At 39.0% G+C, this 233,060-nt stretch overlaps 1 protein-coding gene and 1 pseudogene across 1 annotated transcript; one reads left to right on the plus strand and one right to left on the minus strand.

Moving 5' to 3' along the window:
- Window positions 1-730: 730 nt before the first annotated feature.
- VPS41 (VPS41 subunit of HOPS complex) lies at window positions 731-171,393 on the minus strand. Its single transcript, XM_033088546.1, has 29 exons — window positions 171,334-171,393; window positions 162,734-162,772; window positions 145,133-145,240; window positions 139,233-139,310; window positions 113,488-113,562; window positions 99,142-99,204; window positions 95,136-95,201; window positions 77,055-77,174; window positions 75,392-75,538; window positions 68,242-68,308; window positions 55,266-55,363; window positions 51,738-51,867; window positions 50,186-50,301; window positions 48,851-48,907; window positions 44,437-44,498; window positions 42,946-43,027; window positions 40,489-40,581; window positions 37,327-37,454; window positions 35,758-35,902; window positions 33,860-33,901; window positions 33,663-33,713; window positions 30,993-31,130; window positions 23,689-23,743; window positions 22,373-22,513; window positions 20,046-20,182; window positions 9,903-10,002; window positions 9,753-9,797; window positions 2,461-2,540; window positions 731-1,889 (listed from the first exon to the last, which is right to left on the minus strand). The coding sequence occupies exons 1-29, from the start codon at window positions 171,352-171,354 to the stop codon at window positions 1,809-1,811; spliced, it is 2,565 nt and encodes an 854-aa protein (XP_032944437.1). The 5' UTR covers window positions 171,355-171,393; the 3' UTR covers window positions 731-1,808.
- Window positions 171,394-217,702: 46,309 nt separating this feature from the next.
- LOC117012243 (actin, cytoplasmic 2-like) lies at window positions 217,703-218,790 on the plus strand (annotated as a pseudogene).
- The last annotated feature ends 14,270 nt before the right edge of the window (window positions 218,791-233,060 follow it).

A 233,060-nucleotide genomic window follows, 5' to 3' on the forward strand; every position in this document is an offset into this window, starting at 1 on the left:
CAACTAAATTAATTAAAAATTTATTGAGAACTCAAAAATTCTCAAAGATGAACAGATTTAAACTAGTATAAAATTATTTTGGCTAAAAACAAAAGCAAAATAAAACTGCTATCACAAAACAGCTTTGAATTTGGTGGTTTCACACTCCCAAAATGATTTTCTTTAAGGAGAGATTACAGAACATGTACTTGTCAACTATGTTCCTCTTTTCTAATACTAGTGGAGTAGCTTGGCTTTTACCTATGATTCAGGTGGGGTTTACTTGTGAAGGAAAGGTTTCCCTGGTTAAAACAAGAACGAAAACTGAAAACTAGCAATGTAGCAGAAAAATCACTTGTCTTGGAATAAGGAAATACTGAGGACTGAGGGTTACATTCAGTAACAAAAGACTTTTCCAGATCTAAACATTTAAGACTAACAGTCTGTTGTCTGCTAGAGAAGATTCTTTTTAACTCCAATGCAGTGAAAGGTACTGTGCTTTTCCTCTGAACGTGGCCCTGTGATTTCCTAACACAAAGCCCTGTGCTCTGAAGTTAGGCAGTCATCTCTGCGGCTGTGATAACATCTCTACATTTTGGTTTGTCAGTAAACCGAAGTACATAGTATCTCCTTTCTCGGCTGCCATGAGAATTAACTGAGATGGGGAACGGCTGTGCCAAGTTCGGGGTCACTATGTGTTCAGTACTCATTAGCATCTCACCTTCTCCCCAAAAAGACAGAAGCAGAAAGCTGCATTTATGCCTGTTTATTGAACTAAGAGAGCAGGGACAATGAGTATATGTTTTTGACATTTTTACACCCATCACAGGATGGCAATATATCCCAAGACAGATGAAGCCAGTAACTAGAAAACAGTCACAAGTCTGAATTCTCTCCCTCTATCCTGTACGCTCTTCATTCTATGGGGGCAGAGGACGCTCCATTGGTAAGCCCGGCCTCCGGCATCAGACAGTCCCATTTTTCCTGAGACTCCTTCAGATTCTCCAGAGGCACTCATTTCCTCCCTGCTAGCCACATACCACCCAATCTCAGCCTGTCACACCGAAGTGCTGGGACTCTCCTCCATTCCTTCTGGGGATGGCAGAATTCTTGACTGAAGCTGTCCAACCCAACACAAGTGAGTCTTTCACACAGGCAGAGCTAACATTTATTCAGTCAACAAGAGCCGAGTGCCTGCCAGGGCCAGACACTGCGGGCACGAGGACACACAGAACATGGAACTGGTCAACGTAAACCTGCATGACGTCAGCCAGCTGTGATATTCTCAGATGTCACTGAGTGACAACTCGCACAATGGTTCATTAAGCGCCTAGTAAGAAGATAACCACAGTTGATGACAGATAAAAACAAGCCAAACCTAGAATGCGGGAATTGTTCCCAGCAGAGCCCATGAAGCAGGTCCCGTGCTGCAGGAGCTGGCTGCACACCTGCATGGGCCACGCTCCCACAGCTGGGACAATACTCCACAGCCCACTTTCGGGACCAACAATTTTATTAGGATGTAAAAATTCATTTCCAACTTCCAGACTTATGTTTCCACTCCTAAATAAACAATGAGCCAAACAAGTAAATGATGAACCACTGACCGTGAAGCCCAATGTTTCAAGGCCATGGATGGGCAAAAACCTACCATCTTTATCACCTGCAAAGAGAAAGCTCTAGTAGACAGGAGAAGACGAGAAACTTTTTTTCAGCATCACAGAAAACTGGACACAGTTTGTAACAGCACTGGTGCCAACAAACGCTTCTGTTGCTTGTTGCAAAAAAATGCCTTCAAAAGAGTGGTGAAGAGAGTGGCAGAGAATGAGCTATTTCTTCATCTCCAAAATGGCACTCACGGGGCCGCGGTGCTTAGCACAGCAGATGCTGCAGGACTGCGCGGGAGAGCTCTGCAGTGAGGGAAAAACACGGATTAAGACAAAGACCTTCTCCTCTTTCTACCCTCCTACTCAGAAATATTACGAGAGCACGGGTCAGGGGGCCAGGAGGCAGCTGTGAAACGTCACTCCTTTTCCTGGAGGTTACTGCTGCTTCGCATGGGATTCCATCTAGAACAGCTGTCATTCTGTGATTCAAAGGACATCCCACAATAAAACAAGCCCAAGTGACCTGGAGGAAGGAACATGACTCGACACTAAAAACTAGCAGCGTCATGATATAGAAATCAGGTTGAGGAACTTGTACAAAACGGTTCTCACTGTATCTCACATCTCTATCGCTCAACAGTCATCAACTTTACCTGAACAAATGCACTAAAGTAAGTATGTTTTTATAATGTTTAGCATAGTATATCAATCATTTTTACGTTTGAGAATTAGAAGGATTTATTTTTCTTCTGTGACATACAACTGTATTAGAATTTTGAGAACCCACAGAGCCATAGGGTGACAGGACAGTTCCAACCACATCCCTCTGACAGCAGCAATTCCTTTTAGCTGTGGTGGCCAAGGGCCAACTCACCAGGCTGGGCATGGGCAGGCACTCCTTGTGGAACATGTGCCGGCAGTGGAAGACCAGCACGCTGAAGGGCTTCGCCGCATCTGGGAGCAGAGGGCAGGAAAGGGAGAGGACTCAATGCAACAAGCAGATCAGGGACCTTCAACCCAGTCTTCTTTGTTGTCCCCTTGGCCCCCACCTCCCTCCCTCTAGCAACCATCAGCTAGTTCTCTCTCTGTATAGGTTTCTGTTTTGTTTATTCATTTGCTTTGTTCTGTTTTTAGATTCCACGTGTACGTGAAATTATATTGTAGTTGTCTTTCTCTGACTGACTTAGCATAACACCCTCTAGGGTATTAACTGTTTAATACAACTAAGTGTTTTTTTGGTTGTATTTAGAGTTCTGCTCTGTTCCTTTCTTCTTCTCTGGTTCTCCTCCTTTGTGGTTTGCTGTTTTTTAGTATTTTGTTTGGATTCTTTTCTCTCTATTCTCTGTGTATCTTTTGTAGGTTTTTGGTTTGCGGTTACCATGAGGTTTATGTATATCATTCTATACCGATAGCAGTTTATTTTAAGCTAATAGGTGTTTAAGTTCGAATGTATTCTAAAAGGACTACATTTTTACTCCCCTCTCCACACTTTATGTTTTTGATGTCATATTTTAGATGTTTTTCTATTGTGTATCTCCTAACTACTTATTGTAGTTTGCGTTTTGGTATTTTTGTCTTTTGAGCTTTATAGTAGCTAGCGTTTCTGGGCGGGAATTCCTTCCTGTCCATTCTCAGGAATTTCTTTTTGCTTTCCTGTTCCCAAATCCTGAGAAAAGTTGGTCGGGAAATTGGGAAAATCTGCTCCTTGAACCCAGTAATACCCACAATGAGAAATAAACGTACTACTCACAATGTATCTCTTAGACATTTTTCCTATTTATCGCTATATAAAGTTACATTGTGTTACAATGTTACACACCACCAGACATGCACATTCAATACCAGAATCAGATATCACATGACCAGCTAATTTTAGCTCTTGTAATCGAGCACATTTGATCATGGAGAACAGAAAACAGTTTGTATTTACACAGAGAAATATTTTCGCAACCCAGGATTTGACTACAAAGTCATCTTCAGGTGAACTAACTAAGGAAATCAAAGGTCGTTTACCTTAATATGACATTGTAGTCAAATCCTGGGTTGCGAAAATAAATATTTCCCTGTGTAAATACAAACTGTTTTCTGTTCTGTTCTCCACGATGAATCATTTCCACAAAGTGACAGCCGATACCATTTCCCCGAAAATAAAACCTAGCCGAACAATCAGCTCTGAAGCGTCTTTTGGAGCAAAAATTACTGTAAGACCGGGTTTTATATTATAGTAAAATAAGACCGGGTCTTATATTAATTTTTGCTCCAAAAGACGCATTAGAGTTGATTGTCCGGCTAGGTTTTATTTTCAGGCAAACACGGTACCACCAACCACATTCAATCAGTTTGTTTGCGGCTGACGACTGTGACGCATGTGAGTGTCCCCGACTCTCTCAGCTACTGAGAGTTAAGTCAGTCTATTTAAAAACAACTTGCACTGCTAATATTTTATTCCAATATTACAATAATTTCCAATCTCATATCATAATGTTTTGTGGCACTTTTCAGCTATAAATATTCGCTGCACAATATAGGTCTTTCTTAATTTTTTCTTAATGCTTTTAAAGGAAATAAAATTTGAATTGGTTACACGTAGAAATAGAGATCTTGTGTGTCTCACAAAGTACTTGAGCAACGTCAGTTGTCTATGTGAGATGGAAGAGGATGAATCTTTTGCCTTGTCAAGTAAGAATGAAATTGCATGATTGGCAAAGTCATTAATGGAAAGACTTTTTAAAGGAACATTTACAGCAGAAGAAGTTCCAAGAGAAGAAATAAAGGATGTCCTTAAAGAGAGTTCTGCCATTAAATCAGAATCTGATCTGAAGTGTGAATTGACTAAAGCAATATAAATTTTGACATCACAGCCTAGCCCTATGCGTGCAGACAAAATATTTGCTTCTCTAAGGAAGGAAATGAGCTTATGTGAAGCAACTCATTCTCTCACTCCCAACTTGAAGATGCTTTTAGATGCACTCATAACAATTCGACCAACATCTACAGAAAAGGAAAGAAATTTTTATACATGAAATATATTTGTTACAAAACGAACATCACGATTGTCTGATCGGGCAACTAATGTTCTATGTTTCTTAAAAGTTTCATTTTAAAAATGACAAATAAAAAATATTTGAAATATTTTTTTCATTTTCAAACGAATAATATTTGCTTTTGTTTTCTATTAATGTTTAATTTAATAAATAAAATATTAAAATGAGATTGGGAAAGTTAATACATTGTGTGATATATGTAAAAACTAGAAAGTTTGGTTAAATAAAGTTTGTATTAATTACATTGCCTATATTTTGAGAAAACCTGAAATATAACAGAAACCTAGCCAAAATGATACCGTAGTGACCTGTTTAGTGCTCAGGGCAAGAGATGAACTAGTCATGAAATTCCGGTCGCACTCCATTTAGGAAATTTTATTTACTCAAGTTTTGTGTCAACCTTTTACATATAGGAGTGTCACAAAACCTCTGAAAGACTGTGCCCGGGGCCACGAACCCCAGTTGCCCCACCTTCTCTACGGCTTTTCTGTTTATTAACATTTACTGTTACAGCCATTATCACAGATGATCAATGAAAATTATATAAAAAAGATTATTTTGGGAATTCTCAAGAATTCTCGGGAAATACGATTTCCCATTCTTGATTCCCGAAGATTCCAAAATGTCGGGAATTTGGAAACCCAAGTAGTAGCTTTTTAAATGTCTGATTTGCTGTTTATTAAGTATTTGGCTTACCTATGGTATTATTTCCTTTCTCATATTTTCCTATGTCTGATTATGGCCTTTCCTTTTCTGCTTAAAGAAGACACTTTAACATTTCTTGTAAAGCTGATTTAATGGTGATGAACTCCTTTAGTTTTTGCTTGTCTGGGAAATTCTTTATCTCACCTTCAATTTTAAAAGTTAACCTTGTTTGGTAAATTATTCTAGTTGTAGGTCCCTTTCTTTCAGCACTTTAAAGATGTCCTGCCACTCCCTTTTGGTTGATAAAGTGCCTAGAAATTAGCTGATAGTCTTATAGTGTTGCCTCAGTATGTAACTAGTTGTTTTCCTCTTGCTTCCTTCAAGATTGTCCCCTTATATTTAATTCTAGCCATTTTAATTATGTCTTGGTGTGGGTCTCTCTGGGTTCATCTTGTTTGGAACTTTCTGTGCTTCCTGGACCTGATTAGGAAAGTTTCCAGCCATTATTTCTTTAAATCAAGTTTCTTTTCCTTTCTTTTTCTTCTCCTTCTGGGATCCCTATAATACAAATGTTTGTGTGGTTGCTGCTATCCTAGAGGTCCCTAAACTATCTTTATTTTTTAAAATTCTTTTTACTTTTTGTTGTTCTGATTGGTTGATTTCCACTAGTCTGTCTTCCAGGTTGCTAATACAGTCTTCTGTATTAGCTAATCTGTTGTTGATTCCTTCTACTGTATTTTTTTATTTCAGCCATTGTATTCTTCAGTTCCACTTGATTCTTTATTATACTTTCTAAGTCTTTGTTAAAGTTCCCCCTAAGTACTTTCACTTCCACTCTCAAGTTAGCGAGCCTCCTTATGACTATTTCTTTGAATTCTTTATCAAGCAAATTACCTGTCTCCACATCCTTAAGGTTTATTTCTGGGGATTTTTTTTTTTTGTCATTTCATTTGAGAGATATTGGTCCATCTTTTCATTTTGATTGACTTCCTATGTTTGTTTATGAATTAGATAAAATAGCTCTCTCTCCTAGTCTTGAAAAAGTGGCCTTGTGTAGAAGTGGGCTCTGTGCAAGCTGCCAGGTGGTTTTGCAGGACTATAAGAGCTGGCGTCTATGGCGTCTGGGGCACTGGCCTACCAAGCTGGAGCGGCTCTGGGTGGGGAAGCCAGGTGGGTGTGATAGTGCTCTGATGATCCTGCTCGCTCCCTGTGAGCTGAAATGGGCTCTGGTGATATGTCTGGGAATGCACTGCAGCGACCTTGCACGTAGGCCAGAGCACCTGCACAGAGCTGCAGCCATCCCTACAGAGGTGGAGGAGCCATAAACAGTGGTGCTCACTGACAACGTCCGGCCCAGATAGTTCCCAAAGCTCCCAGACAGCTCCTGAGGTTTCCCAGCCTTCCCTATTCAGTCTTCTTCTCTTGTTGTTGTCCAGAAGCACTTCATTCAGCACTTGGTTGCTCTCAGGAGTAACTTCTCTCTCTATAAATGCATATATTTCAGTTTGTTCATGGGAGGGGTCAGTTCAGCATCCTCCTATGTCACTGCCATCTTGGACCTCTATCTGAAACCAGTCTGAGTAAGAGTCCAGCTATAGTGAAATGAACTGCCTTAGGAGGATTACTTATTTATAAAAGCTCTCCTGAGTTGGGGTGGTGATCAAATACAAAGCAGATATTACAACCATGTTGCTATGTGAGTCACAGGTTACTTGCTTGGCCTCCATGTCAATTCCTACAACTATAAACGAGGGACAATTTCATGGCAAATGCAACAACATTTCTTTTAAAAATTAGAATTAGTATGTGTATATGTGTTCCCTCCTTCTGAATCCTCCTCCCCCCAGAGAATTGTTACACGCCACACACTGAGGTTTATAAAGAAGCTTTCTGCCAGTTCACCTCTTGCCTTTGCCAAGACCATCCAATGACTTCAGGGAAGAGCTGGGTTAAATCCTAGGTTGTGACTTCACATTGCACTGCACTTCTGCAAGAATTTAATCTAACTACACAGCGCAGGTATATGCAGTCTCTTTCTGTTAAAACACCACTTAAAACACTACGAAAGCTCACTTCTTTCCCTGTGTACATTGCAGTTTTTAACATAAACACTTAAAATCCAAACCTAAACTCAAAATGGATTAAAGACTTAAATGTAAGACCCCAAATCATAAAACTCCTAAAAGAAAACACAGGCAGTAAACTCCTTGACATTGCCTTTAGTAATATTTCTTTGGATATGTCTCCTCAGGCGAGGAAAATACAAGAAAAAATTAACAAATGGGACTACATCAAACTAAAAAGTTTTTACACATCAACGAAATGAAGACAACCTACTGAATGGAAGAAACTATTTACCAATGATACACTTGATAAGGGGTTACTATTCAACATTTATAAAGAACTCATACAACTTAATACCAAAAAACAAACGATCCAATAAAAAACCGGCAGAGGACCTCAATAGACATTTCTCCAAAGAGGACATACAGATGGCCAACAGACATATGAAAAGATGCTCAAGGTCACTGATCATTAGAGAAATGCAAAATAAAACCACAACGAGATATCAACTCACACCTATCAGAATGTCCATCATCAATAAATCAACAAACAACAAGTGCTGGTGAGGATGTGGAGAAAAGGGAACCCTTGTACACTGTTGTCGAGATTGCAAATTGGTGCAGCCACTATAGAAAACAGTATGGAGGTTCCTCAAAAAATTAAACTACCACATGACTCTACGATCTCACTTCTGGGTATTTACCTGAAGAAACCCAAAATACTAATTCAAACAGATATATGCACCCCCATGTTCACTGCAGCACTATTTACAACAGCCAAGATATGAAAGCCACCTAAGTATCTATCGATAGAAGACTAGATAAAGAACATTTGGTACATATATACAATGGGATATTAATCAGCTATAAAAACAGAATGAAATTTTACCATTTGTGACAACATGGATGGATCTGGGAGATATACTAAGTGAAACAAGTCAGACAGAGAAAGATGACTACCATATGATTTCACTTATATATGTGGAATCTAAAACAACAAAATAAACAAAACAGAAACAAACTTACAGAGAACAAACTGAGGGTTGCCAGACGGGAGGGGGGTTGGGTGAAAAAGGTGAAGAAATTCAGAAGTACAAATTGGTAGTTACAAAATAGTCATGGGAATGTAAAGTACAGCATAGCGAATAGAGTCAACAATACAGTGGTACCTCGGTTTTCGAACATAATCTGTTCCGGAAGACCGCTGGAGTTCTGAAACGTTTAAAAACAGCCGACAGCTAGGCCTCAGGATCTTGCACTCAGTAGAAGCCGTGTGACATGTTCGAGTTCTGAGGCATGGTTTGCATGTTCGAAAACCGAGGCATGTACTTCCGGGTTTACGGTGTTTGTAAACAGAAATGTTCGTCAACGGAGACATTCGAAAACCGAGGTACTACTGTATTGTAATAACTATGAATAGTGCCAGGTCAGTACTAGACTTAAGGGGGGAATCACTTCGTAAGTTATATAAATGTCTAATTACTATGTTATACACCTGAAACTAACATAATATTGAATGTTAACTGTAATTGAAATAGTAAAAAAAAAAAAATCCAAATCCATTTATTTCCTTTAGAAAAGACCCTAAATGGAATGACTTCTCATGCTCCTGCTATATTAAATAATCCCTTAAAACTAAGGAAATGGCCATCAACTAGGTCATTTAGTACTTCCCTATGCTGAATTTATATTTTAAAATAAGGTGTTTTTTTGTTTGTTTGTTTTTTTTAAGTATCCTGACAACTACGCTTTAACTTCTGCTTTTAAATTATGGACTTTCCTTTCTCATGTCATATGATCCTACATAAAGTGCTTTGATTATACATGAAGATTACATATCTACCAAGAACTATAAAAAAAATGCTTATGTCTCTTAAGGAGTCACCATTCTCATTAGTATTACAGTTTTGTGGATAACCTGGGTGCCAAAATACAGAAGAGAAAAAGTTTAAAGAAAAGGGAAATCTATTAAAATCTATTTCCCACATACACACATGGTTCTTCCACCTTGGAATTTAAACACATTGATGGCAAATAAAGTTTTCATTTTATTATGTTTATTCACTAGAGCAGTGCTTCTCAAAAAACGGCCGCTGCACCAGGAGCACCGACATTACCTGGGAACTTGGCAGAAATGCAAATCCTCAGGCCTTAGCCTGGAATTACCGAATTAGAACCTCTGAGATTAGGATTATCAAAGTGGGTTTTAACAAGCCTGCCAGGTGATGCCCGCTTACTCCAGTTGGCAAACCTCAGCTCTAAAGAATGGCAGTGCCAGCATGCGACTGAGTAGGCTGTAATTCTTTTCTAAATCGGATTATTCTAAAAGTTACATAATTTTATAAGTAATAATTAGTTGAACTACTCATAGTAACAAATATTTGGGGACTTCTTTCCCCCTCCCCCCATCTTACCTGATGGAAGAATAGGCGAAAGGCAGGATTCACAGATGTTTTCCTCTGCAAGGAAACACATACACACTTGAGATTACGCAATGTTTCTATTTGCTTTGTCTCCTCTGAAAGCAGGCATACAGTTAAAATGATTATTTCAATTTTACCCACCATCAACCAGAACGCCTTTCATTTGAGTTCGATGCATTTTCTTCAGTAAAGACAAAGAGTCAGCTACAAGAATCTTCTTGCAGCCTTCACGGAGCAGAATCTAATGCACACATTGTAAAAGAAAAGCCATCTTAACAAGACTCAAGTATGAGGAGGGGACCCTCCTACCGGGTACTCAGAAAAGTGCTGTGTTTGAAATACTCCAGAGGCACTCACTGGCCCGCTGCCCACGTACTTCCTTCCCTCCAAACCACTGCCTGCCCTACCTTTGCAGCCTCCACTCAGTCGTGAGTCTGCATCTTTTTTAAATGAACATACAGTGGTTCCCTTAGTGCTTATAAAATCAAATACCAATTCCAACCCCTACTGTTGTCTTATAGGGTTTCCAAATACAGACGACTTGGGCAGAATTTGGCCCCTATGTGACCTCTTTGCCCAGGATAGAAAACCTGCTTTTCCAGAATCATTTATTTCATAAATCCATCTACTTAATGCACAATACACCCTGGGTCTCTATTACTACAAGGTACAGGGAGGGCATGGAGCAATAAACTGAAAAGACTCTGTCCTCAACCCCCTCCAGGGTGCAGCCTGTCTTCCTGTCCTCCCAAACCAGACCCACACCACTTAGCAATGAAGGTAGTGTGCAAAGCCTAACTAACTGCCTCCATTCGCCCTCACATCTGGGGATTGACTCGTAAAGGGCTGGCAACTGAAAAATGACCAGGGATATTACAGTCTGTCTCAAGATTCATTTTCTTATTCTTAATCCCTGTACTGTACATTGTTTCTTTAGACATTTTTCCTGCTAGTTCGTAGGCTTACTTATTTTCCCTCTCTCTGCCTGGAGGATTATGAGACCTAACGACAAACACTTCAGCAGCCTCGGAAGTCAGGATGCAGACAGCAGAAGTCAAAGGCCCATTTTTGATTGATACCAACTCTGTGTTTCAGAGCCGGGGACATAACGAGGACCAAAACTGCCCACACCTGCTCTTATGCAGGTAAGAGGCAACACACCTCACCTTTCAAACCCATTCGGCTGTCCACAGTGTGAGTTTCACCCTTTTTGGGTTTTCTTAGGTATTTTATTGGAAATTGGGAAAGGCTCTATGAGGTGTGCTTAAGCCAGATGCTTTTTGTTTGTTTTTTTAATACCAGAACTCGCTGCTTTTCAGACAGACACACTCAAGGCCAGAAGGGATGACCCAATGTATCTTCTTACATGTGCTTCTGTGCAAGTGCCATGTAACTGCCACAGAGATCCACATAAAGAGGACACGGCTGCCTCACTGGTCCAGTTCTGCGTCACAGCAAAGCTACTGTCAGAGGTGCATCCTGCCCTCTTCACACTGCAGTCACTCTCATCTAAAACCTACACGTGCAAATCCCCACACTGCTTTCCTTTGTGTTCATGCCACCAGGGAAGGGGAGTAAGGGAGCGACCAGCTTGGTCTTCCATCGCCAACTGTCTACAATAAGATGTGCTCCTCTCAAATCCCGAAGAGCACTGGCTTTGGGGGGATGCAACCAGAGCTTTCCCCCCAATTATATCAAGGCAAATATCCAAAAAAACGGAACTGATGTCCAGATTAAAGTTTTATACCTGCCACTTCTAGTACTGAGTAGGAAATAACTAATGGTTTTACTATTTCTACATTGATTCAGACACTGCATTTGATGTTTTGTTCTTTAAAATGCTACTGGCAATTGAATTTTTCTGATTCATTTAAAAAAAGACATTAAAACTGTAACAGACATCATTAAAGCATACAGGAAGAACAAAAAAATAACAAATACGGTAAGAAAGATGTCTAAGAAACACTGATGTCAGTAAATTTGAAGAAAATTTATAAACAAAGAACATAAACCTCCTCAGCCTCAAATACCAAAATAAAAACTTAAGAAAAATAGTGTCAATCACATTATCATTGGTAAAATGTTTCAAAAAACTAGCTCTGACCCTCAGCAGGGTTCACTGCATGAATAATACAGGAGATGGCTGGATGCAGTAATCTAGACAGAAGCCACAGTGTCTGCAAACTTCAAAAAGAAAACAGCAAAAAAAACACGCTGAGAAGGAACCATTTCTTCATGAGGATTACATTTTTCTAACTGGATATAATCTGTCTGCTGCAGAAAGTATTTTCTAGGAAAAAGGTCAGTATTCAGAGGCAGCCAGCCAGAGGGGAAAACATACAAATACAGCTTAGTATGTTACTTTCTACTTCATTTGATCAAAACCCAAGGCTTCAGATCAGAACAACGTGAAAACACTGTAACTTCATTTACACGATGCTATGCAGGTATGTTAAAAAATGAGACTACCACCTGAATAAGTCATTTATTCTATAACATCTGTAGTAATGAGGGCAATCAGAGGGGGTGAAAGACTGTACCAAATAATGTGTTCTTATGCAGATATTGTTCTCATTTTCAGACATACGACAAGGCACTGTGGTGACCAGGGATTCCAACTACATCAGTGACTCATGAAAAATGTGCTGTTGCTGCCACTGTTGTAAGCCCCCAGAGCTCACACTCAGTGTTTCCCACGAACGCCTTTACTCAGAGCTGAGTCAGATGCAGCAGCAGCAGCTTGAGGAGGTGGTCTTGGTCCTCACTCACCCCTCTCTGACCTTCACACCATGATTTCCATCTCCGCCCCTCTACTGAGGTCATTGCACCCAGCCTGCCCTCCCAGATGTGCAGTCTCACCTCCCACCTGTCTTCTATCCTTGCGAACTGGATGTCATTTACACATGCGCTCTCTCTTCTGCTATCCAGGGTGACATCAAATCACTAATACTCACATTTTGAGTACAATGTTCCATTACTTTGTGCTATTTTTCTTTTTAAAATATGAGATATTTCAAAAACATACTCAAGTGTCTACCGCCTAAATTGAACAAATCTGTTAATAATTTGCAATGTGCTTAAGATCTGTTTATTTCAGAAAATAAAGTATTACAGATACAGCCGACACTTTTCTTGTACTTCACTTTTCCTCCTCCTTCCTTACAAATACAACTCCAACTTTGCTTAGTGTGTGCCCAGCTAAAATACGCAGCTAGCTGGCTAGGGCTCATGTAACCTACATTTGATCAATGAGATAAACACAGAGCCTTCCTATATAAAAAAGCAAAGCCTCATTAGGAAAAAGCCCTTTGCTTCCCACATCTTTCTGCCTGGAATATGGATGTGAGGCCTGGAGATATAGCATCTACTTTGTGACCCAGAGGCAGCAATCTGGAGGTACGAGTAAATATTCCTGGTAATGGATGTTTAAGCTGCTTCCAGTGTAGGATTATTAAGGATAAAGCTGCAAAGATCATTCTTGTACAGATCTTCTTGTGGACCTGCTTTTCATCTCTTGGGTAAATAGCTAGGAGTGAAATTGATAGGTCATGGAGTAGGTGTATGTTTAATTTTTTAACTGTCAAACAGTTTTCCAAAGTAATTACACCATTTTACATTCCCATATTAAGCTTTGATATCTGCTAAAGCTACCCTCCTTATTATTCCTGGATAATCTTAGCCTTTTATTTTTTATGTATAATTTAGGACCGTGAAAAGTCTTTTGAGATTTTGATTAGAATTTTACTGAACATACAGATGATGATTACTTTGGAGAGAATTCCTACCATTTACCATATGAGTCTACTTTTAATAAATAAATGGTCAGATTCACTTTGCTAATGATTTCTGTAGAATTTTTGCATTTGTGTTAAAAAAGAGATAGGGCTGTAATTATCTCCTTGCCCTCATGGGATGCTGGTAAGGTCAGACTTACCATGGGATAAGGGACCGAGGAGCTTTTCCATTTTGTTCTGGGGGAAGAGTTTATATAAAAGAGGAGTGGCCTGTATTTAAAAGTTTGATAAAACTTATCTCTAAATTTGTCTATAGAATGTTTTTATTGTAGCTATGCTTTGACTACTGGTTTGATTTATTTAAAGACTATAGATTTATTCTATTTGCTCTTGAATAATTTTGGTAATTTATATTTTCCTAGAAAATAGTTTATTGAAATTTTCAAATATACTGATATAAAACTAGCATTCACTTATGTTTAAAACGTTGTCTGAATCTGTAGTTATATTCTCCCTTGTTTGTTTCTGATATTTCTTTTTTCTTTTCCTTGGTCTTCTTTGTCAGAGGTTTTCCTATTTTACTATTCTTTTTATTCTCTCTTCTGGAACCTTGGTGAGGACATTTTCATTCTAATATCCATGTCTCTATTAACCACTCTTTTATAGTTTCAATCTCTTAATTACTCTGTGCTGTATGCTGAATGATTTCATCAGATCTATCTTCCAATTATTTAATTCTCCTTTTCAGCTGTGTCTAATCTACTATTTACCTTGTTTACTGAATTCATAATTTAAACGAATACACATATACACATAATTTCAAAGAGATCTATTTGGTTCTTTTACAAATACTTCTATTTTCTATCATATTGTTCCATTATATTATGGTATCTATTTTTTCTTCTACGTCTTTATTTTAAATGGACTTATTAATAATACCTTTGAGATTGAGCTAGTATTTTCAGTTCTTAGAAATACTAAGATTGTCGTATCATTTTCATTCTTCTGTGTACTGTATCTCCTGACTAACCTTCATCATATAGTTTGCAATTCTTTCTATTGTGAGCTCACCATCAATGGCTGTGTGTCCTAGCCGAGGGGACACGATTCTGAGTGGGTTCACTTTTGAGCATTTTGAAGTCTTACGGGATTTCAATGATTCTAGATGTTTTCACAGGCACAAAAGATAAATTCAGAACCTATAATTTCTTATGGGTGACCCCCTATTCTTCCCCAACCTTCTCTCTCCCATTAACCCCTGAGGAGACGGCCAGCTCTCTTGTCACTTACAGAAAAAGAGGGTAGCTTTTTTCCTATGGCCTGAGCTTCAGGCTCTGTGCATGGCATTTGATTTTAGTTCTTCCCTTTAAGTGGGCAAACAGCTATTGCTGCTGCTCCCACATAAGCATATGAGGCCCATCATCTAGTAAAGTGTATCTGCTACTCCAGAGGCTGCCACAGCGGCCACGTTCCCTTTCCACTTCAGATGTGCTCTCGGTATTTCCTGGTACCTGGTCATATCTCTTTTGAGATCGGCTATGAATCAAAAAACTTTTTTAAAGATTCTAGTTAACATGCTTTTAATAGGAAGGGGTATTTAGCTTAGTCTATCATCTACCCAGAAAGCTAAAGCTTCTCTGGTTCAGGAAAATAAATTTCTAGTTATGTACTGTTGTTGACCATGTTAAGCAAAACAAGTATCTATTGACGTATACAACACTGGTATTTACTCTTCTTTTAAATCTATTATACTTGAATTCTTAAAATCTTAGTCTTTATCACTGACTTTGACATTTGATCAAATAAACTTTTATTCTTTACTTACTTTAGATATTAAAAATTTAAATTAGCCTACAAAGACTTTCTTTTTTTTATGGTTCTGCTGGCTGTTTCCCCCATATCTTTTTCTGACTTTATGGAATTTGCAAATATGTATTGTGATGTTTTCAGAATATTTGTAGTCTACAAAAGTTAAGCTTATAAGAAGTTTACAGGATCATATCACCCCTTGCCTCCAAAAGTAGTCTTTGTTTTCCAAAGGATGCCTACTGGCCTTTCAAGATCAAGTCATTTTCTGACCAGCAAAATCTTTCTTGCCTGTTTCCTTCTGTTTTATCTTGGTTTCCTATTTTATTCTCCATGTTGAATAGCTTCTGACATCACGTTCAGAAATTAAAATCAGTTTGAAACACCTTTATTTAGTGTCATCTATAAAATGTCTCCACCTAGTAAATAAGACAATACCATTACTAATTTTTGCTCTGTAATCTCTACCTCATACCAGAATCTCACCAACGCAAGTCAACCACTGTCTGGTCTTTTCTTTCCTCAACTTCATAATGGCATCAGTTTTCATCTTAGTAAGTAATTGTAGGCATTACTTACCAAGTACAATATTATCTTTTAAGCATTCATTTTCCTTATGGGACTTTCCCTTATTTTTCCAAGGTTATTCAAATCAATGGGTCAACTTCTTTTCACACCCTTCTTTACCACTCTTGTTTTCTTAATATTACAATGTTTCCTTCCATAGTTCTAAGCTGTTCTAAATTCTATGTTTTATTAACATTACCTTTATTCTTTCCTCTTCATTGTTTAAGACAACCAGTTATAGCTTCTATAATCAATCTGTTACAAGCATACCTTATTCTACTATAAATTTAAACAAGAATGTATTTATAAGGTAGTGCTGAAAATCAACATGAGATTCTAGATTCTCCGTATTTTCCTTATTTTTCTGTAGTTCATCATCAATAATAATGCCAACCAAAAGCAAAACACTAGACTTATGGATATTTTAAAAAGCAATAAAGGAATTGTACATCAGCGAAGTTATTATGGTTCATTAGAAACACATGCCGTGGGAAAAATGCCATAAAAATTGCCGACTTTCTGAAATTTTTATTTTAGAAGATTCTTTAAATGTTGAACTTTTTGCTGACATTGCCTCGTCCATACTGCGGTGCTTATCATCAGAATTGCAAATGACAGAGAGTTACCCGGTTTTATAAGCCCTCAATATGATGCCACAGCTAGACTGGGAAATCATTTTACCTAATTTCTCAATCATTATTTAGGCCACAGTGCTATGGGATTTGAATTCTTGAAAAAGCTTTCTTTGCTTTTTGTAATTATCAAAGACAATGAACTAGCGAGAAAGAGGGAAAGATAGAAAGACTCTAAGATCTCATGTTGGAGATCAAAAACAGTATCCTAAGTACAATCACATTTAAATTTACAACAGCACATGTATCAAATTGATTAAAGAACTATATTAATTAAAGAACTAGAGTTGGTTGTCATAGGCCACTTATGTCACTTAAAAGCTGTGATGAGGCCAACCTTAAGTAATTGGAAAGCAAAAAATCTTTTTATCTTAAAAGTTTATTTCAAGGATTTATAAATTTAAAAACTGTTTTAGGAGAAATTAACAGCTTACATATTTTGAGTCTGAAAGAAAACCATGTGGACCCCAAAAAGGGCAGGCAAGAAAGAAGTCACTATATCCTCTTAATTCATTTGTCTCTGGATTTCAAAGAGGAAAGATATGGGAAACGATAAAGAAATAAGGAAATTATGTAAAATACAAATATGGGAAAATAACTTTGCTAACATGGCGACATCTGGAGTCAATTTGTGTGTGTGTGTGTGTGTGTGTGTGTGTGTGTGTGCGTGCGTGTGTCTGTGTGAAGTTTAACAAAACTGAAGTGTTAAAGCTTTCTACTTTTCCCAAAAATAGTAACTCAACTTATGAGACACCTGAGCAAAGGGCTGCATCCCACTTATTGCAGGCCTAGCAGACAATCTGTGGAGGTTCTGGTGGTACCTAGCGCAGTATGTGACATGTAGTAACTCAAGTATTTAAATAAAAGTGTTTCTAAACAATCAAACATGTCATTAAAAAAATTACACCTAAAAATCTTAGCTACTTTATTACATATTCGAAAATAAGTATTATGAATGATTTACATTGAAATATTACGTTAACACTAAGCAGCTGCATTTGTGTTATAAAGGTGTATTTGTGAAAAGACTCTCTTAAGAGCTTGAGAGACAGGAGATACTTCAGATCATTTACTCTCAAAGGACCTAAGTGTCCATGCACAGCACCTCAGAGCCAGGCTGAGTGTGTAGGAAATAGCAAGGTCATTTATGGGTACAGTCCCTAGCTCTTCAAGATACTCTAATCCAGCAGATTCGGGGTGGTACCTCAGACTAGATAAATTGAAAAAGAATCCAGATAATTCTGGTGCGTGGCCAGGCTTGACAAACACTCACTTACTCTAATGGGAAAACTGAGATCTAGAAAGTTTATGTACCATCCTGAAGGCCAACAGCCCTGCTAAGGGCAAAGCCAAGACTAGAGTCCAGGTCTGCAAACACCCGCCCACTACTTTTTAGGGACCACAGAATGCCTGTTCAGCTTCCAGGCCAGCCCTGGGTATTCCCCTGCTGTAACCAGCCAGGAGGAGAAACGCATCTCCGGGGACCTATGGGACAACCAGTGAGAAATACATAACATTTAGTCAGAGGAATGGGTTCAGACCCAGTTCATCATTTCCCCAAACTGGCAATTCATTTAACTTTGTTAGACTGAGTGTTCTCATCTGGAAAATGAAGATGACAGATCCTAACGAACTGTTGTGAAGATGAAATGACTGGCTAATAAGTCTGTCAAAAGAACAAAGATGCTGAAATTCTTAAAGGAAAAAAATAGAAATGAATATAAATGCTAAATAAAATATAATAAATTTATAAATAAAAGAGTTCTAAAAATATAAAGAAAAACTGTATACATTTATATAAAATTATAAAAATTTGGAAATTATGGTCAGTTTATGTAAAAACTGAAATATAATTTTATATTGTTTTGTAAGTAATTTATATCAAATAAATGCTATTTGTCCTTGAAATCAGGCCTAGAAACATTTTAAGTTTATGAGGTATAAGAGCTACTTTTATCTTACTAACTTCAGAGGTACTTTTATCTTACGAACCTCCTGAAACTTTTAAACTTTGTTGAATAATTATACTAACATTGTAACAAGAAAACAGTAATTTAAAATAAATTTTAAAAACTTAAACATTAATAATGTCGTTGATTGACTCTACCATTTCCTTAACTTTAATGATGTCAGAAATCCAATATGTCTAATGCTAAACTTCAGCTGAAGACAGTTGTTGCATTTTTAAAAACATGAAATTTTAAAACCAGAAGAGATGTTCATTTAAAAATTTTCCCCAAAACTTTCTCTATCCTCTCTTTCCAATTAGCAATTTGTTAATGAATGGTCTCTCAAAGCATTTTCAGTGGCTAAATAAGTTTTAAAATGCTGCATACTCTACTGTAAATGTGTCCCTTAGCGATTTCCAGTGCATATTCGCGAAAAAAGGTGTGAGAAGCCCTGTGATAGCCTTTCTCTAACATTTGACCATGGATTCCCCATGTTTACTGAATAGTTCTTAGTATCTCCCAAGGTCATTTCTCCCTTACCTTCCCCTCCCATATAAGTACATTCCAGATTCTTGCAAATTCATGGACCTACAAAATTTCCCCCCAATTTTTCGGATTAACAGGGTTGGCAATTATTTCTCCTGTTAGAACATGTGAAAATCAATTATAGTTTTATGAAACAAACAACAAAAGGCTAGACAGAATCAAACAAAACGTGCATGTGACATTTTTCTGGAAACTTCAAAATGCTCCCTATAGATTTAAGTTATTTTTACAGTGATCCCTAATAGGTTGCTTAGAGAAAGAAAATAAATGGTCGTTAATGAAAAAAGTAGCCTTTTCCATAGAAAAAAATTCTAAATTCTTTCTTTATATTTAAGTAGGAAGCACCCCTGGAATTCTCTGAACCTGCCCCAGTAGAGCATTTTCTCTTCGCATTCTCTAACTAGACAGCTAAGCTCCAGTGGACCCTTCAGGTGCAGCAGTTCCTACCGCGTCTTTCACTCTGTCCCAGAAGAATAGTAAGGAAAAGCTCTCGGTATATTTTAAAACATACGAGAATAAAGTATTGATTTAGCAGCTGTTTTAGTGGATAATGTTTACATGGAATTCATTTTGCTAATGAGTTTATTTTTATTCCTGGCTGACTCAGACCTATGCAAACTTATTCATAAACAGTGAATGAGCAGTAAGACCCAGTGTTGTCCATAATCCTGGTTCTCTGGATGAAGAGCCTGGTAAAAGGGACTATCAGGTGTTTTTAGGCCTTGTGGAGGCTGAGGAAAAAGCAGGCAGCGGGAATGGAGGGTGACTATAGGCAATATTCTATGCCACTTTATATAAAAGACTTGAGCATTTGCAGATTTTGGTATCCGTGGTGGGGGTGATGGTCCTGGAACCACTCTCCCTATACGTAGATTTTCAACTGTGCAGGGATTGGTGCCCCAACTCTCCCACTGTTCAAGGGTCAATTGTAAAATGTAACTACCCAAATGAATTATTTGACACAGATATCTAAAATAAACCCTAGAAATGTTTATCCAGTAGCCAGTCAACCCGATCAGTATGCTCGTTTGTCCCAGCAAAGATACTTACTTGCAAATTGTAGTCTTGCAGAATTTTAACCAAGGAATCTCTCAAATTGGGAATCTCCATTCCTTCCTTAATACGGTGAATCAGTAGAATTGGGTCGACATGTGTGCCAATGTTGTTTAACAAGCCAGTAATAAATGCTACAAAATACGACGTAACACATAAGCGATGCACATAATGCAATTTCAGGCCAAAAGTAACTCAAAGGAAAAATCATTTCCTTCAAAGTAAATGTTAAAGCCATTTGAATTTCTAAACTCTCAAAAGCTAATATTCCTTTACTTTCCTCAGGACATAAAGGAGAAGCTAAATGATAAAAGTTTAAAACAGCTGAAGAACAAATGCTTACTTCAGGATACAGTGGTCCCCCCTTATCTACAGGTAACCCTCCTTATGCAGGGGTTACAGTCTAAGCCCCCCAGTGGGTACCTGAAACCGCGGACAGCACTGAACCCTATTTTTATTTTTTCCTATACACACACACCAATGATAAAGGTTAATTTATAAATTAGGCACAGTAAGAGATTAATAATGATAATAATAAAATGGAAGAATTGAAATAATATACTGTAATAAAAATTACGTGGATGTGGTCTCTTTCTCAAAATATCTCACCGTACTATATTTACCGTTTCACTTAAAGAAAGCACTTTATGGCTTCTCTTTGGCATATCTGAATTGCCAGCATTGCTACTCTTGCACTTTGGGGCCATTATTAAGTAAAACAGGGGTTACTTGAACACAAATATTGCGATACTACCACAGTCAATGTGATAACTGAGACTGCTAGTGGGTCGGTTGTGTTTATAGCGTGGATACGCCAGACAAAGGGATGATTCATGTCCTGGGTGGGACGGAACGGGATGGCATGAGACTTCATCAAGCTATTCAGAAAGACGCACAATTAAAAACTTATGAATTGTGGACTTCTAGAATTTTCCATTTAATGCTATTGGACCACAGGGGACCGTGGGTAACTGAAACTGTGGAAAAGGAGGGACTACTATACAGTTTGTGATATTAAAGAGGTACAACTAACATTTATTGAGACTTTACTATGGCTCAGCTATCATATACTTTTCACCAATATTCTGCAAGGTGGAATGTTATTTTTCCCCATTTTACAGAAAAGGGACATGGGGTGGTTAACTAATTCATCCAGGGTCACACAGCTAGCAAGCTGTAAGCCCAAATTCAAGCCCAAGTTCACAGTGTATTTGTTCCATCACACCCCCATGGCTGCCCTTAGGATCCCGTAACTACTACCGTGTTTCCCTGAACATAAGACCTAGCTGGACCATCAGCTCTAATATGTCTTTTGGAGCAAAAATTACTATAAGACCCGGTATTTTGTATTATATCATATATTTAATATTATATAATATTGTATAATATTAGATAATATTGTTCTAATATTATCTAATATTATCTAATATTATATTATATTAAAGACCTGGTCTTATATTATATTAAAATAAGACCGTGTCATATATTAATTTTTGCTCCAAAAGACGCATTAAAGCTAATGGTCCAGCTAGGTCTTCTTTTCAGGGAAACATGGTACTTTATCACATTGAATTAGACCCTCAAACATACATGTCATGTAACTACCTTAATCTGAATTTGACTTGAATAACATTATCCTCTTGTATCTCTTATTAAAAAGACAATCATAGAAGCAGTTTCTAGAACTTGAAAATCTTGAAATAGGTAAGTCTTCTTACCAAAAAATAAAAAAACAGAAGGGGGAGATTTTAAACCACTGCTGCTAGCTTCTGAATCATTTCTGTATCTTCAGAAGAGGGCCTGGGTTATTATTAGGTGACTGCTTTGTTTCTTTCCAAAACGGGGACCGATGCAAATGGTTAAGCGCAGAGCCAACCAATACACACTCATGGTGCCGCACTGTGAACCGGGGTTTGCAATTACAGCTAAACACGGTCAGCGTCCTGTTACAGCTACGTTTCTATAGGGCGAGACCGGTGTGGGTTATACATTTCAGAATAAATATCCCCACACACCTAAGACAACTCAAACTTCCCACATCACATTTATTCAGTGGGTGCAGAGGGTACAGACCTGCTTCGTGGGGGCACAGAGAAGATTATCAGGTTAACCACTGTTCTTGATCACACTCAGGTGACACAGGGAATGCGCTCCAGGGCCTGCCCAGGAGCAGTGCCGGGAACCGGTACACTGGACCTGGCCTTCTCTTACTTTAGGTACTTTGCCGTATTTTTAACTCAGTGTGTCCTGAGATAATTCTTGCTCTAGACGTAAGTGCTACACTGAGAGAAAAAAGCTGTGACATGCGTGGCTTTGCTGCTTACGTGGCTTGTCGATGGAATACAGAATCAGGTCCTCCCAGAGCTCGCCGTCGTCCTGCTCCTTGGCAAACTCAATGGCTTTGTCGACGTCATGTAATTCCTTCATGATCATCTTCAGGGCGCTGCGGCTGTTACCCATGCGGCCTAGTGAAGGCGGGAGCAATACTCCATTTAGGACATTTTAATAAAACACTAAGGGTATTTTTATAAAAAATGTGTTCAAGAAATCACATATCTCTTAATTTGTTTACACAGTTTGAAAGCTAAGACAAAAACCTATTTGCTAATGTGACATCAACATTTGCTTCTATAACACAATAAAATAAATATCTATTTACGGGTGTTTCCTGTGTGGTGAGTACTCATTTAAGTGCTTCACATGGATTACATCACTGAGGCACCAGCAGACTTTGTGAATTACATTCTAATATTTCTGTTTTATAGAAGAGGACACAGAAAGGTCAGTAACTTGCCATGATCACAGAGGCACTAATTGTAGGTCTGGAGTTCGAGCCCAGGTGTCACATTCTGACAGGCTGACATTTCCTTCCTTTTGCTGCAGTCACACCCAGACACATTTAAGACTTTTTCAGGCCTTGGAATCATTCTGCCTCTGGAGGTAGCTTCTCACGTGTTCCTCTGATACACTTTGCACAAACTACAAACTCAACCTCATTTCCTTCTCTTTCAAGTTCAGGGGAAAGCCTTTCAATAACCCTCATGAAATGGAAGTATTTACCAACAATGCTTCTATTTGGTTAATTACCTTTACATACTCTGGTCATTGATCTATTGGCATGTTAATGGTTTTGTTAACGATTTCCATGAGTTTTTCACACAGTACATCTAGAAAGCCAGACAGCCAGGGACAAATGACAGCCAGACAATACTGAAAAGTTTTCCTCCCTCTCCAAAACTTCAATATTCAATTGCATTTCCTCTAGTTATTTATGGTGTAATTTTTGAAAATGAACATTATTTATTTTCTACCAAGATGATGGTACTATAAGCAGATTTTTTTTTTAAATGAACAAACTCATTAACCCATCTCTAATTTATTTTATGTTGTGAGGTGTAAACTGATAGTTTTGTTTATTACACAATGCTAAGGTGCTATTCCAACAGCATTAATTAAATAACTCTTCCTTTTCTATTGAGCTGTGAAGTCTCCTTTTCCATGTATTAAATTCTTGTACAAAATAGGCTGTAACATCTGTGTTACTATGGTCTAAAAACTATGTCCATTCTTAGATAATTTATATCACGTTGTCACCCCATATCTTGGTTTGTGGGGACCAAAATGAGTAAAAGCTACTTACTCAGAAGATAAACTGTCTCTTCCACAAAGTTTCTCTGTTGACAGATTTCGAGAGCCTTCAAATAAAGCAGGGCAAAAATGTTATTATGGGTTACCAGACAAGAACAAATATTAATAGAGTAACTTAACACACAAGTTTGAAAGAATTTTTCCATTGCCTCACTTTAAAAACAAAACAAACAAAAAAAATATAAATCTCTTTAGGTTTTGCTGGTGGCTGTACCTATTCATCTCTCAGAGAGGGGCTGGTCCCTACACAATTTAACTAAATAACATATTTGAGACAACTCAGAACATTCCATGAGCCAAGGCACACAGCAAGATGTTGAAAGAAAGGCACTTTCCCACAAGCTTTCTCTCTTTATGCTACTTTATGTTTCTTCACAGTGCTGCTCCCCAGCTGATCAAGTCCTTGGTTTCAGCTGTCTTCCAAGCCACAATGAAGCTCCATGAAAGGACTGCGCTTCACTGCCTCATGATCCCAGTGTTGAGTGTACCAGAGCTTGGTAAACATTTGTTGCATAAATACATAAGTAAACACTTCCACTGCCAGCTCACAGGGTTTAAAAGAGGACTCTGCTCAAGGATCTGTCAAAAGTGAGCGGGAAGAAACACATCTGACAATCAAGAAGGATCAAAAAGAAGATCAAGTAAAAGAAATGAGGAACTACACAGACGACACTTCCTCGAGTGTAAGAAAAAGACACTATGCGATTCTAAACAATTCAGTAATATAAATGAACTGGCACACGTTTACTATATATGCTGCGCTGGGCACCAGAGGTCGGGTTGGGTGAGATAAAGTCTGCTACTAATGACACTAAGAGAAGGACAGTGAGGGAGAGATGGAGGTGGCTCAGCAGGAGCAGAAGCAGCATGAATCCGCCAAGGGAGTGCAAGGTCCAGGGACGGTGACAGAGCTGTGACAACACAGAATCCCGTGACCTGGGTATGAACAGAAGCCATGTGCATACAGGACACAAGCTCTGGTGTGGCCCTCTGGTAAAAAGCTTTGCCGACGAAGTGGCATGTGGACTGCGTGCAGTGTGATACGTCAAAGCTCCTGAGAAACCTCACTCCCACCCTCTTATGGGACCTCGTACTGCGGTGCTCTGCTCCCGCTGAAAGCCCAGAATCCTTCCTGTGGCCTCTGCGCACCTGCGAGCTCGCCCCGAGTTTCTGTGCAGCAACATCTCCCGTGCGGCTCAGCCCTGTACTGTGGTCCCTTGGCCTGGAGGGCTGCCCTCCCTCTCTCCTCACTCGTCATCCCTGGCAGGTCCTTCAGCTAAATCCTGCCAGGACGCAGTCCAGGTCAGGTCACGTCTTCACGACACTTACAAGTACAATTAACTGCCCCCAATTGTCTGATTTCTGTTGGCTGGGTCCACATGCTCTCCAAGCCCTTTGCTCTGCACAACATCTGGCTCATAGTAGGTGTGCAGTACGTATTTTTTCAATAAATGAGCAGAAAAAAAGGTTTCAGGAGGAAGATTACTGGGTTGCATAGTTAAAGGAGTCAATTAAAAACAACCAGTTCAGGTTGTTTTATAAATAATCAAGGAGATAAAAGGAACAGCTCAAGTTCATTAGCTCTTTTGGCTCAATGATCTATTTAAAAAAAACAAAAAAACAAACGGTTTATTAGGGAAGAAAAAAGGAAAACAAAACCATCAAGAGAAGGCACGCACACCGGCACATTCGGAGGGCAGTCCTCTGTGGCTTGGAAAAAGAGAGGGCTCAATGATCTATCTTGGGAAATAACAGCAGGAGCTAGTTTTGACATTTTAATTTTTGACTTAAAATTTTGTGTAGAATATATATTTAAATCTGTGTCTCTGGATGGATAACAACTAAAAGGGAGGGAAAAAAATGCTGATCACAGAGATCAATGTAGGGGGAAAAAAGCCAAACCAAACATAAAAAAGGAAAAAACAAATTAACACCTTACTTCAGAATTACAACAAAAGAGGATGGTGTTTTAAAGTACACAAAGCATTTAAATGAGAAAGTAAGAAGACCTGAAGATTACAATGAAGAGGAAATACCGTGAATTTGACTACTCACAGGAGTCCTTTAAAAATTATATGGCAGAGAGAACGAGTTGTCCCCACAATATCCTTCCCTCGTTTCTTCTATAGTAATAAGGTTTCAGGTGGGTAACTGTCCAGAATTGAAAAAAAAAAAAAAACTCTCCAAGCCTCTGCAATGGTAGGAGAGCTATGTGACTAATGACCCCATAGAGATAAGACAGAAACGTGGCAGCTTCTGGGGATGTTCTCTAAGAAGAAGTACGTGGGAACTCTTTTTCTTATTTTCAGTCCTTTAACCCCATCTTCTCCTGAAAACATGGATGATACCATCTCACCTCACAAGGTCAAGGTCATACAAAACGCGGCTGTAAGAGACAGAGCTGGGTCTCCGACCCGTAGCGTGCCACCCCCAGCAGGGCCTCCTCACCAGGACTGCCATGTGACAGAGAACTAAACTGCGACTGTTTAAGCCACTATTACTTGGGGATTTTTAATCACTCGTAGCTCAACCTAATCCTCACTAACGCTTAGAAAATCCTCGTTCATTTTGATTAAAAACATGGTTTACCTCTCTCTATACCCTCATGCCCATAAATCACCATCCTAAACAGTGGAACTTTCTTACCAACTTTCCACTCCTCTGGAATGATGAGAGAGCAGAGCAGATACACTGTGAGAAGCTACACAGTAAGAGGAAAAAGTGAAAAATCTGCAGTCAGAAGGCCTGAATTCAGAAACAACTGAGAGCCCAGGTTTGTGCTCGCTGGCTGCTGGACATGCAGAGGGACAGTGTATGGCGTAGTGAGTCGGTGTCATTCACAGACAAGCAGACAAGGGTCACACAACTGGACACGTACGTGCCTAGAGAAAGACAGTGTGACTGGAGGTGAGTACGCTGCTTACAATAATTTACTACTAGAAGGTATCCATAAATCATTTTGTACTTGGAAATTTATGACACTTCAAAGCACCACTCAGAAATGTCAGACCGAGCCACCCTCCTTTTCTGGAGCACGTGCAAAGCCTGGAGAACGTCTTGTCTCAAACCACAGAGTCTGCAGTCTGAAGACTCGCCTGAGCTGTCCAGGGCAGTGGCCACTCTGCTGTATGTGGCTACTTACATTTAAATTAAATTAAAAATTCAGTTCCTCACTAGCTACATTTCAAATACTCAATTTCTACACGGAGGTCGTGGCTACCTTGTTCGAGCAGATTATAGCACATTTCCATCACTGTAGAACGTTCTACAGGATAGTGCCACTGCCGCTCTGTTAGGATGTTACCAAGAATGCCAATTCATGTGAAGAACTGGGTAAGAACTGGCAAGTTTGAAGTCAACAGTGGTATGGATGGTAAGCACGTGTGACACAAAGGTCAGAGATAATCTGAGTATCTGAAATTTGAATTTCACGGATTTGTAAATATTTTATGACTAGTTCCTGACAGTATCTTAAATTACGCTTTCTCACATATGACACAGTAGAGACTCTAGAAAACTCTAGAAAATTTTAAGTGTAAAAAGAAAATGTTTCTGGTACATAGAATTTTTCTATTATTGACACAAGTGAAGCATAAAAGCACGTTTCCTTATTTTAGATTCTTGAATGTTCCAGGACCACAGTGCTCCCTCTAGAGGAAACAGTAGGGAAATTAAGATTTTTAAAGCTAATGTGGGTACACACACACACACACACACGGAAAAGAATAGTAATAAAAATAAAAGTGAAAAGAATGACAGTATTCGAGTAAAAAATTATGCAAAAATAATGTTTTAATTTTCCCTTTCCTGATTTAGTATAATGGTAAAAGAAACAGTTAGAAATTTGGAAGTAACTAATAAGAACCTCATCAACCATAAGTTAAATAATTTCTAGCTAGCCTTGAACCTGTCATCTTTTATCCAATTTTCTCTTTAAATGTAATGAAAATCTACAAATTTTGCATTTCCCAATCTTCATTCCTCCAAATTCATAAATACTGTCACCTTGTGAATACCATTAATATGAGAGATCATACATTCAGATTTAAATTTGTCTAATCTATAAAGCTGATACTCCACTTTTAATTATTTTAGGTATAAGCAAATCAGATTTGCAAATGAAAACAGGTGCCTGATGACCACACCTGGAAATTAAAGGACAGTTTAACAGTTTGAAAACTGATGTCATTCATGATTCTTACAATACTAAAGATTATCTTTATTATTGGTGATGTTGCTATTATTTTAATTAACCTTTTAAACCTGAAAAATAATTCCTTACCACAGTGCAAAGAACATGGGTCCTGAAGTTAAGAGATCTAGGTTCCAAGTTCTGGCCCTTTGACTTATTAACTCTATACTTCGGGCTGTTTCTTTCAACTTATGAAGACTCAGCTTGTCATGATTTTATCTACCTACCTGCACTTTTGTAGAGATTAAATAAAAACAAGGTACAGGAAGCACAGCACATATTTTAGAGGACAACAGAAACAAACAATTTTTATTGTCTTTTCATAATAAATTGCTGCAGATGTTATAAATTCCTACCAACTCTGTACCTCCCTTAGTATAAACAATTCCCTAAATGTTTATGACTAATTTTAGAATGTATGAGTTGTGGTGATTTTAAATCCTGAACTCTGGTCTTTGATGATCCTAAAGGGCTTTTGATGTGATGTCAGGGTCTCTGCAAAGTTGTTGGCCAAATACTATTAATTGTGGGATTTCAATTAATTCAAAGTAAATTTGACCTGGATCATTGAAGATTTCAACCAGTCGTCATTTGAAATCACCCCTCCTTCCTCTTAACAATTACCCAATCCAAGCAAAGGCAGGCAACAAGAAATGATGACAGAGCTGCTAATCTGCCAGAAGTGAACTATCCACAACCGTAGGTAGACATGTTCTGACTAATGCTTTGCAACCTTACACTTCCCATTTTAAATAAAAACTAACACCGAAATACCACCTGAGCACCTATGAAACAAAACAATCTATATAGTCTTCTGAAGTAGAGACTTCTTGGGTGGGTGTATGTGTGTATGTGTGTGTGTATGTGGGGGGGGTGGGGGTGATCAAAATTTTTGTTTTTAACTTTATATTTAGTAGAAAAAGAGACCAAATTTTCTGAGTGTCACTTTAGACAGAACAGGCGAACCCATACTCCCTGACCTTCACTGCAATGTTAGCGTGATCGGGACTCATTTTATGGGGGGAATGTATTCCGTATTTTATAAACTGGCAGTTTTTTTCATGTTATAAGTAAACATAAAAGGAATTAGTATCTAATATGATTAAGTCTCTGTAGAGTTCTTATTTCTAGGGAAAAAGAAATGAGATCCTTCATGAGTTAATAAAGGCAAAAACACTTGCTTTAAGATGGCCTTAAGTACCTGAGTAAGGATAGTGACATGTTTTTTGCAAATATACAAATTTCCCACAATGGATCTTGATGAAAAGATAATGTCTGATGAAGAAATCTCAATGATCTGTAACATGAAAGCCCATTTAGGGAGTTCTAAAAACGTCGATTATTGACTTGGTTATTTTATAATGCGATGTTTCCGCCATTACCATCTCTAATCTATTCAAACTTCTCTTTCAGTGGAAAACATGAGATAATTAAAAACATGTTTAAAACATAGCTGGTTTCAGTATGCTTGTGTTGAGTTCTTTTATATGCAACCGGTTCTTCTCAGTGGACCAGAGAGAAAAATTCTAAAAGGTCTACACAACGCTCTAAGTGAATCTCCGTATTAGAAGTATCTTGTGTAGGTCCGTGAGTTTCTGACGCTCCCCTCTAGGCAGAGCAGTGAGCCTTCTGTTGTGAACACTACTAGACTGCAAAAGTGTAAACCAGATAGTTGAAAGTGTGTGAGAAACACGTTCACACTGGCATCTGGGTAGCGCCTCTGCACCTGGGTTCAGTGAATGAGAAGGAGCCCTGGCTGCCACTGGTGAGCGACGGGGGCGGGGCGCTGCCTGGGGAGTCAACCAGAGACAGCCCCGTCCTCCTGCAAACAAACGACTCCTCAGAAAGTGAGGTACAAATGAAGGGGCACTGTTCAAACAGTAAGATTCTCACTCTTTTTCTAGATTATAGATTCTGTAGTGAGAAAAGAGGGGAACATTTGCTTTTATCTTTAGAGTAAGACGATGTATTTCCAAATGTATTCTTGAGAAAACGTCTTAGGGCCCAAATATAAAATATCATCATTTTTCATAAATTAATATGCAGGCAAGGTATTTTTTCATTAACTACAGATTTTGAAAATCCATTGATCTGAAACCAGTTCATAGTAAATCCAATACATTTAATCACCATGAGCTGTGAAGCAACTATAAAGTTGGTTTGTGCATGTACGCTGCGTGTTACCAATCAGCTTCTGAGCACTTACCTCTTCTGGGTCCAGTACTTATGTTTTGTTGATACACACTATGATTAAACAGTACTTGTTATCTGGCCATCTGAATTTAGTAAGACACTTATAGATGTGAGCTAGCGTTCCAGGTGTTATCAAGAACCAAGGGAAACAACATTGATGGCCTTAAATGGCCCAGGTTTTACTACCTTCACAGAAGTATTATAGTTTATTTTGAAACAGCAGGTTCATAAGACTTACTAGTTCCTATTCAGCCATAACTAGAACCTCGTATGTATTCATTTATTCATTTATTCACTCAAGATGCAACAAACATTTAGAAAGTGTCTCATGTGCACAGGCTACTGGGTTCACCAAAACGAGTGAGACAAAATCCTCGTCCTTGAAGAATTTACACGATAGAGAGACTAGTATATGCATTTATTATAATGATAATGGAATGTAGTGAGATAGAGAAATAAAATGTGGCATGACGGAGAAATACAGAAACACACAGGTAGACATTTAGAGCAGACAGGGTGTGGGGCCTAAGTCATCCACCTGGAGTCCTGACTGGAGCCACTGCCTCAGCTGGGTACAGTCCATGTCTTCCCCCTTTTACCAGACTTGGAAGTGAGCCTGATAAAAGGACTCATACTCCTGACATCATTTCTGCTTGATGGTTGATTGGCTCCTAGACCCTGGATTAAACCTTTATTCCAATTAACCTGACACAGAAACACGTGGGCTCCTCCCCAAAATCTAATCCAGCAGGACCTCCACTTCTCATCAGAACGTCCCAGCAAAACCTACCGCTCAGGCTTTCGCTTGAAAGGGATGGACGAGCAGAGACAGCAAGACTGGAAAAGCAACAGCTTACCCACAAAGCCAACTTCTTCCCCTGACGTGTGTGAAGGGGGCAGCTGCGACTCACCTTTTCAAGGGGGCAGTGGGTACTGTCTCGGAGGAATGGAAGTAAGTTTGGCCGATCGTATTCAGCATAAAGGCTGATCTGTTTTTCATGGTAGCGCTGCCCCTTATGATGGTCTCGCTTGAAAAGCTTATGCAGATACTGAAAAGAACAAAGGAATAAACCATAAACATCAAAATAAGAAAAGCAGTACCTGTTAACAACTGTTTTTAGTTCTAAACAACTTCTGGGGAGGGCGGTAGTGGGAAGCAGTTTTCGGGAAAAAAGTCTGTATGTGAAAGAGGTATCTCTCTGTGACAACGAGGAAATTCTGACTCTCTCTAGAATGGCCCTGAGTGACCTGGCTCAACCACTCACCAACTAGGTGACCTGGGGCAAGTCACTAACCTCTCTGTGACTGAATCTCTTTATCTGCAAAAATCTCATTGGATGAGTTACCTTTTGGCAATCACTCAGCCCAGGCCAGGCGTGCCTTAAGCCCCAGAAATGCTAATGGCATACACTTGACCCTTGAACGTTCACCATGGGTTTGAATGTGTGGCTCCACTTATATGTGGATTTTTTTCAGTAAATACAGTCAGCCCTCTGTATCCCCAGGCTTTGCATTTGCGGATTCAACCAACTGCAGACCACAAACAGTATTTTCGATCTGTGGCTGGGGATCCACGGAAGTGGAGGGCCGGCTGTATGCTTTATTCTATGCAATTTCATATGAGGGGCTTAAGAATCTGGAGATTTTGGTATCTGCGGGGGTCCTGGGACCAAGCCCCCCAGGATACAGACGGGCCACTGCAGTTAAGTTTTCGGGGAGTCAAAAGTTACACACAGATTTTCAGCTCTGTGGGCTAACCCTGCATTGTTCAAGGGTCCGCTGTAGTTGTTATGTTGTCACCATCATCTGCTTTGCCTCAGAAATAAGAAGCTCGATTAGTGGTCTTCCTGGATCATACAAATTCTTGCCTTTATATAAAAGGGGCTAGAATCATGGGGTAAATATGTCCTGAAAAACGCAAGCAGCAAGTACCAAATTAGCTCTCCTGCGTTCTGCATCTTCTCTGTTAGGATTACTGAGAAGCCGTGTTTGCAGTGAAATGTTGCCTATGCTGGTGACATCAAAAACAAAAATAAAAATTGAAAGTCAAGAAGTGTACAGGTGTTCTAAACCAATTTTCAAACTGATTCCTTTCCTAGCTGTCTGCAAAAATTAATGGACCTCAGAGGAAGTGAGTAATTTACTTAGTACTCAGAGGCAAGATTAAGTCTATCAATATGTTACACAGAAGTTGGAAATCAACGTTCAGTGAACGTTAAATGTAAACAAACATCCCATAACACCCCCGCCCCAGGCAGAAAGACTTAATCACACCATTCACATGAAGTGCGCTCCCTCCGAGTGGACTGGTTCCAAAGAAACAGAGCATCTCCCCGCCCCTGAGGCTGACTGCCAGCCAGCGGGTGAAGCCTGACATTCACTGTGGTATGTGGTCACTAAAGGAACCTAACCACAACCTCCACACGCTGAGAACCACTCCTCAGGTTAACTGTTCACATCTCCCCAAGGCAAGAGGGGAGAGGGATGGCAGAAGAGCACTCAGACAGAACTCCAGAGGTCCACCCCCTGCCCCCACGGTCAATGTGGGAGCTGGACACGCGATGCCATTTCCCAGAGAACAAACAGAACAGGAAGGCTCTGTCACATCGGCCAAGGCAAATTTAGAGAGATGTTACACGCCCTGACGGGAAGGTGAGCCGTTTTCGGGAGCTCTGCCGCAACTTCACCACTGCTCTAATTAGTGTCACACAGATACCCAGGGCCTGTGATCCTGTGTCATGACACAAGGAGGCCAGCAGTCACTGCTTCATCAACAAACCCCACGGGGGCCCGGAGAGAGGCACCTCGCCTGATTAGCAGGTAATCTTGAGATTTCCAATCATGAACAACACAGCAACAGCTTCTGCACAAAACTTAACTTTTGAATAAAATACTCTATTCCCAGAGCCTCCTCCTGGGGTGCAAAAAGTTGGTTAAAGATACAAGACTGTTTGTGCTATTTGACACCCATTGTCCTACAGGAACAATGCCTATTTTCATTGAAGCCTTTTCTTCTATAATTTTTAAAGGACATAGAAAACATCTACTCTTGCTTTACTGCCATTATGACAACAATGCAGAGAATCAAAGTATGCCCCCAAGAAACATAACGGGTCTTAACAGCATCACCACCAAGACTATATGAGAGAAATGGGATTAGCTAGTGTCGTGAGGGACAAAAAATGAGGCTCTGTTCCTTGATCATTCTGTGGTGGTGTGATTTATGCCATAATTATGTTAAGTGGTAACTGCAGAAGGAAGGTGCTTACTCTCAGGCACAATTTGGTAACATAAAAATATGGTAAACTTTCTAAAAATCACAATTCAATTGTGATTCAAATTAAAGTGCCTGATTTGTAGTTAATTCCTAAGCTGGACTCAGAGCATAGGCGACATTTAAAAAACTTCAGAATGCTGTTTGTGGTCAAACCTCCTATAGGAGGAGTAACCTGAGGAGCCCACTCCAGGATTCTCCCCATGCGCTGAGGGGTGATGCGCCCCGCTGCATAATTAGAATTCTCCCCCCACTGCTGACAGGTGACATTCCCCGCGAGACAATCAGAAGATGACGTCATGCTCACCACGTGCTGCAGCTCTGGTCTGTCTTCTAATTCTTCCACTACCTTTTTAATCTAGATAAAACAGATATTTTTAAATGTAGAGTTATAAGGACGCAAACATAGCTGCAAAACTACCTGATAAATACCTCGCCTTTTCCTGGCTATAAGTGGTCCCAGACACTCATCTGGTAACACATATAAAAACAAAAGACACTCACTGAAATTTTATCTTCATTGTCCAAAAGCATGTCAACAGCTTTCTGAAATTAAAAAAAAAAAAAAAGCCACAGTCAATGAAATTTGCCATATAAGAGAACACTGAACACAATGTATAATATATGCTGTCACAGTTAAAAGCAGAGGGCTTATTTTCCATACATAAAGAGGTCCTTGGCTTTACAATCATCGGTTAAGTGATATAAAAGAATGCATTTTAAAATGGGCCTCAATCCGAGGTCTATGCATTTTGCAATGATAACTCATGAAATATAAAATATCTTGACTACACACATTCTAGCCTCCCTGATGTCACTCTCGGTAGTTATGGAGAATGCATTGTTCCTAGTACAAAAAGGAGCTTTTCTTCTGGCCCCTGATTATTGAATGAGTCCCACTATAGATTTCACAGATGTAAGCAGCTAGTCTAATGTGGAGAAGAGGATATGAGCCAGAATAAGATACCTCAAGTTTCAGAATGATGTAAAGCTTATGGAATTTTAGAATTTACTTCAGCTTCCTTTGATATAACGAAATGCAAATTATACCGTGTTTGTATTATAACAGGACATAGTGGGAACACAGCCCAGAGACTGAGCCTCGTTCAGGAAACCTGGGGTCTGTTCTTGGCTCTGCTACTACCTAGCAGTCTGCTCCAAATAGTTTTTCCTCTGAAGAACGAGGATGTTGGAGGAGATTATTCTTTAGATATTTTCTAATTAGAAAACTCTGTGATTCCTTAACTTGGGTTCCTACTCTTAATAGCAATTAATTTCAGCTCCTTCATATTTTTTTTCCCAAAGCTACATATGCAAAAGTAGGCTCTTAAGACAGGTGAGTCAGTGGTGGAGAGGAAGAGGCCTAAGAGGAGACTGGCTATGGGGAAAGGTAATTAATTTTTATATAAGCACGTCCACCTCTGTCATCTTCGGCCAGAGAAGCAGAGCCACGCGCCTGAGCTTCCTGAGACCTGCACTCATTCTGCTCAGAGGTGTAGTTCTAGGGAATTGACTCGTTCAGCATGAAAAATGAGCTAAAAGCATTGCTCAGAAAAAAGGTTTATTTCGCTCCTATTTCAATGAAGTTTGTGAGGACTACGAAATAGCACAGAATACTCCTAAATACACTAAAAAACAAAACAAAACAAAACCCCCAGAAAACTGCAAGAAACCCTTTGGGAGCCTTACGGTTGTGTTCTTTGTCTAAATTTCAATTTTCTGAATAAGAATGACTGTGTTTTATGAGCCTCTTAATTTGAATCACTACCACTTGCCATTAGCTGTCTTTTACTTTCACACACACACACACACACGCACACACAGCTGATAGCACTTGACAAGAGCCCCTGGGAGCTGTGGAGCTTGGGTGCCCTCATCAGTCAAGCAATCCACTATTCAAATTTGTCCCACAATAAAAGAAACACATCCCCCATGTCCTGGACGCGAGCATCCTGAGACCAATGGAAACTCTACATGCTAAATCTTAAATGCCAAGGAATAAAATCACAAAATATGGATCAAAATAGAAGTTTACTTCAAGTTTTAACTCTGGGACATATAATTAAGAGGGTTGAACGAGCCAAAGCATCTGGATAGTTTTTTTGTTTCTATGAATTATGTGAATTGTTTTACTAAAAAATTACATCACTCACACACACAATTTCAAAAGTTCCACATCAAATTATGATTATTTTTACAGAATAACCACATCAAGTATAGGATTCCTGAATGCCAACTTTTTAAACAACTAATATCTAATGTGCGTCAGTGCTCAGGACATAATCAGCACACAGCGAAGCTATGTGATTTATTAACTACTCTAGCATTTGGGTAGACGTCTAGTTACTAAAAATTTGGAATAGTAAAAACAAGTTATAAGTATTAAAATAAAAAAGCATTACCTCGGAATCAAAATCCATTAATAACACAATTTTATCCTTGATAGAACTGAAAAGGTTATGCTTGTGGATCAGCTGGAAAACATCCTTATGTCTTAATGTTAAGTATATTTCCAGAGCATTGCCGTAGTTTTTGTCATAGGTGTACCTGGTAATACAAAATTTTTTACATTAATGCTCATCAATACTTCTAATTAAACAAACACATACACACATGAAAATCATGTTTAACAACGGAAAAACATGTTTAGAGAGAAAAGTTAACTTTATTTGGAAAACTATTCTTTGATTTAACTACATGTAACCAATAAGTCTTTCTCAGAAACTTGCTTCCTGTCTCACCAAAATTTTGCAAAATGTACAACATTCAAGTAATAAAAAGTTTCTTTCTTAGAATTCTTAAAAAAATTTTTTTTGAAATAAATCCGTATACCAGACAAAAAAAATAAAACAAAAACAAACCTATGATCCAGAATGAAGAAAATTCTTACTCTGGTAGTAGAAAAATCAGGTCAAATTCTTAGAAGCAGTGTTCAGCTGACAAATGGGCGATATTCCAAAAGCTGAATTGCAAGGGGCCTGCATTAAACTTAAATGTGTTTTCCTGTTGAAACCATGTTTTTCACATTCTTTAATTCCCTACGCCAGTTCTTGAAAGCTAACTGAACCTACACTGTAGTGTGAGTCCAGTGTTAGTACTACAAAACTGGTAGTGTTATCAGTACCTTGTTACTACTACAGAATCCAAGGAATATCAAGAACAATGTTTCTAGAAGAAAATGACTAGTATTTCAATTAGAATGCCACAAACATGACTCCCGCTGTGGAAAGTCTTAAACAATCCTGAATTCTAGGCCATTTTGGTGTCTTTCTTGGTCTTAGGCAAAAGATATAAGATGGGCAAGGGGACAGTCTGAGGTGGCGGGAGTCTAGGGAGGGGCTGAAGCAGGAACAGTCCTCCCGAGACTACTTGTAGTTTGCTTCTTGTTTCACTAGAGCAAAGCTCTTTGCAGGCATGAGCGTATCTCAGCTATCTCTGCATCACAGGCATATAGCACAAAACCTGGGTCAGTGAAAGCCCAGTAAATATGAAAAATATTAACCAAGGTTCCATTTACTGAACACTGACTCAGTGCCAGGCTTTACCTTAGTTCTTGATTATGACTTCTCATCTAAGCCTTAAAATCATCCCATAAGGAACTGTTACCTGAGATCTTATAGATAAGACACCTGAGGTTTGAGAGACTGATTGACAGGAAACCAGTTGGCCTGCGTCATCTAAGACGCAGCACCACCCCTCCCGAACCCCTTCCTTTGCCATGTGCTGCACACTGAGGAGCTCCTTCTCTGGGAAACACATGAAATCGCAACTGTACAGTTTCACACATTTTCCTCAGCTCCTACTTGTTCAGTGAAGGTTTACGAGAGGTTTTTACTAGGAGTGAATATAGAAAAATGGTATGAAAGGCTCCCTCCTCTGAGTCCTCCCCATTCAGAATTCGCCAGATCTCAAATACGAAAAACTTTCCATGCAGACTGATTTGCGGGAAAAAAGCACTAAATTACACTCACAGTTCTGCCAGGGTTTGAAGCAGGGTTCTGTTCTGACTGTCTTTCTTCAGGTGATCCCGCACTGCTTGAACTATTACTGAGTTGTTGTACAGATCTCCGGGCCATTCTCGGACCAGAGTGGCAAAACCCTAACCAAGGAGAAGACAGAAGAAGAAAACTCTTTATATAGGATAACAATCCAAACAGTCGCGACAATACCCAAAAGTATTTATGTAAACGGACAAAATAATTTTATGATGAAAACTTTAGTCCATAAACATATCATCAGTTTTCAGACTATGGGTTGGGGGTGGCGAGCGGAGGCAGAGGAACAGTGCACGCTGATCTCCATTTACCACTCCGAGAAGCCGGCTGCACCTTCCACTTCGCTTCTTACGTGATGAAATGCACAAGTAAGAAAGGCCCCCTGCTCCTCAATAAAGCACCACCACACAGAGTGCAGGTCTGACTCGCTTTGTTCTCATTCTGGCCCAACTACAACGCGTGGCTGAATCACTAACCTCTTCCAGGCACTGCCGAGTCAGCCCCGCTCCCCCGACCCCTACACCCTTCAGGTCAGGGCTCCACAGCCAGCACAACCACGCACGGCGTCTTCTTCCCACAGGGGAATCGCCGGGCTGCCCACCCCCAGCAAGTCACCAGCTTTGTCCTCCTTCCACTCCTCCCTCTAAACCGAGTTTTGTTCGGGGATTTGGGACTTTGGCTCAAGTGGTATCCCCTAGCCCTTACCCTGACTAGCTCTGGATCTCAAACTTTGTGGTTCTGAGAGAAAAATCCCAGATTGTCTGACTGGATCCTGTTTCTCTCCCATGGCCGATTGTTGGCCAGTGTCCTGGGCAGTCTCCACCCTCCTGATACCAGACGTTAGCCCTCAGGTTTTCTACCGTAGAGCCAAAATACAGTAGAGTAGTTTACTTACAGATCCTTGACAATTTTTAGAAAAAAAACCTTCGGTGTATTTAAAAGACAGCAAATAGAAGTAAAAATATTTATATTATTAAAAAATCATTATTAATATTAAATAACTCAACTAATGCTTTAATGAACTCCTTTGAATTTGTTTAAACGATATTTAGAGATGAAACTAGCGTGGTATAATTTGCTTCTGTACAGTACCAGGATTTGGTAAAAAGAAAATCATGGAAGAATCAGGGACACAGTCTATATTAAAGTCCCACGCACTTTCTCCTAAAGTGACGCCCAGGAAGGATGGCAGGAGACCAGACTGGCGGGCTGCACATCTCCACTCACAGTGCGACTTTCCTACACATGAGAACGACTACAGTTTGACGTGAGACATGTGGGGAAGGGACTCACTAAATATACATGATGTATTTTATGAAACTATGAATCAGAATATCAAAATGTTCTCTGAACCAAAATGATAGTTTGGATAGAGCTTCTGTTTTCTTAAGACTGAGCAATTCATAAGATTTAAAAAGTCTGAAAAAGATTTCTACCCAAATAGTGGCAGGTCTCAGTATCTTAAAGCCTTTCAGATCTCAAGATCTCACAATCATCTCAGAGTTGAAACATAGTGTTTGCATATTATGCTCCTTAAACAGAATCAATTATGGGTTAAAAAAGTATCTTAACAAGGTGTTTAGTACTCCGTAGGCACTCAAAACACAAGACTTCCTTTTATTATTCACGCTCTAGTCTGATCACCTCTTTCTATTTCTGTATATGAACCCTTCTGCAAGCCACCTAGCATTCTCAGGGGAAAGAGGGAAGTAGTAAGTAAAGTCTTCCTCGTCTTTAAAGCCTAACACCAGAATGAATAGGAGGGCAACGGCAGACAACCTGCACATACTGTGAGGCACCAAACATGGGAGCTTATCGCTAGTTCAGGGCTCTGAGCTTCCTAAGGACTGAAGAAGGAGCCACTTTTATCAAAGACACTGAAGTTGGCCGGAAGCTAGAGAATAAGTTACGTCCCCTACTGTACGGGGACGTCCCCAGTCACAGCTCTGAAACAGAGCTTACCAGCCTTGGCTATTACAGAACCTGCCCACAAGAACTCTCAGCCTTTCCTGTGGTCAGAAGGGGAAGTGGGCTGATCTTACCCACAACACTCCATTTACAGCTTTATGAGAGCACCCAGCATATTATATAATAACGTTTCTGTTTAGATCGGAGTCTCTCCATCTCAGTAGTGCAGACTGTTGAGGACAGATCATTCTTTGTCACATGGGCCTCTCCTGTGCATTGTGGGACGTGTAATGGCATTCCTGCTGGCCTCTGCCCACTAGATGACAGTAGCACTAACTCCCCAGTTGGGACAACCAAAAGTGTCTCCAGCATTGTCACATGTTCCCTGGGGAAGAAAACCAGCCGCAGGCGAGAGCTGCTGGTTTCCATGCTTGGGTGAGACTCAGACTATGCCTGAGTGCTGAATGGGCATCGTTGCACTCACATCTGTATGCCCAGTGCCCAGCACACTCCTGAAATACAGTAGGCAGTAAACAGAATGTGCATTAAATGGACTTTAAAAATTATAATCCACTTTGGGTGCATGCAAACACGAAACTTAAATTACAATCCAGGCATGCCTGCTTATTAAATGCATGGCCGTGGGCAAGTTATTTAATGTCTTCAGCCTTTAGTTTCTTCATCTGTAAAACTGGATGTTACTATTTATGGTGCTGTTGGGAGTACCAAACCACAGTAAGCACGAAAAGTGCAGAGCGCACAGTAGCTAAGCACTTCATATGCTCCTTTCTCCTCAATCGCTAAGCAAACAGGTGATTTCCAATCCCTTCGCCCATTCCTGCCCCCTCAATTTCTCTTTTCTCCTCCTTTGGCAAGCTTGGTTCTGAGTCTCACACATTAGAAAGTTCTGATTCCTTGAGGAGTAGTCTAAGCATCAAGGGCAGCAGCTGCTCTGTTGATGAAATCCCCAGATGGGACTGAGTCCTTTCTTCTGTAGCTCTATTTAGGAGGTAACTTAAAGGAAGTCTTCAAAATGGGCGCGGATTAGTGATTTTCACCATCTACACAGACGTCAGTTAGCATGGGTGTTTACCTGCCCCAGTTTCATCTACCACACACAAATTGCTAATCCGGTAACTGTAAACCAGTTGCTCCATTATACTATTTTTCTAAATTTCTTAACGTTTTCTACTGAGAACAAGTACATATGACCAAATCAGAATGCCATACCTCATAATCACTTTCCAGAAATTCGTGTAAGATCATTTCGTAGATGAGTGGTTTCAGAACTGGATCCCCTCTTGGCAAATAAGGACTAATGGCCTAGGGAAGGAAAAAGAAAAAAATCCTTTAAAAAGTGGTAAAACAAAACTGTAATCAAATTATGCAGAAAATATAAAAGTATACTTTCAATTTTAAAATTTAAGCCAACAAAGTACTTTGGAAAATCATTATGAAGCGAAAAGATTCAAATAAACTGTACTTTCTTATAACACATTACAATATATTTTTTAAAGTATATATGAGCTATATTTATGTATGAATGAATGAATAAAAATTCCCTAGGTTAACCTGCATCTCTGGTTTTCCTGATGAATTAATGAAAATCTAAATAACAGGAAGGAGAAGGTCACAGAGATGATAAAAGTCAACTTCTTAAGTAATCGAGAAGAAACGTAATCTACTCAACTTCCTTTTCTTCAACTAGAAATATCAACTTTTACACACTCAAAATCATCTTGTGTTCTTCAGCTACTTCAGTGCTATGTTAAGTGTCAAATGTCTAAACACTGTTAAATGATTGCTGTGCACTGGGCACGAAAATCACCATCCCAAGGGACTCACAGTCCTGGAAGGAAGGGCTACGGACATCTCAACAGCCAAGTGAAATATTATGTGGGAACTAGTACAAAAAGAGGGATTAACAGGAAGCTGTAGCAAACTCTGCATCCTGAAGCAGAGGTCACAGAAGCCTGGGTCTAATGGGCAAAGAAAGACCGTGGAGGGCACCCAGGCAGGAGGACAGCATGAGCAAAGGAATGGAGCCATGAACGCATACTCTGTATTCAGGGATGTGAGACAGGATCACTGAAGGGGGATGAGGCCGGAGAGGAGGGTGAGGCAAGGTCATGAAAGGAATTCAGATTTCATCCTATGGGCAGGAGGGAAACAGCAGGTATCTGGGAAGTGAGAACAGCACACTTATTCTTTAAACAGCTATCTCTGGATCGGGTCTGCCTGAAGCTCTATCAAGAGTTAAGGCAATGGTACCAGAAGGAAAGAGGAGAGGCCCAACTGATGATTCTGACAAGGTAAAACTAACAAGAACTGGAGATTAAATAGAATAAGGTAAGTCAGATGGTCTCACCAAAACAGTGGCTTTGAACTATTAAGCATGGAGGAATGGGTATAATGTGATGTCATGAGCACAGATTAAAAGGAGAAGGACCCAATGAGGGGGAAAAATGGATTCACATAATTGGATGATCCTTATCAGCAGTATATATATATAACAAGGAGAAATGGCTATCACACACTTCCAGCATAGATGGACTTCAAAAGAGAGGTCTGGGTTATGGAGCCACGAGAGTAAACATGGCCACAGGACTGGATAAGATTCTCCAGAAGCAGCCCAATAAACACGATGAGAAGTATCCTTGGGGGGGTCTCCCAGGGAAGAGTACATTTGTGGGGCAAGCACCGAAGGAGTCAATGGGCTGGCCAGGTGAGCAACTTCGAATTTTGAAAAGCATATTCATAAGTCTAAGGCAGAAGTGTAAAGTACTACGAATAGGAAAACAATTTTAAGAATGTTTTAAACATAGGAATAATTTACGGATTTGGGATACTGTGCACCAAGTTGCAAGGTTAAAAAAAAGGAAGTATCAAAATTATCTGTTAGAGCTACATGATAAAACATTTCCATTTATGTTCCAGCAAATAAACTGTTAGTTGAGAAAAGCATTAATCTTAAGTAAATTTGAAAAAGAAACACACCCTCATGTCTTATAATCCAGTGGATGAGACTATACCTATTTTCCACATTCATTAAAAAGAACATGAAAACTTCATCTGAACACAGAATTGGAAGGAGAAACGAAAGCAAACACATCATTTATGTAATATATCATATATGTATATATTTTACATATATAAAATATAAACCACATTTACATTTTGAAACTAATTTCTAAAAGTTTAATTTTTCTTCCTGGCTGAGATAATATTCTCTTCCCAATAAAGAACTGACTACTTACTATTGTCTTAATTTTATTTCCATCTTAATACACACATACTTCGTTTTATTGTGCTTTGCTTTATAGTACTTAACAGATACTGTGTTTTTTTTTTTTACAAATTGAAGGTTTGTGGCAACTCTCAGTTGAGCAAGTCTATTACTGCCATTTTTCCAACAGGCTCAGATGACGGTCAGCATTTTTGAGCAATAAAGTAATTTTTTATTTAAGGTTTGTATGTTGTTTATTTTAGACATAATGCCTTTGCACATTTAATAGACTACAGTATAGTGTAAACACAACTTTTACAGGAAATAAAAATGCCATGTGATTTACTTTGAGATTTGCTTTATTGCAGTGGTTTGAAACTGAACCCACAGTAACTCTGAGATATGGCTGCATTAATATACTACATACAAACATTAAGAGTTAAAAATAAAGTTATGTTTACCTTAAGCTGTCCAATTTCTTTAAATTTATAAACTTCATATTCCCAGAGTGCCGCATTTTTCCCAAGAATTTTCTGGCACTTTCTGGCAGCAAAAACATCCCAGGGAGAAAGAAAGTTTAAGTGAAAAAATAAACAGAGACAAAATAAGTACACATTTCCCCTAGTGGTTTCGATAAATCTCTCATCTCAGAGTGTTGTCAAATTTGTATCTCAACTGCCACTGAACATAAAGGTGTTACTGATACTCACCTGACTGCATATACAAGGTTGATGAAAATCATGAAAACTAATACAAAATACTTAGAAATAAAGTTGAATACCTTTCAGAAGACTACAATTAGGAGTTTGCTCCATGATTTTCCTGTTCTGAGTTTCCTATTTATCCAGATGAGCAACTGCTGGTTTGAAGAAATGTCATCCTATCCTAAAGTGCCAATTTAAATCACTTCTTGTCAGGCTTTAAACAATGAACTACAAAATCAGACTTCAGAAAATTAGATCCTATCGTAGTACATAATCTGGACAAATGTTTATGTATGAATAAAACCTTACTCAATTTGCCCATCAAAGAAACATATTTCCCTAAATCTCAGGGGATCAAAAGCAGGACAGAAGGCTACCCTCCTGGGCTGCCACAGACATGGAGTCCCGCTGGCAGGCACCACACAGCTCCAGGGGAAGCCACTTACATGACAGACCCACACGACCACTGCATAACATGTATGTTTTCTGCCCACCACAGACCCCTGCAAACCAGGAGACTGGGGTCTGATCACTTCCACTCAATTGCCTCCCTCTTGTTGGGGAGACAATCCTGCTTGAATTGTGAACAGAGGCACTGACTGTCCTTATTCTGGACTGTCTTCTTAAGGATGCTTATGGAGTGAAGAGTCCTAGAAATCAGAGAATCGAGATAGTGTCTCCCTCCTGCAAAGGGCAGGTTTGTTTACTGTCCAATATAATGAAAATAACACCTTTCTCTGGAGCCAAGGGCAGGCAAGCTTACTGCCTATTATAAAACAATCAAATACCCAAAGCTGAGGGTGCCTCTCCTGTAACACAACCCACTGGCTGTGCAGGGTCACCTGGCCCTTTCTGTGTTGTGCTGAGAACTGGGGCTGTGGGGTCTGGCACAAGGGCTGGTATTTTGGCTACTACAGTCTGTGCTTCTAACCCAGGAATCTTACGTCTTCTGCCAACACCCCTGAAACTGTGGTAGGCTAGTTTGTTAGCTTATAAAAAGAGTAAAAAATTCATGGTTCCTGACACTCTTCTCAATAAGTAATGAGAAAAGTATTTCTTGTTTGGTGACAATGAGACAGTAGGTGGGTAAATAACACATATACCAGTTCTGTGGTTAAAACCAATAATATTAGAAAATTATCCATTCGCAAGACATAAAGAAGTCTCACAACTGCAAGGAATGCCTTATTTTTATTAACATTAATCAATTCTATTTATATTAGCATGTAATTGTGAAAATGTCATTACCGTGCTGCTATGTCATACTCTCCTTTCTCCACCAGGTGGTTTATATATGCCAAGCCAATGTCCTATGGAAAATTAAATGAAGGAATTGTATAATTAACTGGAACAACTGAAAAGCTGAGTCTCAGTGTGAGTAGGCCATGACATCAGGGTCCTATCAGCACTATTGACTGGAACCTGTTTATACATCTAAGTTTGCTTCTGGAATTACGCTCGTTTTTTGTTTTTTTTTCCATTAAGCATATTTCTGTAATTATGTTCGTTTCTTTCCTAAGCATATTTAAATACTTGTATTTTCACAAATTTTAGAATTTGCAATTTTTAAAAAATAATGTTACTATTTGAAAGGCTCCTAACCTGCCCCCTTCTAAGAGATTTTCTATAAAAGAAATCTCCAAATATTAGAAACATGATCCAACAATTTCATGTTGTCACTGGACATAAAATTGTTCCCTGTGCTTTCATCTGTATTATGTGACCTACCTGTTTCCTCTGCACCAAATCAGAAGAAACGTGGTAAGAAAAACAAAATGACAGATCATCAAACTAAAGGGAAACATTAACGTTAACATTCAAGTGAAAATGAGCTCAGAAAACAAAATGTATTTTGCTGTCTATAATGCACACTTTTTTGTCCAAACTTGTGAGGGGAAAAATAAGGATGTGCATTATACATGGGTAGTATTAATACCATATCTATATAAATGTTCTTATTTCTTTTATTTATGCTTATGAGTTAAAAGTGTAACTCTGGAAATCAATAACGATATCCATATGAAAAATAATACCCTGGAATATGATAATCGGCTTTGTTGAACTTACGATGAACTTCCAACGACAAAGAAAGAGTTCTTGGCCTTCTAATGCTTAAATATCGTAAATTTGTTACCAGCACATACAATTTCTTATATCTTGCATCTGTTTTTGTGTTTTGTAATTATTTGTTACATAAAATTTCTTGTGCCAAAATATGTTAAAAAATAAATGCTAAAATTCCTTTATAATCCAAAAAACAAGTACCCAAATGTAAAAAAATAAAAATTTGAATTAAAAAAGTACATTTATACAATGGAGTATTATGCAGCCATAAAGAAGAAAGAAATCTTACCATTTGCAACAACATGGATGGATCTAGAGAACATTATGTTAAGTGAAATAAGTCAGACAGAGAAAGATAAGTACCATATGATCTCACTTATTTGCGGATTCTAAAGAAAAGAATAAGTGAATGAACTAATCAGAAACAGTTTGGGAGACAATGAGGAAAAACTGAGGGTTGCTAGATGGGCGGGAGGGGTGGGGGGTGAGGGGGAGGGTGAGGGGATTGGAGGGCAGTCGGTGACCACAGGATGGCCACGGGGTTTGAAAATTAATCTGGGGAACGTAATTTGGTGGTTACCAGAGCGTAAGGGGGTTGGGGGGTGGGGGATGAGGGTGAGGGGGATCAAATGTATGGTGATGGAAGGGGAGCTGACTCTGGGTGGTGAACACACAGTGTGATTTATGGATGATGTGATACAGAATTGCACACCTGAAATCTATGTAATTTTACTAACAATTGTCACCCCAATAAATTAAAAATAAATTAATAAAAAAAAAAAAAAAGAAAAAAAAAGTAAAACGAAAAATTTTTTTCCCTGAAAGTTTGGGCCAAAAATGTGGGTGTTCATTATACATGCAAGGGCATATACATGGCAAAATACGGTAATTCAAACCCATGAGTTTACAGATGAGGAAACAGCCTCAAAGCAGTGAACTGACCGGCTTCAGAGTGTTCATGTTCAGTCACTTATTCTACCTAGGTTCTGAAAGGATTTGGGGTGGTGTGTCAGCAGAGACATGGGAGCTCTTGTTTGACCTCCCCACGACTCCTCTTATGAAATATTTTCACCTCACAGCATTTTTACAAGATCAAACTCGGCATATGTAACAAAACTTGGATTTTAAGTTCTACTTTATGTACGTAAAAGTTTTTGTGGATGGCAGATATGGCAGCAGTTCATTTCTCTCTTTGCCTATCTGGTTATGAAATTGCACTGTACCAGGAGAAAAAAGTCTATGCATAATCAGTGTATAGGACACGCCCATTCTAATAGTGAAGGGAAATACCCATAGTGCTTAGTGTTATTATATTTTGACTTTAATGACTACTATGTAGGAGTCATATTTCAAATCTATAGGAATTACAGAGTGAAGAAAGGGTGCCTAACTTTATTTCTCTGAAAACAGACCACATATCACAGTATCAATGGAGAGTCTTTCTGTTCAAGTTCAGAGAAGAAAACGTCTCTTTGCACAGCCAATTTCTCCAACCTTTCTCCTTATGCCAAGACCCCTCTCCATGTGGAGTTTATTCTGTCACTCATTCTCTTTCTCTGTACACGTTTAACTTCGACCCCAGTTTTTCTCTTTTTCCTTAGCATAAGCATGTAAGTGTCTCTCTTATCTAAAATACCCACCATCACCACCAACTTTCTCACGACGTCATAGTCCCCAGCCACGTCTTTACACTTTTCCACTTCACAACTACCCTAACAGTCTACACTGAACTCTATCTCATAACATCCTATTCACTTTTCAGTCCCTAGGAAATGTTGAGAATAAATGATACATATACAGAAAATTCACTAGTCACTTACATATTACCAAACTCAATGCACAACTGTCTAGCTGAACTTGTCTTACTTTTGACCTGCTAACCTGAACCATTTAAGCATTTAAATCTCTTACCCCTGAAATTCTCTCCTCTCAGCTCCCACGACATGACCTTATTCAAGCTGTTCCAAGTCTGTTTTGTATGCGGCATCCCTTGAATGTCAGTGTTTCCAATGGTTCCATTTATGGTCCTTGGTTCTCTGACACTACACACTCGCCCTGTGTGGTCTGGTCCAAACACACACATTCCACTGATCCTTGTTTGCTGATGACTCTCGTGAATCTATCTTTGGGCCCAGATCCCTTTCCTGATCTTCACTAGGATGTCCCACAAGTGGCTCAAACCAGAATTCAATCCCCCACCACTGCTCCACTAATCCGACTCCTCCTTGCAGCCTCAGTCTCTCTCCATCTCTCTCTCAGTGCCTGGCACACCATCCACCGGAGGCCCAAGCCCAAAGATTTCTCACTCTCACTCTCCTATGTACACAGAGCCCGTCACCAAGTCCCAAAAAGCCCAGCTGACCATGTCTTCTATCTATCTTCACTGCTCCATTCCTAATGACCCTGCAAGTCTCATCACTTCTACTGCCATACCCAGATGGGGATCATACCTCACTGATTCCCATCTCAGCTGGCCGGCTTCTGGCCCCCATCTCCATTAGAGAATCTTCCTAACAAGCAAACCTGACGTGGAACTAAAAGCTTAAACTCTTCTTTTAGAGGTTCCAAGATAGAGCCAAGCTCCTAATTACACACGGCCCTTCAGGATCTAACTCTTGTTAGATTATAACATATACATTATATATATAACATATAAATTATAACATATAAATTATATAACATATAAATTCCTCAACAGCCCCTTATAACCAAGCAGGCCAAGCAGTTTCACTTCTCTACACCATCACATATACTATTCTATTGGCGGGAATGACGTCTGCTCCATTTATAGATAATCCTTACTTATTCTCCACAATTTTGAATGAAGGAAAAAAAAAGATGCTCTGGTTCTTTCTCCTCCATTTAGTTCCTCAATTATTCTGCTTGTACAAGCAAAATGTACAAGCAATCATGCTTTCATGTGGAGTTTTACAGAGAAGTCTAAGGTAGGGAAAGTGTAGGCAGAAGGAATTTGTGCTGAAACCCAAATTTCCATAAAAGTCTAAGTTTCTAGTTTTCATCTGTAAACAAGGGTCCTGGGCTAAATGGTCTCTAAGGATCCTTCACACAGAAGATAAGATTTCTTTCCTGTTTTCCATCTGCACATTCATTGTCACAGTTAGCACAGAAATGAGCTTTCAGTCACTATATTTTTTCCAGAGTCCAAATGTAATAAAAATGTATTTGATTTCCTAGATTAGTTTCCATAACAAAATCAATTGAGTCTGTTATTACGGAGACACTGAATCAATCTCCTTTTATGAAACCACTCTTGATAAATTTTGTGATAATGTGATTTTACCTATGATTTAAAGAAACTTCCCTACACATAACTGGAAAGCTTTGTATTTAAAGTGTATTTCACAAATCCAGTTTCCAAATTACCTAAAACTACCTCCTAGCAGGTGTCCAAGTCTCTTGTTTACAAGCAGAAACTGATTCAATAAAATGAAGTATTTTGACCTTACAGGTTGGAGAATTAGTTTGAAAGAAATTCTTAAAAAGTAGGAAGAATCTGTTCTTTTCCAATTATTTTCAGTTTCATTATAAATTATCGAAAGGTAAAGTTATGTTTCAAATAATAAAATTACACACTTACCAGAATCTTATGTCTTTTAATGTTCTTTTGGCTAATTTCAGCTGCCATCAAAGCTTCCTACATTTACATACACATGATAAAAGGAGTAGAAAAGAAGGGAGAGAAAATGGGAGAGAGTGGGAAAGAAAGATACTGAGGTTATAAATACTGTATGTTATATTTTAGTGTTCTGGACTACATAAATAAAGACCCATTTTCCCATGGCTTTTGCTTCAAGCACAGGGATTCCTAACATTATGACTGAATGAACTTCACTGCATTCAAACTCAAATAAAAGCACCTTCAACCAAAATAAAGACGTCTCTTATTTCCATTTGAATTCATTTTCACATTAGGATATTAAATCACTATTTATACACAAATCATAATATAACAAAATCTCCCAGGCTCAAACACAAAAAATTCATGTCATTCTAAATCTGTATGATGTATACCGACAAAGGGGCACTTTTCCTTTTTAAAACATAAAAAGTAAACTATATGCATATATTTACATATACCTACAAATAAGATTTTGAAAATCTCCGATTTGATTTTTATTTGGGAAAATTTACAATTATTACTTTAGCACAAAAGTTTAAAATGGAATTATTTCTTTAAGAAACTACTGGAGCTAAAGCAATATGGCAATAACTGAGGTATGAACTTGATATCAACACCTGGACTCTAAATAGTTCATAAATTAAAAACATTTTTCTCCCAAATCCTTCCAGATGGTTACAAACTTAAAGCAACAAGTAAATGGACTATTTCTTGTTTGTTTGTTTTCAGCTGATTAAGCCCATCCAGAGAGGTTTCCTAACTAAGACTTTCTGGCTTTATGTTAAAAATGTTTCCTTAAAAAAAAAACAAAAAAAAAAAAACATGATGGGACATTACCTACTAAACTTAGTCTGAACCAACACTCGATGAAGTAGACAATATTTTATCTGACCAGGTAGTTCAAACCATCCTATGTAAGTGTTAATTTGATAGCTTTACTTTTACATATGAAATAAGCACCACATGAATGATTTCACAAAAATATTCAAATGGACAATTCTGAAATACGAGCTGTATTTAATCTTCCTTGGAAAAGCACAATATAAATACTTCAGTAGGCTGGATCTAGCCAGTTCCTCCCTCCCTCACCAACTCTTCCACTGAACAGTAAAGTCAGTTACCTCATTGTGGTCTTTCCCGCCTAATTTCTAAAAGAATATTGGATAGTTATTAGCTTCCAACATATCTTAGGGCATTCTAATTCACCTCCATGAAAGATTTATTACAAAAACTTTTTATCCTCTCTACGCTACAGATGTGTCAACACTTTGGAGAAGGTAAAATCAAAACTACTTCATATTTCTTCTTTTCAAGGAGCCAGTCGATGTGGTCGTCTTGGTCCCGTTCCTTGGCTACTACGACATCTCTTGGACTCACGATGTAAAAGAGTGAGTCGCCTTCCGAGTACTCTGTAGGTGAGAGAAGAGAGGAACATTTCTGATGACTCCACAGCAGCAACCTTGTCAGTGGTTTCTGGGACTCAGCTAGGCTTCCCCACTTATTACGAGTGAACAGAAACTTGGAGCAAGTGTATTTGGCTCTGCTTGGGACACAGGTTAGAGAATGACAGAAATTATTTCAGTGCTTTAAAAAGTATTTAAGTGTAAAATTATTTGGAAGAAGAAAAAGAAAGGGAATGTGAAAGGAAGGGAGGATAAAAGGGAGGAAACACTAACAAACTTTTTAAAAATAAGGTGGGTGTAAAATTCTGTGTTTAATACATTAATATTCTGACCTCAGCTGAAAGACAGTGTTCGGAATTCTCCCTGTCTACTGCATATTAGAATTCATGTACTGTATATAAACTTTATTTATGGCCATTTACAACACTGTTCTATTTTTACAGAACAATTACACCCCACAGTCCGCAATAAATGTTTCCTCCTCATCAAGGTCAAGGCCATCTAAAGCACAAATGACAGATGCCCCAAGCCCTGGGGATATAATCTATCATTTCAGCATGTTGTGTACAATGCCAGTCGTGAGAGTTTCCCGCAGAATTCAATTATAAAACCTGTTCTGTGGGTATCTAAGTGTGCAGCAGCGTTTGCCCTGAGCAAAATACCCAGATTGGATGCTTTCAGTTATGAACTACATTTGCTTTTTGCCAAGTCCAGCGTACACTCTCACAGTTCTCAGCTGATTAGGGGCTTCATATAAGAAAGCTCAAACACATACAGAATATCTCTTCACTTCTTTTGGCCAAAATGAGAACTGAAAATATTCTCCAAAAACTGTCAATTGTTTTTAAAGCAGGAACGAATTTCTAAAAAGCTTAAACTATTCTATTTTCACCAATGTATTTTTCAAAGGTGTGATGACACCCAAACACAGATGTCCCTGGTATGACCAGACGGCAATGGTCTGCCCTTGACTTCTGAGCAGCGACTAAGTGTACTATTCACCCACTCAACAGATATTCTGCGAATGCCTACTGTGTGCCAGGCTCTGAGCATTTGGTCACAAGCAGAAAGGTAACTTCTCTGCCATCCCAGGACACACCATCTAGGGCCATCAAGTCGGGAGTGATACAGAGCCATGCTGCTTGGTATCAGTGTAAGTTACGCCTCACAATACAGTTAGGTCAACAGACCAAGTACTAGAACAAGAGCACGGAGCCTACTTACCTGGGTCCTGGCCCTATCTCTTCCCCTCCCTTCGGCTGTGGGAACTCAAGCAAGTCCTGCAATACCTCTTGGCTTTGATGCCCTCACGTTCAACATCAGAGGCCTGCCCATGTTCTCAAGAGCCTTTCCTCACCTCAATTTCAATTCCTGGTTTGTTACTCAAGTGGAAGGGGGTAAATATAAATGTAAGAAGATGAGCCAGGTCCTCAACCTCTCACCTAGGTGATAATCTCGACATTCATTTTCCTGAAAGCCTCTCACTGTCAGAGCATCAGAAGAGATCTCTTCACAAGTCTCAGAAAGCGGCTGGATAATATCCAGTCGGGGCCTGGCACAATATTCTCTTTCCTAGGGGAAAAAAGAGAAGGGAAAGACTCATTTTAATTACATTTCTATAAATTACACAAATTAATTCTAGTTAGCTGAAATCTTATGATTTCAGCAGACGTAAACCCTTCTAACCACCTGCCACAGACAGCCTCATAACTATGCTTTATTTTCTGACCTTCTGCATGAGATAAACAGGAGAGGTACTGCTGTGTCATGTCAGCAGCCCCACGGCAACCCATTCCATTCCAAGGGGATGGTACCACAGCCTCAGACAACTGTGGTACATCTCTTCCTCACAAATGCGAGGAAAAGGAAAAATAGTATTACAAACTGCTCCATTATCCAAACCACTGCCACTACTGGTAAACTTATTGGTAACACTGAAAGACCAGCGATCAAGAGTTCTGTGCAAAGCAGAACATGCTGAGACGACAGAAATGTTTTCTGTCTGACGGCTCAATGTGACTGACACGAGACACTGGTGTCTACAGAATACCTGAAACGTGATACAGTGACCGAATAACTGAGCTTCAAATTCTATTCAGTTTTCATTAAATTGAGTTTTAAAATAAATTTAAACATATGGTTTAAGTACTACAGTTTTGGACAGTGTAGTTCTAGATCAAAATATAAGAGTAAACGATGATTTATTGAGGGCTCTGACAGCTCCACTAACCTAGAGTGATATACACAGATTAGTATCATAGAGTTCTCAAATCACCCCGTAGGAAGTACTACTGTTCCTAATTTTACAGATGAAGGAACTGAGAATCAAAAAGTTTATACTAAGGTCAGAGTTACATTAAGTAAATGGTGAGTCTGGAATTTATGGAAAAATTTATGATGAACCTTGAATTTGAAATCAAGTTTGTTTTACTCTGAAGTTCATGCTCTTTGAGCATTCAGCACACAGGCATAAAACATAAGACTATTTTCCAAAGCAACCAGACCTGAAACAGTGTGACACTGGGGGCAAAGAACACAGGTGAATGAAACAGACTGAAATTAGTCCAAAACTACCTCCAACGCTCAAGTTCCCTAAGTAAAACAATAAGCCTCGAAGGTTTGTTTGATCAATTTTGTTAGGTTAATTGAGAAGCAATTACATTATCTTTGTACATCATACATTTAAAACATTCCAAAAATAAAATAACAACGATAAAAGATCAACTAATAGAGAAACAAAACAAAACAACAACAACAACAAAAAAAAAACCCCAGTGAATACAGAACATAATTTATCAGATCTGGAGAAACAAGAAATACCTCAAGTTTGAAAAAAAAAATATATGAAGGAGAAACTGAAAGATTTGAATATTTAAAAACTTAACTGCTAAAACAAAGACAAAAAGTAACAGAAAAAAAATTTTTGAACCAAATAACATTAAAAGAAAACTTCCTTGCTAGATGATATGAATAGTTCCCTTATATGTAAAAGAAAAAAATCAGTAATGTGATCCATCTCGTTGTTTTACAACCTTTGTTCACTGGCCAAACAGCTCTGCTTATCCAGAAACAGGAATTTGGTCTTGCTGATCTTTGCTCCCCAACACTTGGCACAATTCTTAACACCCATGTGCTTTATTAATGAAGAAAAACAAAACATTAGGGGACCAGCTTAATAAATTCGGGCATATCAATCAGAGGAAATAGTGCACACCACTGTAAGTGATAACGACGGGAGACTCTACACATCCATATAGAAAGAATGGAATAATGATGCTCGGAAAAATATGGCAACACAGACTAGCTTCTAACTAGGACTGCAATTGTGTAGAAACATACACATATGTAAAAGGTATAACAGGAAAAATATGTCGGGGGTAATACTATTATGAGTGATATAAAAACAAATTTTGTTTAATGTTACAGTTTATCTTTTCAATGGGGGGAAAAGGGAGGGGAGTGCTTGGTCACAAGGTTGCTTCTTTATTCCTTTCATCTTAATTTTATCAGTTTATTCTGTATTTAAGGATTTAAGGTTACTTTGTGGTTTTATGAAATGAATAGCTATGTATACCAACACACACATTTTTAGCTCCATTTTCTAATTTGCTCTATGAGATTGGCCTTTCTTAGTTTTTACTCCTTTTCAATACTTTATTTTATTAACAAAGGTTCCCTCTTTCCTTCTTTTTTTTCGTCAATTGTTTATTAGACTGTCCCTTTTTCATTTTACTACTTCTTTCCTTATGTCTTTCAATCATATTCTCAATCCTCCCCACATTCCTCATCAAATAGAACTGTATATTTACTACCTCTGGACCGCTTTTCTTTATTTTCAAAATAATAATAATAATAATAATAATAATAATAATAATAAACTGATGTCCTGCAACAGGGCTCAAAGCCAGCCCTATTGATCGGAGCAGGTTTGTGTGTTCACTTAAGTCTATAGCATCCCATTGCTTAGCAACATGGGCACCGAGCTTCAGGTTACTATAGCGATGGTTTCCTGAGGCAAGTGTGAGCTTGGAGAAATGTTTGAAAGCAGCTACCACTTCAAAACTGGGGCTCCCAGGGTTTTTCTCCCCATTTTATTCCCTGGCATTTGAAAAGGAAAAAAAAAATGAGAGGATGCAGACAAGGAAAGCCTCCTTTCTGTAAAGGGCTAGATAATCAATTGCAATTTCTTTTATACAGAGCTTCAAAAGAAAATCCTTTCCAATAAGCTCTACTTGTTTATGCCTTGAAGCCCCTGATCCCCTTCCTGGCAGGAACCCTGGACTCTGACAATGAAGGCAAGCTGGAAAGGGGCCGAACTGGGTTTCAAAGGGCGGCTGAGTGTGCATATGCCCCTCCACTGGACCACACAAACAGGCTTCACTCCTAAGTCACCCTTAAGAAGACTTAGGTTCTCTGCTGCCTCCCATTTAGCCATACATTTCCTGACATCATTTGCACTGATAACTGAGGCTTAGCAACAATCTATTTCAAAGCAAGAATCAAGCTACTCAGCATCACTGGGCCACTGGGAAGTAAACAAGTATGTCTGGACCACAGGGAATAATGAACGACCCTTTCTGTAATTCTCTCTGACCACAGGGACCCCTGTTGTTGCAACAGATCAACTTCACTGCTGTTATTTGCGCTAATGCATAGTGTCAGCTTAGTTTCTTTGACTTTCAGCAAGAGGAATCCTTCATTCCTTTTGACTAAAATACCAAGAGAGATGGAAGAAAAAAATGACACCCTCCCCTCCCCATGCTCAGCAAAAGGAACAAAGGCAGGCGAGGAGTGGAGCTTCTGAAAGGTAAATATGTTAGATCTAGGGGGTAATTTCTGCTGATCTTATTCTACAGGTCAGGAAGTTCTGCTCAGACTATAGCAGAGCCGTTTCATGGGTAACCTGATTTGGATGTAATGCTAAAAATAAACCCGCATTTCTCTTTGAATTTGGGGTGCAATAAATTTACCGTTTTTTCTGAAACCTCCTTTACATAGGAAAGCACAACAAGCTGATCACAGAGAGGTGCGAGTCCGCTGATGTAGAATTCAGTCTCAAACTGGGACACTGCAAACAAAAGAGATAAGAGGTTCACCATTACCAGACGCAAAAGGCAGCACACAAAGGAAAGGACACATCGAATCTAAATTCTGAATGACTCGTTTTAGAAATCCAGCACAAGGGGGCACAGATAAACACATCTTCTTGACAAGTCAGCACCAGAAAAGAATTTCTGGAAACTTACACTTGAAAATTTCTATCACAAACAAAAAGCAAACCTGATAATAACAGCAGCATGAATGGTCAAGTGTGACACTGCACCCAGCTAGGTTAAAAATGACACAGTTAAATCCCATGAAGACACTTAAAAATCCATAAAACCCAATGTAAACTATTATTATTAATAACAATAATTTAAAAAAATTAGTGAGTTTAAGTTTTCCACAAGTAGGGCACTGCAGTGGTATAAAGATCACAGGAATGCTATTTTTAATTATGAAACTGTAATCATTCCTTTTTAACATTTAATAAACAATTTATTTAAACACTTAAAAGGGGGGAAAAGGTATGTAAGTACAGATTACATTATGATGAAGCACAATTATTTCCTAAGTGAAATAAAGGCCACAAGAAATAAATTCCTCTTTCCTTTATAAAGAGTCTAAAATTTAGAAGAACTATTGCATCACTTTAAGAAGTATGTGGATTTAATTACAGTGGACCGCAGAGATTTTATAGAAAGCTCAGTGGTACAAGTACGAATACTGGCTAAGGTATCAGTCTAATTACCTAAGTATCAGTCTAAGGTATCAGGGCTCTACAATACTTATAATAAATGACTGTTGTTTTAAGCCACTAAGGTTTGGGGTGATTTTGTTACATAAAGCTAACTGGCACAGTAGTATTCCAGGAATCATGAACTGCACTTAAGAGTCATTTGGGAGCAAACTCTCATTTGGAACCTACCACATTTTCTACAACTTTCTTGACTCAGATCCTCTCCACAGTTCTTTGGCAGTAGCTTCAGGTTGAGTTCACTTCTATGATGAAATTACCCTTTTTCCTAAACTAGGGTGAGTATAACATACTGCAAACAATATTGAATGTAGAGTGTGGAAATCTGGGCTGCAACTTCCACTAAACTGACTTGACCATTTTAATTTCTGTGGGTGTAACTTTCCCCACCTATTAAAATAAAGGAATCAGAGTATTTAAAAAAATCTTAACACAGATGAAATGAGGGGCTAATGAATTTTTCTTCTTCTTCCTCTCCATTGTCTCTGCAGATCACTTGTCGTCACTTGTCTATGCCTGTCTTTAATGCGTGCATCCTATACAACTATTTTCACAATTTCATTTTCATACCAAAATGAAATAGAGGATAATCAAAAAAATTACTCAATAGTTACCATGTTTCCCTGAAAATAAGACTGGGTCTTATATTAATTTTTGCTCCAAAAGACACATTAGGACTTATGTTCAGGGGATGTTACCCTGAAAAATCACGCTTGGGCTTATTTTCCGGTTAGGTCTTATTTTCGGGGCAAATACGGTAGTAACATAAACGTTCAAAGGAATACTATTTCTTATGTTTTGTCTTTGATTAGATCTCACAGGTGGTCATAATGCCCTGCACAGAACCACAGAATGGAAACGCAAAGGCACGTGCTCCGGGCCCTGCTGGGGGTCTGAACTGAATATTGTCAACCGGGCACTTGAACACAGTTGTGGGGAGTGGTATCGGGGTAACTGTTCACAGGAAGCACGTATGTAGTCACCTCCAGCACAACCACATGTGCGGAGTAAGCACACCCGGAGTAAACAGACACTGCAGGTTCCGGAGGGAGAAGCTCCCGGGGCTGTGCTCTGTGGAGGCGGATGGTGGAGAGGGAAAGGGGGTGCTGGAATGTGCAGATGCTGTTGAACAGTATGTGGTCACACACGACCCAGTGATTAAAGAGGTGATACTTTCACATTCTAGACGGCCTAACGAAATGCGAACAAGAGGTTGTGGGTGCCATCACTCCTGAGATTGCTGAACTCTGTTTCGTAGAGAGGAACTTGAGTTCTGTTTTACTAAACCACTCTGTCGCTGAAAGGCTACCCAAAGTTCCCTTTCCAGCAACCTGGGTGAAGAACAGATGAGCAATGTCACAGACTGTTCCATGGGAATGACACGGAGGCTGTGATGTGCTTGTCGGCCACTGCCAGGTGAGGGAAACCGTCACCTAAGGGGGGTGAGCCAGGTATTCTTCCCATTTGGGGGGCCAGTGGGCTGCTGGACTCACTGACAGGCGGCACCAGACACTGTCTCTCCTATAAGTAACCAATACACGCCAAGGCCAGGTTTTTATGAATGAGCAGGAAGATACAGCAAAGAAGCCAGAAAATATTATAATCCTATTCAAACCTTCTTCCTCTAGATCCTCATTTCCTAGTCCTCAATAGCTTGCTTTAATAAGACAGAAAATGCCATGTTCTCAAAGAACACGATAGAAAACCTAAATGGGTTAAGAAAAAAAAAGACGTACAGAAGCACCTATTTCACTTCTCAATTCCAGATACTGTAATAAATGCTTATTTGTTAAGTACTAAATCTTACCAGACTTTACTAATTGAGAATAGCAACAAGCACAGACTACATAAAGTGACTAAATTATAAATTAACAAAAAATGTTACTAATAAAGATATGGTACATAAAAATAGCATTGTCAAGATTCCCAGTGGCAGTTATCAACATTCAGATAAAGGTGAAATTAAATCATTCTTTTCATTTTATTAAAAAAACATTATCAACAGAAATTTTCTTATGGAAAACAAAACTGCCATTATAGTCATACCCACTACGATTCACAACTTAAGAGTTCAAAAATAATGGCTGTTTCTCTTAGCATTGAATATTCTACCACTTAGCAACTCATATCCATTAATACCCACCAGTACTGATACCATGTAAAAAAGAACTCACTTCCTAATGTGAGTTCTTGGTTTAGGAAATGTCTACAGCTATTCTGTGTTTAAAAACAAAAAAGGCCTTCAAAATAAATGATGGTGTTTTATTTTTAGGTCTATCATGATTCAGTCTATTCTTTATATTAGTGCTGAATCTAAGAAGGGCTGGTTGGAGACAGTGCTGTCAGAATGAACATGAAAGTTCATTCTGAAGAATAGGATTATTCTTCCCACTGAACAGACTGAGAGAAAGAACTGTTGATTGGTAATATTTATTCTTCCGAAGAACATACATTATGTAAAAGTTTATGAACTGACTCTGTAAAATATCTTCAAATAATTATTTTCTATTTCAAATTTGCAATGGACCAATGAAAGTTTTCGTTTATTTGTTTTCTCTGAAATTCTGTTTTACCCACATAACAATATTTCAATAATTTTTTAATGACTATTTTTTTCCCTAAATGAAAAACAATTTGAATACAGGTGGTTTATAGGACTAATACCATAGAAGCTCACCTTTAAACTGATTATCTGGAAAATATAAATCACAAAGAAAATAAACACAGATTCTGTTGGAAAGCCTTTACAAAATAGAAAGCAAAAGCTGGAGAAGGGGGAAAGAGGAGAGACAAATTCAGAATTCCTAGAGGGAGCCACAAAAAGACAGCAGCTACACTTCAGATCCAGGAGATGGGAAAGGGAGGCGACGCTCCGGGGCCTGCAGGGCGTGTGCAGTGTTCACTCAGGTGACGACGGACGTGAGGCCAGGTGCTCACGCCAGCGGCAGCACAGCCTCCTCGCCCGACGCAGACAAGGAGACTGCTATGCTCCGGTTCATTCTGGAGGACAAAGCTTTCCTACACATGCAACAAGACACCAGTCAAAGAAAAAGACCGAGAGATTCTAAGCAGATGAAGAGAGAAAGAAAATTTCAAAACGCCTATTCACATGAAAAATATATCCAGGGACGTCCTTTGGATCCACAAAGGGGGTTGTTGTGTACAGAGCCCTGATCCAGAAGGAAAGTTGATGTCTTTGATCAGCGCTGTCCAGTGGAATATTAATCCAAGCCCAAAACACAACTTACATATATAATTTTACATCTTCCAGTAGCCACATTAAAGAGTATAAAGAGGTGTAATTTAAAAAATGTATTTTATTTAATGCAATATATCTAAAATATTATCATTCTAACACGTAACAGAAAAGTTATTACTGAGATCATTTACTTTTGATTAGCACACTGTCTTCAGATGTGGATGCAGCCCATCTCAGTCATACTTGCCACATTTTGAGCACAAAACAGCTGCAAGTGGCTAGTGGCCATTGTACCGGACAGCGCAGGTCTAGATGCCCAAAATATTTTTCATCTTTAAAGTCCAGTAATTTGACTCAAATATATCTTGATGGTGCTTACTATGGGTCATTGTTTTCAGATACACACTGTGTTATTTTAATTTATAGATTCAAGTTTTCTTGTAGTGTCAGGACATTTTTCTTGAAATACTGTTTTTGGCATTTATTCCATTCCCTTGTTTTGTTTGCAGGGACTCTTATTTGTAGGCTGAATCATGTTAGCCTGTCTTTAGTATTTATCACTTTATTATAAATCTTTTTTCCCTTTATTTCTTTGTGATTTAAAACTTTTTCCTCTTCTATTTATCTTGCAGCATTATCTGTGTTGTCTACTTGCTCTTGTTTCCTTCTAGTTTAATCTTCATTTCTAAAGTGATCTTTTATTTATAAATATTTCCTGAGTTTTAGCACCTCACTTGAGATTATTAAATTCTGATTTTTGTTCTTTCATGCTCTACATCACTTCTTAAAAATGTCTGAATAGTAAATTACAGTTGTGATTTATTCTGTGGGAGTTTCTTTCTGGTGTGCTTTCATTGCCAAGGATGCTCGTCTGCTCCATATTCACTTTTTCTTAAACCTTAGGATGGGATGTGACCTTGGTATTTTTCGGTCCTTGCGTTAGGTCCTGGCAGGATGCATGGGCTGTTCGACTGTGAGTTTACAGGGGCTCCTGGGCTGCCCAAGCCCTTCGACCTCCTATAGCCCTGCACCCACTCTTCTCAGAGTGACCCCCGAGTGGCCTTTTCCAGGGAATGCTGGTGGCTGTTTTGACCTTCTCCTGGTCTCAAGTCCACCAGACACCCCCTTGCTCCCCTGTGCTTTTTCTCACACAGATGCTGACACCATAACAGCCCTGTGGTTATTGGAGGATTTTCCCATTCACTTGTATCCTGAGGTTCTTAGGGCTACCTTCTCAGGTTTGTTTTAAATGTGGTCTATGGGTTTTTAGCTGTGTGGTCCAGTTGTTCCGTTTTTACACGAGGACTCCAACAGACTGACAAAGGATGCTGCCACTACCACTATCTTCACATAATCCTCCAAGCACAAAATGTTAACGTATCAATAGTGTTACACAGCAACTTTATGTATCAACTATACACAGGGCGGAGTCAGGGTTAGTGTCAGAAATACACCAATACCACTGAGTATCAACAGCGCATGCGCTCTTGCTCTCGGTTTTAGAATGACTGCCATGGGATTGAAATAAAAATTAACAAGAACTTTCTTGTACCTTGTGTCATATATTTCTGAGAATTATCAACAACTTAATAAAGAATTACTGAGTACCAATTAGGCATAAGACGCTCTTCTAGAAGCATCAGGATGATGAAGACAGAAGAGACTGTGAGTCTAGAAGCTAAAGAAATAACAAAAATACCACATGATATGCAAAAATGGAAATAGTTAAAAAGTATTATTACTTGTACCTTTATTGTATGTAGGTTTGTAGATATATCTTAGTGAGAAATATAGTTATGAAATGTATTAATCTTTTCAGAATAATTCAGTAAATCCTTATCTATGAGGTCGGAAAATTAATTTCGCGAACTCATCCTACAAAAAGTGCTACATACCTAATTGCTGAATATCACTACAGTCACCTGTGAAGTACTCCCCTTGGGAAGCTATGCACCGACACCAGTGCTTAGTCCACGCTTCAAAGCAATTTTGGAACTCTTTTTCTGGAATGGCCATCAGAGCTGTCATCGTATTAACCTTGATGTCCTGAATGTAATCAAAATGTCCTCCTTTCAATATTTCCTTTATCTTCGGGTAAAGAACAAAATCACTGGGGGTCCAGATCAGGTGAGTAGGGAGGGAGTTCCAATACAGTGATTTGTTTACTGGCTAAAAACTCCCTCACAGATAGTGCTGTGTGAGCTGGTGCATTGTCGTGATGCAAGAGCCATGACTTGTTGGTGAAAAGTTGAGGTTGTGTACCTTTTTCTCGCAGCCTTTTCAGCATTTCCAAATAATAAACTTGATTAAGCTATATGTCCGGTTGGTACAAATTCATAATGACTAATCCCTCTGATATCAAAAAAGGTTAGTAACATTGTCGCAACAAGTTCACAAACTTAACTGTGATTCCTTGTATATATCTTCCCCAATTCTCTTTCAACTGATTTTGTTGAACATAATAGTCTTCTCTTTGTTAAAGGAAACCACTGGTTTTCTTTCACTGAGTTACTAAATATAACAGTAATATTAACAGCTCCCATTTGATGAACACTATGCTAAATATTTTACAGACCTTGTCTATGCGTACCGTAACAACCTGGACTTCTTTTTAGAGGGGCACTGATGCTCAGCGAGGTTAAGCAGCGTGACTAAAGTCACTTAAATAGAAGGCAACGGTGTAGGAATCTGAAGCCTTACTTGTCCCAGTCATAAGCCACACCAGCAGACCAATCAGAACCCAGAGCTGCTGAGGTTAGAGGTGCACTGCAGTTTCAGGACGGCAATTAGGGCTCCACAACCCGCTGGGAGACGTGCATGCATGCAGCAGTGTGCCCCAGCCCCTACCTTGAATTTGCTACAAGGGCAAAAGCACCACAGGAAAGAGAACTCGTACTGCTTTTTAATGTTTGGCCCTTGTTTTCCCTTTGCTGGTCCCCAAATGCTCCTTAGCTAAATGTGATCAAGAAGGATTTGGTATCTTACTGAAATGACATCCTATGGATTTTAGCTTCTATGATTCTTACAATGCAAGCAAACAAAATCAGTTTGTCAGGCAATCTATAAATAAGAACAATTATCTTCGTTGTCTTACATTCTTACTTATGAAAAAGCATTGAGGCCCCTTTATGAGGGTGCCTTCTTCCCACGAGAATCGGCCCCTCAGGCACCAGCCAGTAGTATCTCATAATCTACTAGATATAACAACATCCACAGGCTTCTCAGAAAGTTTGGACACTCTGTCAGCATGACCACTGATCTAAAAAAAAATACATTTGGAAATCACAGGATTGCATATCTGCAGGACTGTGCAGATGTATTAAAGTAAAGGTGTTGACGTCAGCAAGTGACAGAGAAAACCCAGTACCTGGGAGTGAAAAGGAAGAAAATGGCTAAGAGACAAAATAACAAAGCATCAGATCAGGAGGCAAAAGTACACATAAGTTAAAACAGGTCTAGTCTGCAATTTCATTCCATATTTTCTAATCACTATTCAGCACAAGTCTGTTAAATGACGAAGCTAAGCTGGTGTGGTCATCTCATTTACTAAACGTCACGAAGCAGCACTGAGGAGGAATGAATGTAGTGAGCAGCTCAGACAACAGAAAAGGCAGCCATCACGGCCTTGCTGGGTGGAAGGTTCGTACCACACGGTTATGCTTTAACTTATCCACAGGCTATCTTCAAAACGAAAACAACAAAACAAGTGTTGTGAGCACGTGGAAAAGCTGGAACCCTTATACACTGCTGGTAGGAAAGCAAAATGGTGCTATGGAAAACAGTATGGAAGTTCCAAAAAACCGAAAATTAGAACTACCTTATCACCCAGCAATCATACTTCTGGGTAATTACCCAAAAAACTAAAATCAGGATCCTGAAGACACATTAGCACTCCCAGGTTCACTGAGGCATTATTCACAATGGCCAAGATGTGGGAACAACTGAAATGTCCAACCACAAAGGATTGGAGAAAGAAAATGTGGTGGATACAATAAAACATTACCCAGCTTTTAAAAAAAGAAAATTCTGCAATATGCAACAGTATGGAGGAATTCTGACAACACTGGGCTGAGTGAAATAAGACAGTCACAGAAAGCCAAACCCTACATGATTCCACTGATAAGAGGTTTCCTAAAATAGTGAAATTCATAGAATCAAAGAGTAGAATGGTGATTGCAAAGGACTGAGGGGAACGGAAAATGCGGACTTGCTGATCAACAGACATAGTTTCAGTGAAGCAAGATGAGCAAGTTCTAGAGATCTGCCGAACACCACTTTGCCTGTAGTGAACCACCCTCAAAAATGTGTTAGAGGGTAGATCGCGTGTTAGGTGTTCTTACCACAATAAAATAAGATTTAAAAATAAATAAATAATTTCAGAAACCAAAAACCCCCAAAACTACCTTGATGCATCAATTATATTTAAGTCAAATATTAAAAAATGGCAAACAAGAGTTTTCCTTCTTTTTTAAAGGACTGAAAGAATAGCATCACAGTCTGGATTTGGTCCCCTTTCCTTAGAAACAATTTTGATAGCCATCCAAGGCAACGATGTTTATTCCCTAACAATTTGGAAGAGAAACAAAGAAGGGCCATCATTCCCAGGATAAAACAATAGGAAATGCAAGTTTTACTCGTCTACACTGGACACTTCTCTGGACCAAAATAAAAGAACAAATCCACAGCATTTCCATGGCACCTGGCTGTTTGAAGAAGAGGTGAGCAGACATCACTGGTATATGAAATCTCTGGATTCTAGAGAATGTCTATCGTACGGTTTTTACTTAAATGTCTGGAGCGAGTCTCTGTCCTTCTCATTGGATTGCAAACAAGGGCCATGGGTTAGGTAGAGGGAACGCATGGGAAGAAGGCAGGGCACAGAGGTCATGAGTAACAGCTTTGAAACTAGGCATATCTGAGTTCAAACGCTGCCTTCTTGGCTTATGAATGTGATCATCCTGAGCAGGTTACCTATAAAATGGGAAAAGAGTTCCTACCTATCGGGATCATTGTGAAAATTAAACGAAATTCTGTTTTTAGTGTACATAACATGTGGCTAGTGATGTTCTCACAAAAGGAATAGAGTATGTTTGTTATTTCAGGCGACTCAAACTTCTTACCACTACTTATTACAGAAATAATTATTAATTCCACTTCCAATGACAAACATTTGCATCCCCAACAAAGGAAGGAGTTCTTATTTTGAGGAGGAATGGATAAAGACATGTAAAAAGGAAGCATAGTGAAATCTTAATTTCAGAATCTACAAGGTAAGTATATAGATGCTCACTGCAAAGTTCTTTACTTTTTCGTATGTTTTAAAGTTTTCATAATACTATGTTGAGAAAAAAAATTCAATGCAGAAGAGAAAAATGAATAGATTATAGGGAGCCAAACTGAATTAGAACAGAACAGAAAACCACCCATAGCTAGATCCTTAAACAAAACACTTTGAACAGTACCAGCGCTGTCCTGGTTTCTGGTGAGACTTAGAACTATGACGTGGACCATGTCACCTCCATGCACACAACTGTCCCACTGCTGGAACCTGCATGTCTGGGTCAGAAAGATAACAGGCGGGTTGAGAGAGACACTTAGATCTAAGAAAGATATTTATCTCACAGATCTTCCATTTCCAGGTCACTGATTTCCGAATCAAGAGGCTGAAAATAGAACGATATGCTAAATTCTAAAAATCATAGCATAAGACCAATGACACCGCTTAAAATGAAAAAGAGGTCCCATCTGATCTCTTCCCTCTCTCTCTTCCTTGATTCTCTGCCATTATACATGGATTTGCATAGTTTCTTTCAATCTTCTCTAAATAAACTTCTGTATGAAATGAAGACCAGGAAGTTAATTAATTACTCGCATGTAAGTCATCAAGTCATCTGCCCCTGGAAGTAGACACCCGGAAAATGACATACAAATATTGGATTCATTTCCCAACAACATAATAATCTGTTCTCCAACTACCATTCCATAAAGACCATGTACGACATTGGGGAAAAGTGCCAGAGGATTAGCAAGTCCTATGAGAACACAGGAGATCCAAGTGAAGTGAAACTAAGTAGGGCAGGCATGGACTACAACCTACTTTTAGCAACGTAATTTGGAGGAAGAAATGACATCCAAAAAGGCTTATGCATAGAGAATGTCTTCACAGGTTGGTGACTGAACAGTAAGCTCAATTTTTATGATCATTATTCATTTACAAAAATAAATTAATATCCTATTGAGAGGAATAACTTTTGTGTTGTTTTTGAGATACTGACTTACAAGGAAGAGTTACAAACATTCAACTTCTAAGAAATGTACTCGTATAGCCACAGATACTTCTTGACTCTCAATGTTGTTTTCCCTTCATTTACTAAAGAATAGTGGATCACACCATTCAAGGCTAAAGTGAACTGTAATCAGACCTAATATTTCTCTCCTCCTTCCTTCTAGTCAAGGACTCTTATCTAAACCACTTCACCTCCTGCTGTGGAAATGGTTCATATTATTAAAAGTTCGCTCTCAAGAGGGGAAAAGATGGTACTTAACCACTAACTATAGTAGTACAACGTCAGTAATGTGGTATTGTCAGTACTCACACATGGTCTATTTCACATAAATTGTAGTACAGATGGACTACACTTTAATTGTAGTACAGATGGCCCACTACTGGGCCAGCTAGGAGCAGTCACAAAGCTGGAATGGAAGTTTGCATGGTGATGATAACCACCGTATTTCAGTGAGCACCTACTGTCCGCCACTGTGTTACAGACGTTACTTATGCCATGTCTAATTCTCACACCATCTGCAAAGACAGGTATTATCACCTCCATTTTACAGGTGAGAAAAGCCTAGCTCAGGAAGGTGAAGTAATGTTATCAAGAAGATTGTATCCATTTTAACGCCATGGTAGCAAGATTTTAGTCAAGTTATTTACGTCCCTAAGCTCCCACTGACTTAGGGACGAATGAGAAGCACACTACCTGCCCTTCAAGGGGCTGCTGTGAGAGTGAAGAGAACTAGTGCAGGTCAGGCATATAACGCAACGCCCGCACCCCACCTAGTATGTTAGCCACAAGTATCAACTAGAGAGAAATACTTGCTACATTTTTATGCCTCCCTGAAAATTTTTACATCCTTAAACATCCTTTTACATCCTTAAAAATTCCCAGAGTCCTTGTCTTTTTTCTTTAACTCATCTGTATTTAAAATATTCTAATACTTATCTCTGAGTACACTACGCATTGAGCTGTTCAGAGGATTTTTTCTGATGGCAAAGGACAGCAGAAAAGAGAATAGAGATAATGAAATAATTATCTTTCTCTTTGAGTTATCGGTCTTCTCTATTATCGTGTTCCTCAGTTTTTCTCAGTAGCATTATATATTCTGCATATATTAGCTATTCTGTCCATACTTTGAGCAATCTGAAGTATGTATTTATTTATCCTTCTAAGGCAAAAAGTTATTAAAACCCTATCACCAACTTCTGACCTCAAGTACAAAATATCCCAGGTTTAAACGCTGTAGCCATGATAGCCATGGGGGTAACATATGTCTTCCTTGGTTTTTAGAAATATATTCACATACAAATGATTTATCTGAGCTTCACTTTGTTATAATGACCCATCAAATTCATATTCTCCATCCATCATCCAAATGGGTAAATGAAAATTTCAGCTGACTTATAATATGGCAAAATTTTTGTGGCCACACAACTATGTCTCCTATTGCTCTGTTCTACGTAATATAAAAACAGCTTTTACTATGTCTGTTTAATTGACAAAAGTCAATTTTCAATCTTTCTAACTTTTGCACAGTTATAAAACTGAGTCATAGGAGTAGTGGTATGTCATATTCCTCCTAAACAGTTCTTTTCCTGAGTCACTGATTCATCCCACACAATATTATTTAATACTGCTGTGTGCCAGGTCCCTGAGATACACACTGAGCAAAATCACACCCAGTGTGTACACTAAAGGAAGTTATCATCTCGCAGGAGAGACAGGAAGGTATTGAATAATCACATGATCACTGCAACTGAAGCAACTGCTAGAAACGGGACTTCTACATGCGCGCCATGGAAGGACGCAGCCTGTGCAGTAAGGCGGGTGGGCGTGGCCTGTCCCGGAAGGTGGGCGGGCTTTCCCAGGGAAGCAGTACTTGAGCTGAGGTATGATTAAGGATGACTGAGGTCCAGGGATGTGAAGACGCAAGAGCATTCTATACAGATGGGAGGGAGGAGCATGGACAGGTGAAAGAAGGCCAGTGAGGCCGCAGCCCGGAGAACAAGGAGAAGCTCAGCCGATGCTAGGAAGGCCGGTGAGGGCCAACATAGACGCAGGGATCTCACTTTTATGCTAAGAACAATCGGAAGGGACTAAAGAATGGTGACGTGATCTGATTTGTATTTTGACTGCAGTGGGGAGACTGGACTGCAGTAATGCACAACGGGAGGAGATAAACCAGTTAGGAAGCTGCTGCGATGATCCAGAAAAAGGATTATGGAAGTTTGGACCAGACCAGTGGTGACAAAAATATTCAGAAGATACGTGTTGACAACACTAGGTGTTGGTACTGTGATAGGAGCTGTGAAGGCAGTAAATTAACTCTTGAATTCCCACAAACAACATGTGGGACAGGTATTCTTTTCCACATTTTATAGATAAGAATACTGAAGCATGTAGAAGATTGTCCAAAATCCAGGTGGTAAACAGACCCAGAACCCAAGCCCATGGTTATTCAACTTCAAAACCAACTAAAAAAGTATTGTGTAAAAATTAGAAATATAGTAAGAAAAAAGGGTGTCTATAGTGAGGCTTCAAAGCTGAACACAAAAGCTTCTTGACCTATTTCATCAGGGTCCCAAGTGTAGGCCTGAAGGAGAACATGGTCAGAGGTTTTTCCTTAACAAAATGAATTCTCTCTTCAAGTTTTACATTTATAGAAGGCATACCTATTTCAACATATCGACTTGGCAGGTCTCTCATCTCACTGGCGTGCCGCTCCTTCACTGAGCATATCTAGAAGATAAATTCACAGGTCATTTTATTCATTTGATGGAAAACTCTTCGTAACATTTCCTTCAACATGATTCTTTTGCTAAATTAGCCCCGAGGCAGTGAAGATGGAGTGCACACCATCTACCCAATGACTTAAATGATACAAATTAACTTCAGGGACACACAGCAATCGGTACTTACATTTTTCAACATTCTGCTTTAATTAAGTCTTATTCAAGGGCAAAGAAATAAAGGAAGCTACAACACAGTTCTAACACGCTCCCAATGACCCATTCCCGGCAGCTCGACCTAGGGACCACTTCTGTCATCACCAGGTAAAGCTCCGGCAGAAGCACACATTCGTATTAGCGCTTGTGTTTCTGATTATGTCCTAGTAATTTACATCACTGTTGCTAAATAATACTTTGCAAACCCGGTACATGCTCTTCCTCTTTCAAGTACATTAAAATTGATTTGTTATATAATTTAAACTAGGTTGGTAAACTACAGCCTGGCCCTGGCCTCTTTTTTTTAAGGCCTGTAAGCTAAGAATAGTTTTTTTACTTTTAAAAGCCTGGGGGGGAAGGAGGAAGGAAGGAAGGAAGGAAGGAAAAAAGGCAGAAAGGAAGGAAAGAAGGCAAGGGAAGGAAAAAGAAAAATATTCAGCAGAAACAGTATGTAGCCTGAAAAGTCTAATATGTTTAATGCCAGTCCTTTACAGAAAAAGTTTCCAATCCCTATTTTAAATTATACGTATACAGTTTGGATATATATGTATGTTTGTGTGTGGGTATTTATCACTCACACACATAACATAGAACACATATGTGTTAACAGTGATTGTTTCGCAATGATAAGATTATGGATATTTTCTATTTTCTTTGCTACATTTTCTAAAGTAAATACATTCTATTTTGTAATAAGACAACAAAAAATTATGTAAGTTCAGCCATCAAGTTAAGACTGAATCTAAAGTTAAATACTGATTGTACCCAACTTTTGTCAGAAATCAGGTTTCTTCCATTTTCTTTAGCCAGTATTTATCGTGTTCTTTTATAGCTGCTACCCTACATGTAGCTACAATATAGAAAACTCCAAAATAGAGAAAAACCCAAAGGAATAAAACAAGTACCATTTACTGTCCCAGCAAAAATGAATACCACTAACAATCTTTTTAAATCTACTTTTTATTAACCTAACAATTTACTACAAATAATTGAGTACATTATTTAAATATTCTTCCACAATTCTTTAATGTCTTTATAGTATTTCATTACATGAGAGTCATATAATTTACTTAATCCCCTTTTAGACGTTAGTTTTTTGCTTCTATCTCTAACATAAGCAATAGTGCAATCAACATAGTAGGATATAAAACTTTTGGGCTTTTGTTTCCTCAGGATAAATTTCTAGAAGTAGAAAGGATAGGTCAATGGGTATGTACACTTTTACAAGGTTTTGTTTGGTTTGTTTAATACACACACCCAAACTGCTGCCCAGCAACACAGTGACGATGTGACAGTACCCACTTTTTCTGACACACTTGATGCCGTGACTGTGGAAGTACGGGCATTTACTTAAAAATGACCAGCTATTTTCTCCCTTGATTGCTTTGTCATTTGTCTCTCGTTCATCTCAATTTCCTGTTCCCCAACGTCCTTCTCCTTTTGTTAGACTTTTGATCTAATGTTATTCACTCTGTCCACACTTGCTCGGGAAACTAACAGGCACTCTCCACAATGCCAAAGGAATACCGTTTTAACGCGCTATTAGAAGTACACAAGGAGCAGTGCTTCAAGGGTTTGCAGTGTGATAGTAGAAAGTATGAATAAATGTGCGTGCGCATGTGTGCGCATGTATGGATACACATATACTGACTCGCGCTTCTGAGCAACTCTGGGCACCATTACTAAGTGAAGGACTTTGTAAAATCTTAGGAAGGGTAAGGCACACAATTAAATAAGGCATTTTAGTCAAGTGTGATGGAAGGACAGAGCAGGGGCATCTACTGGCAGGAAGGCAGGCTTCCTGGAGGAAGTGAACTTGTGCCATGTGACCTCACGTCTCTGGCCGTGCCACAACCTCTCTGCAGACAAGGACACCCGGCACTGGCAGTAGGGCCCAGGCTCTACCCTCCTCGGTTGAGTGGTCCGAACTCTCACCCCTGTACCTGTACCACAGATCGGGCCGCAGGTGTGAACAGTGAAGAGCTACCCTTAGCTCGCGTCCTGCGTAAGAGCAGATCGATGAATTCAGGAGCCCTCTGCTCTGACAGCCACCAACACTAGTTTGCTTCAGCCAATTTCCCCCCTTCTCCACTCACACATCTGGCAGGCATGTCAAGCGGACACAAATAAAACAACTCCTGAATTTTCCCCTCTAAGCATTCTTCATCAGCAGTCTTTCCCATTTCAGTAAAAGGTATTTTTTTCCTCAGGTTAAAAAGGTAAAAAAGGGGGCCAGCCCGGTGGCTCAGGTGGTTAGAGCTCCATGCTCCTAACTCCGAAGGCTGCCGGTTCGATTCCTACATGGGCCAGTAGGCTCTCAACCACAAGGTTGCCGGTTCAACTTCCACAAGGGATGGTGGGCTGCGCCCCCTGCAACTAGCAATGGCAACTGGACCTGGAGCTGAGCTGCGCCCTCCACAACTAAGACTGAAAGGACAACAACTTGAAGCTGAACAGCACCCTCCACAACTAAGATTGAAAGGACAACTTGACTTGGAAAATAAGTCCTGGAAGTACACACTGTTTTCCCAATAAAGTCCTGTTCCCCTTCCCCAATAAAATCTTTAAAAAAAAAAAAAAAAAAAAAGGGTAAAAAAGGGCACCGATGACTTCTCCCTTTTCCTTACATGCTACATCCAACCATGAACGATACTGTGGGGTCTACCCTCAAAAGAGATCCAGATCCAGCCATTCCTTACAGACCGCACCAGCTGGTCTAGACACCTCCTTTAACTGAGGTAATGGAAGTAGCTTCCTAATCAGTCTCCACTCTTCCCTGCACCTGTGCTGCTTAGCTCCACACAGCAACTAGAGTGACCTCGCACAGTCCCAGTGAGGCCATTGAACTTGCTCAAAGCCCTCTGCTGGCTTCCAGCTCACTCCAACACACCTACACATGGCTCTCTAGTGTCATCTTCTATCCGTCTTCTCCACACCTGTCCCATCCACTCTGGCCATAATGGTTTCCTTTACGTTCCACAAAGACACGTCGACCACACTCTTGCCCCAAGGATTCTGCCCGGCTGCTCCCACTGCAGACACCCCTTGCCCAGAGCTACATGGCTTCCTCCCTCCACATCTCTGCCAGATGACACATTAGTTATGAAAGATGTCTTCCCTGGACCACCGTGTATTAAATGGCATCCACCCCCATCAACTTTCCCCATTTTCCTGTTTATTCTCCTTAATATTCACCACCATCAACATGGCATATTTACTTACTTGTCCACTTTCTCTCATTAGAATGTAAATTTACCCCGAGGAGGGAATTCATCCATTTATTTATTTTTGTATTTGCAACCCTAGAACACTGCCTGGCAATCGCAGGAACTTCGTACATATTGTACGAATGAAAGGAAAAAAGGAAGGAAGGAAGAAGTGAAGGAAAAAGGAAGGAACAAAGAAAGGAAAGAGACGGTTAGCTTGATCACACACTTTACTGCGCTGTGGTGGTTGTTGCTCACCAATAAGACTGCTCTCTGTTGAAGAGAAAGATTATGTCCTCCGTTCTCTTCCCTCCACAGAACAACAGTAAGATGCTCCACTGAGAAGCGGCTCAGCGTATTACCAATTGAGTCTGATGAAAAGGGCTCTCCAAAATGAAACATTTGACATGAAAAACCATTGAGTTGGACTGTAATCTGGGCACAAAATACATTAGTTCCTGAGGCTGCTGTAACAGATTCACCACAAACGTGGGGGTTTAAAACTTTACAACAACAGAAATGTATTCTTTCATAGTTCCATAGGCTAGAAGTCTGAAATCAGCGCTACTGGGCCAAATCAAGGTGTGGGCAGGCCCACACTGCACTCCTCCCAGAGGCTCAGGGGAGAATCGAGATCCGGCCTCCTCCGTCTCCCGGTGGCCGCCTGCGTTCGTCGGCCACATCACTCCAATCTGCCTCCATGGTCACCATGTTCCCCCATCTGTTAGGACACGTGTGACTGCATTTATGACCCAGATGACGCAGGATGATCGCCCCGCCTCAAGATCCTCAGTGAGTCACATCTTCTGCCATATAATGTTTGCAGGCTGCAGAAACTAGCACTTGCTTTCTTTGGGGACCAGGAAGGCCTAACCCCAAGCCGACTATGCTTGTTTTGGTAATAAGAGGCATTGCATGAATGACTTTCATGCTTTCCTTTTCCAGCGAGGAGTAAATTTTAAGTATCCGAGTTTCTCTCATGACATAATAATGACAGCTAGTATTTATTAAGCACAATATGTCAGATTCTGTGCTAACCTCTTCATGTGCATTACCTCATTTAATCCCCCACAAAACTTACGATGTGAGAGTGATTAGCACTCCCATTTTGGGGATGAGAAGAGTAAGTCCGGGCATCACACAGAAAGTGAACAGAGAAGCTGGAATTGACCCCAAGTCTGCATGACTCCAAAGCCTAAGCTCTCTCACTAGACCACTGACATGATATCTTCTCACACCACTTTTACGTCAGCTAATTTTTAGTTTATTTTGTTTAGGTTAAGCTATATATTTTTAAAAGGAAGCAAACCATTTTTGTCTCTGAAGTATCTAATGTAAGACAAGCTGTCATGCGGGGAGTCACGATGGTCCCACTCCCCGCATAAGAACACAGGACATGGTGAGGCCAAAAAGGAACACCCACGGAGCCATAGGTAGGGGAGTCATACCACTATAGTCTCACTGGAGGCTGGGTTGGAGACACAGGAAGTAGGAGCCACACTATCACTATCCGCTACTTGCTGTCCGCTTCTCTGCAATCCGCAATCCACACACTGCTGCTTGCTAGCTCAGCCACCATCCTCTTGCTAGCCCCCATTTGCTGCTAGCGTAGCCACGGCAGTTATATTAGTGGCCAATGGCTCACTGGTTGCAGCTGACGGCCAACTAGCCACAGCTGATGGCCATCCAATCACAGTTGATGGCTGTTTACTACCTGAGCCAGCACCTTTCCACATGAGGCCAAGAGCCTGGAAACTGCACTCCTGGCTCTGTCCCCACACTCCACCCCTATAGGGTCTCGCCTCACAAATTATGCGACAAGCGACTTACGTGAGGTGCCCTGTGTGAGGAGCCTGGAGGTGAATGCTATTCCTGGACACAGCCAGGCTCTCTGGGCACCACCAGTCCTTCTGGGCACAGCTAGACTTCCTGGGCTTCTTAGGGTACCACCAGTCTCCCCGGGCACAGCCAGGATTTCTCAGGGCACCACCAGTACTTCTGGGCACAGCCAGACTTCCTGGGCTTCTTAAGGTACCACCAATCTCTCCGGGCACAGCTAAGGCCTCTCAGGGCACTGCCATTCTCTCTGGGCACAGCCAGACTTCCTGGACACAGCCAGTGACTTTCTGTGGGCACAGCCAGTCTTCCTGGGTACAGCCAGGGTTCTCACAAATTCTCGATGGCGGCCAGTCAAGACACAAAAGCAAAACATCCCCCAGTTCTACTACATGGTGGTACGTTCCCAAGCAAACAGTCAAGAGTTCCATTAAATTAGGGATAGAAGGCCCTTCCCCGTAGTCCACAGTCATTCGCCAGGGCTGCGCGCTAACCTCACAACGTGTGCCCTTTCTGCAGGGCAAGGGCTCCAAGTCCTCCCCAATGTGGGGGTGAGGGCCTCAGCAAGCACTTCCCAGCCCACAGGGCCGCAACGACCTTCGCTTTCTCCAGCCTATGCTGGTTGGAGAACCGTCCACGTCTTCCCACCCCTCCACGGGGTTCCAGCTCTCCAGCAGTGGCTCCTCCTGGTCTTCCTCAGACTGAGCGTTCATAAGCACAAACTGCTCCACTGCCCTTTGGAGAGCTTTGGCCGGCACTGTACCCTACTCGCTGCACCATTTGTCATGCAGGGAGTCATGTGGGGTCTCGGGTCCCCGCTCCCCACATAAGAACGCAGGATATGGTGAGGCCAAAAAGGAACATCCACGGAGCCATAGACAGGGGAGTCATACCACTATGTCATACCACTCGCTGGCGGCTGGGTTGAAGACACAGGAAGCAGGAGCCACACGATCCGCAACCCACCTCCCACCTCTCTCTGCCAACCAACCTCACTTGCTAGATGCAATCCGCTCTTGCAGGCTCAGCCACCATCTCCTTGCTAGCCCCCCTTTTCTGCTAGCATAGCCACAGCAGTTATATTAGTGGCCAATGGCTCACTGGTTACAGCTGACGGCCAACTAGCCACAACTGATGGCCATCCAATCACAGTTGATGGCCGTTTACTACCCGAGTGAGCACTTTCCACGTGAGGCCGAGAGCCTGGAAACTGCACTCCTGGCTCTGTCCCCAAACAAGCACTGCTACACAGTAAATAAATGTGAATGAGCTTTGGGCCTTTTGTAGAATACCTAAATTTCATTCACTCAGGCTTTAACCTAAAGGGCAGATAGTCATATGCCACAAAACAGTCCCAAATCTTACAGATAATAAGTTTGGGCCTCTACTTCATCATATTACTACCAAGCAAGCAGGATGATTTCATTTTATCCTTCTTTTTCTGCCATCATCTCTAATGAAGAAGGGTCAAAGCTAAGGGAAACAGAACAATAGAGAAATGAAAACTCAATGAACGAACAAAACTAACCATGTGTTCTATAAACAGCCAAGGCCAACTGGATTATGGGAAATTAAAAAAAGATTAAGAGAAAAAGGCAGCACCATTCTGAAAACAGCATATCTCACAACTGTTTTGCATGGCACGGAAAAGAAAGGCTGTAGCTTAAAACTTACTGATCTGAAAAGAACTGAGCGTTAAATGATTATCACATGACAATAATGTTTAGGTGAAAATATTTTGATTCCAAGAAGCCTTTCAAGAAACCATGTTCCTTTGGCCCATCCCCAGTGGATCCGTAACAATACGGACTTATTATAGAGACAAGCAAACACACCTTGACAGATGCCCCCCAGCCGATGATCAGTGTCACACTGTCCTTCCAGCAGAGGCTGCAGGGATACATATCTGGGCGAAGACTTATGTCATCCCGGGGCACATTGGTGATTCTCTGCCTTGAGGTGATGTCAAAAATCTTCACACCCTGGAAAATAAAACAGCATTAAGCATCCTCTAGTCAGGAGAAGAAAAGGAAAGGAAAATGTATTAACAGTCATCACTACGCGCACGATAACCAGCAGTGCCAAACACTGTTGGTGTGTACTGAGCCCTGCTGGGAGCCTCGCCAAGGAAACCGCTCCTACTCCACACAAACCCGTGAGAACCTGTCACATAGGATTTCTGGTCCCGCTCCCCACATAAGAACGCAGGATATGGTGAGGCCAAAAAGGAACACCCACGGAGACATAGATAGGGGGTTCATACTACTATCTTCTCGCTGGCGGCTGGGTTGGAGACACAGGAAGCAGGCTCCCCATGAGGCGCAATCTGCCGTCTACTTCTCTGCCAACCAACCAACCTGCCCGTGTAGCCACGGCAGTATATTAGTGGCTAATGGCTAACTGGTAACAGCTGATGGCCACCCAGCCACACCAAATGGCCACCTGATTACAGCTGATGGCTATCTAATAACTGAGCTAGCACCTTTCCACGTGACTCAAAGAGCCTGGAAAATGCTTTCTGGGACTCTGTCCCCACAGAACCCCAACAAGAGAAATTTGTATGCCTCTTTCTGGACAAAAGAGATTTTATTAGTAGATTGTATCAGCGGCTCAAATGCAACACAAATGTGAAATGAACAAATGTCAAACAACTGCATTTCCAAAATGACACAGATAAGTAACAGAAGTAACATTTCTAACTGTATCGTTCCACTATAAAAAGAAGTTTGTTTTTGAGAAACACTTTGAAACTGAAAATCTACTGTGTAAAGAAAATGACAACTGACACTTAAAGTACTCAAATGGAAACACCAAGCAAGCAGCTAACAAAAAATAAACCAAGGGTCCACATGTTCGTTTACCTTTACTGTGACCCAGGAAAAGTGAGAAAGTCCTGAAGAGCAAGGTAGATTCTAGGAGATTTCTACCATTTAAAACGGAATAGAATGAATTTACTAAGTTATACCTTGAAATTTCAAAAGATATGCCAGTTGTCAAAAAGACAATTTTTAACCTTTCTCCTTGCTCTAACTCAGATTGAGTAAAATTTAAGTAAGTGGAGTACCAAAAAATTATGACCTACTTTTTAAAAGGCAGGACTATTTTTTGCCTGTGATTACACTGGGAGTAAAAACGAAATCAGTAATATCCTGCACCTGTTTCATATCAATGCTACTTGCCCTGGGCTAATAGGCAAATGGTACTTTTCCCAGTGCAGCCCTTCAATTATTAAGATGCCTTTTCATTTTCTTGGCTATTCTCCATGCCTCGGGTTTCTTCCTCTAAAATAGAGTCCAGAATATGTTGGGAATGACATTATTATGAAAGCCAAGAGCAATCTAATTTCTTTAACCTTCCAGGTATGAGACCAATCACCATTTGTATCTTGTAGAAACGACCACCACAGCAAGTGGCATCTTTTCCCTTTGTAAGAGCCCTCTCGGTCCGGCCACTCTTTTGGCCCTAAAGAAGCACTGGGAAGATGGAGACGTGCTTTACCATGTTATTGGCCCAGGCAATCAGGTGGCCTCTCCACTTCACACTCCTTATGTGCCCTTCCCCTTCGTGCAGAACGGAAGACTTCCATCTGCTCATCCAAGACCGTTCGAACAGCAGCAACTAGGGACACACACCATAAAAACGGAACTTTAGCAACTGAGAAGCATGTGTTAGCATCCTTCCTTACTATTTCTGCCTGTCTGTTGATCAAATGACAAACAAGTCACGCTCAATATTTTTTATACAAACTTACAGTCATACATAATTTGCATTTTGGAAAGAATTCCCATTACATTTTATCCTGCCCAGGACACTGTTTAAATTTATTTCACTGAGAAGTTACTATAAAGTCAAGCCACAAGATGGCACCAAAATACCAAAATTCATGGAGTATAATGCCCATTAGTCAGTCAAAAGGTTTGTATCACAAAATGTTCTTCAACTAATTGCCTAGGAATTAATTTATTTTACAAACCGGGAAATCAAAACTTCATACATTTTTCCATGAAAGTAAGATATTAGTTGCTGATTAAACAATAGTTAGAAGCAGTCTGTTTTTTCTTCAACCCAAGAAAAATAATTTAACAATGATGTTTGAGCAGTAATCCATGTCATAAAATAAGAAATTTACTTTAGGATTAAACTTCTTTAAAAAGTTGAGGGTAGCTAGGGTCTTTAAAGAGAAGAATCCATAATAAAAAATCTGCTGGATAAAATTTATTATTAAATATAATTCATCAAAACCTCTAAGACTGGTGAAGATGTAGTTCTAGTAATTCATGTATTATTAAGGCTACAAAAATATACCTTTAACTTGATATAGCCAATTTAAATCCTTTAAGAAAAGACATTTATACAATATGTAACTTAATATGTATAAGATATAACTTATACAATGTGTAACTTAAAATATGTAACTTAAGACATGTAATCCTGAACACATTCACCATTTAAAAGGAAATGCTGACGACAGATTCCATAACAGAATTTTTAAAATTCCTATCATCAGAGTCAATTTCTATTTATCTTACTATATTACGTGTCCCTTCCCACCCCAAACAAAGAGGGAAAAATAGGTAATAGGACAAAGAGAGTAAATTCACATTTTACTTATATTTTTTATATATCTTCAGGGGCACAATTTAAAAAACCAAAAACCTAGAATTAAACAGTGTCCATCTTCACACACACAAAAAGCAGAGTATGGTCACTTTCAAATGCCAGAAGTGTCTGAGGTTCTCTTATTCATGGAAAAGGAAGGTGTCCTCACACAGCCCATAGAGGAGACTGGGGACAGGGCTTTGCCGACCTTGCCGGTAGGTAGAGGGGACAGGGCTTTGCCGACCTTGCCGGTAGGTAGAGGGGACAGGGCTTTGCCGACCTTGCCGGTAGGTAGAGGGGACAGGGCTTTGCCGACCTTGCCGGTAGGTAGAGGGGACAAGGCTTTGCCGACCTTGCTGGTAGGTAGAGGAAGGACAGACACAGGGGAATCTCTACACTCTCAATGACCTTCTGACACATCGAGTCCTCTCTCAGCCCAGGTTCTAAGTAAGAAATCACTACCACCGTGTCACCTGCCTTCAGTTAGAGATCCTTGGGTCCATCCTCTGTGATTCAGCCTCTCCTGAAGAGCCACGGAGGTCACAGAATGTGCTCAGTATTTTGTGACAGGATAGGTTTGAAATTCGTGAAAGGAGGAGAAAGCCTGAGACGACAGGTTCTGCTAACACACTCCACTAAAGATAGGTGGCTAAAAACAATTATGTTAAACATAAGGAATTGATAAGACTGAAATGCTCGTCCACCATCTGTGGCCTGGATCAGATGGCGGTGGCTGGCACAAGGCTGGGCGGGCTCCGTAACCCCTGCTGGAGGAGGGATGGTGGGTTGGCGGCCAGGAGGACCGTGAGGTAGCGCATGGCATCAAGTCCCTCTCCCTCACCAATTCCCACCCACAGATGACTGACCCAGTATTAAAGGAAACAATCTGTACCTGCGCTAGAAAAATTAAAGACGGCCCAAATTTTAAATTAAAAATTCTATTAAATACAATAGAAATAAGACCCCAGTGAAGGCCATGATTCAACTCACTACAAGAAAAAGCCCGCCTGGGGAGTAGCTGGCTGGGTAGATACCAGGATGCCCAACTACCCCCACACGCAGGGCAGTGGAGGCTGGAAGAGAGGGGAGTCACAGGGAAAATCGCTCACAGGGTCACACAGGCTTTGGTCAGCACTGGTAACTGACACCTGAGTAGCCACACCCATGGTCACTTGGCGACACAGTTTGGAAAACAAGCAGGCACGGGCAGCAGGGCAATTAGGAGAGGTGCGCAGTACCTGCACACACCTCAAACTGCCTTAGCAAATACAAAAGCAGGCTTTTAAAAAAAGCACAGCACTTTCCTGCTGCACATTCTTCAGCAGCCATCTTTCTAACAGACAACTGTGTTCCAATTCACGCAAAAATGAACACACAACACTTCCTTCTCCCAGCATTGTTTAGAGTAAAAGATTTGGACAAATTCTCACAAAATCTCTGAGAAATTCACAGCAACTTCAACTCTGCATCCTGAATACAGACTTCGCCCAGTAAATATGCACTGACACCAACAACAAAACACTAGCGATATGGAAAAATTTAGTATTTGAAAACAACAGGACTTATTTAGGGGATAAGAGAAATGTCCCATTCCTGACTCCACAGCAATGAGACAGTCATATATAACAGAGAACTTTAAAAATAATTCTTCTTGTTCTCCGGTGACAACAAAATTAAGCAAGACATCAGTAATAAAGGACAAGAAAAAAACAAACAAAAATAACTGAAATAAAAAAAATAGATATTCTCTATCCTTGAGTGAACGAGGAAATCAGACTACAACCAGAGCACTCTGAAAATAAGAACACAAACACTACAAACTGGAACTTCAGGGGATGCAATCGAAACTGTAAACAAGGGAAAATCCACAGCTCTAAAACTTAATGATGAACAGAACCAGATGTGCATGTACTAGCTATATGACAAATACAAAAATAATTTACTGATGGATGTAAAAGAAGACCTAAATAAACAGAAAGATACATTGTATTCCTGGATAATAAAACTCAAAATTCTCACTGAAGAGCTAACTTCCTATGTTAACCTATGATTTTCATGCAAGTCCAAAGAATATCTCAAAGGAATTATTTCTATAACTTCTAAAATGCTAAAATGCACTTGAAAAAATGTGAGAATAACAGGAATTTTTTTTTTAACTAAACAATTTGAGGTACGTGTATGGATTTGTTCTTCCAGACAGTAAAACATTTTATAAAATTAACACTCAAAACAGTATAACGATGGTCCTAAAACCGACAGATGAGGGAAAAAGAACTGACAAAGACGAATGAAAATGATGTCATACATTGGGGGGTGGTGTGCGCGTGCGTACGTGTGTGTGTCCGTGTGTCTCTTTGTGTGAGCGTGTGCACATGCACATGCATGTGTATCAGTGTGTGCGTGTGTCCATGTGTCTGTGTGTGCGTGAGCATGTGAGCGTGTGCATGCGTGTCCGTGTGCATGCCCATGTGTCTGTGTGCATGAGCGTGTGCGCGTGTGCATGTGTGTCCGTGTGCATGTCAGTGTGTGAGCGTGTGCGCACATGCATACGTGTCCGTGTGTCCATGTGTCTCTGTGTGTGCATGTGTGTGTCCATGTCTGTGTGTGCGTGACCGTGTGTGTGAGCGTGTGCGTATGCACACGTGTCCGTGTGTGCGCATGTCTGTCTCTGAGTGTGTGTGCATGTGCATGCATGTGTGTCCATGTGTCTGTGTCTGGGCGTGTGTGCGTGCGCATGCATGTGTGTCCGTGTGTCCATGTGTCTCTGTGTGTGCGTGAGCATGCATGCATGTGTCCGTGTGTGTGCGCGTGTACAGGGAGTAGGTCCCCTCAGATTACTGAGCAGTAGTGCCACCATCTGTCGGGAGGATCCTCGGCATTATGCACTCAAAGCTTTAGTAAGTCCACACTAAGAAATTTACGCTAGTAGTAGTCACACAAGTAAGGAAAGATTTTTGTAAAGTTATTTATAACAGCCAGAAATGGATTAACAACTGGGGAATGACTGAGTAAAATGTGGTAGCGTCAGACATATGAACAGTATGCCTCCATTTTTAAATGATTTTATATATGTACATCTATAAGCATAAAAAGACGTTCATGGCATATTAAATAAAAAGGCAGATTGCAAAACAGTACTAAATATGAAGAATTTTAAATAAAATATGAATCTGTATCCATATATAAAAGTCTGAAGATATATCACAAAGTAATATTAACTCTAGATGGTTGATTTCTTTTATTATTGCTATTTTATAATCATTCTGCATGAAACATGATTTTTATAATGTTAATACATATATAGAGAAAAATCCATTCTCTTATTTTTACAATAGGGATAACTTAAGGGAATAATTGAAAGAAAAACAATAAAACAATATAAAAAATTCACTGGAACTTAAAGAAGGAATGTTTGAGGCATATTGAATAGGTACTGGAATTGATTCACACAAAGTATAACTACTTTTTAAATAAAACATTAACTTCTGAAAATTATTAATAAAGTCTTGCTGCAATTGCAGCCAAAATACAAACTCACTGCCATTGGTCCTTTCTGTCAGGGCTGGTGTGCTTTCAGTTCTGGGAGGAGCTAAGGCAGGAGGACCCAGCTGTCTTTTGTCTCCTGCTCTAGTTCCAAAGAAAACTTCCAGCAGAGGGCAGGAAGAAAAGGAAAGACATAAGAATTCTAAATTCAGTCTGCTTCATGGCTGAGTCCCAGTTTCCAGGTGCTACTAAAATAAACACTGTGTGTCCTGCTCTGACATGGAATAAAAGCAGCTTCTCCCTCAGTGATATGTTTACAGTACAGAAGGCACACGACATGCTGTTTGGGAGCTCAGAAAAACAGAGGGAGGCTAGTATGCTAACTTCTGTAAATGAAACGAATTTTAACTGATTCACATTACGATTTTAGACAGGATTCGTGTTATTTCCTGATGCTTTCCCAATAGTAGTTTCAATCACTTCACCTTTATATTTTGTGGATGAAAAATAAGCAAAAACAAAACAAAACAAAACGCAAAAACAACTAAATAAATAGACTTACATATATTAAGAAGGTCATCGTTTAGAAGAATTCTTTCGTCAGTCAAATCATTTCCCCATAATTTCAAGTTCTGTATACATTTTAGGGTCATGCTGGTTCTATTAGGGGTAACAAGTGCCATACTCTGTCTTGTTCACTGACATTCATGTCTGTACCTTGCGTCTCCCAGACTGAAAATGTGCTGGGGACAGAGACCACACCTCACACTTCGCATAATAAATAGGCGATAGTGAGTAGGCTTTCCCAGGTCTACTGGTCTCATTCTTTCCTTCGTTGGCCATATACACAATGCACTTGCGACAGGAGAAGCTATGCAATTCCTCAAACCCTCAGTTACTCAGCCCATCTGCAGGTAGTAACGCCCCGTGTGTCCCACACTGGAATCTGCCCTAATCTCAAAAATTTAAGGAAAGACCCCTGTGACTGTTCATGTAATTAATACAAACCCTCGCTCTGAGAAAGGACTCACTCATACTAATCCCATGTCCTACTCCTGAAATGCTGGTCTATTTCTCTTTTCCTCAATGCCAGAGAATATAATTTGTGCACTGGTCAAAAATTTGAAAATGACTTTTAAGGTTAATCTTCCCCTATCAGTTAGGGAAATGCAGTTCCTTTATTTCAGGGACACAGGTGGCCTCTCACGTGGCCTGAGCGGTGCCTGTGCGTGCAGAAGGCTCGGGCTGCCTCCGCAGCCTCTTGGCCCCCCTCACCCAGCTGGCTTCTCTCCTCCACGTCCGCTGCCTGGCCCCGGAAGCACTCGTTTCTGCCTTCCCTCTCCACTCCACTTTATGCTTTACTCATGAGTCCTACTTCCAATCCACACATAGTATAAATCCTTAAATGTCAGCTAGCACTCATGGAATCATTCCCGTTACTGTCCTTTGAAACTCCAAATAGGACTCTGCTGTCCATGCAGGATTCGACTGATAACATTTGGAATGACATACAAGTTCACGCAGGAAGGACCAGAAAATCTACTCTCCATTTGCTTGCTAATCCTAACCTATGGGAATTTCAAGCAGAAACACACTGGCAGGAATGCCAAGGAAAGTCCTGCTTTAGTGATTTAATAAGAGATAAAGCTGCTTTTCTTATAAACATTCTACACTAGTGTAACTACAACAAAACTATCTGCCTGTATTTCACTGACATTTAATAAAATCCATTTCTTCCTTCTAGTCATAAAACTGCCTAGAGACCTACTGAGCATGAATGTTCTACAAAGCATTTTAGAGGGTTAGTCATTGCGGGAACTACCTTAAAAGCAGCTGGTTAATTTGTTTGGTTCATCTTCCACATCCTGTAATACAAAACTGTCATTACCACAATACTGAGAGCAATCTGAGCTGCATAGGAGCTAAGTACGTAGAGAGGAAAAACTGTCTCCAAAAGGTGTATTTTGTTGTTGTTGGAGAAAGTATTTTAGGGCTCTATTTCCCATAAATCCACATTCTGGCAGTCAGCACTCTCGGTACTTGTATTTCAATAGGAGCCCTCACATTTCCAGCAATATACTTTATGCTCCTATGTTCTGCGCTGATAAATCTATCCAGCACTTTCCTACACTACAGAGTGGTAAAGACGCACATCCCAGAATCTCCCTCACATGCGGCGGGATTCCTATCAGGCTGTAATAAAGCCGCTGATTCTGGTCGCAACACCTGTCATTACCCATCACCCACTCTTCCCTGACGGAGGAAAGGGAGTATGACTGGCCCCTTTTTAATCATCTTGTGATCTTCCAAGTATATAAATCACTGGACTCCTCCAGGCTTCCTAAACAGCAGCAACACCGCTTGCTCTGAGGCAGACAAGAAAGGAGGAAAGGCTGGCTAGGGTGGGATGCAAGGCCCCGGGCACGTCTCAGATACCAGATGTGTCCCCACAGGAAGGATCGAGGGGCTTGGAGGAAACAAAGACTCCACAAAAGAGAAAACGCTCGATCAAAGAAGATACTGGAGCTCAAGGTAATCAAGTAGAGAAACAAAGAAATAAAAGCAAAACTCAGCATATTAGAACATGCCAAATAAGACTTTTCTCCATAAAATCAGACAAAGGGAATGATGGTGCGGAGGACAGAAGGATTTATAAACCCAAGATTAGGAATGAAGTTTTAAAAGTCAAGTAGGCAAATGAGAAAAAATTAGTGAGCACAGAGAAGACGTGGGATGGTAGCTGGTTGCTGATAGCAGACGAAGGCTTGAATCCTGCTGGAGGCAGGAGCAGCCTGGAAGACCCCAGGAAACACACCGTGCCTTTGTCTTGCTTCCGGTTTTGGCTCAGTACCAAACTTCAACACACAGCTTTTTCAAACATCATCAAGAGAGAACATAAAACATTTGGAACAAAAAACGGAATTTCCCAAATACAGTATTGCAAACTCAGTTGCAAATATGATTTCAGAAATGAAATAAAATTTTAAAATAAATTTACCACTGGGGGCGGGGGTCTTCCATTATAGATCCCACAGACTTAGTATTTTTGGGTTTATATTTCAGTTTGCTGTCTGAGGCTACATTTCCCGGGATGGGTTCAAGGTTGGAGGCTTTGGCAGCAGAGGAGAGAAAAAACAAAAGTCATCCACGAGGTAATTAAACGTGAATGAATGTTCTCTGCGATGAACAAATACACCTAATTTTAACTACACATAATCTCAATCAGATGACTGCAGGGAGATATTTGCACAGTGAGGATATCAAAAAGAAATACGAAATTGCTAACTATTGAGTAACAGGAAAAGTCACATGAACACACAGGTCTATATATTTGAACAAGCACTTCACTCACTGTGAAGAAAAGCAAAATGGGGGAAAGGTCAGGACACTCTGCAGAAGAGACCAAGTCGGACGACCCTGCCTTCACTGGGCACGTTGGCCTGAACTTGACAGACTGCACATCTGTGTGGTAGCATATATTCCTTCTCTTTTCCACACGTTAGTGTTTAGTCTAAAGTCTCATTATGACTCTTATATAAAGGCCTCCCTGGGAACAAGAATAATTATTCCAGATTTCGCCAAAATTGGAGAAAAGGCTGCAGGCTACTCAGTAAGCAGCAATAATTTGCGCTCAAACTGACAATAAATATCAACCGGACAGTCCTCATCGCCTGGGCTTCTGCGGTAATATTAAAAGCTGCCCCGAGCAAAGAAGACAATCAGACAAATCACAAAGGACCATATGTAAGTGGCTAATAAATAAAAATGTCCAAAATCACTAATAATTCAAAGAAGTTACCAAATAGAACAATGAACTAACTGCTTGTCTTCCAAACTGGCGAATAGGGTGTAGTGACAGGTACGCTCCCACACAGCTGGGTAAACTGGTCTGTGCTCTGAAATGCAGTTCTTACTTGGCAGCATGTATCATAAGTCTAAAAAATAATCATAATCCTTGACTCAGTAATTCCAAAGCTAGGAATCAGTGCTAGGGAACATTCAGAAGCACAGACAAAAAAGTTCATGCCCAAAGCTGTCCAGCTTCCTTATAGCGTGATTTACGATAAGCAAACACTAGACTCAACCTAAAGGTTCAGTGATGTGAGAATGGTTAAGAAAATTAAATAGACCCACAGGATGAAATATTATGTAACCATTAAAGAATATCTGAGCTAAGAAAGGCTTCAATAATGTAGGGAATTCCATATGATTTACAATATTAAGTTAAAGAGATCCAAAGAGTTGAGATTATTTTATGCATTCTTTTATTATTATAAAAGTAATGCATGTTCACTACAAAAAAATGTAGAAAAGCCAGTGAAGGCCAAAAAGCACACTCTTAATACTGCACAGACATTGTTAATAATATAATATTGATACTATTAATTTGTTGCATAACTTTCCACGAATATTGCTATATACATAACATTTTTCTGCAAAGAAATAAAAGAAAATCGAACCATTCATATATTTTTGTAAAATACCTCAATAGAATCAACCTAGCTAATGTTGAGCATCTGAATTATTCCAAGTGAAAAAAAGAAAAGCAGATATCCAGGAATGGGCCTGACATCATAACTAGCCCTGGTGTTCTCCAGATGAATACAAACAATTTCGCAGAACACCAGAATCAGACTAGGCTCATGACCATGAAGGATCAGGACAAAAACACCACTTCATAATCACATGTGACTGCAGACAAAACCTGGACATTTTCCAAGCCACATAATGACCAAACATCCTACCCAGGCTAACATGAGAGACTCATCACCAATTATGTCTACAGCCTTGATTTAATCTTCCCTCCCTCCTGACAGGATTTATTACTACACCCAGTGGTAGAATTAGTCCTGCTTCCTGTCAGCATCCAATCCAGGGCAAAGCCCTTCCTCCTTACACCTGCCCAAATCACCTCGCGCCAGCCCAAATCTGTAATAACTTCTAATACCTTTGTCCTCATACCCCATTAGTGTGTTCCTGGTGATTTTTCCTGCGGGGTAAGACATAGCTAATTTACTATTGTTAGACATTTTAGTTTGTTCCAATTTTCATTCTTACACACAAAGAAGAATACTGGCTGACATTGAATTAGAAAATTAAAAGGAAACAACAAACAAACAATGGGGGGGATCAAAACACTTAATGAAAATTCAACAGGCTTTTGATGGACATGAAACAATGGGATCACTGAAGAAAATGAAGTTGTCATGGATCCATCTCAAAGATTGTGGCAGTCCTACACATTGACATGAAAAAAGTAATTAATATTTGAGACAAATAAACTTAATTTTGGAAGCAATGAAGAATTCCTATTTTTGAAACTAAAAATGATTTCTATTTTAATCACTGGATTTCTAGTTTTTGCTTCAGCCAGTTCAGCACATACAGAAAAACCCACCAAAATATACTTTCACAGTATAGCTATTTTACAACTTGGTTTTACCAAAAAAATGACTGTGAAAGTTGTATTTCCGTTTTACCTTCTATTAATTGGTGAATTTTCATCAATTTCGGTATATTTACAGCATGAAATGAATTTCTAGGAAAGGAACCACAATTTATAACACAGTACCTAGAAGAAATTAAGGTATTCATTTACAAAGGTAAATGAATTACAAAGGTAAATGAAAGGTAAACATGCAAACCACTGGGACACAAAACTGGTGGTTGCTGTGGAGTAATGAGTGAGACGCATCTGCATGTAGATGCTGCCTAAGATCACACATCTGACCATTTGCAGAAACACCATCCTGGAAATCACCGGACAGCAGTCTGAAAGGGATAACTGACCTCAGTCCCCTTCTGACCTCAAGAACCCCAGTTCTGTCTGACCAGGAGATAAGCAAACATGTAAGGAAGCACTGCTATGTTTCTATGTTAGTGGTCACTGGACTGTCTGGAGTCTAAAAAGATTTGCATTACTACAAAAAGCTGCTCCACTGAACCTGCTTCCAAAAAGGATCAAAATGCAGTTTGTTGTTCCAAATCTCCCTTGGAAATGTATAGAAGCTAGTTGATGCTACCTTTTTGGTAAAATCTGACACAAGCCTTCAGCCCTGAACAGTGAGACATTTTTCCTCATTTCATTCACACAAGTCCTTTCTCCGTCTGCTGAGAGACATTTTCCAGCTTACAAAGCAACCTGTCCCTGTGGCCAGTCTCCTCATTCTATCCCACCACAGCGCCAAACAGCTGACTATCTTGTTTCTAAAAATGAACTCTGCTGCAAACAGCACTGTGACAATTTAATAATTTGTCAAAGTATAGAACCAGTTATTATGAAGTGTATTTCGGAGTTCAAAGGTAAAGGTCGTAGGAAGCTAAAGTTTATCTGCTGACAGACAAAGCTAAGCAATTAAAAAAAAAATCCAGACAAGATCTGCTTGGCAGACTTTTTTTTAAAATGGAAACCTCATTGCTATGCTCATGTATTAGAATTCTTGCTACACAAGGAGGTTACACTTAAAAAAAAATCCACTGCTTCATGTGTTTGAAAGTTCTCTCCAACGGCACTTTTAAGAACTGTGCTTTTTCTTTTCCTGTTTTTATTCCCCAACATGGAAACAAGAGAGAATTTAGAATAAGCTTTATATACGCTCATGTGTCAAGCGGGGGAGCCCATAAATCTAGCTACAGCATTCAACTACTAAGAAGCCGTGTTGAAAACTAAACTGGACTTTGAAGCTCAACAGAGTGCTAGCCTGCTCTCCCCAGTCCGCGGTGGACAGAGTGGCCTCTGAAGACCTGAGAGGCTAGAACCTTTGAAGGAAACATCAACAAACGTGCCAAACTGTAGTTTCAGGTTTTCTCTGCTACACTGCTGTTTCACAGGGCTACTCTGAAATGTATGTTCTAATTACTTTTAAAAAATATTTTTAAGGAATCGAAAATTTTAATCAAATCAAAATGACTAAAATATTAAATTAGACACCTCTTTTCAAATATTCTTAGGACATAACATCATGAATATCTCACTGTAGGATTTCTTTTTTTTTATTTAATGTTTTTTATATTAGTTTCAGGTATACAAAACAACATAATGATTAGAGATTTACACCCCTCACAAAGTGATAACCCCCCTACAAATCTACTACCCTTCTGCCATCGTAGATAGCTGTTACAATACCACTGGCTATGTTCCCTATGCTGTATTTTATATCTTGTGACTATATACACATATATATGTACACACACTGTATTGCGGGAGACCCTGCTCGCTGCGCCATTTGTCATGTGGGGTGGCCTGCGGGGTCTCTGGTCCCGCTTCCCACATAAGAATGCAGGATATGGTGAGGCCAAAAAGGAACACCCACGGAGCCATAGATAGGGGTCACACCACTATATTCTCTCTGGTGGCCAGGCGAGACACACGCAGTAGTAGCCACATGACCCGCAGTCCACCATTCACGTCTCTGCTTGCCAACCAAGCAACCAATCAACCCAGCCCCACAGTTATATCAGTAGCCAATTGGCTAGCCGGTTACAGCTGACGGCCAACCAATCACAGTTGACAGTCATTGACCACCCGAGCCAGCACCTCCGCACTCAAGGCCGAGAGCCTAGAAACTGCTCTCTGGGACTCTGTACGCACGCGCGCGTGCACACACACACACACACAGCTGAAAATCAGTATCATTCAGCTTCAGCTTCAGGTGTACAGCACAGTGGTCAGGCATCTACAGTCTGTGAAGTGGCCCCCCCAATAAGTCCAGTACCCATCTAGCATGCTGCATAACTATTTTTCTAGTCTCCGGTCACTTCCACCATTGTTTACAGAAGTTGGCACATAATTGCAAGATTCATTCAGCTGTCAGTCTAGGGAAGACTGGTGTTCTCGAGGGTTAGGAATGCCTGTAGTCCACACTCCACCTTTACCTGTTCAGTCTTTGCTCTAACTTTTTTTTTAGACATTAAATTATTTCTTAAAGGCAGGTCATGACCTCTCAGGTACATGATTATTTGTCTTCCTTTTCCTCCTATGACATGCCATCTGCTCTAGAGAGGTCTTGGTATCTACAACATATGATTATTGCAAAGTTACCACCATTTGCTAAATGTTGGACTCTTCAGACTTGCTCTGCTTAGTTTACGGTGCTAGCTGAAACCCGCAGCTAGGATGATCAGAGCTGTGACTGGGCCAGCCAACGTAGTCTTTGTTTTTCTCCTTTTCCAAAGGTCTAAAATGCCGTAAAACTAAAAAAAGGAGCTCTTAACACTTCGAGATGAAAATAATCATTTCATAATGGTACCCCTCTCTTCATCACATAAAAGCCTTTTTCTGTTTTGAAAATCAAAGATATACTCCTTAATGAAATCAGAAATATTTCTTGAAATATCTTCAACTAAATAAATCTATTTTAAAACAAACAAAACACACGAATGCCAATACTGCGCAGCTTAAGTGATCTTTACAAGTGCATACCGTTCATATACAGAAGGAAGGAATCTCTCTGGAGATTTCTGCAAACCGTACCAAGTTGGTGCACATTTTGGAAATCTCTAGTTATTTAACTGTATAAAAATAAGTCACTACACTTTATTAAATAAACTACTTTTTACTACTAACTAAATACATATTTACATAATAAACTTTAATGAATCCAAAGAAATCAAGTCAATAGTTTGTATGTTTCAAGTCCCTGAATAGATGACACATTTACACACCAATATTTCTTAAGCCTCTAAGGTAAGTAGGAAAAAATCATGGTTTTTTAAAGGAAAGAGCTCAAAATGAAAATGCTTGAAAAGCAGTTAATTTGTTTGTTACACAATAAATCATTAGAGCAAAATTAGTGGTTAGAAAACCTAAAGTGTATTGGCACCAGAATAGATACATAGATCAACAGAACTGAAAGTCTAGAAATTTATGGTTTACCGTAAGATTTTTGACAAAGAGGCAAGAAAATGGCGAAAGAACAGTTTTTTCAACAAACAGTCCTAGGAAAAAACTGGATATCCATACATAAAAGAATGAATTTGGACCCCTACCTTATACCATACACAAAAATTAACTCAAAGTAGATTCTAGAACTAAATTTAAGAGTTAAAACTATAAAACTCTTAGAAGAAAACACAGGCATAAATCTTCTTGACCCTGGATTAGGCATGATTTCTAAAATATAACACCAAAATCACAGGTGTCAAAAGAAAAAAAAATTAAATGGGCCTTCATCAAAATTAAAACTTTTGTACTTCAAATGACACCATTACTAAAGTGAAAAGACAACTCACAAATTGGGAGAAAATATTTGCAAATCATATATAGATTAAGGGACATGTATCAAAATATATTTAAAAAATTTACAACTGTATAATAAAAAGACAAATAGCTCAATCCCAAAATGGGCAAAGAATCCAAACAGACATTTTCTCCAAAGAATATGTGCAAGTGGCCAATAAGCACATGAAAGGATGTGCAACATCATTAGTCACCAGAAGGAAAATGAAAACAATGACAGACCACGTCATACCCAGCAGACGGCTGCAATCAAAGACAGACCGAAATGAGTGTTGCTGAGAATGTGGAGAACTGACACTCACACATCGCTAGTGAGAATGTAAAATGGTGCAGTCACTTTGGACACAGTTTGACAACTCTTTCAGGTGTTAGCATAGTGTTACCACATAATACAACAATTCTACACCCAAGAAGAATGACAATGCATGGCCACGCAAAAAGTGGTACATGAATATTCACGGCAGCATTATTCATAATAATCAAAAGGAGGAAACAACCCATATGTCCATCAACTTATAAATGACTAAATAAAATATGATATATCCATACAATGAAATATGATTAGGCCATAAAATGAAATACTGATACCTACTACAGTATGGATGTATCTAGAAAACCAATGAAAGAAGTCAGACAAGAAAGCCATGTATTGTATGACTCCATTTACACGAATTATCCAGAATTCATATGAAACTATCGAGAATGGGCAAACTTACAGCAAAATGAAGTAGATTAGTAGTTGGCTAGAGCTGAGAAGGGGAGGACAGAGGATAAGGAGTGACGCCAATGGTTACAAGGTTTCTTTATTGGATGAAAATGTTCTAAAATTAGATTATGGTGATAATTACACAACTCTGTAAATATACTAAAAACCACTGAATTGTATACTTTGAACTGGTGAACTTCATGGTATGTGAACTGTATGTCAAGAAAGCTATTAAGAAACCTAAAAGAGATGACTTAATATCATTTACATGTGTAATCATGATCCTTCAGTTTAAAATATCACACATATACTTTTATCAAGACCAATATACTAAACCCTTAATACAATTAACTAATTGTAGTAGTTCATACAATATACTGTTTTTTCTTTTAAATTATTTTAATCCAGAAATACCACTTTAATAATGTTTTTTAAAAGTTCTCCAGATGGCCTAAACCATTTTTATTTTATATACACATAATTAAACATCTTTTTGTGCTTGGAAAGAAATGTCTACAGATGTGTTTCTGGAGAAATGAACGGGGAGAGGAGAATTCAGAATGCTCTTTCACAAAACACTCAACAGAGAAAAACTTGCCAACTATTCAATGATAACCAAAGAGTTGAACCAAATCCATGATTTTCTTGCCTGTTTCAGCATTCAGTGAATTCTACTTATCTGACTGCTTATCATAATGTGTATCTCAGCATAAATTCCAGCTTCTTCTTTCATTCGCTCACCTACACCGGGATGACAGACTACTCTGTTGTTCACAAAACGTTCATGTATTTACTCAGTGCGCTCTGGCCCAACAGCTACATTCACACTGTCCTTCCCCCAGAGGTCCGTCAATGACATCAAATGCTAAGTCGAAGGATGAAGAACATGTTATTGGCACCGTTAACCCCGGCACCCTGCAGGTGGACAAAACATCCACGCAGCAAAAGTACCACGGCAACCTTGATGAGACAGACGATGGGTATCCCTCGCAGTGGAAGAGCAATCATGAAATTCCACCGATAAGCTGATTATTAAGAACACAACCCAACACAGAACAATCCCACCTTCAGAGTGCAAGTCTTACCACTTGGACATTACCGTTCATGTCATCTCTAGTACATTCTTTCACACCAATACCTTCAAGAAATAGAGCACAACTGTAAGAGCTCTACCTTCTGAAGCTGGAACTCAAAACCATATCCCACACCAGGATAATACTTAAACCACAATGATCTATAAACATTTTAAATGTTCAATATTTTATGAGGGATTATTATTAAGAAGACATCTTAGAAGCAGATTCTCCAGCCCCACTCAAGCCTTCAGATAACTGCAGCCCCAGCCAAAATCTAGAATGAAAGCTTGTAAGAGACCCTGAGCTGGAACCACACGGGTAAGACATGTTTTCATTTTCCAATTTTGAACTTTTGTAAGGGAATAAAAGATTATTGTTTTAAGCCACTTAAAAAAGCAAAGGCTCAGCCTTCTTTATCCCTACTGAGTTTTACATAAGATATGTATACTTTCAAGTCCAGCTAAGTGAATCTATGTTACATCTCACGTAACATATTCTACTAGAAAAGCAGTAAAGAAATACTTTAACAAGAGGAGTGTTAAAACTATTCTTCCTGAGGTCAACAAAGACAAAGAAGGTAGTTATTGTTTTTTCAGGAGAGAATCAGCTGCAGATATAAGCTAGAGAATGTTAGATTAAACCTGCAGTTCCCTTAATTAATTCCACAGACATTTTCATGTGAGGCTAATGAGGCTGGAACCTAAGCATAATAATGGACTGTGGGGTGGGAGGGAAGCTGGCAGACTCCAACCAATGTCAGAGCTGCTGCCACCCCGGCTGTATGCCATGGAGTGGAATCACATCTACACACCTGCCCCTCAATCCTGACAAGGAACTAAAACCAGTGCTTCAGAAACGCCAGGTAGGGTAGTGACCGGTATGCTTTTCTGCTCTATTGAAACAGCATACTGGCTCTGCTCCCTTAAAGCAAACTGGTGATTAATACAACCCTTGAGTTATTTTACAGAGAGCACTGCATATATGCCACCCCTGTCCTCAAGATGACCCTGGAATCAAGGAGCTTCAGTGTACAGAACTCAGATAGAAGTGTGGCCACTGGAGCCCATTAAGAAAGGAGAGGTACCGTGTTTCCCCGAAAATAAGACCTAGCCGGACAATCAGCTCTAATGCGTCTTTTGGAGTAAAAATTAACATTAAAACCCGGTCTTATTTTACTATAAGACCAGGTATAATATAATATAAATAATATAACATAATAAAGATAACATAATATATATAATAGCGATGATATAATATAATATAATGTAATACCGGGTCTTACATTAATTTTTGTTCCACAAGATGCATTAGAGCTGACTGTCTTATTTTCAGGGAAACACGGTACTTCAGTAAGGAAGATCCAGTGCCCAGAGCAAATATGGACAAACACAGAACAAACAATCAAACTCTACCAGACTGGAAATCCTTTGGGCTTTCTCTTGCCCCTCAACCCTAACTGGTCAAGTTTTAAAACACACCAACCACAACTTGCGCAGTTAACACCACCACCTGCCACCCTGATTTCCCTAACCCTTGAAACTTGTCCAAATCCCACACTAGGAAAGAGATTTGAATGGCGTATCCTGTCTCCTGCAGTCAACTCAGCATTAAAAAACCTTTCTTTTCTCCAAAGCCGATGTTATAGCTTTGGCTCCTGTGCACAGTGGGTAGCTGGCCCCCCCTTGGTAACACTATTATTCTGTGAAGCAGCAGAACAGGGAAAACGTCAGATAACTATCAGAAAACATTCAAAACCACTCGGTCCACTCGGTGTCTGGGCCTCAAAGTAGCCATTCTGTAGCTAGACACGGCCACAGAAACAAGCACAGACCACCACCTCCTTTCACTGAGCTCTAAACTGAACACGAAATAATATTCAGAGTTCCAGTACAGTACTGGCATTTTGTTATAAAAATGGTTTAAAAAATATCACTGGTTAATAAAAATAGAAAAAAAATTAATGACATTCTCCAAGCAGAAATACTGTTTTAAAATTTATTATATCCATTACATGTACATGTAAATGTACAAAAGGATTATTTTATGCTCTTATTTTTTAAATAGCACTAAGATAATAAAATATGCCAGGAACATGTCAGCAAAAAGTAGCTGTAATTGTTCTAAAACTTTATGAAGGCCGGCAAGAGATTTTCTACAAGGGGAAAAGACACGAGTGTAATTGCCCTTTTGATATTTTTAAATGCTATCCTTTGTGTGTGTGGGGTGGGGGTAGGGACAATATTTCAAAGCGTTAGGAGGTACTTTGAGTAACGTCTCTCTTTCTCTCGCCCTAAAGCTTTCAAAGTAATGTCAGTGAGAAACACTTAAGAGATAATAGTCTAATGATTTCATTACGTTGTTCATTCCCAAAGTTTCTCCTATTGAATAGTCAGATATTAAAAATATTCAAAATAAATTAAAGAGCAAACAGAACCCCCCTCCAAGACTGTATGGGATGGCAGACACACAGCATTTACCTTCTTCCCTCCGGTAACAAATTGCTTGCAGCTGGATCTCAGAAAATACGGATGTACGGCAATAATCTACAAGGGAACAAAGGACCCAACAGGGGTTTAGGAGTCATGGTTAAAGTACAGAATGAAAACCCTTCCTCCATTACAAGCAGCATGACCTAAAATTCATCCTTATATATCGGTAAGAAGTAATCTATTCAGGTAATAGTCTCCAATACTTTTGCTCTTGTGCAAAAAGATTTCGTCTATGAAGCTGGGTCAAAGCTGAAAGATGAGGCGAATTCGTTCTAATTTCTGGCTGAGTGAGGACCCTCTGAGTAGGCACTCCAGCCTTAGAGACAGCAAGGTAGGTCAACCTAGGCAGCAAGACGTCACACCCGTTTGCAACTGAATATAATTCACAGATGGATCCCAGAGAAAGAACCTGACTACCTCCTCGCCCAGGATGCCTTCCAATGACTGAAGGCACCAGATATAGCAGGTGGGGCAATGCTGCCTCACAGACATTTGGTGTAGTTACACCACGTGAGCTGCAGGACCCAAGACTTTTGGGGCTAACCATTCAGGACCTTCCCTTTTACCTCTAGCCTCAGTTTCTGACCCCTGTGGGGTTTCCAGGCGGGAATTCCTGACTGGTTCTAATGAACTTTTTTTGCTTTTCCGTTCCCAAATCCCGAGAAAATTTGGTCGGGAAATTGGGAAAATCAGCTTCTTGAGCCCAATAATACCCACAATGGGAAATAAACATACTACTCACAACGTATCTCTTATACATTTTTCCTATTTATTGCTAGGGTTTCCAGGTGGGAATTCCTGCCCGTTCTCTCGGGAATTTATTTTTTGCTTTTCCATTCCCGAATCCCAAGCAAAATTGGTCGGGAAATTGGGAAAATCGGCTCCTTGAACCCAGTATCGGCCGCCACTTAGTGGAAACGATTGGCTGTGGAGAACAGAGAACAATTTATTATCTCAGGATTCAGGAACGGGAAAGCGAAAAAAATTCCTGAGAACAGGCAGGAATTCCCGCCTGGAAACCCTAGTCCCCTGGTTCTCATTCGCTTTCCACTCAGCCAGCCTCCTCCCAACCCCTTACTCAGGTTTCTCCCAAGTCCGCTCCCGCCTCACCACTGCCCACTTCATTGCCAGCAGCTTCCTGAAGGTCTAGTGGCACCACTCTGTGCCAGCCCATCTTCAGGGCGCCCCTTTGTGGCCCTAAGGTTGCATATACTCTGGTTCCTTATCTTTTTATACCCGAACCCATGTAATCACTAACAAAAGACATTTTGTTTTTTCCTAACCTAACATATAGAATATTTCTAGGTATTAATAAAATCCACACAATTATACTTTCTATAAACCTTCAATACATTTTGTATTATTAATTAATACGTTTCCATCTCCCAATGGAATAGATTCCTCTTCCTCCACGGTCATTTTTAGGGCTTGGAGCCTGACCCTTTGTTTCTCTAACCATTCCTGCCTCCCAGATTAGCCCTTCTTCCCTTTCACACTTTCCTAATTCCACCTAGTTAGCAACCAAATCATTTATGCACTTTGTTGTTTCACATTCTTAAAACCTCTTGTAAGAGTCCTTTTAGCTCTTACAATACTGTGTTTCCCCGAAAATGAGACCTAGCCGAACAATCAGCTCTAATGCGTCTTTTGGAGCAAAAATTAATATAAGACCTGGTCTTATTTTAATACAATGAAACCGGGTCTTATGTAACATAATATAAGACTAGGTCTTCTATTAATTTTTGCTCCAAAAGACGCATTAGAGCTGATTGTCCGGCTAGGTCTTATATTTGAGGAAACAAGATATGTAACCCTAGAGAGCAACTGCTGTTCCAGACATCCCCTATGTGACACGATCACATTATCCTACCCCCGCTTCCTTTCAACTCTAAGAAAACAAGGCCCCAGGGTCGCTGCCCCTCATCACACAACTCAGCAGAGGGAGGCTCGTCTCACCTCCTTCACCTCCTTCGGGACTGTCTCACAGGCTGAGGCTGCAGGACCCTTCCCCGAAGCGATCATCCCTCCCTATGAGGCTGATCCCACTCCTTGGTGGTGCTCTTCTAGGTATCCCCTTTCTTTTGTTTTCAGTCTCCCCTCCTACTGACTTTTTACCATCCACTAAAACATGATCTGCAGAAGCCTTCCCTGGGCACTGCCCCTCTATCAGATGATTTCTCTTCTTCCTTACCAAATTTCTAGGAAGAGTCTGTGCTCGTTGTTTCTACTTCTTTATCTCCAATTTACTTAATATATGGTGTCCTCCTGCTCTTGAAATTGTCCTAAGGCTGCCAGTTACTGCATAATTTCCAGATAAAATGCCCTATTTCTCACCTCGTGTCCTCTCCATACCGCTGCCCACTTCTTCCTTCTGGAAACCCTCTCCCTTTTGGCTTCCTGACACCACTCTTCTGGATCATCTCTGTTCCCTCCAATGGTTCTTCACAGATCCCTTACTGGCTTCCTCTACCAGCTCTCACCCCCACCACTGCTTATTCTAGAATTTCACCATCAGTTCTCTTCTCACTCATTAACTTTTAACTAGGTGATACCTTTAAAAATGGCTTCATCTTACTCAACTATGGTTATCAACTTTGTGTTTTTAGGGCCAATCTCCATCTTAAGCTCTATGATGCTATTTCCAAAACCTCCAAAACATACCAATGTGCTACATTATTTAAACTCAAGACCAAATCAGCAATGCCCTTACTCAAATCACCCTTATTGCAAGATGGCATCTGCACACACTCACGCCAAAGAAGAACCTAGATTCACCCTCAGGGCCTCATCTTCCATCACCTTCATCAAAGCCATCGCTGAGGCTTGTTAAGTCTACCTCCCAAACACTTTCCAAATTCATTTCTTCTACTACAACTTGGATACAGGAACACTTCATTTACTATGCTTCATATGTGTTGCGTTTTTTACAAACTGAAGGCAAGACCCTCCACCAGCAAAAAGATGATGACTCACTTTATTGCGATGCTTTAATGTGGTGACTTGGAACCAAACCCTCACTAGTGGAGGTAGGCCTGTACTCACGACTACTCTTTTTATTGAGATCCTGTAATGTCCTGCCTAGGGTACTGCATTCGCATTCTACACTGTCTCTTGTGCCCACTCTCCCCCTTAAACCACCCTCTATTCTGACAGATTTTATTTTCTCAAACACCATCTGATCCTCTCTCTCCTTTACCTGTTGAGACATAAATGTTAGAATAAACAACTGAAAAAAATAAATGACTCCTTTCTTTAACAACTACAATAATCACTTGAACTACATAACTATTATCTAAAGCTGCTCAGCCTGCCTTGTGGCTATCAGCCTCCCAATCTATAGTGTACGTAGGCGCCATATTACCTTTCCTTCAGCTTAGCTCAGTGTATGTCACTTCTCTGCTCTTAAACATTCAATAAGTTCTCCTTATCTACCAGATGGAGTCCAAATTCCTTAGCCTGGATATAAAACAAACCCCAATCTGCCCGTACAGCAATCCTACAGTCAGAATTTTATGCACCATCTAAACTAGAATATTTGCCACTTCCTGAACACAACTGAACTTTCTAGCCTCTCCATTTGTATTACATTGTTCTTCCAATGGAAGGGCCAGCTTACCATCTACCCTGTCCATCACCACTCCCTCTATGAAGCCATCCCTAACAAGAATAGCCCAAAGTAACTTCTCTTAGTTCTCTCAGCTTGGGACTCCTTAATATTGTTTTTACCAACTTGAGTCTTTAATCAGACTGTGTGTGTATGTGTGTATGTGTGTGTGATCGCATCCACTACAAGAAGATTCCTGAGGACAGACTGAGATCATAATCACACCGTACACCCCGTGATCCTTTACAGCATCAAATAGTATCCAGTACATCGTAAATGTTTAAGAGACACTTACTGACAAAATTAATGGAAGACTGGTATTGCTCAAAGTGCCCTAATGGCCTTTGTTGAGAAAACCCTTAGAAAAATTAAAACTTACTGAATACTTACTTTAATGGGACAGTCAAAAGTCTCATGAAATTCTTCTCCAGAATACAATCCAAACACCTGCACCTAAAAAGTAAACAGATCCTGTCAGTTCTCCATGAGAGCAACAAAGACAGCTGCCGAGTCAGTGAGAATACCTACTTTCAAAAATAATAAATAGGGCCGGCCCAGTGGCTCAGGCGGTTAGAGCTCCATGCTCCTAACTCCGAAGGCTGTCGGTTCGATTCCCACATGGGCCAGTGGGCTCTCAACCACAAGGTTGCCAGTTCAATTCCTCCAGTCCCACAAGGGATGGTGGGCTCTGCCCCCTGCAACTAAGACTGAACACAGCACCTTGAGCTAAGCTGCCGCTGAGCTCCCGGATGGCTCAGTTGGTTGGAGCGCATCCTCTCAAGCACAAAGTTGCCGGTTCAACTCCCGCAAGGGATAGTGGGCTGTGCCCCCTACAACTAGCAATGGCAATTGGACCTGGAGCTGAGCTGCGCCCTCCACAATTAAGATTGAAGGGACAACAACTTGACTTGGAAAAAAAAGTCCAAAAAAAAAAAAGAAAACTAAATAAATAAAAAGTAGAACACACTTAATAATCTAAGGCCCTTGTGATCTCTACTAAATATCCAATGAAAACAATTCTATCAGGGCAAGAATACTCTGCTGCAATTAGCTTTTATAAGCATCCCATGGTAGAGTTCCCTTTCAAATATCTTACGCAGCTCTTCATATATATGTCAGCCACGCACATCAACGTAGGCAAGATCAGATGAACTGCACTCCATTTACAATCTTCTGTGGAATCTACTAAGAATGTATAAATGTCTGATTTAAGTCTCTACTTATTAGTACCTCCTAAAGTAGTTCCAGGATACTTTATTCATGCTTAAATTTTTCTGAGTGGTTTACTTTTAAAAAATTGAATATACACTCTGTAATGAGTATAAATTTACAGCTTGATAAATTTTCTGACATGAACACATCCTTGCAACCACCACCGCTACCATGAAATCTATCACCACAGACAAGGTGTGCGGGTATTTGAATTTTATATAAATGAAACCATACGCTATTTCACTGGATTCTTTCACTTAACATTTTCTTCATGAGATTTACCAATACTGTTGTATATAGCAGGAGCTGATTTTTTTTCATTGCAGTATAGTACTTTAATGTATAAAATCTATGTATTCATCTTCCATCGGTCATGTGGGTTGTTTCCAGATTGGGGCTATTATGATAATGGTACAATGAACATGCTTTACAAATCTTTTGATGCACTTATATACACATTTATGAAGAGTATATAATTAGGAATAAAATCGTTGAGTCACAGGTTATGCATCTGTTCACATTTAATTGACAGCCAAACTATTTCAAAGAGTGCTTTTGATCAATTTTCACTCTTACTAGCAGAGCATAAGAATTCCAGGAGCCCTGAAACACTTGAAACTAACTATCCGGGCCACTTAGAACTATTTCCCAGCACTAGGCATGTGTTCGTGGTTTTGCTGATCTCTAGAAAAGTGGTATTATTTCTTTAAATTGTGTAAAACTTCATTAATGAAAGCATCTGGGTCTAATGGCTTCTTGGTGAGAAGTTTTTCATTATAAATTCAATTTCTTAAATAGATATAAAAACTATTCAGACTTTCAATTTCTTTTTAATCTTGGTAAGTTGTGAGTGGTTCACTGTTGCAAGTTCAAAGAGAAAAATTTACTCATAATTCTTGGAAACAAATCTATTCACTAAAAGATAAAATCTTTAGGACACTCCATTCATTTTCTGACTACTATTTTTATACATTGTGCCAAGTATGCTATTTGGGTTCTAATAACAGCACATGGTACAATGTAACACAGGGGAAATCTGCTTTACCCTGAGGTAGTCTATCAGAATGCATTCTTAACGTGACAATACATCTTTACCCACACCACCTTGCTTCTGACTGTTCAGAAGGTATCAAATCATTACTTTCATATAAATGTATAAACATAGGATGCAAAAACTTACAAAATAGTGGTTTAAAGCAGGAAAGAAAAACATTGCATTCAGAGTTTCACTTTACTCAAGGGAAGTTTAACTTGACTGATCCCCCAAAATCCAAGAAAACTGAGTGAAGTAAGGGAAGTACTGTATCATCTGAAACTTAATGGAGAAAATGACAACAAGTGGGTAACTAACTGAAGTTGCCTCAATGTAAACTAATGCAGAACTAGGAAGTTTAAATTCTCTTCTAACATCAGCTATTTCCATTCTGTGCAACATGTGACAACATGGTCCTGTATCAAATCTTACAGTATTACTAATAACAGAACCCTAAATGCTGTCCTGTGCTTTATCTCGGTAGTTCTCAAACCTGACTGCACTGCCCAGCTACTAAGGGCTAGACCCCACCCTAGACGAATCAGACTTTCTGGTGGAATTGTCCATGACTGACAGGATATAGCCAGCATTGAAAATCCTGCTCTTCCTCAGTTGGTCCTCATAACAACACTGCCAGGTATGAGAGCAAACATCATTATGCCTGGGTAACAGACAAGTCTACAAGAGAATAAATTACTTGCCTAAGGTCACTAAAAGCGACAAAAGTGTTCCCAGCCCTGTTCCTCTACATACTACCATCATATGAGATTATCTAAAATTTGCAAATAAGTAAGTTATCTTTCTACATAAAGCGTTAAAAATAGGGGGGAAAACATTCAGTCCTAAATATTTGCCAAACTAAAGTGAAGGTGAATATTAGACTTTGAATTATGCAACTCTATCACAGAAGTTGAAAAATGAAACAGACTATTCCTTCAAAAGGATAAACTTCCTTCTGCCTACAGCAGAGTAAAAGGTGATTTTAAGAACAAATGTTAAATGATATTTATCGTGGGGAAAATTATCTGAGATGTAAACAAATGATGTATAAACCTGTTGAAAAAGACTGAGGTATGAATAAACGAGAAGAAAAATATTAGGATTGTGAATGTAATGGTGGAAATTAAATTATAAATTGCCAGGGATAAATGTCCTTTAAAAATTATGAATCCATATTGAAGATAGAGACTGATGAGGAGGAACAAACAGAAAAGAGAACAAATCAGAGAGATTCTCAGCAACCAGGCTGATACTCATCACGATCCTTGAGAACTAGTTAGAAGCAAAAATGCCACTGTCACACCCAGAGCAGGGGCTGGATCAGTGTTTGCTGAAGGCAGCAAAGAAAGACCTGAACTCTTAGGTCACTCTCTATTAGAATGCTTAACTAAATAACATTTTCCTCAACTGTCCTTATTTTCTCCTTCAGTATAAAAACAAATATTGTAACTTCACAAGACGAATCTCAGAAACTTTATCAGTGCAAGCAGGGTGATTTGTAAAACCTTCAGTGTTGCGGCTCATTTCACTTATGTGACAGCCCAAACTAGTTGATCCTAAGTTATGCTGCTAAAGCTAATAAATTCCCAAACAAATCTCATTAATTTCCTCTCTCTCTCTCTCTTTATCTATTTCGGCATTTTGTCAGTAAATATCATAATCATTTGTGAAGAGATTCCATTGAATGACAGCCTAGAGAGCTTTCAGGAAGACCTCATCTAAGAATCATACAAAGGTTAAAACAGAGATGATCCTTTTGAAAATGGTATCCCCTGTAGCAGCCCTAACAACCTCCCCCAATTTGTCACCAAAATACCTAATGAAGAAAAAGAGAATTCAGAACAATTGGCTTTATGATCAATCTACTGCAAAGTACTAGAGTTTGTCATTAACTACAAAGAAGTAGGTATGTGATATGTGTTTTACTGCCTGACATAAAGGAGAGCTACCCTCATGAAACAATAAGTTAAGGTATGGTTCCCTCTCCCCTCAGCATGAATTTCTACGGATCTGCCACCCAGAAAACTGGGTGACACCCCATCTGATGTAGAGGAACAGTGTGTGAGGTGGGCAGAGTGTCAGACAACCATCCCAGTTGGTACTTCCCTTGTAACAACCTCTCTTAAACCCCAGCTTCCAAATAACAGCAAGTAATTAGAACAGGATGAACATAGAAACTGTCATGACATGAAGGGAGGGTGCTGAAGGGACCCTCACAGGGAAGACTGGTTTCCATATTCTCCACCCATGTTGAGAGCCAGAGAGCAGAGAGAGATGGTAGCAGAGGTTCCCACCTCTCCCTGGGGCAGCTGTCAGCGGGTTCCCTCTGGTGAGAGGAAATTAACAGTAACCTGTGTGGAACTAAGAAGTGATCCCACAAGTCCTAAAGGAGGATGTGCATGGCCGAGGGCAGCCAGACACCATCTCGAGGCTAACCCAGGTTCAGAAAGAGTTTCTCTGGATTGGATTAAACAAGCAACAAAAACACACGCAAGAGCTGTAAAAAGAATACCGCAGAACACAATTCCAATGACGCAGAGGGAGAAAAACCATGCCTTTCAAAATGTTTTAACAGTAACCAGAAAAGAAAGAAAAACTAGAAAACTCTTTGGTGACTTCAGTAAGAAAAGACCTCCGTGAAAAATGTACTTGAGGACGTCATCAAAATGGCGGCGTGAGGTGAGCCTCTCTAAACCTCCCCTGGAATTTACAACAGATGGAACAGCTATAACTCCACAAAGGACACCCTGCACAGCAGACAGGCAAGAGGAAGAGGGCCACTACTGAATTCACAGAAAAGTGGGCGAATCGCGCCAGTGGGGGACGAGGGAAGGGAGAAGCGCGGAGACGGAGCCGCGTGGGCAGGCGCAGGACGCAGACCTGACTCAGGGCTCCGAGCTCGCTGCATCCCGGAGCTACCGCAGCTGCGGGAGAGGGAAGCACTCGGACTGCGAGGGCTCCGCTTATGGCCCACAGGGCTGAGGGGGCAGCATATAACACGGCTGAACCCAATGCTCACGGCAGAGACCTCGGAGCAAAGACTGATGGAAGAAGGCTGAAAATGGTGGTTTAAGCCCTCACTGCCGAGCAGAGAACGGAAGCCTTAGGCACTGAGACTGGCCGCCCCCTCCCGACTCTCCCAGAGCTCACCCCGCCCCCACCTGCCAGGTGCTAGAAGCGGAACAGTAGCAGTGTCAGATGAAAAGAACAGAATATTTGCTGTTCTGAGAACTGTGGACCACAGACACAGGTTCGCAGCCCAACTAGTTCCGGCACAGGGGAGGGAGCTGTGGAAACAGGACCGGCTGTGGTGGTGGTCACCGCCATTGCTCTGGGCCACCTCTCACAACTCACCCCGCCCCTGGCCCCACCTATCTGGGTGGAGCCCTGCAGGAGTAAAAAGAACTGCTGAAACACACGGACTCTGAATCTGGTGCTGGAGGAGCTTTGGAACTTCACAAGCTCTCCACATACCCACACGGACACTGCGCCCTGTGTCCCTGGCGAACTATTAACAGAGGAGAAGTTCATCTCCCAGGGAATCCCCCCATTGTGTGAGAAGCTGTAATAGTGCAGAGAAAACATAGCACTACCTTGTGAGAGACGAAAAAAAGGCTGAAGTCAGAGAGAAAATAAAACATTCTACCACAAGTACTGAAAAACAAAAGAAAGACCTCTTCCTATCAACTTGTTGCAGAGGCCACTCCTGTACATGTCTAGGAATAGAAATAATAAATCAGTAATTGTCATGAATAACCAAGGCAACAAGACAGCTCAGAAAGAAAGTGAAAAGTCTCCAGAAACGGAACTTAAAGATATGGAAATATGTGACTTAAACGACAGAGAATTCAAGTTTGCAGTTCTGAAAAAATTGAATGAGATGCAAGAAAACACAGAAAGGCAGTTTAATGAACTCAGAAACACAATCGAAGAACAACATGAGCATTTTACGAAAGGGACTGAAACTTTAAAAAAGAACCAAATAGAATTTCTGGAGACTAAGAACTCAATAGAAGAAATTAAGAATGAAATAACCAGCTTAGGTAGCAGAGTTGACCAGATGGAGGAAAGAATCAGTGACATCGAAGATAGAAACCTGGAAATTACACAGATAGAATAAGAAAGAGACTTGAGACTTAAAAGAAATGAAAGAACTCTACAAGAACTTTCTGACGCCATCAGAAAGAGCAATATAAGAATAATGGGCATTCCAGAAGGAGAAGAAAGAGAGAATGGAACAGAGAATATATTCAAACAAATTGTTGATGAGAACTTCCCAAACTTGTGGACAGAACTGGATCCTCGAATCCAAGAAGCAAATAGAACACCTAATTACCTCAATCCCAACAGGCCTTCTCCAAGGCACATTGTATTGAAGCTGTCTAAAATCAACGACAAAGAAAGAATCCTCAAGGCAGCCAGGGAAAAGAAGACGGTAACCTACAAAGGAAAGCCCATTAGATTATCATCAGATTTTTCAGCAGAAACTCTACTAGCCAGGAGGGAGTGGAACAAAATATTCAAACTATTGAAAGAGAGAAATTATGAGCCAAGTGTAATGTATCCAGCAAAGATATCCTTTAGATATGAAGGAGGAATAAAGACCTTTGCAGACATACAGAAGCTGAGGGAATTCTCTAACACACGACCTGCACTACAAGAAATACTAGAGGAGGCTATTCGACCACCATCAACAGGGACAATTTGTGGCAACCAAAACATAAAAAGGGGGAGAGTAAAGGCCTGAACCGGAATATGGGAATGGAGAAAGTAAGTGTGCTGAAGAAAATGGAATACTCTAAATATCAAACTTTTTTTTACATAAACTTAAGGGTAACCACTCAAAAAAAATCCAGAACTAAAATATATACTGTAATAAAAGAAGAAACAGAAGGAAACATCACAGAATACCACCATACAGAAATAACAGACAACAACAAAAAGGCAAAGAAACAATGGAGACACAGCCTTACCAGAAAACTAAAGATAGAATGACAGGAAATCCTCACATATCAATAATCACCCTAAATGTAAATGGACTGAACTCACCAATAAAAAGGCACAGAGTAGCAGAATGGATCAAAAAACTAAACCCAACCATATGCTGTCTCCAAGAGATACATCTCAGCTACAAGGACAAGCACAGACTCAAAGTGAAAGGGTGGAAATTGACACTCAAGCAAATGGTACCCAGAGAAAATCAGGTGTAGCCTTAATGATATCAGATGAAACAGACTTCAGGGTGAAAAAGATAACAAGAGACAAAGATGGACATTTCATAACGGTAAAGGGGACTATACAACAAGAACAAATAACAGTCATCAATATTTATGCCCACAGTCAGGGAGCACCGAAATATACCAAGCAACTACTAACAGAACTAAGGGAGAAATTGACCAAAACACAATTATAATAGGGGACTTAAATACATCATTGACAGCTATGGATAGATCATCCAAACAGAAAATAAATAACAAAATAGCAGCCCTAAATGACACATTAGATGAAATGGACATAATTGACATATATAGAGCACTTCATCCTAAAACATCAGACTATACATTCTTTTCTAGTGTACATAGAACATTCTCAAGGATAGACCATATATTGGGACATAAAATCAGCCTCAGCAAATTTAAGAAGATTGAAATCATACCAAGAATATTCTCTGAGCACAAGGCTTTGAAATTGGATATCACCTGCAAAAAGAAAGCAGGAAAAAACACAAATACATGGAGATTAAACAACATACTTTTAAAGAACGACTGGGTCAAAGAAGAAATTAAGAGGAGAGATCAAAAGATACACAGAAACAAATGACAATGAAAATACATCCTATCAAAATTTTTGGGATGCAGCAAAAGCAGTTTTAAGAGGGAAATTTATATCATTACAGGCCTATCTCAAGAAACAAGAAAAATCCCAAATAAATAACCGCACATTACACCTTAAAGAACTATAAAAAGAAGAACAAATGAAGCCCAAGGTCAGCAGAAGAAGGAAATAACAAAAATCAGAGCAGAACTAAATGAAATAGAGAATAAAAAGACAATAGAAAAAATTAATGTGACAAAGAGCTGCTTCTTTGAAAAGATTAACAAAATTGACAAACCCGTGGCTAGACTCACTAAGATAAAAAGAGAGAAGACACTAATTAACAAAACCAGAAATGAAAAAGGGGAAGTTATCACGGACACCACAGAAATACAAAGGATCATCCAAGAATACTATGAAGGACGATATGCCACCAAATTCAATAACGTAGAAGAAATGGACAAGTTCTTAGAAACATATAGCCTTCCAAGGCTGAACCATGAAGAACTGGAAAAATCTAAACAGACTGATCACCAGTAACGAAATTGAATCAGTCATCCAAAACCTTCCCAAAAGCAAAAGTCTGGGACCAGATGGCTTCACTAGTGAATTCTACCAGAACTGCAAAGAGGATCTAATACCAGTCCTGCTCAAACTCTTCCAAAAAATTGAAGAAGAGACAGTACTCCCTAACTCATTTTATGAGGCCAACATTACCCTGATACCAAAACCTGGTAAGGACAACACAAAAAAACTACAGACCAATATATCTGATGAATACAGATGCAAAAATCATAAACAAAATTCTAGCAAATCGAATACAACAATGCATTAAAAAGATTATTCATCACGACCAAGTGGGGTTCATCCCCAGGGCATAAGGATGGTTTAACATCCACAAATGCATCAATGTGATACATCATATAAACAAAATAAAGGACAAAAATCATGTGATGATATCAGTTCATACTGAAAAAGCATTTGACAAGATACAACATCCATTTATGATTAAAACATTTCATAAAATAGGAACAGAAGGAAAATACCTTAACATGATAAAGGCCATATATGACAAGCCCTCAGCTAATCTCATAATTAATGGTGAAAAACTGAAGCCCTTTGCTCTACGTTCAGGAACACGACAGGGCTGTCCCCTATCACCTCTGCTTTTCAACATAGTGTTGGAAGTCCTTGCCAGAGCAATCAGGCAAGAGAAAGAAATAAAAGGCATCCAAATTGGGAATGAAGAAGTTAAATTATCACTCTTTGCAGATGACATGATGCTATATATAGAAAACCCTAAAGACTCCACCAAAAAGCAATTAGAAACAATCAACGAATACAGTAAAGTTGCTGGCTACAAAATCAACGTACAAAAGTCCATTGCATTCCTATATACTAACAATGAAATCTCAGAAAAAGAAATACAAAAAACAATTCCTTTTGCAATTGCAGCAAAAAGAATAAAATATCTAGGAATAAACTTAACCAAGGATGTGAAGGACCTATATGCTGAAAACTGTAAGACATTTTTGAAAGAAATTGAAGACACAAAGAAATGGAAAGACATTCCGTGCTCATGGATTGGAAGAATCACCATAGTTAAAATGGCCATATTACCCAAAGCAATATACAGATTTAATGCAATCCCCATCAAAATCCCAATGGCATTTTTTAAAGAAATAGAAAAAAAATCATCAGATTTGTTTGGAATCACAGAAGACCCCGAATAGTCAAAGCAATCTTAAGAAAAAAGAACAATACTGGAGGTATCACACTCCCTGACTTTAGCTTGTACTACAGGGCTACAATAATCAAAACAGCACGGTATTGACAGAAAAACAGACACGTAGACAGATGGAATAGAATTGAGAACCCAGAAATAAAACCACATAACTATGGACAGATAATTTTTGACAAGGAAGCTAAAAAAACATACAATGGAGGAAAGATAGCCTCTTCAGTAAATGGTACTGAGAGAACTGGATAGCCACGTGCAAAAGAATGAAACCGGATTGCTATCTGTCACCATGTACCAAAATTAATTCAAAATGGATCAAAGACTTAAGCATAAGACCTGACACAATAAACTGCATAGAAGAAAACATAGGTACTAAACTTATGGACCTTGGCTTCAAAGAGCATTTGATGAATTTGACTCCAAAGGCAATGGAAGTAAAAGCTAAAATAAACGAATGGGGCTATATGAAACTCAAAAGCTTCTGCACAGCAAAAGAAACCATCGACAAAATAAAGAGGCAACCAACTGAATGGGAGAAGATTTTTGCAAACAGTTCCTCCGATAAGGGGCTAATATCCAAAATATGCAAGGAACTCATGAAACTCAACAACAAAAAAACAAACAACCCAATTGAAAAATGGGCAGAGGACCTGAAGAGACATTTCTCCAAAGAGGACATACAAATGGCAAATAGACATATGAAAAAATGCTCAACATCACTAATCATCAGAGAAATGCAAATAAAAACCACAATGAGATATCACCTCACCCCAGTCAGAATGGCTATCATCAACAAGACAAATAGTAACAAGTGTTGGAGAGGCTGTGGAGAAAAAGGAACCCTCATACACTGTTGGTGGGAATGCAGACTGGTGCAGCCGTTATGGAAGGCAGTGTGGAGGTTCCTCAAAAAATTATGAATAGAATTACCATATGACCCAGCAATCCCTCTCCTGGGTATCTACCCAAAAAATCTGAAAACATTTATTCATAAAGACACGTGTGCTCCAATGTTCATTGCAACTTTGTTTATGGTGGCCAAGACATAGATACAACCAAAATGTCCTTCGATAGATGAATGGATAAAGAAGTTGTGGTACATATACACAATGGAATATTATTTGGTGGTAAGAAAAGATGATATAGGACCATCTGTGGATAGATCTTGAGAGAGTATGATGCTAAGCGAAATAAGTCAGACAGAAAAAGCAGAGAACCATATGATTTCACTGATATGTGGTATATAAACCAAAAACAACAAAAGAACAAGACAAACAAATGAGAAACAAAAACTCATACACAGAGACAAGTTTAGTGGTTACTAGAGGGTAAGGGGGGAGGGCGGTGGGGGATGAGGGTAAAGGGGATCAAATATATGGTGATGGAAGGAGAAGTGATTCTGGGTGGTGAACACACAATAGGATTTAGATGATGTAATACAGAATTGTACACCTGAAATCTATGTAATTTTACTAACAATTGTCACCCCAATAAATTAAAAAAAAAAAAAAAATAGGAAATACCTCCGTGAACCTGGGGCAGAAAGACAGAACGACGACGGTGACGATGGTGATGGTGAAAAAGATAAGAGCTAACAATTCCTACAGGCTTCTTCTGCTACAGGAACTTTTCCACACAAATTTTCATATATTAACTCACTTATTCCTCCTAATAACCAATGAGATAGGTATTGTTATTACCTCCATTTTATAGACAAGGAAACAGATTGAGGCACAGAGAGTAATGAATAACTTAGTTCACATCACACAGCGAAAATGTGGCAGGTAATTCCACTCCTAACCATCATCAGACCATATTGCCTGACACTCTGTAAGAAGTTGTAATTTAAAAAAAGTAAATATATATCCGGCTGATATGAAAATAGAGCTGAGAGACACAGAAAGATTTCAGGAATATTAAAAACACAAAATGGAATAAAACTCAACTCCACAAAGCAAAGCTGATACTGGAACAAAAGCAAATCAGCAAAGAAAATAAACAAGAGAAACTCTCCCTAACCACAAAGAAATGAGAGAATAAAAACAATAAGAAGCAAAGCCCATATGTGGTGGGGGTGTGTGCCACACTCTATGACCAAGTTTTCTTACAACTTACGTACGTTAGAAAGGAGAACAAGGGTGAATAGTGCTAACCCACTCATCCTCTTAACCTGGAAAAGTTTAGGTACAGTAATTCGGGAGGGGAAGAGGCCAGAATACAGTGGGTTAAGGAATGAATGGTTAGCCATAAAAACAATTAATACAGAATGAGAGCTCCTGTACACCTGGCACTTGGGACATTCCCTGGTAGGACCCCCACTGTGCCCATTGCCAGCTGAGGAAGCGGAGGCACTGACAGCAAACGAGGTGCCAGCTGCCCAGGCACGCGGAACACAGAGATAGCTCTCTCTCAGCCTCTGCACGATACTGCCTCCAGCCTAAGTTTTATTGAGTTTCTTTGAAGAAATGAGAACAAATGGAACTGAAGCAATAATCCAAATCAGAACTGAAGAAAATTTTCCTGAAATGAAAACAATACTTCAGAATATAGATCAAAAGGGCTTACTGTGTTCCAGACAAAAATTAATGAAAACAGACCCAAACAAGACATAACTTAGCAAACTGAATTACAAGCATCACTTATGGTTATCTTAGTCGTTATTGTTATTAGTCTGAGTTCCAAGGCAGGACAAGAAAAAAATTAAAAAGGTTTTGTGAAAGAACAAAAGTAGGCTGGCCTCACATGTGTCTACAAAGATAAAGGTCACACAAAAGGGAACAACATCTCAAAATTTTTGAGAGAAAATATTTCAATCCAGAACTCGATTTCTAAACTGCTTCTAGTTTACGTATGAAGGAAATACATAAGAGATCAGAAAATAAATTGATAGGTACTTATCAGAAAGTTACTTAAAAATGTATGCCAGTAAACTGAAACCACTCCCCCTCCCACACATAAGATATGTGTAAGTGTATCTCAAAATTTAGAACTTAAGCACAGAGAAGCTATGGAATAAAAAGATAGAAATGAGCACCAGCTGAATAAATAGAGGAAATTTTAAACAACTGTTAAAATTATGATTTTTAAGCTATATAAATATCAAAGGTTATCCTTGAAATAGAACATAAATAATTATTTATACAGGAGTCTTAATATACTGAAGAAAGAGAAATCACAACAACCATTTAAAGATGCATTCAATCTAGATATTTAGAGTTTATCTTTATAATAATCTTTATTTTTATCATTACTAACCACTTTACCAGATCACTCTACACTGGCTACCCAATTTTCACGCCACTGACAACCACAGCAAGGGCTAGCTAACATAAAAATGTGCAATGAAACACTTATTTTCAATTCTATCAGTGCCAATAAAATATATGAGAAAAACACTTTTTAAAATGTATCATGGGTCTACATCAAAACACAGCAGTTATAAATTTGACTAAAATGGGAAAACAGAGGTATCTGCCAAGAAGTGTACTGTAAGATATCTGAGGGTTATCTCATTATCCACCAGACACAGTAGTTAAAAAGCCCCACTCTGCCACATCAAATAATAATTCTCCAACATTTAAAGCTCTGAAAATTCCTAAATAAAAAGCATCTCAGTAAAAATTATTTTCCAATTAAAAAAACGAGTATTCTCTTTCCACAAATTAGTTCAATTAAATTGGTATCAGTCCAGAAGGAATTCCTCGTCATTAAGAAAACAAAATGAAGATGATCTTTCTTACAAATACACGAACACAAAAATGTTCCGATAGTTTGGATAATTCTTTTCAATTTCTGCACATACCAACTCTCCCCTCAATCTTTCTTTGAGTCTCGTTCATCTAAGAATTTCAGAAGGTACCGTAAAAATCTGACAGTGCCTTTTGAAAAGCACAAATGTTCCAATTACTATTTCAAAAGACTCTTTAAGAAGCATTAGGCTGAGATATATAAAATGCATTCTTGTATGTCAAGACTTCATTTTTCTTTTGTTAACAGATTAAGTGGGTATAAATCTTTTATACTGAGTACACTGTTTTTAATTTACTCATCCTAATGGCCCATTGAATTTAGATCACATGAAAAATACAAAATTAGATTAGGAAATCTGTTCTCTTCATTCAGGAATAAGTGAGGTTTTGTAATGATTCTTAATGCATTCTCTTCTTAAACTGTTATTTTAGAAAAGTAGCTTAAATACACTGTGCATTTGAATTTTATCATTGCAAACCAACATCAGAAAGGACTTCCATTGACTGAAAAACAAAAAAGACATTCTTATAAGTGGAAAATCAATCACCACAACCACTAAATGTCACAGCTCAACATCAGCAAGAACTGATAATTGTTAGTTACACACTGCACAAATGATGTATGTCCTCGGTCGAGGAAGTGGGTGCGGGTTTTTAGAAAACTGTACATATATTGATTTTACATTTATTTAATGTGGCCATTGTAAGACACTTTATTCTTCTGATAAACTATGATTGCTTATCAAAAGATTCTATAATTCAAGAGCAACATTCATAACTTGTGTGAAAATGAAAACCACCAGCCCACAGAAATCAGGCCCACAAAATCCAATTTTGTGGATTTATGGCAGAAAGGCATTAAACTACTGTCTTGCAGGAACTGCAGACTAGTCACTGAAGTGTAAGTGGCATAGCAGTAATGATTAAGGTGACACATCCCCCTGCCACAGCTGTTAATCAGCTTAATACTAGTTACATTATTGACATTCTTGTAATTACTTTTCCTAAGGCACATTTGTGCAAAATGTATTTTACTTTAATTATGAGCCATCGAAAGCAAGTCCAATACCCAAAAAGAATAAGCCAGGTTCTCCTATGCAGGTATATAGTAGGCAGAGGGCTTCCGAGCACTTGGAATTGGGTGACATCCCAGAGCCCTGCTTTCCACATGACCATCAGCGCCATACCTTGCCGTCTTCTGAACACACGCCCATGTGCTCTCCGCTTTCATCCAGGCTAATCTGATTTATCTTCACAGGACTCTATTAAAAAAAAGAACAAACAAACATGTCAAACTTTAGGAAAGTAATAATCAAACACTTTGGCTCTCTGTAAATTTAAGTGATACAACTTGTCTATTAGTTTAGATGCATGAGTCCAAGACATATTTTTTTTGTAAATGAAAATGGTAAAATACAGATTTGTTCCCAGACATGTAATATGCCCAGAAAGCTAAGACTTCCCCCAAGTTATTTATCTACTTCACAGTTGAGGTCCCTAAAATGTTGTTTTTTTTACATGTTATATGCCTTTTTACTTGTTCTGTTCTATTCATTCCACACTTTTAAAATTCTTTCCCAACCAAATCCGTTAAAAGAACAAAACAAAAGCCAAAATAGAAATCATGATGTAAAGAAAAATTTTAATTGTTTTAGTTTGGTTCACCAGCCAATCTATTTGTTTTCCTCTTATAAATTAGTAAGCCGACTTTTATTTATACTTTATGCTCAGTACTTTCTGGAGGAAACCCACAGGGTCTAGTTGATATTAATTAACTTTGTCATTCCCCATTCTTTTGAGTAATCTATAATTTAAAAATTTGTGAAGATACGAATCAGGCTTTCTACTTTGGATGTATTTTCCCAAGTGTAAATGCACAACTGTGCTTTTAATATTTTTCACAGTTTTCCAGTTCTCTATGTAGCCAATTGTTTACTTACTAAATGGTGGATATTCTCATAGAAGTAAAAAATCGACGAATGTTGACATTAAAAAAAGGACAAGCTCTTTTTTTCCTTCTTGAATAATGGCAGTTTCCAACTGTCTTACACAAAGCATGATAGGAACAAACTAACCATGGAAAAGTAAGCCTTCATCAATTATAACAAGAGCTTGCTAATCAGTTATTTTTAATATCTCATGATAAAAGAGTTTGGTTTATTAAGAATGAATGGAAATATACAAAATTGAATGTTGGATATTTCTCAATGGAAGGTACCTTAGAGCTGGTTAGTAAGCAGTGAGGGCAGACCAAGACCCCTAACCCTTAGAAAGGCCACCTACGACTGACCGACGCTGCTGAGGATCCCCGGGTACTGCCTGACAGAATCCTTTCCCATCGTGAGTCCTAAATCACCACACAGGTCATCTCTTTACAAGTTCCTAGAATGTTGGAAGAGGAAAGGACCTTGAAGATAGCTGCTTGATCCATTTCACAGGAAAAGCAACTGAAGCCCGTGGAGAAGAATCACAACAGAGAAAAAACAGGGCCAGAGCTCCAGCCCTGAGTGGTAAAGGGGTACCCTGCAAAGGGAGTGGTGTGATGGGCAAAGCAAAGGCTGGTGGGGGAGCACTGATGCCAACGTGTCTGCATTTCTGGAGGAGAAGTCTGAACGCTCAGCATCTAGTCTTCTTTGGAAAATGCTTTCCTCGCGGAATATCTTCCGTTAACAATTTCCTTATTCTGATCTTTTGCTCACCAAACATTTTAATACTCATTTTACTCTTGACAAATATAAATTCCACATACTTTGATTATAATCTACCTCAAATTATAATATAATCGGTGTGTGGAGCCTGATCAATGTCAAGGTTTCCTGTCCTGTCTGATACTGTCCTATCCACATGTGACCATTTATGCAGAAAGTAAGTTAAAATTAAACTAAATTAAGAATTCAGTTCCTCAGTTGCACCAAGACATGCCACGTGTGCAAAGCCACAAGTGACCAGCTTTACCGTATTACAGGGACACATTACGGAAGGCTTTCACCACTGCAGAAAGTTCTACTGGACAGTGCAGTTCCAGGTACGAAACCGAGCCCCAGTGCTGACTGTAGCCCTTCTTTACAAGGCCCTTCTTCACTGCAGCTTACATTCAGAAGTGTATTTTCTCCGCACACACACGTCAATATTGATGTAATTTGTTCCTAGACTTGTACTAAAAAAGCTCAGAGCTCGTACATGGCCTGTACTAATATTCTCTGAATCGCGCTGCATCATTTCCAAAAGATCTGGCAGCCTCATTAGCTGATCCTCACAGCTTCAGGGGAAAGCGGCCAGCGACGGCTGGCTACCTCCACCGCACGACAGGAAAATGAGGCCTTGGAGTTTCTGCCAGTAGTCTAGAACTACAGTGCCTACTATTCAGAGACCAGGCCACACAGTGGCATTCTATGCACAAGTAAGCCAAACTTTTCATTCCGGTGTATTTCTTCCTGAGCAGAATCTGAACCACCACATAAGCAATATTAGGGAGGAAAACAAATCATACCTTCAAAAGTATGAGAATTCTCTTTCCCTCACTTCTGTTAGCAATAGAAGTGTTTTTCTTTTAACCTTTTTTTCTGCCAAAGATCAATATTCATTGATTTCCCTAACTACTAATAAACTATTTTTCTTAAGTCTGTCCGCCAATTAATTTGCTCTTCTGCAAACTGCTTCTTCACATTTCTTACCCATTTTTCTATTAACATGTTTGATGTTTTCTTGTCAATTTCCTTTTTTTATTTTTAGGGTATGAGGTCTTGGTACAATTCTTTGCCCAGACATTGTATATGGGGTCTACTATATTTCTTTGCAAGATGGACATTGCTTTATTTCTAACATTTAAGTCTTTAATACGTTAGGGATTCATTTTATTTTCTTTCAAATGGATACCCAGTTGGCCTAGCCTCACTTATTAAATAACTCATCCTTCTCATCCTAAAGAGAACTATGTTTATCATACAATACATGTTTATATACACTGAAATAATCTTCTGGGTTTTCAATTATGGTCTCTTTGTCCACTGCTATATTAATTCAACATTGATCTAATTATATAGGATGCATAAAGTATGTTCTGATATTTGGTAAGGCAAGACCCAGTCACAATTCTTCACACTTTTCATGGCTTTTCTCAAGGATTTTTATTATTCCATGTAAATTTTAAGATGAAATGACCCCATGTTGCTAAACACAATGGTCATTGTTTAATCCTAACTTACTTTCCCTAACAGGAGCATGTTACACTGCTGACAGCTCTCTCTGCTTTGCTTCCAGGAAATCATACTTGTTTTTCCTTTAAATTCCTAGTTGCTCCTTCTCAGACTCTTTGGGTGGGTACTCCTGACCCCTTGATCTCTAGTTCATGGCTCGGTCCTTGCCTATCTTCCCATTCACATCTACACTGCCTCCCTCGGTATTCTCTTCCACGTCACGGAATGACTCCTAAATTGTCATCTCCAGATGGGACCCCTCCCTGTTACAGACCAATACACAGAATTGCCTATTTGATATATGGACTTGGATGCCTAATGGGCATCTTAACTAAAACATATCCTGATACTCCCTCATAAAAGGGCCCTTCTTGATGACCTCCGTATCTCAGTTAAGGACTAGTACATTATTCTAGTGGCTCAGGGCAAAAACCTTGGAGCCATCCTGTCGTGCTTTTACATTCTATGTGTATCTGTCAGCAATTACTACCATCTTTGTAAACAAAATTTATCCAGACTTTTCCTCACCCTTCAGCTGCCATCCAGGTACAAGCCACCATCCTTCTTTTTAATTTATGGTCTTTTAACTAATAGAGGGTTTCCTTAAAAGCCCCTGATGGCCTCCCATCTCAGGATGAAGTTTTTGCTACAACCTCACAGTTCCAAATGACCTCCTTACAACCCTCCCTCCAACTTCTGACCTCATCAGCTCTGCCTTGTTCTCTCCTCCAGCCATAAGGGCCTTCTTGCTGTTTCTCCTGCCTTACAGTCTTTGCATTTGTTTGCTCGTGCAGGAAAGCTTTGCTGCCAGCTCTTCACTGGTACCGTGTTTCCCCGAAAATAAGACCGGGTCTTATTAATTTTCGCTCCAAAAGATGCGTTAGGGCGTATTTTCAAGGGATGTCTTATTTTTTTCATGTACAACAATCTACATTTATTCAAACACAGCCACGTCATCTTCTTCAGGAACATCGTCATAACATACTAAATGCGTCCATCTGGCTGACGATCTTAACTGGGGCTTCTTTTCGGGATAGGTCTTATTTTCAGGGAAACACGGTAGTCATTTTTCTCATAATGCTCTCTGGCCATCTGATCTAAAATTTCAAAATTTCTCCCAAACATTTTTTAACTCTTTCACTGCTTTTTTTTTTCTCCTTAGCACTTACCACTATCTTACGCATTTCACTTATTTTTGTATTTTACTTATGTATTGTACTTATTTATCTAATTTACTGTCAAATTTACTCACTAAAATGTTAACTTCATGTAATTCAAAGAATACAAAATTGCAATCATACACAAATTCTTCCAGGGTACAGAATAAAAAGGAAATGCTCCTTAACTCATTTTACCTTACCAGCATAAACTTACAATAACAAAACTCAATAAGGATATTATAAGAAAGAAAAAGTCCAAGTAAATCTCACTCATTAAAATTAAAGGAAAAAATCCTACAGGAAATATTAATGAAGTCAGCAAACATATAAAAGCCAAGTTTATTCCAGAAATACAAGGAGGGTATAACATAGGGGAATTAATTAATATATAATTTTCTGCATTAATAAAATAAATGAGCAATACTGAAAGATTATCTCAATGGATGCAGAAAGCGTTGATGAAACTCAGCATGCAATCATGGTAAAAACGCTCAGCATACATACTAGGTGAAAAATCCCTCAGTCTCACTTAATAGTGAAATGTTGATTATTCTAATCCATATACATAAAGCATTTCTCTATTTATTCAGGACTTTACCATCTTTAAATAAGGTTTCATACTCTTCCTCTTGGAGGTCTTGCACTTTGTTTTATTCTGGGAGCGGCTATGATAGTGGGCATCCTTTTCTCATGTCCAGTATTAGGATTCCACTTAAAGAACATACAAAAATGGACACGACTACAGTATAGTGCATGGGAGAGCAGGTGGATGGTACAAAACGAGAAAGAAAAGCTAGGTGGTTATTAGTACTCAGGGGCGTACAGTGGGACCCTCTAAAGGAATTGTAGCAGGAGGATCTCGGGGTCCACTCTAACACAGTGGTAGTCACATGACTGCTGCTTTGTAACTGCTTCACTGCACATTTTATGTACTTTCAAAAGTTGTATTTCACAATAAAAATAAATATTAACAGTTTTAAATAAAATTAAAAAAGAAAAAAAAAAAAAAAAAAATTAAAAAAGAACTTGCCCATGAAAATGTCTGGGATCAATAACTTCAATGGGCTTTTTCTTAGATTATGTTTTTCCCCATGATTGTCAAGGTACTCAAATGTTTCTAATTCTATTCTGGTCATTTACATTTTCCCAGAAAACAGTGCATTTCAAATTCTTCATGACATATTTTTTATTTTACCTTATTTAATATATTCATAATACTGAGATTAATACTACTAATAGTAAGCAGTAATACTACTACTACTAAATTAGTGTTTACTATGTTTATTATGTATCGGTTTTATTCTAAGAGTTTTATACATACTATATAATTTAATCCTCACAGCAATTCTATGAGGTAGGTAGGTACCATTAATTTTCCTATTTAATATTTGCAAATATGAAAATATATACATAGCAGTATCTTACAGGTATACCAGTATTTTATTTCCTTTTTTTTCTTTCATTAGCCTTTTCAGATGTTCATCAGTTGTCTTGGCCTTTTTATAGAAGCAAGGTTTCCATCAATAAATTCATTGTATTTTTAAACGCTTTTTATTTTATTAATTTCTATTCTTAATCAATATTAACTTTTCCTTTTTGTGTTAGAACGATTTTGTTGACCTTACTCTAATTTCCTCACATTGATATATTGCTTGTAATTGCTCATTTGTTAATCATAAAATAATAAACTGTTTCGTGTTTTCCTTTGAGTATACCACTGACCACAAGCCAGAGGCCAGAAAATGATGTAAATTTAAATAACTATTTCCTCTTTGAGAAAAGTAACATTTTATTTTATTTCAAAGGATGGAGACTGTTATTTATTTATCTAGCTATTATTAAACTCTAGTGTCACTACAATTATGTTCATAGAATGTGATTTGTGTATTTTTAGAAATTTATCGATTTCTCTTTGAAACCTAAGAGATCATCCTTTCAAAATAATTCATAATATCAATTTTAACTCCAAATAGACATATTTTTAATGTTACTTGTGTTATTCAATTTCTACATATCATTTGTTTTTTTCTCTTCTTGGTCTACTAAAAACTGATAGAAAGGTTTCAAAATTTTCCGGCTACCAACTGGAATTTTGTCCATTTCTCTTTGAATGTCGAATAAACTTTGGTCAGATATTAGATGCCCTATAATTTGGCACATAAAAAGTATAACTATTTTCCTTTTAGCCTGTAAATATAATCAATATAATGTACCTTCAGCTAGTTAATGCTCTTTGCCTTAAACTCTACTTTTTCTCAAACATTTTTATTGCCAACGTACTTAATTTCCGTTTGGCTTTTTATAAGGTATTTTTGCTCACATCTTTGTTTTTCACTCCCATCATCTTGTGGGATAATGTGTCCTTCAAAGCTGAGGCAATTTTTTTTTTACTAACAGAATATGTGGTGCATTTAGTGTTATCTCTGTTACTTTATTGTATTTTTTAGAAATACGTTTTCCCATTTTATTATTATTCTTTTGCTCTATTATTCAAAGTGTTTTCTCTCATCTACCTAGAAAGAACTGAGGTGTAGTTCACTGGATTTTTATCTTATTAGTGATTATTATAAGTTAGAGTTAAATGATGTGCCCCCCTCCACCCCAAATCAACACAGTTGCATTTAACTGACTCACTGAGAAGAGGAGGGAGTTAGCACATGCTCATCAGCCCCTGACTTCCCTTACCTATTTTAAAGTGAGAGTACAAATATTTTGTATTTCTAGGGTCACTTCAAATAGAACTGGAGAGAAAAGCCAGTTAGTACATCAGTAAAAATTACAACCCTGAACTCTAAGTTCTAAGCATGAATCCAGAGGAAGAGAGTGTTTCACTGGGTGTCCATAATTTTAAAATTGATTCACAAGAGGTTATTATAGATTATTTACTCCTTCTCATGTAAATTTCAAATAATTTTGCAGCTTATTGTACATTTTAAAATTTTCTTTACTTCTTACAGAAATTTGAATGTTTAACTCACAAAAGAAATAGTACAAATTGTAGGTAAACAAAAATAAGCATCAACCTCAGTAATAATAAATACATGGAAAATAAAACAATAAGATATTTTGCCTATGAAATCAGAAAAGATATTTTAAGTACCTACTTTTGGCAAAGATGCACAAAAACACACACTCCTCTTACACTGCTGGTGGGAATTCAAATTTGGAGACCCTTCCAAAGGATCATTTGGCAAAGTATATCAAAATTCTTTAAAATTTGCATTGCCTATTATTATACCCAAGGAGAATAAGAAGATTATTTTATAAAGATGCTTTTCATAGCAGATTTCTTTTGTACGACACTAAGGAATGGAAATTATCTAAATTTCCAAAAGCAAGGAATCTAAATGATAAAAATTAAAGGCATAAACAAAAAAATTAAATTAAAAAAAGTATTATGTAGAAAAAACTGTGGCCGTAGCAAAGAGAGGTCTGGCCTTTGGCCTTGGCTCCTGGGAGATAATCTGTCACCTCAGCAGATGACAGGGTCCTCCTTGTTAAAGGTAGGGCCAGTCAAGCCCAATAGTCTTAGGTGGGGGCCAGCCCCCACCTAAGAGATTTAGGGTAGGGTCTCTGGATCACAGGGTGCCAGTCACCCTGGAGGCCGAGATCGACCACGTAGACAAGACGTCAGCCACTCAGGCCTATGGAGGAGAGCCCCAGTAAAACCCTGAACACCAAGGCCAGCTTCCATGGCTGGCACATCTCTCTGCCAGCAGGGTAAAATGGCCTGAATACAACGGAAGCGGCACTTTTAGAACCATCTGGGCTCTGCCCTATGCGTCTCTTCCCCTGGCTGATGTTTTGACCTGTATCCTTTCCCTGTAAATAAACCATAATCGTGAATATAATAGCTCTCAGTAAGGTCTGTGAGTCCTTTAGCTAATCATCAAACGGAACTCCCAGAATTTGCAGTTGGCTGTCAGAAGTCTTTCGCAGCTTGGCAGTTCGGAGGATGGTGCCCCCAATCGCACAATCTGCCTAGCTCTGCGTATGTATAATCCAATGTTTATAAATGCTACTGTGTTTTCAGGTATTTACATGTAATATATGTGACTGGAAGTACACACTCCCAAATGTCAGCAATGCTTACATCTGGGTGCTGAGAAATTATTGTTTAGGTGGTCCCTTTTCATGTTTTGCTAATTTTTTACAACAAAAATTGATTTTGTTTGTAATCAAAAGATAAATAGTTTTAAAATGACTATGTAGCGAATTCATCAATCTAAAAACAAGAAGAAAACACACTTAATCTTGATTGCTAAAGTCATCATTCTGAGGACCTGCAGTACATATTTTTATCTTGAGAGATAATCAAGTATCACCACTATGCATATCAATTTCTATAATAGTTCCGTAACATTTAATAAAGAACAAATGAATAACAGGATGTCAATATGACAGCTGTCAATGGTACCAAATCATTCCCTTCAGAAATAAATAGGAACAAATGCCTTACCCGTATCTGTCATTTCTAGATTCTAGAAATAAACAATAACGATAACAACAATAAGAAAAACAGGAAAAAGAGACACAGTCCAAGAAAGAAACTGGAGTGCAAGATTCAGTCATTCTTCAACACTGATCTTTCCAATGGCTTGTTTTATACATATAATTTATGGAGTGTGTTTGCAAAGACGGGACACTGGAGTAGATGTAGATCAGGATAAGGCACCAGAGAAAAAGGGCCTCAGCTGTATTTTCCATTAGCTACAATTTTATTCCTAATAGAGACATGTTTGGAATTCTGGACAATATAAGTGAGTTTGTTCAAAAATCAATAATGTCAAGCTGACACTATAGAACATACAAAAATGTTTCCTTAATGGAACAAAAAAAGACGACTAAGGAAGCGGGAGGGGGCAAGGACCAGCACATGTAAATCCAAGTCCACCACAGGTGGTCTCAAGTTCTTAATTTACAGAAAAGGCAAAATTACCAACATGTACACCTCATGTGATGATCAATTAACTAATGAAAAATGCTTGAAATAAATACACTTACTCTGGATTATGTCAGCTCTTCAATAAGGAATAAATTCACGGTCATTTCGAAACCGGCTTTTAATGGTGTGCTTTGTGGCAACTTCTTCTCCCCTGACACTCCTCATCATCCCACCTTAAGCTATTGGTCCCCCAACGGTGAACCCAAGAAATCAATCTGCTAATGTATAATTTGTAAGGCTCCTCTGACTAACAAATGGATAATTGATTCTTTCACAAATGCTGCATCCCCATGGACACTGGGTGGAATGAATAAGAACAGAAGATGAGATTGCATTTCCTTCTCGGAGGTGCACTAGTCTGACAATCCCAACACCCACACAGCTGCCTATGCAGCCTCATGCTGCTAGGTCACAGGCAGCTGCAGCAACGTGAATGTGTGAAAAGCAAAGGTCTGTTCTTCCATCCTCGGGAAAAGCTCATTTTACTGCTTATTCTACACTCCCCTGATGAATCCTCCTCCTCCCCCAGGGTAAGCAAGACCTACGCCTGCATTTAAGAAGCCTCTGAAAAATACATCTAATTGTGGGTTTTCTACAAATCGATAAAACAAAATTAAACAAAACAAACATTTATTATCTCAATGACTTATTCTATGACCAGAACAGCCTAACTTTTAACTATGAATTCTCAAATCTTCTCAGGTGATCTAAGAGTTCATCTCTAGGTTCGCATTAAATCCTTTAAATCAAAATGGAGAATGAATTTATCAACAGACAATCTTGAAGTTGGAGAACTTTTGTGAAGCTTTCTTGAAAGTCTCAAAATAATGGGTTTAGTGAAAGCAAAAGAGAACTGGCTCCAGCCAGTTCCTCACTCAGTGTCCCTGCAGCCTCCTATCCCTGCCACTCCTGAAAGCCATGGTAACTGGTAGGTACCCACCCTCCACAGCCAGCTGTCCCCAAAAGCCACCAAGCACTTCCTGGGTAGGAGCAATAGGAAGTCTCTTAGCTTTCCTTTACAGTAGCAATCTCCACTGTTGAAATGACCACAATGGGCTATATAAACAGTGTTAAATAAAAGAATAATAAAGACCCTTTTTGTTATGTATAGTTCTGTGACAAAAGCTAAATTACATCATTCTTACCAAGCATATCTGTTACCCCCACCTCCCTCCACCCCGCCAAAAAAAAAGGCTTATAAAACATGAACCCATTAAAAAAATTAAATCTCAAGTGAACAAGCATAACAAATACTAAGGGAAGAAACTGAAAAAAAAAATCCTACAAGAAAAGATGAAGGATATACTCCTAGTCTGACTTCAAAGCAATATTAAATTCTGGATATGTAATAAATGTTAAATGATTTAAAAAAATCTTCAACAATGACAACAAAAGGTAGAAAAAATGATTAATAAACATACAGTGAAAAATTGGTTCAGGATTAAAACAAAATAATGCAAAAATCGACACAAAATTTAAAATGACAGAGACAAAAATTAAGAGGCTGGAAATTTCAGTTACCAAATTTCAGTTACAAATATCTTATTAATTACCAGGAAGCTAGGTTGCTGGCTTTTACTTGAAAGTGAGAATACATGAGGACTTTCAGTTAAACAGTAAAGCTATTTAATGTTTTCACACCAGGCACAGGTAACGAACTCCCACTCCCCTGGGACCCCCGGGAAGGCTCCTAACATCCTTTCTGCTGGATGGGACACCCTCTTGTGTGTTCCAACATCACACCCAATCAGAGCACACCTGTTTCAGAACAATAACTCACTCTGTTGCCTGCCTTTGGCAATTAACTTGAGCTCCTAGAGAGCAGAAATCTACTTTAAAACCCAGCAGCAGGCACAGAAGAAAGAACTCAATGAAGCTGTGGAAAGAATGAGAACCTCAAGGCTCTGAACCAGAAAACTGGCTAAATAAATAAGAGCTTAAATAAACATAAGAGCTTAAAAAAAATAAGAGCTTAAATAAACTCATTAAGAGCAGAATACATAAAAACAGAAACAGGATTTTTTTTAAAAAAATGTTATTTTCCTAAAAATGAGAAAAGTTTTAAAGAATGGGTAAGCCTTCAATGGAAACGATTAATGGAAAGAGTTAACTTCTAACATGCCCCCGTTCTTTTGGGACCCAAGGTTTTCAATTCTCAATATCAGGATTGAATATGAAGAGGAGCTAGCGACTACATACGGCAATCATTTCCCCATGACACAAGCTATAATATAGTTCACAGTTTAAGTAAATATGCAAGAACTGTGTCTTCTTATGAGGTTTTAAAGATGATCCTACATTTCTAAGGTTTAATAACTACATTAATTTGAGGTTCTTGAAGTGATAATCCAGCTCTTAACAAGAGCTGCTGTTTCTGCAGATGGACATAAAAACGTTTTATCAGTAGCAATTCATTCCAACTTGAGAAATAATTTAAAAAGCTGCAAAGTCATTTACTTTCCACTTTGAATAAACAGAAGGAGTAGTGGTAAAATGTGGCCTAGCTGCGTATGTTACATTTAAAATTCTGTATGATAATGTGGCTGAAATATACTTTACTCCACGAACAGCTACTGATCACCTTATACTTACAAAACTACAGGAAAAAAAATCCTAAAATTCATATGGAACCACAAAAGACTCTCAATACCCAAAGCAATATAGAGAAAAAGCTGGAGGCATGACACATCCTGATTTCAAACTATATTACACAGTTACAGTAATCCAAACAGTATGGTACTGACATAAAAACAGACACACAAACCAATGGAACAGAATCAAGAGCCCAAAAACACATGGTCAAACAGCATTAGACAAGGGAGCCAAAAATATAAAATGGGGAAAGGTTAGTCTCCTTAATACATGGGGGGAAAACTGGATATTCACACGTAAAATAATGAAAATGGACCCCTATCTTACATCACTCACAAAAATTAACTCAAGATGGATTTAAATGTAAGATCTTAAAGGTAGAGACTTAAAGGTAAGACCTGAAACTATGAAACTCCTAGAAGAAAACATAGGGGGAAAGCTCCTTAACATTGATCGTGGCAATGAGTTTTTGGATACAACACTAAAAGCACAAGTAATAAAACCAACCAAATAACCAATCAAAATGAAATGGAAGAAAATATCTGCAAACCATATATCTAATAAGAGGTTAATATCCAAAATATACATGGAATTCATACAACTCAATATAGTTGTCCCTCGGCATCCATGGGGCATTACACTAGTTCCAGTGCCCTCGCAGATACCAAAATCCACGGATGCTCAAGTCCCTTATGGAAAATAACATACTATTTGCATGCAACCCATGCACACCCTCCCGTACACTTTAAATCATCTCTAGATTACTTATAATACCTAATACGATGCAACTGCTCTGGAAATAGTTGTTAATACTGTACTGTTTGGGGAAGAATGAAAGAAATCTGTATCATTCAGGACAGATACATCCTTGGTAGACTTAACTATATAGTACATGTCAGCGACAATGCAACTTTTTTTTTTTTAATACTTTCAAATCCATGGCTGCCTGAATACACGGATACAAAACCCACTGATATAGAGTGCAGACTGCAGCAAGAAAACAATCGCATTTAAAAACTGGCAGATTGAATAGACAATTCTCCAAAGAAGACATACAAATGGCCAACAAGTATATGAAAAGGTGTTCAACATCAGCAGTCACAGGGAAATGCATATCAAAACCTCAGTGAGCTTTACCTCACGCCTGTTAAAATGGCTACAATAAAAAAGATAAGAGATAAAAGTTGGCAAAGATATGGAGAAGAGGGAACCCTCCTCATATACTGCTGGTGGGAATGTAAACTGGTATAGCCGTTATGGAAAACAGTATGGAGTTTCCTCAAAAAATTAAAAACAGAACTACCTTATGACCCAGCAATCTCACTTCTGGGTATATATCCAAAGGAAATGAAATCAGGATTTCTAAAACATATCTGCACCCCCATGTTCACTGCAACATTATTCACAATAGCCAAGATATGGAAAGAACCTAAGTGTCCACTGACAAATGGATAAGAAAATGCGGTGTATATATATGAGTATATGGATATTATTTAGCCATCAAAAAGAAGGAAATCCTGCCATTGATGACAGACAACACAGATGGACCCTGAATGCATTATGCTAAGTGAAATAAGTCAGATAGAGAAAGACAGACACTGCATGACCTCACTTCTATGTGGAACAGAAAAATATTCAACTCACAGAAACAGAGTACAATGGTGGTTGCAGGCGCTAGGGGGTGGGTAAATGGGGAAATGCTGCTCAGAGGGTACAAACTTCCAAGATGAGGAAGCTCAGGGGACCTGAGGTAGAGCGGGGAGACTGTAGTTAACAACACTGTGCTGTGTACTTCAGATGCTAAGAGAGGAGAGCTTTAAAGTTCTCCCTGTAACCATAACAACACCCACATGGCAATTATGTGAGGTGAAGAATGTGGTAACTAATCTTATCATGGTAAGCATTTTGAAATATATGTGTATCAAATCATCACATTGTACACCTTAAACTTACATAACATTCTATGTCAATTAGATCTCAATAAAGCTTGAAAAAATAAAATTGCATAGTCTGAAAAAGTACTAACCTATTTATATAAACAAAGCTGATTTCTCAGTGAAAAGCATTTATTGAATAACGTTTATGTTAGTTAAAATACTGAGCATACCAGTATCTTTACCTTTATAATATGAAACAATTACATGTGTTATTTGAGGTGATGTCTGTTATGGTCCCAATACAGGAGCTCAAAAATACTCCCCAAATATCACTATCCATGGAACTACAGGTGATTCATCTTAGAGCGATTTCAAACCAGCTGTAGTGCTTCAAACAGCTTTATGGTTCATCATAACTTTCCCTGATGCTGCAAAGTTAATGTGGATAAATATGAAATGATTAAAGCACAGGGTACACTGCCTACATGAACCTTCTCAGAGCCTTAATAAGTATTCTATATTCCACAAGAAGAATACAGTTCGATAGGAAAAAATAAATTTAAGTATCTCTCATTAGCCACTTTCACTTCAATTCTAATGATCAAAAAATAAAATTACCCTATTAGAAAATTAATGTCCTTTATTCAAACACTAACTAGTACCTTGGAAATAATCAAAGAGAAATAAAAATAACTGGGGAATGAGAAGAATGGAAAGAAGTTATAAGAACCACCTTGTTTGAAAACAATTTAGTCCATTCATTGTGTCATCAGTGTTTTAACACTTGGGCTTAAATTTTCTGCATTTATAAGCAAGCTTTATCAGTCTTTGATATGCATCAAAATATTCATAAATACTTTAACTTTTAAACATATCTTCAACAAGAGGTTTTAACCACTTCCCCGTAAAAGCACACTGAGTATGACCTAGATGTTGTAAACCTACAAGGACCACTTGCAACCTCATCTGACCCTTCACCCCCCTGCACCCCACACCCACGGCCCCTGCGCGTGCCTGGCTGGCCAGAGGCTCAGACGTTCATCCCACCCCCACCGCTGGGCCTGCCAGGACGGCTCCGCCACAACCGAGGCACGGATGTGGATGGCCTTTCAGCCTGCAGAGACGTCTTAGACAGATGTTCCTTTTCTAAATCCTAACAACCTTTAAAAGCACAGGGAGGATTTGGAAGGGATTGCCTCCTCAGAAGCTAGCATACTGCTGGTTCCTAGCGCTGTTTTCCTTTTGTTAAACTTCACCTTCTGCCTGTGCCTGCCACATCCCCGCAAACAACGGGAGGAGGCCGGCTTGCACACGACATGTATTCAAGCCAGTTATTCACAACCTGGGCACCGATTAAAACATTGCTTTGATAAAAGGTAAAATCAGGCTTTTGGTCCACATTTCCTCTTTTATTCATATGCCAGGCACTGTGCCGGATGCCAGGTGCTCATGGTGGACAGGTAAATGCTGCCCTTAGGAGGTTTGCAAACCACTGAAACACAGTCCACATTTAGGCCAGTAACCTTCTGGGGACGCCGCAAACCTGCAGTTAGGAGCCTGCAGAGATGGGTGAATAGCCCATCAGAGCCGGAGCTCACTGTCCCCATTGCTCGCACGCCCGTTTACTTGACAGCTGCAAGTGGACATGTCAGACGGTTGGCTCCATGTGACGCTGGGATGGTTTGCTACAGCACAGTGTGGCAGGTGGGTGAGAAAAACTTTAATAGGAACTTCTCAGTAAATAAGTGAGCAACAGCATAAGGAGCCAGCAGAGTTTCTCTTCCTAGTAACTGTACTAGAATTGCTGAGCACCTGCCAGCTACCAGACATTGTGCTAGGTGGTGGTGCCATGGCAAAACAATCCGTTTTACTGGAAAACCACTGTTATAAAAATTTATGTTTGTTCTATAAATGACCTGAAAATAAATACAATTGACAGCTTTCAAAATGGTGAAATACAATGTGTGAAGTATGATAAAAATTATTTGTTGTTACACTGGGTCAATACTTTTCTTGCTTATACATGTATCCAACATAGATACAAAGGAAGGAGTGATAGAAAAAGGAAAGCAGAGTTACGAGAGAAAGCAACGTCATCTCTGAGTATTGCAAGGGAATAATGCAGAAAAAAATTTACTAATAAGTGCATTTAACAAAATAGTAATATTCCAAAAACCCACATGAGATGAAGAGGATTAAACAAAAAATGGACAAAGAAAGCCTGCGCTCACAGTGTTTGTGGACAGCCTGTGATCCCAGCACTTGGTAATACTGCTACTTTAGAATTTAACACGTTACGGACCACAGTCTGCATGCCTAGCTCCCATCTGATTCGACCTAAGCACAGGGGCCGCGTCTCACTATTCTTTACATCTCGTGCACATCCTTTCAGATGTTTGCTGAAGGAATCGAAAGCAATCACTGAATGAATATGAAATACACATTCTCCTGCATGGGGTCATCAAGGAAGGTGTCACAAAGAGGGTGGGACACTGGGCATTTCTGCAGGCAAAAACCGGAAAGCACATTGCAACACGAGCGAAAGGACAAAGTGTGCAGACAGTGCAGGCCGCCCTGTGGAGGAGACTGTCGCCCAGATGTCCAGACATGGAAGCCCTAAGGGCCTCAGACAAGAGCTGTTTTATTCCACAGGCATCACAGAAGCTCTCGGGTGCCTGCAGTCAGGGGGGTACCACAGTCCCGGCGCCCCCTGGGAAGGTGACTTGGGCAGCTCTGGGCAGGATTAGGAGAGACACGGGGCAGGGAGATCAGCTGAGTTCCACTGCAATAAACCCAGGTGAGAGTTCACAAAGACTTGAACGAGGTGGGTGGCAATATAAAAATAAAAAATAAAAATAAAAAATGAGAGAGAGAATGAGCTAAGAGAAGAATCTAGGGGATTTAGGGAATAATGGAGGCATGTCACAGAGGATATAAACATCACACAGACGGACGCTAACACAGGAGGAGAGAATGGGGCTCTCTGAAAAGATGAGGTTCATCAGGAGTCTGTACAAGCCTCATCTTTGCAATTAGGCTACAGTATTTCGACTAAAAAAACTTTACTTTGGCCCACTAGACCCCACTGATGAAGAAACAAGAACCTAGCGAAGATACAGTCTAATTAAAAGGTAGCACCTTGTTGGAGCAGTTCAGTGCTGTCAGCCCAGGAGCCAGGCAGGACCCGGCAGAGAAGGTGCAGTCAGAATCCACAGCAATTACTGACAAAGACGCTGCCATGCGTCCTACGACCCAACTTGTCTACTTCAAATAATAACTTAGCGTAGAAATAAACACTGATGTCTTCCTACCAAATAAGTGGGGCTGAGAGGTGGCCACAGTGAATGAGGTGTCCTCTGCAGCTCGCCACGTCACTACAGCTCCAGAAATCAAATTGCTTTTCCTAGAGTATATAGTAAATTTTTTCTGTACGAGTTAATGCAATAGAAATAGGACTATCACCCCTGAAATAATATAGCTAGGACAGCAATGACAAGCATATTATTATTCTCCAACAGTAAGTCTTAGACAGCCACCCTTAGATTGAGAGTTCTAAGCCCCTGCTGTGCTACACCCTGGAGGACGAGAACCAGCAGCTCCAGAAAGCCAACAATGGCACGCCTCTGCTGATGGCACAGCTACGTGAACATCAGAACGGAGCCCACAGACTCCCTCGCTCACTTTCTCAACATGCAAGTCAATGATACCACTAATGATAAAAGAAAAATCTGTTTAGGAGTAAAAACATTCTACTTATTTTATCTCACTTTTATTTATAACTTAATAGCAGCAGCAATGCTAATGCATTCTATTATCTAAAAACATCTAGGAAAGTAAAGCCTTTGTGTTTTCACAGGTTGGAAAAAAAATCCTTCTCTAAAAAGTACAATACAAACACTTTAAATAACTGAGTTATAAATACAAAATGCCTAACTTATTTTTCAGACATAAAGTGAAGAAAGACCATTTAAAACATCACAAATTCAGTGGTCCCTTCACCACGGAAATTATCGTTATAATGCTCTCCGGTGCAAAAACAATGCTTTATTAATTCCCCATTAAGTCATTTCCCAAGTAGACTGTCATCTCCCAACAGTTCTCAAAAGAAGCATCTTGTAAACCAAGCTGCAATGTCTCTATACTCAAATTCCTGGAGTCAAGTCACTAGACCTGTACTGGGTCCATTTCACAGAGACAAGTTACAGAAGTAAGCATGTTCTTAAAACACCAAAGAAATAAACCCCTATGTGCAATGTGATAAAAGATACCCACTCCCCAAATGAACCAAGGATCTGATGGAGAGGGTGGCAAAATCAGTACGTAAGAATGGGTGTGTGAAGGAAGCTTCTCTTTCTTCTTCCCTTCTTTTTCCTTCCTGCCTCCCTCCCGCCTCACTTCCAGGTTTGCCTGTCTGATATATAAGAACATTGTTAAAGCCAACCACATCAATGGATTGAGAAAACACAGCTCTCTTTCAGGAAGTGCCCCAAAGGCCTGTCATCAGGCTCCTGTGTGAATCCCAGGCCTCATAATGGCTGACATTCACTGAGCCGGGTAATACATATTTCAGGTGTATATCTCAAATAATCCTCAAAATAGTCCTATTCATCACGAGTGGGACTATGCTCTACATTTTATAGAGAAAGAAAGTCAGGAGAGAGGTTAAACTAATGCAGGTGGTGCAGGGGTCCGGCCCTGAGCCTGGCACACAGCCAGGGAGCCACCCTACCCAACTCCCGCCTCAAGACCACAGCCCACCACCTCCAGGACCTGGCAGCCACCCTGCTAATGGGCATGTCAGTCTTCACCGCCGGTCATCCCTCAGCACTTCTCTTTCTACATCCATTCTGGGGTAGCTGGATTTCCAGGAATGCAACTGAACCATGGCCTAGTGGGGCTAAGGAAAGAAAACAGGAAATCAGTAGGTTCAGGGGGTTGCAAAGCTTTGTGCAGTTCTTTTCCTGGCAAAGCAAGAACTTCAGACTCCATCCAAGGAATAAATCCTTCTCCGCACCATACAGTAATGATTTTCTTGAGGAACAATGAAGACTTAAATGTAAAAAGCAAAACTTTAAAACTTTTCGAAGAAAATATAGGAAGATATCTAAAAAATAGAAACCACAAATGAGAAAACTGACATATATTTACTGCATTCAAATTAAAAAAAAAAACTTCTGAAAATACTACAAACGAGGAATTCAAAGATAAACCACAGACCAGACGACAGGTGCCACTCTTGGAACAAGGAGATGTGTGCAGACTCTCCATGCCCCCCGCACCCGCCAGGAGAACAGAGTGCCAATTCCCCTGCTCACCACTGTCTAGTATCTGGTACTGATCAGACTTTTAAAAGTTTTGCCAAATTAATGGGTGTGAAATTTCACATTTCCCTGATTATTCCACAATTACTAGAGACATTGAGCATCTTTGTACGTGGTTACTGGAGACAAAAATTTTGAGGTTCGCCATACTGTTTGCCCAGTTTCTTTCTGGGTTGTGTTTTCCTTACCTATCTGTAAGAGTTCATCTAGAATTAATATTTTAACAAAAATACATACACTGTTAAAATTTTCTACAAATGCCTTATGATTTTATAGCTTTATAGAACTCAAAGAATCCAAACAAGTGAATAAAGAGAAACAATGATGCTCAGACTTGAAGTATGAATTTAGAGTGAAAATGGATACTGTCCTAAAGTAAACCATCAGTGTTTCATTTAATAATAGAAAGATTATTTGCAAGTGTTATATTTGACTTTCTGGTGACTTCTGATTTTGAACCATTACATGAGCCACCCTGATCAATGTTGTATTTTTGTTTGTAAATAATCAACTCTTTAATTCCAGATCAATGTAGAACTTTACACATATACTGACAAAGTATATGAATTAACAATTCTCAAAAGAGTAAACAGCCTCATTAGTAGTCAGAAAAATATTAACTGAATCAATCAATTCCCATTTTCTAGAAATTTAAGCGGCAAAGAATTATTGCATGGTAACAGCCAATGCTGGTGACAAAATACAGTGACAGTCCCACAGTGCGGGTGTGTATATAATTCGATCCGACCTCGAGTGCAGTGAAATGCAGCAATCTGCAGCAAAACCTTAAACATGTTCACAGCGTCTGACCAACGCAGTGGTTTCACCTCGAAGGATTTGTTCAAAGGAAATAATCAGTCACAAGGTTCCCCAGCCCACCTGAGGATGTCCATGCCAGCATCACACCTGGATTTAGCATCATTCATTAAATGTACAGGGCACTGGAAAGGTGGCTCCCGGACAGCTCCAGGCAGAAACAGACGTGCTTCTTAAAGAAACTGATTCTGTACGATTAGAGTGAGGCACCCCGTACCCCTAATTCCCACTCCTAACTCAAGCCTGGCCAGAGCATCCTGTCAAAGGACCTACAGCAACTGCTTCAGGTGGCAGTACGTCCCCCAGGCAGGCCCCTCAAAGCCCCTCCTGGCAGGTTTTGGCCAGTTACTGAAGAAGGAGTCCTTTCATGTTTTTGAGGATTACAGTGCTGTGCCATCAGTCTCGGACTGTGGGCTGACAATGATGCCCCCCGCCCCGATGAAAAGAGCCTACCCCAGAGATGGGGACTCTAAGACACTGTCTGAGCCCTGAAGCCCCACCTCACCTTGACTTACAACAAGAGCCAGTAAATCCTACTGTTGGTTACCTGCCTGAGTGAATTTCTGTCACTGAGCAACCAAAGTGTCCTAATATGTTCATTTGTTTCCCCACTAAAGTACAATGGAATTAAATTTTTAGACTACCACACAGGGCATTTAATTTTCTCCTTTGAGATGAAACTCTTCTAGAAAATCTAACACAATTCTGGTAGACTTTCTGCTAACTATGCAGATGTACCTAAACAAGACATTTAGCACAAAATCTGCACATTGCATTATTTCAAACAAGCCCATTTTCCTACACGACACAGAGTAACCATGCTATGCGGAAAACTAAAACAAATCCCTACCTATCCAGTTACTCCACTCTCAGTCACTATATCATTTCAACAGAATGTGGAGCTCCCCACAAAAGAGATACACAATACTGAAGCCATATTACTTATGCCAATACAGAACCAAATTAGGAAAAAGATATTAATATTTGTTAAATTCTTTCACCTCTCATCTAAGCTAAACTTTTGGTATTTTCTCCAACCATATCTCATTGGTCAGAAACAAGGAAAATATTCAACAAAATTTTTAATGACAGATTTTTTCTTTTGATTCACAGCTGAAAGAAAGGCCAAACCATTTGCAATGATATGGATGGACCTAGAGAACATTATACTAAGTGAAATAAGTCAATTGGAGAAAGACAAATACTACAGGATCCCCCTTATACGTGGAATCTAAAGAACTGAATAAATGAGCAAAGTAAACAGAAGCAGTCTGAAAGGTAATAGAGGAAAAACTGACGGATGCTACCGTGTTTCCCCAAAAAAAAAGACCTAGCCAGACAATCAGCTCTAATGCGTCTTTTGGAGCAAAAATTAATCTAAGACCCGGTCTTATGTAATGTAATATAATAATCAGGTATAATATAATACTGGGTCTTGGATTAATTTTTGCTCCAAAAGACGCATTAGAGCTGATTGTCCGGCTAGGTCTTATTTTGGGGGAAACACGGTAAATGGGGGGGGGGATAAGTGAGAAGAGGAGGGGATTAAAAAGCACATATTGGTAACTACAATATTGGGGGATATGAAAGTCAGTTTGGGGAATATAAGTAATAATGTTATAAAGATTTTGTAGGGTGTCAGATGGGTACATGTCTTATTAGGGAGAGCACTTCATATACGGTGTAGATGCCTGACTACTGCACTGTACACCTGAAGATGAAGCTGAATAATATTGAATGTCAACTATAATTTTATACATATATACATATATATATATGCATATGTAGGTGTGTGTGTATATATGGTCATGAGTTATGGAGCACAGCATAGGGAATAATAGTCAGTGGAATTGTAAGAGCTATATACGTTGTCAGAGGGGTAGTAGATTGGGGGAGGGAGGTTATTACTTTGTAAGGGGTGTAAATGTCTATTACATTGTTTTGTACACCTGAAACCAATTTAAAAAAAGGCCCAAAGAGCCAGTAATTAGATAATCTAGATTTATTAATATAATGTCAAGCACCTTAAGAATACCCAATAATTTGGAGTCACATACATGCAAATAACATAAGTATTTGGATGTGTAAACATGACCTCTGAGAACATATTATTCCATTTTTTCTGTAACTGGTCTCTTTTTTTGTTTTTATTTTTAACAGCTTTATTGACATATAATTGACATACAATAAGCTGCAGACATTTAAGGTGTAAATTTGGTAAGTTCTGACATATGAGGTGGGATCAAAAAGTATAGTGAATGTTTAAATTAAAAAATAATTAGTTAAAGACACATTGTCATTAATCCCCCTCAAAATACACCCCCTCGCTTCGAATACACTTATCCCATCGTTCTTGCCACTTTCTGCAGCAGTTTTGGAAGTCCTCTTCATAAATGCCTTTAGTTGCACTGTCATGGCTGCCTCGATATCCTGAATCAATTCAAAATGTTTAACTTTCATGGTGATTTTGATTTTGGAGAAGAGCCGGAAGTTGTACAGTGCCATACCCTGTGAATAAGGTAGGATACATACATACTGTAATGTTTTTATTTGACAGAAATTGCCCCACCAGAAGCGATGTGTGACATGGAGCTTTTCTGTTGTGACTACAAAATATGGTGAATGCCGCTGCCGAGTGCCATCCAATGGAAAGGCCGGGACCTTCAATACGGGAAGCGGCACTCAAACCTTAGTACAGTGTGTGACAAGTTTTAACTTGTTCGGTGCAGTCAGTCAGGTGTGAGCTACGGTTGAGTGTGTTTTAAAGTGTGCTGTAAATCATCCTCCATCATGACAATGCTCCGTGTCACACATCGCTTTTGGTATATGGCAATTTCTGTCAAATAAAAATATTATGGTATGTCCTCACCCACCTTATTCACCGGATCTGGCACCGTGTGACTTCCGGCTCTTCCCCAAAGTCAAAATGATTCAGGACATCGAGGCAGCCACAACAGCACAACTAAAGACACTCACGATAGAGGACTTCCAGAACCGCTTCAAAAAGTGGCAAGAACGATGGGATAAGTGTGTTTGAAGCGAGGGGGAGTGTTTGGAGGGGGATTAATAATAATGTGTCTTTTACTGTAATAACGTTTGTTTTTATTAAAACATTCCCAGTATTGCTTGATCACACCTCATATGTTGGACACTTCGCCACATTCCTGTAAGCACTGAGTCTCACGCCACTTTATAATCCTCCCATGCCATTGTCCGCCCATCTCCAGGCAACCACTGACCTGCTTTCTGCCCTTACAGATTTCTTTGTGTTTTTTAGAACTGTATATAAATCCAACCACACAATATATATAGCCTTTTCAGTCTAGCTTATGTCACTTATGTATCAAAAGTTCGTTCTTTTTTATTGATGAGTATAATGCCATGCTATGGATATAATATTTTGTTTATCCATTCGTCTATAGATGGGCATATATATTGTTTCCGTTGTGGGGCTATAATAAATAAAACTGATGACACTCATGTAGAAGTTTTTGTATGAGCATATGCTTCCATTTTCTAAGGGTGGAATAGCTGGATAATATGGTAGATGTATGTGGAATGTTTTAAAAAATTGCTGAACTATTTTGCAAAGTGGTTATACCATTTTACATTTCCACCAGCAGTGTAAGAGTTCCACGTTGTCCACATCCTCACCAACACTTGGCATGGTCAGTCTTTTCAAAAATCATCTGGAAACCTTCTTAAAACAGAGGTTCCTCGATGCCTTCACCCTCTGCCAAACAAAACCGTATTGACTGATGAGGATTTAGACTATTGTTTCATGACTATTACTACTGGAATCAAAACTACAAATGCCATGAATGAGATGAAGAGATATTTCTTGGGAGATAAAAAATGTTATGCAAATATACAGTATTATTACTTTATTGAATTTTATTTTGTTTAAATTATTTACACCTAGAAGTGAAAATTAAAGTCAGGGGTGTTTATTCATTATTTTTTTTTCTAATACTTGTTTCATTCTCACTGTGTTTCTAATGAAGAAAAAAGTTCTTGATTAAATATGGTAATTGTTACAGTCAATGAAAATTAGTAAATTCAAGTCATAGCATTGTTTCTAGAATAGAAAGAATCCTTTTTTAAGAGGACTAATACAGAGCCCCCAAAGGAACTACAACATCAAAAACAGGAAAATAAAATAAAGGTAAAAACTCTGATCAGAGATGAGAAGCTAAAGATTAAGGCTCCTTTCAAAACATAATGACAATCTAAAACTTGTCACCTGAAAGTCATATACCTAATATTATGGTTATAATCATAAAGAAGCCAGGGCCTCATGACACACTTTTCCACAGCAGACTATCGTGTTCTTGAGCAAGGTAAACAAACCAAAACACCACCCAACCATCTTCCTCTCCTAAAATAAAGAGTGCAAAGCTCTTTATTTATTTATAAGAGAACTTAATTTTTAAAGATGTCACATAGCAGGACTAAAAGAAAAAGTGTGGGCAAATTTAGGGGTGATACCATAAATTACCTGAGAAAAGACGTAAGACATACTCGACACAAAAGGGACATCAGAGAAGATACAACTGAAGGTGTCTACAGAGCAGACGCAAGGACTGACGGAATAAATAAATGAGAGGAAAAACACATGAGAAACTCCTACGGTGTTTTTCTTGGTTTTTCTTTTGGAAATGGAAGCAGCAGTATATGTCCCGTGAACCGCAGCAATTAAACACTGACACTGCTATACAATATTAAAAAGACTTAGATGCAGAGTGTCACAGAATCATTGTACTGGAGGCAATACAAATTTAAGAGATCATACAGGCAAGTTTTTTAAAAGGTGAAGAGATACGAGTAACACCACCACAAAAAAGAGCTCTGCCCAGCACAAGCTCCACGTTTTAATGGATGGCAACTGAAAGGCCAAATGCTTAAGTCATCAAGAAGGGTATCAGTGTCCAGGAGGTAGATGAGGGAGGTATATTCCTCTTGCCTGAAAGGGATGCGAAAGCAAAACAAGAACCCACAATTTTTCTGATGTATCAGTACGATTAGAGAACATAATTTTCCCTTTCTGAACTATTTCAGAGATTCTGTCTCCATTCAGTGGTTCCGTTTTTTTCTAAGCAAAATAAAGCAACACTTTTCTTTTCATATGTAATGTGTCAGCTTTAGAAACTGTGGTCTCCTTTATAAACCACACTAATACCATATGATGGATCTTTCAACAAGTACTGATGCTTTTCTTCAAAAAAGTATTATCTGCCCCCCAAAATGATCAACTTATTCACACCAGATGTTCACATTCAGACAACTACAGATGCCCTTGGTACTGTCCAGGTACATCTTAAATACCAAAATCAAGCTTCAAATTCACTATTTCCTTCCTCCTCAATGATTGTAAATCGCAATTAAAAAATTAAAAAGCCTGGATCTTCACTTTCAATCAATGTAATTCACATAAAATATTAGCTTTATATATTTAGAAGAGAGAAATTAAATCAGCAAGATGATCAATCAATTTTCAATTATATTTGGCATCTGGACAAGGTGATGGGGCATGTAGTTACAGGTGACACGATGACCAAATGAGAGGGTTCACATTTTAAGGAATCTACAAATCGAGTGTGTAAATTAGCACTATTATTCACTAATAAGTTTTTTCTTTTAATAGCATTTCACCTAAACATTCTACACTGTTATAATTTAAAAAGGACACCTACAGGAGTATTTTTAATTGCTCCATTTAAAGCCAAATGGATGACTATAATTAACCAAAGAATTGCAGTTCAATGAATTTTAAACAATAGATTTTTAAGTGAAGTTTGTACATATAAGATTCCCAAAGTATATAATGTATATATAGACCTCTTTCTTTACAAGTTCACCTGTAAAAAATTTTAGCATATACTATAAAGTTCAGTTACACTCTTAGCACTGGTTTAATTGATAAAGATTCTTTATGCTATTAAAACAAATTGCTAAAACTAATACTCTAAAGCACAAATTTTTGCATGAAATTTAGCTCATACATTATTTTATACTGTATACTTACTACATCAAACTTCTGAGTGATGTTCCCTTGGATATCAAGTAAATACACCTTGCCATAGTGTGTGCCCAGTGCCAAAAACTGTAAGAAGAACAGAGGGGTCAGTTTATTAATGTACCATTAACACACAATTAGTAATAAAACCGTTTTCAAAGTCGAGAGTCCTAATGCTTTAAGTGCTCTGCGATGCCTTGGAGGACATGCACTCCTTGGAGAAGACGTGTTTCCAGCTTCAGGGAAGGAACAGGACAGGGCCCTCCTTACTGTGACAGTGCAGCGAGCTGGCCGAATGACACGTGAGGACCTCCATCTACTGACAGCTAAGGGGGTGTGCGCTCTGTACACAATGCCCGATGGACACAGGCAGCAAATGACAACGCAGGTGGGAAAGCACGAACAACCTCGGGCTGAACTCAAAGTCACACGGGGATGATTTAGCAACTCGCTTTAATTTGTGGCAAATGTGTAAATGCGTGTTATCATTTAAGTTCAACATATATATACACAACAAAATATTACTTTTTAGAGAAGAAAATCCACGCCATATATCAAGAGATGAAAAGAGTCAGATGTACTTACACTATCGGTTAGTATCAGATTGTCTCTATAACAGTTAATGTATAACATTGAGAGTAAACATTTATATTTTAATGCAAAAAAACCCTTGTCACAAAATAACTGTTGAGCTACACATTAATTTTATGATATGAAACTAGTTCATAACTCCGACTGTTCTTTTAATGCTTTGAAAAACTAACCCTTCAACAAACCAGAAGAAACTTTAGCCCTACCTGAAATATAACATGAGATTTTTCTTCCCTTTTATTTCTTTACACATTACTCAAATAGTTCCAAATTCTCCATTTTTCACTGCATGCGAGCATGCTTCATTGCAACCTTTAATGAAATGTTCACATTTACAGGCACTACTAAGCATTTCAGTCAAGCAGCACAATCTTTAAAAAAATAGCCTTACAGAAAGTCATGATTTTAAAAGATTTACCAAAATGGAATTACTTAAAATGAAATTTCAGGCACTTAGAACATGAAGGTGCAGTAAAGAGGAGTCACAGAAAGGGAAAGAAGGGGTTCATTGGAAACTCAGCCCCTGCGATGCCTTTCACTCCTGCAAGGTCGCCTTTTTTCAAGAAGAAAAAAGTCCCCTGGGTAAAAAAATCAATACTGGTTAATAAAACATCAGGTGTGCAGACATAACTAGGTATGACGAGTCCTGCCTGAACGCACCAGGTGCCACGCCGATTACTCATCCAGTGCAGACAGCAAGCCTGGTGAGAACAGGATGCCTGGGCCCCGGAAAAGAAAGGGGCCAGAGGTAATTCTGGGGGGAAATTAGTCTGAATATTTAAACCAAACCAGGATGCCTTCTCCAAAGCCAAAGAACATTCATTCTTATCAGAAATAGAGGACTCAGATGGTTGTAATTTTTTTCTCTACAGTGACAATCTGACAATATTTGAATAAAAAAAACACATACTACTAACTAAAAACAAACAACACTCCACTTCATTCTGAGACTATCTATGGTAAAAGAATGAGTCTTAAACGCTCACTGCATCCCAAGTACTAGGCAGTATTGATTCTCCTCATAAATACTGTATTTAGTTTGTTAGAAAACTAAGGGGGATTGGATCCGTAAAACGCTTTACTCCTGGGTCACTCTCCGACACCTCTGTGAAGGCCGTACTTCACCTTCCAATTATACTTTATTTTATTAAATTTTTAAAGGTTCTATGCAGGGTACTTGATCCAAACATTAATTCCTTCCCTTTTCCTTTATTCAAAATTACTAGTTTAAAACTTTATAATATATAAGGAAAGAAAACATAAAACAATTATTTTGATTTTACATTTTCAACCTAAAATTACTTTAGAACATTTTTGAAAAAACAACACAGTGGTTTCTATGACAAGTTATCTTCTGTTTATGAAAACTAATCATTCAGATTAAATGATCACTGCTCCCTTTAGAAATAACTTTATGTGCTCTTAAAAATTTAACTACCAAATTATTAATAAGTCATACTTACATTTACTAATTTTTTAACTAAACTAATCAAAAATACAAAACTGGCCGCAAATCACAGATATACATACAAATCCTTTAAATGTGACTCTGTAGTCATGAAAAGCCTTGCGCTTTTGTAACTATTGATGTGTTGTTGTTTTTTTTCTTTCGAACCTGAGAGCACTTAAAATACAGGATGGGCAAAGAATAAATTTAATTAGCACTTTTCATGTTTAATTACAGAAACTTGACTCATTTTATAATCAGATTGTGTATCCAATCTTCTGAACTATTCCCAAGCATACCTGCTTTTACTCTGCATGATTGGGATTTTTGTACATAAACAGCAGACACCACAGAGGAACGGGAAGTAGCACCTTTCAACCGTGGTGAGCAGAATCCTATCATCTACATCTCACGTGGCATTTTACAGTATTCTAAGCATCAGAGCAGGGAGTCCCTTCCATTACACAGGAGGATGTAAATCCGGGAGTTGATGTGACTTCCCTGGAAAGAGTCAATAAGTGGCAGAGCCAGGGCCAGCATTAAGAGCTAAAACACTGTCCACTGGACCAGAAACCTCACAAATGGAATACGGGCCTCAGATTACGAGTACACGTTCTAAAAGTCAGCACAGACTGCAGGTCTGACTGTCAGCTCCTTGGCCAGGTTGGTTGGAGTCGTTCTCCATTTCGTCCATTCAGCGATTATTCAACACACAACACACAAAAGCACCTAAAATATGTACAGACAATAAGCAAGTGTGACTTAAAAGGGTGATAGTATAACGAGAGAGATAGAAAAGTTAATTATAATTTAAAGAGTATGCTTAAAATGGAAGAGCTCTAAGACCCATGACGTCAGCTGTGCTGAATTTTGAACTCTGACCGAGGAGTCACACCACAAACACTGAGGCACATGGGGCAGGCTGTGGGAACCACCATTTTAGGCAGAGTGTATACAACTTGTTCAAAGGCATGGAATTACCAAAACAGCAGAACAAAGTCAAGAAATTACAAGTCGTTTTATACGGCAGAAGCATCCAGTTAGCGTCTAGGGGAGGAGACGGGATGGGGCAGGAAAGGTTGGTTCATAGGAGGTATGTGAATATTTATGGAGTGATGAAAGGTAGGAAAGTAAAGGGAAGGCCAAATCAGGAACAATAAGAAGTCTAGGAAGGAGGATCACGTGATCAGATTTAAATTTCTGGAGGATTATTTTAGTAAAAGAACTGTTAGCAGCGTACTAGAATGAAAGCAAATCTGAAGGAAAACAGGTTGGTTTACAGTACATGCGTTAGTTCCAGAGAGAAATGAAGAAGACCGCAATGAAAAGAGAAAGGCTCTGGATAGGGGTACACTTACACGGGTGAGATGAGGGGGATCCAGGGGAAGGTATGCCACGAGTAACACAGCCGAGCACTGCTATCGGAGCACCACACAGAAAGGAGTAAGAAGTAAGGCTACTTACACAGAGGCAAGATCACAGAGCGCCCCACAGACCGCATTAAGGAGCTTTGATTTTATTTAGTGGATTATGAAAATCATACAAGAGTTTTCAAATCCGTATTTTTGACAGATCATTCTGGCAACTGGGTGGCAGATGGGTGTAAAGTACAAACATCATAGAGGCGTGTGGGTGCAGGCAGATGAGGGCCTGCCCTAGGGCAGGGGTGGCAAACAAATCACCAGGACTTAGGAGATGTCGGGGTGGAAGGAGAGAAAGAGTCAGCTTTGGCTCATGGGACAAAGAAGGTGGTAATGTCACCAGATGGGACAGAGAACACAAAATAGACGCCAGGTGACATGGCAAAGAGGATGGTTCATTACGGACAACATGCTGAGTTTCGGGCAAACACCAAACGAAAGGTGGAGATGTTTAGGAGGCACCTGGTACATAAGCACACTGTTCTGAGAAGGGGCAGCAGGCAGTGGGCAGAGACCATGACATTTAAAATCAAGAAAAGTACAAATTTAGAAGAAATGTGGACAATGGACCAAGTCTTGGGGAAACCAAATGTAAGGGAAAGGTGGAGGTAAAAGGAAGTGAAAAAACCAGAGGGAGTAACAGAAATGACCAAGAAAATAATAGAATGGTGTCATGATGAAGACATTTTGAGAAGGTGAGAGCCACAGTTTTAAAAGCAGGAAAATGTGCCTGAATTGGTGAATGGAGACACAAAATGTGGAACATTCATACAATGGGAGACTATTCAGCAGTAAAAAGGAATGAAGCAGATACCTGCTATACCACAAGGAATCTCAAAAACAGTACACTAAGTGAAAGAACCACACACAAGAGACCAAACAATGTATGATTCCATTTATATGAAATGTCCAAATTAGCAAATCCATCGAGACAGAAAGCAGATTAGTGTTTATGTGGGGCTAGAGTTAGGTCTGTCCCGTGACACAGCATGTATAGTTAGGAGAGAAGGATGAAATAAGATGAGGTGAAGAACAAAAGTGGACGAAAAGGCCCTTGAAGAGGAGGAAAACGTCCTGTGGGTAAGGATGGCCATGCATTCGGCTGAGCTGGGAAGGAAGGGCTCGGGAACCGAGGCTGAGCACCCTTCAGTTACAGGTGTCTTAATTAAACAGAAGTGACATCATCCTCGGAGCGGTTAAGGGGGAATGAGGACGAACTACGGAAGCTGATGAAGAACAAATGTATAACCCGAGGCACAACAAAGGAGAAGGGTGGAACAGAACTGAAGATGCTGGCAAAGTTACGACAGCTAACCACTGAGAGTTAGAAAATGAGTAACAATAGGAAGTACAGACCAGGGCTCCACACAGTGACAGAGCAGGGGTCGTAGGGAAATTAACAGAAGTGTAAAGGATAAAAAGGGTCAACAGAGAGCGCGCTCAAGACCCCCAAGTTCCAGGTACTGACAGCACCCAGAGTGTGGCCTTCATGGGGGGGGGAAACAGAACAGGGAGGACGTGGAACTCAATTAGGCTGAACAATGGCAAGGCCAGTCTTCAGTGAGTGCAGGAGAGTGACAAGGAAGTTGGCAGACGGTGGCGCAGCCCAAAGGCGGGCGTCTCAAAGGACGGGGTTTCTGGCGAAACGAGACACAGCAAACATTCTAGCAACATGTGGAACAAGTAAATCTGTTTACAATGGATCAGAATTTGAAGTCCCACGGACTGGGTGGGGCGAGGAGGAGGAGGAGGCAGCACAGCTGGTCACAGGATGGAGACGGAAGCCCGAAGATGGATCAGACTTGGGGAGTCTGCCTTTCGTGGGGGGAACGAAGCTCGCTCATGGGGTTCACAGGGAAGAACAGGGCACTGGTTGAAACTGCCCGGCTTCCAATACTCCGTTATGACACGTTTTGTTCTGGTCCAAGAATGCATTAAGGATGCCCTGCAGTTCTTAGCCTGCTTACAGCCAAGACCCAGGTGTGGAAGATATTAATTCATTCAGATAAAACATAAGTAACAATTTGGGCCTTTCTACTGATTTCTAACACCTCCAGTGTAATCCCTTCTACTCTTAAGAAAGCACTAAGCTCCAATATGGTTTCTAATCTTACAACTTTTCTACTCTATTACTTACGGTTTGAGCAATTAAATGATAGTGTTTCCAAAAACCACTTGCTCTGAATCTCTCACATTCACCACCGTCTAAATTCTACCTGATACATCCTTGTAGTGCTCTATGTGTGAATACACACACACATATATATGTATATGTATATAATAGTTTTGGTTGTACTTTTGATTTTGTGTGGTGAGGAAGGAGAGAAGAACAGTGGCAGGAAGACACAATTACTATACAAAACCACCAGTAAAAGCATCAGGACTCCAAAGTAGAAACAAACTTACAGTAAGAACGACTCCCAGAGAATCCTCGACGAGGGCCACCTTACCTTGTCATGCACGGTCATGCAGCTGGCTGCATCCTTCTGGAGGATTTCAGTCACCCCATTGGAAAGCCTCTCATACTTCAGCTTGGGTTCCTCCTCACTCTCTTCTTCCTGCATAATAGAGCAGAGAAAATAAGAGCCGTCATGGATTTATCTGAAATGGTCTAAGACTCAAAACGCATTTCTTAAGGGGGACCCAGAGATAGTTCCCTCAATGACTGTCAATAACTACAACTCCAGCTAAAGGTTAAAATCTTCATGTTTCACTGTTTCAACTGTGTGTATCTACTGCTACGACTGCACTGGCAGAATAAACTCCAAAGCTTAAAACAAGATTGTACATACATAGTTACTGTTAACAATAATCAACTGGAATATTACAGTAAACAGTGTCTGGCCCACTGTGCAGAATATGCCAATAAAAGGTGAGTGGGCAAAATACTTGTTAGTATGACCTCATGGTCATAGGACACAGCAGTAACACAGGAATACAATAAACCTCTAAAAGACATGAATTTTCTATTTCCATAGTACACATATTTCTCTCAGATTTGAGAATATCTCATTTTAATTAGAAAGATATAATTTTTAATATTAAATCAAAGTGAAAGAAAATTGGAAATTTTATATAAAGCAAAGTGTATTCTTCCCCTTAGATAAAAATATTTTAATATTTATTTGAAATAGCTGATAATACATGAACAATCATTACTTAGTTTATATTAGAAAATGTATTGTTTACTGTCATATAAATAAACTTACTTATACATTATAACCTTCTTATTCATTTTATATGTATCATTACTAACTTCATGTTTAATCTCAGTGCATACAGCATAAGATATCCTTAATCCTCATAGTTATGGAATGCAGTTAGGAATCTATATTGACTATAATAGCTGTGAATAAATCAAAGGTAATTATAAAAATTACTACAATGGTTCAGAAAAAGATTTCACTGCATTGATATGTCATGAGAAACCAAAAACATATGCATATACCAATAACTGGCCAAAATAGAAGTTCACAAAATAATCTATTCACAGACATTTCCTTCATAATAATTTTATCATGTCCACCTTCTGCTAGTTTTCGAGTAGCTTGAGGCACATCAACACTCAAAATAACTAGAAAGGCTTAATGAAATATATAGCAACACCAGTCTGAGGCATCAATCAAAGGGCTGCTGAGGCAGCCTGAACTAGGAGGACCAACATTCCAAGGTGGGGGAGAAAACATGGAGAGGTGAGCTGGCATTTGACAGCCATTCTTCCTGGAGGTGTTTACTAATTCTGGGTGCAGGACAAGAGGCTGAACACTCGAGCTCTGTCTGGGAAGATAAGATGGCCATTGCTGGGGATAGGGAAAGGAGCAAACTTTTTTGTACCTGTGGGGATAGGCTGACAAAAATACGGACTTGAGGGACTAAGATCCCAGTGGAAGAGTGAGGCAGCCACTTTTCCCCATAAGACAACTGCCATTTTTCAAAGCTACAAGGTGTGATTAAAAAAAAAATAGCTAAATGTTTAAATTAAAAAAAATGTATTACAGTATAAGACACATTGCCATTAACCCCTTCAAAATTCTCCCCCTAGCTTCAAACACACTTATCCCATCATTCTTGCCACTTTCTGAAGCAGTTTGGAAGTCCTCTTTCATGAGTGTCTTTAGTTGTGCTGTTATGGCTGCCTTGATATTCTGAATCCATTCAAAATGTTTAGCTTTCATGATCATTTTGTCTTTGGGGAAGAGCCAGAAGTCGCATGGTGCCAGATCTGGTGAATAAGGTGGATGAGGACACACCGTAATATTTTTATTTGATAGAAATTGCTGTACCAGAAGCGTTGTATGACATGGAGCTTTTCCATTGTGATCACAAGATACGGTGAATGCTGCTGCCGAGTGCCATCCTACAGAAAGGCGGGATCTTCAATACGGGAAGTGGCACATCAAAACTTAGTAAGAGTGTGTGACAAGTTTCAATTTGTTGTGCAGTCAGTCGGATGTGAGCTACGGTTAAGAGAAGATGTGTTTTAAAGTGTGCCGTAAATCATCCTCCATCATGACAATGCTCTGTATTACACATCACTTCTGGTACAGCAATTTCTGTCAAATAAAACACTACAGTTTGTTCTCATCTATCTTATTCACTGGACCTGACACCATGCGACTTCTGGCTCTTCCCCGAAATCAAAATGATTCAGGACATGGAGGCAGCCATGATAGCACAACTGAAGACATTCACGAAGGAGGACTTCCAGAACTGCTTCAGAAAGTGGCAAGAACAATGAGATAAGTACGTTCGAAGCGAGGGGGAGTATTTTGAGGGGGAGAATTTTGAGGGGAATCAATGGCAATGTGTTTTTTACTGTAATAACTTTTTTATTTAAACATTCACTGTATTGTTTGATCACACCTGGTATGTGAGGTCTGAGGCTAAAAAGCGAAACAGAAAGCCTCAAAAATATAAGGGAAAAGTGGAGGAAGTGAAAGAAGCAGAGGGAGTAACAGAAACAATGAAGAAAATATCAGAATGGTTTTATGATGAAGACATTTTGAGAAGGTGAGAGCCACAGTTTTAAAAGCAGGAAAATGTGCCTGAATTGATGAATGGAGACACAAAATGTGGAACATTCATACAATGGGAGACTATTCAGCAGTAAAAATGAATGAAGTAAATACCTGCTATACCACAAGGAATCTCAAAAACAGTACACTGAAAGAACCACACACAAGAGACCAAACAATGTATGATTCCATTTACATGAAATGTCCAAATTAGCAAATCCATCGAGACAGAAAGCAGATTAGTGTTTATGTGGGGCTAGAGTTAGGTCTGTCCCGTGACACAGCATGTATAGTTAGGAGAGAAGAATGAAATAAGATGAATAAGATGTGCTGAGAAAATAAGAATTAATGTTCAGGAGTCATCAGCAAATGAGGTCCTGGTGAATATCAGACTCTTAATTGGAACTCCTGGGTCACAGGAGACACAAAAAATTGCTTACCATAACAGCAATCTATCTTTGACTCAGTTCAACCCATGACTGAAGTAAGGTATATAACCCCCAATTTATCTGTCCAGTAAAGGAAAGGTGATTCGTGGAAGAAAGCAAACTTCCCCTTGGAGAAAGAAAACTACTGGGGCCTCTACAATTTTCACTTACAATATTGAGAATTCAATAAAAAATTACCAGGTATGCCACAAGACAAGACCAAATGACTAACAATCAAGAAGAAAAAAAGGACTTAAAAATAGACCCCTGAAAGATATAATTACCATAAAAGAGCTTTAATATAACTATGACTACTATGTTCAGAAAAACAAAAGATAGAGAAAATAAAAGAAATTTTCAACAAGGAATTGTAATCTGTAAAAAAACAATAAAAAATTTTAGAACTGAAAAATGTAACTGAAATTATGAACTCAATGAATGGTTTAACCGAAGATTAGCAAAGTAAAAGACATGATTAGTGAAATGGAGAACAGGTCAAAATACATCCAAAAGGAAGCCTAGAGAAGAAAAATGGATGAAAAACACAAGAAAAGAACATGTGTGATATGTGGAACACAGTAAGAAGGCCTAACATGCTTTTAATTACAGTCTCAGAAGGATAAGGAAAACGGGTGTGAGGCAGGAGCAACATTTAAAGAGGTAACAACTGAGAATTTATTAAAACATGACATCACCCCAAATTCAAGCAGCTTTGCAACCCAAAGCAGAATAAACAAAGAAAATCACACCTAGGCACATCAGAGTAAAAACAAAATTAAGGAAAGAAAAATGACTTGTAGAATAGTAAGTGTTGGGCCTACTGAAGATTATTAAGACTGACAGGACACACCAGGGAGAGACTGCAAACTCAAATGTTTACAAGTCTTTACCTCTGGGGCAAAGAACTGCATCTTCAATGGAAAGAGGCATTATCTGTGCGTAACTGGAAAGGATAAGACATACCAAACATCATGTCATCCTCTCATAGGTTTAAGATCAGATAATCTCATTTCATTGTGATCTTAGAAAAAAAACAAAACCACTATGGAGAGTTAAGTATATTTATTCCATTTTACAAATTTTCAGTAAGCACTGATGATCAGAAATGTTATGTAATTTCATCAAGACACACACACACAAAGCCAAAATTCAAATTCAGTTATGATGCCCTGTTCAACACACTATCCAATCTCCTACGAAAATGATGCCAGAAATCACAACAGAAGCCTCCACAATTTTTATGCCTACAAATACGCATAAAAATTTATATGGCCAATATAAAACTATATGACCAATAGAAAATGTTTAAAAATGTGTTTATTTAGCAGGCACATTATTTATTGCTGCATATTACACCAAAATGTACTGACTTAAAACAGCAATGAATATGTATTATCTTACAGAGTTTCTGTGGGTAAGCAATACAGGAGGGGCTCAACTGGGTGATTTGGACTCAAGGTTTCTCCTGGGATTGCAGGCAACATGTTAGCTGAGGCTGCAACAATCTGAAGGCTCAACTGGGGTTAGAGGATCTGCCTCTAGGATGGCTCGCTCAAATGTCTGGCAAGCTGGTGCCGGCTGTTGGGGCGGGTGGTGGGGGCTTCAGTTCCCTGCCTCATGGAGCTCTCCATAGGGCGGCTTGAGTGTCCTCATGACATGGAAGGCGAATTCCCCAGAGTGAGTGATTCTAGAGAGAGCAAACCGGAAGCCCCAATGTTATATACGACCTAGCCTTGAGGTCGCACACTGACACTTCTACAGTGTTGTACTGATCATAGGGTCAGCCATGATTCAGTGTGCGAAGGCAGAATACAAGGGCAGGAACAGCAGGAGGTGAGCATCACTGGGGGCGATTGTACAGGCCAGCTACAAGAGCAGTAATTAAGTTTTAAGAGCAATAAACCCGGTTAAAATGTTAGTATTCCATGTAAATGATGAGATGAAAAATTTTTTTCTCCAAGTATACACAGGCTATTTATTCAGTAACAGAGTTGTTTATTTAGTAACAGAGTATTAAAATCAAAGGCAATGTACCTACTACCAATTTTCTAAGAACACCTTTGAGAACTGATAGCAACAAATGGAAGTATAAGCAGTTAACTACAAGACCTATACTCCTTTAAAAGGGTCACTAATGATAATCAACCCAAAGCAAGGAGCTGTTACATGTCAAAAGTGATCTGCTGCTAAAATACGAACTAGCTAATTAACCAAGTCTAAAAAACCTAGAAAGAGCAAAATCACAGAAGCAACAAATAAACACTTCTACTTATACACCTACAAGCAAGAAACAGAAATCATTACAAAGTTCATATTAAATGTGAGATGACGTGCATTCTGAAATAATGTGTTAAATACAAATTGAATCCAGACAATAGTCTTTATAAGAAGATGCCACATGTTGCTCAAGTCTGGACATCAAATGTGCAACCAATGTGAAAAGTTAATTCTAGCCTCTTGACTATTTTGCATAAAAGCACTCATCCACGGACCATTAAAGTTACTGTAAATAAGATTTGCCTGCCTTATTTATAAGTGACAACTAAATAATTCCTCTCACATAAATATACAAAAATAAATACTTTCACAACACAGTTCACTGAAGCATTCGTGCCAGGTTTCAAAAACCATAAAGCAAATGAAAACTCCAATATTAGGCACTTGATGTAGCATTTCACGCTTTTCTGACAGGTATCTTTTATGTTAAGTTAAAAGCAAGCTAACGGTGAGTTTTCAAGGTTTTCTTCTGCTTGCTGTAAACAAAGAAAATGGAAAGTGAGTCAAAAGTACAATTCATGGAGGTTATTCTGCTGCAGACTATACATCACATTTTAAATAAAAAACATTTTTCAAAAAATCAAGCAGATTTAATATAGATCTTCACTTTTTGAAAATTTAAACAGAAAAAAAAAGGCTTCTGTATGGTGTGAACTTTCATGGAAAACTACCCAGTATTAATGAAAAGCCAATCAATAATTTTTGTTAAATTTTAATAATCTTACAAACCTACAAATAAAACCATCAACAGTCTGAGTTGAGATGACAGTTAACTGCGTTTCTATGACAACCTAGTGGAATAGTACAAGTCCTGACTTGCAGCTAAGCGAAGATATGAGCAGAGTGACATTTACCCACACAAGAAAAATTTGCAGCTTTCCTTTAAAAAGAATCAATTCTACAACTAACATGGATTCTCATTAAGCGTATAGCACTTTTAATTCAAGATAAGTCCTTTAAACCGTCGTATAAGATTTTAGAACACTATTTGAAAATAAATTTCATTTCACAGTAATTCTTTTGAGTTTTAACTTGAAAGTGAAAAACTACTTTTCGGGTTAACAAATTAAAGCAATTAAAAACTATGATTTTGATACTAACACGATAGAGTAAATTTGTGTGGAGACCTGTCACCTAACTTAGATTTCTAGATCAACAAAAAATATGCATTTTCACCTGATAATTTAAAAATCGTGTACAAGAAAATTTCTGGTGTTTATAACCAATTTTTCATGTTGTTTTAACTTTATTCATATCTTTCACACATCAGTATATTTCATATACCATTGTGACAGTCCAAATGCAGACTTGGATTTTATTTTTAAAAAATGTGTGTCACATGAATTTTGGAGGTTAACAGAAAGATCATTATATTTTCTATTGTTACTATTAATATAGAACTTAAATTTTATTTCTGGATATCATTTATTAAAATCCAGTTTTGTTTTATTTGTTTTGTTTCACAAAATAAAATTATTAGGTAGACTGAAGGAGAAAGGTGAGATATCTTATAAAGTCTAAGTTAAGCTAGTGGAAAATGCCACCAGTTGAGCTCTTCTAGACAGTTCAGACTCACTCTATGGAGACGGTCTTTACCCCATCCAGCTTCACCTAGGAAAGACCTCACCTGAAACTCAAGGAATTTTAATAAGGTGAATGGTTTAGTTGGTGTCATTCCATCAACTACAACTGACTAGGAACAAATCCTTTTAATAAACATCCACTGTTTTAAAATTAGATACAATAGGGAACACTAACATCCTCAAAAAAAAAAAAAAAAAAATCTTGTTTAAAAAAAAAAAATGCAGCTTAAACTTCCACAGTGTAAAATCAAGCTTTAATAAAAAGCAAATTAATAATCAAGCATGGGTAAGAAGGGATAAAACAAAGTCCTTCCTCCTCTAGAACATTCTCTCCAGAATTCTAATTACCTAAAGAAAATTGAAATATTCAAAACTGGTAGTCATCCTTGTAAGTTTAAGATACTTTAAAAAAAATCATAATCTAATACCAGAACATTTGAATTTTAGAGAATTTGCATTTAAAAAAATTCTCTCTACAAATAATTCACTTCATAATAGGCCCATGATATACTCTTATTTCTTTTTTATCACTATTTATTGGAGAAGATAGAGGGAGAACAGAAAAATAAAACAAAACACAGTTGGTGTCAAATACAAATAAGACTTTAAAAGGCATAATTGAAATTAAACTGTAAGTCAATCAAAACACATAATTTGAGTCTCAAAAACTAACAAATTTTTAAGGAACAGATCTATTCACCACAACACACTATTATCAAAGGCAGCATAAATAGTCAAAAACTACATTTCTTATACAAATAATATATAAAACTTAGGGCATCTACAAATATGTTATATCAGTGTTGAATGAGAAAACACTGTACAAAAAGACGCTAAAAGTAAAATGCAAAATTAATCAAGGACTAATGAGGATTTTAATTAGTTTTGTATTGCCTCCCCAAATGAATGCCATTTCCTTAAACGGGCAAGTTCAACTATTACTTGTTATAGGTACTAGTTCTATTACAGAAAGATGATTTTATTTATACAAAAAGATGACTTATCTGGTAGTAAAGATGGCTACACACACACACACACACACACACACACGTACATACATACATACATATATTTATACACACACACGCACATCTTTCTAAAATGTCAAAACTTATCAAGAAAAGTACATAAATAAGCCGAGAGAGTAACTTCGTCCATTAATAACACGAGGTATTACAGCTGCCTCAGCGACCAAACTTTTAAAGAAAGTGACATGGAGATAATGGAATTCATCTGCAATAAAACGACCGTGGTCGAAGCTCCCACGACGCCTTTCCATCAGACTGCTGACAGACAAGCAATTACATTCTTATATGAATGCAAATAATGTTAAATTATTGACTTTCAAGCAATATTGCTACTACTTAAAGCATATATTAAATCCAAAAAAGTAGCAGAAATTAGGAGCTGGAAAATGTAATCTAGATGACAGGAGTCTACTTTTTCATACAGACAGAAAATTCATAACGAGTCTACTCATATCCACATATTATTTTTAAGAACATAAAATACACATGGTTAAATAAGTGGCCTTCCACCAAAGGGGTTTTGTCCCCCCAGGACACTGACTTGGCAATGTCTGGGGACGTTCTGTTGTCACAAACGGGTGGGGGGAGAAGGTGCTATGGGCACGCAGTGAGTGCAGGCAGGGAGGGTGCTAAGCACCCTGCCATGTCCAGGACAAACAACGAGCTGGTCAGTCATGCCAAGGTGGAGGGGCCCGGCGTCCAATTCCACAAGATTAAATACTGTACAGGCATTAAGATCTGTTTTTAAAGAACAATAACAAAGATAAATGTTCTCAAAAACACCTCATTAGGTGGAAAAATAGGTCATAAAACCTGCTTTGCATGATCCAAATTTTAATAAAGAAATGTATATACATATTTGGCGGAGAAATGAAAAGAATAAACACCAAAATAGTAACTTTCCTAGGCTTTAGCTTCGTCATCTATAGAAGGAAAATGACAGTAGGACCCGTATCACAGGGTTGCTGTGACCACCACAGAAGACAGCCAATCCAAATCGCTACTGAGTGCTAAAGCCAATATTTTCTAAATTTTCGCAAATAAACATGTATTATATTTATTACGGAAATAAGTATATGACAAAAGTAATGTTTTTAAAGCCATTGTTCAACATCCTCTTGAAAACTTTCTATCTACTGAACCAAGATTCTTATCTCTCAAAGCTGCTTTCCTTACCATAACACTGACTAGAAAAGTGAGAAAAAGTTGAGCCTCTAATAATTGAAGAGCTCTACTTAAGATTCACAAGATATGCAGTCTTCATAAAACCTGGTCTCTCCTTTGCCCTGTAGTATCAGAATTTCATGTTCAATTCAAGGAGGAAAAAAATAAGGTGAAGGGTCCCATGCCCTAAGCCAAATACCATAAACAGGATCAACTCCCATCATTTATTTTATATTGGGAAAGCGATAAGAATATATAGAGAAGGACAAAAAAAATGAGAAAAGCAAATAAGCTTTTCATTTCCTTCCAGCCATATGGAATAACCTCACCAATCTTCAAGATATGCCATTCAGGTGGACAATTTCCGCCAGTAAAGCCAACATAACCCTCTTTCCCTTCCTTCCCAATATCCTTTGGTGATCACAAGATCCTTAGAAGCAGGGTTTATGTCTTTTCACTGCTCTGAACTTCACCTAACAAAACTGTGAGTACCTAATAAAGACCAATGAAAACAAAAGTACGCAGTAACAGCAGACGGAGTTTAGTAAAAAGCTTTCTAAGACATTCTCATGGAGATTTCCACAGACAAATCCAAATCATAGAGTATCAGCCCAAAGGAACCTCAGAGATCATCTAAACTGTGTTAATGTACAGACACAGAGAAGGGGGCAGGGTGAAGAGCAGGGAGGTAGAGGCATTAGACAGGGAAGGGGGAGGCTATTCTGAAATGGCGCAAGTGAGAATTAAAGATAAATGCACAGAAATGAAGCTCTCTCGTCTTCTAACAGTAGCAGCACAGAGGTCCTGCAAATGCAGTTTTCATGAAAAACTTACACTTGTTTACAATTCACATATTTATTCTTATACAGAAAAGGAAAATGCTACAGTTCTTTGGATTATTTTATGTTTTAGAGATTAAATACCTTTCAAGCATCTTTGAATTGCAGATTCCAGGTGCAAAGATGCATCTTCTACCCCCACCCCATTAAAGTCTGACAGCTTCTCAAAATTTCCATGAACAGATAAAAACCTACAATAGCAATAAAAGTTAAGACAAATGGTTACCAAAATCAAGGAGACGCTAATACTACTTATGTTTAATATAAATTAGAGTTCACGACACGCCATGATTTGATGAAAACATAAACCGCCTAAAGAAAAGGTAGACCCCTCTGGCGCACTAACCCTCCGTGCCCAGGACCTGGCGCACACACCCGCCCCACCCCTTAGCTCCAGCTCTCCAGGGGGAGCTGACTGCAGCCTCTGCCCACGTTCCCCCACACCCACACTCGCAGCCCTGGCCAGCAACGGTCTCCGTCTTTTTTCTACCCGCAGAGACTGCAGCCCCTCAGAGCGGGGCAGTGCTTTGTCAACGGTCTCGGCATGCCAGGCCACTGAGAGCAGGACGGTGGGCGCTACAGGGAAGCAGACAGCACCAATAAAGGGAAAAGTAAAACTTCATTAATAAGCCAGGAAACTGAGTAACTAGTAAGTCCAAGGATTAACACCTGTTAGACACAAACAGTAAGGCAACCATAAAATAAAGTGAGAAAAGTCATCCATGTACCACAGCCTGTCTCCTGCAGAAAGGCCCAGACTTTTTAGCAGCAAGTTCTATTAACAAGCTCTCACAGAACAGAAAATTCCTGTTATTTAAACTGCCCATAATAGGAAAATATTAAAATCTTCTCAATTCATTTTGAAACACTGATATCCAAACTCCCACAGAGTGCATCAAAGTGGGGAAAAAGACCTATACAGTACAGTCATCTCAGGTAAGAATTTAAATGTAAAAGTCCCAAATGGAACCCCATCAATCAAATCCAGTCTGAGAGGAAGGATGCCTCAGTCCTGACAGGTTACAATCGGGCCCTAACTGTACAGTGTGATTATCATTTAAACAACATTCTTTAACAATTATTAGAAGAGGCGAACACATTTTTATACATATAGCTCCTGACAGTATCATCAGTTTTATCAAATGCATCACCTGTATGTCTTCCCTTGCTGGATGTATTTTACTCCCCAAATCCTGACAAATAAAACCTCATGAAAATGGTAAGGGAACAAGATCATCCAATCACATTATTTATTGCATTAGTTTCCCATCACTGCTGTAACAAATCACCACAACTCAGTGGCTTAACACCAATTTGCTGTCTCACAGTCCAATCCAGACCTCACGGGCTGAAATCACGACGCAAGCGTCTGCGTTCCTCTGGAGGCTCTAGGGGCGAATCATGTCCTTATTTTTTCCAGCTGTTAGAAGCCATCAAACTCCTTGCCCGTGGGGCCCCTCCTCCATTCTCCACCTTCAAAGCTAGCAAGGATGGGTCCACACCTTCTCACATCACATCACTGGACCTTCTCCACCTCCCTCCTCCACTGATAAGGACCCTTGTGAGGACAAGGGCCCCGCCTGGAGAGTCCAGGACGGCCTCCCTATCTTAAAGTCAGCTGATAAATAACCTTAATTCCATCTGAGTTTCCTTTGCCATGTAACATAACATACTCATAGGTTCCAGGGGTCAGAATAGACATCTTTGGGAGAGCACGAGTCTGCCTATTACTGAGAATAGTATAAGGATCAGAGAGATAAAAATAACGGTGGGCTATGGAGCTGGATGCCCCAAGCCAAACCCAATGCGAAAAAACAATTCTCACTTGCTCGTCCCAAATCAGTTCATGATCCTTTGAGGGATAACACAGTTCTCAGCTTGAGTCAAGCCAGGGGTAGTGATCCCTGGTATCTATTTTTGGACAAACGGACCTCCCAAAACCCTGGTTTCACCACCTCCAAAATAAGGACATAATGCCAGTACCACAGAATTGTGAGGATTAATGAAATCAATTCATTTATTCACTCACAAGCAGCTCTGCTCGTGAGACCCCAGTGACAGGGCACAGAACAGGACAAAAGTAACAGAAGGACAGCAGCATGCTTACTGAGCGAAGCACTAAGTACACAGCATCTCCTTTCGCAGTTACCCAGAATGCGGTCCTGACGAGGGTCCTAGCTGTCACCATGCGCCGACACACAGCACAAGAGCTTCAGGGAGCATCAAAGGCATTCTGCCCACACACTCTCCTGAGCCCACTCCAGTCAGGCCCACCACCACCTGCACGATTCACCACAGCTGCTCGTGTAAGGGTCACTGGTGGCCTCGTCTTTGCAGATCCCAGGGGAATCCCTAGACCGCGTCTGATTCCTCCTTAGCAGCAGCTGGCACATCTGACCGAGCTCCCCTTCCAGAGACACATTCCACCCCCAGCTTGCTGGACAGCACTCGCATTTGGTTGTCTTCCTGTCTCACTGGCTACTCCTTCTCAATCTCCTTTGATGATTTCCTTCATCCACCAGATCTCGAAAATGCGGCAGCACCCTCCAGGTCCAGGCATCCGGCCTCTTATTTACCTGACCTCAGGCCCTACGTGCTTCCATCTGGTTTCATGGTTTTACACACCATCTACATGCTGACTCACAAACTCTTCTCTACAGCCCAGCCCAGACCTCCCCTAGTCTTCTTTATCCAACTCCTACTTGGCCTTTCCACTTGGATGTCTAACATCCGCAACTTAAAATAGCCGTCCTGAAACTTCTGAGCTATCCCCACCCCCACCCCACCATGACTGCAAAACCAGTGCCAGCCAGTTTTCCCCAAGCTCAGTTAACAACTCCACCCTTCCCAGGTGTCAGCCTTGGTTCCTCTCTTTCACTCACACCCCCTATATCCTAGTCAGGAAATATACTGGCTCCACTTTAAAAAAAACCCTAAATCCCTCATCACCTCCAGCTAGACTTCAGCCAAAGCCTCCTAACTGATCTTGCTACTTCCTACTTGCCACCCGCTCCCTGGATTTTTTCCAACCGCGTCCAGAGTGACCTTACTAAAACAATGACCCTCCAATGGCTTCCCATCTTACAGTAAAAACCAAAGTCCATAAATTCACTTACAGGCTCTAGGTTCTTGGCGACCCAGTACTCCACTTCCTACCACTCGGCTCCAGCTCCACTCACATCCTCGCTGACGTCCAGTGTGACCTCACCTGGTGGTACTCTATTTGCTCTTGCTTTGACCTGCAAGACCTGACCACCCAGAACAAAACTGTACCTCCTCAGCCTATTCCACAGGCCCTTTATCCAGTGTTCTTTTTTTATCCACAGCATTACCACCTAGTTTTTTGTTTTTGCTTCCTGCCTTTCTCTTTCATCAAATACTGGTGTATTTGTTGAATGAATATAATGATCAATCAGTCTACCTTAGACTGCCTAAAATAATTTTTCTCCTAGGTAATGAAATTATAAATTCTGTTCAAAGATATACGAGTAACACACCACAGTCATCTTTCCAATCTCTCACAAATGCAGAAGAAATAGAGGTTCACAAAGCTGTATTTCCATCCAGAAAGTTTCTACTAAGTTTCCAAACATAATTTTTATAATATATGCTTCAAAGGGAATGTTTATCCATGCCTGAATGATGCAATAATCATCAGAACCTGTTAATATTAATAGCTCATTAAATGAAAGCAAATTTTTAATCCAAAAACTATTTGGCAGGATATATTATAACCCATGCTCCATTTTTCTCAGCAATCAATCTCATAACAAAGCACATTACCATTTTAGTTACCAGTTGCTATCAATTTGTTTATTAAAATTAATACGTGTAAAGAATCAATTTAAGTTTCAATAAATGATTCACAATGTTCTACCCACCAGGTGAGATAAATTATTTTTGTGTGATGCATTTTCTGATTAAAAAAAGCTGTCTCCTGACTTCTCACAATGACTGGTTTTCATTTTAATAAAACTGAAAAAGAGCACTGCTTGTGGCCGGTGCATCCAGAAGTTGCACTTTATTTTAATATTAATTTCTCATTCAAGATAAATCACATGTAGATTTATTCTAAATAGGTTCAGCTATTTCTCAGTCCACTTGGTTTATTAAAATTACTACATCTACCATATTCAAGGCCTCCTAATTGTGATATTTGCAAGAACTAAGCCAGACCTGAATGGACATCTTTTTAGGAGGTATGTTTATTAATAATGGTAACAAATGTAATAGACAGAGGTGACAATAATTAACTCTCTATTATTACATAATGTGGCCCAGGCAGGGGTAATGTAATTTACGTGCAATCTTTGTTTCAAAGGAACACACTGCAGGCACAACAGGTCTTACTTGAACTATTCAGTTGCTTTCACAAATAACAAAAGGTTGCTGGAACCCACACCTGGGAAAGCAGACCTCACTACATATCAATTTCCATTAGGCACACTTCTGTTTGCCACTGTTCTTTAGCCTGGTGGTTTTTCCCTTGTTATTCTTCTCTTTGCTGTGCAAGTTTAGTCTTGAAATGTTAGGTTAACAATTTGATGCTTCTACTGCGAAGTTCTTTGTACCACACACTAAACTCTTTTAAGAAAAGGTGGAATACACTTCCAAATATATATCAAAGTAAGCAGGGTTTAAAACAATACCTATATCCATGAAGCACAGAGGCTTCCGTTTCCAGCTGCATGACCCAAGTATTCCAAAGCACACTGGTCCATAATAGAAAACACCCTATGGAAAATGATGACATTTTTATATTGTTGATGCCATGATTTCCCCTCCTGGCACCACTGAATTTATTCAGAAATAAACCTTTGCTGTGTTAAGCCACTACAATTTTGGACCTGTTTGTTACTGCAGCATAGCCTGCCTCTCCTGCCTCACATTTTACCTGGTAAGATTATGGTTCATATTAAGTGAGACGATCCATGTTAAGCACTCAGCACAACACATGGCACACAGCAAGTGGACCTGAAAAACTGAAGTAATTGATGATTCTTCATGATTTAAATGTTGTTTGCCATTAAAATGTATGAGCACAAATCAGATATGAAAATTATCTGGCAAGGATTTTAAAGCAGCCTTCATAAAAGTGCTTTAACAAGCAATTACAAATTCTCCTGAAATAAACGAAGCAACAGGATATCTCAGCAAAGAAATAGAAGTTATTAAAAAATGGAAATTTTTAGAACTGGAAAATATAACCAAAAGAAATAATAACTCATTGGATGGGCTCAACAGCATAGTGGAGAGGACAGAACAAATGAACATGAGAACAGATCAATCGAATTTACCCAATCTGAACAAGAGGGAAACTGACTGAAAAAAATGAACAGTCTCAGGGGCCTGTGGAACAATAACAAAAGGGCTTCCATCCATATTGAAAGTCCCAGCGGGAGAAGAGAGAGCAGAACTGAATGTATTCAAAGAAATAACTTGGAAATAACTGGTTGAAAACTTTCCAAATTTGGTGAAGGACATAACCCTACAGATTCAAGACGCATGATGGAATATTATGTGAATGTTTTCTTTGGCTGAAAATTGTTGATTCTCACTTTCTGCTTTTTGCCTATAGTTTTGTAGGAATTCAACCTGCCCTTTCAGTTCATTTTTATTTTTTTTAATTAATTATTTTTTCAATTACAGTTGACATACGGTATATTAGTTTCGTGTGTACAACATAGTGACTGTACATTTATATAACTTACGAAGTGATCACCCTGATAAGTCTAGATGGGTATCTGACACCACACATAGGTACAATATTATTGACTATATTCCCTATATATCCCTGCACTTTATATCCCTGTGACTGTTCTTATAACTGAAAATGTGTACATCTTAATCCCTTCACCTTTAGTTTATCTTTAAATGTCTTAGATTTCCCTGAATAGCAGCAATAGGTGATCTTATGGAGAGGGGGGCACTTGGCTGGTTTACTAGCTGTCTTAGTTACATTGGCAAATAAAGTGCATTTTCTTTCACATGTGGCATTTTGGGTAGGTGGGCGTAGGGAGAGGGGACAGCAGATAAGGGAGGGAGATATGTAAAAATAAGTTTCCTGATTTTACGCTACTTTTTTTATTTCTAGGCACCCTTAATTTCCCCAGCTTTTCACTTTTCCCTTCACCACCAGGCCTCCAAGCAATGCCTCCCCCCCCTCTCCAGAAGCAGCCTCATCCCAGCACTGTCACCTCTGGTCCCACACACCTTCGAGCCCCCTCCTTTAAATTCCCCAATAGCCAGGGCTCGAATCCACTAGGTCTCAGACTGGTCTCACCAGTTCCCCACCCTGGGGGTGATTTTCATCGGTACTCTGCCACCTCCACGCCTCAGCGGCACCCTCTGCATTTCCATCCAGTCTCTGTCTAACTCTCAGCTCCAGGGTCAATCCAGAGCTGGCTCTGCTGATTTCAAGTATTTGTTTCTGCACTTCTACGAACGTTCACAATACGCCCTGCTTACTGATTATGCTGGGAACATGGACTACGGTGCGCTTTTGTTTGCTCTCCTTGTGGATCCATTCAGTAGCTGAAGGATGTGTGGGAAGATTTAGATTTAGGTGGCTGTCAACATCCTCCTCTCCTGTGAAATGAAACCTGGATGGGCTCTGACACTGCACGTTTCTGGACCCGCGATTCTGAGGACACGGGGTTCCCAGTAAACAGAGGTATTACCCCAAAATAAGAATGGTGATCTGAAATACTTTCTAATACTGTTTTTAAAATTAACAAATATTACATCCTCGCTATAAGTAAACTCTGAAATTCCTTACCAAGAGCCCTAAAAAGGGTAGCAGAGTTCCCTAGCAGGAAAATGTTAGGAACCTTGACTAGCCAAACTACGAACGCACGACGCCATACCACGTAAGATGTTCTCTAGAGGAAACGTATAAGCCCACATTTTCCCTGACAAAGCAAACAAAATATGTAATAACTATATGCAATATCAACCCAAATTTAATAGACTTATAACGGTTACAATCACATTGGTGAGGATTTCTAGCAGATTGTCATAGATACATTTATATTCCTCTGAGCTAAATGAAATAGTAAAAGGAAAAATATAATTATTTAGTCCATCTATAAAATGGACAGGTTAATTAATCTGTGTGTTATGCTTAAACTTATTTCTTCTGCATAGTCTTGAAAAGGAATTTTTTTTAAAGTCCTTCCTTATGTATTACTTTTTCCTCCTTAAAATACAATCTTTAATTCAACTTAGCTCCCAACAGGTTTTAAGGTAATTACTTTCCCTTTTATTTTATGAAATAAACTATAATTTCAATGATTCAGAAATTAAACTAATCAGCATGCCATATTTATTAAAAGAATAATAAAAGAATAATTATTGCAGAACCTGTAGTTTGTTTTACAATGTTAAGATTAGTTTGTAAAACTTTGCGTCATTTTTCCCAGTGCCAAGATGCTTCAGGTTAAAATATTGTTCGAGATGAAGAGAGAACTTGCTGTTCCTTTCCTGTTTATTTTTTAAGCTAATCCATGTCATAATTTTAAAAACCACTGGCATGATCTCCGCCAAGGCTCAGCCACCTACGGCCCCCTTTACCAGCCAGCCTTGGTCTAGCAAGGCAGACCAAGGTTACAACTAATATGCTGACACCGAATGTAAGCTGCGCCTCGCAAGGCAGAACAAGCTCATGGTGAGAACGTGGTTACCTAGAGACCCCCAGGCTCCTCAATCATCACCTTACCTCAGATTCATCAGTAGATTCTTCAAGAGACCCGGTTTCCTACAAAGCACAGAGGGGGAAAATGGTCAGAACAGATGACAAAACAATGTAAGATATTTTCAAGGGAAGAATCCTCATGCCCGCCCACCAATCTCCAGCTGGCCTGTGTGGAGGTAATCTGCAAGTCCAGTATAAATTAGGATTCCACACGGTCTGATTGTCTCAGGCCACCTACTTCTCCACACCCTGCAGGACTGGGATGCTTACTCTGGGGCCACACAAATCTACAGCTCCTGCTGACCTCCCTGGCCTGAGCAGTCAGCAAGTTAACAAATGAGCCCAGGAATTGTCATGTGAGTACAAGGGAGGGCTTTTCCCTCTCTAAAAATGCAAATCAGCCTGGCAAAGCAGCCTTACTCATCTCAGAAGGGAAGAGGAAACTGCCATCTCAAATTATCTGTAAGCCAGTTTTTACACTGAAAAGCTCCTGTGCTATTATTATTATGCTATTAATCTGGTGTGGCCAAAATGACGGTCTTGCTTAAACAGCTTTTACAAAAGAATTCCGAGAGGGGTACCGATCAGACAGTGTGCAAACAAGCTGTGTAATTTACATCCACTCTTTAAACCATTAACTGGAAGACAAATTCTGCCATTTAACAGTTTCCCTCTTGCTAGACCATGAATCTTGCTGCTCTGGAGAAAACAAAGCAAAAGGGGAAAAACTGACTTGATCCTGCTAATCTCTCACCTGTCCACGGAAAGAGAGAATGTGCTGACGCCACGCGTCCTCAAAGAGGTCAGCAAAATGAAGATTTACTTAACGTGCTTATAGATATCAATAGCAATAAAAGGTTACAACTAATATGCTGACACCAAGTGTAAGCATTTTACAACAATCCACGAGATAAAGAAAGAATGGGGCAAGGGCATTTTAGATATAAAGAATATTTTTTCAAGAAAAAGAATGAACATTTTAAAGCAAGTTAGATGCATATGTTACTCAATGTAAATTGGACAGCAGGATAAATGCAAATCTAGTGTTTGGAAACATTTTAACTTCATCCGTGGAAACTCAGTAAGAAGGTGACAGGTGGCAGGCTGCCTGGGTAGCAGCCCTGTGGACAACAGTCCCTGCTCCTAAAGGCCACCTGGAAAATGGGGATGAAAGTTACAAGCAATTAAGAATTTTATTGTAGTTATACCATTAACCATGATGAATATGAAAATCTCCCTTATGCTGCAATGCAGCCTATTTAGTTTAATGTTATTCTACGAATTAGGAAGGTATTATTAATTTGGAGCTACAATCTCTCCACAATAATGTTTTGTTCTTAGCATTAATACGACAGATTAAAAAGCCAATGATTCTACTACTATTTGACAATTCTCCAGAGAGTGAGACACGTACCATGCCTGCCCTTCTAAATTGTTTATCCTCCGTGTTCACCAGCGCCACTTACCCTCCTGATCCTTCTCTTTTGGACATATTCCACTTCATATTAACAGTCACTATTGTGACATCTTTATTGAACATCTATTATATATATTTCCATAATGCTAAATGCTTTACAGGTAGCACCTTGAAATTTCCTAATCACCCCCTGAGATGAGAACACCGAGGCTCAGAGGTTGAACTTCTAACATCCATTCCTTCCTGGAGAGTCTCTGAATATTAAGTTGTTAGCATTAGCAAAACCAGGCTTTGACAAATGTGTCCAACAAAGGTGTCCAACAAAGGACACCTGACTCTGCAGAAAAGTTACGTCATACCAAAGGATATTTTCTTTCATTTGGCATCCATTCAAATATGCACAAGGGTTAAAGGGCAAATGTCTCACTTACATTCTTGATTAAAACAAAAACCTAAGTCCCCACCCAGCAATTTCAATCCAAAAACTCTAAACCAAATTACACTCTCGCCCTGCACCGGAAAGCAGGAAGTGCCAGAATCTGATACCTCAGAGCACGCAGACGCAGAAACCTGGTCTTCGGGGAACACCAGGCTTTCAGAGGTGCTTGCTGCAGCTGCTGGTATGGATCGAGAACATTTCCCCCTGGACACTGTCAGACTTACCCTAAGCACCAGCACAAACCTTCCGAACACAGCTATAAGCGCCAATCCCCAAAATTACACCTTTGTCTACAACCCTCCCAAAGCAATGCATGGGTGACTTTTAGAGAATTAGCCTGGTCTGTTATTTCTTCACTTCACTCATTCAGCAAGCCCCTGCTCTTAATGCTCCAGAGACAGACAAACTAGACCTGCCGGGAATGTCCCCAGTGAGGGACCCAAACAGCAAGGCTGAACCTTGAGGAAGGTTACAATTTAGAAAGAGTCAGTGGTTTTCAAACATTTCTTAAATTCACACTCTATCTTGTAAAGAATCTAATTTTGAATCATGAAAAATATTAAGTTATAAAATCGTGCTGTTCTCTAAATGAACTAAGCCAGACACAAAATGACAACAATTGTAGGGTTCCCCTTCTACAAGACAGAAAGCAGAATGGAGAGTGGGGCTGGGGGAGGGAGTAATGAGGATCACTGTCCAATGGGTACAGTTTCAGTTTGCGATGACGAGTTCTAGACAGGGATGGGTGGCAGCGACGGCTGCACATTGACGCGAACGTACTTAACGCCACTGGAATAAATGTACACTTAAAACTTATTAAACTGGTGAATATTATGGTATGTCTATTATACCACAGCAAAAAAAAAAAAGAAACTGTCCTGTTCTTATTGAAGCAGAAATGATGGGCTAGAAGGTACCCAGTGACAGAACTGTATGTATAGCTGACAAAATTCTGGGCCACAGGTTGAAAGTTAAACTCAACCATCGTTTCCCTTTACCTTTCTTTTGCAAACCAGTCCCTTAAAGTCAATCATCTGCCCAAACCTAAAGATCCTGGCGCCTTGCCATGTGACCTCCTGAATCAGGGTTATCTTCCCCCAACAGGATTGTCTTCCGAACCCCTCAGCTCACACCTAAGGGCCTTGTCCCAAGGGCTACCCTGTGACATACACTGCGGCTAAACACAAAGGCTTCTGGCGCCTTGTCTCCCGCTATCCTACCCAAGGAGCAACTCGCCCCCTTTGCTGGTGATGATGACCAGAAACAGGCAGCTGATCTAAAACAGTAGCAGTCTCCCTCCTCTACAGATTTCTTTCCACTTATAAGCGACACCACATAGATTTTCTCCAGGCAGATGCTTGAATTATTAGCTCATGGCTACAGCAGTTACAGAAGGGGGTCTGGAGGAAGGCAGCGGCACACAGGAGAGAGCTATTCAAACAGAATGTTAGCCACCTAGCAGCAGCCCAGGAAAGGGGCGAGCTGGGCTCTCAGAAGACCCTTCTAGTGAAGGCTTTCAACCCGCCCCCACCCCAATCCTAGCATGAGCAGAGGGCCCACGACAGCGGCCTGTGAGGACTCAGCACAGTAGGCCTGAGAGGCCAGAGGGGTTAGGAAGTCTGTCGGTCAGAAGGAAGGAGAAGCCTGGACCTGCCAGGATGTGAAGTCTCAGACTTTTGAGGGTATAACACAGTTTGTTAGGGGTAAAACAACAGACCTAAGGGGGAGACACGGAAAGCTGGAGCCCAAGGAAGAGCAGCTCTAAACCCTGCAGGATGAAGAAACGGAATAGGGACCAGGACCCAGGATAGCAGTCTACGCTGGAGACAGACATGAAACACAGCTGGACTGCCACCCTCTCTCCCTTCCCAGCAACCTGTGCCACTGCAGAGCTTAATGGCAGAGAGGGGAGGACAGCTTCCGATGTCTGACACAGGCACCGGAAAGAGGAAATCTTCTGTGGGATATGCATCCGATAGCCCTGTGTCACAGAGCCTCGATTTCAAAAAGCTTTTGGGTACCCAGAGACTAAGCTGGTTGAGTAGGACAGATAAAAGAATACCTGAGGAGCTGGCAGGAGCAAGGACTCAGGTTACCAAGCCTGTTCCACCCACTAGCCTGGCCACTGCACTTATTCTGAAGGTGAAGACAAACCTTGATGATGCCTGCTCCCACCTGGTGACTTCGTGACCCAATCTCAAACCTGACTTGGTGTTAGAACCATCTGAACTCAGTTTGGGGAACTGGCCAATACCCGTTAATATAGTCCCATAAGAGCCTAGAATCACACGTATTTGGTAACAAAAACATAAGGAGGACCAAGTACTTAGAAGACAAAAAGGCAACTGTGACTGAGCAGCCATGAATGGGGAACCCAGAAGCCCTGATCTGACGAGGGCTCCCTCTCTGAGGTGGCACTGCTGGTGGCAGAAAGACTGCTAATAATCAGCTGGTGACAGCAGCCTCTAACCAACCAACACAGACAAATATGAGAGGAAAACTTAACAAGGCAATAAGCATGTGCAGCTAAGCTAACTCGTGACTATAGTTACACAATGGTGAAGAGTGGGCCCCCTAAAAATTTCTGACCCTGTGCTTTTGCACCTTCTTGTTTGGGGCTTTCTTTTTCCTTTAGTTATTAGTAAAGTTGCTCTTAATAGGTGTGTCTTAGCCAAACTGTAAGAAAAGAGATTCGTGCATACCTAAGCCAAGCCCACATTTGGATTATAAATCGTTGTACTATTTAAAGACAACCATTTCAATCTGGCCACTTTAAAATGCTTTATCTCGGGCAGCCAGGTGGTCAGTTGGTTAGAGCACAAGCTCTCAACAAGGTTGCGGGTTCAATTCCCACACGGGATGGTGGGCTGCGCCCCTTGCAACTAAAAATTGAAAACGGGAATGGACTTGGAGCTGAGCTGCACCCTCCACAACTAGATTGAAGGACAACGACTTGGAGCTGATGGGCCCTGGAGAAGCACACAGTTCCCCAATATTCCCCAATAAAATTAAAAAAAAAAAGTTTTATCTCATGTCATACTCACAAGAGTCCTGGAGAGTAGAATACTCAGTTTACAGACAAGAAAACTAAGGCGCTCAAATATGTGTCGATTTTTCTTTTATACATGGAAGGGTATGTGCTCATGAACATGTCTCTGACAATCTGCAAATGCTCTACGATAAGGACGCATTTCTCTCATTTCTAAAGCAAAGAGGGAGACTTCAAAACAGAAACTCTCCTATTCGGTGAAGAAATAGATGGTCTAAATGAGCAAATATTTAAAGGACGAGGCTCGGACAAGGCTCCCTACTGTTTGAAAGGGTACCTGGGGAGCTGGCAGAGTAAGACGTGTAGGGAATGTAATCTACAATACATCTGAATTAATAATTTTCAAAAGTTTCAAGAAAAATAACAACATACATCCTACTAAAACCTCACTTACAATTTGACATTTTCAATTCAGAAGGTCATTCTATCCTTAATAAATTCATTTAAACATTTTACTAAGCACCTAGTACCTGTAAAGCACTAGCTCTATGAGAAATACAGACATGAGTAAGCTCTCGTCCTTCTTCTTGAGGACTCAGCAATCTGCAGAAGAGATAAGACAAATACACAAACATCCAGACTTCAAGCAGAATGTTATTCATAAGAGAGGTATGGACAAATACTGTTGGGCATCTGTATATGAAGGTCAACTATAAATCATTTTGGTGCAAGGTAAAACTGCTGTTTAGAAGATTTCCAGGCAGAAGGCAGGGTATTAGTTCTTCCTGTAAACTATATAACATTCGTGTAGTTATTTTTGTGAACTACCTTTACTATACTCAGCATAAACAAAGGTTTCCTGATAATTCTTTAAAAATGTTCATTCATATCCATAAAGTGATTTTTAGTTTGACAGTCTATGAACTGTTTTACATTTTGTTAATTCACTCAGTACACAGATCTATTTTGATTCTTCCAAAAATTAAAGGGGGATAAAAAGCAATCATCAAAGAATACAATGCTCAGAAAAGTTAACGGGAGAGGCTTAGTCTTGCTCATCATCTTCTAGTTTTGTTTGCATTTATAGTACAAGGTGCCAACGGAAAAAAGCTTCCTTTTCCCTAACCTGTCATCACAGTTACTTCTAAAAATCATCTCACTTTTTAAAGCATTCAGGGGAGAGAGGAAAGTTATGTCAAGATTTTCTAAAAGGTTCTTGGTCAGATTTTAATGCAAAATACACAAATAAAGCAGAGAAAAGTTTAACCATTTTTAATCCATAAAGGACTGATAACATAGGTACAATTATTTACTACTTTTCTTTAAAAAAGAACAAAACAATATTTGTGAATGTTTGTTCCTTCCTGCTATTGACAATAGGCTACTGGTCTTTTTGAAAATGACAATGACACCACTGGAGGTGGGAAGGAGGGGTGAATGTCTGCTCTAACCATATGTTGCGGTTAAAACATCAAAGATGAAATAATGACTTGAAGGAAATTTATGAAGGTGATAAGGGCTAATTCTACTTCATAAAGTAAAAAACATAATTTAGAATTAGGTTCTTAAATATTTTTTAAAAGGCAGGGTGTTCTAGGGAAAAGCTCTGAAGATAAAAGATGAGATTTGTTATACAAACAAGTCTGAGCAAGTTATTTAAGTTGTCTGAATCTCAGTATGTTTATCTTTAATATTCAGTCATTTTACACTTATTGAGCATCAAGCATGACTCTTAAGTGTCAGGCATACAGCAGTGAACAAATCCTTGCCATCAGGAATCTTACATTCTAATGGGGAGAATATACAGAAATGAATACAGAAACATACAGGGGGAAAAAGGACGATGACTGCTAAGGAGAAAAATAATGCAGGAAAGAGATTTCAAAGAATGGTCAGGGAAGTTCTCACTCAAAAAGGTAACACTTGGACAAAGATATGAAGAAAACGAGGGAGGAAGCCCTGTAGATATCTGGGGTCAAAAAAGGGAGCAGCATGAGCAAAGGTCCTTAGGTAGAAACATGCCAGCATTGTTAAAGGAACAGAAAGAAAGCCAGTATAGCTGATGCAAAGTGACAAAAGGGAAGAACACTAGTGTAAAATGAGATCAGAGAAGAGGGATAGTAGAGCAACTGGGGCAAAGACCTATAGGGCAAATAGGCCGTTACCAGGATTCAAGCTTTTCCTCAGTGCAATAAGACACCACTGGAAGGTTTAGAACACAGTGCTTTTCCTGACTTATACATCAGAATAAACACCACACAGAATTCTTTTGTGAGGAACAAATGTAATGTGAAAGTGTTCTTTAAACTGAAAAGTGCTGTGAAAATTCAAAGCATTCTTATTTTATCGCTAACTTTCTACATGTCTTTCTACATCAGACAGCTTTGTCGAACTCTTCTGCACAAAACAACAGTAAATCCTAAGGGCAATTCTCTCCATTTCTACCACTCTATACCTAAGAACATAAGGAGTTTGGTTTTTGGCTTTTAAATCAAACCACTAAAAAATTACATTTCAAAATGAAATATGAAAACCAGCAATGAGTCATGAAGTTACGAGTGCTTAATGAGCCTTTTCCTTCGAACCGCTTGGAACAGAAAAGGGAGGCTCCAGTGGCAAGGAGGAGACTCTTAAGTTATCACAATGACCACCCAAACCAAATCTATACCTAATTTCTCGATTATTGGCATAAATCAATGTACACAGGGCAAATTTTCATTATGTAAATGAAGTATATTGCAAATGGTACAAATTATGGACGAGGTAAACTTCTGTTCTTACAGTACTAAACAGCTCATCATCAAACCACTTCTTAGAGGCAATTATGGAAACTGATGGCCTGTTAATCTGTGAGGGAAAACAGTGCTGAGCTGACATGACCCTGGAGATGGAAACAGGTATTTCCCCAGGTTCTGGCCTCTGCTCTTTTTGTCTTTTTTATGTTACTTTGTCATTTCAACTAATGTCTGCCTGCCCATACTGCCTGTATGAAAATAACTACCGCCCTCACTAAATTCTACCCTAAACTCCAGTGCCACATGGCTAGGTTCTGACTGGACATTAGATGACACTGCCATCTGATGTCCTACCAGAAACAATACTTCCTCCTAACCTTTACTATGCCCAACTTTTACTGAGCACTTTAACTTTGTGTACTAACTCATTCCAACTTACACCACCCTTGAAGGACGACATTGTTATTATCTCCACCTTGTATTTTAAAGTTAAATTACAAAGTAAAAAATAACTAGCCGAAAGTTACATATTAAGAAAGACACCAGCCATGGTGACTTAGCTTTGCACCTAAATGCAATAGATACGAAACAAAACTCATCTACTCTCTCCCAACCCTCCTGCAAATCGGCTCTCCCTGTTCTGCTTCGAGTGGAAAGGAATTTATATTTCAGTCACCTGGCCTGGAGCTCAAGTCATCTCTTACATCTCCCACGGGCAGTCAGTCCCTGGGAGCCCAGGCTGCCTTCAAGCCAAAATTTCACCGAGCACAGGCCACAGGGACAGAGTCCCCCCAAAGCCCCCGCCCCCCAAAAAACGGGCCGCCTCAAGACGCCGGGAGTTTGTCGGTGAGCTTTCCCCGGCGCCCTCCAAGAGCTGGTATCCCGCCCGTTTCTCTGCTCCCGAAATGGCCTTTCGCTGACCGCCAACCGCGCAGTGGGCCGCCTCGGCCTCCAGCAGCTCCGCACCTCCACACGCTCCACTCCAGACCCCCGACCACCTCACCCTGGTCTCCTCTTTCCATGCCCGGCAGTTGCAGCCTTTACCTGTTCCTCTGCTTCCGCCATGGTGCAGCCGGAGAATCACGTGACAGACCCGGAAATGAGAGAAAACGGGACAACTGGGCCCCGCGCCTGCTGGGAAATGTAGTTTTAGCAGCATGTGAGCCAGGATGTCTTTTCTAGCTGGTGAGGCTATTGGGCCTTGTTTCTGCTTTCAGCTCTCCAAGCTCAATGAAGTTATGCTTTGGAGAATCTGAACATAACCACTAATAATGCTCTATTTTATTGATGGTCTTATTTTTTCCGTGATTGTTATAGTTTTTATTAATATATACTGTGTATTAGACCTTGGATTTACAGCTTTACATGAATTATCTCATTTAATCCTCCCAGCAATTCCCACTATTATCCCCATTTATAGAGGAGAATATGGTGCCTCAGAGGTCAGACAGCTAAGTAAGAGACAGCAACAGGATTCAAATTTGGTCTCATCTAATGCCAAAGACTTAATTACCAAATGCTGCTTAGTCTAAAAATGTTCTTGCCCTTGTTTTTTATGTATATTAAGTGAATATAAAGCAGTCTTCACGAAGGAAGACCAAAGAACAATTTATACTCCAAAAATATTTATTTAGCTCCTACTTCTTGTTACCGTAAGTTGACATCTGGCATCTGGACATTTGATAGTAAACAATTCTCTGTTGTTTAATTAAATTATAGGTTAAACTTTTATTGAGTATATTCTATAGGTAAATATTCAATATAGAATAAAAATTTGTCCTTGCTAAAATATGTAAAACTGATGCCGGAGGTTCCCAGTATGTCCCGAAGCAGATCCACTAGGAGCAAAAACCAGCTTCTCTTCTTCACATGGGAAATAATTCAGGAGCAAGACAGATGCAGGAAAACACAGGGAGTTTATCAAAGCAAAAGTAAACAGTTGAGAGGGAAGTGCAGGTGAACTCAGAAATCGAGTCACCCTAGAAGGTCTTGATTAGGGTTTTTATCTTCCTGAGGGGGCAGGAATTTAAGGACATCATCCTGTCTCCTCTCTAGGGATGGGATCTTCGTTTTCCTCCTTTTTGTCCTTATTTGGTTCCTCTGGAACTGTCATGACGTCAGGTGTATGATGGGAGTCGAGGCAAATACAGTGTAAATGACATTAAAATTAGCTAAAGGTTAGGCTTGGGTCATGGATAATGTCCCTGCCAGATGAAACTAATTCTTGTTTATCTCTAACCGCAGGTGTCAGGTGCAGTTCAGTTTCCTGTTTTACTTCCTTGAAGGGATGTGCCTCATTCAGTGTCCTGGAGAGAGGGTCAATACCCTAGGCTATCTATCCTGCCTCAAAACCACTGTATTACGTCCATCCTTGCGCATGAATGATTTCATCTCCATTTTCTGTGCACTTTGAACTCTCCTTCCTAATCCTCAGGAATTTGCAGTATCTTGTCCAAAGACAGGCATTTTCTTCTTTCCACGCATGTCCAGTAACTGGTAACTAGCAGAGGGCATCACAAATGGCAGCATGTGGTATGTGCCCAGTGCCCTTTTTGACTCGCTGAGCTAATTGACTCACACCTAGTTGGAAGTCATGGTCTCAGCACTCTGTGCTTTCCAGGTCTCTAGCTGTAGCCTGATTGTCATGCAGGGTGGCATGAGGGGTCTCTGGTCCCACTCCCCACACAAGAACGCAGGATATGGCTAGGCCAAAAAGGAACACCCACGGAGCCATAGGTAGGGAAGTCATACCACTATGGTCTCGCTGGGTTTACACGACATGCGACCTGCTGTCCGCTTTGCTGCCAACCGACCGACTCTCCTCCACTCTCCTTCAATCTCCTCCTCTCTCCTCGACTTCCCTCCGTAGCCGCGGCAGTTATATTAGTGGCCAATGGCTCAATGGTTACAGCTGACGGCCAACCAGCCACAGCTGATGGCCATCTACTACCTGAGCCAGCACCTTTCCACATGGGGCCGAGAGCCTGGACACTGCTCTCTGGGGCTCTGTCCCCACACTGATCAACCCATGATTCTCATGACGAGGATGACCTTATCTGAGATATTTGTCTTCTCCCCAGGGCCTAAACGGCCTCATTTCTATCCTCTTCCTCCAACCCTTGTGGGGGTCCCTCTTCCAGTCTGCTGATCACTTGATCACAAGGGAATGAACAGATAGACCAACCCCAAGGCATTTAGATATCCATAGCCAAGCACCTAATACATTAAGCTCTCTTGCAAAGCAGCCCAGGACCAAATATTGCTCATGATGGGTTCCAAGTCCCACAAAGACTCTTATATAGACCAAACAGGCTCTGGAAACCCCCAGTCAAGTCTCCAGAGGAAAAAGAAATAAGCTTAAACCTTCTACTTTTCTAACTTTCTTCACAAACTGTAATTTTCCCTTTTTCCATTTTGAGATAGACCTACCCATAAATAAACGTCTAGTGGGCCTGACTGAAGATTTAGCCGAAGGTCACTGCAGGTACTCCCCTGCTCACACAACCTCGAAGACTCTGGATACCCCCAAATCTGTTCCCCATTCAGTGTTCTGACTATAATAAAATATGATGAGCATTTGGATCTATTACTATTTCCTTTTGGACAGACTAGAAAGATGAAGAAACACATATATGGAAAGATGAATTAGAGGAAGAAACCCCTAGAGGCAAGAAGGTTCACCCTGGGCCCATGGGCAAGATGAAATTCACATGTGACCTCCAAGCCCCATGTTTTGTCGTGAAAGTTTGGGGTTCCCTTTTCTAGAAGGTCGTCTAGCTCCTGCTACTCAGACTGTGGTCCACAGACCAGCAACCTCAATCTCACTTGGGAGCTTATTAGAAATGAGGAGTTCAGGGCCCCTCCAGAGACCCACTGAGCCAGAATCTGGGTTTTAATTATATCCCTTGGTATATTTACGTTGAAGGAGAAGTGTTAGGCCTAAGAATCTTTCATTCTCTGGCAAATCACCTGTTTCTTTCTTGTGCATCATCAGTTCACCTCTCCCACTTTCAAGCTATGGAGGTAGAGGTGAGAATCAACTTCTCATTTGCAGTCATTAGGACCTAATACTGGGAATAGACTTCAAACCAGACCTAAAACATTATAGTTTCACTGGTTTTTAAGGATTTGTCTCATTAATTTGTTATATAGATCTGAAGTAGTTTACTAATTCAATAAATTGTAATTTTATTAATAACAACCTACTTCATTGTTTAAACAATATGAATGGCTTCAATATTTTCCATTATAGGACAGTATTTCTAAATTTATTAAATTTAAAAAATCAGCAAAGTGGAAAGGTGAGGTAAAAAAAAAAGTTGTCCCTACATCACTTATAATTAAGTGGTAATTTATAGATTCTTTTCCTAATCTTTAGCTTCCATTCCTTCTTAGATTGCTACCTTTTCCAGTCTAACGATCTTTCTCGATAGCCAGTGACAAGCACAGCTACACCACATTACACTACTGACTCCAAGCAATGGTTTTAGCCTTTCCTTAATTGTCTCTCCCAAGTAGCCAGAATAATACTTGTTATTTTTAGGAATTTTGGAAATACTCAGCTTATTTTGCTGTTTAGTTTTCCAAAACCTATACCCACTGAAACCTGTTACCTTCTAATATTCTAGATATCATTTTAACATAGAGCTTATTGGAAGTTTCCCTGTACAAACACACTAGATTTTTTTAAAGACCATTTTTCTAATTACAAAAGTAATGCATATTCATGACAGATAATTGGAAAAATACAAGTAAAATTCAAAAACCACTTATAATTTTTCCATTCAGATTATCATTGTTGGATATATTTCTTTTCTCTCTATCTCTACCTCTACCTCTATCTCTCTCTCCTCTCTTTGTGTTTATTTGAAGTTTTTAAAACAAAAATCATATTATTAAGTTTTGTCATTTGCTTTCTTCACTTAGTTATATTTCAAGATCATTTCCCAATATCATTATAAAATGTTCAAAATCGTGATTTAATGGTGCACATTAAAATTTCATTCTAGGAAAATACCATAATTTATATAATTCATTGTTTTTGATTCATACTTTGAGTATATCTAATATCCTTGCACATAATTTTGGCAGATGCTTTAATGAAAGGTGGTATCAATTGTAGAAATAAATGAATACCAACCAAGTGAAAAAATACAAGGCTATTTATTCCAAACCTGCTTTAGCAAAAAAGTCAGCCACCATCACTTGTGTTTTGGCAGCCACAAAGGCAGGCAGGAGTGCGAAAGCTTTATAGTGGAAAAAAGGGAAGGTTTCAGGTGTGCCTGGATTGGAGGCTGTTGACATGGGGAAGCTGTAACAAGCTAACTATGAGGGCGGTGTCCTGTGTGATTAGTTACGGGACACCGTATTTAGCTTTTTCAGGTTGGTCCTAAGTTGAAAGTGGGGATAAAGATTAAGGAAGCTCTTTGTTATATTAATCGAGTACTGGCCACTTTGGGCTGATTGTTACAGAAGTTTTTGTTTAGCTTCCGGGAGTGTTACTAGACATAGCAGTCTGGCTTCCTGCAAGTCTGCCTGAATAGCAGTCTGGCTTCCACAGCTGGTTATTGTAGATAAAGGGTTGGTTTCCTGAGCAGTTTGCTGCAGATTGTTGGTCAGAGTTTGGTTTTTATATATGGTCTGGCCATTGTCTGTTTGTAGATTCCATCTCTCAGAATTTATATTCCCAAGAGTTATATATGAGATCTCTATACTCTCCTACCATCAAACATTAGATATTATCATTTTCTTTAAAACGTCATCAATTAATTTTGATGGGAAATAGTATTTTACTTTTTGTTGTAATGTGTATTTCTTTGAATTTTGATAAATTGATATTTTTCATAAATTTGCTCACCATTTTCAATTATTTTCTGCATTTCTATTCTTGCTCTTTACTCATTTTCTGTTGGGAAATTGATCTTTTCCTTATTGACTTGAAAAAGAATGTCCAGCAGACAGCTGGTTATTTAGTTTTGAAGCTAAAAGAAGTCTGGCACTGGAGATAAACATTCTGAGATCTTCAGCATGCAATTGATATTTGAAACACAGAGGGACTAACCAATAAAGGGAAAATGCAACCTAAAGTATAATCTTTTGGAATGTATACACTTGAAGGAACATGGAAGAGGATGGAGTTTAGACTCACGGATGTGGTTTTCTAGTCACTGATTCCAAGAAAACATGTAAGAGAACAGTCCTAAATGGAATATTTTCCCCATTAATTCTTCCTGTGAATTGGGACAATGCTGCAACTATTTAATTTTAGCAGTAAAATCCCTTGATTCAAACCAGGTCACACTTACATGTTTTCTTGGAATCTTTGATTTTGCTATTGCATATCTACAGACAAGCACTAATACAAAAAATATATATTAAAAATAATAAATAAATCCTAACAAAAGTATCAGAAAGAAGCTACCACATTTGCTTTCATAGCTCCTTATTTTTAAATAAACACGTGCCAGGAACCCAGCACAGTGCCTCCATTATTACTTGTTGACTGAGTCAATTAACTAATTAGCTAATTAATTTAAGGTATTACCATATCATGATGTTTTCCCATGAGACTTTCTTTATGCCCTGCCAAGAAAATAAGGAGAAACTGAAGGTTTAGAGAGAGCAGTTAATGACATAATGACGGTGATGACTGAGAAGTTTACGTTAGCAGTTGTGCGAGGGGTCAAAGACGGGATTGATCAAATCCATTGGAAAGTTCAAAAATGACGTCACAGGGGAAGTAGCACATCAAGTGGTGCTTATAGGATGGATAACAAGGTCTCAAAGGATGGATAAGAAGATGATGTCAGAAAGCAGAGGAAAAGGAAAATATTGCATGTGAACAGAGCAGTATGAGAAGAGACCCAAAGACGTGAAATGGCATCCAAAGAGTCAGATATAAGAATAGTTAGGGAGCATGAGGTTAGAATCTGTCAATGCCAACCATACATTTGTGTATAATTCCACAGGCATTTGTGGCAGAGAGTACTAATTTCCTTTCTAATATCCATTTACTTCTACTTCCTTAACAAAAGAATTCTTGTAATATTGGGGGCAGAAATTCCCTTAGATAAAAGACTACATTTCCTGACCTCTATAGCACAGTTAAGTGTGGCTGTGTGATTAGGTTTCAGTCAATGATATATGAATGGAAGAGTTGTTTGCCTCCCAGGAAAGACTCTTACAGGGGGACACACAGCTGGGGATAACCCTGTTACCTTTTCTGCTACTAGGTTCTCCAGTATCCATCTAGGTCAATGAGGTGACTTTGAGGATAGAAGCCAAATGCTAAGGATGAAGCAAAACAATAGAAGGATCCTGGGGTCCTGTTGACTTTTTGGAGCCACCATGCCCCCCTAAACTGCCTGCCTCCAGAGTGATTTTGAATGAAAGACTCATGTGTTATGATGGGCTGTCTACCACATTCAGCCAGACCTAATCCTAACGGATATAGTGATGGAGACACACTGAGGATTTGGGAAACTAAAAATGACCTAGCAGTAATGATATCACCTCCAGCATACCAGTGAATGATCATTTCCCTATTTGCTCACCTGAGAACAGAAAAAGTAGAAAGGCGGAGATCACACGGGCATGCATGTGAGAAGAGCAAAATTTTATATTATAATAATTTTGGATCTTGGAACAGAGGGCCAGCACAGTGCCCCAGGGTGTGATTGCCTCTGGCTTTTTTCACTTCATTGTGATATTTAAGAGCTTGAAAATTGTACAAGTCAGGGTCCTAATCCTATATGTGCTATTTACAGCACTTAGAAAAGCATAAGTTAACTCCACTAAGTTCCAGTATTCTCAACTGCCAAATGGCCTAATAGTACCTTCCTCTCTAGGTAACTGTGAAAAATAAGTGAGAAAAATGTATTTAAAATGCTCTGAGTAGGAGGTTGGGGCTGTTTTTATTATTGTTGTACTGCTGTTGTGTTTTTTGCATTTGAATATCCACATAACAAACACTGCAATCTCCTTTCTAGATTTCATTTCTCATGATCCTCATTTAGAGTCTCTAGCCTTATTGGTTTTCATAAAAAAAAAAAAAAAAAAAAAGAAGAAGAAAAAAGAAAAGAAAATTGGGGGGTGTGCAGAGTTGTCCTTAACCTGGCCCCTCAAAGGAAATTTTATGCAGGGATTATCAGATGTCTCATACAGATAAAGTGGCCTAACAATGTTTTTGGGGAACTTCCAGTTTCTGTTTCTTCATGTAAGAAATTTGGAAGTCGCCACTCTGCCCTGACAACAAGTAAAAAGCTGAACAAACCAAAAAATCAACACTCTTCCAGGGTCTGTAAGAGCGTGGAGGGCTCAGAGAAAACCCCTGCCCCCCAGATTGAGACCAATATGGGGATGGAGGGAGTCACAGCACCCCGGAGTCTTCACCAGGAGAAACTGCCGCAGAAACCAATGCGAGGCTGAGAACCCCTGAACTGTATTTGATGTTCGGAGTGGGCAACTCTGAGAACTGCAAGCTCCAGGTAGACCCGGTCATAGTGGGAACCCCACAGCATCATGAGATTTACCTCCGGGACTCCATCAGGCTCCCATGGGAAATATTGGAGAAAAATCCTCTCAGTCTTCAGGCAGGGGGAAAGGGGCAAGAAATCATTGTGAAATTAATCAGAGGACTCTGTTCTGAACAAGGTCTGCCTTCAGGGGAAACGATGTCATCATAACCTAACCGACCTGGGAGAAGGGAAGTAACCAGCTCCAGCCCCCTCTAACCAACCTTCTCCAACTAAGTGTGGAGAAAAAAAGAAAAAAACCGCCTGAGAAACGTATGTGAAGTTCACAGTGTCACTAAAAACACAGGCTCACTAAAAGACAAGGCTGGATCACAGGACTATAGAGTGCTTTCTTTCCCTCCCTCCACATCTTACCACCACATTCCTAAAGGCCTATTTATAGCAGTTCTTTTTCCTAGCATATCATTTCCAGCTGTCACAAAAAAACTACAAGGCATCTCAAAACGCCAAAAAAAAAAAAAAAAAAGAAAAGAAAAAAGAAGAAGAGACAGAGCTAGCACCAGAACCATTCATGGTGGGAATGCTGGAGTTACAAGGCTGAAATTTAAAACAACTATGATTAATATGCTAAGTGGTCTAATGAATAAAATAGACAGCATGCAAGAACAGATGAGGAATGTAAGCAGAGAGCTGGAAATCCTAGGAAAGAACCAAAAGAAATGCTAGCGATATAAAACAGGGTAACAGAATGAAGAATGTCTTTGGTGGGCTTATTAGTAAACTAGACATTGCTGAGGAAAGAATCTCTGAACTAGAAGATATATCAAAAGAATCCTTGAAAACCGAAAAACAAAAAGATCAAAGACTGCAAAAGAAAACAGAACAGAATATCCAAAGACTGTGGGACAACTACAAAAGGAGTAACATATATGTAATGGGAATACCAGAAGGAATAGAAGAAATATTTTAAACAACTACTGAGAATTTCCCCAAATTAACGTGAAACACCAAACAGCAGATCCAGGAAGTTCAGAGAACACCAAACAGGATAAATAAAAATAAAAAATAAAAATAAACTATACATAAACATATCATTTTCAAATTACAAAACTTGCAGCAAATTATTATATGGATATTGACAAAGTTATTCTAAAGTTTATATGGAGAGGCAAAAGACCCAGAATAGCCAACACAGTATCGAAGGAGAAGAACAAAGCTGTAGTACTGATGCTATCTGACTCCAAGACTTACTATAAAGCTACAGTAATGAAGCTGGGGCAGTATTGGCAAAAGATAAGACAAATACATCAGTGGAACAGAATAAGATAAGATCCACAAAAGAAGTCATTGTTAAGCTGTCTTTCAGCTCTGTGAAAGACAATGTCAAGATATTAGAAGACAAGCAATAGACTAGGAGAAAATATTTGCAAATTACACGTCTGATAATGGACTTACCCAAAATATACAAATAATTCTTAAGAAAACAAGCAACCTGATTAAAAATTGGACCAAAGACCTTAATAGACACATCACCAAAGATATATAGATGACAAATAAGCATACGAAAAAAATGCTCCACGTCATATGCAATCAGGGAAATGCAAATTAAAACAACAGTGAGATACTACTACATACCTATAATAATGTCCGAAATCTGAAACACTGACAACACAAAATGCTGTGAGGATTTGGATCAATATGAACTCTCATTCATTGCTGGTGAGAGTGCAAAATGGTAGAACCACTTTGGAAGACAGTTAGACAATTTCTTACAAAACTAAACATAGTTTTACCATAAAATGCAGTAATTTTGCTCCTTGGTATTTACCCAAAGGAGTTGAAAATTTATGTCCAAACAAAAACCTGCACATGGATGTTTATGGCAACTTTATTCATAATTGCCAAAATTTGGAAACAACCAAGGTGTCCTTCAGCAGGTGAATGGGTAAATAAACTGTAATACATCCAGACAATGGAATATTATTCAGCACTAAAAAGAAGAGCTATCAATCTATGAAAAGATATGGAGGAAGCTTAAGTGCATATTACTTAGTGAAAGAAACCAATGTGAAAAGTGACTGATTGTAGAATTCCAACTATATGACATTCTGGAAAAGGCAAAACTATGGAGACAATGAAAAGTTTAGTGGTTGCTGGAGGTGGTTTTTTCCAAATCTACAGAATGTACAACACAAAGAATGAACTCTAACACAAACTACGGACTTTGGGTGATCATGATTAATCAGTTCTAACAAATATACCACCCTGGTGAGTGAGTGATGCTGACAGTGGGGGAGACTGTGCATGTGTGAGGTGGGCAGGGGTACATGGGGAAGCTCTATACCTGCCTCTCAGTTTTGTTGTGAACCTAAAACTGCTCTAAAAATTAAAGTCATTTAAAAAATTTATTTTCTGTACTATTACAGAGAGCATAAAGTTATATCTTACCCATAGTGAAGATAGAAAATCCTACTGGTTACCCCTTTCGATGGTAATTTCCCATAAGTGATCATTGCTTTATATATGTTAATAATTCACATCTATGATTTCTAAAGTGAACGGTGAAGCTTAATCTCTTTATAAAAAGACCTGTCAAATGTTATGCATTAATAAGTAAGAGAAAGAAGAGAGTCTAGAAAGATTTTTTTTTTCTTCTTAGGTTTGTTGTGACACATTTGGGGAATATTTTTCCAGATTATTCTTTTCATATGTATATAGAGGGTACTACCCACATATGCGTTTTAAACGTAATTTGGATCATACTCTACAGTTCTGTGACACATTTTTTTTTTACTTATTAGTATATCTAAAATGTAATTCCACATAAATAAATACATATAGAGCTACATAATTGTCAGTGCTTATGTAGTCATCTATTGAATTATCATAATTAATGTAGTCAATCCCCTACTTTTGAACATTTAGATTGCTTTCAGTTTTGGGTTATTATAAAGTATATGTGATGAACATTGTATCTTCATACAATTGTACAATTTATAAATATTTCCTCAGAAAAGGTGTAGAAACAAAATGGCTTGGTCAGAGGACCTTTAAAGTTGTCCTAAGTGTTCTCTGGAAATAGCAAGAATACTCTAAATTGTAATTTTGAATAATTTAGGAAATCTTTTATTTATCCTTTGGATTCCTACTGCATGTTTTACTAACAAATACTTCAAAGGCCATCTGTTTAGGTTTTCCCCAGATACAGCCTGCTTATGTGCAATCCATTTACTGAACTTCTTTTATATTTTTGACAGGAAAACACAAAGCTAATTTTTTAACTTAAAGCATGAATTCAATCTGTTCAGAATCCAGATGTTTAGCTGTTCCAAAAAAATATGTTATTTTATAGAGAATCTTTCGTTTTCAATCAAAATTTTGAAACAAAATACTTAAACACATCCTACCATTGGATCCAAATATTATTTGTGAAACAAGGTCTATTTTTCAGCAAAAATCCAATTTCAAGGTATGTTTGTGGAGCAAGAGCCTTTCCCTTCCATATATTTCAGTCCTTCAAACACAGACACTGAAAATTGAAAACGAAGAGGAGAAAAAGGAGGAAGAGGCAGCTTCCTCTGCCCTGGGTGAAGTAATGGCAGCCCCAGCTGTGTCCTGAAATTTAGCATGAACAGTATGGTAATGAACCAAAACTTAGCATTCACTATTTATATAAACAGGAATTAAAATGTTTCTTAGACAGAAAACTATTTAATTCACAATACTGTGGAATCTATACATGTTATGAAAAACAGAAAACTGTTGCACTACCAGTAATTAAATAAATTATAACATTGTGAGGTTGGTTTCGCGGTTTTGTCCTTATGCTGAATATTGGCTCATGAAGCAAACCACACTTAATCAACACAGGATTTTATTTTTTACCTTATTGTGTTCCTGCTGGACTCCAGTCGTTTATTGGAATGTGACAACCAAGGAACTTATCCACCACTTATGGCACTGTCATCAAGATGGCGCCATCTTAAGTACAGTTCCCTGATCTAGAAATGAGATTTAGTGTCTTTTAATTGTTGCTTTAAGGAGAGAAATAACTTTAACTATCACTAGGGAAGGCGTAGCCCCTCAAAAAGAGAGCATATTAGAAAGAATACAAGGAAGAAGGAGGTTCACAAAATGAACATGTAAGATAACACTGCACACTAAAGTGAAGTGATTCCTGCATCTTTAGGTAATCCTTGTTAGATTCCAATTGACTATTCTAGCTGGTTTGACAGCTCCTGGAGAAAAATAGATGCCCCAGCTTCCCCCACACTTACATAGCAGCACAAGAACCCAAGACCTGACATCTCCAGATGATATATCACCAATTTCTTATTTGGCATAGAAATGCCTGGAAAGTTTTGGAGGAACCCCTCTGTGGGGACAGAGCCCCAGAAAGCAGTTTCCAGGCTCTCGGCCTCATGTGGAAAGGTGCTGGCTCAGGTAGTAGATAGCCATCAGCTGTGGCTGGTTGGCCGTCAGCTGTAACCATTGAGCCATTGGCCACTAATATAACTGCCGCGGCTACGGAGGGAAGTTGAGGAGAGAGGAGGAGAGAGGAGGAGACTGAAGGAGAGTGGAGGAGAGTGGAGGAGAGTAGGTCGGTTGGTAGCAAAGCGGACAGCAGGTCGCACGTCGTGTAAACCCAGTGAGACCATAGTGATGTGACTTCCCTACCTATGGCTCCGTGGGTGTTCCTTTTTGGCCTCACCATATCCTGCGTTCTTGTGTGGGGAGTGGGACCAGAGACCCCGCCTGACACCCTGCACGACACCCTCTATCTCCCAACCAGTCATCTCCCAAGGCCATCCGGAATGTTCTTCCCTTCGTGCCTTTCCCTCCTTCAAATTGGGTTGTTCTGGCCTTGCTGTTCCCACAAGCCAGCTGCTACCCCTTCTCCCTTATCTCCTTCTAGGGACCCCCTCCGCGCCTTCATTGTGCTTCAATACTTGTCAATGGTGCAGGTGAGTGGAAAGGTCTCCATGATAAGATTGACTATGGAGAAGGGAACCACGCCCTATGATCAGTGGACCTGTCTCTAGCAAGGCTGACCCTGGCTTTCTCCATCCCAGTTCTGTTGACTGCAGTTGAGAAGGTCTAATGGTACAGAAAGCTTGTTTTAAAAATGTATAGTATGTTGTGGTAGACATTTATTGGATTTTATTTTTTGTCCAGTACCTTTTCCCAGTGTTACCAAACTCAAGGGGTTCACTGCTTGGGGTGTTCTATTCAAGAATGAGACGTAGCTGTCATTAGGTGGTTTTATTTACTTGCAGCAAGTAAAGAAGACAGGGGATTCACATCCAAAGCTCTGTCTCCTGGAAAGGAGGCTTAGCCATTGCTTATACACACTATTTGGTTAGTTACATGTTGATTTCTTCTTTTCTATACTTATCCAGCTGGGTTCCTGTCAAGTTCATCCTGTTTACAGTTGTGTCTGCAAAATACTGTGCTACCCTTTAACATTCAGCAAGAACAGCATTCAGTAAGAACGCCCAGACCTGGAGACCCTTGTCCTCTCTAACTAGGATGTGCCTTCCTACCACCCCAAGCTCCCGGCCCACCGCCCACTGCTTCCACTTACTCCGTGCAGCTTACTGGTCTTCATCCCTTCTCTGGGATTTTTGCAATCAAGACTGAAAGAGGTCAGACTGTTTCCTGATTCTGTAAAATATCCCAGGAATTTTTTTTTGTAGTTGAAATAAGTCCACATTTGTTTTCTAATGCTTACAGTCAGCAAAACCCTAAATGTTTCAACTGATATGTATACACACATGTGCAAACACACACATGTGTGTGCACACATGCACAAGCTGGCTTTCTCCTCTAAGCAATCTTTATGTCATAGCTTCCCTGCCCTTTGCTCTAGTAAGTGGGCTTTGGTAACCTGGGAAATGGTCTTGATTGCTAGCCCTACGGGATTAAGGAAAGGTATCTCAGAAGAGACAGGACCAAATGCTCTGTTCTTTGGATGAGCAGACACACCCTCCTCTCCTTGATGTGTCCCCTCACTTGCCTGCAGGATGTTGTCACCCTTCTGATGCTAGCTGATCCTCAGCCAGGAACTGATTTCACCATGCCCTCTTTGCTAGATTTCAGATAAGCAACTGGAGATGAGGGGGATACCAGGCCAGGAGGCAATTTCAAGTTCAGGAGAAACTGTAATGCTGAGCCCTTCAAAGATCCTGGCTCAATTTTCTGGTTTGGGGACTAGTTTAGTAGAGTACTATCCGTTGGTTCCCATGGGCCTAGAGGTGGGAGGACTATGAAGGAGAGAGTGTTCAGTAAAATTCCAAGGCTAACCAGGCAGCCAGCTAGAAACCTACCTGCAACAGTCACAAGATCAAAGCAACACATGTCCTCTTGCCTAAGTGTTATGTGGTTGAAAGAGAAGTCTCCTGCTTGTTGGCAGATAGGAGTAAAACCCCAACAACACGACTTAGACATGGCTTTCTGCACTACAGCCCTTCCTAAATAAGGTACAGTCTACTCTCAGAGCATTTCATTTCTACCTTCTTTAGTTCTCATCTTATCATACTAAGAGATCTTTCCTCGTCCACAAACTGAAAGGAATTACAGGCGTTTCTCTACTAATGATCTAAAATGTTGCTAAGTTCGCACTCTAGCCCACACTGTAAATATCATCTAAGACACTTCTTTTATGCTGAACCCCAGGATTGCTGAAAATATCCAGAATTTATTCTTGGCAGTCTTTGCAGACCTGGTGTAATATCACAGCTGGGAGAGGATTCACTGTTAACAGTTATGTACTGTGCTCCAAGGGCCACAGAGCTGAAAATGGCCGGAGGATGACTGACCTTAATGTATCTACAAACCCAGAGTCATTTCATCCCGTAATAGTGGCTCCTGCCTTCTGAAAGGCATCCAACTCTGGTGCTGCTTTCCCTCCCGCTCTTATTTGACAAAGTGTGCAACTTACAGTGTTCCATAGCTAGCTACGTGGACTGCCTCTCAGGTTCCGTTTTCCGAGTTGACAGTACCAAATCTAGAACATTCAAACCATGGGCACGTCTTGTGAGGCCTATGGGAATTTTTTGTTTCATTGTTTTCATAGCCAAAGCCTTTAGAAACATGGTATAAAGTCATTAAGCACAAGAAACAAATTTGATTTCTTAATAGGAGTATGTAAACTTTCTAAGTGTTGAATAGAATTAAGTTTTTACCTTCCAAAGAATTAAAAGTGTACTTGAAATTCTCACTGCTAGATGGGTTTAAATCAGTGTATCTTAAAGGTTTTTGTTTCTTTTGGATTTTGTTTGTTTTCTACCTATTGCATCCCACAATAAGAAAATAATTCTCTCTCTCTCTCTCTCTCTCTCTCTCTCTCTCTCTCTCTCTCTCTCTCTCTCTCTCACACACACACACACACACACACACACACACATAATTGAAATAAAATTTCCATGAGATAATAGTTACCCGTAGTAAATGTGATTCACACTGGCATCATTGAAATTTTTTATTTTAACCAATCCTGTGCTACGCTGCCCTACAATGTTCTGGTCACTAGCCATTAAGCTGATTTCATTATCTGCAAATGAAGCACAACCTTTCAATTTGAAAAGCACTGGATTATAATTTTTGGCAATAAGAAAGCAAGGCATGTGAAGTAGACTGGAGAAAGTCTAGTTTTTTACTTTCTAGAACATTTTCCCATCCTTTTTTTCTTTGATGTCCAGGTGGGACTCAAATACTTCTCTGTTGGAATGAGTGTGGAAAATGGCCTCTCTCTGTTAGGGTTGCCAGGTTGTGAGAGGTGTGTACAGGCTGTTGGCAACCAAATAAAGGCTATAACAAGAGACAAAGAAGGACCTAGTAATCCTCCTTCTGGGTATTTATCTGATGAAACCCAAAATGCTACTTCAAGGGGACATGTGTATCCATATGTTCATTGCACTATTATTCACAATAGCCAAGATATGAAGGCAACCTGGATGTCCCTGAATGGATGAATGGATAAAGAAGAGATGATACTTATGTCTTTCTCTGTTTGAATTACTGCATTCAGCACAATAGCCTCTAGGTCCATATTTGTTCTTGCAGATGACAAGTGCTGGAGCTCAGAGCGAGTGAGTCCATCAGTGGGTAAGTCCATATGCGGGCCTTTTAAGAACATAAGATCACCTGGGACTGCAACCACCCTCCATCTCACTCAGCCTCCAACTCTGCTAGTTTTCACAACCCTAAGTGATGCAGACTTCTCTCCCTGATACTGAAACCCTCGGCTGGGGAGCCTAGTGTGGGGCTGGGACCTCTTGCTTCTCTGGGGTGGAGGAACCTCTGCCACCAAGAATTCCCTCTTGATTTTTAATGATCTCACACAGGTGTGGGACCTGCTCCTTCCATGTCTCCACCCTCCTACCAGTCTCAAGGTGGCTTCTTATGTATGTCCTTAGTTGGAGAGTTTCAGTTCAGCTAGACTTCAGGCAATTCTTAACGATGGTTATTCTGTATTTTAGTTGCAATTTGTTGTTATGAGACGATGCAAGCATACTGTTTACCTACTCTGCCATCTTGACTGGAAAATCCTAATTTTTTTCTTGTCAAAACTGCCCTGCATTATCACAATTTTCATTGTGGGTTAGTCATAAACATTCAACCTATATAGAATAATGAGGGAGTTTTTCTATAATATTTCCCAAGGAGTAATATTTGCCATTAATTACAGTTTTAAAAACCCAGAGTAAATGATTCACAAAAGAGCGTCTGATATATCACGTCCCCCACCTTTATCGATAAGTTCTGATGGCAGTAGGTGGTGCCAGTCCCATCGGCCATGAGTGCTTTCCACAGGGTCTGGCCTTTTTGTTTTTCCCCCCATGGTTTTGCCCATGGGGTGGCCTTCTTCAGTACAATTTCCACTCCAGTGCTGTATCAATTCTCTCCTCTTCATAGAAATAGCCTATCCTTCCTATTTCTCCCGTTTCTCCCCAAACTCCAGTAATTGATGAAAAGCCAGAGCCCAGAGGCCCTAGTGCTCATCCTGGGTGGCCCTTGATTAAGAAGCCACCAAGTGGCAGCGTTAGCCGCTAGAATCCTGATCTCTGCAGGTCAGCTCCACGCCATTAAGTGGTGCTTGAAAGAGTCTGCTTAAGTACGTGGCTTTGTGGTGGGTTGTGGTTTTTCTTCCCTCCCTACTTCTTTTCAGCGAGCCTTTCTAAAGAAATACATTTTGAGCTAAGAGCCTCTTCCAGCGTGGAGAGTATATCTGTAGGTTTCAAGGAATTAAAAACCAGGCCACCTCCTGTCAGGATAGTTAAAATGGAACCAAACATCTCTCCTGGAAGAGGAGGCTGCCCCTAGTAGGAAAGTGAACCACGCTCCTAATCCATGAGAAGTAGGAATTTTTCAGAAACAGAAGTTATACGATTTTGAAAAGATATGTGGCATTCCAAAGACATACACTCTAAGTGGAGCATTTCAGTTGGGCGACTGCGTTTCAGAGTAAGTTAATAACTCAACCGATCACATCTTATGAACCGGTAAAGCATTTCCCTGAACAATAGCTTTTCTACATTCTTTTCATTCTGTAGACTCAGAAAAGTATTTTGATGGATCATAAGCCTTTTATGAACCCATGACCCGGATTAGAGAAGCTGTGACCGCTGCATGCTGGCCTTTCATAATAAGCATAGCTCACTTCCTCTGGGCTCCCAACCCAAAATGAACTCCGAAGGATAATTCAGAAATCAGGAGCACCATGCACAAGGAATTATAACCAAAGTTTAACATAACCCTGTTACATTTGGGCAATAAATTAACTAGTTAGATGTCATAATAGGTGGAACATATTGCTGCTGATTGTCAAGGACTAGGTTTTGAACTTAAATGTCACTGTTGATTTATGTTTACTTTATAGCAATAATATAAAGGATGGCTCTCTTGAAGACAACAAAATTAACCTTATCCATGCTTTTCACATATAAGCAGCAACTTCATCACATCGATGTGTTCCAAGGTTGGCCACGGAGAGGGACTTTTCAGATTAGAAGGACTGGCTGTCCAGGCCTGGCTGCCTCCCTTGGTAGAGGCTAATTTGTACATCAATGTAGACAATTCTCAAGCATTTCTTAAAATACAGACTGAAGAAAGAGATGACTGGAGACAGGAAAAGTTTACCTTTGGCCACTGATAAAAGCTCAGTTTCCAATTTGTAATTTCTTGCCCTGGAATATTCTCCTCAGTGTGACTGACACTTAGAAAGTTTCCTCCTTTAGTATCTCTGAACTATAGGCAAGTGATCTTACTTTATCCCCATAGGACATCATATTAGAACCCAATACTTCAACATCAGAGTAAGAAACAATGGGTCTTTTACCTATGCAATCACCTATAAATAGAATCACAACACTTTACACAAATATATTATGTTCATGTATAGATGTTCCTTTAATTCTCTCAACATCTGAGTTAATCATGATCATGCCCTTCCCTACTCAAAATACTCCACTGCCACCCCTTCAGCTATAAGAGAAAGTCTAAACTCTTTACCATGACATTCAGGGCCATTCAAGGAATAGAACAGCACTATAATGTTTTATTTGTTACCAATTCCCTTCTAGACTGTGGTCCTCCAGTGCACGATTGCATTCTAATTCTGTCACTGCCATTTTCTATCCATGTGACTTGGAGAAACAACTCGATGTTTTTATATAAGGAATCTGAGTTTCAGAAACATTAACCAGTTTCTCCAAGGTTACTGGATGGAAAATGGCAGAGATGGGATTGGGACCCAGTCTGTTTGATTCCAGAGCTGACCTCCTATGAGTTACTTCAAGTCTAGTCACTGATATTTACAGTGATTGAGACATAGCAGAAGCTCAATACAAGCTAATAGTTATTATTATAAGTCCCTCTACCACGTGACATCCAGAGCTCATACCTCTGGTGATTGGCATCTCATGTAGCTTGAATTAATGATCAAGTAAATGACTTTCATTTTTCAAATGAAGAAATTGAATCTCAGGGAAGTTAAATGGCCTGCGTGGTTCTAGGGATAGAGAGTGGGAAAGCCAGGATTAGAGCACAAATCCTTTGATTCTAAGTCTAGTGCTCTTGTCATGCCACTCTAATCATATATATATAATTTATAATTAGGGAGAGATTTCATTGAGAATAAAAGAATGAAGATTTAAACTTCCTAAAAGAAGAAATTTATTGGAGAAAAATTCATCTTATTCCTTTATTGGCAAGGTTGACAAAGTATTGGTTGTCTTAAAAATAACTCATTATTGGTGTGGCCGGTTAGCTCAGTTGGTTGGAGAGTGGTGTTAATAATACCAAGGTTGCTGGTTTGCTCCCTGCATGGGCCATTGTGAGCTGCGCCCTCCTTAAAAAAAATAAAATAATAAAATAAAACAAAATAATAATAATAATAATAATAATAATAACTCATTATTGTACTTTTAAAATAGAATTTTAAAGCAAAATCTATGCATCCCTATAAATGAGTAAAGCCAGATTTTAGCAGGTAGGCTTGAAGGGGAAGGAAGGATATTTATGATAAATAGAAAGAAAATCTATTTTTATTGACTCAATCCTTAGCGTATCAGAATGAAAGTACATGTATGCTTGTATATTATTGTCCTAACTATTTCCCCTCCTTCAATGCCCAGGTCATTGAAAATCTGGGGGGAAATCTAGAATTTGCAGTAGATTTCTTAACCCCTGATATGCATAGAATAAAGGCACAACCTAAAAAGCCAGCTGTGGCTATAACCAAAACAAATACATTTGTTAGGTTTTCTGCCCACTATTCTTTTACAGAAACTCATCTAACTCTGAAAGTGAATATAGCTTTAAGCTTAAAAAAGAAAAAAAAAGGAAAAGGAAAGAAAGAATTTTTCCCTCCCTAGTGTTAAATACCTTATTTAAAGCTTGATAATAAGCCTTATTCCCCATCAGTGTTTTCCTTTTCTATTAAGTAAATATTGATTTCCCCTCCCCCGCTTCTGAACCAGGAGTCCAAATGACCACGGCCCTTTAGTTTGCTTTCTTCTTTGTGTGTTGGAGACTGACAAGGCTGCATGTTTATAACTTGCTGCTGCTAGGTAGCCAACAGGGGGTGCTCACCGCATATTTGGAGGAAGGGAAAAAGGATTTGACTCAAAACAATCCAGTTTTATTTTTCTCTACTTTTAATGCAAAAGTAAAGACTGTAGTTCTCCTCAGATACAAAGATTTTGCAAATATGTTCGGAAGCAGAGTGAGGAAATGCATAGGTCAGCGAAGGGGTGTTAGGGAGAGCCAGTATTTATACATGCAGCGGGGATTGAAGTTCTGCGGGACTTGGGTCCCTGAAGGATTTGGGTCATTGATCATCAATTACACCTGAATTTTCTCGGCTCTAATGACTAAATTTATTGGGTAATTTATCAACTTCTTACTGTGTGTATCTAGAAACCGAGTGAGGAGTGAGAAAATATGTCCTAATTTTGCTTTTCCCCCTGTTACTCTTAGCGTGTTCCTTAGCGCTCCATCTTCTCCGCGTACAGAATGCAGAATGCCGTCATGGGTTCCCACAGCCAGTTTCTCCTGTGAATAAACTTCACGGTGTCCAAACGGAAATGAAAACAATAAAGGCAGTTTGGTATATCAAATGTGGGGGACAGCCAGACTTTATAAGATTAAGGAAAAACTGGAGTGGTGTTAGAATTTGAAGCAGTTCTTACCTACTTTAGATTCAGATTCAGTTTGAATTTATAAACTCTCCATAAATAAAAATATATGTGGCATATTTAAATACTGTCTGATTGTAATGTTTCAATGATTAAGCTTAAATTTGGAAGGAGATTAAAAAGAAGTTGCTTGAACACCAGCAAATGCTGACAGAAACAAGTTATTTTGAATCATTTGCATCTGAAGTCAGATGAAAAGATCAGAAGAAGCTCTCATTAGAAGAAAATAGAGTATGTGGCAAGCCGTATAAAATTTATCAGGATATGTCATCAAGAAATACCAAAAGTCACAGGTATATGTTGAGATAGTTAAAAATAATTAATATTGCTTACTTTTTATCAGAGCAGTGAATAAGGTTTCCGATAGGATTGTTAAAGCCTGTGTTTTCATTTATATCGCTAAGGCTTCAGAAGGAAAAAATGGGCATCTTAGAATCATACTTCTGTTTGTCTTTCTGGAGCCTAAACAACTTCCAGCTAAAAGATGTATTTTGATTAAGATAATATTTTTCCCTAATCAATATTTTTTACCTCTGGGTTATTACTTCCTTGAAGGCTTCTCTGCCTTTTCTTTTCTTCTAAATGAGTCCATGTAGTTTATGAGACTCATCGGCACTGCCTTACGCTGCCGTTTACATCAAATCTTTCCCTTAATATTTACTGCTGGGTGGCAAGGCTTGTCTTTAGCCTTTACAGTTTGACATCAAATCTTGAAATGTGTATTTTATACTTAATTGGAATGGGGATAGGAGCACAGGAGCAGAATTAACCATCAATGAAATAACATTTCTGTCAACCAACATTCACCAGTTTCCAGCTTGGCTGGTCACGTGCCTGAATTCTCGTTGGTGTGAACCCTGATTCAGTGTGTGCTTGTGGGTAAATGTGCCTAGAATCATCTAGTATTTTGTTAAATCTGTGTCAAATTACTATAAAAGTATTTAAATGCTTATTCCGGAGTTTTGTATTTCATTGCAGACGGATGGAAAATGGTTTGCTGAGCAGAGCTGGTGTGTGGACCATACTTTGAGGAGCACTGGCCTGGTGTGAGGAGGGAAGGAGGCCATGCTCTGCCTTTGATCTTCTCAACCCCTTCTACCCTCCAATGTCCTTTGTTTCCCCAAACACTCACTGGCTGCACATTTCTACCCCCACCTCACCTTAACACATATGCACACACACACACACACACACACACACACAGCAGTTTAAGACCTAAAATTAAAGTTCAGTGTTATGTGCTGGCTACATCTGGGATGGCCTTGAATGGACTAATTGCTAAAGATCCCCTCTCAACTCTGCTCCTATGGATGATGTCCTCTCCCAAATAACCTTCTTTATTAAAGGACCAGGCACAGTTTCTGCTTATTCCTTAGTAGTGGGTTTCAGTTCCCTGCCAGTGCATGGAATTATTCAAATGAGCCAATCACATGCTCCTGTAAGAACCAGGGGTCATCCCATCCTCTTGATACTATAAGACTGCCTATTGCAGACCCTGGTTGTTTAATTCTGTTCCTGAATGCAAACCCACGTGGCCCTGTATGGTGTGTGGTGTTCTCCCCTCTGCATTGTGAGTATATGTAACTAATAAACTGCTGCTGGTCTCATCTGCCCAGTGTTGGTGTCATGTGTTCAGCCATGTCCTTATCCCTAGGGTTGGGGATCCCTCCCTCACCAATGGAGTAAATAGGAGGCAGTTAACTCTCTCTCTCTCTCTCTCTCTCTCTCTCTCTCTCTCTCTCTCTCTCTCTCTCGCTTAGGTCAATACCTTAAATTTTAGTCATGTCCCTGGACTATTGCTCTAAATCAGGGTTTGCATTTTAAAATGAGGTGGGGAAGTATCAAGAAGAGGAGGATGTGTATCTCCAGATTTGGAATCAGAAGATCTAAGAGGAAAACGGACAGTCAAAAATGCCTTGGCATGTCATTAGCTTTAAACAAATGTGCATTATTTCTCATTCTTTCCACGGTATCATTGTGTGGTCCAATGTGATAGTAGAGGTGAGTATTCTGGTGAAATGTTATTTGCATACCTTTAAAAGGGGGGAATCTTAAAATGGTAGCTAGTTGACAGTTTTAATTCATTCTGCCCCATTTCCCCACTGAAGTATCCATGAAATCAAATAATGACCTGTAGCATTGCAACTACACTGGACTCAAAGAATGGCTGGTGTCCTGGCAGGAACAGAAGCTAGGATGCTTTTGGTGAGAGGAGTCAAGCAATTTTCCCTTGCTCCTTCCATTCTCTTCACCCTTATTTGTCCTCCATAGCTCCAATTTAAAAATAATTTTAATTGTGGTGAAATACTCATAACATGAAATGTACCATCTTTACCATGGTTAAGAGTACAGTTTAGTAGTGTTAGGTACGTTCACATTGTTGTTCAACCAATCTCCAAAAGTCTTCATCTTCAAAACTGCACCTCTATACCCAATAACAACCACAGCTCCCCACTCCTCCCCAGCCTCTGGCAACCACCATTTTACTTTCTGTCCTATGATTTTGACTACTTCAGATACCTCATATAAGTGGAATCATACAGTATTTGTCTTTTTGAGACTAGCTTATTTCACTTAACATAATGTTCTCAAACTTCATATACACATTGTAACATATGTCCATTTTTTTTTACTTATCAAGGCTAAATAATATTCCATTGTAAATACTATATTTTGTTCATTATTCATCTGTCAATGGACACCGGTTGTTTCTACCTTTTGGCTATTGTATAATAAATAATGCTGCTATGAATATGGGAGTACAAATATGTTTTCAAGACCCTGCTGTCAGTTCTTTTGGATATATACAAGAATTGTAATTGCTGGATCATGTGGTAATTATAGGTTAATTTTATGAGGAACTGCCATACTGTTTTTCACAGTGGCTGCACCATTTTGCATTCTCACCAAAAGTTTGCAAGTGTTCCAATTTATCCATACCCTTGTCAACAATTGTTATTTTCTGTTCTTGTTTTTATTTTTATAGTAGCCATCCTGATTGATGTGAGGTAGTACCTTCTTGTGGGCTTAATTTGTATTTTCTTAATGATTAATGATTTTGAGCATTGTTTCATTTGCCTATTGGTCATTTGTATATCTTCTTTGGAGAAATGTCTATTCAAATCCTTTGACCATATTAATCAGGCTATTAAAAATTGCTGTTGAGGTGTGGTTCTTCATACACTTTGGGTATTATTCCCTTATAAGATATATAATTTGCAAGTATTTTCTCCCATTCTATGAGTTGCTTTTTCACTTTGTTGACTGTGTCTTTTGATCCACAAAGGTTTTTAATTTTGATAGAGTGCAATTTATCTTTATCTTTTTTTCTGTTGTTGTTGCCTGTGTCTTTGGTGTCATATCCAAGGAATCATTGCCAAATCCAACATCATGAAGCTATTCACCAATGTTTTCTTCTAAGAGTTTTGTAGTCTTAGCTCTTAAATCATTGATACATTTTGAATTATTTTGTGTATACGGTGTTACTTAAGGGTCTAACTTAATTCTTTTGCATGAGGATATCCAGTTTTCCCAACACCATTTGTTGAAACAATATACCTATCTTTAATATGTTTTTAAATTGTATTTTATTTATTTATTTATTTATTTATTTATTTATTTATTTATTTATGTCTTCATTTGTGTAGTAGAGAGGCAATAGCTTTGGAGAGAGGATGAAATCAGTTGAGGGGAAGAGAGAGTGGCTGAGCTCATTGACCTGAAGGGTTATTTTCACTATTAGGAAAGAGCAAGGGAGTTGAATTGAAAGAGTTTCATTTGAGAAATTGCTTGTGTGATTATGAGTCTTTTTTCAATTATCTATTGCAAGGTGATAAATTACTCTAAAATTTCCTGTTTTAAAACAATGAAAGTTTATTATATAGGTCAGAAATCTGGTTGCCACTTAGCCATGTGCCTCTGACTCAAGATCTTCCATGAGATTGCAGTCAGGATGTCAGCCTGAATTGTGGTTTTGTCTTAAGGTATGTCTATAGAAGGATCCACTTCCAAACTTGCTCACAGGTTGTTCACAGGATTTCAACAAACTTGCTTACATTTTTGTTCATAGGATTCAGAGCATCATGGGCTGTTGAACTGAGGGTTTCAGTTTCATTCTGGCTGTTGACCAGAGACCTACCTCAGGTCCTTGCCACATGTGCCTTCCTACAGGACAGTTCATGGCATGGCAGCTGGCTTCCCTCAGTATTGAGCAAAAGAGTACTTTAAACAGAAGCCAGTTGTTTTTTGAAACCTAATCTTGTAAGTGGCATTCTTCTACTTCTAACGCATTCAGTTCCCTAGAAGCAAGTCATTGAATTCCTTACATACTGAAAGGGAATACACGAGAGTATGAATGTGAGGAGGTAAGTGTCACTGGGAACCATCTTAGAAGCTACCTAAAACATGGTCCAAGTTTTTTTTTTTTTTTTTTTTATGGTTTCTATGTCCTTTTTTATGCTTGCTATCTCTTCATTGAAGATCTCACTAAGTTCCTTGAGCATCCTTATAACCATTGTTTTGATTCTGTCTCTGGTAGGTTGTTTGCCTCAATTTCAGTTAGTTCTTTTTCTGGGTTTTTCTCCTGTTCTTTCATTTGGGATGTATTTCTTTGTTTCTTTACTTTGGCTGCCTCTCTGTGTTTGTTTCTATGTATTAGGTAGGGCTACTATGTCTTCCAGGTTTGCCAGGTAGCCTTATGTAATAGGGGTACTGTGGGGCCCAGTGGCAGTCTCCCTGGTCACCTGAGCTGGATGCTCCCTTGTGAGGGGTGTGTGTGCCCCCTGTTACAGTTGAGCCTTGATTGCTGTTGGCATGTCAGGCAGTGGTACTGGCCTCAGGCTAAGTGGCTGTTGGATTTGGCCATATCCAAGGCTTATGGGCTCCTGTGTAGGGCCTTACCCCATGTAGCAGGATTCACCCCAGAGGGCTCTGGTGCCTCTTGAAATAGCCCTTTGGGTATGCTTGTGGGACCCAGTGTGTGGTGCTCTGCTGTAATCTGAAGCCAACCTCCAAGTATGTTGATTCTGGGGCCTCTTGGGAGGGGCTCTGGTGTAGGCCCAGGTAGGACCTGTGACAACACAGGGGCCTCCTGGTAGGAGCTACAGAGCGATCCACAGTTGTTTGCTTCCTGTGCTAAACATGCAGGCACGTGGGAGAGGCCACACTGTGAACTAAGGATGTCTGCCATCAGTACCAGGCCTGGGGTAGCTCTGCAGAAAGCCAGGACACCCTGAGTCCTGCTGTCCCCTGCCAGCTCACTTAAAGTTTAGCCACTGCTAAAGCCTCGTGTGGTATGCAAATTGAGTGAGGTGGGGTCTCAGGGAGTAAGCAGGTTGGAGCAGGGAAGCTCACAGGCCAATCTGCTTCAGATTTGGCCGAGTGAGGGAGGGCTCAATAGAGAAAAGATGGTGCCCACCTGCCGGCTGCATGGGAGGAGGATCCTGCACAGAGAAAATGGTTACTGCCTCTACAGTCCTCACTCTGAAGGCACGCAACTCAGTCTCTCTCCATATGTTGCTGACGCTGTCCAAGTTACTGTCCCACCTCCAGAGCCCAGGGTAAGTGCCTGTGAGTGAGTGAGCCTGTGTGTGGGCCCTTTAAGAGGACATCTGGTTTCCCTCAGAATTTGGTCCCACCTGGACGGTCACAATCCCCACTGTTTTTCACAGCTAGATGCTGTGGGGGATCCTCTTCTCAGCACTGGTACTCAGCTGGGTAGTCTGGTGTGGGGCTCAGGTTTCCTGTGCCTTGGAGGAACCTCCGTGACCCAGATATCCCTCCGGATTCTCAACCACCACATGCAGGTGTGGGCTGGCTCGTTTCACATCTGCGTCCCTCCTACCAGTGGATGTGGCTTCTCCTTTATATCCTTAGTTATAAAACTTCTGTTCAGCTAGAACTCAGATGGTTTTCCAGGTTGATTGTTCTATAATTTAGTTGTAATTTTATTGTGTTCATGGGAGCAGGCAAGCACTGCATTTATCTACTCTGCTATCTTGGGTCTCTCCTCTTTATAATCTTATTTCACTATTTTTTCTTTTGTAATTTCACTTTCAGGCACAAAGTGGCAATGAACAAAGTTGTGAAGAAGTTTTCCCAACTAAATTTAAGATTCCTCATGAGTAAGGACACAATTTTGGTGCTTCTTTTGAATGGTCCATAAATCTTAATGTGATGCTTTCATGAAAATAACCACTAAAAAATACAATGAACAGAATAATTTAGATGTTCATATCTTAGGAATAAAGGTAACTTACAACAGACGGTCTTCAGAGAGCCTCTCAAGCTTTGTAGTTTAAATAACCATATTTATCACAAGAATATATAAAGTAAAGCAGGTTATTTGTGAAGGGTCGTGTAATGTGTTGTGCTTCCTTGACAATGAAGGGTGTTATTTAGGTGTTGTTGGTAGCGAGGCTAGGAGATGACAAATACATGCTGAATGGCAGTATATCCTTAGGATCTACATAAAATGTAATGGAAAAAATTACCTTTAAGGTGACATAATGGACACAGACTTGCAAGATTTGATGGTAACCAAATTTAAGGTGTGACTTTTCCAGAGAAAGACATAATTGTAAGACTATCTAAACTTGTCAATAGAGAGGAAGCTTTGGCATCAACTTTGTGCCCTATTGCAGAGATAAATAAGACAAAACAGCATATGGGGCTATTAAACATTTGATTGGTTGATTCATCTACTCTTAATACTCATGTTCAGTGGGTAACTTTCTTATTTTGACTTGTCTTTCCATTAAGGTCTTTTAATAGGAGTTTTCTTGGTCATGTTGATGCCAGAATTTTGGCCGATGTGCCCTTTGTTTCTTGTTATAAATCAATAAACTGGTAGTTCTGGTGCCTAGCTTAGGTTTTCCAAAGACTGGTTTTTCAAAAGAGTTTTTTGGGCTGATCACTTCTGTATGTTGACAAGAGTGTCTAATTCAGGTTCTCTTCTGAGAGAACCTGTCCTGATGGCACTCTATCACATCTATATTTGAATTTCTATGACAGACCAATGCAACAAAATGAACAAATATAAGCCATTTTCCTGTTCATCCTTTTATGCCCAGTAGCCTAGTTAGATTTATGGTGTACCCTAGTTACTTATTCATTCAACATTTATTACAAATGCACTACACGTCCAACTGTGCACCGTGCTGTTGGAGGCGATATGATCTGCAAGTGGACCTCTGACTACCAGAGGGTTTTGAACTCATCTGAGTCAGTTGGTCATGTGCAACTATGAGGTTTGTTTGGGTAGATACTGGTAGCCACTATTACCAGCTCTCTGATGGTTAGCTAATCATCCACAATCTGTTTTCTAAAGAAAGCAAGGCCTCAGAACAAGTTCTACCACCCATATAAAAATTTATTAGATGAACATTTTTAGCAAGCAGGTACATGAACCATCATACACCTCATTCTGTGAGTTCCATGGAAACTTAGCTCTCTGTTCTGTAGGTGACCTGCAAACACCTTAAATGGAAGATTCACTTGAAGAAAATATAGCCACAAAGCAAAGCTATCATTTAGTTTATGTGATAATTGGCAGCTGACCACCCAGTTTAAAACTGGGACAAGAATCATATCCCAGGTGCCACCTGGAGGGCATAACTAAAGTGATTTTCTCAATACACATGTGTCAAATGTCACTTGTTTAACTTCTTTAACCATTTCTGACATTCTTTGCACTAACGATCAAGCCAGTAATTTCACCAACACAAATTCATTTTGATACTTAATATGTAAATTAGCAAAGTATCTAGTTTAGATTGTAGATAAAGATAGCTGTAGTCTCTGGATAGCTGTGGCCTTATTGATTAAATGCTAGCTGATCTCCCTTTGAGTTTCAATTCCTGATTAGGATAAGTGACATTCCCTAGCGTGTAGATTAAAATTAACACACATATCCATTGACATCATGCTGTCTGCGCTGAAGTATTTTTAAGCAAATTATAAACATTATAACACAGGATTTTAAGATGTATACAGTTTTAATACCATTTCAGTTTCTTCCAAATAGTATTAAATCTCAGGAACAATTTCAGAAGAACGGAATTTTTGCCCCTTTCCCTGAAATTATGTATATATATATATGTGTGTGTGTGTGTATATATACATTTATATATATAATATTATATATATATAATATTATATATAAAATACTCCTTAATGACAACTGTATTAAGAAAGGGGAAAATGTCATTTCAAATTTATCTATGTATCTATTTATTTTTCAGTTTAAACTGGCTGGCCTAGGGGAAAGGTATAATTTCTCTTAGGGTAAAAACTTCTCTTTTGTACAATGAAATAGCCTACTTGGCCCTAAAAGTCTGTAAGGCATGGGCTGGAAAGTTAAGATTGAGGCCAATAGAGAACTGAATTACTTTGCATTACAAAGCAACCAGAAGTTTTTTCCCCTTGGATAAAGGGAGTCATTTGGAGACTCTAAGTTTGAGTGGAAGTGGGGTGGAGAGGGAGAGATGGACAAGACTGAGATAAGGGACTTTGGGAAATGGAAGCAAATGCAGTCTAGAGAGAGGAAGGACCCACAAAAATTATGTGCAGTGGAGACGACCTCTAAATCTTAGCACAGTGATGTCTAACATTCAATTTCCTGTGGTTGCCAATTCTAACCTGTCTGTATATAATTCGCTTCTGTTAGCCTAAGCCTTCAATAAAATGTCTGCACAGAACTGCTGTTGTTAGTGGTCCTTTGAGAAAATGAAGAAAGAGAGGTAGGATAGAGCAGATTAAGGAAGTTCAGAGAGAGGACAGCCTCCCAGGCACTGGTCAATGGGTGTTGGTCTCTCTCTGAACTCAGCTGACCAATTGAGAATTCAGAAAGAGCATACATTTAGAGTGGGAGGTGACCATGAACTTGTAAGGACCCTCTGGGGATCCTCTAAAATCTAAAATCTTGTAAAAGCTTCCTATAACACATGCAGCATAGGTTGGTGCCATCCTACTTCAGATATTAGAGTAAAGGATAGCCCCAGGAGACTGGAAGTCACCTAACCCAGAAGGTGATATTAAATAAAAGCTGACCCAAATCTAAAATGCATTTCTTGACATTGATTTAATCCATTTGCTACATTTTGTCTTAGACAACTAAGCAAGTTGAACTTAGAGTAGAATAATGAGAAAAATTCCAGCCAATATCAACTGTCCCAGAATGCAGGGAGTTATTTAAAGAATTTGTGGTTATTCAACTGAGAAAATGAATTTTTTTTAATATTGGAAACATTTTTTAAAGGAGCCAATATTCTTTATATGATTAAAAATATGTTCTCATTCAAAATTCTCATTCAGAATGATGTGGTTTTTAAAGCAAGATCATAATGTAAATGATACCTGCTGTGTCTCTAGGACCTGCCTGTACCACGGGTCTGGCATGGTATTAAATGTTGAAGACACACAGAGAAAAAGACATTTACTACATATCCAAGCTCCGTTAGCAGAAAAGCAATCACTATTGCATTGAATGAAATCTGCTTACCCTTTTTTAAACCTGAGAAACCTTCCAAAACTTAAGATGATGACTTTGAGATCACAAAATATACATTCTTCTAAAATGTACCCCAGTGAGCTTCTTTGAGCTGTGGATATTCTGGGAAGGCCCTAGAATCTGATTCTGAGGAGGCCATGTTTGCGTTTGAGACTAAAGTTTATTCATAAACAAACCAATTCTGTGTATCTCCTCCACACTCCATATAAGGTGTCATCACAGTACTTTAGGTCACTGATCATTTTGGGCTGTCCGTTGATCTTATATGGGTCCTAACACATCTAAACACATTAGGCTGTGTTTGTTTTTGTTTAGAAAATGTGATTGTTTTTATCTCGTAGGTTTGTTCCTACTCACTCAGCATCCAGACAACATTAAAAAGGAGAATTACTTGGCTTTCTGAGATGTAAATGACATAATCCAAACAATGACCGGGCAATTACTTTTGCACTGTTGGGGTGCACTGAATGCGATAGGTGTCAGTTACAATGTGGAAGAAGATTTAATATACTAAGTCTGAGTATTTAGTGTTGTGACTTTTAGAAGAGAAATGGGCAGACTGGGAATGATTTGAGAAAGAAAAATGGTATTTGTGGTATTTGTGGAATGGGTGTGTTGGGGCACAGGGTACAGGTGAAGAGAATGCCAGAATGTGAAGTAGATTTTTCGTGTTCTGGCCCCTCGTCTACAATTTGGTATCTAAACCATTCTTTGAAGCTCTCTTTTCTTTCCACACCCTCTGGCCACCCTGGCTGGGCACCATTGTTGTCAATACAGTGGTACCTCAGTTTTCGAATGTAATCCACGAGTTCTGAAACGTTCGAAAACAGCCGACAGCTAGGCCTCAGGATCTTGTACTCAGTGGAAGCCATGTGACACATTTGACTTCTGAGTCGTGTTCAAAAACTGAAGCATTTACTCCCCGGTTTACGGCATTCATAAACCAAAATGTTCGTCAATGGAGATGTTCGAAAACCGAGGTACCACTGTAATGGTTCAAGAATCAGATTCCAAATTCAAGATCCACTACCACCTACCTATGATTCTTTGTGAAAAATATTATCTCTTTTAGCCTCATTTCCTCCCTCAGTAAATTTAGTATAATCATATCAAATGGAAGATTTTGGTCAGTTTACTATATTTCATAGAATCTGAGATATGGTTGATTATTTTGTGTACAACTCAGGAAAGCATAATTGTAGTTCAATTATGCCAACTGAACTACATCACCATCAATTGTGAGATGCATTCTGATGTTGGTTATGCTAAAATGTGGAATCTTAGAATCAATGAGATACAGTAAATGAAATATTTAATGTTAAGAAGTCTTGCAAAACACAAAGTACTATACATTATATTATTATTATTATTATTTATATATTATTATTATTATTATTATTATTATTATTATTATTATTATTTATATATTGAAATGTGTAATGACAGAAATTTTGGCACATGGGAATGAGGAGCTATCTCCTGACACTTGAGAAGGCAGCAAATTTAGGGAATGTTACATTAACTTCGCATCATAAAAGTGGAAATAGATTCAAAAGATAAACAGAGCCACATTTTTACAGAGCCACAGCACTATGTGCCACAAGGGAAAATTATATATGCGTTAGAACATAAATATCTGAGGTCTATTATATGTAAGATCGTGCCAATCAGCTCTCCCCATAGAGAAAACGCAATAGGTCAATTCAGAGCAACAGGTTTTGTTATGTTCACCTTAAATTTCATCTTGCAATGGATAGTAAAATTAGTAAATGAACAATCTTTGGGAGGGGTAAATGAACTTCTAAGTTATTTTTCATGCCCCAGACTATTGACTCAGCTTCATATGGGAAATATTCTGCATCTGTGGTCTTGCTAAGAGGAAGGGAAAATCAGCTTTAGCAATGAAACTGAAGTGCAAGTGGAAGGTGACGGGGCCACCTAAGAAAACAATTTTCAATAATGATTATCATTTAAGGACTTTTGTTAGTCAAACTGGAGAGGAAAACAGTTCAAATAGAATTTTTTTTTTAATTTTTAAGAAGACTTTAATTTCTCATAAAGTACACTAAAATACTGGGTAGTTGGTTTGTTTTTCGTTGACCGCTACATAAAATGGCTTGCATTTGGGGCCACGGTAAAGTTAAAATATATACTATGTCTTTAAATTTCCACTCAGTGAGCAGTAAATACTGCAAGGGCACATGGGAACTGAGATCCACTGATTCATTTCTCACAACTCATATGCTCACTGTGCTCATTGAGTGTAGGTGCTCACTGTTTACATAGTATTTTTTTCTTTCCCTTCCATCTTGTAAAGTGAATAATGTTTTCTCTCTATTTTTCCATCTTGTTTCATTTTCTTTTTTACTAAATTTATTGGGGTGACATTGGTTAGTAAAATTATGTAGGTTTCAAACGTACAATTCTATAATGCATCATCTATAATTTGAAAAAAAAGGTATTTAGACAACAGCATACTCACTGAATAGTCAGTCCTCTGATCCTTTAAATTAATGGACACACTTCTACTTCTTCAGTATTAGAGAGATATTGATTCCATTTCTAGATTATCCAAATCTAGGTTATCTCTATTAATTAAGTATAAAAGAAGCATGGTTTAAACTAGTTTTTAATTTATAACTCATGTATATTTGCCTTTCATATATATATCAGTCAGGATATTTCACTGGGACTTCACATCACCAAATAGCTAAAGCATATTCTGAAAACTAGTCTCTAGTTTCTTCATTCTGACCCAGATCATCACAAAACTTCTTTTTACAGCCTGGACCATGGTGAGGGGCATAGAAAATGATCGCTTTCAGGATCAGACCGATACACACCTTGGTCTCAAACTTCTTCGAGGTCAAGAGTGACTTAAAGGTGGGAGCTTTAGAAAGGATTTTTTCAAGATTGGAATTTTTGTTAAAATGTTGACAAAGTTGCCTCTGCACAGAGTAAGAAGAGAAGGGTGAAAAAATTGAAGGTTGGGGGTTTTGACATTTTTCTCTGTATTTTTTTTAATTAGAATTCTTTGTTAAAAAAGATTTTTATTAAAAATATAGCTAACATACATCATTATATTAATTTTGTGGGTACACAATACTTATTCAACATTTATATACCTAAAGAAGTGATCACCGTGATGAGTCCAGCAACCATCTGACACCATACCAAACTATCACAATATTATTGACTACATTTCCCGTGCTATACATTACATCCCCATGACTTATTTATTTATACCTGGAAATTTGAATCTCTTATTCCCCTTCACCTTCCCCCTTTTTTAATTTTTTAATTACACTCGAAATTCAATATTATTTTACATTAATTTCAGGTGTACAGCATAGTGGTTAGACATTTGTATAATTTAAGAAGTGATCACTCTGACTATCGTGTTTCCCCGAAAATAAGACTGGGTCTTATATTACTTTTTGCTCCAAAAGATGCATGAGGACTTATGTTCAGGGGATGTTATCCTGAAAGATCATACTAGGGCTCATTTCCCGGTTAGGTCTTATTTTCGGGGAAACACGGTAGTACCCACCTGGCACTATACATAGGTATTACTATATCATGACTATATTCCCTGTGCTTTACTTTACATTCCCCATAATTATTTTGCAAGTACTAATTTGTATTTCTTAATCCGTTCATTTTTTCACCCTGCTCTCCAAAAACCTCCCATCTATAATCCGAACAAATCTAGTACCTATCTGACACAATAGATAGTTATTACAATATTATTGACTATATTCCTTATGCTATACCCTACATCCCCATAACTATTTTTTAACAACCAATTTCTACTTCTTAATACCTTCTCCTTCTTTCACCCACACCCCCAACACCCCACTCATCTGAAAACCATCAAAATGTTTTCTCTATCTGTGAGTTTCTTTTTGCTGTGCTGTTGTTATTTTGTTCTTTAGATTCCATATATAAGCAAAATCACATGGCATCTGTCTTTCTCTGTCTGACACACTCCATTCAGCACCACACCCTCCAAGTCCATTCATGCTGCCACGATGGCAAGAACCCATTCCCTTTTCTGGCTGAGCAATATTCCATTGTATACATGTACTACCTACTCTTTACCCACTCTTCCATCAGCAGACTCTCAGGCTGCCTCCACATCCTGGCCATTATAAACAATGCTGCAATGAACATATGGATGCACACATTCCCTCCAAAGTAGTGTTTTGGGTTTCTTCAGATAAATACCCAGAAATGGAATTACTGAGTCCTTCTTTGTCTCTTGTTATAGTCTTTGTTTTAAAGTCTGTTTTGTCTGGCATAAATATTGGTACCCCAGCTTCCCCCCCCCACCACCACCATTTTCATGCAATAACTTTTTCCATTCCTTTACTTTCCATCTGTGTGTGTTTTTCAATCTGAAGTGAGACTCTGGTAGGCAGCATATGTAAGGGTTTTGTTTTCTTATTCATTCAGCCCTCCTATGTCTTTTGATTGGAATATTTAATCCATTTACATTGAAAGTAATTGTTGATAGATATGTAGCTATTGTCATTTTATTATTCATAATTTTGATATATTTTTTTCCATCTTAAAGAATTTCCTCTAACATTCCTTGTAATACTGGTTTGGTGGTGATAAACTCCGTTAGCTTTTTCTTGTCTGGGAAGATTTTTATCGGTCCTTCGATTTTAAATGATAGCCTTGATGGGTAGAATACCCTTGGTTGTAGGTCCTTGTTTTTCATCACTTTGAATATTTTGAGCCTATCCCTTCTGGTCTGCAAAGTTTCTGTTGAGAAATCAGCTGACAATCTTATGGGGGCTCCCTTATAAGTTACTAGTTGCCTTTCTCTTGTTGCTTTTGGGATTCTCTCTTTGTCTTTAACTTTTGCCATTTTAGTTATAATGTGTTTTGGTGTAGACATGTTTGGGTTCATCCTGCACTCTCTGCATTTCCTGGTCTTGTATGTCTATTTCCTTTGTCAGGTTAGAAAAATTTCCAGTCCTTATTTCTTCAAATACATTCTCAATCCCTTGCTTTCTCTCTTCTCCTTCTGGTACCCCTATGATGTGAGTGTTGTTATGCTTGGTGTTTCCCAAAGGTCTCTTAAACTATCCTCATTTTTTTTTGGATTCTTTTCTTCTTTTTGTGTTCCGATTGGGTGTTTTATGCTACCTTGTCTTCCAAATCACTGATTGAATCCTCTGCTTCCTCTAGTCTGCTGCATTCTTCATTTCAGTTGTTGTATTCTTCACTTCTGACTGGTTCTTTTTTATAGTTCCTATGTCCTCTTTTATGTTTACTGTCTCTTTGTTGAAGTTCTCACTAAGTTCTGTGTGCATCCTTATAAGAATTGTTTTGAACTCTGTATCTGGTAGGTTGCTTGCCTCAATTTCATTTAGTTCTTTTTCTGGAGTTTTCTCTTGTTCTTTTATTTTGGATGGATTTCTTTGTGTCCTCATTTTGGCTGCCTCTCTGTGTTTGTTTCTATGTGTTAGGTAGATCTACTATGTCTTCCAATCTTGGCGAGGTGACCCTATATATTAGGTGCTCTGTGGGTACTTGGCACAGTATACCTGGCCATCTGCTCTGGGTGCTCCAGAAGTATCTTTTTGTGTGGGCTGTATGTGCCCTCCTGTTTAGTTGAGCCTTGATTGCTTTTGGCACATCAGTGGATGGCATTGGCCCTCAGGCTGACTGGCTGTGAGGTTCGGCCCCAAACACAGCTTGCAGGCAGCTTTGCAGGGGGGATTTTCCCACTGAGTGGGATTTGCCCCAGTGGGCTCTGGTGCCTGTTGAGTCCACACTTTGTGAGTGCCACTTGTGGGTCCAATTGGGCAACACTCTACTGTGGTCTGAAGCCAACCTCCAAGTATATTGGTCTGAGGCTTCTTGGGAGGGGCTCCAGGGCAGGCTCAGCTTATCTACTACTTGTGACTGGCTGGGGACTACCTGGTAGAAGCTACCAAGTGATCTTCAGTTGATTGCTGCCTGTGCTAAAATTGGAGGCACGTGGGAGAAGCCATGCTGTGAACTGAGGATAGCTGCCACTAGTACCAGGCCTGGGGTAGCTCTGCAAAAAGCCAGGGCTCCCCAAGGCCTGTAGCCACTTGCTGGCTCCGTTAAGTTTCAGTCACTGATAAAGCCTAGTGTAGTACATGAGTTGGGTGAGGGGGAGTCCCATGGAGTCACTGGAGTAGGAAGAATTGTGGTCACCAGGTTAATGTAGACTCTGGTTTGGTGCCAGTTTTGAGCCTGGAGCTACTAAGCTAAAGTCTCAGAGCCCACTGAGACAAGTCGCTATCCACCTGGGGCCCACAGACTCTGTTAATTTTCCAAGAAATTGTGCAATGTGGGTGGGGCTGACAGCTTGAGAGAAAGTGCCTCCAGCGTTGGGGGAGTTGGGTGGGGTGGGGTCCCAGCAGAGCACAGATTCAGATTTGGCCATGGTGGGGGAGGGCTCAACACAGGCAATATGGTTTTTGAATGCTGACTGTATGGGAGAAGGACCCCACACAGGGAAAATGGTGACTGTCCAGCAGCCCTTGCTCTGAAGACACACACCTCAGTCTGACCCCCATATGTCTCCTGTGCCCTCTGAGTCATCATCTGTCTGTGGGAGCCCATGGTGAGTGCCTGCATGGGCCCTTTAAGAGGATGGGTTTCCTACAGCTTTCCATCCCACCTGGATGGCCAGAATCCCCATGGATTTCCACAGCCAGATGTTGTGGGGGCTCCTCTTTCTGACACCAGTACTCTGGGCTGGGGTCTCTTGCTTCTCCAGAGGAAACCTCTGTGGCCAAGATAGGCCTCCTGATTGTCAACTGCCACATGGAAGTTTGAGGCCAGCCTGTTCCTTGTCTCTGTCCCTCCTACCAGTCTTGACTTTGCTTCTTCTCTACATCCTTAGTTATAAAAGTGCTGTTCAGCCAGATTTCAGATGGTTCTCCAGGTTGATTGTTCTATAACTTAGTTGTAATTTTAATGTGTTCATGGAAGGAATTGTGCACAGTGTTTATCTACTCCACCATCTTGGACCTTATTTGAATTCTTTACATCGAAAAACTACTGCTTATATAATTTCTTTAAAAAAAAATCAATCTTTCCTTGATGAGTAGGTATGGAGCAAACTATAGGAAAAAATGTCTGTAAAATATTTGTTGATATAACAAGGTAAAATGTGTATGCATTTAATAACAGAACTTCAAAATACATTTCAAAAACTGACAGAACTGACAAATCCACAATTACAAATAGTTACTATAACAATCCTCTCTTAATAGCAGAAGTAGACAAAAAAAATCAAGGATATAACAGATTTGAACAATATTATCAAACAACTTAACCTAACTGTCATTTAAAGAACTCTATGGCAACAATTGCAAAATAAATATTATTTTCAAGGATACATGTTCATCAAGATAGACTATATACTGTGCCATAAAGCAAATATGAGTACATTAAAAGATTAAAATCATACAAGGTAAATTATATTATTCCCACTATAAGATGAAGGAAGAGATATTTAAACAAATTGCCATGGTCACATAGTAGAGCTTGGATTCTAAAATGTATGTGTTCAATCATTTATTTTAAAAAAGAATTAAATTAGAACTAGAAAAATATATCTGGAAAATCTTCAAATATTTGGAAATTCAACAAATAGCCTGTGGGTCAAGGGTGAAATAAAAGAAGAATTAGAAAATATTTTGTATCACTATGAAAATACAACATATCAAATTTTGTGAGATGCACGTAAAGCAGTTTTTAGAAAATTTATATCCTTAAATGCTTGTATTAGAAAAAAAGGAAGATTAAAATCAATGATCTTAGCTTCAATTTAAAAGGTGAAAAAAGAAAACCAAATTAACTCCAAACATCAACAGAAAAAAAGGAGCTAAATGAGACAATTAAATGGAAAATGAATAAACAACAACAACAACAACAAAAAATCAGTGAAACCAAAAGTTGGTTCTTTGAAAGTATCAAAAACTAACAAATTTCTAATTAGTCTGGTAGAGACAGAAAACACAAATTATCAGTATTAGGAATGAAAGAGGGATAAGACTACAGATCTTATAGACATTAAAAAGGTAATAGGAAATAGTATGACTATGCCAACTGATTTGATAACTTAGATGAAATGGACCAAGTTCTTTAAAGACACATATACCCAAACTGACACAAGGTAAAATAAATGCCAATATATATGAATACTTGAGAGACAGAAATGTTATGCTTAATACAAATATCTTTACATATTATTCAAAACTCAGCTTAAATATCCACTCAAAGAAATTTTATAGCTTCCATAATTTTATTTATATTTTTACCTCTGTCTTCTTTCTTTTTTCTTTTTCAATTGCAGTTCAAATTCAATGTTATTTTATGTTAGCTTCAGTTTACAGCATAGTGGTTAGACATTTATATAATTTACGAAGTGATCCCCCTGATTAGTCTAGAACCCACCTGGCACTATACATAATTATTACAATATTATTGACTAAATTCACTATGTTGTAATTTATCCTCCTATGATGATTTTGTAACTACCAATTTGTACTTCTTAATTGCTTCACCTTTTTCACCCAGCTCCCCACCCATCTGGCAACAATCAGTTTGTTCTCTGTATTTATGAGTCTGTTTCTGTTTTGTTTGTTCATTTATTTTATTCTTTAGATTCCACACTTAAGTGAGATCACATGGTATTTGTCATTCTTTGTCTGACTTATTTCACCTAGCATAATACACTTTCTGTCTGTTCATGTTATCACAAATGACAAGATTTCATTCTCTGTTATAGCCAAGTAATATTCCATTGTATATGAGTATATGTACCACCACTTTTTTTTATCTAATTGTCTACTGACGGGCACTTTGGTTGCTTCCATATCTTGGCTATTGTAAATAGTGCTGCAGTGAAAATAGGGGTGCATATATATTTTTTAATTACTGTTTTGGATTTCTTTGGATAAATACCCAGAAGTGGACTTGCTGAGTTATATCGTAGTTCTATTTTTAATTTTTTCAGGAATATCCATATTGTTTTCCATAGGTGTTGCATCAATTTGCAATCCCACTAACAGTGCACCAGGGTTCCCTTTTCTCCACATCCTTGCTAGAAGTTGTTGTTTGTTGATTTATTGATGATAGCCATTCTGCCATGTGTGGTTTTAATTTGCATTTCTCTGATGATTAGTGACATTGAGCATTTTTTCATATGTCCATCTGTATATTCTCTGGAGAAATGTCTATTCAGATACTCTGCCCATTTTTTATATGGATTTTTTTGGTGTTGACTTGTATGAGTTCATTATAAATTTTGGATATTAACCCCTTATTAGATGTATTGGCAAATATATTCTCCCATTCAGTAGGCTATCTTTTCATTTTGTTGATGGTTTCCTCAGCTGTGCAAAACCTTTTTAGTTGATGTAGTCCCATTTGTTTATTTTCTCTTTTATTTCCCTTTCCTGAGAATTATATTATTATACATATTAAAATTTTATTAAAAATATATTTTTATATTACATATATAAATTAAAAAATATTACTACAAGCAATGTGAAAGAAGTTACGGTCTATGTTTTCTTCTAGGAGTTTTATGGCTTGGGGGTCTTAGATTTAAGTCTTCAATCCATTTTAAGTTTATTCTTTATGGTGTAAAAAGGTGGTCCAGTTTCATTTTTTCATGTATCTGTTCAGCTTTCCCTACACCATTTATTGAATAACTGTCTTTACCCTGTTGCATATTATCGCTTCTTTGTCATAGATTAAATGACCATATAGGCATGGGTTTATTTCTGGGCTCTCTATTCCGTTCCATTGATCTATATGTCTATTTTTATGCTAGTACCGTGTCATTTTGATTACTATTGCCTTGTCGTATAGGTTGACATCAGGTAGTGTGACACGTCCAATTTTGTTCTTTCTCAAGATTTCTGTGGCTATTTGGTGTCTTGTGCGGTTCCCTATAACTCTTAGGATTATTTGTGCTAGTTCTGTGAAAAATGTCATTGGTATTTTGATAGGGATTGCATTGAGTTTATATACTGCTTTGGGTAGTATGGACATTTTAAACACATCCCTGAGCACAGTGTATGCTTCCATTTATTTGTATCTTCATAATTTCTTTTTTCAGTTTCTTGTAATTTTCTGAATATAGGGTTTTTACTTCCTTGGTTAAATTTGTCCATAGGGATTTTATTATTTTTTTGATGCACTTGTACATGGGATTGTTTTCTTAATTTCTCTTTCTGATAGTTTGTTATTGGTGTATAAAAATGGTATCAATTTCTGAATATTAATTTTCTTTCTACTACTTTACTGAATTCCTTTATCAGTTCTAACAGTTTTTTTGTGGAATCTTTACAGTCTCTCTATATAGTAACATGTCATCTGCAAATAATGACAGTTTTACTTCTTACTTTCCAATTTGAAAGCTTTTTATTTCGTTTTCTTGTCTGATTGCTGTGGCTAATCTAACATAGTAATTTCAATACTATGTGGAATAAAAATGGTGAAATTGGACATTCTTGTCTTGTCTGATCTTAAGGAAAATGCTTTTAGCTCTTCCCCATTAAGGTTGATGTTAGCTTTGGGTTTGTCGTATATGGCCTTTATTATGTTGAGCTATGTTTCCTCTATTCCCATTTTGCTGAGAGCTTTTATTATAAACGAATGCTGGATTTTGTCAAACATTTATTTTTCTGTATCTTTTGATATGATCATATGAGTTTTATCCTTCATTTTGTTTATGTAGTGTATCAAGTTAATTGATTTGTGGATATTGACCCAAACTTGCATCCCAGGAATAATTACCACTTAATTATGGTGTCTGGGTTTGTTTTTTTTTTTTAAATGTATTGCTGAATTCGGTTTGCTAATATTTTATTGATGGTTTTTGCAGGTATTTCATCAGGAATATCAGCCTATAGTTTTCTCTTTTTGTAATTTCTTTGTCTGGTTTTGGAATCAGGGTACTTGTGGCCTCTCAGAATGAGTTAGAGAGCCTTCCCTCCTCTTGAAATTTTTGGAATAGATTGAGAGGAATAGGTGTTAATTCTTCTTTGAATATTTGGTAAAATTAACCTGTGAAGCTGTCTGGTTCAGGACTTTTGTTTGTTGGGAGTGTTTTGATTACTGATTTGATTTTGTTAGTAGTAATCAGACAATTCAGAGTTTCTGTTTCTTTTTGATTCAGTCTTGGAAAATTGCATGTTTCTAGGAATTTGTCCATTTCTTCCAGTTTCTTCTATGCCAATTTGTTGGCATAGAACTGTTCATAGTATTTTCTTATATTCCTTTGTATTTCTGTGGTGCCAGTTGTCACTTCTCCTCTTTCATTTCTTGTTGTATTTATTTGGGTCCTGTCTCTTTTTTTCTTGATGTGTCTGGTAAAAGTTTTATCAATTTTATTTATCCTTTCAAAGAACCTGCTCTTGGTTTCATTGATCTTTTGTATTGTTTTTTTAGACTCTATTTGATTTCTTTCCACTCTGATCTTTTTTATTTCCTTCCTTCTACTCATTTTGGGCTTTGTTTAATGTTCTGTTTTAGCTCCTTTAAGTGTAAGGTTAGATTGTTTATTTGAGATTTTTCTATCTTGAAGTAGGCCTGTATTGCTATGAATTTCCCTCTTAATACGGCTTTCACTGTGTCCCATGGATTTGGGGTCGTTGTGTTTTCATTGTCATTTATCTCAAGGTGTCTTTTTCTTCCTTGATCTCATTGTTAACCCATTCATGGTTTAATAGGTAGCATGTTATTTAGTTTAGTTTGTGTGTTTTTTCAGTTTTTTTCCTTGCAATTTCTAGTTTCATGCCATTGTGGCCAGAGAAGACGCTTAATATGATTTTAATCTTAAATTTACTGAGACTTGTTTTGTAGCCTAATATGTGGTCTATCTTAAAAAGTATTCCATGTGTACTTGAAAAGTATGTTTATTTTGCTACTTTGTGATGGAATGCTCTTAAATATCAATTAAATCCATCTGGTCAGATGTCCACTGGTCATTTAAGTCCACTGTTTCCTTATTGATTTTCTATCTGGAAGATCTGTCCATTGGCGTCAATGGTGTGTTAAAGTCCCCTACTATGACAGTCTTCCTGTTGAGTTCTCCTTTTACGTTGTTCAATATTTGCTTTATATACTATTTAAGTGCACCTATGTTGGGTGCATAGATATTTACTAGGGTTATATTTTTTTTGTTGTTAGATTGACCCCTTTATCACCATGTAATGTCCTTCTTTGTCTCTTGTTTTTATTTTTGTTTTGTCTCTTTGCCTTTGTTTTAAAGTCTGTTTTCCCTGATATATATGTTTTTTCCCCAGCTTTTTGTGTTTGTTTCCATTTGCATGAAGTATCTTTTTTCCAGCTCATTGCTTTCAGTCTATCTGTGTCTTTCTATTTGAAGTTGGTCTCTTGTAGACAGGATATTATGGGTCTTATTTTCTTATCCAACCAGCTACCCTATGTCTTTTGGCTGGAGCATTTAATCATTTACATTTAAAGTGATTATTGATAGACACAATTGCCATTTTGTTATTCATATTTATGTTCTTTTCCTTCTTAAGAAGTAGATATTTCTTATAATATTGGTTTAGTGGTGATGAACTTCTTTAGCTTTCTCTTGTCTGGGAAGGTCTTTATCTCTCCTTGAATTTTAAGAGATAGCTTTGCTGTGTAGAGTAGTCTTGGTAGTAGGTCCTTTCTTTTTTCTTTTTTCTTTTCTTTCTTTTTTTTTTTTTATCATTTTGAATATTTCTTGATGGGAGCTCCCTTGTAGATAAGTAACTACCTTTCTCTTGCTACTTTTAAGATTCTCTCTTTGGGTTTAGCCTTTGGCATTTTAGTTATGTGTCTTGGTATGGACCTTTTGGGGTTCAACTTATGTTTCTCTGTGCTTCCTGGACTTGAATGTCTATTTTCTTCATCAGGTTAGGGAAAATTTCAGTTATTATTTCTTCAAGTAGGTTCTCAATTCCTTGCTGTCTCTCCTCCTTCTAGTACATCTATGAATGAATGTTAAAGTGACCTCCCAGAGGTCACTTAAACTTTCTTTCTTTTCTGTTTTGATTTGGTGTTTTCTGCTACCTTGTGTTCCAAATCACTAATTGGATTCTCTGCTTCATCTAATCTGTTGTTTATTCCTTCTAATGTATTCTTCATTTCAGTTATAGTATTCTTCACTTCTGACTGTTTTTTTAATGGTTTTTATGTACTCTTTTATGCTTACTACTTCTGTTGAAGTTCTCACTAAGTTCCTTGAGCATCCTTATAACCAGTGTTGTAAACTCTGTATATTGTAGATTGTATGCCTCCATTTTGTTAGTTCTTTTTCTAGAATTTTTTCCTGTTCTTTCATTTGAGGTATGTTTCTAGGTGTCCTCATTTTGGCTGCCTCTCTGTTTCTCTTTCTATGTGTTAGGTAGGTCTGCTATGTTTCCCAGTCTTGGCAGGGTGCCCTTATGTAATAGGTGTTCTGTGGGTTCCAGTGGCATAGACTCCCTGATCATTTGCAGTAACTGATCCAGAAATGTTCCTTGTGTGAGTTGTGTGTGTTCTCCTGTTGTAATTGAGCCTGATTGCTGTTGACATAAATCACACACAGTGGGTGTGATTGACCCTCAGGCTGATTGGCTGTGAGGATTATCCATTACCACAGCTTACAAGCTGCTGTGCTGGGGCTGACCTCAGGGACCAAGATTCTTCCCAAAGGGCTCTGGTACTTTCCAACACCACCCTTTATGTTTGTCATTTGGGGGCTAATCGGGTGGTGCTCTGTTGTGGTCTGACACTAGCTACCAGGTGTATTGCTTCTAGTGCCTTTGGGGAGGGGCTCCTGTGCAGACCAAGGTCAGCCACTGCCTGTGACCGGCCCGAAGCTTCATGGTAGGAACTACAAAACAATGCATGGTTGTTTGCTACCTATGCTGGACATGTAGGTGCATAGAAGAGGCCACACTGTGAACTGAGGCAGGTTACCAACAGTACCAGCCCTGGGGCAGCTCAGCAAAACGTTCAGGGCACCTTGAGGCCAGCTGCCACTTGCAGGCTGTCCATAAGGCTCAGCTACTCAAAGAGCCTTAGGCAGTATGCTAGTTAGGTGAGGCAGGTTCTCAGAGAGGTACCACGGTGGGATGAGTTGTGTTCACCAGGTTAATGCAGATTTGGCTCCTGTGCTGAGCCTGGGGCCACTCAGCAACAGGCTCAGAGCACAATGAGGCCAGCTGCCAGCCACCTGAGTCTTGCAGACCCCTGAGAGTTCTCCAAGAAAGACTGCAGCATGGCAAGGGCTGGCTGCCTGCTACTGAAAGTTCCTTCAGCAGTGGGTGAGTTGGTTAGGGTCCTCAGGAGTCACCAGATAGGAGCAAGTGGATTTTACTAGGCCAATGCAGATTCAGATTTGACTGGGGGGAGAGCTCAAAACAGGAAAGATGTTGCCCATCCATAGGCTGCGTGGGATGAGGGCTCCACACAGAGACCATGGCCGCTGGCCCTCCAGCTCTTGCCCTGAGCCACACAATTAAGTTTCTCCTTGTATGTCTCTGGACCCTCTTGAGCTGCTGTCTCTCTCTGCTGGAACCCAAACTGAATGACTGGGAGTGAGTGAGTGTATGCCTGGGCCCTTTAAGGGGATGTCTGGGTTTTCCAGCAGCCTTCTGTCTCATCCAGGTGAACAAAACTCCCTACTGTTTTTCACAGCCAGATGTTGTAGGGGCTCTTCTCCCCAGCATTTGTGCTGCAGGCTGGGGAGCTGGGTGTGGGGCTGGGACCCCTTGCTCTGCAAAAGATCCCTCCTGATTCTCAGCCACCATATGTGGGTGTGGGCCTGGGTGTTTCATGTTTTTACCCCTCCTACCAGTCTCGAGGTGGCTTCTTCTTTATGTTTAGTTATAGGACTTCTGTTCAGCTAATCTTCAGATGGTTCTCCAGGTTGATTGTTCTATAATTTAGTTATAATTTTAATTTGGTCATGAGAGGAGGCAAGCACAGCATTTACCCACTCCACCATCTTGCCTGGACTCTAATCCAATAATTTTAATTAAAAATATTGAACAGATAAATCATTTGTAAACATGCCCATAGGTGTATCAACCTGCTTGGGCTGCCATAACAAACTACTACAGAGTGGGTGGCTTTAACAGCAAACATTTATTTTCCCACAGTTCTGAAGGCTGAAAGTGCCAACAAATTCAGTTTCTGATAAGAGCTCTAATCTTCATTGTGTCCTGCCATGGCCTTTCCTCAGTGAGCATGCTGAGAGAGAGAGAGAGCTCTTCTAAATAGAGAGTCCTCGTCTCATAAGGACACAAGCTCTCTCCAATTAAGGTCCTATCCTATGACATCATTTAACCTTAATTATTTCCATACAGGCCATATCTCCAAATATAGTCGGGGGTTGGTGCTTCAACATATGAATTTTGAAGCATATGAATTTTGAAGCATATTTTTATGGACTGAATTCTGTCCATAAAAATAGGCTATAAAGAAATACAACATAATGAACCCTGGATAACGTCCACCAAGTTTAAAAAGACAAGCACTTCTGGCCTTAACTTTGATAACTCTTCTTTGACTGTTTATAAGCCCATCCCTTTTATCCCTACTCGGAGATAACCATTATCTTGAATTTTGAGTTTATTATTGTCTTGCTTTTACTTATGCTACCACATGTTTGTGCACCTAAACATTGAAGCACCACAATAAAATTTATGGAAGTAGCATGTATTTTTTGGTAACTTGTTTACATTACTCAACATTATGCTTCTGAGATTCATCACGTTGTTGTGTGAAACTGTGGTTAATTCATGGTTTTATGCTGCATCACAATTTACTTGTGATGGAAACTGGTTGCTTCCAGTTTCTTGCTGTTAAAAATAGTGCTGCTCTAAACATTCCTATAGATGTCTTTTGATAGACAAATGCTGGAATTTCTTTAGGTCAGGGTTGATAAACTTTTCCTGTTAAGGGTTAAAAAGTAAATATTTTAGACTTTAAGGATCTCATGGTTTCTGTCGTTACTATTTAACTCTGCCAATATATTGTGAAAACAGCTGTAAACAATATATAAATAAATGGAAATGTCTGTATTGCAATGAAATTTAACTTATACACACAAGATTTGGGCTGGATTTGGCCCTCAGGGCATAGTTGGTTGATCCCTGCTCCAAGTTATTAACTAGGAGTGAAACTGCTGAGTCATACTTAGTGCACATGTAGTTTTCACTTGACTAAATAATGCCACATTGTTTTCCAAAGTGATTGTATTAATTTAAACTCCTACCAGCTTTGAAGATTTCCAGGTATCTCCCATCCTTACCAAGACTTGAAAACATCAGATTTTTTTTTCTTTTGGCTAATTTGAAGGGGCATAATTATACCTAATTATGATTACAATATATTTTCTTGATTACTAATGAGATTGAACATCATTTCTTATGTTTTCTCTTCTGTGAATTTATTTATTGAAATGATATCCCAATTTTCTATTGGGCTATTTGTCCCATTGTCATCAATATGAAGTGGTTATTTGTATATTACAAATTGTAATTCTCTTTCACTTGTAGTTTTGAAAATACTTTTTTCCCACCTTGTGGTTTGTCATTTCACTTTATTAACAGTGAATTTTGAGAAATGGAAGATCATAATTTTGAAGTTTTAAAGTTTATGAATCCTAGGCTGAGACCCATCCACCTGCCAACACATGCCTCTCTCTTTCACTGCGTGGTGGCCACCTCCAGATTGCCATGGATGACACCATCGCTGCGTTCATGGTCCACAACAGCTCCAACATATGCAAGGCCGGCTTCGAGGGTGACAATGCCCCCAGGCCGTCTTCCCCTCCACAATGGGGCCCCCCGGGCACCAGGGTGTGATGGTGGGCATGGGCCAGAAGGACTCCTACATGGACGATAAGGCCCAGAGCAAGAGGGGCATCCTGACCCTAAAGTACCCCATCGAGCACGGCATTGTCACCAACTGGGATGACCTGGAGAATATCTAGCACCACAACCTGTACAAGGAGCTGCGTTTGGCCCCTGGGAGCACCCTGTGCTGCTGACTGAGGCTCCCCTTAACCCCAAAGCCAACCATGAGAAGATGACTCAGATCATGTTCAAGACCTTCAACACTGCAGCCGTGTACATGGCCATCCAGGCCGTGCTGTCCCTGTAGGCCTCTGGCCACACCAGTGGCATTGTTTTGGACTCTGGTAAGGGGTCACTCACACGGTGCCCATCAGGAGGAGTATGCCCTCCCTGTGCCATCCTGCATCTGGACCTGAAGATCCTCACTGAGCGTGGCTACAGCTTCACCACCACAGCTGAACGGGAAATTGTGCGTGACATTAAGGAGAAGCTGTGCTATCTCACCCTGGACTTCGAGCAGGAGATGGCCACTGCAGCCTCCAGCTCCTCCCTGGAGAAGAGCTACAAATTGCCTGACGGTCAGGTCATCATCATTGGCAATGAGTGGTTCTGCTGCCCAAGGCGCTCTTCCAGCCTTCCTTCCTAGGCGTGGAATCCTGTGGCATCCATGAAAGTAACTTCCACTCCATCTTAAAGTATGACATGGACATCTGCAAGGACCTCTATGGCAACAGGTACTGTCTTGTTGGACCGCCATGTACCCAGGCATTGAGACAGGATGCAGAAGGAGATCACCACCCTGGCCCCCAGCACAATGAAGATCAAAATCAATGCGCTTCCTGAGCACAAGTATGATGTAGATATGCGGCTGCATCCTGGCCTCACTGTCCCCCTTCTAGCAGATGTGGGTCAGCAAGCAGGAGTAGAACGAGTCCTGCTCCTTCATCATCCACCGCAAATGCTTATAGGAGGACTGTTGCCTAATTGGTTACATCCTTTCTTGACAACCTAACTTGCACAGAAAGTGATGAGATTGGCATGGCTTTATTTGTTTGATTATTTATTTATTTACTTATTATTTTTGCACTTGACTCAGGATTTAAAAACTGGAATGGTGAAGGTCACAGCAGTTGGTTGGAGTGAGCATCCCCAAAGTTCTACAATGTGGTTGAAGACTTTGTACTTTTTTTTTTAAATAGTCATTCCAAATATCGTCAGATGCACTATTACAGGAAGTCCCTTGCCTGCCCAAAAGCCTCCCTACTTCTCCCTAATAAGGGTCAGTCCTTGCCCGTTCACAGGGAAGGGTGCCAGCATTGCTTTTGTATAAATTATGTAATCCAGTTTTTAAAAATCTTAGCCTTAATACTTATTCTTTTTGTTTTGTTTTATTTGAATGGTCAGCCATCAAGACCCCTCTCTTCGTTCCCCAACTAGAGAGGTACGAAGGCTTTTGGTCTCCCTGGGAGTGGGTTGAGATGAGGAGGCAGCTAGGGCTTACCTGTACACTGACTTGAGACCAGTTCAATAAAGTACACAGTATAAAAAAAGTTTATCAATCATAAAAGATTGGTTTTTATTTTTGTTTTGAAACTCTGTTTAGTCTGATATTAACATGAGGTGTGATCAAAAAAATGGTGAATGTTTAAATTACAAAAACATTATAGTAAAAGACACATTGCAATTAACCCCCCTCAAAATACTCCCCCTCGCTTGGAACACACTTATCCCATCATTCTTGCCGCTTTCTGAAGCAGTTCTGGAAGTCCTCTTTCGAGAGCATCTTTAGTTGTGCTGTCATGTCTGCCTTGATGTCCTGAATCACTTTGACTCTGGGGAAGAGCCAGAAGTCACACAGTGCCAGATCCAACAAATAAGGTGTATGAGGACACACCATAATGTTTTTATTTGACAGAAAGTGCCATGTACCAGAAGGGGTGTATGACATGGGGCATTGTCATAATGGAGGATGAAACTATTTGCCCATTTTATGTTAACTCATTGTTTGTGATCCATGATTTACAACACACTTTAAAACACACCTTCTCTCAACCGTAGCTCACACCCGACTGACTACACCGAACAAGTTGAAACCTGTCACACAGTGTTACTAAGTTTCGACGCAGAGCTTCCTGTATTGAAAATCCATCCCTGCCTTTCCATTGGATGGCACTCAGCAGCAAATCCATCCCTGCCTTTCCATTGGATGGCACTCAGCAGCAGCATTCACCATATTTTGTGATCACAACAGAAAAGCTCCATGTCACACATCACTTCTGGTATGGCAATTTCTGTTAAATAAAAACATTACGGTGTGTCTTCATCCACTTTATTCACCGGATCTGGCACTGTGTGAGTTCTGGCTCTTCCCCAAAGTAAAAATGATCATGAAAGGTAAACGTTTTGAATCAGTTCAGGACTTCAAGGCAGCTACAACAGCAGAACTAAAGATACTCACAAAAAGGGACTTCCAGAACTGCTTCAGAAAGTGGCAAGAATGATGGGATAAGTGTGTTCGAAGCAAGGGGGAGTATTTTGAGGGGGATGAGTGACAATGTGTCTTTTACTTTAATACATTTTTAAAAATTTAAACATTCACTGTATTATTTGATCACACCTCGTATAGACATACTAATTTCTTTTTGATTACAATTTGCATAGATTACATTTGTCTATCTTTTTATTTTCAAATTTATGTTTCTTGTAAATAACACAGAGCTGGATTTTGATCTTCTTAACCAATCTGACAACATTTCTTACTTTCTTCACCATTTAGTTTGTTTTACATTGATTATGGTTACTTATATAGATATATTTGTACCATCTTATTTTATGCTATTTTTTCTGTCCTGTGTATATTTCTCTCTTTTTAAAAATTGTTAATCTTTTCTCATTACATTGCTTTTCTTCTACTATCTTGGATAATATACATTCATTTTTGTACTTTTAGTTGATTGCCCTAAAATTACAACACGTATCCTTAATAAGACTAAAATTCATCAATAGGTCAGTTCCATATCTGATCAATAGCAAGGACTGTTTTACTCTCCCATCTTTACTTAAAAAAAATCAGACAAAATATACATAATACCTTTGAGACATAGGGTAACTGGCAGCAAAGAACAATGATTTCTAAGAGAAATGAGTTGAACCTTATGCATATACTAGCTTGTAACTATAAAGAGCTTGCAGGCCAGAGCATAGGGTAAGGGGAGTCCAGGAAGAGCCCAGACGTCTCATTGAGTTGAAGAGACAGAGTTCAGAAAAGTAAGGCAATGAATTTTTGGGTAGAGAGAGAAAGAGAGAGATGCAGAGGCAGATTTTGGCTGAGCACCAATCTATGAATATGTCTAAGGAATCTACAGAAAACAGCCCCTTGGAAGGAGTAGTCAGAATAATTTTTGAGAGCTCACAGAAGGTAAGGAGGAGTTTGCTTTTACCAGCCAGAAGCCAGAATGGAAAACATCTAGCACACAGGCTGTCATGTACATGTCTCAGGAGTGTATTTGTCAACAGTGGGACGAAATGAGATCTAGATTAAAGGCTGCTCTGCCCACAAAGAGTAGAAGTGATGTTCATCAGGATCAAATTGATTCCAAGTAACCTGACTGCGTTTAGAAAAAAGGAATAATTTCTCCAAAATCATTTAAAGGAATAATGACAATAGTAATAAAAAATCATTCATAAATGTAAAAATTCACAGTCTAGTAGCCAATAATACAAAGAAATAGGAAAATGCAACCCGTAACTAAGAAAAATATTAATGAAAACATCCTCAGAAACAACACAGATGATAGATTCAGTAGACAATGACCTTAAGACAACTTATAAATATACACCACATATTCAACAGGGTAGAAGGAAGCACAGCATAAGCAAAAGCACCCAAATCAAGATTTTACACATTTAAAAGAATAATACCTGAAATTTAAAACTAATGGATGGGATTAACAACAGATTAAACACTAAAATAAATGATTAGTGAACTTGAAAACAGTGATAGAAATGATGCAAAATAAAACAAATAGATTAAAAAGACTGGGGCGGGGGGTGGGAATGAAGAGAGCATCAGTGAACTGTGTGATTATATCAAGTGACCTTACATACATGCAATTGAAGTCCCAGAAGGTGAGGAAAAATAACAGGAGACATGAAAAAATTTGTTTTTGAAGAAATAATCTTCAAGCAGAAGAAATGTGAGGGAAATCAAAGCACATCATAATCAACCTTCTTAAAAGCATAATCTCTCAATCTTAAAAGCAGCCAGAGGAAAATGGAAGATTATCCACAGAGGAATAAAGATAAGAATGAATAGCAGTTTTTTTCTCTATATCTGTGAGACTGTTTTTAATTTCATTTATCGTATTCTTTAGATTCCACATTTAAGTGAGATTATATGGTATTTGTCTTTCCCCGTCAGACTTATTTCACTTAGCATAATGTTCTCTAGGTCCATCCATATTGTTGGAAATTGTAAGATTTTGTTCTTCTTTATGGTCGACTAATACTCCATTGTATAAATGTACCACAGTTTCTTAATCCAGTCATCTACCGATGGGGATTTCAGTTGTTTCCAAGTTTTGGCTATTGTAAATAGCGCTGCAATAAACATAGGGGTGCATAAATTTTTTTGAATTAGCGTTTTTGATTTCTCTGGATAGATACCCAAGAGTGGAATTGCTGGGTCATAAACTTTTTCCATTTCCTGTTTCTTGATTTCCATAGTGGCTGGACCAATTTGCAATCCCACTAGCAGTGCACAAGGGATCCCTTTCTCCACATTCTCGCCAGCACTTGTTGTTTGTTGATTTATTGATGATAGCCATTCTGGCTGGGGTACGGTGGTAACTCATTGTGGTTTTTATTTGCATTTCTCTAATGATTCGTGAGGTTGAGCATTTTTTCACATGTCTGTTTGATATCTGTATGTCCTCTTTAGAAAAATGTCTCTTCGTCTCCTCTGCCCATTTTTTAATTGGGTTGTTTGTTTTTTGGGGGTTGAGTTGAATGAGTTTTTTATAAATTTTGAGTATTAACCCCTTATCAGACATATCATTGACAAATATCTTCTCCCATTCAGTAGGATGCCTTTTTGTTTTATTGATGGGTTCATTTGCTGTGAAAAAACATTTTAGTTAGATGTAATCCCATATGTTTATTTTTTCTCTTACTTTCCTTGCCCAAGGGGATATATCAGTAATAATATTACTAAGGGTAATGTATGAAGCTGAATAATAATGAATGTCAACTATACTTTCATATATATATATGAATTTCCTATATTATATTTCAATTTCATATATATGAAATTTCATATATATGAAATTATATATTCATATATATATGAAATTATATATTCATATGTATGAATATATATATTCATATATTCATTTTATATATATATATATATATATATATATATATATATATATATGTCACCGAATGTTGAGTACAGCGTAAGAAATAAAGTGAGTGGAACTGTAACAGCTATATGTGATGTCAGAGGGGTAGTAGATTGGTGGACGGGGGTTATCACTTTGTGAGGGGTAGAAATGTCTAACTATTACTTTGTTTTGTACACCTGAAACTGAAAAAAAAAAAAAAGAACGAAAGAACAAATAGCAGCAGGCTTCTCATTGGAAACAAATGCAAAACAGAGGACAGTGAAGCAACATCTTCAGAGTACTCAAAGGAAAAAAAAAAGAGCTGTAGACTTAGAATTCTATATCCAGCAAAAATGTCTTTCAAAAAGTGAGGCTAAAGACTTTTTAAGACATGGAAAACTAAGAAAATTCATTGCCAGCAAACCGGCACTGTAAGAGGTACTTAAGGAACACCTTTAGGCAAAAGGAAAATGACACCAGATGGAAATTCCAGTCCACTTAAAAGAATAAGGAGCACTGAAAATGTGGTAAATAATAAATATGTAAAAGACGTTTTTATTCTCACTCTATAAGCTTAATTAAGGCATGCAGTGTATCTCTTGAGTATTGTACTTCGTATCTGTTAGGTATCTCATAAATATTATTGAATGACTTAAATGCTTACTTAGGCTGAGACCTTGAGACTACCCAGGCGTTGGCCAGGCACAGGGGAGCAGACAGCACAGCACAGTCCAGGGAACCCAGTGCTTCTCAGTGATGGAGAGGAGGCCCCAGCACTGCAGATCAGTGAGCAGCAGGGGGCATCACAAGGGAGGAATTTTTAAAACTTTGCAGGGAAAGTTTTTGAGCATGCACCTGTTATGGGCTGAATTGTGTCCTCTCAAAATTTGTATGTTGAAGTCTTAATCCCCAGTACCTCAGAATGTGACTATATTTGGAGATATGGACTTTAGAAAAATGTCTCTAAGGTGAAATGAAGTCATAGGAGTGGGCCCTAGTCCGATAAGACTGGTGTCCTTATAAGAAGACATTAGGATACAGATGCACAGGAAGAAAATAACCGTATATATAAACCAAGGAGAGAGACCTCAGACGAAACCAACCTTTGATTGTGACACTTTGGTTTTGGACTCCTAGCCTCCAGAATTGAAAATAAATTTCTGTTGTTTAAATTATCCAGTGTATGGTACCTTGTGATGGCAACCCTAACAAACTAATACGTATAGGCCATATTGTGGTACTTCAAAGCATTTCATTTTGATTGCCTTCAGGTAATCATGTCAATATTAAGCACGTGTCAAACAAACCTTCAAGGAGTTATGTGGATAAAAACGTAGCACAGTCCACAATTGGCTTTTTAATCCTTAAATACTAGACAAATACCAGATGAGAATATTTTCCTCTGCCCTTAGTCATGGGTGAGATTGGTAAGGAAAATACGCCTCTGTGGCATTTAACCTCTTATGTCCTGGGCTGTTTGTTTAAAGCATATTTCAGGAAGTGTACAGTAGTTAAAGTTACCGATGAGCTTCAGCTGTTATCTATGCTCTGACTTCAGTCTGCAGCATTGGCTTGCTTTCATATTTAAAAAGACATCCTTGGGTCACACCTATCCAAACTCTTTTGGAGGAGTTGGGCTGTGTGGTCTTTTAAATTTCAGGTTTCTTTAAAATTTAATATTAGAGGATTCTGCTGCTTCTTAATCTATCTACTCTGTTTAGTGTGCTCAACATTAAGGCTACTGAATACTTGAAATTGCAAATATTTTATCGTGTAGGAAATATTAACCTTCAGATATGCGTATACAGGTAACCCCTGTATAACATGGCACTTCTATAACACGGCTTCACTCTAACACGGTTTGAAAATTAGAGAAATCCCTGAACAATATGGAGCGTAGTAAGAGCTTTTAAGAGCAAAAAATATCTCCTTTGAAATTAGGGAAATCCCCAAACAACATGGAACGTAATAAAAGCTTAGTAGTGATGACAAAGAAAACATTATTTAGTACATATTAATATGTTATATTTTTGGTGAAAATTGCTTTAATAAAGGTATTTCTCTTAATTATAAAAATATAATAGTATTTTTTTTTTTTGGAACCTAACCCCCTTTTAATACTAGTTCTTTGTTTCATATAACACAGATTCGCGTAACATGGCAATTTTTAGGAACCTAACAACTGAGTTATACGGGGGTTACCTGTAGTTCTAGACAAATGCTATTGTCTGTGTTTCAGCTGTTGCAAAACTAAGATTTCTTGACAACCAATTCACTGCTTTAGACTGTTAAAATAGTCCTTCTCTTTGATGCACTTTCAGCCTATTGTTCAGTAAGATGTAATTGTGCTCACAGAGGAAGAAGTGTTGGAAATACTCATAGCAGGATATGCTTAAAGTAACTCAATGGAATTACATCATTCAAACTGCAAACATGGTGAAACACTTGTTACAGTGTTCCTGAAGAAGTTAGATGTCTCATTTAGAGGGACGGGATAATGATTTGCCATTTGTCATGAAGTGTTCCTTTTATATCAGTAATTGAGTAAATAGATAGCAAGAGATGTCTTGGATCAGAGTTTTTCAGAATAGCATCAGCAACTTCAAACACAATGTTAATCATTGCTACGGCTGGAACACAAGAAATAACAAAATATCAAAGGTTTTATTTTGATATATGGTTTCTAGCTAGTTACTCAGCGAGCAGTAGATATTCAGGGTTGAGGAATAGAGAATCAAAGGACAAAGTTAAGAAAAGGTAAATAGCCTAGTTTTGGAGGGTTCAGAAGAGTGGATTTAGAAGAAGAGTGCAATATAACCAGAAGGTCAAGATTTACATATCTCAGAAAAAACCCGAAAAACAAATTCTACTCACAATAAGAACCCAAAACAAAAGCTATCCAGCAAGAACCTTAACAAGAGTAGTGAGGAAGTTATAAGATGAACATTACAACATCTCGTTGAAAATTAAAAAAAAGAAAAGTGAATAAAGTAAGGCTCTTAGATGGGTGATATAGTAACAACGTCAATTATTTGCAAATTAACGCAATTCTAATAGACATATTAGTGGTATATTTCTGATGAGTTCTATTCTGTTGATTGTGCTTTTCTGGAGATGCTAAACTTCATAAAAGGAACATGTATTTTTTTTAATCAGGAAAAGTTAATAACATTTTACTTTGTTTTAAGTGCTGAAAATACCTCTGTATGCTGAGTGACAGCAAGCAGTTGGTGATGTAGGTCCATTTTCTTTGCTGCAGACTGCAGGGCCCCTGTTTTGCTCATATCTGGGATCACCGTTCTCATACTCAATGTGAATAGCACTCTCTGGAATTGTGCAGTACACAACCTATGCTGTTGTATAGGGTGACCTCTTCCTGTACAGAGAGTTTTGTTCTTGCTTTTTTCCTAACTACAAGGGAAGTCTCCTATTCTTTTCCTTTAAAAAAATATATATTTTTAACAGATAATTTACTTTACCTGAGAGGGCACATCACCAAGTTATAGAAACTTCACCAGACTGAAAATAGGATTGTCAGAAAGCTCTGAACGTGTTTCAAAGCTTTCCACTGCTTTAATGAAAAAGCAGCACACCCTATCAAGAAGGTTCTGAACCCTAGCCAGAACTCTTCATCTGAAAGGGAATTTAAGTGCAGTGTATTGGTAAGCCAGTCATTAGGTGCCCTTCACTCAGCCAACTGGCACTAGCAGTAATACCAACATTGATTACTAATTGTATTGTAAGAAGGACAATCTGAGTTTTTAAGAAACCATTGAACCACTGAGTTTTGTGGATGAATATGTAATTTGTATTTCTTTGCAAAAATCTAAATATGCAATAAAATGTAAAATTTTTGTTTCACTCTTAAGTCCTAAACAATATTTGTTTTATATTTCTTTCAAACAGCAACAATGAATCTACCATCCATACTGAGCACACCACATGGATTTCAAAGGAGGTTGCACATGTGCTTCCTTAAATAAAACCCGAGATTTAGCTGAGTCAGTGCAGTCTCCTTAATAATTTGTGAAGAAATAGAAATGGCATAGGAAGCATGTATTACCTAGCAATGTGTTTAAGTAATGTCATCACTAGAAAATGAAAGACTGAATAAAATATTGCGTATTAAAAAAAAAGAGAGAGAGAGCGAAAGAGAGAGAGTGAGAGAAAGAGAGAGAGAGAGAGAATTTTTAATTCCCCTCTCAAAATTTTCTATTGGACATTTAGGTTTTAAAACAAAGATGAGATTAGTTTTAAGAATAAGATGTATTAATTTTTTAAATTTACAAATGAAAATAATTTTCAAATTATTTTTTGTCACAATATAGGCTTAAAGTTAAGAAGTGAAGTTGTAATAAAAGGTTTATAATGAAACACAGATCTACCTTTCTACCCTGCTCTCCAGAAGCAACAGGTTTCAAAATCTTAGTTTTCTCTTTTGCTATACAGTTGGTATTTCCTTTCTCTTCTCTTCCTGAAATAGCTGCAAACCATAAATTCTGACTTGGCCTGTTTTCAGGGTATTATTACTATGACTATACCAGTTAGGTTCCATCAGAAAAGCGCCCACTTGCAATAGCCACTCACACTGCTGTAGGGAGCAGCCATAGTATCTTCCCTTGTTAGATGCTCTATTCCAAGTAAGCAAATTTTTGGATCACCTGGTTAATGGGTCAAAGTAGCACATGAAAATTGATATCTAGTACTAAAGATGCCTGTCAAGTATTTTGTCTCTTCCTGTGGGTAGTAGATGAAAGTTGCAGCAATTCCTTCTTTACTTTGGAGGAAATATCCTGACATGCCCCAGAACACTGAACCCTGAGAAAGTTCAGATTGTAGAATTTTGCATTTCTCAGAGATTTACCCACATGTCTGGCATGCCTGTGTAGCATCAGGACATCTAGGGTTCCTGAGCCATCTAGCTCTCTAGGCCTTTTCAGCAAGATGTTAATGGGGTTTTGGATAGGCCACCCCAACGTGCCACTTTAGCATATTGATTATTTTGAGTTAAAGTTACTTGAGAAACAGCTTGTTCAAGAAGAATGCCCTGACTTTCCTTTGTCCCCCTGAAAACAGGAAATAAATCTCCCATGTGAAGTTGTCCTCCCTACACAAAGAGAACAGTGGCTTACTTATTGCCAGAGAGGGAATTCAAGGTCCAGAAAGCTGCATAAACAAATGTTACTTCTTCATTAATTTGCTATACCAAGCAAAAACCCCTTTGTTTTGTCAAGTCTTCACAAATAACTGTTTCATTGTCTAAAGTGTATAAAAGCTGCCTGCTTTGGTCTCTTCTTTGAGCCTCATATCTTTAGGGTTCCCATATGTATGAAATCAAATTTGGTTTTCTTCTATTAATCTGTTTTATGTCAAATTAATTATTAGGCCAGCCAAAGAACCTAGAAAGGTAGAGGAAAATTTTTCCTCCCCTGCAATGTCATTAAGATAGATGACGAGTCTGATATCTGATCTTGCAGGATTAAACTTGTATTTCTCTGTTAATGAGAAGCATGAAATAACATCTATTGACGATTTTGGATATGTTTACCAAGGTTTTGCTTCTTCCCTTTTTCTAAGTCCTCAGTTTTGTTGGAATAATCAAAGATTTTAGATGCATATTATGCTTATTTTTAATGTGATATGGCTCTAAAGCAATTACTTTTGTCATTTGTATTAACTTCCACAATCAAGTTATAGAATCAGATGTCAATAGGGCTAACATTGTCCCTTAAGATCTTAAGATCTCCTCAAACCTTAGCCTGTGGAAACTCTATGGTTTTACTAAGATTTGTAAACATTTTCAGAAGTTTGCATTTATGCAAGTGACTTATGGCTCTGAGTTCTGTCTTCTGCTGAATTTTCAAATTCATTTTACATTTCCGTCCCAGTGTTTCCTAGACATGCAACAGACTTCCTTCTCACTTCCTCCATCCTTCAAAATTCTGCTCAGTGAGAGAGAAGCATGTGTTGTTTCCTGAAGTTTCAGGAGTTTAACACTGAAAAGTGGTGGAGGGAAGGTGGGAGGTAGTTGTTGGGTTCATTTCAGCTTCACATAGTACATAACTGAGAGCATAAGAACTATATGCCTGTTATTATGAAGTCTCAATTCTGTCAACTCAACTCCAGCTTCTTGCAGCCTTTTCCCTTTCTTCTCCTCTTATTACTCTTCTCCTTTCCACACTCCACCTCAAATTTTCACTCAGTGATAAATAACAATTACTAACCATCATCAAGCACTAACCATATACTTGGTTCTTTATATGGATTGTCCACTTAATGATCTCACAACCCTAGTGAGATAGGTACTATTATCCCCATTTTACAAGTGAGAAAATTGAGGTAAAGAAAGTCGCAGTAAATTATCCAAGAACACGCATTTTGCAATTGTCTTTACTTGTTATCTAAACCTGCTGATGAAGACATTGTTTTAAACAAAAACAGTTTCTACTTTAGGAGGATTTCAGGTGCTAGTTGGTAAAATATAACAATTTTATTCATGTACCATGTGTTTCTACACATTACCCCAGGTTTTATAGGTTTCTCTGCCTCTTGCTTTGGACCTCTTAGCACCAATAGTTGAATTCCTGGCACTGGTTACTTTCACTGAGCTCTGGAATATTTCTTTGGGTCATGTTTTGTGTGTGTGTGTGTATACATATGTACTTAAGACTTTATCTTTTTTAGAGCAGTTCAAGGCTCACAGCAAAATTTTGAGAGGAAGATATTTCCCATCTGCCCCCTGCCCCCATACATGCATAACCTCCCCCTTTACCAACATCACTCACCAGAGTGGTACATTTGTTACAATTGATAAACTTACCTATACTGACTCATCATAATCACTCAAAGTCTGTAGTTTACACTACAGTTCACTCTTGGTGTTGCACATTCTATGGGTTTGGATGAATGTATAATGACACGTATCCATCATTATAGTATCATACAGAGTATTTTCATTGTCCTAAAAACTCTCTGAACTCCATTTATTCATCCCAATCTCCCTTCCTCCAATTCCTGGCAACCACAGAACTTTTTATTGTCTTCATAGTTTTGCCTTTTCCAGAATGTCACCTATTTGGAGCAATACAATATGCAGCCTTTTCAGATTGGTTTCTTTCACTTTGTAATATGCATTTAAAGTTCTTCCATGTCCTTTCATGGTTTAATAGTTCATTTTTTTTTAGAACCAAATAATTAATCCATTCTCTGGCTGTATTTTTTGTTCCAACACTCACCCCACAAACCCTCAAGCACCTAACTGGTTAAACAGAACACCCAAGCCATCAACATCTAGCTCCCACACCACTAATTTTAAAAGGGAAAGATTTACTCAGTGTACAAGTAAATAAGGATAGGAGTTGAGAAGGACCCAGCCATTAACATTATTGGCAAAATCATACTAATGAGTGGAAATGGCCCCATTCCAACATGAACAAACCAAAACTATATAAATCAGTGTGGAACCCATAAAAACATTCTGCAAAGATATATAATAAGGAATAAGAAAAAGTGTTGACTGACGACTACAGACGTAATTAACAATAATGTAACAAAACTACTCAAAGATAGAATAAATTTAAACTTCCCACAAATAAAACTCTGAATTTGTTAATCAAAATGGCTTATCTTATTTCTGAAAAATAAATAAATAGATAGACAATTGAATGACCAATAATAATTTTTATTTTATGCTCTAGGTTAAATAAGCACATAATTATGTTAGTTATTTTAAACCAAAATAGTTATCATAAGAGAAAACAGAGACAAGAGATAGAAGCATAAAAGAAAAAAGTCAAGGAAAAATCTCTAATATTAATTACATTTTGAATTGTAAATATCAGTGTGTATTCATGATTTTTCTCCCTTAATTTTTATTCTAGTTTTGATCTCTGAAATATTGTATAAAAATTGTGGTTCTCAATACCATACTTCTCTAAAAAGAATTTAGCCACTTTCACTACTTTTATTCAACATAGTATTGGAAGCCTTAGCCTCAGCAATCAGATGAGAAAAGGAAATAAAAGGCATCCAAACTGGAAAGGAAAAAGTAAAACCGTCATTATTTGCAGATGACATGATACTAGAAAGAGAGAACCCTAAAATCCCCCCCCCATAATAACTAGAACTGATAAATGAATTCAGTAAAGTAGTAGGATACAAAATTAATACTCAGAAATCAGTTGCATTTTTATACTCTGATAACGAACTATCCGAAAGAGAAATTAAGAAAACAATCCTATGTATAAGTGCATTTAAAAAACAAACACCCTAAGAATAAATTTAACCAAGGAGGTAAAAGATGTGTATTCAGAAAATTATAAGATATTGAAGAAAGAAATTGAAGAAGGTATAAGTAAATGGAAGTATATGCCATGCTCATGGACAAGAAGAATGTACATTGTTAAAATGTCTATACTACCCAAAGCAAGGTACAGATCCAATGCAATCCCTATCAAAATGCCAATGGAATTTTTCATAGCACTAGAACAAATAATCCTAAAACTTATAGGGAACCACAACAGACTCCAAATAGCCAAAGCAATGTTAAAAATGAAGAACAAAGTTGGAGGTATCATGTTACCTGATATCAAACTATACTCCAAGTTACTAGTAATCAAAACAGCTTGGTACTGGCATAAAAATAGACACATCAATCAATGGAACAGAATAGAGAGCCCAGAAATAAACCTATGCCTTTATGGTCATTTAATCTATGACAAAGGAGGCAAGAATATACAATGGAGTAAAGACAGTCTATTCAATAAATGGAGTAGGAAAAACTGGACAGATACATGCAAAAAAAAAATTACAACAAAAAAACTCAAAATGGATTGAAGACATAAATGTAAGACCCCAAACCATAAAACTCCTAGAAGAAAACATAGGCAGAAAACTCTTTGACATTGCTCGTAGTAATTTTTTTTTATATATCTCCTCAGTTAAGGGAAACTAAAAAAATAAACAAATGGGACTACATCAAACTGAAAAGTTTTTGCACAGCAAAGGAAATGATCGACAAAATGAAAAGACAACCTACTGAATGGGAGAAGATATTTGCCGATAATATATCTGATAAGGGGTTAATATACAAAACTTATAAAGAGCTCATATAACTTAACACCAAAAAAAAAAAAATCCAATTAAAAAAATTGGCTGAGGACCCGAATACACATTTCTCCAGAGAGGACGTGCAGATGGCCAATAGACATGAAAAGATGCTCAATGTCACTAATCATCAGAGAATTGTAAATTAAAACCACCATGAAATATCAGCTCACAACTGTCAGAATAGCCATCATCAATAAATCAACAAACAACAAGTGTTGGCGAGAATGTGAAGAAAAGGGAACCCTTGTGCACTGTTGGTGGGATTGCAAATTGGTGCAGCCACTATGGAAAACAGTATGGAGGTTCCTCAAAAAATTAAAAATGAAAGTACCTTATGACCCAGGAATCCACTTCTGGGTATTTATCCAAAGAAGTTTAAAACCCTAATTTAAAAAGATATATGCATTCCCATGTTCAGTGCAGCATTATTTATAATAGTCAAGATTTGGAAGTAACCCAAGTGCCCATTAATAGATGACTGGATAAAGAAGTGGTGGTGCATATATAAAATGGCATATTACTCAGCCATAACAAAGAATGAAATCTTGCTATTTGCGAGAACATGGATAAACATAGAGGATATTACGCAAAGTGCTGTAAGTCAGATAGAGAAAGACAAATACCACATGATTTCACTTATATGTGGAATGTAAAGAACAAAATAAATGAACAAACAAAACAGAAACCGACTCATAGATACAGAGAACAAACTGATGGTCGCCAGATGGGAGGGGTGTTGGGGGCCT

This window comes from Rhinolophus ferrumequinum, chromosome 20 (genome assembly GCF_004115265.2).
Source record: "Rhinolophus ferrumequinum isolate MPI-CBG mRhiFer1 chromosome 20, mRhiFer1_v1.p, whole genome shotgun sequence".
Classification (NCBI taxonomy): Eukaryota; Metazoa; Chordata; class Mammalia; order Chiroptera; family Rhinolophidae; genus Rhinolophus; species Rhinolophus ferrumequinum.

What these genes read in the sequence shown, in the direction of transcription:
- VPS41 (XM_033088546.1), bottom strand. Translation starts at nt 171,354, where the DNA reads ATGGCGGAAGCAGAGGAACAG. An exon ending in AATCTACTGATGAATCTGAG is followed by an intron (nt 145,241 to 162,733) that starts GTAAGGTGATGA and finishes TCTATTATGCAG; the next exon opens with GAAGAAGAGAGTGAGGAGGA. An exon ending in AAGAAATTGGACAGCTTAAG is followed by an intron (nt 40,582 to 42,945) that starts GTAAACATAACT and finishes TTCCTTCCCTAG; the next exon opens with GCCATTAGTCCTTATTTGCC.